At 44.6% G+C, this 211,122-nt stretch overlaps 29 protein-coding genes, 1 long non-coding RNA gene and 1 other non-coding gene across 70 annotated transcripts; 13 read left to right on the forward strand and 18 right to left on the reverse strand.

Moving 5' to 3' along the window:
* Positions 1–4,735: 4,735 nt before the first annotated feature.
* Positions 4,736–6,912, reverse strand: crp1 (C-reactive protein 1). Its single transcript, XM_089015669.1, has 3 exons — positions 6,497–6,912; positions 6,356–6,422; positions 4,736–5,817 (listed from the first exon to the last, which is right to left on the reverse strand). The coding sequence occupies exons 1-3, from the start codon at positions 6,500–6,502 to the stop codon at positions 5,207–5,209; spliced, it is 684 nt and encodes a 227-aa protein (XP_088871795.1). The 5' UTR covers positions 6,503–6,912; the 3' UTR covers positions 4,736–5,206.
* Positions 6,913–7,053: 141 nt separating this feature from the next.
* On the reverse strand, positions 7,054–11,235 carry stub1 (STIP1 homology and U-Box containing protein 1). The gene is made up of 8 exons (XM_089015667.1): positions 11,052–11,235; positions 10,258–10,489; positions 9,879–10,077; positions 9,637–9,802; positions 9,481–9,556; positions 9,339–9,395; positions 8,519–8,635; positions 7,054–8,328 (listed from the first exon to the last, which is right to left on the reverse strand). The coding sequence occupies exons 2-8, from the start codon at positions 10,369–10,371 to the stop codon at positions 8,203–8,205; spliced, it is 855 nt and encodes a 284-aa protein (XP_088871793.1). The 5' UTR covers positions 10,372–10,489; positions 11,052–11,235; the 3' UTR covers positions 7,054–8,202.
* Positions 11,236–11,609: 374 nt separating this feature from the next.
* LOC148887501 (uncharacterized) lies at positions 11,610–21,263 on the reverse strand. Its single transcript, XR_016117667.1, has 3 exons — positions 21,136–21,263; positions 12,748–12,782; positions 11,610–12,538 (listed from the first exon to the last, which is right to left on the reverse strand). It is a non-coding gene; the product is annotated as an uncharacterized LOC148887501 (long non-coding RNA).
* Positions 21,217–26,305, forward strand: metrn (meteorin, glial cell differentiation regulator). Its single transcript, XM_089016058.1, has 4 exons — positions 21,217–21,460; positions 22,136–22,575; positions 24,673–24,732; positions 25,369–26,305. The coding sequence occupies exons 1-4, from the start codon at positions 21,372–21,374 to the stop codon at positions 25,680–25,682; spliced, it is 903 nt and encodes a 300-aa protein (XP_088872184.1). The 5' UTR covers positions 21,217–21,371; the 3' UTR covers positions 25,683–26,305.
* A 6,538-nt stretch (positions 26,306–32,843) lies between these two features.
* ccdc78 (coiled-coil domain containing 78) lies at positions 32,844–37,511 on the reverse strand. The gene is made up of 12 exons (XM_089015787.1): positions 37,449–37,511; positions 37,182–37,307; positions 37,027–37,113; positions 36,198–36,497; positions 36,070–36,120; positions 35,863–35,951; positions 35,612–35,675; positions 34,930–35,055; positions 34,654–34,850; positions 34,417–34,558; positions 34,218–34,252; positions 32,844–34,140 (listed from the first exon to the last, which is right to left on the reverse strand). Exons 1-12 carry the CDS (start codon positions 37,509–37,511, stop codon positions 34,104–34,106), a joined length of 1,317 nt encoding a protein of 438 aa, XP_088871913.1. The 3' UTR covers positions 32,844–34,103.
* Positions 37,512–37,634: 123 nt separating this feature from the next.
* ift140 (intraflagellar transport 140 homolog (Chlamydomonas)) lies at positions 37,635–55,239 on the reverse strand. 2 transcript variants are annotated; one of them, XM_089015608.1, is made up of 31 exons: positions 54,929–55,239; positions 54,291–54,523; positions 53,980–54,201; positions 53,663–53,784; positions 53,459–53,589; positions 53,180–53,355; positions 52,998–53,089; positions 52,798–52,904; positions 52,518–52,660; positions 52,244–52,447; positions 52,023–52,095; positions 51,342–51,433; positions 51,149–51,276; positions 50,969–51,086; positions 50,462–50,583; positions 50,259–50,394; positions 50,041–50,172; positions 49,869–49,904; positions 49,307–49,521; positions 40,837–41,014; positions 40,558–40,748; positions 40,311–40,406; positions 40,101–40,233; positions 39,828–39,971; positions 39,609–39,737; positions 39,279–39,461; positions 39,005–39,208; positions 38,719–38,928; positions 38,473–38,636; positions 38,229–38,370; positions 37,635–38,130 (listed from the first exon to the last, which is right to left on the reverse strand). In XM_089015608.1, the coding sequence occupies exons 2-31, from the start codon at positions 54,435–54,437 to the stop codon at positions 37,951–37,953; spliced, it is 4,350 nt and encodes a 1,449-aa protein (XP_088871734.1). In that variant the 5' UTR covers positions 54,438–54,523; positions 54,929–55,239; the 3' UTR covers positions 37,635–37,950. The 2 variants fall into 2 exon arrangements, with proteins under 2 accessions (XP_088871734.1, XP_088871735.1); XM_089015609.1 differs by lacking the exon at positions 49,869–49,904.
* On the forward strand, positions 41,816–48,586 carry tmem204 (transmembrane protein 204). The gene is made up of 3 exons (XM_089015610.1): positions 41,816–43,085; positions 43,778–43,933; positions 48,003–48,586. The coding sequence occupies exons 1-3, from the start codon at positions 42,806–42,808 to the stop codon at positions 48,245–48,247; spliced, it is 681 nt and encodes a 226-aa protein (XP_088871736.1). The 5' UTR covers positions 41,816–42,805; the 3' UTR covers positions 48,248–48,586.
* A 225-nt stretch (positions 55,240–55,464) lies between the features above and the next one.
* On the reverse strand, positions 55,465–62,389 carry telo2 (TEL2, telomere maintenance 2, homolog (S. cerevisiae)). 2 transcript variants are annotated; one of them, XM_089015383.1, is made up of 21 exons: positions 62,289–62,389; positions 61,501–61,842; positions 61,117–61,394; positions 60,964–61,032; positions 60,685–60,832; positions 60,033–60,135; positions 59,889–59,957; positions 59,607–59,748; positions 59,300–59,436; positions 59,144–59,229; positions 58,794–58,904; positions 58,578–58,666; positions 58,381–58,472; positions 57,806–57,922; positions 57,657–57,728; positions 57,426–57,584; positions 57,023–57,114; positions 56,847–56,946; positions 56,695–56,759; positions 56,497–56,612; positions 55,465–56,195 (listed from the first exon to the last, which is right to left on the reverse strand). In XM_089015383.1, the coding sequence occupies exons 2-21, from the start codon at positions 61,827–61,829 to the stop codon at positions 56,074–56,076; spliced, it is 2,496 nt and encodes an 831-aa protein (XP_088871509.1). In that variant the 5' UTR covers positions 61,830–61,842; positions 62,289–62,389; the 3' UTR covers positions 55,465–56,073. The 2 variants fall into 2 exon arrangements, with proteins under 2 accessions (XP_088871509.1, XP_088871510.1); XM_089015384.1 differs by lacking the exon at positions 62,289–62,389 and having other exon boundaries at positions 61,501–61,602; positions 61,670–61,805.
* Positions 62,390–62,556: 167 nt separating this feature from the next.
* Positions 62,557–76,842, reverse strand: rab11fip3 (RAB11 family interacting protein 3 (class II)). 2 transcript variants are annotated; one of them, XM_089016255.1, is made up of 14 exons: positions 75,349–76,842; positions 73,312–73,405; positions 72,171–72,247; positions 70,643–70,815; positions 68,590–68,796; positions 67,810–67,947; positions 67,139–67,174; positions 66,947–67,040; positions 66,628–66,872; positions 66,359–66,440; positions 65,659–65,796; positions 65,384–65,539; positions 65,146–65,286; positions 62,557–65,075 (listed from the first exon to the last, which is right to left on the reverse strand). In XM_089016255.1, the coding sequence occupies exons 1-14, from the start codon at positions 76,840–76,842 to the stop codon at positions 64,962–64,964; spliced, it is 3,189 nt and encodes a 1,062-aa protein (XP_088872381.1). In that variant the 3' UTR covers positions 62,557–64,961. The 2 variants fall into 2 exon arrangements, with proteins under 2 accessions (XP_088872381.1, XP_088872382.1); XM_089016256.1 differs by lacking the exon at positions 67,810–67,947.
* A 1,207-nt stretch (positions 76,843–78,049) lies between these two features.
* decr2 (2,4-dienoyl CoA reductase 2, peroxisomal) lies at positions 78,050–80,551 on the reverse strand. Of its 2 annotated transcripts, none has more exons than XM_089016261.1 (10): positions 80,394–80,551; positions 80,150–80,251; positions 80,006–80,074; positions 79,768–79,819; positions 79,556–79,691; positions 79,164–79,288; positions 78,892–78,985; positions 78,709–78,813; positions 78,447–78,635; positions 78,050–78,210 (listed from the first exon to the last, which is right to left on the reverse strand). In XM_089016261.1, exons 2-10 carry the CDS (start codon positions 80,248–80,250, stop codon positions 78,179–78,181), a joined length of 903 nt encoding a protein of 300 aa, XP_088872387.1. In that variant the 5' UTR covers position 80,251; positions 80,394–80,551; the 3' UTR covers positions 78,050–78,178. The 2 variants fall into 2 exon arrangements, with proteins under 2 accessions (XP_088872387.1, XP_088872386.1); XM_089016260.1 differs by having other exon boundaries at positions 78,120–78,210; positions 78,383–78,635.
* A 328-nt stretch (positions 80,552–80,879) lies between these two features.
* On the reverse strand, positions 80,880–83,367 carry LOC148887509 (retinol dehydrogenase 13-like). Of its 2 annotated transcripts, XM_089016258.1 has the most exons (8): positions 83,230–83,367; positions 82,839–82,957; positions 82,578–82,733; positions 82,370–82,495; positions 82,071–82,283; positions 81,831–81,932; positions 81,441–81,628; positions 80,880–81,375 (listed from the first exon to the last, which is right to left on the reverse strand). In XM_089016258.1, the coding sequence occupies exons 1-8, from the start codon at positions 83,292–83,294 to the stop codon at positions 81,256–81,258; spliced, it is 1,089 nt and encodes a 362-aa protein (XP_088872384.1). In that variant the 5' UTR covers positions 83,295–83,367; the 3' UTR covers positions 80,880–81,255. The 2 variants fall into 2 exon arrangements, with proteins under 2 accessions (XP_088872384.1, XP_088872385.1); XM_089016259.1 differs by having other exon boundaries at positions 80,880–81,628; positions 82,391–82,495.
* A 1,908-nt stretch (positions 83,368–85,275) lies between these two features.
* On the forward strand, positions 85,276–92,915 carry sbk1 (SH3 domain binding kinase 1). Its single transcript, XM_089016257.1, has 4 exons — positions 85,276–85,808; positions 88,792–89,030; positions 89,094–89,296; positions 89,787–92,915. The coding sequence occupies exons 1-4, from the start codon at positions 85,771–85,773 to the stop codon at positions 90,615–90,617; spliced, it is 1,311 nt and encodes a 436-aa protein (XP_088872383.1). The 5' UTR covers positions 85,276–85,770; the 3' UTR covers positions 90,618–92,915.
* A 9,161-nt stretch (positions 92,916–102,076) lies between these two features.
* LOC148887511 (uncharacterized) lies at positions 102,077–111,440 on the forward strand. 2 transcript variants are annotated; one of them, XM_089015812.1, is made up of 13 exons: positions 102,077–102,236; positions 103,293–103,829; positions 104,800–105,095; positions 105,568–105,748; positions 106,601–106,740; positions 107,187–107,752; positions 107,825–108,098; positions 108,208–108,400; positions 108,992–109,176; positions 109,343–109,438; positions 109,570–109,728; positions 109,838–109,931; positions 110,013–111,440. In XM_089015812.1, the coding sequence occupies exons 2-13, from the start codon at positions 103,306–103,308 to the stop codon at positions 110,074–110,076; spliced, it is 2,772 nt and encodes a 923-aa protein (XP_088871938.1). In that variant the 5' UTR covers positions 102,077–102,236; positions 103,293–103,305; the 3' UTR covers positions 110,077–111,440. The 2 variants fall into 2 exon arrangements, with proteins under 2 accessions (XP_088871938.1, XP_088871939.1); XM_089015813.1 differs by lacking the exon at positions 110,013–111,440 and having other exon boundaries at positions 109,807–109,931.
* trnas-gcu (transfer RNA serine (anticodon GCU)) lies at positions 108,587–108,668 on the forward strand. Its single transcript has one exon. It is a non-coding gene; the product is annotated as a tRNA-Ser (tRNA).
* On the reverse strand, positions 111,435–114,070 carry LOC148887513 (proline-rich protein 15-like protein A). Its single transcript, XM_089015814.1, has 2 exons — positions 113,757–114,070; positions 111,435–112,270 (listed from the first exon to the last, which is right to left on the reverse strand). Exon 2 carries the CDS (start codon positions 112,243–112,245, stop codon positions 111,937–111,939), a length of 309 nt encoding a protein of 102 aa, XP_088871940.1. The 5' UTR covers positions 112,246–112,270; positions 113,757–114,070; the 3' UTR covers positions 111,435–111,936.
* A 753-nt stretch (positions 114,071–114,823) lies between these two features.
* Positions 114,824–118,407, forward strand: cdk5rap3 (CDK5 regulatory subunit associated protein 3). Its single transcript, XM_089015036.1, has 14 exons — positions 114,824–114,938; positions 115,087–115,132; positions 115,424–115,555; positions 115,619–115,719; positions 115,814–115,862; positions 115,949–116,127; positions 116,208–116,344; positions 116,414–116,558; positions 116,645–116,737; positions 116,822–116,900; positions 117,256–117,344; positions 117,555–117,760; positions 117,830–118,001; positions 118,260–118,407. Exons 1-14 carry the CDS (start codon positions 114,933–114,935, stop codon positions 118,323–118,325), a joined length of 1,500 nt encoding a protein of 499 aa, XP_088871162.1. The 5' UTR covers positions 114,824–114,932; the 3' UTR covers positions 118,326–118,407.
* Positions 118,408–118,714: 307 nt separating this feature from the next.
* nfe2l1b (nfe2 like bZIP transcription factor 1b) lies at positions 118,715–126,379 on the forward strand. 3 transcript variants are annotated; one of them, XM_089015032.1, is made up of 7 exons: positions 118,715–118,918; positions 119,781–120,537; positions 120,876–121,106; positions 121,409–121,498; positions 121,626–121,760; positions 122,183–122,824; positions 123,625–126,379. In XM_089015032.1, exons 2-7 carry the CDS (start codon positions 119,986–119,988, stop codon positions 124,267–124,269), a joined length of 2,295 nt encoding a protein of 764 aa, XP_088871158.1. In that variant the 5' UTR covers positions 118,715–118,918; positions 119,781–119,985; the 3' UTR covers positions 124,270–126,379. The 3 variants fall into 3 exon arrangements, with proteins under 3 accessions (XP_088871158.1, XP_088871161.1, XP_088871160.1); XM_089015035.1 differs by having other exon boundaries at positions 121,448–121,498; XM_089015034.1 differs by having other exon boundaries at positions 119,785–120,537.
* Positions 126,380–126,760: 381 nt separating this feature from the next.
* cbx1b (chromobox 1b) lies at positions 126,761–130,057 on the reverse strand. Of its 3 annotated transcripts, XM_089015042.1 has the most exons (7): positions 129,868–130,050; positions 129,057–129,120; positions 128,732–128,813; positions 128,220–128,370; positions 127,953–128,106; positions 127,777–127,871; positions 126,761–127,270 (listed from the first exon to the last, which is right to left on the reverse strand). In XM_089015042.1, the coding sequence occupies exons 3-7, from the start codon at positions 128,778–128,780 to the stop codon at positions 127,129–127,131; spliced, it is 591 nt and encodes a 196-aa protein (XP_088871168.1). In that variant the 5' UTR covers positions 128,781–128,813; positions 129,057–129,120; positions 129,868–130,050; the 3' UTR covers positions 126,761–127,128. The 3 variants fall into 3 exon arrangements, with proteins under 3 accessions (XP_088871168.1, XP_088871167.1, XP_088871166.1); XM_089015041.1 differs by having other exon boundaries at positions 127,777–128,106; positions 128,732–128,816; positions 129,868–130,057; XM_089015040.1 differs by having other exon boundaries at positions 127,777–128,106; positions 129,868–130,056.
* On the forward strand, positions 128,000–133,803 carry snx11 (sorting nexin 11). Of its 3 annotated transcripts, none has more exons than XM_089015038.1 (7): positions 128,000–128,128; positions 131,418–131,514; positions 131,724–131,810; positions 132,128–132,228; positions 132,352–132,447; positions 132,791–133,018; positions 133,162–133,803. In XM_089015038.1, exons 2-7 carry the CDS (start codon positions 131,446–131,448, stop codon positions 133,760–133,762), a joined length of 1,182 nt encoding a protein of 393 aa, XP_088871164.1. In that variant the 5' UTR covers positions 128,000–128,128; positions 131,418–131,445; the 3' UTR covers positions 133,763–133,803. The 3 variants fall into 3 exon arrangements, with proteins under 3 accessions (XP_088871164.1, XP_088871165.1, XP_088871163.1); XM_089015039.1 differs by lacking the exon at positions 128,000–128,128 and adding an exon at positions 128,267–128,390 and having other exon boundaries at positions 131,420–131,514; XM_089015037.1 differs by lacking the exon at positions 128,000–128,128 and adding an exon at positions 130,697–130,900 and having other exon boundaries at positions 131,420–131,514.
* Positions 133,804–134,506: 703 nt separating this feature from the next.
* On the forward strand, positions 134,507–140,675 carry LOC148887518 (uncharacterized). Of its 14 annotated transcripts, XR_016117357.1 has the most exons (13): positions 134,507–134,567; positions 135,208–135,289; positions 135,362–135,479; positions 135,611–135,708; positions 135,829–136,551; positions 137,808–138,000; positions 138,335–138,416; positions 138,489–138,606; positions 138,753–138,853; positions 138,995–139,102; positions 139,735–140,285; positions 140,323–140,358; positions 140,432–140,501. XR_016117357.1 is itself a non-coding variant. In XM_089015113.1 (11 exons), exons 3-6 carry the CDS (start codon positions 135,389–135,391, stop codon positions 137,913–137,915), a joined length of 399 nt encoding a protein of 132 aa, XP_088871239.1. In that variant the 5' UTR covers positions 134,507–134,567; positions 135,208–135,289; positions 135,362–135,388; the 3' UTR covers positions 137,916–138,000; positions 138,335–138,416; positions 138,489–138,606; positions 138,753–138,853; positions 138,995–139,102; positions 139,735–140,148. The 14 variants fall into 14 exon arrangements, 3 of the variants coding, with proteins under 3 accessions (XP_088871239.1, XP_088871241.1, XP_088871240.1); XR_016117349.1 differs by adding an exon at positions 140,584–140,675 and having other exon boundaries at positions 139,735–140,541; XR_016117358.1 differs by lacking the exon at positions 140,323–140,358 and having other exon boundaries at positions 140,468–140,569.
* LOC148887519 (cGMP-dependent protein kinase 1-like) lies at positions 139,764–144,031 on the reverse strand. Of its 6 annotated transcripts, XR_016117347.1 has the most exons (12): positions 143,450–144,028; positions 143,288–143,387; positions 143,078–143,211; positions 142,137–142,226; positions 141,912–142,053; positions 141,409–141,593; positions 141,224–141,346; positions 141,080–141,139; positions 140,934–141,000; positions 140,703–140,834; positions 139,977–140,048; positions 139,764–139,865 (listed from the first exon to the last, which is right to left on the reverse strand). XR_016117347.1 is itself a non-coding variant. In XM_089015109.1 (11 exons), exons 1-10 carry the CDS (start codon positions 143,560–143,562, stop codon positions 140,736–140,738), a joined length of 1,113 nt encoding a protein of 370 aa, XP_088871235.1. In that variant the 5' UTR covers positions 143,563–144,028; the 3' UTR covers positions 139,764–139,865; positions 140,703–140,735. The 6 variants fall into 6 exon arrangements, 4 of the variants coding, with proteins under 4 accessions (XP_088871235.1, XP_088871234.1, XP_088871237.1 ...); XR_016117346.1 differs by having other exon boundaries at positions 139,977–140,834; XM_089015109.1 differs by lacking the exon at positions 139,977–140,048.
* Positions 144,032–144,287: 256 nt separating this feature from the next.
* Positions 144,288–151,271, forward strand: a1cf (apobec1 complementation factor). Of its 3 annotated transcripts, none has more exons than XM_089015101.1 (13): positions 144,288–144,947; positions 145,556–145,704; positions 145,770–145,904; positions 145,982–146,112; positions 146,831–147,069; positions 147,130–147,294; positions 147,357–147,454; positions 148,416–148,571; positions 148,673–148,823; positions 149,759–149,985; positions 150,080–150,216; positions 150,691–150,846; positions 150,923–151,061. In XM_089015101.1, exons 2-12 carry the CDS (start codon positions 145,603–145,605, stop codon positions 150,842–150,844), a joined length of 1,695 nt encoding a protein of 564 aa, XP_088871227.1. In that variant the 5' UTR covers positions 144,288–144,947; positions 145,556–145,602; the 3' UTR covers positions 150,845–150,846; positions 150,923–151,061. The 3 variants fall into 3 exon arrangements, with proteins under 3 accessions (XP_088871227.1, XP_088871225.1, XP_088871226.1); XM_089015099.1 differs by having other exon boundaries at positions 144,291–144,947; positions 150,691–150,836; positions 150,923–151,271; XM_089015100.1 differs by having other exon boundaries at positions 144,293–144,947; positions 149,783–149,985; positions 150,691–150,836; positions 150,923–151,271.
* On the reverse strand, positions 150,071–162,804 carry acsf2 (acyl-CoA synthetase family member 2). 2 transcript variants are annotated; one of them, XR_016117345.1, is made up of 18 exons: positions 162,662–162,804; positions 162,304–162,420; positions 161,043–161,238; positions 160,821–160,949; positions 160,679–160,732; positions 160,501–160,619; positions 160,272–160,434; positions 160,073–160,168; positions 159,841–159,992; positions 158,861–158,952; positions 158,713–158,789; positions 152,962–153,069; positions 152,745–152,896; positions 152,294–152,435; positions 152,074–152,184; positions 151,752–151,820; positions 151,464–151,631; positions 150,071–150,209 (listed from the first exon to the last, which is right to left on the reverse strand). XR_016117345.1 is itself a non-coding variant. In XM_089015097.1 (17 exons), exons 2-17 carry the CDS (start codon positions 162,408–162,410, stop codon positions 151,572–151,574), a joined length of 1,827 nt encoding a protein of 608 aa, XP_088871223.1. In that variant the 5' UTR covers positions 162,411–162,420; positions 162,662–162,804; the 3' UTR covers positions 151,225–151,571. The 2 variants fall into 2 exon arrangements, 1 of the variants encoding a protein (XP_088871223.1); XM_089015097.1 differs by lacking the exon at positions 150,071–150,209 and having other exon boundaries at positions 151,225–151,631.
* Positions 153,089–157,603, forward strand: chad (chondroadherin). The gene is made up of 3 exons (XM_089015106.1): positions 153,089–154,189; positions 156,123–156,286; positions 156,749–157,603. Exons 1-3 carry the CDS (start codon positions 153,281–153,283, stop codon positions 156,891–156,893), a joined length of 1,218 nt encoding a protein of 405 aa, XP_088871232.1. The 5' UTR covers positions 153,089–153,280; the 3' UTR covers positions 156,894–157,603.
* A 47-nt stretch (positions 162,805–162,851) lies between the features above and the next one.
* On the reverse strand, positions 162,852–168,765 carry LOC148887523 (antigen peptide transporter 2-like). The gene is made up of 12 exons (XM_089015096.1): positions 168,499–168,765; positions 167,452–167,949; positions 167,229–167,343; positions 167,020–167,150; positions 166,007–166,212; positions 165,735–165,932; positions 165,528–165,656; positions 164,959–165,144; positions 164,721–164,894; positions 164,482–164,641; positions 164,272–164,408; positions 162,852–163,306 (listed from the first exon to the last, which is right to left on the reverse strand). Exons 2-12 carry the CDS (start codon positions 167,939–167,941, stop codon positions 163,082–163,084), a joined length of 2,151 nt encoding a protein of 716 aa, XP_088871222.1. The 5' UTR covers positions 167,942–167,949; positions 168,499–168,765; the 3' UTR covers positions 162,852–163,081.
* A 316-nt stretch (positions 168,766–169,081) lies between these two features.
* slc16a5a (solute carrier family 16 member 5a) lies at positions 169,082–173,135 on the reverse strand. Of its 4 annotated transcripts, none has more exons than XM_089015105.1 (6): positions 172,868–173,135; positions 172,245–172,568; positions 171,254–171,397; positions 170,875–171,175; positions 169,569–170,068; positions 169,082–169,498 (listed from the first exon to the last, which is right to left on the reverse strand). In XM_089015105.1, exons 2-6 carry the CDS (start codon positions 172,510–172,512, stop codon positions 169,251–169,253), a joined length of 1,461 nt encoding a protein of 486 aa, XP_088871231.1. In that variant the 5' UTR covers positions 172,513–172,568; positions 172,868–173,135; the 3' UTR covers positions 169,082–169,250. The 4 variants fall into 4 exon arrangements, with proteins under 4 accessions (XP_088871231.1, XP_088871230.1, XP_088871229.1 ...); XM_089015104.1 differs by having other exon boundaries at positions 169,569–170,071; positions 172,842–173,135; XM_089015103.1 differs by having other exon boundaries at positions 169,569–170,071; positions 172,834–173,135.
* Positions 173,136–174,103: 968 nt separating this feature from the next.
* On the reverse strand, positions 174,104–178,236 carry LOC148887525 (BTB/POZ domain-containing protein KCTD5-like). The gene is made up of 6 exons (XM_089015112.1): positions 177,694–178,236; positions 177,490–177,598; positions 177,328–177,419; positions 176,199–176,294; positions 175,962–176,087; positions 174,104–175,689 (listed from the first exon to the last, which is right to left on the reverse strand). Exons 1-6 carry the CDS (start codon positions 177,997–177,999, stop codon positions 175,660–175,662), a joined length of 759 nt encoding a protein of 252 aa, XP_088871238.1. The 5' UTR covers positions 178,000–178,236; the 3' UTR covers positions 174,104–175,659.
* Positions 178,237–178,311: 75 nt separating this feature from the next.
* tubgcp2 (tubulin gamma complex component 2) lies at positions 178,312–184,497 on the forward strand. The gene is made up of 18 exons (XM_089015094.1): positions 178,312–178,638; positions 179,022–179,175; positions 179,253–179,381; positions 179,470–179,652; positions 179,724–179,877; positions 179,949–180,156; positions 180,730–180,929; positions 180,996–181,185; positions 181,284–181,429; positions 181,491–181,671; positions 182,345–182,525; positions 182,601–182,773; positions 183,092–183,220; positions 183,302–183,422; positions 183,491–183,634; positions 183,705–183,779; positions 183,850–184,004; positions 184,083–184,497. The coding sequence occupies exons 2-18, from the start codon at positions 179,026–179,028 to the stop codon at positions 184,159–184,161; spliced, it is 2,598 nt and encodes an 865-aa protein (XP_088871220.1). The 5' UTR covers positions 178,312–178,638; positions 179,022–179,025; the 3' UTR covers positions 184,162–184,497.
* Positions 184,175–189,819, reverse strand: chuk (component of inhibitor of nuclear factor kappa B kinase complex). The gene is made up of 22 exons (XM_089015095.1): positions 189,692–189,819; positions 189,275–189,403; positions 189,089–189,183; positions 188,481–188,598; positions 188,339–188,408; positions 188,174–188,262; positions 187,703–187,792; positions 187,507–187,631; positions 187,316–187,423; positions 187,080–187,215; positions 186,817–187,011; positions 186,634–186,736; positions 186,444–186,567; positions 186,221–186,372; positions 186,079–186,140; positions 185,893–186,002; positions 185,730–185,779; positions 185,555–185,660; positions 185,332–185,479; positions 185,122–185,258; positions 184,727–184,826; positions 184,175–184,639 (listed from the first exon to the last, which is right to left on the reverse strand). Exons 2-22 carry the CDS (start codon positions 189,380–189,382, stop codon positions 184,574–184,576), a joined length of 2,292 nt encoding a protein of 763 aa, XP_088871221.1. The 5' UTR covers positions 189,383–189,403; positions 189,692–189,819; the 3' UTR covers positions 184,175–184,573.
* A 297-nt stretch (positions 189,820–190,116) lies between these two features.
* Positions 190,117–202,415, reverse strand: LOC148887528 (uncharacterized). The gene is made up of 17 exons (XM_089014738.1): positions 201,588–202,415; positions 199,733–201,218; positions 199,544–199,658; positions 198,915–199,431; positions 198,380–198,631; positions 198,222–198,296; positions 198,060–198,128; positions 197,101–197,213; positions 196,947–197,005; positions 196,793–196,882; positions 194,009–194,052; positions 192,815–193,017; positions 192,667–192,737; positions 192,444–192,601; positions 192,004–192,151; positions 191,428–191,571; positions 190,117–191,354 (listed from the first exon to the last, which is right to left on the reverse strand). Exons 1-17 carry the CDS (start codon positions 201,602–201,604, stop codon positions 191,124–191,126), a joined length of 3,792 nt encoding a protein of 1,263 aa, XP_088870864.1. The 5' UTR covers positions 201,605–202,415; the 3' UTR covers positions 190,117–191,123.
* A 292-nt stretch (positions 202,416–202,707) lies between these two features.
* On the forward strand, positions 202,708–209,913 carry LOC148887529 (microtubule-associated protein tau-like). 4 transcript variants are annotated; one of them, XM_089014754.1, is made up of 11 exons: positions 202,708–202,860; positions 205,333–205,495; positions 205,567–205,612; positions 205,693–205,928; positions 206,016–206,108; positions 206,171–206,263; positions 206,419–206,511; positions 206,916–206,997; positions 207,079–207,185; positions 207,738–207,837; positions 207,981–208,149. In XM_089014754.1, the coding sequence occupies exons 2-11, from the start codon at positions 205,349–205,351 to the stop codon at positions 208,007–208,009; spliced, it is 1,026 nt and encodes a 341-aa protein (XP_088870880.1). In that variant the 5' UTR covers positions 202,708–202,860; positions 205,333–205,348; the 3' UTR covers positions 208,010–208,149. The 4 variants fall into 4 exon arrangements, with proteins under 4 accessions (XP_088870880.1, XP_088870882.1, XP_088870879.1 ...); XM_089014756.1 differs by lacking the exon at positions 206,419–206,511; XM_089014753.1 differs by lacking the exon at positions 207,738–207,837 and having other exon boundaries at positions 202,710–202,860; positions 207,981–209,913.
* Positions 209,914–211,122: the final 1,209 nt, after the last annotated feature.

Here is a 211,122-nt window from a genome sequence, read left to right on the forward strand (position 1 = left end):
GTGTGTGTGTTTGTGAATTTGTATGTCTATTTTTGTGAGGACATCACAAAAAATGTTCAAACAGGAATGTGTGTGTGCGTGTATTGTGTGTGTGTGTGTGTGTGTGTGTGTGTGTGTGTGTGTGTGTGTGTGTGTGTGTGTGTGTGTGTGTGTATGTTAAGTCCATTTTACAAATACTCAAATTCTCAAAATATTAAATTTTGCACCCACTAAAAAAACACATTTTTTTCTCTGCATTATATTTTTGTCATAAATTAAACCACTCCTAGGCCCATACATAAAATTGATTCTTTCTTTCTACATTGCATCACCCCCCCCCCCCCCCCCCCCCCCCATGATGAAAGGTACGTAAATCCCTTTTCCCTTCAAATGCGCATTTATAAATAATAAAGTTGAAACGTTTCATGCAAAGACCTCAAAACATGCACTGGCGTCCTTAAAAGCATTTTATAGGTGGTGAACTACAAAACCAAAAGCATGAATAATTCAGGGCCCAATGCTGAGCTGGCATAACATAACAGGAAAAACATGAACAAATTTGAATGGCAAGTGGGAATTGAACAATTTCCTCGCTTTGATTGACACGTTTTAGCATCGTTTCCCCCGCCCTCCCCTTAAAATGACATTACAATGTGATAGCAAACACAAGCACGTAAAGAAATATGAATCAAAGCCCCGCAATGGCTCCTTTTCAAAGCTAACATCTATTTACAATGAAACAGTATCCGTTTGAATGGGAAATATATCCAAAAATAGACATAAAGAACCCAAAATGAAAATTAGGTTGCAAACCACTACAAAAAAAAACCCTCCTTGCATTTGTTTTCCACATACATGAACAGAGTAGGCTTGTGGCTAAAGGGGAGTGGGGCGTGGGGGGTAAATTAGGCCTTTACATTCCCACAGAGGCTAATCCATCCATTTAGAGGGTTGTAATATTTAATTAGGAGGCCGCAAAAATGCCTGGCAGCAACGTACGCTGTGGCAAGGCTCATATGTTTGGAAGAGACTGAGGGCCAAAGTGAAAACACGCTAAAAACTACGCATGCATGCACACGTACGGCCAAAGAGTTCAGGTGAGGTTACATAAAAGAGCGTCAGCGCAGAACCGCCGTTTTGAAAAAGTCGCGGCTTGGAATTGAAGCGGATTTACGTAGTGGAGGAGATGTGAGACAATTTGTTTTTCTACTTCTTTCCTCTTGTCAGAGATGACGGAAGAAATCTGATTGGAGGAAGTTGACCACAAGCGCAACTGTAAGGTCAAACTGTGACATGGTTTTAAAGTCCACTAAGCGACTCGCTGGAGCGTCGGGTTCGTCCCGCCTGAAGGGATGGCGGCGGTGGAAGCCAAGCGCTCTCACCCTGGTCGTTCAAAAGGTCAGGCTTCGCACCGGCGGTGTGAAAGCCGCTCACCGAAAAGGCTATTGTCCATCTGTTTTTTTTTTTTTTAACCGTTCACGACTGACCCTGTTACCCCTCCCACTCTATTAACACACCGTTGACAAAAAAAACTTATTTCCTCTTGTAATAAATGGACGTGTTTGGCCTAAACAACTATTTTTTTTTATGTATGTTTTCATAAAGAGAACAATTTGCATTGGGAGGTGGTATAAAAGTGCGGCGTCGGCCCGACGCGATGCCTTGCTCTCTGATTCGGAATGACTCTAATGGGAGGGCCTGGTGAATTTTTCATACAGCCCAGAGGGGCGAGGGGGGGGCACACTGGCACATTACATCCTCTTGGCGAAAGAGCAAAAGAAGGGATGAACTATTATTGAGATCTTTTGGGAGTGGGGAGACTTGCCCAAGTTGTTCTTTAAAAAATTAAATATATATATACAGTAAAGTCTCGTTATATCGATATTCAAGGGAGTCCGAAAAATATCGATATAACCGGGACTATCGATATATCCGACCCTGTTTGCATGTAATTTTCTCCGTGCGTGCATAGAAATAGTATCGATATAACCGGGACTATCGATATATCCGATATCGATATAACGAGACTTTACTGTATATATATTTTTTTAAAGAACATTTTATTTTAAATTAGCATTTAATTATTATTATCCTCATCGATCTAGATGTAATTTCGTTATTTGTCCGCCAGACGGCGGAAATTCCCCATCGATCTAGATGTAATTTTGTTCTGTGTCCGCCAGACGGCGCTAATTCCCCATTAATCTACATGTAATTCTTTGTACTAAATTCATCCTGCCTACTTGATATCTATTTTCTTGATGTCTAATTTAAAGCAGATTCTTTACTTAGATTTACAGACTTAATACACTGTCTGTAAGTAAAGAATCTGCTTTAAATTACATGTAATTATGTTCTGTGTCCGCCAGACGGCGCTAATTGTTGGCTGTGATGAGAGGAGAGCAGAAATAGATCGCTTGAATGCCATAAATATGATAATAAATATGGCATGAATTTTATAAACAATTTAGAAATAGCCATGAATTCCCATGTGAGTATAGAAAGCAAGCATTTTCCAGATTGGCCGTCCTTTTGTTTCTTGCTTCCTTTAATTTGTGGGCTCATCTCCGCCTGAACTGGCCCATCTGTCCAAATCAAAGTCGGCCCTTGAGCTGAAAAGCCGCCCTCGCCTCGCCTCGCCTACCGGGAACCAAGTGTGATTAACGAGAGCAGCTTGATCCGCTCGCCTCTTTGTCACGTCCGTGAACAAACGCCGGCTGAATAATGCCCAACATCACAATTTAATAGGCTGAAATTTCTGCAAGAAAGCTCTAAAAACATTATCCATCTGTTCAGTGCGCACACGCTGGGATAGCTCGTAGCACTGTCTCGCCGTATGCAAATATGTTTTGCCTGGAAATTTCTTTGGAGTTGCTCGAAGGAATCCAGAACGGCCCGCCTTCTGTCTCGCCCCCTCGACTGGCTCGCTAGCTTCTCCCGTCTTTCTCCTCTCGCGTGGAAAATATTTCACCAGCTCCGCACGCACACGAATTAGCGCCATCTCCGAGCACCACGGGGCCGATATGCAGATCGGGAAGGGGGTGAAACTATTTGCTCACTTGGACAAAAACAGCCCACACAAGACGCAAAAGCGTTCACTCAGCCTTGAAATAACTAGAATAGAAAGAAAGCTAGCTAGCTAGCTTATAAGTAGCTATCGAGATAGCTAGCTAGGTATATACTGTAGTGTATATAATAGATCGCTAATAGATAGCTAACAGATAGCTATCGAGATTGCTAGCTAGCTAGCTGGATAGCTATATAGCTAACAGATAACTAGAAGATGCTAAATTGACGGGATGACTCTGGCGTCGCATCGGTGTGTCCTTTCCAAAGCGTATATTGAGTTTTAGGACTACGTAAAAATTCAATACAGCGTTAGAATTGTCCTTAGATTGTCTTCTTTCATCAGAAAAAAGAGTTAATTCCTAAATTATATGGGTCTGGAGTTATATGAGCTTGAAATTAGGGTGGATGTACAAAATACAATACGTATTTATGTATATAGCGCTTTAACAACAGCCCAAGCTGAAAAAAAAAACACTATGATGGAAAAAAGGGAAATACTGCCCCTTGTGGAAGAGAAAAACATTGCTAGAGGTCTGGCCAGTGCTTTATCAGCACCCAAGCAAGAAAAACCACAATTCGGGAATGGCGCTCGACGTCATATTTTCAATTCCTAAATAAATTCGGGAATAGCAGTGAATGAGTTAAAAGCCATGACAAAAACAATATTTTAGCGACAAACGCTGCATTGTAGACAACAAGATTTGCTCCATGTGAGGAATGCGCATCCCTTTCGGGGCGGAAATGCACCAAGGCGCGCACGTGTCACGCGTGCGTATGTGATGCTAAACCCGATCCACCAGATGGTCCACAAAGGTGTTCACACACACTGAGTGGGCACGGCGATTGATGCATTGCAACAACCAGGAAGGTGGAACATTTGGCTGCTGACCCGCAGTCACAACTCATCGGCCCTTCCTTCTCCTTATTTAACAGCAGCCACAGCGCTGACGGCGCACACACATGCACGCACACACGCTAAGAACACGGCACTTTTGCAGCCTCAAGGGTGCCTGGGACGCGTGCCAGAAAGTTCTTTGCGGTCTCTGCAAGGAGGTCACAAGGCCTTGAGAATGAGCGCATGAAGCCACGGACGTGAATGGGGAAGACGAGCTTCAATTTACACGCAGATGGAGAACATCTTTTGTGGGGTCGGGGGTCGCAAAAACACATGGTCGGACTATTATTTTATTATTCAAGTTACATATACAAATTCAGTTGATAGTTACAGTTTAGTCAATATTCTTCATCTTCTCAGCACCCCCCTCTGTCTTATCAAGTGGGTTATTATTATAACTCTACTTTGCGAATTTTTGTTTATCGCGGATGCTCCTGGTCCCCATTCACAGCGAAAAACAAGGGGTTACTGTAATCCTTAATTAAGAGATTTGGGATGTTGTCAATGGTTTGAATATCCGCAAGAAATATAGTGTACAGTGGGACCTACGCACCTATCACATGTGAAAGAGCAAAAGTATGATTGAATTTTTATTTTTTTGATGAAATATGGGCCAAATTTACCTGCGAAAATCGATTTATTTCGTCATTAAAGTGCTAGTGTATTATTATACTGCCGTCTGGCAGACAAACTTCTAATGACAACCAGGAGTTTAACTGTCAAACGAAACCACCATGAAAATAATTCCATACGATGTACATTTAAATATAAGACGTTTTAAAAATGAGTTATTTTATTTTTTGATTAACTACGGGCCTAATTTGCCTGCGAAAGTCGACTTGTTTAGTGATTAAAGCTACACGTTCTATATAGTGTATGGATTACACTGCCCTCTCGCGGACACATTTTTAATGACAAACGGGAGTTAAACTCAAACAAAACCAAAATGAAAATAATTCCACACGATGTCCTTACATTTAAATAAAAGATGTTGTAGAAACATCGCCAGAGCTAAACAATTATTTATTTAGTTTGAATAAGGTTTTTTTTTTAATTACATAGTATAGAATGTAAACAAAATGGCTGACATTTGAGTCCATTCAGACGTTTTATTGCTATTACTTTCTTATTACATTTTCTTCTTCTAGGCCAAATATAGTTGACCACTATTAGTCAGGAAGCTAATAGAAAATAAGAGAAAATATAAGTTAGGGGGGGTGGCAAATATGAGAGGTCAGAGGTCACACGCGACTTGACGGCAAGTCAGTCATCTTCCACCACAATGACGTTGCCGTTTAGCTGATAATCAACGGTGGCCCAATCAAAGACGTTGCCTTTGGGGACCTCGCGGCCGGAATCCCAGTCTTGGATCAAGCGGCGGGAGAGGACGAAGTCCCACATATTCACATCGCTCATCTCCCCCACAAAACTCTGGAGGGCCTCCAAACCCCCGAGATGTTTATCGGGATCCTGCCCGAGGAGGACGGTGCCATCGGGACGGATGCCGTGTCCGGGTTTGTATATTTGGTAAGCGCTGCGCTTCCCGTCCAGCCAAACGGCGGCGAGGCCGGCGACGGATTCCCAAGTTAGGCAAAGGCTAGTGCGGAAAGTACCCAAAGACGGGAGGGAAAAGAAAAGGCCGTCTCCGCTCATGTAAAACGAGACGCGTCCGTCTTTTTCGCGCCATACGTTGAGCTCGTCGTAGTCGGCGGTGCGGTAGGCGAAAAGGATGATTTGGCGGTCTTCGGGTAGCTCGGTGGCTACGCGCATGCATAGCGTGAAGGCCTTGAGCGCCATTTCCTTAAGCGGCATTAACGTCACGTAGCTGAAATCCGTCTCGTAAGGGAAGAGCAGGACTTTTCCGGAGAGACCCGCTGAAGACAAATGGGAACAGGTGGGATATTTTCACACCCAAAATTAAAAGCTAACCAATCGACCCGAATATGAGACTAATAATAATAATAATACATTTAATTTCTAAGCGGCTTTCAAAACTCTCAATGGCTGCCACTGCTCACACGCACACAAAAAATCCAGTGACTGTAAAGTGTCCTTGAGTTTTGAAAGGCGCTTAGAAATTAAATGTATTCTTCTTCTTATTATTATTATTATTATTATTAGCTAGCTAGCTCGCTATTCGCGCCAGCGTTCACTCAACCCGCAAGTAACTCAAATCGATAGAAAGCTAGCCAGCTAGGTAATAGATAGCCAGTAGATAACTATTAGATAACTAGCTAGATAGCTAATAGATAGCTAGTTGGCTAATAGATAGCTATTAGATAGCCATTAGATAGCAAGCCAAAGAGCTAGCTAGCTAGATAGCTAATAGACAGCTAGCGAGACAGATAAGACAGTTAAGTGATTTTTTCTCAATAAGTGGAGCGTCACAACGTCAACAGAAGGACATATTACCTTTCCTGGTTGAGGAGTGGCTCAAAGAAAACACAGCAAATAGAAGCACGGCTAAAACACGGATATTCTGCAAAGATACACGCTAGTGGTAAGTGCGGGTAAGCAGAGGAGATGAAAACGAGGCTTTTCAAACGCGCTTACCATCATCACGTCGTGCTGTGGAGTCGTCAAAAGTGATACCGCCGTCTGTCCTCTGCCCCGCCGGTACCAGTTGTGACGGCGGCACAGACAATGGGCTCACTCAGCGGATTGATACTCGCACACAAACATCACGGCGATGAGAAAAAAAGAGCGTCAGAGCAAAACGCCGATGTGGGTGGGTCGCGGCTAGGAATTGAAGCGGATTTACGTGGGACAATCTCTTCGTCAATGGATGCTACAGCTTCGTGTTTGCTTTCAACGTTTAGCTTGTAGCAGACAGATGTGCACATTTCACCGTGACATCCCTGATCCACTGGTGAAAAGAATGCTTTGATCCTGTCCTCTTTCATCTCGAACTGCTTCATACGACGAAGAGGGTGTCGAAAATGCTTAAGATTCAATGACTGCATGTCTTTGTGTTGTCATATTATTTGTTATTTATTTTTTGTTTGTTTTGACTTCAAGATGGCGCACGCGAGAGGGGCTGCCTTTACAGCAGCTCCTGTATTTTGTTTTTCTACATCCCCCCCCTGAAAAAAAAAATATGAAACAGGGTCTTCACATTGTCAACATATTGACATTTAATACACTTTCAAAATGAAAGACGGCCAGAAAAACAAAAAAAAGAGAACAAAGAAGCATATCTTGTGAAGAAATAAGACAAAGCTGATTATTATTGACACTTTTTTTCCCCTGCGCACGGCTAGTCAACCACTCGGCCCGAAGATTGTACAACTCAAAACGCGGGTGTGTATGATCGATGATGATCTTTCCAGCATTTTAAACTAAGTGGAAGGATGACACGGTAAAAATTGAGGTTGATAGATTATCCATTGGTGATTGTTTATACAGTTGGTATAACGATGCTATCACATTACCAGCATAGACGATGAGGGTAAAAAAAATAGAGCTAAAAAATACCCCCCACCCCGAAATGTTCACTTGCGGGGATCAAAAATTGTCATAGCACAAATCAGGGTGCAACAATGGCATTGAAAACACGTTTTGTCCGAATATCCAGCAAATGGGAAACGTGTTTTTTTGGCCTTCATACCCTCTCACGTTCCAAAAAATCCCCCCCAAAAAAACCCACACAAATTCATCACATGTCAATCATCCGAATTTGCGCGCTTTAACTAGTTGAGCACAGTTTTCAGTCTTAAGTCTTTCTACGGGGGTCAAAGGGCATATTGGTAAATGTCAATATTGTGGCGCCACATACAGGAGAGGCCGACAAGTGAACATCCAGAGAAACATCACCGTTTTTTGTTGTGTTTTTTTTTGGGAACCCCCCCTCTCAAAAGCCTTCACTGTCTTTTTGTAAACTTGCATATAAAGTGGTCACACAATGCAAATATATAGTGAACATTTCAAGTGCTAAGAACGGATAAATCTGATTTAATTTCTTTAGCAGTCGCCTACGTCGGAGATGGAATAAAAAAAAAAACAAGAACGACCCCCGTGTTGGGGTGGGTGAAAAAAAATTAAAGTGGCCAAAGATGCCAAAGGGAGTAGAGGGCCACAAATGCACAGCCTAGCAAGTTTCAAACGCATTCGTCTCCCCTCCGCAAGTCTAAAGTGAGACAGTTTGTTTCCAGGTAAGGAAGGCGCGACATCATCCTGACAGTCTCTTTTGGACTCTTGAAGTATTTAAAGGGAGATGTGAGGGGGTAAGCATGGGGCGGGGGGGGGGGGGGGGGTCTTATCTAGTAGTCCTCTACCCAACCGTTCTCCTGGATAAAGGCATCGATCACTTCCTTCATGGCCAAGTTGGGGATAAGCTGGTCTTGGGTCAGGGGGCTTCGAGTGACCGGGTCAAAATGTCCCACCCGCTGAAGGGTTAAAAAGGGATGAAGGTTGAAATTGCATTTTACGATAAAAACAGATACGGAGCGCTGGCTTTTATTCGATTTCATGCTCTATCAAATGGCATCGGCGGCGACATTGAAAGAAAAGCCATTTTGATCACGTGCACCGTGTTTTCATTGACGTTTGTTTGGCAAAGCGAATTGAATTTGGTACCTGGAGGTGCTCCTCGATGTCTTTGCGGTCGTAGGTGATCCCGCTCGGTGTGATGCACGGCTCCCTCATCAGCTCAAAACTGATCTTGCCGCACAGATAGTCCGGAATATCACGTTTCTGGGCATTGAGACGTACATATCAAAGAATGCTCTGGAACAAATATGTATGTAAGTCCATAAATAACTAAATAAATTGATACATAAATAAATGGTTTAATAATTGAATAGATAGCAAGCTATCTATTCGATTAGATAGCTAGCTAGATAGATAGCTAGCTATTCAATTATTAAACCATTTATTTATTATCTATTCAATTAGATATCTAGCTAGATAGCTGGCTATCCATTCAATTATTAAACTAGTTATTTAATATCTATTCAATTACATAGCTAGCGAGATAGCTAGCTATCTATTCAATTATTAAACCATTTATTTATTATCTATTCAATTAGATATCTAGCTACACAGCTGGCTATCGATTCATTTATTAAACCATTTATTATCTATTCAATTAGACAGATAGCTATATAGCTAGCTATCTATTCAATTATTAAACCATGTATTTATTTATAGATATACTTATTTACCGGATTATTAGCTAGCTAGATAGCTAGCTAACTTCTCCTGGATAAAGGCATCACTTTATAGCTAGCTAGATAACTCGATAAATAAATAAAGGGGGTTGGTGGGGAGGATACCGCCGATGTAAAACAAAAAATGCTCTTTGTGGTTGCACATGAGGAACTGGTCAAATTATTGATTAGCATCAACAGAGAATAAATGTAAGCTAATTCATCATTGCGTTGCGGATGCTACTCACTTTTCTTTTCTCGTCCACTTGAGAGAAGAGTTCATCCATGTCCATTAAGTACTTGTCCTGATCGGGTGACACAAGAAGGAAGTACGTGTTGTCAAAAGTGTGACACGAGACCAAACGCCGGCACCGATCGGTGTGAACGTACGTGTTTAGATGCAATCTTAGCCACGTCACCGCCAATGCGATCGTCATCCTGTTTTTCTTTGTAATCTTCAAGTTGTCTGCAGGGCAAGATGACAGTAGGTTAGTCATCTTTTTTTTTTATATGTTGAGCGAGAGAAAAACAAAACGAGACACTCACCGCTCCTTCTCTGCGAGGATGAGTTTGCTCAGGTAGGCGTGCAATTCGTTCTCCTGGTTGATGCGCTTCTCCTCAATGCTGTTCCAACGCTTCTTCTTGGCCATGCGCAAGGCGCCGGGGATGTCGTCGCCGAAATTCAAACGCTGTTCTTTCGCTAGGTTGTACGCTGCAGAAAAAAACTGGGAATGTGATGGGGCTTTGAGGGGAGGGGTCGTGACCTTTATGAGGGCGTTTGCTCTGACCTTTCTGCAGGTTCCCGATGGCTTCGTCGTAATTCTCCAATTCAAGATGACACTGGCCCAGAAAGAAGTGGGCCTTGACTGATTGGGTGTCCAGCTCCAACGCGTGCTTACAGTCAGCCAGAGCTTTGTCATGCTGCTGCAGCTTCACATGGCAGAGGGCCCGGTTGGTGTAGTACACCGCCACGGAGGGGTTACGGTTCTGGAAGGACGAGGGCATCACACCAGTGTTGCAAGTAGACATTGGGGGAAAAAGTCAAAGGCAGTATTTGCTGTGATTTTGGAGTGCATATAGCACTCAATATATATTGAATTAACATTTTCCTGACATTTTTGTGGTCACAGTTCGAAGCTGGACACAGTCCAACGATGTTCTACTCACAATGGCCTTGCTGTAGCAGGTCGCAGCTTCCTGATACTTGCGGCAAAGGAACAGGCGGTTCCCTTGCTCCTTCATCTCCTGCGCGGTGGAACTCTTCTCCGGGCTGCCGGCCATCTTCTCCACCGGCTCCACGGGGCCCGCCTCGCCCTGCTTCCCAATCCTGTTCCCCGTCTCTCCGGCTGGCTCAACCGACAGGCTCAAGAAAGCCCGGTCCCCGCCTGGATTTCCGACACTGTGCACCCAAAAGACGGCATGCGAGTTAGATCCTCATCAATGCAACTGCAATACAATTTTATCCATATTTCGTTGACTGGCAACTAGAAAAGAAAGAGATCGCTGAGTGTAACACTCCTTCAGATTGCAATCGAGTGAAAGAGAGAGAAAAGAGACCACAAAAGCGCCATCAGAACCCAAGTCCATTTAAACCACACGCACGATGCAATTGGAGACGTTGACACTTGCGTCCGTTTATCAAAGCGTTGACTTTACGCTGAGTAATTGACGCTTGCTAGTTAGCCACCTAGCACAACGATGTAAGCGATCGTGACAACTCACTAGGGGACGCGGAACCGATCAATTATTAAAATGTTAACACAGCGATCCGTATGCTGTTAACGATACCAAATTCTGATTAGGTTAAATGTATAAAATGTCAGCGGGCCGTTATAAAGCCTTTTAGCATTTGGCTAACAACAATGCAAAATTAGCTCGACCGCTACATGGTTTTTAAACGTCTTTTTTTGGCATGTCAACGGTCGTTGGTTTGCTCGTTTTAATTATCTTACTATACCCACCTGTCAAGTGATGCGTCACATTAAAAGATGTTTTATAAAAACGGTTTTATGATTCTGCTGGCTGGAATTTCTCCCATAAGCGATCAAGGCAGGTTGTTGTTGTTATGCTGACATCACGCATGGCGTTACATCAACGGAAGCCGCAAAGGGCATTTTCTTTTCATATTCATTGATTGAAAATAATTAGTCGGCTCCCGTCCGCATAATTCAAGTCAATCTTTGGTGAGTTCATGTTTAAATGAAGAAACGAATATTTAACATTTAACGCGAGACCCCCAGGCCCAGAACAATAACAAATACATAAAAACAGCACCATTCAAGAGCTGTAATGCATATAATCACCACAAGAGGGCAATCTAACCATACTAATTGAATTAAAGGAGTTTTGTTCCAGGATTGGAAGATGAATTTATCTTATGTGTGAGGTGCTTGATCATAAAAAAATCTTGACATATGTCGCTTTGTCTTTAGAGAAATAAAGAGAGCAACAGAAAGAGACATAATATGCATATTTGTTCCACTGAAGAACGTGTCTGAGGTGTACCTGTGAGGCAGATCTCAAACACAAGTCCATCCTAGTAGTTTCGTCCACGATTCCATTGATATGCACGACCTCTTCCTGTTAAGAAAAATCAGCTACGTCCCTGTAGAATCACAGAAAAGTAAAATCAAGCTTCATAAGATCCTCTATCACAATTTAAATATTATTCTTCAGGAGGATCCCGCCCACAGAGAAAATGCAGCTCACACAGAAAACTCCATCGATGACCCCTTGTGACCTCTTTAAGGCCTTTAGAATACAAAGAACATTCCGATATTACCTTGGGTGAATTAACCAGCTCGTGATGGTCACTTTCATCCCATGGTGTGAAGCCTGTGCAAAGGCTTGCATGAGGATTAGCGCACATCCCAAAAGCAAACACACAGATAAAAAAATGAGTGCAGGAAAGGGGGCATGGGGATGGGAGGGAGTCACCATGACTGTGTGTGACCCCCCCCCCCCTCAGCTGTGTTTACCCATTTACACCAGTTCGATCCCACAGAACTACCACCCACCCAAGGACTACTAGCACAGGGATGCTAAATCTTTGGCTACAAAGTAATCACAATACTCAGACTGCAGTATTGTGAAGGACTTTAAAAAATGTACATAATAATAATAATAACAACAACAACAAAACACGTTTGCGTGATAATTTGTGTGAAGTTACACACCTGCAGAGCAATCCTGCAGTGATAAATAAGAACGATCAGAGGGATGAGCATTTTCTTGGCACAGGATTAGGATTGATATAGAAACAAAGTCTCACACATGCGGTTTCAAGTGTTTACATTCAAAATGGCCGTCATTGTGTCTGGCATCCCAACCGTCGTCGCCTCCTCCCCACTCCATTGAAATGCGCTCTCTGCCCTCCGCACCAGCTGGCAGAGCTTCCCCCGTCACCTCGGCGACGAGATGAGGAAGTTGCCCGGCTCCTCTGGCACAGCTGAAAGACAAACACTTCCTGATTGATTTTCTCCTATCCGAGCCGTTAGTCCAAAGAGCGTCCGGCAAAGCCAAAATGGGTGAACACACTCTTCCTTAGCGTTATGGTTCAAATAGGCAAAACAAAAGCAGCATTCATTAATATGGCCCGGCCATTTGTTGAGTGAGTTTGCTCACTTTGACAGAAGAAAAAGTACATGGTGGTCTTACCTCATGACACGTGTCAAACTTTCTCATCTGTTCACCTGTGGAATAATTTTGATTGGATTAGCCTTTATTGCTCTTGCAGTGGTGAAATTTTACATTTCACAACCGTAAAGTGATAAAAATAAGAGGGAAGGAAAGGAAGAAGTCGAAAAAGAAAATACAGGAGATGCTGTAAAGGCAGAAAACACTCGCGGCGCCATCTTGAAGTCAAACAACTTCCATCTAACACATTCACTGCCAGACCATGTGCAAAAATGTGTCCACTACAGTGCCAGGGTTTTTGTCATTGTCACTCCACACCCACAGAATGTTGACTTTTAGGACGACATAAACATTCAATACAGCGTAAGAAATCTCTTCTTTCATCAGAAAAAAAGAGTTAAAATCTAAATTGTATGGGATTTATATGGAGTTATATGAGTTTGAAATGGGGGCAGCTGTCCAAAATACAATGCAAAACATACATATTGGTTTAGATAGCGCTTTAACAACAACTGAAGCTAGCACAAAGCGCTAACATAGGAAAAAGGGAAATGCTGCCCCCCGTGTAGAAGGGAAAACACATTGCCAGAGTTCTGACCAGCGCTTTATCAGCACTCAAGCATGAAAAAACAAAACCTGAACCAATTTAGGAATGGCACTGTATGTCTTATTTTCAATTCTTGAATAAATTTGTGAATGGCAGTTAAAAAGCAATGTTATTTTTGGGGCAAAAAAACACCTTTGTTTGGACAAAAATACCACTCCTCCATGCCCTTTGGGGGGGTCAACACACCCACACACACACGTAAATACCACCTTCCCAAAACATACCCCCACACAGTGTGGATTGATGTGTGACGGCTGGAGGGGGGGCAGGATGGCGGCTGCTGTTGTGGTTGGGTTGGCGGCGAGGATAGTGGAGACTGGGGGGTTGCGGGGTGGGGGGCTTTTGGAGCACTTTTGGAGGGAAATCAACCCTCCTGTGTCTGACTTCTACTGAGGAGACCACAGTTATCATTGGACCACCACACTGTGGCCTCTCCCCCTCCTCCCGTAATTCCCCTGGGGTCATGCTCTCTGGGTCAGCGACCCCCCCCCCACCCCTCCCCGCTAGCCTAAGACATACATAATGAGCTCAAGGCTGATTGTGTGTGTGATGTGAGCATGCCGAGACATGACATGTCGCCAACTTTGGAGATGTTTGGCGTAATTGTGTGGTATACTTTGGATCATGAAGACTTCCTTTGCACCGAAAACAAGATGGACGGATCCAAATGGGTGTCCGCAATGGTGTCCATCGGTAGTCAACTAAAACAATCGCTCTACTTGTTGTCGGCAGATTCCAAAATGGACGATAATTCGATCAACTTTGCATTTTCTCTCCAAATTCCAAGCTGCGTTATGTCATGTGTAAAGTATGTCCTCAGTGGGGACGTCCCGTCCCCCTCCATCTTTGATTTCCTACGCCTGCCGTCCAAATTTCCATCACAAACCTCTCACCCCGAGTGACCTTTTTCTTTTTTGTCGTTGAAGAGGCCCTGATTAGCAAAGATAGGATTTTTTAAAAAACCCTCCATCTTGAAATATGCCCCCCGTGTGGAAGGCAAATTTGGGACAATCCTCCAGGCTGGAATTATTCAGCTCTTTCTTGCATCCGCTTTACGGTCTTGGTTTCTCATCACAGTTGAGTGGTGAAAGAAAGAGAGAGCCTTCTTTCTTTTTTTTTTTTTGAGGAAGAGGCAAAACCAGACTGCGGCCATTAATTTGTTTCTTTCATGGAGGAAATACAGAAACGGTAACGTATGAGACCCATGCATTCACAACTTCTTAAAAAGTCAAAGTAATTTATTATAGTACCTATGCTTGTTTGTGACTGTAAAATGTCCTTGAGAGCTATTATTATTATTGTTAATATTATTGTCAAATATGCTAATATGCATGACATACAGTACAGATGAAATTACTGTCCTCTCGGACCCAGCGTGCAAGGCACTTATACCATGGCAAAAAAACACACACAAAAACACACCAAATAGTAAAGAGACCCCCCCCCCCTAACTGCCTATCTAGCACTATGTATCCACACCTGTTCAACGGACAGTTAGGATGGTGGAAAAATCAAATACTGCAAGAATCAAGACAGGGGTTAAAAAAAAATCATATTGGACCCTCCGCACCCTGCCCACCACCTTTTCCAGTTGTTTCTGAGATTACACTAAATAATGAGATTACTTGGGCAATAAAGATGATTCTGATGAATGTTTTCCAATCCACCTGCTTGCATGAGAATGTTGCCGCCAAATACACCCCCTCCCCCGCCCCCCTGGAGGGACAACTGAACTGATACCCTTGAAGTAAGAGGTGTGTGTGGCGGACAGGTGGGGGTAATGGTCGGGGCTTGGTTGCATGGGGGTTTCATCATAAATGGAGTCAGGGAGTCACCCGATTTTGGCGGCGCCTTCAAGCATTTCACCCCCCCCCCCCCCCCCTAGTTTCTCTTAACAAAGGGTTCTTGAATGGCAACACCAAAAAAAAAACAGGTTACAATGATGAGCCCGGGGGTGAGTTTTTTTGTTTTGAGGGATAGGTGCAGAGGGGTGGGCCATTTGGTCTCAGGATGTGGTTCACGTTGATAAAGTAGACTGAATAGCATTGAAAGATAGAAATGAGGTTTCACACATTTGCTTGGTGTGCAATTTTAATAATAATAATCATATATTTCAGTTATAAGCGCCTTTCAAAACTCTTAGTCACAGGATACATTTTCCTATGGGTGAGCAGCGGCAGCCAAACGCGCCAGCGTTCCCTCAACTTGGAAGTAACTCAAGTAGATAGAAAGCTAGCTAGCTAGTTAACAGATAGCTAAATAGCTAATGCAACAAAACAATACGTACTACTAATAAGTAAGACAAAAAAACAAACATGCACAAAAACGTACCTAAATTTAGGTATGTGCTAATTTTGCTCATAGTGTTCATTGAAATGTGGGAATCGTCATATGGAGGAATCATTACACTTTCACGAAAACAAAAACTACAAAAAAAGAAAAATCAGGATGAACTCATTCACAAATTTATTCGGGAATTGAAAATATGACGTAGAGCACCAAGCCTGAATTTGTTTGCTCGATAAAGCGCTGGTCCGACCTCTAGCAAGGTTTTCCTTTCCACACCGGGCAGCCTTTCTCTTTTCCCATCTTAGCGCTTTATGCTAGCTTCAGTAGTTGTTAAAGCGCTATATAAACCAATATGTATGTATTGCATTGTATTTTGGACAGCCGCCCCCATTTCAAGCTCATATAACTCAAGACCCATATCCTTTAGGAATTAACACTTTTTTTTTCCTGATGAAAGAAGACAATCGAAGATTTCTTATGCTGTATCGAATGTTTATGTAGTCCTAAAAGTCAATATTTTGTTGATCCTGGAATTCAGGTGACAATGACAAAAACCCTGGCACTGGAGTGGACACATTTTTTGCACATCTGGCAGTGAATGAGTTCAAGTTTGATCACGGTAAATGACCGTAAAAGCCCCTTTCTGAAAACTTTTTGCCCCAAGCTCAAAAGCCGGCGTTCCCATCTTGGGTTACAAAGTGTCGGAATCGTCTAATTTTATGACGTCTCGGAGATGACATTCAATCCGCTGAGACGGCGGCCGGCGTCACGCCGAGCGCCGTTCGGATTCGCCACGCAGAGGGTTAAAAGCGGAGATTGAACAGCTGTGGATCAATTTTTCCCGCGTGAAATGTGACCCGATGAGTTGTTATGTGCTATGAGAGGCAGTCTAGAGTTTGTAATGAGGGGCCGTCGGGGATATAATTTATCGGTATACACTTGTATAATATCATTGATTAATTTCTGTAGTGTGTGCGAGTGAGATGAAATTTTTCATAGTGCGCATGTACGAGATGCAATTTTCAATTGTGACTCCGTTGGCTTAGTTTAGGTCAAGGCATTGGCATGCGTCCATTGTCTGTGCAAGCCCCTTGTTGAAAGGTTGGAGGGGGAGTGGAAGAGTTGGGGTTGGGGGGCTTAAAGTTTAGTTCCAAGTCTGTTGATGCATGTGCGCTAGAAGGCTAATTACAATGTGCACGGCCCGGGATGACCTTCGCTGACCAAGCTCGATTGAGAGGAGGAGGAGGAGGAGGAGGATGAAGAATAGTCGCGCAACAAAAGGAGGGGAAAAAAACGGGAGCAGGCATTCTTTGGGTGGGTTTGTTGCACTTTACGAGAGTTGAGATGTGAGAGTGAAAAAAGCAATTATTTCTAGCGCTTACTCTGCCTGGGAATTAGTTTTGAAACTTTATTTTATATGTTATGAACTCATTCACTGCCATTCATGAATTTAATCAGGAAATATGACAGAGCGCCATTTCCGAATTTGTTTGGGTTTTGTTTTTTTTCATGCTTGGGTGTCGATAAAGCGCCGGTTAGACCTCTGGCAGCATTCCCCTTATTTTCCATGTTAGCGCTTAGCTGTTAAAGCGCTACATAATCCAATACGTATGCATTGCATCGTATTTTGTGCATCCACCCTCATTTCAAGCTCATATAACTCCAGACCCCTATAATTTCAGAATTAACTCTTTTTTTTCCAATGAAAGAAGAGAGTCTCAGGTTTCTTCCGCTGCATTGAATGTTAATGTAGTCCTAAAATTAAATATTCCGTGGGTCCTGGAATTCGAGTGGCAATGACAAAAACTGGCACTGTCGTGCACACATTTTTGCACAGTGAATGAGTTAATGGGCCAATTGGGGAAAATGACTAAATTGATCAAGAAATGATAACCTGATCACTTGAAATAATCCAGTGGCAAAGAAGCCGATCGGAGGAACCATTTTGCCCGCCATAACGATGCATTTGGCCCCCCCCCTCCCCGAAAAAAATAAAAATTCCAACCCTTTTGTGGTCTCGTCCATTGTGTTCCAACAAGGCCTATTGAAATGTGGACGTTGGTGGGCAACGCCAACATCTGTCTTCCTTGTGGACATATGCAAAAACGCCGAGACCAGCCATTGTCAATCCTTTTTTGGAGGGACCGCGAGCCGTCATTTCAGTTTCCCTCCAAATCGATCCGGCCAATAAGAAGCCGTGATGGCGATGGGAAGGCGAGGGGAGCTGAAGACAGCGCCAAACCTCTGTCTTGTTTGCATGTTTTCCTTTTTTTCTTCAGTTATTTTCAATCTGACTGTGAAAAAAAAAAGATTTTTGATTGTTCATGCTTGGGTGCTGATAAAGCGCTGGTCAGTCCTTTGGCAATGTTTTTTCTCTTCCACAAGAGGGGCAGCATTTCCCTTTTTTCCACGTGTGCGCTTTGTTAAATTTGTTAAAGCGCTATATAAACCAATATGTATGTATTGCATTGCATTTTGACAGATGCCCTCATTTCAAACTCATATAACTCCAGACCCCTATTATTTAGGAATTAACTTTTTTTCTGATGAAAGAAGAGAGTCTAAGGTTTCTAACGCTGTATTGAATGTTTATAAAAATCAATATTCTGTGGGTCCTGGAATTTGAGTGACAATGACAAAAACTGGCACTGGAGTGGACGCATTTTTGCTCATGTCTGGCAGTGAATGAGTTAAAAGACTGTTTACTTTGAGGGAAAACTTCTCCCGCATGTGCTTTGGATGCGGAGGAATGTCGGTATCAAAGGAAATAAAAGTTTGCGTCCCGTTATTTGTTTGTACAGTTATAAATAATCCAAACCCAGGATGAATTTTGACCTAATATGAATTTTATGTGGTCAATATTTGCTGGGAAGTGATTCGAAAAGACCCCCCAAAAAAACTCGGGTTGACTTTCAACCCCATTTTGGACACCTGCAGCCTGCCTCGTCCCATCATTCTGCAAATGGACTGTCCCGGGGGGCACGCAGCTGTGACCTCTGAACCCCAGACGCCATAATTAAGTTATATATAGAGCCGACGGATGCATAATAGCGGCAAAAAAAAAAGACCAAAAAGTGTCATGAGAGGTCACTCCAAGTGGAAAAAAAGTAGTTTTGAGCGATCTGAGTCAGAAAAAAACGAAAATAAGGAAAATTGATCTTAATAACGTTCGATTTTTTGCTGCATTGATATTTGTTTTGTTTTTCAAATCCACCATCCACATTATTTGAATAACTTATCGCAGGGGCGGCCAATGGCAAAAAAGCTAGAAATGCGCACGCGAGTATTGTGACATCGAAGCTAAGTGATCTATTACATGTTTGGAAAAGCGTTAGCGAGCGTTCTCATGGCGTCTCTGCGCGTTTCCAGCTGCGTTTGCCATCCAGCCTTTCTGTTTATCTGCTGTCTTGTATTCGCTTCCCTGCTGGGTTTACTTGATGCTAAAACACCCCCCCACCCATCGCCCCCGCAACACACACACGAATTGAGATGGGGGGGGGGGGCAGAAATTTACTGTCAAACAAACAAACGCGCATCAAGATCCTGAGAAAGCGCAATGAGAAAACAGGTGTCATTTTTCACATGTGAGTCTCACGGTGGGGGGGCCTTGGGAGGAGTAAATATCAGCAAAAATAGAAGTGGTAGTAAATCAGAAGTATTCATCTTCCACTTTCAAGCAAATTCCACGTTACTGGAGTAAAAAACATATTAAAAAACATGAACTGCCATTCACAAATTTATTCGGGAATAGCAAATCCGACACCGAGCGCCATTTCCCAATTTGTTCGGGTTTTGTTTTTTCATGCTTGGTTTCTAACGCTGAATTGTAGTCCTAAAAAACACTATTCCGTGTGTCCTGGAATTTGAGTGACAATGACAAAAACCCTGGCATTGGAGTGGACACATTTTTGCACACGTCTGGCGGCGAATGAGTTAAGCTGAACGCTAAAATATAATGTAAAGATGACAGGGAAAAAAAACGTAAGACGTATATTCTTTATCCTCTGCAATGTTCATTGGCTTTCCCATGACCAAAGCAAGCAGGCCAAACAAACAACCTCCACAGGCTCAAAGACACAAAACACGCCAGTCAAGGTTTGCCGCCAATGTGCAGGAATGCTGATTATCGGCGAGGCCGCGACAAGATCTCATTACCAGCAGATAGATAGATGACTCAGTAATGGAAAACAAACAGCAGCCATGGCAGATCAGATGGATTAGCGTTGAGGTGACATGGGAAGCTGGCTAACAGTCATGGGAAACTAGGGAGGCCGCGCTCGTGTTTGCATTGAACACCTTTAAAGCATGCAAACCGTGTGCGCTGAAATCTCGCACAAGAATCCACTTGAAATTGTATATGCAAAAACAATGCAGGTAACTTACGACCGAGTTCCGTTCCGACCAAACGGTCGTAAGTCAAAATGGTCGTAAGTCGTAAATCCATATTCAAAATGTAGAATAGAGATTCGGAGGCTGAATAACACGCAAAGGCCCGCCAGCAGGGACCCGTATATGTCCTGCGGGCCACCCTTTCCCCACCCACCCCCGGCTCAAAACTTCCCACAATGCTTCTTTGGGAATGTTTGAGCGAGAAGACGCGCTAAGGGAAAGTTAACACACACGTCGAGGTCCAGTAAACACAGTTGACACCACACTGTGACGACATCCTCCTCATGTTTGCGCTCACACACAGAACACTGCGCAAATACACAAACATCTCACACATGAACGCCAACTCTCGTATGCGTACAGCGACGCTGTTTGAAGACGTCGCCGTTGGCGCTCAGGTGAGATTTGAATGGGCCACACTGTCTCTACTGTCCAGACGTGGCGGTGCCGGACTCTGCTATGATTGATCCCTACTATCAGGTTGGGGGAGCAGAGGACTACTCCCTGCGGCTACACTGATTACTTCTATTGTCCTGCCTGAGTATACGGTCTAGGACTGGCCTGATTGCCCCATTTGATCTGGTATCACCTCATCAGCATAACTAAGCCTATGTAGCCGAAGAAGTCGGTTGTAGGAACGATCCAAATTGAACCTCACCCCACCGTGGCGATTTAGTGAAGGGTTTTGGTGTTTTATGAAAATAGCTTCGTTTACTCCCGTTTTCAAACCATCTATTTTCTTTTGCTAATGTTTTAACCTCATTGTCGTCAAATGAGTGGTTGCTAGCTTTTAGGTGCATGTGTACTGCAGATTAGTAGTGTAACGCTGATGATTAAAAGAAGTGCCAGCAGTTGCGTTAACTCAGAATGAAAAAATAAGACAAAAAAAGGTTAACATTTACATAGAATTGGAGGGGGGTGACTAGACAGAGCGCTCACATTATCTCACAGGGGTGTATAAGCACTGTGGGGGGCAAAACAATGGAGAATTGTAACATACTTGTGCACTGTCACTCTTTCCTCAGGTCAACCCCCTTCCTCCCTTAGTCCCGAGACTCAAATCCCACCACATCCAAACTCCCCCCACCCCTTCCTACTTGTGAGAGTGGTTTAAAGTTTCCTACCTCGGCTTCTGATTGGTGGCTCCAAGTTTCTTTAGGGGGCGAATAAACTTTGGAGCTTGACTCAGAGTGGAGCAGACAGACAGGCGGTCGGGGTCAGGAGACACATTCTCTGATCTGTGAGAGGATGCAACGCTATGGCTGCAAAGTTAGATAACATTAGATCGGTTTTATAAAGAAGCTCATATTTGGATTACATCATATTTTTTTTTTTAAGTTTGCATGACTTTGATAGAAAGATGCATTTTGGGGGGATTTACGCCGTTTGGATTTTATTCCATGCAGCCCTGTGCAACTATTCTGAGGATCAGTGCAGTTGGAGAGGCAGGCAAGTATTTTATTAAATACTTTACTATTGATTTGTATTTTTTGGTAAAAAAAAAATGTAAATCATGTATTGGCTCATGGGTCCGTTGTTGCAGGACGGCGCTTGTCGGACCACATGTTGAGACGTGTTGGCCATTGAATGTTTTCAAGTCCTCCGTGTTTTAAGGGGGTCACTATAGGGGGGATCGCAGTATTAATCATGAACGCCCACAACTAGGAATATATTGCAACTGTTTAAGGATGTTGAGAGCAAGGCTGAGCTTCACAAATTTGCCAACAGGCGGCGCTTTCCCTCAGATATTTTGTCTTCATTGAAGAATTGTTCGTAGGTGGAAATAGTAGTGTCATCAGCTACACTGGCGACCAATCTCAGGGGTATCTGGTCTCAAGGGGTTGGATTACATTCACTTTAGTCACTCTCGCAGTGCATCCATTTCACAAGTGGATCAGGGACATCATGGTGAAATGTGCATGTCTGCTTACAAGCTAAATGTTGCAAGCTATAGCATCCATTGACGAAAAGAGATTGTCTGTCTCACGTCTCCTGTCACTACTTAAATCCGCTTCAATTCCAAGCCGCGACCGTTCCACATATGCATTGGCACCATGCATCCACCAGCCACAGACTGTCCAACAGCAATATCAATCAAGTAATTCTCTTAATTCTTCATTGCAGTGGTTTGTCCCAGCAGCAAGGCAGCGTAGAGCAGATCTCCCTCCACTGCTCCGAGGGCACCCTGGACTGGTTGTACCCCAAAGGAGCCCTTCGTCTAACCCTATCGCCCCGCCTGCCCTCCATGGCCGTGGGCCCGGGGGCCGGGGGCGGCGGCTCGGGCCTCATCACGGCCTGCGTCAAGCCCTCGGAGCACTTCCACGGCGCCCAGCTCTACCTGGAGAGGGATGGCGTGCTGGAACTGCTTGTCGGGGACCGGCCCGAGTCATCCCCCCCGCCGAGGGTGCGATGCTTCAGCCGCCAGCCGGGGGAGAAGGTGGCGCTCTTCATGCAGGCCACACCTCACCAAGATATTAGCCGGCGCATTGCGACCTTTAGATATGAACTGAGGGGGGACTGGACCGCGCGTCTGTCACTTGAAACCAACCGGATCAGTACTGTTGGTGAGTTTCTCAAGTCACTCATTCCCAAAATTAACTCATTCACTGCCAGACGTGTGCAAAAATGTGTCCACTCCAGTGCCAGGGTTTTTGTCATTGTCACTTGAATTCCAGGACCCACAGAATATTGAGTTTTAGGACTACATCAACATTCGATATAGCATAAGAAATCTTCTTTCATCAGAAAAAAAAAGAGTTAATTCCTAAACGATATGGGTCTGGAGTTATATGACCTTGAAATGAGGGTGACTGTCCAAAGTAGAACGCAACACATACATATTGGTTCATATAGCGCTTTAACAACAGCGGCACCCAAGCATGAAAAAACAAAACCCGAAAAAATTAGGAATGGTGGCTCCACGTCATATTTTCAATTACCCGAATCAATTTGTGGATGGCAGTGAGTGAGTTAAACTGGAGAAAAAAAGGCAGAATATTTCGCTTCAATTTGTCTTATATAAGGCACCAATCTTTTTCTAAGAACGTTGTTATTCCTCAAATTGCAACAATTTTGAAACACATTAATGCTACGTCCATTCATTCCAATGGCAAAGGATGATTTGCAATACAACCAGCCTTGTTTTCAACTTCCTGCATTCTAGTTGGGAAATGCATGAGTACAATTCCACAGCGATGATAGAATACAACCCGAAATTCTCATATAGGGTCTGATAAAGGAAGCCTCAGTGGGATGATTGGATTTGCCGTGAGGAAGTGGGAAAACGTTCCCAAGAGTGGAGGCATGTTGCTTTGGAGTAGAAGCGGGGGGAGTATGGATTGAGGAGGAGATATAGGACGGAGAGTTGCAGTGGAGGTGGGATGGGGGGGTGGTGGTCTACAAAAGCTCACTATGTGGGTCTTTCTCCAGAGTCCACTGCTCTTTGAATGCGTGCCGCTGAAACATTCTGGGATTACTGCCGTCTCCTAGGCAACAGAGGCCTCTCCCCAGCTGAGATGCTCCATTCTTTTGTTGAGCTGCCTCGCTGTGGGTAGACTTGTCTGTAGCCAGAGACCGACAGCCACCCCCCTACATCACCCCCCTAACCCCCTCTAGTCGTTCACATTAAGTTTGCTTTAGGACTGGAGAGGAAGGAATCTCATTTATCAAGATGGGTTTTCAACTGTGGAGAATGCGCAGGGCGGGATAGGGGGCCTCCAGTCAACCGCTAGCGACTATTAAAAATGTCAACCCATTTCACAAACACTTAAATTCCCTGGAAATTTGATATTTTGAAGTGCTTACCTTTAAATCGTTTTGGTCTTGTAAATTCACTAATTCACTGCCATTTATTCAGGAATTGAAAATATGACATTGAGCACCATTCCAGAATTTGTTTGGGTTTTGTTTTTTGATGCTTGGGTGCCGAAAAAGCGCTGGTCAGACCCCTGGTAATGTTTTTTCTATTCCATAAGGGCGCGTGATTTGATTTCCCCATTTTCCATGTTAGCAGTTTCTTTCAGCTTCAGCTGTTATTAAATCACTATACAAACCAATATGGATGTATTGCATTGTATTTTGGAAAGCTGCCCTCATTTTAAGCTCATATAACTCGACCCATATCATTTAGGAATTAACTCTTTTTTTTCTGATGAAAGAAGAGAGTCTGAAGTTTCTAATAGACCGAAAAACATAAAAGGGATCAATTTAAAGGTCATTAAGATCTTTTTAATGGTCCTTTCAATTTACATGAATTAAAAATGGAGGTTTCCCCCCCCCCTATTTAAAGTCAGTCAGTTTATTTTCTTAAATGACCATCATTGAGGTACTCAAACATATCTTTGAAGTCTCGCTTCGCTCCCATTCTTATTATGTCCCCCTCGGAGGCTTTGTGGAGGTGTGACTGCAGACACCCAGGAAGGTTTTAGATGGGCAGGGGGGTGGTTTAGTCTGTAAATGGTGCGCAGCGCAAGAGAACCGTGCACCTTTAAAGTCTGTAAAACTGTAAAAGTAGCAGCTGTCTGTTGGTGGTTGGTCCTTCGGTCCTTTGTGGAGCACATTCCTGAGCATGTCATCTTTTCTTCTGGATTTCTTATTAGAAACCAACTCGGAAGATTTATGCAAGCTCTCTAACCGATTCTCCCTATGTTTCTTCTCATCAGAAGCCTGCAGACCCTGCAACGACACTGAGATCCTAATGGCCGTTTGTACCAGTGACTTTGGTAAGTGGGGAGAGTTTTGTCCCAGAACGTAAAAAGACCTAAGCAGTAGTAGTACAGTGAGTGACGGGCTATTCCACGATAAGGCGGAAGGTATAATTCACATTTACTCGGATGGAAGGAAGGAAACGAGTGAAGAAGAAAGAGGATAAAGTTACTAGACTAGTGATTCTTAATCTCGTTGGAGGCACTGAACCCCACCAGTTTCATATGCTCAGTCACCGAACTCTAACTCTAACTGCAGACTAGACTGACGGTTGGACCTCTGCGGCGGAGGAGCCACCGAACCCCTAGGGTTTGATCGAACCACTGTACTAGACAGAAAGAAACCAGAAGCAATGAAGGATGGGAGGCAGGTCAGAAAGACTGAAAGATGTGAGTAAACGTTGACTGTAGGAGCGACAAAAGGAAAGAACGGGTCTCACCACGACTTTTGAGGGTCTCCATGAACCGGAGTCCGCATCTGTAACAACCAAGAGGAGTCTAGATGTAAACTTTTGCATATCATCAGGACCTGGACGCCTCACCAGACCATAAAATGCAGCATAGGTGAACTTAGTGACAGGATGTGTAGAAATGTAAACTACAAACCTGGTTTAAGTTGATCTAATGGTGATAACTTTGGTCTGGCCTCCACAGTGGTGCGAGGTAACATCCGGTCGGTGGAGGAGGACGAGAACCTCCGCGCCGCAGTCATCAAGGTCAGCGCCACGCGGGTCTTCCGTCAAAAGTACGCCCTCTTCGTCAGCAACGGCCGCATGGCCGCTCGGGGGGACATCCGCACCCTTCTGCAATGCGGCGTCAAACCAGGGCCCGGAAGCTTCCTCTTCACCGGTCGGGTGCATTTCGGCGAGGCCTGGCTGGGTTGCGCCCCCCGTTATAAGGACTTCCTGCAGGCTTACACGGCGGCCAAAGCGGCGCAGCAGATCCCATGCGAACTTGCCGTGGACTGAGCGGGAACTTTTTATTGCTGCTTATCTACGGAACTGAGGCGGAGTGGAACGCCGGGTCGACTTACTTCGAGTCGTGGGGGGAAACAAGCTTTTCTCCAAACGCCTTTTCAGTGCAATAACGGCTTGCCGAGCTGTGACGGTGGCTTTTCGGCCGCCAGAATAGAAGCATTTAGATTGACATGGCAACACAAAAGCGTAAAATCTGATTGGACAAAAACAGTCGAAAATAAACGACATGAACTCATTCACTGCCATTCACGAAATTATTCCAAAATTGAAAATATGACGTCGAGCGCCACTCACGAATTTGTTCGGGTTTTGTTTTTTCATCCTAGGGTGCCGATAAAGCGCTGGCCATGGCCTCTGACACATTTTTGCAGTGAATGAGTTAATCAAACACCCGTAAGCAAAAAAAAGAAAAAAGAAAAACACAAAATGAAAAGCAGAGTTAATCAATAAATACAAAATAGGGAAAACATAGGCTTCCGGATGGGAGTCACAGAAACTCAGGGAATGTACAGAAATGTCCAACGAGTTTTAGTTGGTGACAATTATAAATCAGATGAAAATGCACTGAGTGAAAAAAAGAGAATAAATCGCAATGCTGCAAACACACACACACACACACACACACACACACACACACACACAAATTACCAAAAAAAAACAATAAAAAAGCAAAGTATATGTAGCACGGCGGTGCATTTCGTAATTTAATATATGCGCATACAGATATCGTGAGCATGTACAGTTATTCTGACCGTTGGTGTCAATCAAGTCTGCCGAATGCAACCCGGCGACATGTTTTCAAATCGAGAACGCGAGCAAGAATGGAGGAAAAAAAATACTAAATGTCATTTTCTTGCACTACATCGAAATCTTACCAAATGACTTTTGAGTGCCCAAGTCTTAAGAACTGCCATTTGCTGTGTATATGTGAATACGGGGGAAACAATGTAAATATGTACATAAGAAATTCTAAAGAAGGATGTCAATATTGTTATGTTTTTATTCATGTTTTGTGTCATTCAAATATACTGCAAAAAAAACACTTAAGAAATGTGTGCTTGTTTTATTCAAATTCTCGTTTGGTATGAGCTCCAGGCTAAACCTTTCTCACACATAAGTCACTCGCCCTCGCCATGACCGTAAAAAGCTCACAAATAAAAGGGCAACAAGATTTAGCGTGTGTGCGCAGAGGATGGAATTCCCTTGTCCTCACTCTGCCATTTTCAGGAGCCAGGAAGCAATAAATTGCTATCGAGCGAGCACGCGTCTGAATTGAGGTGCCACATAGTCGCTCTCTCCATCCTGACCGTATGTATGTGCGAGAGCAAATGTATGTGCGAGAGAAGGATTTGACTCGTGTTTCACTTGAGTATGTGACTGTAAAAAGGAAGAAGGGAAGAATGAAGAGGGGAGGAAACAAGGATGGGATATCAAACTCCTCGACTGTGTTTGACTCATTGGAACGATTTTACCATCACATCCTTCTCAAATGTTGGCTTCGGGTTTTTCCCATAACGCTCTTTGCAGCTGTGGGGGTGCGCCGGCTGGCGATTCGGAAAATGCGGTTGACGCATTAGCGCGGAGCAATCGCATTGGCAAAAATAAACATTTTGGGATTACAAATAAGGTTTCACCAGTGCCTGTTACACATGATAAAATGTTACAGAATCCATCAACTATTACAGTATTTTCCGGTGTATAAGGCGCAGGGTCATCTTTTGAAGAAACTCGAGCGTTTTGGGTGCGCCTAATACACCGGAAAATACGGTATGTGATCACTCATCTTCTCCCAAAACAGAAGGAAGGCATTTACTGGCTCGCGCCCCATTTCAGCATACGTTTGTTAAAAGTGACGAAGAAACAGCTGTATCCCTGGCAACCAAACAGGACAAGTCCAGCGTGTCCACCTCAGATCAGCAACCGCCAGCTGAGCGATGGCGTTTCCACAACCGCCCCGGAATCCCGAATTCCCCTCTTCGGACAGCTGGAATTGTGGTTTGGGATTTCGGTGGCGCAGTCACGCAATTATTTACATCCATGCACACTAAAAGAATCAAGACAAGGGCGCGGAAAATCCGACTGGACCCTCCGCATCCTGCTCACCTCCTTTTCCAGCGACTCCCCGGTCAGGCAGGCCTGACTTATTCCGTATTATGTAAAAATATGACGTTATGAAATCAATGAGGGGGAAAAAGGGGGGCAGAATAACAGACTGGTGAGTGGATTTAAGTAGCGACAATGCTACCATTCGTATGCGGGTGTACCGCTAATGACTTGCATAAAGCGAGGCACTTATGAAAAGTGCTCAAGTTGGATGTGGTCATCCGAGGAGGCAGTCGGGCGGGTTGAGAGGTGAGGCCAGAACGCAAAACAAGCGCTAGCATGTTTGCGTGTCCGTGTTATCCCTGTGAAGTAGCGAAGGGAGAAGAGCGAGGAGGCCCCTTTTGTTCCTCAAGAGCCTGCAGATGGCTGTAATCCTTTCCAAAATGCGCACCGAAAATCTATCAAGGCACGAAAGTGGACGTGGTGTGCAGGAACGTGGTCTTGGGTCACCTACCCAACCCCTTTTTATTATATTTTTGGACTAGAGAGGTTCAAACAAGCATCCTGGGGAATGTTCCCGCCAAAATAGTCGATGAAAGGAAAAAGGGAGTTGAATGATGAAGGGCTAAAATCCACACAGCTGCCACCTCCACTCGGGCTTGACGTTAGACCGCAGAGGGGGTGCGAGCACTATTAAATTTGGACGGTTTCAGTTTCCATAATAAATATAAAACAAAATATGAACCAAAAAAATAATGTAAAACAAAATATAATTAAATCATTCACTGCTAGACATGTAAAAAAACGGGTCCACTCCAGTGCCAGGGTGTTTGTCATTGTCACTCGAATTCCAGGACTCACAGAATATTGAGTTTTAGGACAATACAAACATTCATTACAGCGTTGGAAACCTTAGACTCTCTTCTTTCATCAGAAACAAGTAGTTAATTCCAAAATTATAGGAGTCTGGAGTTATATGAGCTTGAAATGAGGGCAGGTGTCCAAAATACAATGCAATACATACATATTGGTTTATATAGCGCTTTAACAAAAGCTGAAAAAAAGCGTTAATATGGAAAAAAAGGGAAATGCTGCCCCCTTGTGGAAAAAGAGGCAATGGCCAGCGCTTTATCGGCACCCAAGCATGAAAAAAAAACAACACCCGAACAAATTCGGATGGCAGTGAATGAGTAAATGTGTTTGTGCGTGTCCTCAAATGGTTCAACGTGTTCTCTTACGTCATCCGTCTTCAAGGATAATAATAATAATAATAATGGCCGCACAATGCACCTGTTTCCATTCACTGTTCCCTGACCAATGAACCGTAAGAGTTTGGCTTCAAATCGAAGACATTCCGAGACAATCGAGACTCAAGTTACCTCTTCAGGAACGTACCTATTGTTGCAGCGCTCGGTGAGTAAAGAGGTAGGGAGGAACGAAACTGTCACTCACGCTCGTTTTGTTATGTTACTAGTATCTCCTTGCACGACGTTCCCCCCCCCCCCCCCCCCTTCCACTCAAATAATTTGCAAGACATGTTGTACAAATAGCTTTCTTTTTATCCCTCACAAAACTATTGGTAAATTTTTTTGGCCTATCTGACCTTCAAAATTATATTCCCTCTCGTTCCTTCAGATCCTCTTCCTCCCTCTACCTCTGTGTGCCCCCTGCCATCTCAGCACAATGGGGGGGCAGAGCTTTCAGCTGCGCTGCCCCCAAACTCTGGAACTCACTTCTTCCCAACATTCGTAACATTGATTCTCTTCTATACACCTTCAAAACCCACCTATTTAAAATTGCAAATGTGTTAATTCCTAAATGATATGGGTCTGGAGTTATGTTAGATTGAAATGAGGGCGGCTGTCCAAAATACAATGTAATCCATTGCTTTGTATGGGGCTTTAACAACAACTGAAGCTGGAAAAATGCGCTAACATGGGGAAACATTTTAAATACTTCCCCTTGTGAAAGGGGGAAACATTGCCAGAGGTCTGGCCAGCGCTTTATCAGCCCCAAGCATGAAATAAAAACCCAAACAAATTCGGCAATGGCGCTCTACGTAATATTTTCAATTCCCATGTAAATTTGTGAATGGCAGTGAACGAGTTAATAATTGCACAGGTGATACAGTATATCCCAAACCATGCGACCAATCTTCTCGCCATTTCCTTCGTTCATCCGAGGCGAACATGTGCGCTGGAATTCTCCCCCAATTAAGACAGGGATTATCCAGGTTCAGTGTGGGAACAGGCGTGAGTGTGGGAAAGCAAAAGGGGTCTCTCTCCTCCTTCCTTCCCCTCAGCCTCATTCTCACTCGCTCCGGTCCATCCCTCCCATGTCGGTCTTTCTCACCCTTTACTGTACCTCAACTTTACTTTTCTCACCCTCAATTCTCCACCGCTCCCTTTTTTCTTGTTTTTTTTTTTTACCCCCAACAACTATTCACGTGAGTCAAGCATTCGTTTTTCCTTCCAAACCTCCCCTTTCATCCCTTCCTTTTTTTATTTTGTCATTATTTCTTTTTTTTTTCATTCTTTCTTCATGCAGCCACCCAGAATCTCTATAGCTTTCACTCCCAATTCTTCAAGGTTTGCTGAAGAGCATGCGACCTGCTTCAAACAGCCCTCTTACACCCCCCACCCTCCCTTTTAGTGCCTCTCTGGCCCGGGTGGTGAAAGCTTGTCTGGAGAGGAGCTCAGGACTTGGCCTGAATAGTCTGACGCCAAAGCGCGGTGGGGTTCGGGGGGCGGGGGGGCAACTTGTCCAAAAAGAAGAGACAGGTGTCGGATAAAATTGCAGTTGAGTTAGCAAGCTAACCATCTTGAGGATAACATACTGTAGCTATCCAAGCATCAAACATGAACTTATTCACTGCCATTCCTGAATTTATTATTAGGGAATTGAAAATATGACGTGTAGGGGTGCCGATAAAGTGCTGGCCAGACATCTGGCAATGTTTTTTCACTTCCACAAGATGGCGGAATTTCCCTTTTTTTCCATGTTACCGCTTTGTTCCAGCTTCAGCTGTTGTTAAAGCGCTAAATAAACCAATATAATAATAATAATAATAATACATTTCATTTATAAGCGCCTTTCAAAACTCTCAAGGTCACATTACAGTAACATGTTACGTTTTTCTGTGGGTGAGCAGTATTGTATTGTATTTTGGACAGTCACCCTCATTTCAAGCTCATATAACTCCAGACCCATATAATTTAGGAATTAACTCATTTTTTCTGATGAAAGAAGAGAGTCTAATGTAATACATTTAATTTCTAAGCGCCTTTCAAAACTCCCAAGGACACTTTACAGACACGGGACTCTACCAGGAAGTAACACAGCAGAAAAGTTATGAAAGGAAGAGGAAAGATGTTTATGTAGTCCTAAAAGTCAATATTCTGTGGGTCCTGGAATTTGAGTGACAATGACAAAAACCCTGGCACTGGAGTGGACACATTTTTTGCACATTGTCTGGCAATAAATGAGTTAATTCAGTCCACATTCTTTTTACACTGCTTGCTGTTCACTTTTCATTGTTGGTTCTCGTGATATTCCCAATCCCAACCTCCCCAAATTCCCACCATCTCTGTATTCTCTCTCGTTATTGTCACTTTTCCTCGCCCAATTTCCCCTACTCTTCCTTGTGTTTCAAAATCAATCTGTTCCCGGCGCACACAAGGCTTGTCCATTCCAATTACGGCCCCCCCGTCCCGCCCCCAGGGCTCACACGCCGTGGGCCCGCGAGCCCCGTTCTCATTAAGCCCGTATCAATTAGGCATTAACCTCGTGAAACAAAGGGGCTCTTGACGAACAGCTCATGTGAGGGACTTCCTCTGCATGGCTTGCCATCTTAGGGAGATGATAAGCTTTTTATTCCACCAACTGTGCTGGCCATAAAACAAATCTGTGTGTACAACAAGTGTCAACAACCAAACAGAACAGAGAGGAAGTTGAAAGTTAGCACGAGATGCTAAAAAAAAAAAACCGCATAACATTGATGAGGTTTGGCTTATGAAGTATTTAAATGGGCGGTATGGATTTATGTCCTGTGTCCATTAAAGTCTGGACGTGGGGGACATTTTGTGTTCAAGCAGTATCGATTTCTAAAATGGACACACGGGCCAGATTAACTCATTCACTGCTATTCACAAATGTATTCAGGAATTGAAAATATGACGTAGAGCGTCATTCCCGAATTTCTTCCAGTTTTGTTTTGTTTTTCTTCATGATTGGGTGCCGATAAAGCACTGGTCAGACCTCTGGCAACGTTTTTTCTTTCCCATTCCCCTTTTTTTCATGTTAGCGCTTTTTTTCCAGCTTCCGCTGTTTTCAAAGAGCTATATGAACCACTATTTCATACTATATATATATTATATATATATAATATATATATAATATAATATAATATTATATATATTTCATATATAATACTTTTCATATTTCATTGTGAAATATTTCATATTTCACAATCCATATCCATATCCATATATATCCATATTTATGTATTGCATTGTATTTTGGAAGGCTGCCCTCATTTCAAGCTCACATAACTCCAGACCCATATAAATATGGAATTAACTCTTTTTTTTCTAATGAAAGAAGATAGTCTAAGGTTTCTAACGCCAAAAAGAATGTTTATGTAGTCCTAAAACTCAATATTCGAGTGACAATGACAAAAAGCTTGACATTAGAGTGGACACATTTTTGCACGTCTGGCATTGAATGAGTTACATTGACATGGCAACACAGTTGCAGTTGCATGTATGCATTCGGTTTCTGTGAAAACACTTTGTAATCATGCATCTGACTATTCTTATGAAACAGTTTCCACATCTAGTGTCTTTTTAATGATATGTGTGGAAGTTTCATTCACATCGATTACAACTCCGTGTCCCTGTTGGCACACCAGTAAAGAAGCAACCTGCTTTTTTTTCTTTTTTGATTTTCCCACAAGCTCTTTGGCACTGTGACTATGTTGGCACAGACCCAAGCTGCACCCCCCCCACCCACACACACACTCTACTAGCCAAACACACACACACACCCTTTCCCAGGGTCCTGGGAGTGTAATACATTACCAACAAAATCCCACTTCCCATTCCTCTCAAACCTTTCACACCCCCTCCCCTGACGACGCAGCTATACCCCACCTCAAAAGAGGATTGGGGGTGATATGCATAACTCCCCGACAATGTTCCCATAATTCCACAGATTGGTTCAATTTAGTTGAAGATATTTATCTACATAACTGAAGCCACATTTTCTTTTATGATATGGCAGCTCGAAATGATGGCAATAAACTCAGAAATTAACGGTGTGAGTAACATGGGAAAGCCTACTAGAACACCTGGAGTTTATATTAAACTATACTACAATAATCCTATAGGTGAATAAATATATATGGGCATATACTAAAAATAATTAGAAGAGTGTTTTTGGGTGTACATAACTAATAATAATACGAAAGTTCAATTCAGGGGAAGGAAAAAAGAAAAATGTCTGCACTGGGATGAGAGCATAGAGGGGGAAAAGTGTTCACGGCCGGGCGTGTACCAATCTGGGTAACATGTAATGACATTATTCTCACCAGGGTGACCCCCTTCATTGTGACTGCGCTTTCTTCTCTGTCGCTCGTGAAATTGACATAAGCTTTACAAACATTCCAGGCATTTTTTTCTCAAGGCCAGATTTCTACTTGAATGCGAAGTGAGATGCCAGTTCTCATTGCGTTTGGAGAGTACGTTTTAAATGACGGGGAGTTGTATTTTTCACTTTTCAATCCTGGCACATGTTTGTCATTTTTTTTTCTTGAAAAAAAAGTCAAAAATTGTGACCTGTCAAGACAGGGGATGCGAGACAGTCTCTTTTCGTCAATGGATGGATGCTATAGCTTCGTATTTGCTTTCAACATTTAGCTTGTAGCAGACGTGCACATTTTACCATGACGTCCCTGATCCACTGGTAAAAAGGATGCTTTGATCCTCTCCTCTTTCATTTAGAACTGCTTCATGCAACGAAGAGGGTGCCAAAAGTGCTTAAAATCGACTTAGTGTCACATTGTTATTTTTTTGCGTTGTTTTGGATTCAAGAGCGGCTGCCTTTACAGCAGCTCCTGTCTTTTGTTTTTCTACTTCTTCCTTTGCTCTTCCGTTCATAACTTTGCTGCGAAATATACATTTCTCCACTGTGGGACTGATAAAGGCTCATCCAATCCAATCTATTTGCAAGTGAAAAAAAAAGGATCCGATAATCGATTGCGGAAGCCAAAGTGCTAAAATATTTGAGCATGGAGGATTGGTAGCGTGGCTAAAGTTTCAATGTACCAGTGCGGAGTTCGTTATCTCCTTCAGCTGTTTCCACGTTCACCCACTAGGATTCTTGAAATATCTGCTCCGGTTTTGCCATCCTGCAGAAAGTTCAATTTTTTTCATTCACAGTCGCTGACATTGGGCACATATCCAAATAGAGAAAAAGAATACTTACTTCTGATTGGTCAAACAGCTCGCTGTTTTGATGACCTGGAAGACAAACGTTCCAGAGTTTCAAAATAATATTTGGTTTGAAATACAAAAGGAAAGTGCGCCATGCAAACATCCCCCTCCTCCAGACAAAACAAGAGCAGTTCAAACAATTTACTCGACCTGGTGTCGGGTCACTTGTCATTGACCCCCCACACACACACTTTTGACTTATGCTGCTCAAGTTGCTGTTGACGTTTGCCGGATTCCTCTGTTGGCTCACTGGGTTCAAGGCTGAAATGATTTTCAGGGGGTCCAGGTTCCAGATCTTGATCTTGTTTGGCCAAAATCTGCTGCCTTTGATCCCTTCATGGTGGGTCGAGATTACATGTGAACTGATATTAGTAAAAGTAGCTACGTTTCATTACAATTACAAATTAATGTAACAAAACTCATAGCACCTATAAGCGGATATTAGGGCGTGATGGGTCTTGGTGGTCTTTTGCAGTCTTTTTTTGTACGCCTGAGTGGCAGTGGCGAGCTGCTCTTCGCGGGCCCTGTAGGAAGCCCGGACATCCCCCAGCATGTCATCCACAAAGCTGCTCCATTTGTTTCCATCGGATGCCATTTTGGTTCCCCCGACGCCATCGACGAAATCCTGAAGGGGGGCGATTAAAGCATCGGTGGGTGTGAGATATTTTGGACATCCTTTCTGTTGTGTTTGTGCAGCTACTCACAGTTATGTGCTTTAAATAGCGCAGTAGCCTCCCACGATAGAGCTGATGGAGCTGTTTGACTTGCAGCTGCAGCTTTGAAATCTCCTCTTGGGCTTCTTTTAGTTGACTGAGACAGCACACGCATGTCTTAAGATGAAACAAAACAACAGAAATAAGAAGTGGTCATCGGTTTTATTCAGTGACAGAATTGTTATTTTATCTTATGTGTTTTAACAGCCTCACTCCAAAATGAAACGACTGTATTTACTGCACTATAAGGCGCACGTAAAAGAACATTTTTTCAAATGCTGACCATGCACCTCATAATGCGGTGCCTTTGCATGGAAAACGTTTTAAAAAATGTCAGTCATTGAAGGTGCCCCTTATAATGCCTTATGTATGGAAAAAATGTTTTTAAATATGTAATTCGTTGAAGGTGCCCCTTATAATGCGGTGCGCCCTATGTATGGGAAAATGTTTTTAAATATATCATTCGTTGAAGCTGCACTTATATCTTATATTCCAGAAAATTAAATTTCTGCATCAAAATTTGGCGCATAATATCACATCATGATATGTAATTTATTTTTTGGTGTGTTTTGTCAAGTCTTCTTGACTACGATGGCACAAGCTTGGATATATCAAAGTGAAGCTCACTTTGAAAGGACTGCACTTTACTGTGGTTTTGACAGTTTTTGCTCACCGCAGTCTCCTCAGATGGTTTCCGTCGGCTGCTTTGGATTTGCTTCTCTTTTCCCATCGCCCCGCTGAAGGCCAAACATGGGTTCCAACCACAAGAGAGAAGACCACACAAACCACATCACAAGAGGAAGTCACGAGACCACAAAAAACATCAAATCAAAGAGCAGATGCGCATGTGGGGGGATGAACGTCTGCCATCCGTCTTCACAAGCTCGTTCCGGTTTTAGAAAGACAATCCAAAACATTCCTCACATCTCCTCCTCGAGTTTCCTCCACTGCTCGTCGTGGCTGAGCTTTAAGTTCCCCAGCATGTCTTTTATCTCCTTTTGGTTTCCGAGGAGCTGCGGAGGGAAAAATTACACTTGACTGTTGCTATTCTAAGCAAGTTTGATTATTACAACTCGGTTGAGGAATGTGAAAGAATCAGTTCTCGCAAAGAAGAATAACAGAGCCACGTACCGTTTTTTCCATGCTTTCCTGACCCTTGTTTAAAGCTTCAAGATCTTCCGGCTATTCAAAAGAAAAAAATGACCAAATCAGTCAATCCTTTTCTGGATTCATTGACAAGCTTAACGCCAACGCATCACCTTGACTCTGGTCTGCAACAGACGGCCAACGAGGGTCCTCACTCGGTCTAGTTTCTCGTGAAGGTCCAGCGAGATGTCCCGAGTGGTCTGGTGCTGTTGGGCCAGCTGCAAGGCAACCTGCGCCTGGGCCAAAGCCAGCAGCTCCGCACTTAGATCTTTGATATGGTCCTCTTCTTTCTGCTTGAGCGTGGTCAATTCTTGGTCGCTCTCATCTCCCAGTTTGAGGTTCGACTGGTGTTTGCGGAGTAAATTGTCTCGCTCAGAGTGTAGTTGTTTTATTTCATCTTTTTGGTTCAGTATCTAAAGATGGGGGAAGACGTAACGAAGATGAAGCAACTTTATTGTGCTCAAGGCACATACACTACGCCCAAACATCGCCGATATTTGATGAAGCTTGTAAATTGCCCGATTTTTTTTAACGTGGCGGACCGTCAAGGGCTGCAAAGCCTTCTCTGCTGGCCTAAAAATATCTGAATCAGACTGATGTTAATTATATTTTGTCAATGAATTCTTACTAAATAATTCCGAATTGTTTTTCAGCTTAGTTTCATTACTTTTCCCCTTTTGCACTGCTTCCAGATGTTTGTTTTCGCATTTAAGTATTTAACCAGTCACATTTCTTTCAGCCATCATTTGTAACCAGGGTCAGAAATCGACCTGCACGCCTTCACAATCAGTTCTGCAGGCACTGGAGCATCAAATGTGTCGATTAAATTGTTGTTTTAACCAATCAGATTTTGAGTTGCCAACTCTCTCACAGGATAAGAATTTCACTTAGCACTACTGAAGGCCTAGCGATGAAATCCACAGCCCGCCATCGGCTTTTCACCTTATTTTTCAGCTCAAACGTTTCCTCTTCAAATTGGGCTCTTATCTTGTTGACATGAAGCTTCTCCTCCACAAGCTCCTTTGATATCTGATTGTGAAAAAAAATATATATGTATATTTTCTAATAAAATTCACCCAAAGTAATAAATACTCCACCTTCAGCTTCTCCTCTTCGCTATTGACGAGTCTGCTGGATAAGTCTGTGTTGGAGGTGGATAGATGAGTCACTTTATTCTCCAAATAGTCCACTTTGATGGAAAGTTGCTCATTCGTGTCTTGAGGCTGCAAAGGAAGAAAAAAAAACAATGTCAGCGTTTGCTTTTTGACATTGCTCAGTGAACCGACTCAATTGAAAATTAAGCACAGTGAGAGAATCTAATTAGACCGATGCGATTGTATCAAGATGTAGAACCTTGTACTCACAGTTTTTTCTTGAATTTGGTCCTTAGTTTGATTTAAACATGACCGAGGATCCCGTGGTTCCATGTTTACAATTCCTTCAGTAAGTGCTGCAGAGTATTTGATACTCACTTTGCGTCCCTCGACGGAATGTTGCCATGGTTGAGTACAACACAACTTTTCACAACAAAACCAACCATTTTGTTGGTAGAAAAGATTCAAAACATTTATTTACATACATACAGCAAACAATAGACTTGATTGTATATTTTTTTCATGTAAAATGTGAATGTAAAATCATGTTTAGACAATTAGAATAAAAGTCCATATCTGCACACACACGATTATAGATGAGAAGCTGTATAAAAAATGAGTGGTATAGTATTTTTGCTATTATTAAATTGCACCGGTGAGGACGTCAACAAACTGACATGGATTCTATATGCAGACAACAGCGCCACCCAGTGACTACATGGAAAAAAAAAATAGTTCATTTGAAAACAAATCTGAGGTCATTCATGAGATTTTAGGGAACATTTAAGTCCTCCTCTACTTCATCTTCCTCTTTATCGTGATGTTTTTGGTCCCCGGAATGCATGGTAAGACCCATGTGTTGGTGAAGGGCGTCCAAGCTGGTCTGTTTGACATAATATCTGATATTTTGTGAAGGGACCACATTCTGGAGCTTCTCCAGCTTGCTGTAGGCCTGAGAGAAATATACAGGGGGCGGGGGGGGAGTTAGAACAATTAGGAATTTGTATTGAAGAGTACTAAAATAATAACGACAATAATAATTCGACTCACCGTTTTGAAGTTACCATGTTGACAGTGATGGTCAATGAGGAAACCGAAAACATCGCCGACCCTGACAGCGGCGTCCAATTCGGGTTCCTCTAATAAGGCTTCACAAATGTTCAGTGCCTCCTCACCATTTTCGGATTTCAACCTAGAAGATCAGAGCAGATTAAGAAAAAGAAAAAAAACAACATATACGCCACAGTTGAGAAGTTTGGAATCAAGTGTGTGGGTATGTCGTTTCTATCCTTACTTGCGGGCGTGGACGAATTTCTTAATGAGTGTGATTTTTCGGTGCAGCTCAGCTAGTTTAGCTTCCTGTTGCCCATCTGAGTTTTTTACTTTCGTGAGGCATTTAACCGCCTCACCGAAAGCATCCGCGGCCTTCTCGTAGCTTTGATAGTCGTCAATTTCCACCTTCAAAAATAAAAATAACAAATTCTGTGTAGTTGCACATTGTTAGATTTGGATTATAACAGAAAATGGAACGGTGTGCTACCTGTGCACGGGTTTCATAGAAGCCAGCGAGCAGGTGCGGCGCTCTCCCTTTTGTGTAAAAAGCAACGATGGTTTTTAAGATCTCTGGATTTTTCCAGTCGACAGACTGGAGGTAGTTGGCGGCCATGACGAAAAGCTCCTTCTGACGGCAAACGTTGGCGAAAAGGACAATCCTCTCCGTGTCGCCTGATTTCAACAGTGCCCTCATTGCCTGTTCAGAAAATAAAAAAGGCCTTGACTTAAGATGCTCACATATTTAACAGCTCCTAACTCAAAGTATTTGTCACCTTGTGCTTGTTTCCGGCCTGTGTAAATTTCTTGGAGGCCAGATGGTAGTTTCCTTGACGCACGCAGCACTCGGCTATCTTCTCCAGCAGCTCCTTGCGAGCCTCCTCAGACAATTCTTTAGAATCCGTCGCTGTCATTTTCTCGGCAAACTCCTCCGTGATGGTCAGGTTCTCATTGACACAAACCTCCAGAGCCTGAGGGTACTGAGAACAAGAACACCGTCAAATAAAAGTTGGCGTATGAAGATGGACGCGATGGAGGAGGGATGGAAACCTTCTTTGCTGCGATCAGTAGCTCCACAGCTCTTTTATACTGGGAATGTTGGATGAAGAACTCAGAACACCGAGCCAAGAGAGCCGGGTCCGAGTTTTCATTCAGGTCCTCGGCAACCATCTGAAGCGCTGCGAACTGCTCTGTCGCAAAGGCCACTTCCAGGGCTTTGGAGACGTAACCAGCCTACAGAGTGACCAACAACATGGGGAAAAATTAATAAGCAATTGAAATATGTACTTCCAAATGTTCCAATTCAAATCTAAACAAATGCCGTCCTCTTGTGGAGAAAAATGGAATATGCTAAGGAATGCAAACCAACAGTCGTCATACTTTATGGTAGAGCGAAACCGCTCGGTCCATGTGGACGCCTTTCTCCTCGTAGTAACAGGCGGCCTCCATCATGTCCTCCGGGTTGCTGAGCAGAGCCAGATTCATCAGCTGGTCATCCAGACCGTTCTCCTATTCAGCGTTAAGACCAAAAATCATTTATGGAGAAGACATTTTTCAAAAAGCATCACAAGGTGTATGAACAACCAGGAATGAACTCACTTTACAGAGTCGTATGGCGTTGTTGTAGGCCTGTGCTCGAGTGTAAAAATGGACAGCTTGTTTGATGTCCTCATGACCTTCGTAGTGCCTAGCAAGGTGGTAGGACGCTGCCCTGTCACCTGTATCAATGGCTATTTCACATGCCTGTCAAACACATACATTTTAACTCATTCGCTGAAAGACGATGTGCAAAAATGTGTCCACTTCAGTGCCAGGGTTTTTGTCATTGTCACTCAAAATTAACTTTGTGTTGAAACTCATGCTTTAGATCACCTTCTGAACGTTCCCCATGTAGCAATGAACTCGAACCAGGGAGAGGTAATCTTCAGCCAATTCATAAAAATCCAGAGCTGAATCCATTTCTGATTGGCTCTCCAAATACTGGGCCCACCACTTGTAGAGGTTCCTGTGATGGATTGATTCGTAGTCCATTTAAACAAAATGCTTCTGTATCAATTGTGTGTTTCTACAGAGTAGACATACTTGTCTTTCATCCTCTTTACGTAGATTTCTAAAGACAAAGGGTCATCCTGAAGCATTCTGGGAACGTCCACTCGGTGGGTGTCGGATTTTTCGTAACTGGAACGGTGATTGGAAAAATTACAAGGACAATCCAGAAATATGCTTTCTGTAGTGTATTTATATGAACCGATTGACGTTAACGGGGGTGGTATGTTAAATGAATGATGAATATGTGTGTGATGAAGTGATACAAAAAAAAGCATCATACTTAGCAAGGGCCAAGCTCTTGTCACCCATGGACTCCAAATAACGGGCATAATTATAGTAGGTGGTGCGTAGGTGGATGCGATCGTGATTCTCTGCGATTTCAAGCGCCTTCTCACACTGGCCAGCCGCCTGATAGAGATTGTTGAGAAGGTCGTAGCGTTGACAGCTACGATACAATTTGTCAGCATCTTCCTGTTCGAGGAGAGCAAAGGAAGGATGGCATTTCGATCGTACACGGGTATAAAAAAAAACAAAGACCAACATGACTTTGGGGTCCTACCAGCATGCCGAGCTGAATGGCCAACGCCGCAATGTGGGCCTCGGGTTCCGGCTCTGCCTCGGCCTCTTTCAGGGCTTTGGCTGCCCTGGCGTTTCCCATATTACCGAGGCAAACTCGGGCCACATCCAAGCGGCGTGTTTTCACGCACATGCGCGCCATGTTTTCCCAGACTGCTTTGCTGGTGAGAAGAAAAAAAAATCAAGAACAGGTTGAGTGTATTTGATGAGTCATGGGAAAATCAAGTTCAGGGTGTGCCATTCTTGAATGTATTCATGAATTGAAAAGCATGACGTGGAGCGCCATTCCCGAATGCGTTCGGGGATTGGTGCTGATAAAGTGTTGGTCAGACCTCTGGCAATGTTGTTTCCCTTCCACGAGGGGGCATTTGCCTTTGTGTCCATGTTAGCGCTTTGTTACACCTTTACCTGTTGTTAAAGTGCTATATAGTAAATCAATATGCATGTATTGTATTGTATTGTATTGTATTTTCAAGCTCAGATAACTCCAGACCCATATAACTCAGGAATGAACTTTTTTTTACTAACGAAAGAAGACAGTCTGATGTTTCTAACACTGCATTGCATGTTTATGTTGTCCTAAAACTCAATATTCTGTGGTTCCTGTAATTTGAGTGACAATGACAAAAACCCTGGCACTGGAGTAGACACATTTTTTTGCACATCATCTGGCAGTGAATGGGTTAAATAATATTGTTTTCCTCTGACTTTCCGTTTTTGCGATTACTTGTAGCTCATAGTCAAGATTCCGAAGCCATCTGGTACTTATTTAGCTCCCGCAAGTCCCTCCTCATCGCTTTAGCAGATACAGATGTGTGCTGTTTATTAAAGTTGGGCAACAGGAAATAGCCCAAATCTTTAGGGGCCCACCGTGTTACAAGGGGGAGGCAACAGCATACACGTCAAACTAGCAAAGCCAGATTAGTTTTATCCAGGACCTGTCAGAAATAGTCAGGCCTTGTGTTGCATGGCCGAAAACAATGAAAGAAGCACGCAGAGGAGCGGCAAGATCTAGAGAGTCAGAAAAGGAAAGACAAGAGGAGGAACAAGGTCCATATTTGCCCCCCCCCACCTCTATCCCAGCCTCTTTTCCTCTCAGGAAACACATCCTGTTGCTGGAGGACTGTGGTGGCCAACGTGTTTGTTGCACACAAGAGAGGACTTCAAGTGAACGCCCCCCCTCGCAACCCCCAACCCCCGCCCGGACTGCAGACAAAAGAATACACAACAGTGACGTCCAGGGGTGGTGGTTGTAGGGGGGCCTTTTTGGAGATTGCAGTCACACCAAACCCTTGGCGTGTGTGCACACTTAATGCAACCCTGAAGGAGGGAGCTGTCCGGTGATGACGTGCTGCTGACCATCTGCAAATAATCAACTTGAATATTATAGAATTCGCCGTGAGGGACACAGAAAGAGGGGAAACATTGGAAGGAAGAAGAGCGAGGTGGTTTTCGGGAAACTTTTTGTGGTTGGCGGTGGAGACACTTTTTTTGCACCAGTGACTCGATCTTCTTTGTGGATTTTCTACACTAAAAGTGTAGAATCAAAGTGGTCGGTGGGGGGCGAGTGAAGTGACACAGGAACCGACATCCGAAAGTCAAGCTGCAGCCATCCGGAGCCAGTGGAATGGACCTCGGCGCCCGTCGGATTGATGCGTGCGTACCTACGCCGCTGTCCGAAGAGGAAGGCTGAGGAGTTACCGAGGATGAACGGAGATGTTCTTTAGCTAAACGTCACGACAACCTCCCCCTCTTCGTTTGTGTAACTTGCAAGTGATCCGCTGGAAGGGGAGGCGGTGACAGCGGTGGAGGAGGCCGTTGACAGGAACCACGGGGCTCACGGAGCTTCTCCGGAGGACAGGCGAGATAGCGGGGAGGACCCGGGAGAAGAACAAGAGTCGGGGGGAGAGGGCGAGGGAGGAGGGGTGGCGGTGGCGGTCACCGGGTGTCACATGGCCGTGCAGAGGCTAGTGGCTGCGGCGGTGGCGGTGGCGCTGCTGTCCCTGGTCCTAAACAACGTGGCCGCCTTCACTCCCAGCTGGGTCCTGCAGGCCTTGGAAGATGGGCGCAAGAGGAGCGTGGGACTGTGGAAAATGTGCCCCAGCGGGGGGGAAAGGGCTCGGGATGAGCTCCAGGCGGGACGAAGGGCTCAGGTGGGGCAGAGGCAATGTGAAACCCTGGGATGGGGGTCCGAGTACGCCGGCTATCAAGAATCCCGCAGCACTGTCAAATGTAAGCATTCTATCATATTATTCCACCACTATGGTGTTGCATCTTGTTTACATTCATCTTGAGGTGACACATTGGTTAGCGGAGTTCACAGTTTCGCCTCTGCTTCTTGTGTTTCCGGTGATGCATCAAAAATGTTGGATTCAATGAAAAAAAACTGCCTTAGATTTCAGTCAGAATGGCCAATATGTGATTATCTGCAATCGGTACAGATTATACCTATACGTCACCTGGAATAGTCTCCATATCACAGACAAAAACTATTCCAAAAAGGGAATTGACACCGCATGAAATTCATTCACTCGATTTTGATCATTGGGTGTTTTCACACAGTGTGAGCCATTCATGTAATTCGCCTAATAAATAAAGCGCCATTGACAAAAAGGCCATTGAAGAATATGTTTGCGCAACCACCTGCGCCACTGCCAACTAAGCACAATGGGTAGTGGCCCAGGGTGATTGTTGCAACACAGAGAAAGTCACACGTGCAACATTCAAGCACGTCTTAAGTCAACTCATCATAATATCACAACCTTACTTGCACTATTTTCCTTCATATCCAAAGTCCAAATGAAAGCTTTCCATCACATCCAGTCACAAGTCATTGTTTGTATATATATATATATATATATATATATATACATCCATGGATGCTCGGTGGTATAACACAACTCTCCCCTTCTTGGTCCCTCAAGTGCAATTCGACATGATGCGGGCGTGTAACCTGATTGCGACCGTGGCCCTGACGGCCGGTCAACTGATCTTCCTTCTCGGCCTGATGGAGTTGCCATTCATCACGCCGGAATCTCAATGGTGGGAGGAAGCCATTGCTGCACTCTTTCAGCTAGCCAGTAAGTAGCAAGATTTCCGGAAAAAACAAAAAAATGCAAATAGAAGAAAAAAAAAAGCACAGTGATTGTGAAAATGGTCAACTGCGTCTCCAGCTGTCATCAAAATTTGAAGGTTAAAAATCAGAAAATGGATGCCGTTATAGGGACACTCCTCAAGTGTGCCATTATGGACCTTGAATCGTGTGTTGGGGTACAGAAACTCCCATTTTGCAAAGTTCCCACAAACTGGGAAGAGATTGTGGATGAACGTCCTCAACACTTGACTGATAGCTTGATATATTAACTCACTCCCTGCCAGACGATGTGAAAAAAGGTGTCCGCTCCAGTGCCAGGGTTTTTGTCATTGTCACTTGAATTACAGGACCCACAGACGATTGAGTTTTAGGACGACATGAACAGTAAATGCACCGTAGGAAACCTTAGATTTTCTTCTTTCATCAGAAAAAAAACGGTTAATTCCAAAGTTATGTGAGTCTGGAGTTATCTGGGCTTGAAATGGGTGTGGATGTACAAAATACAATACAATACATATTGATTTATAGAGCACTTTCACAACAGCAAAAGCTGAAATAAAGCGCCAACATGGACACGAAGGCAAATGCTGCCACCCCGTGGACGGGAAAAACATTTCCAGAGGTCTGACCAACACTTTATCACCACCAAAATCAAAACAAATTCTGGAAAGGCGCTCCACGTCATGCTTTTCAATTCCCAAATGGCATTGAATGAGTTAAGGGTCGCATCCCAAGACTTTTGCCCCTGAAGCGAGGGACACTCAGTCGCTTGGCTCTGTATCAGTCTGCGGTCTCCTCTGGGTCTAAATTTAGCCTTCGCCCAGAGCCCATGAGCCAGAGCTGAAGCGGGCCAGGGAGCGACTGGTGGGCGCCAGGATATCCCTGCTCAGGACGAGGAAATGTCTGTGACTACCTGTTATGCAAACCCCCGAGATGAAGAAGGAAAAAGCCGGGAGGGGGGTGGGGGAATGCACGGGAAAGACACTTTCAACGGGGATTGCGACCGTTTGTGTTGTTGAGTGCGCATAGATACTCTGTTGAAGACTATGTTTGTGCGTTCGGCCTAAACAGTGAATTTTACAGACAGGGATGATCAATGAACGTATGTTGACAACGCGGTAGAAAGAGTACACACCTATTTCCCAGCTAAAATTAGACAAGGCTTCCCGCAAGAGGGGGGGGGGTAGCATCTTCCAAGGTCAGACCATATATGGCTAGCAAAGTAGCTTAAGGATGAGATACGAAGCGAAAATGCTAGGCTCACAAGTTTGTGGGAACATTTTTGTGGAAGGGACTTTTGGGATGAACAAGAATGTAGATCGGACGCCAGACCCCCCCTCCCACCCCTGAACCCCTCATACTACATAAAGTTACGTCTGACCCTACTATGAAAGTGTGTAGAAAGCATTTCCAGAGGAATAAGCTAAGCTCTTCCGTTTTCACGTTTTTTTGTTATTACTATGGAGTGGATTTGACATAGGATAACTGGAAACGATGTGTGGGGGGGGGGGGAGGTTGCCACGTCAACGAATTAATCGATAATATTTCTTTGTCTAGTGAATGGAAATACTGTACTCCCATTTTAACTCATGAAAATACATGGTGACCAAAATAGATGCATACTCATGAAAATGTCAATTGTGGCTTTGATTAAAAAGTTATTTCTTTCAAATCACAACCACACATTATTCAGTTTATGGAAGACCATTCACCAGAGTTTCAGCTATTTCTTTCCATTTTTCGTCAATTTATGGCTTTCTCAAGATGTGTTCCAAATGTCCGCCATTTCGTTGCAAGCAAACCTGTACTCGTCGGACAAAGTTGTCAATCACTTTTACACACTCCTCTACAGGACTAAAAATGGACAGAAATAGCTGAAACACTGGTGAATGGTCTCCCATAAACGGAATAATGTGTGGTTGTAATTTGAAATAAAAAAGCTTTTTAATCAAAGCCACAATTAACATTTTCATGGCTACGCATCTTTTTGGGTCACCCTGTATGACGTGGAGCGCCATTCCCGAATTTGTTTTTCTTGCAGCGACTGCCTGCCAGTGAATGAGTTAACTCCTCCCAATTTCTTTAACACTCTGAGGTCTACTCAGTTTTGTTCCCGGTGGTTTAGATAGTCAAAACTGTCTTCCCTGTTTGTCTTATTCTCATTGTTGCCCCACCTTTCCTTTGTGTCAAAACTGTCCACCAATTGCACAAATTCCCCCTGCTCATATTCAAACAAAGAAATACAAACTTTCAAGGCAAACATTTCACCGGACTGTATATTATAATGGTTGTTTTACATGGCTACTCATTGATAGCTATTTTTACTGCTGCATTGTGTTTGATTCCTGAAATCCTCCACCCAGGCGCTTATGCATTCCCCATCGCGCTAATTTGTTTGTTGTTAGACTTGATGTCATCTTTTTATTTATAGTTACCTTCTGTATCTGTGCACCCCTGAGGTCCATACTGACAGCTGTATTTATTATTTTAAGATAAACCTACTCCTAAGCGACCAAAAAAATTAAATAAAATACAATGTAGTCTTAAAAAGACATCACAATTAGCCTATCTGGAATTAATTACATTTTTTGGAACCGTATTTGCGACACATTGCGACACATCCATAAAACCTAAATTGGTGTTTGTCAATCACTCAAATTGGAAACGTCGCATTGTTTGCTGTTTTAACCCGTCTGGCTCCTCATCCAAGAAAAATGAATAATCTCCTGTCTCGCTCGCGGCCAGGGTGGTCTGTGTGAACCTCTCATTTTTGGCACGCACTTATCTCGTCAGTTTCCTTCCCCTTCTTCCTCTTTCCATCCTTCCTTCCCAACACTCCACACCCTTGACTTCGAGGCTCATGCGTTTACTGGAAGTTTGATGTTATCGGTGGCGTAGAAAAAGCCGGAATTCATCTTGAAGGTTTTTAAAAATAACGTTTGCAGACGAGGGAACAAAAACGGCAAACAACTCATTTGTGACCAGCGGCCATGATGAAAAAAAGGATCCCATCTGTCAATGTCATCAAATCAACTCGTGACCTTTTATGACGCAACTAAACTTTAGATACAGGCCCGCACATTCCAGATTCCAGGGGTGAAATGGGCAACGGCGAAGCAAGAAAAAAAATCCCTGAATGGACGTGAATGTTGCAAGCTGACGGTCTGCGCGCACGTTTGGCACGTATCGAAATGAAAACAATCCAGTGCAAGAAGTGGACAAGGTTTAAAAATATCTCCATTTAAGTCATTCACATGTGCAAAAATGTGTCCACTCCAGTGCCAGGGTTTTTGTCATTGTCACTCAAATTCTAGGACCCATAGAATATTGACTTTTAGGACTACATAAAAATGTAATGCAGCGTAAGAAACCTTAGACTCTCTTCTTTCATCAGAAAAAAATAGTTAATTCCTAAATGATATGGCTCTGGAGTTATATGAGCTTGAAATGAGGGTGGGTGTTCAAAATACAATGCAGCTGAAACTGGATCAAAGCGCTAATATGGAAAAAAGGGAAATGCTACCCTTTTGTAGAAAGGAAAAATACATTGCGAGGGGCCATAGCCAGCGCTTTATCGGCACCCAAACATGAAAACAAACAAAAAACGAACACATTTGGGAGAAAGCCATTCCCGAAAACGTAATATTTTTAATTCCCGAATAAATTGGCTTCATGTCACAAAGAGGGTACAGCAAGTGATGAAGAATGAATGACTGTGTCATTGTGTTGTCATATTATTTGTTATTTAGTTTTTGTTTGTTGTTGTTTTTTTGTACTTCAAGATGGCGTCGCGAGAGTGGCTGCCTTTCCAACAGCTCATGTATTTTGTTCTTCTACTTCTTTCTTTCCTTTCCTCTTCCTTTTATAACTGCTGCTGTGAAATGTACATTTCTCCACTGCGAGACGAATAAAGGTACATCCAATCCAATCCGAATTGCTGCTGTGGACTGCAAATTTCCCCATTTTGGGACGATTAAAGGTTTTCTCATTCTGAAATTTGTGAATGGCAATGTACGCTGGCCAAATTGTCTCACTGAGTCATTGATCTTTTGTAGGTTTTGTGCTGGTGATCGGACTGGTGACGTTCTACAGGATCGGACCCTACACGCATCTATCCTATTCCTGTTACGTGAACATTGCGGCGTGCCTGCTGGCCACCACGGCGGCGGCCATGCTCATCTGGAACATTTTACACCGCCGTGACGATTGCTTGGCGCCACGGGTCATCATCATCAGTCGCTCGCTCGCGTCCCCTTTCCACCCACGTCTGAATAACGATTACGTGGATTCGCCGTGTTGAGTAGAAAATAAACTGTTTTTTCACGGCTCAACATACATCCGCCTGCATGTGTTAACTTTTATAACCCATCATTTGTGGACGTCACGTCAACTAGTAAATATTTCCTTTTGAGAAAGACAGAAAAAGAGAAAGAATCCGACTTTTATGGGCGGCTACACACGTAGCTAAATTTGGACCAGGACACTCCTGTGACGCTTAACATCCTGCCAAGCAGAAGATCAAGCTGGACCTTGATTGTTATATGTGCACTTACTCAAAAGTCCTCTTGCATGATGATGAATTGGAGTTGTGAAAAAATGGATATAAAGCATAATAACAGAATACCTCGGGTTTTTTTTACCCCTGCGTCTTCCTGTCAATTTTTCAGCATATCTAAATATTACGTTGATATATATTTAGTAGGTCAGGACAATTTAATCAGCCTAGCAAAGTTTATGATAGGTATAGGCAATATTTAATAGGATTTCAATGCAAAATGGGAAAATTACGTCAAGCATTATTTGCAATGATAAACATCTGTCAAGAATCCCTGTGAATCTTTCAAAGACGCCGAGTTAATGAATATAAATATTATTTAATAACGACAATACATTTTAGAGGTAAGCGTGGTGATTCTGTTGTTTTAAGATTCTACATCACGAATGTTTTTAGATCATTGTACCTTCTGTTGTGATGTTTTAGATTACACCGTATTCTAAATATAGATCTTGGACTATTCATATGACCCCCCTCTTCAGTCTAAATTGCAACATGAAGGCTATAAGACAGTTAAGTGGGTGATAACCCTGCAGGTCAAGGACGACATGAATGAGAGGAAATTGCAGAGTCTGGAAAACAGACATTCCAGTCTGTATCTGATATTGCTGCTTCATTTCCGAGGAATTCTATGAAGAATTTTTAACAATGACACTAAAGCCCGAGTGGACATGCATTTATGTTAATAAGACACATGTTTAAAAATGTAATGATATATTGAGACATTCATAGGGATGTTGGACTTTGGAGTATCTACCGCATTGTACGAGATGACCACCGAGCTGACCCACCTTGACTTCTTACCTCTTGATGAGTTTAATGGACTTGAACGCTTCGTCCATGTGGCCGACGGTGAGGTAGAAGCTGAAGTTGAGCATGGCGTCGCGTGTGGATTTGTCACAGTTTTCCAAGCCTTCAAAGTCCCTGAGCGCTCGCCTGGAGACCATTTGCGGGAAGAGGGCGACGGATCCTCGTGACGGCTGGCTCTGATTTGCTGGCGCTGATGTGGCGGAAACTTCCTTTAGAAACGCGGTGAATAAATAAGAGTGAATTGAAGATTATGTCACAACACAAGAAAATGCTAGGGAAGGGCTACTGGAATATTTTACATTTATTTGGGTTTAAATCAACACATGTATTTCAAAAATCCATTTGTTGTAGGACTACAACAAAATGATAAAAAACTAAAGTGCTTTGAATACTTCCTGGATGCGCTTTGTACATTGGAAGAGTGGATGGGGGTCAAGCAAACTACAGCGTTGGAATTAACAACAACGCTATATTCATCACAAGAGGGATATTTTAGTGCTGCCAGAAATAACAAAATGTTGAGTTTTCTGAAGGAAAGGCGCACACAGGCACTTACTTCTGATTGAAAGACACCACCCCTCCGAAATAATAGCTTGGGCATGTTAGACCAAACAAAAGTGGCGCATTAGTCGTTGTGGCGGGTGCAAAGGAAACTATATGCTTCACAACATGTTTCCATTCCACACAGAATCAGCAGCAAAGCAAATCATGAATTTGCCCAACCTCACCTTGCAGCTGAAATAATAATAAGGCACGTCGAGAGCAAGGAGGGCCTGCAGTCCTGCCGGTTTGGGGTAGCAGTCCTGCAAAAGGAGGCCATGTTCCTGAGTACAGAAAAGCGTGACCACCGACACATCCACCTGGAAAGCAAAGAAAGGACGTGCAAAGTCATGATTAAAATCATTACTGAAACAAAAGCGGAGAATTATTTCAACGTTATCTTTACCGTGTCCCAGTAACCAGATGAAGACGTTTCAGAGCTAACCGGCACGGTCTCACATACAAAGAGTCGAGCTTCGCTCTCGTCCCAAAAGTGCGACACGGGGCATCGGCCGCTAAGCTCGGTCTCCTGAAACTGCTGTCTAAAGCCCAAAACGCAAACGGATTTAAAAAATGTTACGTAATATGGTGTAAGTGCATCTTGCTTACCTTTCACTGTCTTCTGGTTGTGAGATACCACTGGATGGTCTGCCGGTGAAAAAGTCAAAGTGCGTCACTGTGTCCATTTCGATGTCATAGAAGTACACTTTTTGGTCAGGTCGACCGTTCACCTAAAGAGGAGTTGTCAATATTCAATAAACCATTTTTAAAAATGTACACTTTGTAAAATCGGAGACATAACTGGGGTACAAACACTGCCTATATTAATGAAAATGTTTCTTCAGCCGTCATCTGTACTTTGCTCCTCATCCAAAGAGCTTCGTCAGCGAACTAAAGTTGTGCTGGCAACTCTGGCCCTATGTATAACTCTAATGGACAGACCTCTGCTCTGATAGGTCCCTGCTCTAAAGTTGGGGAATTATTGAGTAGATTATTCCCTAAAACTAATCTGATTACTTTTTTTGTTCTGCCTGATTCCCTCTAATGTTCTACGCCTGGCTCTGATTGCTCGATTAAGCAATCAACACGACAACTAAATGGTCGTTATGCATTTACCTGCGTGATTAAGATGCTGACTTGGCTGCCGTTGGCGTTACACTTGACTGAACGCAAGGCTCCCAGATTGGGAATCTGGTCAGTTAGGTTCTTTGCGTTGCAGTGAGCTTTAGCATCTCTATAAAAAAAAACACATTGATAAACACATATATGGATTATGGATTTGATTGGTGAACAAACCTTCGGGTCAGATCAAAAACTCTGATATGTGACGTGTCTGTGCCGACCACCAGGTAAGACTGGCATACACTGAGGAGCACTGGGTTGCCTTCCGCTTTGGAAAAATTCAACAGCTGTTTCACTGTGCCCTAAAATAGGAGAAATGGGACAATTAGGAAATGATTTTACAGCTTCCTAAAGAGGCTCAACAAACCTGCGGTGTGCGAATCTGGACTCGGTTCGGTTCCACGGTGTAAAGGTTGTCACCATGTACAGCTACTACATGAGAGTCGCAAGGGAACGATCCTGCAGGTATCAGCAAAAAATACAGAATAAAAAAAAAAGATATTTATCTTCTTTTCATTGACAAAATTAGGCGGGTGAATGTGTCAAGACGCCATTTGTGTACTTTTGAGAGCATGTTAACTCATTCACTGCCAGAGAATGTGCAAAAATGTGTCCACTTCAGTGCCAGGGTTTTTGTCATTTTCACACAAATTGCAGGACCCACAGAATATTGAGTTTCAGGACTACATAAACATTCAATACAGCGTTAGAAACCTAAGACTTTCTTCTTTCATCAGTAAAAAAAGAGTTAATTCCTAAGTTATATTGGTCTGGAGTTATTTGCGCTTGAAAAGGGGGTCGACTGTACAAAATAAAATAAAATACATATTGATTTATATGGCGCTTTAACAACATCTGAAGATGTAACAAAGCGCTAACATGGGCAAAAGGCAAATGCTGCCAGAGGTCTGATCAGCGCTTTAACGGCAAGAAAAAACGAAACCTGGACAAATTCAGGAATGGCGCTCTACGTCATAGTTTCAATTCCAGAATAAATTCAGCATTGGCAGCGAATGAGTTAAGTTATAAGTGGAGCAAATGAGTGTACCTTTATTATGTAGGGCAGCGCCTGACATCTCAAAGACGGTGACCTGTTTGCCGCTCCAAACCGTCGCAGAATCCTGTCGGCAAAATTAGTCCTGATATGACATTTTTAATACATCTTGCATTTTGGTTTCATCTGTATTCACTGGCAATGGACAAGCCGCTTGATGTACAATTTGTCTGGATCAGATTCAGTTCCAACGTCAACCCCCTTCCGCTACTGACCTTGGTCACACAGACTCCCTTGATGTGCATTTCGGATTGCAAAGCCAAGTGCAGGCCCGTATGGAACTGGGTGATGCTTAGCTGGGTCGGCGTCAACTGCACGGCCGCCACCTGCTGGTTGCAGTGGGCTGACATGACGTGTTCGTGCAGGATGACCACCGTGGCGGAATTGTTGGCTGCCAGTAGATTCAGACTTGTACCCCACTGTAAAACGAGTCTGTTTCAAATATTTCTGTGCAAAAGAACAAGATTAAAAAAAAAACGTGTTATGTACCTGCAGTTGTGTGACGTTTCCTTCGATTTCCGTGGGAGTTTGAAGCTTCCATTGGGCTTTTGTGTCACTTCTGGTGCGGTCGAGATGCACCGCCATTTTCCACATCGCTATCCGTCCGTGACTGGTGCCAGCGGCAAGAATTTCTGGAAACAAGAAATGTGAGATGATGAATTGCATATGATAGTACTCTGTGTACTTTATTTATATAAAACGGATAGTGTATGTCACATAATAATTCAAATACTGTACAATATAGATTTTTTATTTGTTAAACATCAACCTTTCCCAGCACAGTAGGAAACACAGTTGATCATCTCGCCCCTCTCAAATCCAAGAGTCTCATCAAGAGACAACGCGTAGTTTTCGTTTCGCTCTAGATCCCACAACCTACAAAAGCAAAATCGGGATAGAACAACATATAAATGGTCAGTAAACGTGTGTCAAGTTTTGCTTTGTTTGTTGAGCGTACGGTATGCTAACCTGATGATTTGCTCTCCTGTGGCTGTGATAACGAGACCATTTTGTGCCCATACAATGTCGACGCTTTGGCCACTCTTACTGCTCAGTTTGACCTTGAAATGTGTTTTTTTTTTTTAAAGAGAACAATGTGTTTACAACAGGCATAAAGAAGGATGTTTTTTTTTTTTGTCTTTGAAGCACACCTTTTGAAATTCCTGGGCGGCACCCTCTGGTCCAAGAATATACTGTGACAGCATCATCGTGTCAGTGATGACTGTAAGCACCTCCCTGGTTTCCAGGTAGAACATTTTCTTGATGGCGCCGTCCATACTGAGGAGCATGCTTGTTTTGCCATTCTCGTCCACGCTGTGTACATTACCTGTAAAATATGTTTTCGATCAGCGAGGATTATTTCAAAAAGTACACATTTCATATAGGCGCACCCTCCGAAATGCATTTAGAAACACATTTTTTGTTCTTACCATCTGCGGTGCTGACATAGAAAGCAAGGCCCTCCTGCGGCCCCATTTTGAGAGGCGCCCCTTTCCAACTGAACATATCCAAAGCGTTCTCATCGCCACTCACTGATGCACGGGCCAGCATTTTCACATCACTGCAAAATAATCATTATTAGAATAAATATGTATAATTCAGAATAAATCAATAAAATAGCCACGTTTACTCACTCTCCGGGCAAACTTGGTTTGAATAAGCAGCAAGTTATGGAGGAGTTGTATGCATGCTTCACTTGATGATTCCCTTGGAGTCTCCCTCTGGCATCCACCTTCCAAACAGCTAAAGCTCCACTCTGATATTAGATAAACGCAAGAGATTTTTAAGTGGTGATTTTCAGGTCTTCGACTGCTGCCATCCTAGGATCTTCATTTCCATCTGTTGCCAAGTCACATGTACAACATATTGTACAAGTAAATGTACCAAAATTAACAGATGTCTACCTCTGTCTTACAGAAAATTAGTTTTTGATGTTCTTAAAAGACATTACCTGGTCCCCAGTTACTAAGCGAGTCCCCGAGCTACTCCACTCCAACAGTGTGATGCGTGTGGCGTGCGTGCTCGGAAGGACATTTTGATCCCCGGAAGGGTGTAACAGAAGCAGCACCTCGCCATTCTCCCAGCCCTGAGCCAACACTGGCTTTATGGGATGCCAGCAAAGCATTGTGGGTCGGTGAGGACGCTCAACATGACAGCTCTCCACATGCTCTCCCTGCATTTGGAGGATTTGTTACGATGCGTCGGCAGGCTGACATAAAAAAAAACATCGCTATTTGACAAACAAAACACATTGCAATTTACCTGCTGTAAGTAGATGTTGACATTTCCTCCAGTGTTGGAGTTTCGTGAAGCCACAGCCAGTAAGGACAGAGCAGAGTGCCACATCAACTGAGAGGGCTCCTCACAATTTTCAGGGGTCTCAACACGGTGGTCGAAATACACCGCCATGTCCACAGTGTTAGGGTAGGTTGGAAAGATGGGTGATAAATGACACACCTACTCCACACAGGAGGGCACCAACTGAGCTTGGACCCCTGAAAGTTTGAGGAAGAGACACAATTGGGCGCTGCACTGATGGGTCACTTGAGCATCCTTTTGCTACTGGCTTGTTACCCCATAATTGATTCGATAGCGTTATGCACGATGCAATGATGCAATGATGCATGAGACCGTTTTGATAACATTGAACGACACGACGAAACCATGGGTGTAGTGGGCTGTGCAGGGGCTGTGAAATCGATACGATTTCATGGGGTGAGTTGACAATTTAAAGTAGCAAAACAATCCCTTTACACAGTTGGTGAATAACGACAAGATTTTTCACGGAACTCTTTAACGTCTCCACGGGGGCTAATTTGTGCAAACGCTTCACGACTTACATTAATTCGTTCTCACTGTCTTGCACGTCAGATATTTTTAATGCAAAGGAAAAAACATACCCTCCAAGGCGGCTTTCCTTCCAAACGGTGTTACCGATGTGTTAGCTACATCTAGGTAGCGAGCTCAGCAAAATCACTACAGGCGGCATCCATTTTGGATTTCCCAACATCGGCTAGCTTGGATTCATATTTCAAATTTAGTTTAAGGCTTCATCGGCGCTCTTCGAAACAACAAGACGGGGCGAGGATTTATCTTTAAAGGCTTGCCTACACTACCCAATTTTCTCTTAATTTCCATCCATTCTTGGAAAAACGCTTTGCCCCGTGTGGCTGCAAGAGCGTCTCTGACAGTTGCCCCTAACAACATCCGAGGTTGCATTGGAGGAGGAGTTACGGAAATTAACGAACAGAGCCGAAATGTGACGAGTCATTTTCTACTATTAAAATAACACAAACGAATGATATGGATAATTATATTGTTCAAAATATAATTAAAAAAAACATACTTAAATATGTTTAGCACTGAAAAGCAACCGTGTCATTCTATCACTCTAATATGTTGGAACTTGTACAAAAGAGACCCAAAATACACAAAATTAATGTAAAATATTATTTGTTCATGCTTATGCATACAATTACATGCATTTCAGAATGTGATGCAATATAATACAATTGCAAATTGTGATTTATGTGCAGTTTCTCATCAGAGAAAGGCCTCAAAGACCTCATTCTCATGTGAAATTGTCCATTTCTGTCACAGGAGGAAGTGTCATTTATTTTTCCAGTCTGCGTACGACCAAGTTCTGCACGTAAATATTCGCAGGATGTCCTTTGTGAACAAACGACTCCAATAGCAAGATCTGCTTGTACAGGAAAGAGACAAAAAGGATCTACCTGTACTATATAAACTATATAAAGGATATCCTCCTCATCATATGTCTTCCTTTCAGCCACAATTGGTATCATTTGTCCATGGTTTGAAGTTTGAACAAAATAAAAAATAAAAGTACGTGTGTACTTTTAAATACAGAGTCAGGGGACAAAACCTGCTTTCTTTTGCTTGACCTTGTGTTCCAGGAAGTGTAAAAGGTCATCCCACCTTGAGGGACGTTGGTCAGTATTTGGTATAATCCGCTTCCTTGACTGTCATAATCGACATCTGCAGTTTTTATGAGGACAGAATGTTCACTTTGTTGCGGTTGCTCTCATGATTCAATGCTGACGGTTTGTGGACTGTGAAGCTGTTTCTTTAGGCTCTTATCCAGTAACACCAGACTCTGCATGGCTAAACTCCTGCAATCGGCATCCACGTCATCCTCAGATACATCTTTGGGGATAGCACAGGAAACAACAAATATAAAAAAAACATGAACATTGCTCTGTCAAAGAGGACCTCCAGTCAGAGGAAACCGCGATTCAGCCCCCTGGTTAACATGTTAAGGAACTACTTTTAGCAACAGGATGGATTAAAATAACTGCACATATTAATAAATAAATCAAACTCGTCGTGGACAATATGTGCATTACAGGACATCCTGAATCGTCATCCTCTTCCCAGAAATCATCACAGCTGTGTGTGCGTTTTGAAAATCGTCATTTACGTGCATGAGTTTTTGTTTTTTTTTTACCTGCCAACCAAGCTCTAGTATCAAAAATCTGATCCGCAAAGTCCACGAGGAGGATTTGAGTGGGCATACTCATAAACACGGAGCAGACGGCAAAAAGGACGCTTCGTCTTACCATCCTGAAAATAACAATGAAGATTCAAAATATGAAAAAATTCATGTGACAAGTGAAGACATTTTTTTTCAGGCGTGGTTACTTACTGGTCGGTATGGTAACGTAGCGCCCACACAAAATCAAGGAGGGCACGACCCATCTGCGCAGCGACCTGCAAGACAAAAAAAAAACATAATGTCACAAGTGGCTTTAGTTTTAGTTACATAACTTGGTCCTGATTTTGATTTGATTCAAATACCGGTGCGTTCACTGCCAAATGCATAAAAATGCCCAATGTGTGAATCAGCCTGCCCAACACCAGATGGTCACTTCCCAATAGGTCAAAGGTTACTTGAGGCCTAGTAGACATAAGGTGACGGCGTATTTGATAATTACGCGTTCATATGTTGATTAGTAGAAAAATGTCTTACTTACTTGTCATAATTTCTGAGTAAAGGAAAGAAGAAATATCCAGCAACTGGTGCGTAACGGTTGGCGGCGGCTTTTGGTGGTGGTTGGGAGGCTCCCTGTAATGTGAATTTCCAACGGTAAGTGAAGAAAATAGCTATTGATCTATTTTGAATATTTTGTGAGCTAAACGGCTAGTGTTTTCCTCACTCAAGATTGTATTTAAGTCCCATCTCAAAACTCAACTATTTAAAATTGCATTTTCTGTGTAGCTCTCTCACTCTTGTTTCTTTTATTATTTATTAGAGTACCTATGCTTGTCTGTGACTGTAAAGTGTCCTTGAGAGCTTTGAAAGGTGCTTCAAATGTAATGTATTATTATTATTATTATTATTATCATTATTATTATTATGAATGTGGCTCAAAATACCTGTCTGATGCGCTTGGTCTTTGCCTGAATGCGCTCGTCAACAACTTGCTTCCAAGGAGCAGCGTCGTTTGCAGAGTACGGCGTTAGCTCTGTGGTGACGCCCCGATTAGCGTAGCCCGGCTTTGGCTTCGACAGCTCTTGAGCTGCCAGAGCAAGAACCTGAATTAAAGAAAAGTGTTATATTGAGCATGAAAAGTAAGTATTATTTGATTCAAGTATTGTCTTTTGAACCTCTAAGATATCCAGGCGTTGACGAAGACTGTAGTTTAAGGAGTAGAACTCCGTGTTGAGAAACTCCGTCACCTTGAATCAATCATCACACAATAGTTAAGGATGTCAAAATGTATTATTTTTCATGTAAGAAGCAGCAAAAAGCATACCGGGATGGAATCGCTGACCACAAGTGCAACCATGGTGGCTTGCCTAAGAGCCAGGAAGCCATCGATGCTGTATTTATCCTCCATGTGGAGAAGAACTTTGCTTAGCTGCACACTGATCTGATGAAACACAACAGTGAATGTCGATTAAATGACCTCTTTTACTGTCATCCACAAATTTATTCGGGCATTGAAAATATGACAAAGAGCGCCATTCTCGAATTTGTTCGGGTTTTGTTTTTTCATGCTTGGATATCGATAAAGCACTGGCCATGGCCTCTGTAGCATTGCCCTTTTTTTCCATGTTAGCGCTTTGTTCCAGCTTCAGTTATAGATTAAGCGCTATGTAAACCAATATTGTACTGTATTTTGGACAACCACCCTCATTTCAAGCTCATATAACTCCAGACCCATATCATTTAGGAATTAACTCTTTTTTTTTTCGGATGAAAGAAGAATGTCTAAAGTTTCTTACACTGCATTGAATGTTTATGTAGTCCTAAAACTCAATATTCTGTGGGTCCTGGAATTCGAGTGACAATGACAAAAACCCTGGCACTGTTTGAGAATCAGCGTACCTCTTTAGTGGCAAAGATGTTCTTTCTCACCAGTCCTTCTGCAACCCTTAAACTAAGCTCCATGCGCTCCGGATCTTCTGATGAAATTAAATCTGGATGCAGAAGAGAGAGAGACAGAAATATATAAATCAGGCGGGATATGATAATATAATAACATGGCGTTAGGAGGAAAAGTATGACAAACAAGAACTACATACTTTCCAGACAATCTCGTAGGTAGCGCGGTGGTGACGTTTTATGAAGTTTCTCATCTCCAGACATGTCGTAAGGCGTGAACTCATCATCGCTGAAATCGGTAATGTTACGCACAATTAAAAACCCAGAAATGACATTTCGGAATGAAGCTAAAAATCAAGTAACATGCCAGACTGGGGATAAACCGTCCTTTCACCGAAAGTGCAATGGACACTTACCTATCGAGGTCCGAGCTTGGCTCCGTTTTTGACAAAGGCATTTGTCCTTCATTTGGTGTGGAATCGTTGCAAACTGGCGGATTTTCTCTGCTCTCTTCAGTCAAGCTGACCCTGCGCATGATACAATACAATACATATTGATTTATGATATGAAATAAAAGCAACGTAAGGTCCAACTTGGAATTAACTCAAATACATAGAAAGCTAGCTAGCGGATAGCTAATAATAATACATTGATAGCTAGTTGGAATATGCATTTTTTTTTTTTTTTTTGTCCGCCTTGAGGATAGATAATATGTCATATTTAGGTGTCTTATATCAAAAACGTGTAATCATTTAGATATATTCACCCGTCGTCACATTCAGGGTCCGATTCGGCCATATTGGAAGGAGTCAAAAGAGAAACCAGATCTCGCGTTTCCTCATCTTGTTCATACTGCAATGCAAAAACAGCAATAAGTGAGTCCAGGCAAACTTTTTGAACACATCTTAATTCAAATACTGACCTCAAATTTCAGCTTGGTTCCGTTAATATTCATACGGGAGCTCAGACATTCGCCCACAACCATACCCATATGCCTGATTCGTATTACGTTGCTATCCAGGTGGCTCTGCATTCCTCCTAGCATGCATTGCAGAAGCTCTAAAAAAAAAATACAATAACACCAACATATTACAAATGTTAGCCAAACAACGTAACGTGCAATTCTGTTGCCAAAGATGCCAAATGTTATTTGGAGATTGGTCGCAAAAAAAGCAGTAGGAGACAAAAAGTCATCCAATTCTCTAAAAGGAAAGAATATACAGTAGCACCTGAACGTAGCTCCTGCAACTCAGCATCCTCCAGCAGACCCACAGACAGCAAGAGTGCCTTGCTAACATACAGCTGTTGCTCCACGGGAGTGTGTTTCACTGCGCTCGGGTTGGCCCACGCTTGGCATAGGCAACGCAACACCTGTAAGAAGACACGCAAAAAATAATAATAATAATAATAAAGATGAGAGATTTTCAGGTGTGGCATCCGGAGTCATATAACGGAATAATAATACACGCGAGTAAGCGGTTTCATGGTATGGTGACGCTCTTTCCACTCACTTGGATAAGTAGCGGTCTTCTGTCCTTGTCTGCGGCGAGGTAATCCAGAATAACTCTCAACGTGCGGGTCTGGAGGGAATAATAAATACAATTAAAATCGTTTTTTTGTTTCATGATTCATGCTTAAAGTAATGAATGCCTTACTTCATATTTGTATTGCAGCAATAGCAGTTTATGTGTGACCACAAATTGGGCAGTCTTATTTTTTAACACAAGATTGCCTATGATTCTACCCAATGCTCCGGGCCTGAAAAATGAAATATTCAAAACATCAGTGAAATATAATAAGACATGACATAATAAACATTTGTTTTAACTCATTCACTGCTCGACATGTATAAAAATGTGTCCACTCCAGTGCCAGGGTTTTTGTCATTGTCACTCGAATTCCTGGACCCACAGAATATGGACTTTTTGGACGATATAAACATCCAATACAGCGTTAGAAGCCTTTCCTCGTTCATCAGAAAAAAAGAGTTAATTCTTAAGTTATATGGATCTGGAGTTATATAAGCCTGAAATGAGGGTGGCTGTCCAAAATACAATATACATATTGGTTTATATAGCGCTTTAACAACAGCTGAAGCTGGAACAAAGTGCTAACATGGAAAAAGGGGAAATGCTGTCCCCTTGTGGAAGAGAAAAACATTACCAGAGGCCATGGCCAGCTCTTTATCGGCACACATACAAGAAAAAAACAAAACCCGAACTAATTTGGGAATGGCACTCTACGTCATAGTTTCAAGTTATGTTTAAGTTTCGAGTTAATGAGGTGGGAATGTAGTAACGCCCTCACCCATGGACGGCCTGCACCAAACTGACGAGGACGCTTTCCATCCAGCGCTGGGGGACATTTTCCAGCAACTTCCAGCAAACCCTCTGCCACACCATGTCTGTACGCGTGCAACGGGATAATTTGGGAGTCATCGCGGCCAGCAACAAACCTGCAGGGAGGATTTAAAAATATAAAATGAGACAAATGAATGCTCATTTTTTTAATATATTACAATAGAAAACAAAACTGGGAGGAAAAACATAATTCAAGCGTCATAACGTATACTTTCAAAATACTCACCACCATGTCCTTGTGCACAAAGCTTTCCAAGTGTCTGTGCCATAAAAGTCAAAGAACAGCTAGTGCCATCTGCCAAATATAAGATTCAAAAATGCACATTTGTATTTCACCTTGAAAAATCTCTCAACCAGTAAATGGCGATGAATATTTTACCTTTGAGTGCCTTACAAGTGCGGTCCAAGGCACTGAGCATCTCATTAGCCAGCAGTGGATAATACTGCTGAGGTAGGAAGGCGGGCTTGTTGTTATGTTGCAGTTTATTGGCAGTGAGATCCGGTAGCGCCACGATACGTGCGAGAAGGGCCTCTCGTAGTTGGGGGGAGTCAACGGGACCCGTTTCCAGGCAGTAGAACCACAGCAGGTCGGCCAACCGACCGCTTTGGACAAACTTCTCGGTGATGCTGACTAAGTGGTCCAAATTTGAACCTGGTCTGGAAATTAAAGATTACAGATCATTCTAAGGATAATACGTCTGACAAATATAGAACTCCTGCAGAAAAAAATCTTTCAAGGTATCATTTACAGTCAATTTTGTACCTTAGCTCGCCAATTCCCTCCATCAGCACCAGCAGAGCCTGTTCAGGAGGCCCCCGTAAGAAGAGGCCATCCCATAATTCCGAGCGTTGCGCTGCAGTCAGGCTGTGAAACCAGTCGGCTTGAATGTTCTTTACTAGGAACTGAATAGTACGAGTGAAGTGAGACCTCCGGAACTCTGCTTTCTGGACAGAATCATTTGCATTCACTGGAGTTTCATCCAAGTATGAGCGGAGGACTTGAAGAGCACGGACAGCATCTTGTTTTGAGGATGACACGGTGAGGTTCCGGAAACATTGGGACACTTCGAGACGGACAGCAGGAGACTCCATCTTTGTAGAAGAACTCCAATTGGAAAAAAAACAGGAAAGGTTAAAAAAAATAACAATAATGATAATCACATCGTATATATTATGCCGTCCAATGCAATATTTTTTTATGTAAAAATAAGACAACGAATGCTTTTGAAATATACTTTTCTTTGCCACAACAAAGAGCTTTAAAGCACGTGGGAGAATTAAAACTTTTTCACAAACATTTTGTGCTCGATGCATATCGTTGTTTCGTTCATATTATGGGTAGGTTACGGGCGTTTTTATGTTAGATGTAATCTCAGCTATAACTATTACTATTATAAAAGAGTACAGATAGAGAGTAATTGGAGGAGTGCAGCTAAGTATGCTAAAGCATTTTGCATCTTCGTAACTACACCAACGTAACACTAGCACTGCTTATTCTTGAAAAAAATACAAAATATTGATTTAATAACCATGGCAACTGCAATGCCTTACTTGGTTGTATTTAGAGAAGTCTTCCATATAATTTGTTCGAGATTGACATTTCTCAAAGGGTGTGCTCTGTCAAAATAAGTTCGTGCTCCCACAGAGGTACCCGACAACACTAGTTCCGCCAATAATCTTCTTCTATTTCCTTTATTCAGGTTGGGACACAAAATTCCTGCACGTTGGCGCCGTCTGGCGAAATTTTGTGTTAACTACGCTTTTGTAGAATAGATAAACTGGAATGAAGGAAGCAGACACAGCAATTAATTTTATTCCTTTTATTTCCTACTCGTAATTCCACTGCTTACTTTATTTTTCTCTTTACAATGACTTAAAGTATATTGTTCAAAAAATAAAGTGAACACTTAAACAGCACAATATAATCAAGTGTTCCCTTTATTTTTTTTACAGTTTATATGTACCCCAAGTAATTTGACGTACAAGGGCCATCCAAACATAAAAATAAAACATTGTTTTATCCAACATTGTTATAATTTATACATTTATTTCCCAAAATAAGAATATGTTTTACACTTTCCTCTTTCTACAATGTTTCATCTTCCCATGTTCGACAATTCATGGCAAATCATGCACTACACATGTAGTGATTGATGGTGGCGCCTTCAATTTTCTTTGGACAGTGGAAGTGAGTGTGGGAAGTGAAATAATAAAAAATTCATATTTACAGCAAAGGTTTTACAAATAACATTCCCGTGGCGTGGTCAGTGCTTTTCCTATCTTGTTTGTTTGGAGGCAATCTTTGCAAAACGGGCACAGTGTTTTAGACTAGAAGAGTGAATTTTTTTGTTTAATTTTCGCTCTGAATTAGTTGAACCGGGGTTATATTTGCAGATGTATGGTTAAAAATATATTCTGGTTAAAGTGCAATTATCTCTGCAAAAAAGGAACTGTCTGACTTAATAGTACTCCAAATAGAATCACCTTGGTTGTCGCTGAGCCCCGTCGCCTGTTTCTAAATCTTAAATGATTTTGCGTCACTGCAAAGCCACAAATCTCTTTTTTTGACAACCACCGGGTCACGAAACAAATGAGGGAAAAGCTCAAATTGCGCTCAAAGTGAGAAAACGTGTACCGCCAGTAGCCTGAATAGTATACAATGAAAATCAGCATTTCCATGCAGTACCTGACTCCAAAACGGGAAGACGACGCTACAAGCTGTGTATTGATAAGAAAAGACCCTTGGGTGGTCACGACAATATATAGAATACCTCGACTAACGACCTCTTGCAGCAAATTACTACGCACTGAGATGATATGCACATTACTCGTCACGGTGTATTCAAAATCGCCTCAAAACAACAACAAAAAATTGCCTTTGTGTCGCATATTGAATAAATATCTATGTGATTCCAAATAAAGAGAAAAAAGTACTATACACGCTACATGCTCGAAGGGAATGGAGGCAGCCTCAGCATTTTTCTCACTCGACATGAGAAAATACATGATTTTTGTTGTTGTTGGTGTTTCCCTTGGACTAAAAAAATACCTACAATCCAGAATGAGCATTAAAAAAACTTTACAAGTCATTTACATCCAAGGCCATATTCCGAGAAGCGGCAGGTGAAGCGTTGCGAGTGACAATCTGAGTGTGCGGAAAGCAAAATCAGACATTTTTTTCTTAGCAAAATCTGAAATTTAGATCTTCATTTGTCCTCCAAAATCCACGACATATGGAGGATCCGTGTCGAATGTGGATTGAAGAAAAAAGTCTGCCAAGTCCATCCGATGATGTAAAACTTGCCGTGAGCTAAATGTTTTTTTTGGATTAAATGTGGCAGTTATGATTCCCTCGTAGGTTGGTCATTGCAAAAGCCCACACCTGAGCGTGCTTTCAATCCCCTCAAACATTTTATATTTTGATCCCTTCCATCGAAAAACAACAACATAATTTAGTGCAAAGTGCAACCATTAGACACAAACATAAAAAAAAACGTTGGAGCATTGAAATAACTGTCACATATTTCCGCTACTAGTGCGCAAATTAGACTTCACGAGTCAACTAGTGTACTTAAGATATGTCACACACTAGTAGCCTCCTCATCAAGGACATTGAATAAATGCCCCAACATGTAAGCAGTTCATCTTTTCAGTCTCAGTTTCATTGACAATAACACGTTCACCTGAATGCCAGGGTCTTGATTCATCGTCTATAATAAAAACAAAACAAAATGAAAGCCAAACAAAAACATAAAAAAAAAAAATCAAATTCATTACACAACAAGGTCCTTCATTCAAAAAATTAAAATCCCACTAACAAAATCAAAGAAAAACCCTCCGGGCATAGAAATGTCCTTCACTTGGGTTAACCCCCCCGCCCCAAAAAATCCACAACAAGCTGACTAGTGCTTCATCCCATGAGTCAGCAATATGGTTCAAGAACCTGTGGTCCTAATCGCGACACTTTTTAGCTGCAAGTGAGGTGAAGTTAGCAGTTTAAGGCCTTCAAGGTAAATCATAGCCTCGTCCTCCTCACCTCCTATTTTGAGGTTAAAACTGAAAAAGGTGATTACGATTCACGCCTTCTCGGGTTCCTCTGACCAAAAAAAAAAAGAAATGGAAGTCACCAGAACCTGAGGAGCACCTGATGCGCAGTCACACGCACAAATAGAATAATCTTCCGATTTTTTTTGGGGGATGTCGGATGACTTGTTATTTAGGTTACTACTTAACCTCTAGGATGGAAGGGTTCGACTCCATGATGGCCACGATTATTTTATCAATGTAGTCCTGGAGTCTGTAGTTGATCTCCTTCTGTTTGTGGGCGGCCTCCATCAACTGCAATACAGATAAGGATTTTTTTTTTTAAAAGGTGTGCGTTTGTGCTTGAAAATGTCTAATGAATCACCTCAGATCGGGATACGGAGTTGATCTCGGCTGCCAGCGAGTCAGAAAAGGAAGCAGACATTAGGCTCTTTGCTCCTTGGATGCTGAGGTTGATGATCTGCCCGTTCAGCTCATCGTTCTGCTCCTTTAAATTGCGATTGTCCTGCAGAGGAAGCCCAAATATGGACAATGAATCACGGCAATGGGACAGGAAAAATAAGTAAATAAAATGCTGGCGCATGTCCGAATGAATCTTCTACCTGTTTGAGTCGTTTAATCTCTTGCTCCAGTTCCGCTTCTCGGGTGCGTGTTTGATACTCTTGCAATCCGGCGCTGGGCGAGCGGCCTCGTTTTGCTTCCGCCTCCAATTTGTACAATTGCAAGTGCTCCAGCTGCTTACGCAAGTCTTCAATTACCTGCAGGAGATGGAAGAGGAGGGAAAGCAGTCACTCGTTGCTCTTTACGGAAGCCCAGAAAATATCAATGAAATATATGATGTCATCAAAATGGAATCCGCGGAGAAATCAGGGCCCACCTCCTGCGTGTTCTCCTTTTCTTTTTGGTTCTGATGCCGTTCGTGACTCAATTTGTTGGACATCTTCTGCCGGGTCTCCATCTCATCCTGCCACTTGACGTTCATGACGTCTACCTCGTCTTCCAGCTTCAGTTTCTCCTGAAAAAAAAAAGCGAACATTAACCGGGATTGTTTCGAGTGACGACGGTAGGGAAATTATAAAAGGGGGCCAGTTGGGCCCCTTGCGTTCTAAAATGGATGTAGCCCGATATAACTAGATTGCAGAAGTATACAAAACTGATTGAAAAATACAAAATACATTAATTGGAGCATCTTATTTCTAAATTACAAATGAAAAATCATTATTTGAGTCAAATCTACTTTTCTAATATATCAACAATTTTAATTCAAGTCAAATAATGTATTCATACAGAAAATAAACAAATATTTTCTTTAGTTACTACACAATCAATCCTATGCTATTTTGATATTTGACGGTATTAAAGACATGACAAAGAGAACCGACTATGCATAATATTTCTTACTAGTGTCTACTTAAACACATGTATTTACTTTGAATATTTCCAATGTCCTTCAACTGCTCTGACATCATTCCCATTAGCCACTAAAATTCAAATCATGAACAGCAGTGGCTGTCAAAATGCGTCAACGTCGCAAGCCAGATGCATCCCTCGGAATACGAAGGAGCCGTTACACTGACCTCCTCTAACCTCTCGATGTTTGCTCGTAGACAAGGAACACAGGACTTCAGCTCGCTATTCTCCTCGTCCAGCTGCTGCAATCTGAGGAGAAAACGCAAGATAGGATTGACTATGTTGATACGCTCATGTTGACAATGAAATTGGGTTACAGGTCACTCCCACAGGGTGACAGGATAGAGTTGCCAATTTCACTTCCCGGTTGTCACCTGGACTATAGAAGAAATATTTCATAGTTGCTAAATCAGCGTGTTTAAGAACCAGAATGCACCTGGCTTGTAAGTTTTCCATCTCCAGGCCTCTCTCCCTTTCCAGCTTTCCCAGAGCCTCCTTGTGGCGTCGGATCTCATGCTGCATGTTCTCATCGGCGAGAAGCTCCTGCTCTTTCAGCTGCTCCTCATAAGCGTTGGCGCGGTGCACCAGGTGAAGGTTCTCCTGCCGCAGGCGCGCGTGCTGCTCCCCCGAAGTTTCCGACTCCTTCTCCAGCTCTGCCACGCGACGTTCAAGTAGTAGCATCTGCCAAAAAGGTTCAACGGCAATGATCATTGGCGTGATTGCATTTTTTCATGTCGCACGAAGCTAATGCTTACCTTGTCTGTGATGTCATTGTCAGCCAATTCCAGGATGTCACGGGTGAGGTCGCTCACCGTGTCCAGCGTTATGGAGCTGTTCTGAAGAAGATGTCTAGATGTGAATGGAGCAAAACAGAGTTTAGCACCACGCCGATGCAGGCCTATTATGTCATGAATTGAGAAATTATATTATCTGGAGCTTTGGCGTACCTTGCCACCTTCTTGCTGGACAGTCTTTTGCCAGCACTGGATTGAAAGAAAGAACAACAGGAAAGCGGTCAGAAAAAAAAGACTGATAAAGGAAGGAGAACCATCTCCCCCACTGTGGAGCAAAGGGGGCTTGACGAATTCTAAAACTATTACAGATGCTCCCTTACTTATGAACATTCGAGTTAAGAACAACGGTACATATGAACATTTTTGTAGTAACATATGTAGTATTCTCTCCAGTTGTACATCTTTATAGAGCATATATTTCATTTTTTATTTATTTTTCAGTACAAACCAACACAGGTTACTTATACAAGCCTTAAACACACTTTTATCAATATTAAATATACTTATATAAGCCTTAAATATACATTCCATCCAAAATACAGCACTGGAGCAACTTACGAACCAATTCACTTTATGAACAACTTCACCTTATGAACAAATTCACCTTACGAACGACCATTCGGAATGTATCTTGTTCGTAAGTTGGGGAGCGTCTGTACTGTCGAAACGGTAGACACAAAAATCCAAACAACAAAACAAACAGTCCCCCATGGAAGCGAAAACGAATCTAAAATGTAACAACATGCACATACACATGTGACAACAACACGCGTCGTCCGTGTCAGCGAACACACCACGGCAACAGCGCACACGACGTGCGTTACCTAGTCATCTCTAGGAAATTGAGACGGGTGGAAAGGTCCTCCAGGCGACTTATTTGTTTGTGACATTGGCTACAGAAAAAATCCAGCGCCTCCTCCTTGAGGAAGCTTTGAAAACAGTCGGGGAGAGGAGCGGGTGCGCTGGAAGAAGGAGGGAAGGAAGAGGGCGACAATACAAGTGGGTGAGTGACAGACAAGCATCAAGGTGGAAAAAGACTTTTGGAGGGATGAGGCGTGGGGGGTCATCAAGAAGGACGAAGGCAAGGAGGAAAGAAACTCACAAAAGATTCCTGTCCACGTAAATAACACGCATTTTTGCGAGCTCAGGGCTATTTGGCGACACCATGATTAGTACCTGAATAGCGAGAGTACGAAAACCTCCCGGATTGAATACACAGTGTAGTAATTCACCGGGGAGGGCTATGCACACTCCTGACAGCCAACCATCTGGCACAGGTTGTTGTTTGCTGAAGCACAAAATGAACGCCAGTCAAGGTGTTCATTTCCCGGAGAATATTTTTATCTCACCAACACACTCACGCCGTTCGGCGAGTTCAATTTACAAGTTGTCAAACACGCTAAAAAACACGGCAAGGCAAATACGCGCGTGGTACGCCGCCAACTGCTGAGTATGACGCGTTCGCACCCAGTGGGTGAAATCTGTGGGATCACTTGTCCATTTGTTTGGAAACTGAGCAACATTTTCTGTCGGCGATGTAATCTGATTTATTAGTACTTCCTGGAATTTAGAAAAGCGTGTGATTTCTTCATGTGGGAGTGTACCTCGGGGAGAGCAGAACGGAGACATCGATCTGCTGCTGAGGGAAGTGTGTCAGAGGGCAGTCCACCGCGATATCAGCGCCCTCCTTGGCACTTTCCAGCAGCAGTTCTGACGTATTGCTCTCTCCGAAATCTTCAAAATGCTCCTCCTCGCCGCCGATGACCACCGCCGCCAGGGAGGGGTGATGCAGCTCCGAGTTGAGCGAGAACCTGTGGAGTCAGTGGAGATATAAAACAACACAGCTTCAGCTGTTGTTGAAGTGCTATATCAATCAATATGTATATATTGTATTGTATTTTGTACAGCTGTCTCAATTTCAAGTTCAGATAACTCCAGTCCCATATAATTTAGGAATTAACTCTTTTTTGCTGATGAAAGAAGAGAGTCTCGGGTTCCTTACGCTGCATTGGATGTTTATGTCATCCTAAAACTCAATATTTCGTGGGTCCTGGAATTTGAGTGACAATGAAAAAAACCTTGGCACTGGAGTGGACACATTTTTGCACATCATCTGGCAGTGAATGAGTTAATATGGCCACAAGAAGAGTGACAATTTGGACAAATTAAGCAATAGCTAATCTAATCATTAAGAGTAATTACAAAAGGTATCATTGCCTGAAACAAAAATGCAATGCGCCACAAAAACCAGGATGAAAAGTGTCTCGAAGGAAATTTTGAGGTGGGTCAAGAAACCCTGATGTGACTAAAAAGGTGGATGGACAAAACCCGTCAGAAAAAAATATTTAAAACCTTGGGAATTTTGAGCTACACACCATTCACAAAATAAACCCACTGATCTCATTTTTGCAAGCTGGAAAGATGACTTTTCCTGTTTTCCGACGGGATCCGCCGAGAGCCTCGTGCACTCAGGATGAGGATGTCCCAAATCAGCAGAAAAGCTTTTGCTCTCTCAGCACACCATTACAAGTGTTTTGCTATCTGAAACAACGTTCGTAGTGGGGGCAGGGCGGGGGTTTAAAACCCAAAAAAAAAAAGAATAACACACACTGCTCTCAATAAAGTTGAACTGGTTAAATTTTAACCACTTACCCTTTACCCAGGCTCTTTGTCCCCAAATTAAGATCCCTCACGCAGAGGGCCCGTGAGGAAAGAGAACGCATCGCTAAACGCCCGCCGATGCTCTGACGTGAAAGCCTCGGAGCAACTGGGGATAAAACCCCAGCTAACCAAAGTGGAATCCTGAAATCTTACCGTCCAACTTCAAACAAAACCAAGACCCCAAAGAGCCCCCCAAAAAAAGGTGCGATGTAGCGTCTCTGCTGACAAGCAGACTGTCTGTGAGTGGCTTAATCAGATTTGAGGCTAAGCAACAGCCCTCAGACAGTCCAGCTGACTGTCCGAGGGACAAATGTGTGTGATAGAAAGAGGGGGTGGCTAATCTTGTTAGAGTCTTAAATCCTTCACCCAGATCATAGTAGCATCCACTGCACTTGTTTTAAGTCCAAGGATTCATAGTAAGCTATGCTAACTTGGAATTTCGGGGGGGGGGGGACAACAAAAAATGCTGAGCTCAACACTTCCTGGAATTCAAGCTTGGAAGGGGGAAGGCCAAATGCGGTCATCATTAATCAAGGACACCGTTGAATCACAAAGTCAGCACTTGTCATTTGCCCTAAACATGATCAAAACTGGAAACAAGACATTTTGGGGTAACATATGCAGGGTTGCAAAAAAAAAATATGAATGATAATGCAACAATCATTCCAAATGTTCTGAGCCCAAGTGATCCCAAAGAAAATCCTTTCCGTCTTATTTCAGTCTTTTCCCAACCTCCCAAAAAAAGGAATGACAACATAGTGGATTTGTTTGAACAAAAGTAGAATAATCTTTGTTTCTCAAGGTCAAGTTATCTCTCCAAAGTTTCGGCTGTGCTAAAACATTAACAGTCAACATTCCAGCATTTTTTCCAGCTTTTAGGGAAAACACAGATGTTCCTAAATATGTGTTGGGAAATGCTGCTTTATCTGAACGTCTGTTGCAAAAATAACACATAAAAAAATAGAGAAAGAAAACCACGTGTGATGTTCCACCAACCTATTGATGACCTCTTCGGGGTCATGAAGCGCAGCCTCGATCCCGCTATCCGTATCCACATCCTCGTGCATTTCCGGAGGCACCAGCGCACCGGTGTCTTCGTCTGTGAAGGTCTCGCATTCGCTGTATGTACTCTCGGAACCCAGGTAGGCGCTGTCTGTCACCTCATTTTGCTGCGGTCACACAAAGGCGCGTTTTCAATAACGACGACAAACAAAAACTCACCGTTGTAGAATTGATGGCAAAAAAACAAACGGGATTCAAAGCGTCTTGTCATGCAAATTGCGTCCTACCCACCATGTTCGAAACCATTTACAGACAGGAAAACTGGCCTGCCGTGAGCGCATCCTAAAAAAAAAACCCGCTTCCTTTATCCTCCACTCTCACGCTGCAATAGAGCTCGTTTGAAAAATGGAAAAAGTCCTGGACACAAGTTGAGTTCCGCTGGATGGTTACAGGGGGGGTGGAGACCAAAGTCTAAAAGTTAGTCAGCTGTAAGTTTTACCCCACCGGCGGAGGCGTGATAAAACACTTACGGCGACGACGTAATCTTTCTCGGGCTTCAACAATAATTAAGGACGGGTTGATTCTGCAATATCTCAAAGTGCACGCCGTGAAAGCGTTGCATAACTGCACAACTGGTGGCTGTTCAGTAGCTGGAGTGATTTTTTTCACTTTTATTTATTGATTTTTTTAAGGTTAAAAATGTGTTTCATCAAAACTGAAGGCAACGTAAAGTGTGTGGAGAAGGCCTTGTGACGCTCAGCGTCACCTTGCTTGTTTTGAAAGCAAACGCTGGCGGAACAGTGCGCCCATTCAGGAGGCACCATTTTCTCAGTGTGGAAAAACAAGCCTGTTGGGGGGGAGGTAAGGAAGGAGGTTGGGGGGTTATTTCAAAAAGATGCTAACAAACATTGCTCACAGCCACCAGTCAAAATAAAATACGTAGTAACATTGCAATTTATTTGATGAGGATTTTAAAACTGTCAAAAATCTCTGGCAATAGAAAAAAATACACATATAAGGCGTATAGCCAGATTTAGAAGAAAATCAAAGCTTTTGGGTGCACCTTATACACCATAAAATACGGTAATTCTACTCCCCTGAATGATTTTAGCACCTATACTTGTGAAGCAGCCATGTTCTAAGAAACCAAGCAGGGCACTTGGGCCTCCGCGAGAAGGTTAAAGCAATGCATTGTTCATAAAAAAAATGCACACTGCGGTAGAAAAAAACATGGTTATGTCTTTGCAGATGCCAGAAACAATATAACGTTGAAATATACACATTTAGCGCGCTGCATAGGAATGTCAGACATGCAAACCACAAGTGCAAAAACAACTCATAGTCATGTAAGACTTTTTTTTTCCACCCAGTTCAATATTTGTCAAAGTATCCTGTTAAACTCAGCCTGCCAGATGCTACTCAGTCGGAATGAGAGTGCACCGAGAGTTCAATTCATCAACTTGTATCTAACGCGACTACGGGAAATAGCGACGAACCACCACTGTAGTGTGTAGCGTCCCACCTCGTCATATTCTTCCGGACACCCGACAGCTCCGTCGCCCGGACTGTAGTTTGCCCTGTACAGTTGCGGTTCGGGACCTGCAGACAGCCGAGGAAAGACGTATTTTGTGTGTGTAAACATGACATCACTGTGCAAAGGTAGCTCTGTAAACACAGGGAGAGGAGTAATGGGCGCGTACAAATAGGATTCATGAAGGACATGGAGGGTGAATAAGCACAATTACACTTTCTATTAAAAAAAGAATACAGTGAGTTTCACACCAGCAAAACAGATGCGAACTTGTATCTAAACACAACCGAAGACAAGGGTAACCCGAGATGGACATAATGGAGTCTTGTATGTGAGCCCAACAAAGCTTTTAATGCGGCCCCGGTGAAAAAAAAAAAAAAAAAAAAAACAGAAGCTGAGTAGACTCAGTGCTTCGACGGGATAACTTTCTTCCCGATTCTCACACACACAAACACACCGCAGGCCATAGCAGCTACAAGGGAGGAGACAGTTTCTATAACTTTCAGCTTGGAGCCTTTATCCTTTTTATTAAAAAGAAAATACCTGCTGCTTACTTAGAAAGTTTTATACACAGGATAGGATATTAAAAAGCAGATTTTGCCTAGCGGCCATGGAGGCTATGCCAAAAAGGCAGAGGTAAAATAACACACTTCCGATCAGTTCATGACCTATTTCGTTCCATCTTTTTTTTTTTCCTATACAGACAATGCAGGAAAAATGAGAGCTCCCGAACTATTAAGAAAAACAAATAAGACAATAAAGATAAAAAAGCAGAGGTCCCAAGAGACCGAGAGAGAAGGGGAGCGTTAAATTATTAAGCGCGAACAGGACTCTCTGAATCCTGGCCGACGTACGCACGCGTTGGTGCGGCTCAAGCTTTCAAAAGCATCTCTTATTTATGTGTCGGGGTAACCGGACCGATCAAAGCCAGAAAGCTTTTGGGGAGAAAAAAATAGGGTCTAATGGTATCAATATGAGTAAGCGGATGGAGGCAAGCCGTGCTTTTTTTTAATGCAGCACAGCAACAATCCGGTGCTGACATTTCTCTTTCATTTACTTCAGACGACCTTTTAACGAAACGGGATGAAATCGATCTCATTTTAAAATGCCACAAAAAATGTATTTCACTCACCTCCATAGCTGATAGAAGAAATTCCTCGGTGGAAGTCTTCAAAGCTGATGACTCCCAAGCCACTGGGATCCAAAAACTTTGTGAGATCTTTAACCTGCAAAGGGGGCAGGAACACAACAGAGAATTACAAAAGTGAAATCGATTTACGGTAATTGGATGGGAAAGATGCTGAGGTATAATTTTTCAAATCACATACCAAAAAAAAGTATGCTTAAAAGATGTTATGTAGGTTTATGAGCGGAATTAAAAAGTTACAAGGGTTTGCATACACTGAAGAAGGGGTGGGGGGTGCATGCTCATGATAAGAAGTTGATTGCGCACCGAAATATCCGCACCCCAGTGTTCAACGGGTTACGTAAGGGCACCTACATACTGTATATTCCATCAGTCGGTAACCTAGCAACAAGAACATGCTGTCGGCGATGCGGCGCCTTGGAGAATAAAAATAACATGAAATTGGAGCAGATTATTCTTGGGTTGAAAACATAAAATAAAAAATGTGCAGAAACTCCACAGTCCAACGCCAACTTTGTGCCTTGGAGAACATTTTTGTTGCGGGAACTGCAGTAAACAATCAAAAGCGACATACAAATAACAAGCTTTCATAGTCACACGGTGCAGAAGATGACACAAAAAAAGCCCAACCACAAGCTGATTCTGTGACTTTTGTCCCAAAAAAAGCAGAAACACCTCCACATGGAGGGGTTGCGAGAAAGCCGAGGCGTGACTGCAGCGTTGATTCTCGCTATTCTGAAGGCGGTAAAAAAAACCACAGGCGAGCAAGGGTAAAACGATCAAATGACTCGCGGTAGTGCGCCAAGGCTAAACAATACTGGATCTAATTTAAATAAGCACCAAATTGTTTCAAGTGGGTGGTCAAAAGTAGCAAATGAAACCCGCATCCCTTTTTTTTTCATTTCTATCTATCGCCACTTTATGGTGTATACCAAATTATTATTCTAGTGGGCAGAGCATGCAGGGTTTTTTTTCTTGTTCTTCTATTTGTGTCTAATCAGTGATGAGGTACGCCTGACCGTTTTTTGGGTGGTGGGGATGTCACAGTAGTTCCAATGTAAAGTGCTGTTATAAAGATTGGTAGGTTTGACAGACATGCTAAGAGATTGGTAGAAAAAAGAGGGTGGGTGTAGTAGCGTAGATAAAAGGGGACAATTCAGGCCAGTGAACATTCCATTGTGGATTAGAGGGGGCAGAGCATAAAAAAACTAGAGAGGAGGCACTCCGGCTAAAAGTGGGGTTGGGAGTGTCGACGGAACGCCACAAAACAGCTCGGCGTGGCTTTTGTGCACAATTGGGGTCAAAAGAGTCAGCGTGGCGGTTAGCGCCAAGTGGTCGTTTTGCTTGATAACGTCCCTGTGATTCTAAAGACTGCTATGTTTTGTTTTTTGTCTGTCACAGGGGGTTTAAATAAAACCGCATGCCAACTCTGGTTAATTTTATAATCTCTCTAATCAGAACTAATTAGGCATGGAGGTTATTCGAGTCTGCACCGCCATATGGTGTCAACATCAGACACGCAGATGAGGCTTCACCATTAGATCCCCCATTGAGGATTTGACTGCGGTTTAAAGCGCCTGTTGACGACAGACAAATGAAAATTTTTTAAAAAATACTCTTCTATCCTTCATTCTCTGCGGAGTGATCCTCAAATAGCAAAGACATGAACCGGGCCACATGTCCTCATTTATATAGTATTTATGTCATCATGCGGTAAACGGTTGAGGGTCACGCACAGTGCCCGTCGTCAAAAATTTCACAGGCGATAATCCCTAAACGCTAATACTATGCAAATTAGAAGACGAGCGTTTGTTATTTGACATATGGAGGAAATGCCAATATGCTCGCCGGATGTGTTTAGATGATTACCCAAATCCTCACGCCGGAACGGCTCGTGAATGGATGAAAAATTAATCCGGCGGCGGTTTTAGTCATGTGACGCTGAGCTATACTTTAGCGGAGGAAATGGGAAGAGCTTAGCAACAAATATACACAAGTGATACTTGATGAAAAACATCTTACCTGGTCTGCACCGTAGGCAGTCGCGAACTCCATGAACTCCTCAATCCGAACAAAGCCATCTCCATCCTGGTCTAAAGCATCAAATACAGTTTTTAGAGGGGAGGAATCTTCTTCTTTTACTTTCACGGCTGGAACCATTGGCAGTGAATCATCTCCCAACATCTTGGAGAGAGCAACCGTCTCCACACTTGACTCAATTGTCCATCCGGTCTTTTCTGTACACCTGCTCAACTCCAGAACATCAAAATCTTGCTGAATATTAACAGGAGGCTGCAGTCTTGCTTCCTTCTGTTGTGTTGTCGCATCAGTTTCATCATTTAGTCCTTCTTGTGGCGTTAAGTTCCACGGTTCTTCACTGCAAACTCCATCAGTAGTTGAACAAAAATCCAAAGCCATTTCATTGTCGTCTTGATGCTCAGCTGTGGGGCAGATTTTGCATTCCATCACATCTTTTGCCGTACCTTCCACACAGAAGCTCTCACAGCTGAGATCACCTCCGACGATGACATCCTCAACCGGAGAGTCTGTCAGGGACAAAATCGCAGGTGGCGAGTCACTCTTGGCCTGTAGATCTAAAGTCCTGCATATTTTTTGGCCGTCGTAATCCTGCGTTGCATCCAGATGTGCACTTGTTGAGATATCGGGATCAAAGGTCAGGCCGCCGTCAAGTTCTAGACCCTCTAAATCCAATAAAGATACTTGAGGACAAGTCAGCAGTGTGCTGCTGTGGTTGAGTGGTAAGCTGTTCTCAGGTAGCAGTTGTGGGGTCATACTACTGTTTACTGGCAAAGCTGTCATCTGATCTGGGAATAAACCTTTGTCTCCAATTTCACGTGACAAAGTTGGCCTGTACTGTCCCAAAGTCTCCTCTTGTGACAGGCCAAACGGTCCTTCATTGATATCGTCTGACACGCCAGAAGACTCAGACGTGACAAAAGTCTGCACATCCGAGAGGAAATCTGTGGGAATGAGTGAACCAGATGGATTTGATTCAGAATTATACTTACATTGGGATGACGGCACTGTCGTGCTATTGTTGGTTATTATGTCAGTCTGTCCATTGAGGGTATTGTTGCCTCCAAGAGAGGCCTCCTCAAATGTAAAGTTTTTCCCAACCATATCCGTGAGCTTGGGAGAAAACAGCCAGGAGAGCATAAAATCACTGGTTTCATCGGGTTCATTGTTCCTTTCCGAGTGAGACGATGTGTCAGAAGCAGTGGAGTGGCACTCTTCAAAAAACAAATCTCCGCAGGGATAATCGGAAATATACAAAAGTTTATCCAACTCCATCGGAGCATCCGGGTAGACTTTGTCCATTTTACTTTGCTGGGATGTTAAATCGGGGTCTCCAAAATGCAAACCTGTTTGACTGCTGTTCTTGTGACACAGGACACCTCCATTGTCTGAGTCCAGGCTGAGAAATCCAAGAGGAAAAGCTTGCTCGGACTCCCACTGCGCACGCCCCAAAGGGCTAGACATCACCGTCGGTTCCATCTACAGGCATGTCATCTCCAAAGCGTATTTGCATGTCATACATTATCTTGAGTTATTTTGGTTTCTGCAGGATAACTGCATATTAATGCATCACAATTACAGTGCTAGTAATTTTTATAGTGATGTCAATGAGTACATTTTTTGTTGACAATTCTGCAACCATATTCAACAAACGTAGTACCAAACACATTTTCCCAATTTTTACTTCCTTGCCATATTGAAAGTTTTAGAATATTTTGGCTCTTTTGACTCACTTGATGGCTTTCGGTTATGGCAGGTCCACGTATGTTTTCCTCAAATTACAGTCTCTGCCCAATCATCATCAAGCGTTTAAGTCAAGAATTGTGTGAAAATTACGACAATAACACTTCGGCAGTGAACCCGGAAATGAACCGCGGAGTACATCTCGAATCGAACCGTTATAACAAATATTTCGTCAACATTAGCTTAGCTGATTCGCTCATCGTACACCGTCGTGAGAAAAATCACGTCGCCCAAAAAAAAAGTTAACAGCGTGGTAGGGTATACCAAAAACAGTTCAAAGCATTAACAAAAGTCCACACTGGCGTTTAAATTCCATTGCTGCGCGATTCTCAAAGAGTTTGTCCTGAAAGGAATTTTGGGGAAAAATAACATTAGCTCCTCCTTTCTAGCATCCCACCGCTTCACTGCCATTGGCCCGGTGATGAGCTAGCCCAAATTAGCCTATTAGCGTGGTACCAGGCCAAACGTTCTATCGGCCGCCTTGTCCTTGGCGAGTGCATAAATACATTTCTCTGCAACAATTTAAGTATTACATATGTCGTCGTCTATCGTATACTGTATAAATATATACGTATATTTTTTTAGCTATCCTCCTGTGTCCAGAAAAAAATAAGGCCAGCCCAGACCGTGACAAATCTGCTCTTTCGTCGACCCAAAAATACTTCCGCATAAAAAGTCTTTGTGCTCCAATAAAATTAAAAACAGCGATTAAATGCCGTGAATAAGTTCCATCGTTTGCCCACCGATGTTGTCACGTACTAGCTCTCTCTCGCATCAGCATCCCAACCCTCCGCATCTTCTTCCTCCTCGTCATCACTCTCCTCCTTTACCTCCTCCTCCTCCTGTCACCGCAGACACGTGTTGGCGTTTCGCGCAAGCGTACAAAACTCCGCAGTCATTTGAATATTATTATTACAAACAGTTTCCGAATATTGAGTTTATAACCTTTTCAAATGTATAGTTCTGTTTTGCATTTATTTTGCTCGAATGTGCCAGCGGAATGTGACGGTATATTTAGCACGTTTACATTAGCAACAATAATAATGCATCAGAGTTACTGTATTGCTCGTTTTTATTTGTGTCTCTTTTCAGATGACCAATAACCTGAAAAAAAAATGAAAATAAATATATATTATTTTCTGTCTGACAGTGAGGCAATTTGTTGAAAAAAAAAAAAAACATGTGAGCACATTAGTCTCCCAGCAGTTATAATGCACCTAATACATCGGAAAAAAACGGTAATTGTTTTTCCATTCCATGACAAAGTATATATCACCTGGTACATGAGGAAAACAGGGGAACCCCTGCTCAGAGTTTAGCGGATTTAGAGGAGGCTATACCCATCAGCTTGGAAGCGTCGTTAGCTGAGGTCAGCCAAGATCCGCCGTCCGCCACCAGGATGGCGCCGGTCACGTAGGACGAGGCCCGGCTTGCTAAGAAAAGTGTGCAGTGGGCCATCTCGGTCTTGTTGCCTGATCGCTGCAAAGGAATGGACTGGAACAGACCACCGGCCTCCTCTCTCGGACCACCTTTGAGAAAAAAGAAAGTGTTTTCCACCTTTATTATTTTAACAAAGACACACTTTTATTGGATTATTTTTACCCAGTCTGCGGAATCCCTCTGTGCCAGAGATAGGTCCAGGGGCCACCGCATTCACTCTGACACCACTAGGTCCCCACTCGACAGCCAAATGCTTGGTCATGGCATCTAGGAATAGGAGTACAAAAAAACGGAAGATGATTCTGATTCTTCAAACTGTCAATTATAAAAAAAAAACAATCTTACCATTTGCAGCCTTGGCAGATCCAGCGTGCACCTGGAGAGCTTGTCCCTTGTATCCAAGTGTTGCAGAGATGTTGACTATGTTACCTCCGTGATCCTGAAAAATAAGAAAAAATAAATAAAAATACACAAAATTAGTGTGTCAAAAAATAATGCAATTTTAGTTGGATGCAATATAAATTGTAATTTAAATACTGAATAATAAATTGTTCAGCCCTTGTACTGACCGATAGGATTCTAAACATTTATTGCCCTCTTGTGGACAATTTCTGTACCTTGAACCACTTCTCATAGACAACTTTGCTGGTGTTGAACGTTCCCATTGTGTCTATCTCCATAACGGTCTTAAAGGCGTTGAAAGAAAGTGCGGCAGCAGGACACAAGAAGTTGCCAGCAGCATCTGTCAGGAGACACCGAATCTTATTTTGTGTTGAATTAAGGAAGCGCTGATGACCGTTCATCGAGAATGTGACACAATCTTGTGCGATGGACTCAAGGGCCCTTGGCATGAAAAGATAAAACAAAAGTTGATGATTAAGCCTAAAATATGTCACACTTGATCTTTGTTTCCTGGCCTGCAAATTTTTATTTTTCACATTATTTCCATGGATGGTATTGAATAATTGATCAAGACTGACTTTTGTTGTTTTTTTTTTCGTTGCCTTACTATTAACAAGGATGTCGATGCGTCCCATTTCTTTGAGGGTCTCATCCACAGCCGCTGAAATGCTCTCAGGCTGCCTCACATCCAAGCATAACGGGAGGCAGCGTCGTCCCGAAACGGCAGATAGCTTCTTCGCCGCCTGGAGGAGACACCAAATAAATGCTCATTGTCCAAGCCTTACAACGTGGCAAAGATAATCACAAGAAAACGAATACCTCAGTCAGCTTGTCTTTGTTCCTGCTGGCAATCACTGTGTCACAGCCATGCCTGAAAGAAGAGACAAATAAATACACAGTGGGTAGTATAACACCACTGTATTGTTACTTATGTTTCTTTATTCAAATTGCAATGAGAATATTCCATATTAGTCCGCTTATTTTGGCATTTCAAAATAAAATATTAACGTCATATGATTATATAGATTCTACAGAAGATGCCTATGACTTCCCTCACCTCATGAAGATTTCTGCTATCCGTAGTCCAATTCCTGATCCACCACCAGTTATAAATGCAACCTGATCCCTAAAAATATATAAACGTCCTAATTACCATGTCAAACTTTTAGTATTTAGAAAAGTGGTCACTGCAGTGCCTTACTTGAGTAAATCTGGACAGTAGATGTGAGTGTATGAAGTCAGGCAGTCATCTGAAGCAATGTCTTCAGGTAGCAGATCACAAACTCGCTGTGGCTCTGCCATCCTAGTCATGAAATACGAAAAAAAAACATAGCACAGATGCATTTTTGTACATACGTAAATGATAATGTGCTGCAAAATCGCATTTGATGCTGTGCATTTGCAATGAAAGTCATGTAGCTAACTTTAGCCTGCGTTTTCGTTACCTTTAGAACAAATGGCCCAGGGCGATAAATAAAGAACTTGGAAAGCACAAATTTCCCGAAAAAAATAATCGATTTTACTCTGCTAAAGCGGCTTTTGTACGCGTCGTTCACGGGCGAAGTTAGATGACTTGTTTGGTACATTGGACTCAGACGGCTGTCTGCGGTGCATGCTGGGAAATGATGTTTTTTTTTCAGAGCTGTTTCAAATGTTCGTGGCAATTCAAATGTATTCGTTAGCATTTTTTTCTATGATTGAGTCATTTTCTAAGTAACGAGGTTAATATATTTGACGTGAACATTTTATTAACCACTTGGCTCAAAAAATATCCGGTGTTTACATAAAAATGACCGCCAGGCGGCGATGTTGCTTGACGCAACGGAATCGGGAGCATCACAATAATAATAATAATAATTGTAATTTATAAGCGCCTTTCAAAATTCTCAAGGTATGAACGAGGGGGTAGTCACGGGGCGTTTTTACCCCCCCCAATTAAATCTTGCTTCCACGAGCATCTCAATACTACTGTATGGCATATTAATTTATAAAATTGACATTTTCATGAGGAAAAAAAAGAATACTCGTACCATAAATTGCAATGCGAAGAAAATAAAGTTTCATATTCCCCAAAAAACTGCCCCGGAATATCACTAAACATTAAACAATAACGTTAATATCTCTTGTGAAGACTTTGGAGACAAACACATTGCCAAAGCTGCGGATTTGCAAGCACCACTGATAATTTAATTCCAACACTGTCGGCATTTTGTACATGACTCACTAGTTTGTTTGATTTAATTTATAAGAGAAATTTGCTCAAAGGAATCATAGGAGCATAAAGGCATGCAGCCAAAATATATTTACTTAAATCCGTTTCCACTGAACCCTGTCCCTCGACGCTGCCAGGCCGAGGCAGCCGAACAGACGTGCTACGACCTCACAGCTCCAAGAACTGGTCCTGGGTTTTGTCCATGTGTCTGTTGACTTAGAGCGGGCAGGTTTGCTTGACAGGAATTTCTGGACTGTCTTTGGTCCTCCTTCAGACCTACCAGCTTGCTGCTAATCTCCCACAGCCTGCCAGCAGCCTCTTCATCCATAGCCTGGGGAGCTGGCTCCTTTTCTGTCAACACATCATAGTAGCGCCCCGTTACCCCCTCCATTTCTTCGGCCACGGCCAGGTAGATGCTGGGTTGAGCTCCCAGGTCGGGGTTTTTCACCAGCAGGGAGAAAAGGGGACCTGTCGAGAGAGCGTAATGGCGTTCTATGTCATATTTTTCATTCCCAAATACATTCGTGAATTGCTGTGAATGAGTTAAATGTGAGCTATATTGGGGTTAATCTTAATATCTTTTTTTACTAACAATATCTTGATGGATTAAGGATTCATGTGAAATGTAACATGCTTTCTCATTTTACAGGAATAATTCCACTGTACTCACTGAGCACGGTGGTGGAGAATTGGGACTGGTGCAAACTAGTGTGCCTGCCAAGCTCTGTGGAAACAACGCCGGGGTGAACAGCATTTACTGTCACGCCTGTGCCTGTCATACACAACAAAAAACGCTGTTAAAATTACATGGTGGAACAAAAACTTCCTTGAGAGAAGTGCATTCTGATTTTTGGCTCGCTCTGTAGGTATCTAAATAAAAAAATATATAACATCTGTACACTCAACTTGCCTTGTAAACGTTTGGCTAGCTCTCTGGTGAAGAGAACGTTGGCCAGCTTGCTCTGACAGTACGCTTGCTTTGTATCAAACTTTTTGCTCTCCCAATTCAGGTCCTCAAAGTCCATTTTGCCAACAATGTGGGCGAGAGAGGTCAAGTTGATCACCCTGCTGGGGGCGGATTCTTTTAACCGATCCAGCAGGAGATTGGTCAATAAGAAGTGACCTAGGAGACAGAAGAAAACCTTTGTCATTTTTTTTTCCTTTCAACTGAATGTAAAGAAAGATCAGGCCGCCTTGAGGCATATTTACAACAATCACACACGCTTATACCAAGGTGGTTCACTCCAAACTGCATGTCAAAGCCATCCTCTGTTTTCCACGCAGGACATCTCATGACCCCCGCATTGTTTATGAGCACATCCACCCGATGTTCCTCTGCAAGGAAATATCCTTTTCAGCAATTAATTACCTTCTCATACAACACAGAGCTGTAACATGTTTTTCTTCACAAACTTACTTTCTTTGATCCTCTGGGCAAACTCCCGTATGGATTTCATGGAGGCTAAGTCAAGGTGGCAGGCATAAACATGAGGATTTAAGGTGTTACCTCGGATTTCTTTGGCAGCTGCCTCGCACTTTTCCATGTCTCGACATCCCATAATGATCCGACCACCTAATCACGAAGAAAAGTAAGGGAAAGCAGTCAAATATTCTGTAAACGCTCATTTTTTTAGTGGAGGATTGCATTATTGAGTTATATATCATCATATATACATACCTCTCTGGGCCAGTCCCCGTGCCGCCTCTTTCCCGATCCCTGTGTTGGCCCCTGTTATCACAACTGTCTTCCCATTGAGTTTGGCTCTGCTAGGACACCGACCCCCAGTAACGTGGTTCCTGTGAAAGTGAATCAAATCAATATTTCAGGTAGACTGAGGAAACACACACACGTACAATTATCCCACAACACCCAGGGAAACTATACTGATGTTGCATTTGGGAATGAAATGCCTCAGAAATAGATAGACAACATGACCTGAGATATGACACATTGACCTACATGCTAACATGTAGCATAACTTCAATTGAGCTTGTCTTGTCTTCAGTAAACATGGGACGATATAATGTATAGTAGCTTATTAAAAAGTGCTGATTCAAAAGCTACTCACTTCACTAAGACAGCACACCCAATAACGGTTCCAAAGACAGAGACAGGCAAGACATACTTGCTCATTGTTTATAAACCTATGCTAAATAAAACGTTTCGTGGGGGTAAGCTAAGACGAACAGAATGAGGTATGGGTCGCTTACTAAGGACGTCACAGAGCTCATTGCATTCTGGGAAAGGTAGTATGGTTCCCGGATGATAATAATAATAATAATAATAATAATAATAATAATAATAATAATAATAATAATTCACTACTACATCTGCTTCTACTGTCTACGACGACTACTATTACTAATAATACTAATGGTAATACCAATACTACTACTACTACTACTACTACTACGACTACTACTACGACTACTACTACTACTACTACTACTAATAATAATAATAATAATAATAATAATAATAATAATAATAATAATAATAATAATAATAATAATAATTAATAAAGAAAAGCGTTATGCTTTTAATGAAACAAATATAAACAAATGCACTGAATGACTATGGTTCCTGTGCATAAATTGAACAGCTTTTCCTCCTGAAAATTATTGACTTAACATTCACACAAGTATTTCCCAACTTTTCTTTCTCTAAACACTGCCTGTACATTACAGTATTTAAGTTTATTTTCTTGCGTTTGATTTGGTTATAAGTATTTGAAGGATACCCGTGCTTAAAATTAGAATGCTTTCTGTCACTACCCTGAGTAGATTTCATTGTGCTATTATTTTTCAGTTTGAAATATGGCACATAGTATACGTCACTTTCTAAGACAACCTAGCAACCTCAAATTGTTAAACTAGAAACTTTTTTTGTAATGAAGCCATTTGAACATGAGCTTTTGTCACTCCACTGACATTTATAGGGCAGCAAGGACACAGGAAGCAATTTCAGGGAAAAAAAGATTTGGGAACAAAAAAGAAACCAGGCCAGGTGGAAATTTGAGGCGACACACACACACACACACACACACACACACAAATGGAAATCTAGGCCGTGAGTCTGGAGATGAAAGACAGAGTGGCCGAAGCAGAGCAGATGGTTACATCTGTTAATAATTTGAAGGTGTCTTATCCCCCTTTGCCGTGCTTCTTGCTGTCAGAATGAATACATGACCTTCACTATGATTAATAGCAGCGTTTTTTCTGTGCTAGCCTAGTTACAATTAAAAGAAAAAAAACATCTCAACCAGCCACTGTGCAGCCACCCACCTACTTAGGATAGCTAATGGCTTTTCTAGGTCATTCTTATCATGTCCAAGCCGTCTCATCTTAACAAACAAGTGCTGGCAGGAGTGTTATTGTTCATCGTGTACAGTTAAGGGGAATGTGCCAGTGCTGTGAATTAATTGCCTAATAAGGACAGTTGGCAAAGACATGGCGTGAAGTGCTCAAGCTGTTGAATTATGCAAGAAGGGAGCAGCATGTTCCTTTTGAGTGCTCAAATCACTCAAACGACAATAGCAGGAGTGAGAGTTTTGAAAGGCGCTTAAGATGAAATGTGTTATTATGATTATTATCATGATTACACTGATTCTATACTCATGGATTGCGCTGAAAAAAATTGTCACCACAACTCCATTCAGTGGTTATTGGGTATTACAGCGCTCAATAATATTGTACTTTGAAAAGATCTACATGATTGACATTGATTGACAATGCGCTCCGCCTTCTGATGTTCCTGCGTTGGCCATCTCTGGTGGATATCAGACCGACAGACTGTTCCACCCTTCATTGAGACGTCTCAACTTCTTTGTCAGCTCATCAGTGCAGCACTAATATTATCCATTCGATACAGAGGATAAAGAATTGGACTGTGTGGACTATGATCGTCGTGAATTTATATTAATTCATTGCACAACGGAGGAAGATGTCACACTCCTAGACCAAGCCTTATGAGAGCCCCCTCATTTAAAAAAAACGCTGCACCGATGAGAACCTGTGTTGTCCTGGTGTAATATGAGAAAGAGGCACTAGGACCCTGGGCATGTGAACAGCGCAGATGGCAGACAATGAAGAGAGCAGTGTAGTGGGAACCAGCACTGGAGCAACATCTGAGCCACAAAAACCATCCCTAGTCCCTGCACAAGCGCCTCTTTTTCTCACCTGCGGGACACAAGACCTGGAAGTGGAACGTAATCATCTGCTCTGAATGCACAGGCTTGTTCTGGGTTCTCTGTTTGTGAATGACTGGGACTGAAGTGGGTCATGCGGTACTACTGGAGGAGCGAAAGATAAACAACCCCCACCTAGGACAACCCTTGAGGCTTCCGCTAAAGGAGAGATGATCCCAGCTCGCACACCGCAGATCCAAGCGTGATACCATCACCGCATCCCCCTCCAGATGAGTTGTCTCGAACCTTTCAAGGAACAGCGTGAGAGTCAATTGAAGGGAGCACATCGGCACTTTTTATCAAGTCATCTGCCATCCAAAGCTTCCATTTTTTATTGAGCGACCTGCACTGGATTTTCTTTTGTTTATTTATAGTTTTTAATTTACCACTTCCAGTCTCCAGAGGTTCCGTGCCGTGCAGAAAATGCAAGACCATGGAGGAGAGAGACAAGTCCCAAGCAGGTGAAGGCATTGTTTATAACATTCATTGTTCTAAAATCGCGTATGCTAATGATAAGAGGCAAAAACAATTATAGTTATGCATTTCATTACTAACATTTGTTCGCCATTTTATTTCAGAGGTTCCAATAGTTATTTTATCTATAATTGGAGATCCGTGTATCTTATGGAATAGATGGCAAGGATGAAAGAAGTGTGACGAAAACAAAATTATAGTGAAATATAGAGAAACAGAAATCAGTTAGAAATTAATACATTTTGTCACTCCAACTGCATCATTTTACCAACGCCGTCCCACTTCATCAACTCCCAATATTGGCTCTTTGGAGGGAATCCCATGAAAAGTGTACCGTTTCCTCCCAAGTCTGAAAAAACATCTTGTGTCCATAGAAGAAACACCTTTTTTTGTCATCCAACCTGCTGCCACTTCCATCTGGGAGGAAACAGCTGTCTAGTATAATGACATTACGAGCCTTGTCACTCAATACATCACTCAAGCTTTCGGTCTACTTGTATGAGCGGTTTTTCTTAAGCGCCATTTATTCAGCTCCATTCTCCTCACGTTGTTTTTTTTTTCTGACTTTTTTTTGTTGTTTCCAGGCAGCCGGATGCTTTTTTGTGTCTGCTCGCTGTTGTATACACATGCTCGTACATCACGCAATTTAGTCAAATGCCTGGTAATGAGACAGTCAAAGTGGATGAGGGATGCACTATTATTCTCGTCAATCCCATTACAGACGGGACTCTTAGTTTGCCTCGATGTGGATGCTGAAACTGCTTCTTCATTAGTCAACCAGCTCCCCTCTACATCCCCATAGCCCCCCCTCCCTTCCCAAGACCCAATTTCTGCAGCTCTCTTTTGAACCCCCTAGCCCCCGTCACCACCCCCTCCGCCATGTAGTCAACATCAAAGCATGTAGCACAAAGGGGGGGATGCTCATCTCTCTCATCGGAATCCCCCAATTAAACACATGCAAAATGCAATTACTCACATCAAAATTCCCTTGTGGAAGAGACTGGATTCGGATGGTGGGGTACAAGGGGGGCTTATAGAAATCGAAAACCCATTTTTCATCAATTTTGAGAAGGCGATGAATATAAGTCCAGAAGAAAAAGGTTTCTTCAGCCATCATCTGTACTTCATTGAAGGTGTTGGACATTCTATTTATCATCCGAAGAGCTTCGTCAGCGAACTAAAATTGTGCTGGTATACCCTGGCCGTATATCCCTAATGGACAAAGGTCGCGGCCCCAAACCTCTGCTCTGATAGGTCCTTGTGTCCATCCCCTGCTTTGATAGGACCGAGAAATGCGGAAAAAAAGATTTTTGAATTAAACTTTCACCACTTAACTAATTTTGCATGGGATACGCAGTAATTGTCACGATGAGTTGGATTGATGTTGATAGTCAGGCATGTCGTGGTCTAATTGCAGTGGTTAATGATTCTGGATTGGTTCTGTCGTCTGTGTTTGGTTGTAATTACGCCCCTCCATTTTGGGTCACCATCATTGTCAGTTTGTGACAGATGGATAAATTGCACAGTCACGCTTTTGGAGGCGGTAATTTCTACAGTGATTCGAGTCAACTTTGTGTTTTCCTAATCGTTAAATGGAACTCGTTCAAATGGGGAACAGGAGATGAGAAAATAATACGGGAGCTCGGTTATCCCCGGTGATGACTCATCGCACCCAAAACAAGTTTTCCATTAGTGTGAAGAGGGAGACGGAGGTGAAATCTATTTACCACCCCTCCCCTACCCTGAGTCTCTTGTTTATTTCCAGGAACAGACAAGAGGGACAAGGACTGCGCTATAAAAGCGATAAACAGTACAAAGCTGCTGACTCTGATTCCCCTGACCCACCTTCGAGACAACTTGCTGAATAATAAACTACATTTGTTGCAAATGAAAGGCGGGGCGGGGGCGCATCACCGTCAATGTTGCATCTTCGGCATTTGAAATGGATGCTTTACTTTTTGTGTTGGAAAAAAGCGTATTAAAAAATTATTCCCAATTTGTAAATTTGTTCGGGTATTTGTTTTTCTTGCTAGGTGTGCCGATAAAGTGCTGGCCAGATCTCTGGCAGTTTTTTCCTTTGCGCGAGCGGGCAACATTTCCTTTTTTGCCATGTTAGCGCTTTATTCCAGCTTCAGCTGTTGTTAAAGCGCTATATAAACCAATATTGTATTGTATTTTGGACAGCCGCCCTCATTTCAAGCTCATATAACTCCAGACTCATATATTTAGGAATTAACTATTTTTTTCTGATGGGTCCTCGAATTTGAGTGTAAATGACAAAAACCCTGACAGTGGAATGCACACATTTTTACATATTTCTGACAGTGAATGAGATAAAATGATTTCTCCAAACTCGTAGTCCGTTGTGGGAAACGCGGTAAAGCCAGTTTCACATTCTTAGCTGGATGTAAACGAGAGGATTAATCTGCGTAATTCTAACTCCGCCATCGTTGTGGGGAAGACGAGTCACTCCATTAAAACCACTGCAACAAAACCCAAGCAACAAGTGACGATATTTTGTTTTCCCCGGAAGGCACATGGCCTATTTTACGGGAATATACCTCCAAACTGTCCGCCATTTGTCTTTGTTTATTGGCCCTTCTACCTGCCCCTTATTGATTTTCCCACCGCCGCATGCCAGTAAGTGCTGCGAGGTCAGTCATTCTCGCTGGCCGCATCGGAAAGCTCCACAAAGTGATGTGTGATGTGTGTACTAACACACACACCCCCACCCCTTTTTGACCATACACCGAAATTGATTTCAAGCTAACGAGAGTCTGCTAAAACGTCAATGATTGAGTCCTCCCTTTGGGATATGGAATGGACAACATGCAGAGCGATGGTAGCAAATAAATGTGTGGGTTTATTGAAATGATTGAAAAACAGGACCGGAGTTTCTGATGCCTAGATAAGACAAAAAGACAAAAAAAATGACATGCTAACTCAAAGTAGCATTTTCCTTTCCATCAGCCTGCCGTCCGGCGTCAAGGCCAACCTGCCTCTTTCCCCAACCGGAAAGGGACGGGCGGCGAGCGGCGGGAGCTCCCCGACATCCAAAATGGCCGCCGGTGGAGTCCCTGTGGAGGACATGCAAGCGTTAGCCATCACCACGCTTTCTGCCGCAGACGTCAGTAAACAATTTGAGCAGATTCGCGAACTCGGCAAGGGCACGTACGGCAAAGTGGACTTGGTGGCCCGCAGGAGTCAAGGTGAGGTCATTTGCCATTGCGTTTGTCCCTGCATGTAACACACTTTCCATCTGATCTTTTCAGGCACTAAAATGGCGCTGAAATTCGTGACCAAAAACAAGACCAAGCTGAAGAGTTTCCTACGCGAGTACAGTCTAACAGGCTCGCTGAGCTCAAGCCCGTTCATCATCAAAGTCTTGGACGTGATCTTCGAGACGGAGGACAGCTACGTATTTGGACAAGAATACGCTCCCGCCGGGGACCTCTTTGACATCATTCCCCCGCAGGTAGCGCCATCGTGCGCGTCTCCGCCGATCATCGTCTTCACTCTGACAGAGCTGCTCCAATTGTGTTCAGTCGCAGCACTTTTAACAAGCTCTCCAGGGGAACGAGCCATTTTTTCGGGTGTGAGAGTAGCTCCGATTTGACTTCCCAACCTTTTCCGCTTGATTTTCTTATTAAAAAATGCAATTGTGACGCAAAACAAGACGAGAGACGTTAGCTTCACCTGGCCTGTGGTACATTGATTATATGCTCGCTCTTGTGTTCGTGCTATCTTGCATTTCTGTACGCTCGAGGAAAAGGTTTCTTCAGGCGTCATCTGTACTTCTTTGAAGGTGTCGGACATAGACCGTGCTTACAACAGACTTCTTAGATCGTTACCACATGGGCTTAGTCATGCTAATGAGGTGATTGAGAGCCTATCCAGACGTATTTCTGTACGCTTGCGTTGTGTTTTTTTCTCACTATTTCTTCCCGTTTTTGTCTTTCTCTCAGGTTGGCCTGCCAGAAGAAATGGTCAAACGCTGCATGCAGCAACTAGGCCTGGCCCTCGATTTCATGCATAGTAAAAGCTTGGTGCACAGGGATGTCAAGCCAGAAAATGTGCTACTGTTCGATCGGGAGTGTCGGCGCATCAAGCTAGCCGACTTCGGCATGACCCGCCGGGTGGGCTGCCGCGTAAAAAGGGTGAGCGGCACCATTCCCTACACGGCTCCGGAGGTGTGCCGGGCTAGCCGTACCGAAGGCTTTCTGGTCACCACTAGCCTGGACGTGTGGGCTTTCGGAGTTCTGGTCTTCTGCATGCTCACGGGTAACTTCCCGTGGGAGGCGGCGTTGCTCACCGACGCCTTCTACGAGGAGTTTCGGCGCTGGCAGAAAGCTGGATGCCCCGCGGGAACATATCCGTCCCAGTGGCGCCGATTCAGCGACGACGCCCTGCGGATGTTCCAGAGGCTGCTCGCCGCCGAGCCGGAAAAACGTTGCGGGGTCAAGGACATCTTCTGCTTCGTCAAATACGACCTCATAAGCGAGCTCAGGCGTAGAGCGTCATATCGCGCCAAGCGAGGCGAACGCTCCAACTCTGGAGTCTGCACCGGTAACTGCGCTTCATCTTCCTCCACTCCTTCCTCCTCTTCTTCATCACGTACCCCCCACAGACAACCGGAGCCTTCCACGCCTCCCGGAACTTCCTGCCTTCGTCCGGCTCCCCTCAAACGAAGCGTTCTGTCCGACCATCGAGAAGAAGCCGGACAGCAGCAGCCTCCGGGACGCGACAAGAACAAAAGCCAAATGGTGATGGCCACCGCCATTGAAATCTGCGTGTAGCCACGCGGTCGTCGCAAAGTTCTTTCGAGATGTAACGTCCACCAGAAAAGGCGGTTGAAGGGAAACCCTTAGATCACACTGGGAAGATTCCTCTTTTAGGTTTTTAGAACGACTAAGAGATCTTCCGCAGACTTTGCTCCTTGGCATGACATGCCAAGCTAACGATTGCGTAGCAAGAAACACTACATGGTAATGACTTCCCCATCACTTGCCACTTTACAGCACAGCTTCTGAGACGCCAGTTTACTCTTCCCGTATCACTCCAGACGCTCAAGATCACTCTGGCAAACTCCATTACCCCCCGCTCAGGATCATCTAACGGTCACTCCATGTAGCAGTGCGTACAGGGCCCAGTGTCTCGCTAATGTGCAATCAAGACACTAGAGCGGATGGATACCTTGCCATTTAATGACTCATCCAGTCCAGTAAATCCGTTGAAGCTGTCGGACTGCTAAGCTCCATTTACTGGAACACTTAATGAGCACGGATATGCTAGCTATAAGAATATCAGAATCAGAATCATCTTTAATGGCCAAATATGTAGAATATGTCTCTTGTAGAACACGCTGCACTAGTATCATCCTAAAAAAGACATGACAAAATAAGTATGGAGGACACTAAGAAAGGTTAATCTAATGGAATTCCTGAATGAAAGTGGTAGCTCTCAGGAACTATGAGACAATGTGTGCAAAGTATCGAGCAGACAGTGGTTCAAGTACAGACTACAGAGCTGGAACTACAATGATTCTCACAGGATGCTGTTGCGATGAGTTGGTTGGCAGGGTTTTTACTGTTTCGAGAGTTAATGGTGCATGGATCGGAGTCGCTGGAAAAGGTGGTGGGCAGGGTGCGGAGGGTCCAGTGGGATTTTCCACATTCTTGACTTGATTCTCGCAGTGTGTAAATCCTCAAGGGTGGGTAGAGCGGTGCTGTTTTAATATGTTTTTTTTTATCCCTGTGTGTGTGTGTGGTTGGATTTGTCCAATACTAAAGCACAAAATGTTTTTTTTTTATGAAGGACTCCATGTTGTAGACGTATTTGGTGTTTAAAAACAACATCATATCAGGTCGTTCATCAATGTAGCTGTACTCATTTTCTAAAATCAGGGGATTTGGTCAGGTTAACGCATCGTATGTAGCAACTTAACGGAAGATGCTCCTTGAGAGAACCTGGAAATGGAATCGCTGAAAATTGTGCGACACAGTAGCTGTCAATGATGAGTGTTTTTTTTACTTTGTACACTGGATCCAGAAACTAATCACGGTGCTTCACTTGAAAAAAAATATCTGAAAAGGACTGATTGGATTATTCGCTTGAGGCTCTAAACAGTCACGGCTAATTGCGGGAAAAAGCAGCGCGTGAATACTTCACCATGCACTCATGACCACGTTCGTTCTTCTTCTTCTTCTTCTTCTCCGCTCATGTTTTTTGCCCGTGTTGTTTTCATCATCCTCCCTCAACCACTCCTAAGTGTTGGCGCTGACAGCCCATCAGCTCTGTTGCTATAGCGACAGATCCACACCGCCGCCGTTGTCGTCGTCGGGCTTCTGTCCTCCTCGAGTCTAATTGGGCCCAAATTAAACGACTTTGCTGGCGCGCAGACGTTTCGGAAAAAGCGCTTGGTTTATTTTCAGTTGTCCTTAAAGTCTCATTTGAATGTAAACATTTTTATTTTTAATCACAATTTTTTTTTATTGTCCTTCACGGTACAAACTGCACTCACGTCGGGCCAATTGCAATATTCTAAGAATGTTCCCAAACTATTAAAGTTACTTCAAAAGGTGTCCTCCAGCCCAATATTAACAACAACAACAAATAACTAGCATCCGCCATTTTATAGACATATGGCGTCAACCTCCGCTAATTGCGACGGGTTTCCAAGGCTGTCGAAAAGACAAATCGATAGGAGCTCACCTTGACCTTCCAAATCCCGATATCGGACGAGCGAGACGCTTGCTATTAGCCTGGGCGTCCATGTTGTCCACTGTGAGTTTATCTGCATCGGTGTAAAAGGTCAGTTTTACACCTGATATGATTTTAATAACAGGCATAGATGAAGGTGCACAAATAATCAATCATTTTCAGAGCAATTCAGCATAATTTGATCATTTTCTGGGACACATTTAATGGTGCGTACTGGTTGGGTATTATTGCAATAAGCAAAACCGATTTTTTTTTTTGGGGGGGGGTGGTTGCAGAGATAGTTGTTGTATAAACTTGTATATACTCTGTGTCTTTAATAAAAATGAGAAAGATGGTAATATATGGTGAAATAAAATACAGTCGTGCGCCACTTCTTTTGACTCCCTTTTTGTCGTATTTGCGCATCTCATTACGACGCTTCTTAGATAATAAAGTATTCTTTCATCACGTCCATGTGGTAATATTATAATGTATTTATGCTGTCTACCGTAAACCTAATTGCCTAAATGCATTTTTTAGGAATCATTGATCTCATTCAATAATAATCATCATCATAATAATAATAATAATCATACATGCATACAAACAGCTTCATGTTTTCTTTCAACATTTGTCTTGTAGCAGACGTGCACATTTCAACATGACGTCCCTGATCCACTGGTGAAAAGGATTCTCTCCTCTTTCATCTAGAACTACTTTATACGACAAAAAAAGGTGCAGAAAGTGCTCAAGATTGAATGACTCTGTGTATTTTGTGTTGTCATATTCTTTTACGTATTTTGTTTTTTTTGTTGGTGTTTTGACTTCAAGATGGCGCCGCAACAGTTGCTCCCTTTACAGCAGCTCCTGTATTTTGTTTTTCTACTTCTTCCTTTCCTTTCCTGCAGTGAAATGTAAATTGCTCCACTGTGAGACTAATAAAGACTAATCCAATCGCAATCCAAATAAACGCCACTGCCTTTTTCGCATATAGTGGAATATTTTGATTTGTAATTTGAACGCTAATCATTCTTGTCGTGACATGCAGCAGAGACCTTGGTTGGAGTTGTTTACGAGTTTGAACACAGATTCCCAACTGTGGGAAACGTCTGATCAAAGCGAATGGGTTCAGACAGTGGGAGAAAAGAAAGGTCACCCGCGATGAGCAAGCTTATGAGACGAGCAAGCGCGCCTTCTGTGCTCTTGAAATTTTTCATTAGATGGATATCCTACCAAGGTCCTCTGTGACCGAGGAGGATACGCTGTCCTTGTTTTGACTTTGCTGAAGGATTTGACATCATCAAAGGCTAAAGACGGGATGGAGAAAGAATCATCCTTCTTGAGTCTGATCGTCGAGCTTTTAAACTAGCAAGGCCGCGGTCATCGCATTTGGGACATTTCAGAACCCGTGGAACTTTTTGATGCTAATGCACATTTTGCTATAAACTGGCTAACGAAACTAGCATCAATTTTAGTGCCCTTAAAACGACAAATCTGTGAAAACAAGCATGAACACTCTCAACACACAACACACATGGGCATATATTCTTTATCCTCTGCTCAACTAAAAATGATAATAATATAGCATCTTATCGGACTTTGCTGTATGAATGGAAAATGCAGCAGAAATCCCGAGAGCTACCTCGGTGTCGAGGGACGTTTTCTTCCCTCCTTGTCGGATCCGAATCGGAAGAATATGGCGCTTTAACAACAGCTGAAGCTGGAACAAAGAGCTAACATGGGAAAAAAGAGAAATGAAAAAACATTGCCAGAGGCCTTGGCCAGCGCTTTGTCGGCACCCAACTATGAAAAAACAAAACCGGAACAAATTCGGAAATGGCGCTCTACGTCATACACTATTTTCAATTCCCGAATAAATTCGTGAATGGCAATGAATGAGTTAAGTGGCAGAATTATGCTCATATTTTCCGATCTGCGGCGCAACTTCTGGTTGCCAATGCCATATTAAAAAACTCTCAGACGGTGTCCGGGGCTGGGACTGCGTTGGCATAGCAACACAAAGAAGTAGAGGACACCGACCCCGTTTTAGGGAACCGACGTGGTATTGTCTGAATTTTTATTTTAATCGGATTTTATATCCTTCCGAGCATTGTGGATCATAACCCCAAATTATTTTCTCTACTCATCCGTGCAGGGAACAATTTAACCCGTGGTCAACAATAGCTTCGTCTGTTTGTCATTACCGGGCTTGTAAATCGAAAAGAAACCCAGAGAACGCTACTCATGCGAGTCTCACCATCGGTCATTTTCAATGCTGCGCTAATGATTGCGCTAATGAGTCGGGGCGAGGTGAAGCCGTGTCGCTGCGACCGTTGCATACAAGACAAATAATTCATGGGCATCGATTGCAGCGTGTTAAATGTGTCGGCGTGATCACAAACGCCAACATTTCCTGCTTTTTTTCTTTTTTTTTGGGGGGGGGGGGGGGGGGGCAATACAAGCGTCAATCAATCATTCACTGTAGTGACCACTCCCACAACGGCGCAGCCATTTCTTTAAACCACCATCATAAACAATGTTAAATTATACTTTAATAGTCCCACAATGGGGAAAGTTGCAATATGAACTCAATACAAAACAAAAAAAAGTAGCATTGTGCTCGGAATAAAACACTATCCGACAAATAAATAGTTCCTATGCTGAAGGTCAACACCTGAGTGAGTCATAGCTGCAGTGAAAGTAATGAGGTGAAGCCCGTGTCTGGCTTCATGCTAGATTGCTCCTTCTTGTGGGCTTTGCGTGTTTGAGACATGATTAGCGTGTGCGTGCGTTGAACAACACACACTCTGCGGGATTTCATTGAATGATTAATTAAAACATACGCCATTCAGTTCAGAGTGGTTATTTGGCGTCAGGCGTAAACAGTCTCGCCGTGTTGCTGTCGTCGATTCAATACAATTTCTCAACGCGTGCGGAAACAAGATGCGGCTTTTTAATGAAGCAAATGGGAATCCTACCGTGTCAGAGAAAGAAATCCAGCAATCGAGCAATGGAAAAGATAGCACACCGGAGTAGGTATTAGATGCCACCCCATTCGATTCATCTGGTTGATTATTTTTGTCTATCTATCTATCTATCTATCTATCTATCTATTTATAGATGCTGGGCTCATTGAACCTGAATTTGGTGTATGTGTTTATTAGCTATCTACTAGCTGGCTAGCTAGTTTTCTGTCTGTATTTAATAGTGACATTCAGTGTATAACTAACTAACTATCTAGCAAGCTAGCTATAATTTTATTTTATTTATTGTATTCTATTTATAATTGTATTTTATTTATTATTGTATTGATGCTTGTCAGTGACTGTAAAGTGTCCTTGAGTGCATAGAAAGGTGCTTGAAATAAAATGTATTATTATTATTATTATTATTATTATTATTATCCATTATATCATATTATTATTTCTCCATTGCGAGACTAATAAAGGCAAATCCAATCAGAATCAGAATCAGAATACCTTTATTCGTCCCGCAATGGGGAAATTTGCAGTCCACAGCAGCAATTGAAGAGGGATGGGGTTGGGGTGGGAGTGAAAGGATAGAAAACAAGATATTCTAAGCATAACAAAATAAAAATGTCAACTGTATACTGTGCAAATGTAGATGTGCAAAAACCGTTCTATAAACAAGACTGTACATAGTGCAGAATCAAGAGATGCATTTAGATATATTGCAACAACCCATATTTACAAGTGTCCAGTTTTTTTGTTTTTGTTTTTTTTTTTCACATGTGATCATTGGGAATTGTGAAGCCTGACAGCAGTCGGTAGGAACGAGCGGCGGTACCTCTCCTTCTTGCAGCGCGGGTGTAATAGTCTCTGGCTAAAGGAGCTACCCAGAGCTGTCAGGATGGGCAGGAGGGGGTGGGAGGGGCTGTCCGTCATAGCTTTTAGTTTAGCTAGCGTCCGTCTGTTGCCCACCTCCTCAAGAGAGTCCAGCGAGCAGCCCACGACAGAACTGGCCCGCTTGACAAAGCGCTCCAGTCTTTTTCTGTCCCGGGTGGTGATGCTGCCTGACCAGCAGACAATGCCATAGTGGATGGCTGATGCCACCACAGAGTCATAGAATCCAGAATCCAGAATCCAATCCAATCCAATCCAATCATTATTATTATTATTATTATTATTATTATTATTATCTACTAGTTGGATAGCTAGCTTTCTATCTGTATTTAATAGTGAAATTCAGTGTATTAGCTGACTATCTAGCTATCTAGCTATTAGCTATAGAGCTATCTCACTGGCTAGCTATCTAGCTAGCTATCTGTTGGCTATCTATTAGCTACCTAAACCCACATAAAACTGATCCTGTGACTGTGAAGTGACCTTGAGAGTTTTGAAAGGCCCTTAGAAATACTAAAATGTATTATTATTAGTATTATTTTTCCATTTTTTTTCATCCTAACATCACCCAATAAAACACATTTTGAACCCTCCAGACTATCCCAACATAAATCCACTAATTTCATGACGACATGAAAGGACATGTCAATGTTATGTCATATACGCTTCAATCCGTCCAGACGCGCACTTCTGTCATATTTCCATCACATATGTCGCGACGATATTTATAGTAGCTTCTCCCAGAATCTGCGCCAAAGCTTCGGATTGGCGCCAAGGACAGATGGCACTTCCTCTACAAGTCGTTGTTTTTTTTTTTTTTTTTTTTTTTAGGAAGGAATATGGCATGAAATCTAAACATGAAATGAGTGAGACGGATAAAAATAATGATGCATGAAATGAGGAAAATTCATTTATGGGTGGCAAGTCAAGTGTTCTCCTGCTACGTTGCGTGATGTGTTAATTGCTTTTGCACTGTATATGGGCGAGTTCAAACCAAGAACGACCTTGAGAGTTTTGAATGCCGCTTAGAAATGAAATGTATTACTAGTATTTAAAAAAAGATGAATCAATGCAAATTATTATTGTGCAGTTTTCTTAATTGCCAGTGATGACGTAATGATATAAAAGTGTATTTTGAAGCCATTCTCTTTATCCAAACCCCCACTTGCCTCAATTTCTTTCCCACATACTTCACATTCGTATCCCCCCCCCCAATTCCTTCCTCCCCAGGATGCTTATTAAGTGCTTCTGACGTGTTTCCACGGCAAGAATGACGCAGATGTGTTCTTCGGGCTGGATGGGATATCGTTCTCGGTGTGGTGGGGTTAGCGGTGAAGGGAAGCGAGAAATGAAAGGAGACAAAATGGGAAATGTGTGCATGTGTGTGGCGGGGAGGTGACGGAGTGAGACAGATGAAGAGGGGGAGTGAGTGAGTTCGGGGACAGATTGATGAATGAATGTTTGTCCGAAGGCAAATGGCAATTTACTACATCAAGTGAGTGTGAGTAAAATGAAGCGATGCAGACAAAGAGTGAAAAAGAGTTCTCCGGAATCGCAATGGAATGATAGAATCAGAAGTCATAAACAGTCCAATATGTTTGTAAGACATCATACATATAAATAACCTATTATTATTATTATGTTATTTTTTTTGGCGGTGCTCTTCCTGCTTTACTCTCCATGGCCACCGGGGGCAGTATCACACAGATATTGAGACGCATGCACGAAGAAGAATTTCACTGACTCCATAAATTGCATTGACAATAAGTTGGTAGTCGCACTATTGACGGAAATATCACTTTTATTTTGAAAGGCCATATCATCCGATAAGGCATATTTTGATTGGCTGTTGTTGTGACCCGTTTTTTCCCATTTTGTTTATTCCAAAACTTTCCCAATAACCAACTCACTTGCAAGTGTTGAAAGCAGAGCGTGCAGTTTTGATTCGAGACAACTTCCTCAAGGCTAACCCAGTTTATGCCGACAACCCAGGGCACTTAAGAAACAATTAAAAATTTAAACTACCTTCCCCCCCCCACCAACCACCCCTGCATTTTAATTTAATGGTGTAAGCAACTTACATAACGTGACAAAATGTAATCAAGCTCTGAGTGTGTTGCGTAACAAGTGCGAGTACCTGGGAACATTTTGTTTTTGTTGTTGTTTTTTTTTAATTAGCCTCTCTTCGTCTCGTGGTGGATAAATTTACATTTCACAGCAGCAAAATGCTGAAGGGAAGAAGAAAGGTAAGTAGTAAAAAACAAAATACAGGAGCTGCTGTAAAGGCAGCCTATCTCGCGACGCCATCTTGAAGTCAAAACAACAAGAACAGAAAAACGATGTAACAAATAATGTGACACAACACAAAAGACACAGACAGTCATTCAATCTTAAGCACTTTCTGCATTCACCCCAGTGGAGTGTCCACTTGACTTAAGTGGACCGTGCAGATGGCAAATCAATCGCTGATTAACGCCAGAATGACTTTTCCATTGTCGATGACACACGTCAACAAAATGAACCGCCGTCTCCTCTCATTTGTTCTTCGTCCACGGACACACGAGTCATCCGCCATCATCTCACTGACATTCCCTTATAGCCGTCGCCCGAAGAGATGCTAACAGATGGTTAGCGTGTGTACATCCGGCCAATATGTAGGTCAGGTGCTGCACTGGGGAGCTAGTCGCCATAGCAACTGAGAATCAAACAAGATCGCAATCTTCGTTACTCCCGGAGGGACGGACTCGTGGACACTTCTTAGTGATCCCTCGCTGTTTCACCCGATTTTGGAGATTATTTCCCCAGATTATGTCAAATGCATCACATTAGCGAGGTGGAAATAAATGCATTTCGACCAGTGAGGAGACGATCAATAATCCAGCACACATCTGGTGTGTCGGAAATGATTTAACAGTCAAGCCTTTGCAATTAAAGCTATTAATCCTTCGTCGTCCACCACTTCCTGAGACATTCGGATTATTTTTTTATATAAAAACATTTTTTTCCTTTCAAAATAAAGCATCTTTTAAATAGCAGAATAGGAGTTTATTGTCAAAAATTTTGATTACCGTATTTTCTGGAATATAAAGTGCACCTTCAACGAATGACATTTAAAAACCTTTTCCATACATAAGGTGCACCGCATTATAAGGGGAGCATTCAATGAATGACATATTTATTTAAACAATCCATATATAAGGCGCACCGCATTATCAGGGGCACATTCAATGAATGACATATTTTAAAGCCTTTTCCATACATAACGTGCACCGCATTATAAGGGGCACATTCAATGAATGACATATTTGAAAACGTTTTCCATACATCAGGCGCACCGTATGATGAGACCCATAGTCAGCTTTTGAAAAAAATATGTTCTTTGCCTTATACTGCAGAAAATACAGTATTTTTCCTTATGTAAAATAAGACAAATTAAACCTAAAAACCTATAACACATTGATGTTTGTTTCTCAGTGTGCACCAGGTTTTTATTGATATGCATGACCTTGATGGTGGATGGGGGAGGGGTCGGGGGGGTGTAGCATAATACAAAGGGGGCTCTCCTCGCTTGTCATCTCGTACACCACTATGGTGAGCGCACGTGAGCGGACGCGGCGAGCCAATGGTGCATGCAGAATGCAGATGAGGGGGGTTGTTGGTAGGGGGTGAGAAAGGAGGATAAAAAGACTTGCTGCAAGGCAGGTTTGTACGGAAGATGTAAAAGAGGGTAAATCTCATCTTTTACGCTTGCATCTGCCGACTTCATTTCAAGCTCATATATCTCCAGCCCCATATAATTTAGGAATTAACTGTTTTTTTCTGATGAAAGAAAGCTTTCTAACGCTGTATTTAATGTTTATATAGTCCTAAAACTCTAAAAATATTCAATGATAAAAACCCTGGTACTGAAAGTGACACATTTTTGCACATTTTATATAAAAAAAAGAACACTGATAATTATTTTGGAGTATGTAAAATGTGCGTGTTGGCTCAACCAATGTAAGTATTCTCTCTTTCGAGTCAACAAAAGCGATGGCATGACTCACAGAACTGTACTGTCTAATCTCCAACAAAGTGACATGACGGCACATTTAAGGGTGACGTATTTTGCTGAGCTCGGACTTTTTACTGCACTGCTATGCAGATTGTATGATTTTTTTTTCTCCTCCTCAGGAAAAATACATTCATAGATTTGGCCAGGTCGTCCCTATTGCGATGAAATCATATTTTCGGCATTATTAAGAGCCCATGAAACATGACAAATTGCAGTTGATATGATGAATGGCAACGCCGTCATCCAGTTTTGTGCCTGTTGTGATGAATTGGCTGTCAGGTACGGTTCAGCGCAGTCAAGATTCTTCTCCTCCGATTATGAAAGCGATTCCCAACGTACTGAAGGGTTGCTGCGGGTAGAGTAACTGATATTAAATCATCTTATTAATTAAATTGCCTTATGCTATGCTCTCCTCCGCATGCAGAGGAGGCCATTTTACACGACTCAGCACTGGACTAGCTCACACTCACATTCAAACTAATGCATAATTAAGTCTTCAAACACGAAGGTCAGAACTAGGATTCAAACCCAGAAACCATGAACTGGAAAGCACACATGCAAATCACAATCGCATTGTTATGCTTGAAAGTTACTTAATTAACTAGCAATAGATTAAATTGGATAGAAGAAAGATTTGGTTCAAAAATAACAATAAATAAACACAAAACTGCTGTCTTGTTAATTCACGAGCAGGTTTGATCGGGCCTTTAGCGCCCACCTGTGGTCATTGATGGTAATAACACGAGCAAAAAAATGCATCCATACTTCGAGCAAATGAGTGATTTCCTTCTACAGTACTTTCCATTCGAGCAACCGTCACTTTCACGATAACAACTAACACAACAATTCAACCCAAAGGTTTTTTTTTTTCTTGTCAATTTGAAATTATTGCTGTGATGCAATAATCATCCAGCGAGCTTGCAAATTGTTTTGCTTTGCAAAGGAAGGAAAGTGGAATATTTTCATCTAAACTCACTTAAAAAATACAATATGGTGCAATGCATCTTGGTTTATATATATAATTGCTGTTAAACAAAATTGTCATTGAATTCTGTCTGAGTTGACATTTAACGTGGGTTTAAAATAAACACAAAACAAACAAATAAGTACTTTTTTAACCTGTTCCAGTAGCTGGAGGAAGAAAAGTCTCGTCAAAGCTGAGTGGGGCGGAACTTCCAGTCACGAGCCAATATTTTGACGAAAATTCCGGTCAAAGCCCCCCCCCCCTTCAGTCTATTTTCAGGAGGATCTGTCTCCGTCCAGCGGACATCTAGCATATTTTTAAAATAATGATTATTTTATTAAACATTTAACTAGTTATTTTGAACAAACCGAATTGTACATTTATTTATAAAACGAATAACAGTGAACAATGATTTTTTTTTAGTTTAATCTTTTTTTGAATCATAGATAGGTATTCCCTCTATTTTATTTGTTTTCGCAACATTTTTATATAATGGCTATAAGAAAATGTGTCGTAAATGATGGCTTTTTAAAGCAAACAAAAGATTTTAAAGCGCACAAAAAATTGCCTTTCTTTATCGGGATGTTTGAAACACATGAGGGGGAGTTGGGAAGGGGGCGTGAGGAGGTATGGGGGGGAGCATAATCATCATCCTCCCTCCTCTCTGACTGCCCGCCTACTTTGGGGTTGGGGGGGAGAAAGTGCTGCTTTGTGAATGAAGGGATCGGCGGAAGGAGCAGAAAGAAAACTTTTCCAAAAGAAGAAAACACGCCGTTGTTTCCTCTCCACGTTTCGGCGTGAAGGAGCTTCAGAGCGTCACGGGAACACATGCGAGGTAAGTCACTCGTTTTTGTTTTTAGTAGTGCGTGCGTGTACGTGTGTGCAAATGTGTGTGAGTGCGTGTGATTTAGGATGCAAAGATGCATGCAAGGCAGCCGAACCGTGACCGGAATAAGTGTCTTGTAATGATCGGTCATTCCCATGCACGATTCGCTTCCCGTCAACCCCCCCCCCCCTGCAATCCACTGGGTGAAACGATTTCACTCGAGATAATCTTCACGCGTGCAAACTTTCCATTTTGCAACATGACATGAGTCACGCAAAAGACGTGCAAAGAGCTGGTGTCACCATTCCACGCACACACACACACACACACACACACTCTCTCTCTCACGCACACACATTGACACACATAGACACACAGAGGACTCATTCATGCTGTTATGATGAGTGTCTCTCGTGGATATTTGACGTCCGCGCTTCTTGCTTTCATAATGTCGTTTTTTGATTGATCCAAAATGACCTACCGTTTGCATCCCACTGTACCATCTGTACAACACATGTCACGTTCATCCATTTTTTAAAGCGCATGTGTCGTATACTATCATATGCTCAACATTTTCATCCTCGTTAATGTCCAAGGTCTTGCAATACGACTGATCAAGTTTGAAGTCGAAGAGATTAACTATTTTGCACAAAACTGGCCCAAATTGGACATTGTAATACTAATACAGTAATCCCTCGTTTTTCACTGTTAATGGGGACCAGGACCACCTACGATAGACAAAAATCCGCAAAGTAGAGTTATGTAATAATAACAACACAGCGGGATGGGCTGAGAAGATGCACAGCCAATCCACATTGCTGTAAATTAGGGGATACCGTGTTGTCATTGGGTGACGTCAGCGTTGGGAACCAATCAAGCCTCCGCGATGTACAAAACATTTTTTTTTTTACCCAAATGATTTTTTTTTTTGGCCTGATTAAAAAATCTGTGATGCTCTGAAACCGTAATAAGTGAACCGTGAAGTAGCGGGGGATCACTGTAATCAAATTAGTTTCTCCCATGGACCTCACTTTGCTCTCCAATTTGCTCTTTTTGCTTTTCCAGAAGCTTCTCGTCCATGATGGCGCTCACTTTTCTGTGTCTCTTCCTGGCGACGTTAGCCCAAAGCGAGCCCTGCCTGATCATCAGCGAGATCAACGCCGACAACCCCAGACTGGACATGAGCGAATTTGTGGAATTGTACCACACCAGCGGCCAACGCTCCTCGCTGGACGGATACACTTTGGTGTTTTATAACGGCAACGGAAACGTGGCTTATAAAGTTTTAGACTTAAAGGGCCACAGCACTGACGACAGGGGCTTCTTCCTGGTGGGCTCGCTGGACATGTTGCCCAAACCCGCCATCCCGCTATCTCCCAACACCGTCCAAAACGGTCCGGATGACGCCGTGGTGCTCTACCACACGTCGGCGGCTCGTTACGTGGAGAAGATGAACGTCACCGCCGCGGGTTTGGTGGACGCCGTTGTTTATACTACGCGTAAGACGGGCGGCGCCGAAGTTCTGGCTGAGATCCTTACGCCGGGGGAGCTGGCTTTTGTCGAGGATGAAAGCGCCCTCGAGGGGGACGAATCCATCGAGAGGTACCCGAATTGATCCGTTTTGGATATTTTTAATGCAGTGGGACTTTGACGATCAAGTTTAACTCATTCACTGCCAGACAATGTGCAAAAACATTCAGTGTAAGTGACCTGAGTATCTTAAATATATAATTCAATATGTCATTCTTATGTGTAAAGATAAAAAGGTACACACATCGTGACATTATTGAAGATGCACATCATGACATTGTTCAAGACGCAAATCATGACATTATTGTCATGACATATCATTGAGAAAAGCAAAATACCATGGCAGAGGCTTAACTAAACAAGTTCTTCTTCTTCTTCTTGTTATTATTATTAAATTATTATTATAGTAGCATATTTGACAATAAAGCTGACTTTGACTTTTTTGACTTTGATCATTTGAAATAATCCTTCATTAGCTAACCAGCTATCTAGCTAACTATCCATTAGCTATATAGCTATCTAGGTGGCTAGCTGTCTAGCTAGCTAGCTGTTGGCTATCTATTAGCTATGTACTAGCTGGTTAGCTAGCTTTGTATTTACTTCCGGGTTGAGTGAATGCTGGCATGTGTGGCTGCCGCTGCTCACCCACAGAAAAACTTTATCCTGTGACTGTAAAGTGACCTTGAGAGTTTTGAAAGGCGCTTATAAATGAAAAGTATTATAATAATAATAATAATAATTATTATTATTATTATTATTATTATTATTATACAAATGTGTCCACTCCAGTGCCAGGGTTTTTGTCATTGTCACTCGAATTCCAGGACCCACAGAATATTGCGTTTTAGGACTACATAAACATTCAATCCAGCATAAGAAACCTTAGACTCTCTTTTTTCATCATGAAAAAAAAAGTTAATTCCTAAATTATATGGGTCTGGAGTTATCTGAGCTTAAAATGGGGGCAGATGTTTTCTTTTTTTCTTGACTAAGTTTAAAACACGATTGAACACCTGTCATTCTCTCTCTTTCTCTCTTCTAGGTGTCTGTTGTCTGAAGATCGCTGGGGCTTCCGGGTATCCGCCCCCTCCCCAGGCCAGAGGAACAACTGCACGCCGGTCGCCGCCCCGTCAACGCTTCCCATCATTACCGAATTGAAGTTGGGCGGAGGTCAGGTGGACGGCTTTGTGGAGCTAACGTCCGCTACCGACGGGGGTCCTCTCGTGTTGGTGGTACTCAACGGGAAAACAGACAAAGTCAGCTTCAGTTTGAACGCCCTCTCCGACGCCACCATGAACGGACTCGTTTCTGTGAGGGTAGATAAGAGTTATATGAAAGGTAAGCGTTTCACAATTTTTTACTGAGCCAAGTACGGGTTTTACAGACTATTAAATAGCTTCGGTGTAGCACGCCAATGCCGCCAGTCGTCCACCGCCGAGAATGACGCCCTGGTTACCGACAAGAAAGCCAACTCCAAGTGTTTCAAATTTGAGGAGCCCTTCACTGTTCTGCAAGACGTCCCTAGGGAATTCATCTACTAAAAAAATGCCACCCAGGAAGGGAAATCAAAAACCATCATTATACAAATCTAGCTGGCTAGCTAGCTAGCTATTTGCTGTATATTAGCTATTTAACTAACAGCTGGCGCGTGTGGCTGCCGCTGCTCACCCACAGAAAAAATATTATCCTCTGACTGTAAAGTGACCTTGAGAGTTTTGAAAGGCCCTAATACATGAAATGTATGATTATGATGATGATATGATATAATGCGAGAATAATTCTTTTATTTATTGACGCTCCCTTATTCCAGGAGACGAATCCGGGGCGGTCGCCATATACCGCGGGACCACTTTGGAGTTTCCTATAGGCAGCCCGCTAAGTCAGATCGAACCTCTGGATTCGTTTGTGTTCGCCGGACCCGGAGACAGACCCAGTGCCAACCTCACGGAGACCCTCATCCCCGGCAGGCAACCCTATCAGCTCAGTAACAGGCAAGGGAAATAAATGATGACAAGCTAGGAACATAAACGTCGCTCATTTCGAGGTTGTGCTAACGGGAGAAGAGCCCAAATAAATTAAGCCCATTGAGAACCATGACTGTGATTCTCGTGACAATTATCAGGAATTCATTAATATTTATATTATATTATTATGAGTTAATTAATTACAACGTAATCAGAATTTTAAATGCCGAATTTACTCATTTATGAAATAGCCGTTAATTGATAAGTGATTCGTTATGACTTCAAGATGGGGCCGCGAGAGTGGCTGCCTTTACAGCAACTCCTGTATTTTGTTTGTCAAATGTCAATTTCTCCCCAGTGAGACAAATAAAGGCTCATCTAATCTAATCTCATCTATTATTATATTATATTATATTATATTATATTATATTATATTATATTATATTATATTATATTATTTAGTTCATTAATAATTGCATCAAATATCATTGTTTAAAGTATTTGTCATAATTAATGCCTGTTTTTTTTGGTGCAACCCACCCCCACTTTAAAAGGGCAATAAGTTCGTCAGTGTGGAAAATAAATGAAACAAAAAATCTGTAAATTTTCACTCTTACGACACAATCTTTGCATCGATAGCAGCATTTGATGGTCATCTTGTGACCGCTGTTCCTCTTTTTAGAAGTTTGCCTTCCTGTGCTTTCATTGAAAATACGCACTAGTCATGCATGCTGACTATAGCCCACTCCTTAACACCTTCTCCTTTTAACCTCACAACATGTCTAGGATCTTAGCCTTTGATATTTGAAAAGGGGTGTGTAGACGTTTTATAACCATATAACGTCCACTATGTGCCATCATTTTGTCATTTTCCTTCAGTTTAAAAGAGGGTGGCTTCGATCTGAGTCGTTGTGGTGTGGCCACGTGGACCAGAGACCCCGGCGTCTTCTGGGAGGCTCCGCAAACCCCGGGGCAACCCAACCAGTGCCCCTGGCCAAAAATCTGCCCTCACACTATGGGTGGGTGTTGTCGTCAAATGACTGTTTGTGCATATGTCAATAATTTATGATCTGCATCGAGAGCATTGGCACAAATGACTGATTATGAGTGTGAAGTTTGCAAGATTCAGTAGTTATTATGTATGGTCAATATAATACTGCCCTAGTGGCTCAAAATCCAAAGTAGCACGATAATGCCAAAAGTTAACTCATTCACTGCCAGACGATGTACAAAAATGTATCCACTCCGACGCCAGGGTTTTTGTCATTTTCACTCAAATTCCAGGACTCATAGAATATTGAGTTTTAGGATGACATAAACATCCAATAGAGCGTTAGAAACCTTAGGCTTTCTTCTTTCATCAGGAAAAAAAAGAGTTCATTCCTAAATGATATGGGTCTGGAGTTATCTGAGCATGAAATAGGGGTGGCTGTACAAAACTGTATGCTCCTTCTTGTTGAAGTAGTTCCTGGAGGAGGTGCAGATGGCTCCCCACATTTGCCGCCTTGGGGGAATGGTGACTTCTTGATCAACGAGCTGAACACAGACACCCCCGGCGTGGCGGAAGATGGCGAATACCTGGAGCTGTGGCACCCATCCGGACGCCGCGTGTCCCTGCAGGGCATCTGGATTCTTTTTTTCAGCGCCCACAACAACAAACCCTATAGAGAAATCAGCCTCAGCGGACACTTCACCACCGCCAAAGGGTACTTCCTGTTAGGGAGCGACAGGCTGGTCCCTGCACCTTCTGTCCGCTTGCCTCCCAACACCATCCAGAACGGACCGGACGCCGTGGCGCTGTACCGCAACCCGTTTGGAGCTCCGTCTTCGCAGCAAAGGGGGATTCCTACCAAAGGGCTTTTGGATGCGGTGGTCTACCGCAAGATGGGATCGGATAAGGAGGCGCAGGAACTGAGCAAGGCACTCACGCCTGGACAGCTCGCCTTACTGGAGGATCCTGAAGTTCTTCCCGGTGATGAGTCGCTCAGTCGCTGCAGAGGCCTTTACCCCTATGACCTCTCTTCATTTTCCGTAAGTCCGCCCCCAAAAAATTGCTGCTCTCCTAAAACAATGTAAAAATGTCTATTTTCGATCCTTCCGCAGGTAGCTCCGCCCACTCCGCTGAAGGAGAACAGCTGCCCCCGCCCACCTCCGGCGCCGGACGGCGTCGTTCTTAACGAAGTGGCGAGTGGCCGTTGGACCAATCATAGTCAGCAACGGTCCTTCGTGGAGTTGAGCGGCCCCCCGATGACCGACCTACGTGGTCTGGTGTTGGTCGTGTTTGACCAGGAACACAACGGCAGGATCCTTGCGCTTCCTCTGACTGGAATTATCGACGATGGCGGGTATTACACGGTCGGGAATGTCACTGAAGCGGGTGAGTAAAGAGAGCTAGGATGGAAAATGAGTTATTGCGTAGAGGACACGTTTTAAATAGTATGCTCATTTGCATAAAATTCTAATTTGTGGCACACTTCTCTGCTTAGATCAGACTTTCCCAGAAGGTGAAGATGTGCCGGCGCGAGGCGCGGTCCTCCTGTGCTACGACCTGTTCAGCGTTTGCAGAGCCGCCACCGCTCTGACCAACTCCAGTCGACGGGACGAGCTCATATTCGGCGACGTCCAGCTGCAACTTCCCTCTGTGTCCGCTAGAGGGAACCAAATCATTCCAGTTCTCAGGTGAGCCATCTTTCGTGATTTTGTTATTGTTTTTAATCGTGTTTGATAGTATTTAACGTCAAATTAATTCACTGGTTAATACATAAGAACGCTCATGAGGTTGTTGACTTCATGAAATATGATTATTTTCAGCTTTCGGATGCCGTTGATTGGTCGGTGTATAAAAATAGTTCACCAGTTTAATCGGACGAGGTGGCCGAGAGGTTAAGGCGATGGACTGCTAATCCATTGTGCTCTGCACGCGTGGGTTCGAATCCCATCCTCGTCGTGGGACTATTCCCTCTTTAGTTTGCTTTTCCCAAACAATTTTATTTTTTAACTACAAAGAAGAGGGTCAAAGCTGCATTGAATGTTTATGTAGTCCTAAAACTCAATATTCTGTGGTTCTAGGAATTCAAGTGACAATGACAAAAACCCTGGCACTGGAGTGGAAACATTTTTTGCACATCATCTGGCAGTGAATGAGTTAAAAATAAATATTATTGTCTAATGGCATTGTCACAAATACAAAAAAAGTGGTTGATTGATGACAGTCATGCACAACTGTCATATACAATTTATGTTTGAATTTTTTTGTCTGTGAACATTCAGGTCAGTCCGAAACGGCGCGGTATCCCTTAGCCGCTGTGCATGTTGCGATGCAAGAAGCCCTTCTTCCTGGACGACGTCTTCGCCGACGCCTCAGACCGTCAACGTCTGCCCCAGCGTTGCCTTTTTAACTCACATCGACGTTTGCATCGGACCGCCGTCCAGTGGCTGGACGCATAAATCAGGAGGTGAATGAAATTAGGATATGATGGACAGTCCTCATGTACCACGTGGGGTTTTTATCAGGCAAACTGGGGGCAGAAGCTGTAGCGAGCTAGCATGGTGGCTAGGATGAATACATGATTGTACATAATAATAATAATAGAGAATGTGATTTGTGTCTGGTGTTTGTAGACTGTGGTGATCTCAATCTGGGAAGGACGATGGTACGAGCGGCCCATTATCTGGAGCAAAAGTGTCTCTGTGGAATATCCGCTTTATCGCTCCAAGGTAAAAAAAGATTTTGATTCACATGGAACGTTTTTGGGGCTCGTTTTTAGCTTTACATGATGCTTGTCACACATCTTTTTCCCCCCCACTGCACTGTGACATTGACACGTTTTGCTTTGTTCCTGTTCAAGGAGCCAATTTCTCATGCGTGTCTGGATGGTTGCGAGTGCGGGGAAATATCCGGGCTTTTTCGGATCACCAGAGATCCCTCATCAACCAGATGTCCCCCGAGAACCTCCCGCATGGCGATGGTTGCTCTGCCCCCACTACTGACCGCCACACCAGTGCAGGTCAGTCAATTTTTAGGGACGCTTCATTCGTTGCACCTGCTTCAGTTTACATATTTACTCTACAAACTTCGCATGTAGTCTGAATGGTGTCATTTTGGCGATGTCCAAGGGTCCAGCTTGGGTTTACAAGTGGGTCTGGTCGTCGGCGCGCTCGTACTCCTCGCGCTTGGAGCAGCTCTCGTCACGTATTTCTACAAAAGGAGGTATTTATTTTTATTTTCTTTCGAATTTCAAAGGAAATTAAGCTTGAGTGTTTTTTTTTTTTGGTCTGTTTCTGTTTTCAGGCGTCCTTTGGACTACGCTACCATGGAGCTGAGCGAGCACGCAGAGGGTCTCTCCGATCTATAGTCATCCGAGGCTCGTTGAAGTTGTTTGCATGTGACTCTGTGTGTTTAAAAAGTTGCCAATCAGCTGTTTTGGAACGTATTTTTTTATAAAGGTCATTGTTTGGGGAACAGTACTGGTTACTACTATGAAAGGGAAAGAGGTACCAATGGATGACTGAATAGTAATACTTGAGAGAAATATTCATTGTTTTGCAAAGGGCGGGGGCTTTAAAATGATATAAGTGAAGCGGGATGTTCTCGGCATTAAGTAGGCTTTCCTTTTTTTTTAAATTCTTACCTAGCGTAAGTAAAGTGAACCAAGGCCTACCACAAAAACATACAGCTCCACGAAAATGTTTATATTTGCTTATATGGCGAGTATATAACCCAAAGGTGTCAAAACTCGTGTTTGTTGCAAGCCTCGTGATAGTTCTGGACATTTTATGACTGTGAAAACGATGTAAATGTATCGACGTGTATGCGGTTGCCCCTGTTTTTCATTGCTATCACGTACATTTTGAAAAACAAGGTAAATTTGACATTTCAAGTCATGGAAAATAATTAACATTGCCTTTTTTAGCTATTTTAGCTACCAGTGCTATCTTTCAACGGTCACTCGGGAAATTAGCTGACAGCATTACCTCTAATTTTAGAGGTAACAAAGACAATTATTAGTTTCTGAAGCTAGTATCAACATCAGCATTACAACATTGGTTTAACCCTGTTAGCTTTTTGCTATCAGGGTTGCTGTTTCGGAAGTAAGTAGCAGGGCCTTTGGGCAACAATCTAAGGGCATTATAAAAAGAGCACAAAAATAATTAATTGTTTGTTGTTTTTCTTGTAATTAAGTGAATTGGATGAAAGTTCTCCGTCCTTGTATTGCATCAAATATTATCCATTCCGATAGCTTTGCTATGTTTTTTTTTATAGTTCTTACATACATGTGATTTGTTTTCAAAATGTGAATATGCGCCAATTACCACTTTCTATGCTCACTTAAAGTGACGTTTACATTTTCTTGTCTTATTAAAAAAAGGCACGCAAGCATTGGGGTGGATGGATTTCATTATTCTTGTAAGATTAAAGTGTTTTTTTTTCGGATAGCTGTTTTCTTATGAGTATTTTGGGGACTCTTGCTCCACAGAAGTATTGCCCTCATCTGATCACAACTTGAGGCTGGTAAAATTAAAATTCTTGTAACATTTCTCAATTTATTCCAGTGATATTTTGACTGTATTTTTGTAAAATTACGATTTTCTGGTCATAGTAGCATTTTATTCTCATGACCCAAATTAACAGATTGTCTGTAAACTTTTGTACTTTGTGTGAAAAGATCACCTATTGTATTTGTTAAGGTTTCAAATAAAAAAAACACCCCTGTTATAATTGCAGTCATTTTTTAATGTTTTTTTTTCTCCACATATATTTTAATTCTCATATATATACAGCATATATTATACTTAGCGAAGCTTACTAGCTATGTGCAGTATATATGACCAGCAGGTGTCAGTCCGTGTAAAGATCCACCTTGGAGGATCATGACAAGTGGATGGACTGACAGGTGTCTTTTTACAGTCTCCATGGTGACGTAGGCAATGTGACGAAACTTCATCCAGTTTTAGAATGTGCAGACAGACAAACGCAGAACTGGTCGCTGGGAATTCCCAGTCATCCCCTCCCTCAACCCCCAGTCAGTCATGTTTGGTATGTACAGTACAACAATTGCCAATGTTTGAGCATTTTGGTGACTCCACTAGTACAGATATTGTGTCTTGAAAGTTAATTTTGATTAATCAAGATATCTAAATTGACTGGAGTACAAGAAGGTTCTGTTGGGGTCCGTGATCGTTCAATTCGTAATGCGCTAATTGTCACTCTTCTTCTAGTGGTTCTGCTCAGACACATTCTGCTCCCCAAACAGGTCTGGGTTCTCAGCTAGCGTGGCTCGGACCTTCTTCTTCTCCTTAAAGCGTCCGGAGTGGGACACCTTGACCTGGCGCCCTTTCGTGGACGACTTGTCCACAATCTTTTCCAACCTGGCGCTGAACTCGGATGCTTCAGGAGTGGGCCCGCCGCCTCCGGGGGAGTCTTTGGTGTTGCTGCCATACTCTGCCGGGATCTCGTACAGGACCTTCGATTCAGTCTTCTTCTTGCGAGAGAAGGTAAGCTTCCACCAGCTGGGGTCTGACATGATGGCGGCGGGGTGGATACCAGACCTTGCGGGAACACAGTATGCGAGGTTGTCATTATTTGTGAGTGTCTGTTGTAAGGCCACCTGACACTTGGTTTACATCTTTTCAATGAATCAATAATTCAATGAATGAGTATCTGGTGTTCATGTAATCTGATGTTATGTCACACAACAGCTAGCTAACTTTTCCATTCTACTTTAATCAGATGGCTTTTCTCCTTGGGTTTACCGTCATCTGCATCCCTTTGAACTAGACTGTGCAAGACAATAGTAGACAATAAAACCAGTGGCGGACCGCCAAGGCCTGGAAAGCCTACTCTGCTGGACTAGACTAGACTAGCCTAGTGGGTTGTTACACTGCATTACACCCCTCTACGCCCAAGCGTTCCACACATTACTGTACTCCACTCTGTTCCTTCCTCTTCTTATCTCTTCTAGATGGATTAGGAAGTTGTTATCGTATGATTGTGTCGTGCCGTATGTATTCAATGTCTGCAAATGTACTCGGTTACATACGAGCAGCTATGCAAATAGCGCACATGTGCGGCGGTCTTATCAGCGGCGTGCACACCTGTCGGCACAAAGGTCCCGCGTTGTGTTTGATCTGCTCTATTGACTCCTGAAGTCGTAAATGTTTTATTTCTTTTATGTACTGCTAAGAGGGTTCCATACCAGGTTCAAAAAGTTGGGTGTTTCACCGCTCAATGGCGTAGGTCAATTGAATACTGAACATAAACAATCACCAAAATCTGTATAGAACCGAGCAACATAACAATAGTTTTTCATGGACTGTTTTTGCAACTGAATGTGAATTTATGCACCTTAAATGTTAAATACAAATGACCAGTACATAGGGAGTGATTCCAAGGGACAATAATCATAATTATTGACGGAAATGGCTTGGAGCCATTGTTAGGCCTTCTGGAGAATAACGTTTACAATGCGCATATTTCCTCCAGGTGTGTCGGACCTTTGACTGTTGACTCACGGAAGGCCCAGCCGTGGTTGACTTTTAATAAGTTACCGTGTGTGTTCTGTCATGCCTCAACACATCACAGGAGCCAGTCATAACGACCCCCCCCCCCCCCCCTCAAAAAAATGGTACACCACACACCTCTTACTTAGTCTTACCCTTCTTTCTGGGGGGCAAATCACTAACCAACTGACGGTGACATAAGTCGGTTTCCAACACTGTCTTGTCCATTGTGATTCCGACTTTCAGTTCATATAATGCTTAGTTGAATCGGTTACCATGGTTACAATAACAACCACACAGTGAATACAGAGATACGATAGACAGATCAATAGTTGGCTAGCATGATCTACTTATCGAGAGACAATTGGATATTGGATATGCCTTTATTAGTCTCGCAGTGGAGAAATTTACAATTTCACAATTGACCCAATCGACCGGTTGTTGTGCTGATAAAGTTATGATTTCAGACTGTCCCTGAACGCAACCCCTGTTTAATGAATGAGATAAATGGATGCATAGATCAATAATGTCCTACCTTACTTTATGAAGAAGGCCAAGAGAGCCAAGCTGGTCAAAAACGAATTAGTGCTGCCATACTTAAATTGTCTTTCCCCCTTTTTTTCACCGTCTTCCTGTCAGGTGAGCAGCATCTCTGTTGTCCACCTGTCCTCTCACCATGCAGCTACACACACACACACACACACACACACACACACACACACACACCTTGGTCCCTCCCAGCCAATGTGCAGAGGTGTGTGACAGTGGTGACTCAGTGGGACCTTCCTTTGGTCCACGACGTAGAGATACCTGTGAGACAAGCAGCTTTCCAAAACTGCATTTACATTTCTCGTTATCCGCCTCATATGCCACTCTGGCACTAATGTGGAATTTGGACTCAGAATAAAGTCACCTTTTTGTTTAACTTGTACTGCTACTGTTTCACAACTCGGATTGCGTGCACAAATACACACGCAAACACACTGCATATAAATCCGGCGTCAGTTAGCCATGTTTTGCATGAAGTGTGTGTGGGTTTTGCACACTTTGCAATTCAGCCAGAGATTCAAATGCCTGAATGCAATGTATAATTTGAGCCATTGATAAGTAGAGTTGGCTAACTGCATTATTGTCATCTCATCCCAGTTCACATCATTTCATTCAGGCAACCTTGATCCTCACAACATACCTTCTAGGCCTTTTATATGCACGAAATAAAGTGTAATGTTTATTTTTTATTTAAAATATATATTTTGAATAAACAAATACACTTTATCCACTGTTGACAAATGAGAAAGTATTCGTGATTCTTAATATAATTACAATACAATGATAATTTGAGATGTCTAGTAATAAAAGTATTTTAGAAGCATAAAAAATAAGTCGTATGAAATGTCGAGAATTGAAAAATATAGAGATAATTCGCTGTCAATACAATTATTGTCAATAAAGAGACAAACAAAGTATTGGTGATCTGTCGCCCTCTGTTGGTTGATTTGATCTTTACACGAAAATAAATCACCAATAGATGGAAGGGTTCAAGAAACTCAGCTCTGATTGGCTATTATGTTTGGTAACAAAACATTACCTTTCCCTATTGGACGATACTCTCCTAACGTGTCACAACTGGGAAGAGTAGCTCTCTCGAGAAACCCTTCATATAAACATGAAATAAAGCCTTAAACGAGATTTAACAGAAGTACAACTCATCATGGAGGTAAGAGAAATAAAATAGCGAACTCAATAAGAGTGAGATAACGGATTTAAAGATCAATATAAGGAGCAATTGTGCAGCTGTAGCTTTGCTTTGCCACTGTATAACGTTGTCAATTACTTCTGTCTAAAATATTTTCTCACTTCTGCAGAACATACAGAACATCCCAATCGACATTCAGACCAGCAAACTTTTAGGTAAGGCTGAAATAATATTTTGTTACTGTCAATCCTCATACTATATGTTTACTTTTACTCAAACGCGATGCTTTCAATGACTTTCAGGAAAGTAGTCAATGGTGCGTTTAAAGTCTTCACGTAGAAGAGTTTCGCCAAACTGCATGGATACAGTGTAAATGATGACGGATATAGTGTTTAATTGTATATTCTACCATCTATTAGAATAGTGTTTAATTGTTTTCCCCACTCACCATACATAATTAATTGATAGGCGAACAGAAGACATTTTTATTTGTTGCCTGTATGCAGACTGGCTCATAGATCGGCGTCACTGCGATCTAAAGTGGCAGAATTCCATCAAAGAGATCAGAGAGAAGATCAACGCTGCCGTACAGGACATGCCAGAGAATGAGGAAATCAAGGAGCTCCTCTCGAGTTCCCGTAGGTGTCTATCATCATTGGGTCGTGATATGTGTTGACTCTGACTGACGTTGTTTTACATAGACATTCACTACTTCCACTGCTTAAAAATTGTGGAGATCCTAAAGGGGACGGAACAGTCATCCAAAAACATCTTTGGCAAATATTCCTCACAGAGGATGAAGGTGAGAAGATGCAAAAAACAAAAGCAACCGCGGTCATCTTCATTGTTGGTCAAGTGCTTCATTGTTTTTGAATGGTCTGATTGTGTACTTGCAGGACTGGCAAGAGATTGTGCACCTGTATCAGGCTGATAACATCTATTTAGGTAATCAGATCATGAGAACATCAGAAAATAGAAATTGTGGCCAGTGGTTTTGTTGCTTATTTTGTTTTTTGTTTTTTTATGTGCAGCTGAGATGGCCAGCCTGCTAAGTCGCAACGTAAGCTATGAGGGTCCAGCTTTGAGAAAGCAGGTGGCCAAAGCTAAGCAGCTGCAGCAGGACATGAGCAGACGGGAGGTGGAGTACCAGAGCTCGGCCGCTGACATGCGGGAGCACTACTACGCCGCCTGCAAGCAGTACGGCATCAAGGCGAGTTCACATTGATGCAAGTTGAGTGAATCAAAATGCTATACAATCATAAAACTTCTGTGATTGCATTGCGGTCATAGGGTGACAACGTTCCTCGTGAGCTACAGGCTCTGCTCAAGGATCTCCCGGAGGTTCTTAACAAAGTGGGGACAGACGCCGCCAGGCTTGAAGAGAAAATCCAACTTTACGCCGCTTTCACCAGCTTTGTATGTGATTGGTGAGTGAGTCTAAAAAAATCACACACGCTCCTTTTCCCGTTGCTGAGCTAAGGAGTACCTGTCGGCAGGTCCGAGCCGGTTCTTCCTATTTTGACGTTTGCGCAGAAGAGAGGCAATGCTACTTTCTACGAGTGGAGAACTGGAAAGGTTCCCACAGTGGTGGAGAAGCCGCATGTGGAGGAGACGCCTGTTGATGCGCCGGCTGAGGACACGGTAAAAAAAACTGTCGATAAGCTTACTTATAAAAGAGTCAATTCGTAAATGTAGTAGGTCACTAAATGATTTTTTTATCTCTTAAGATCGATTGGGGAGATTTCAGCACTCAGGAACCGAGCTCGGAAATCACAGTAGACGACGGGATCGATTGGGGGATCACTGTGGAACACTCTGAGGTCCGAGCCACTCAAAGAGAACGCTGTTACATCAACAAATGTGAAGAAAAGTGAACATCTGTGTGATACGTTGTCTGCTAACAGGCTGGCGGCGATACCATCGACTGGGGGGACTCCGACGTCGCTCCCGTGCAGATTGAAGTTGCACAAGCAGGCACACATTGTGAGGGATTGTCCAGTTCCTCACAATTAGCTAGCTAGAAGGATGGTTATATAGCTAATGGTTAGCTGGCTATCTAGATAGCTAGCTAGATAGCTGGCTGTCTCGGTAGCTATTTATTAGCTATCTATTGGCTAGCTAGCTGGCTTTCTATCTATTTGAGTTACTTGCGGGTTGAGTGAACGCTGGTGCGTGTGGCTGCCGCTGCTCACCCGCAGAAAAACTTTCTCTGTGACTGTAAAGTGACCTTGAGAGTTTTGAAAGGCGCCGATACATGAAATGTATTATTATAATTATTATTATTAGACTTGCTTGAATATTTTCATATGCTTGTTCAAGGCTCTGTATATCGTTGCAGGTCCAGAGGGGGTGGCGAAGGGCAACGATGCCTTGAGCTTGCTGGAGAACGCTCAGTCCCGCGGACAGTTCATTGATGAACTCATGGAGGTAACATAAAAATTCACTTGTACCTTGACTTCTGAACGACATAACTTCCAAATTTTGAAAGTAGCCATTTTTGTCATTTTTTTAGGTTTTTATGTTGTGGCACAAAATGACATTAGCTATTCATAAATAGTTCTCTGACACATTCAAATCACACAAAAACACAGCAAAAAGCGCCTTAAATCTGCACCCTATCCCCCCGTCCCCGCGCAGTTGGAAACGTTCCTCAGCCAGCGCCTCAACGAGATGGATCAAGAAAGCGACATAGTGGCCATAAGTCAGTTCCAGTCTGCGCCGCGGGTCATCCAGATACAGAGCAGCAAGCACATCAGCGCCATGCTGTCAGAGGTTAAGGACCTGCTAGGCCGCCTCACGTCGCTCCGAATGCAGCACCTCTTCATGATTCTGGCCTCGCCACGGTACGTCGCTACTGCGCTATAAAAACTGGACAAAGAAACAAAAACTAAACAATCGACTCTCATGTGAAGCTATGTGGAGCGCTTAACAGAGGTGCTCAGCCAGAAAATGAAGCAGGCCGACGTTCTGGAGCTGAAGGCCATCAGCATGGTGGAGAAGAGACGGGAAGCGCTGCAGGAGCAGTCCAGGCTGGAACCTCAAATCGACCTTTTGGGAGAACGCACAAAGGAGCTTAAAAAAATGGTAATCACTTTATTCCATGAATGCCGAATTTGATGTTTTTTCACGAACTGTCGGCCCAATCCCATGTTGTATGTCACTGTGTTTTATTCAGCAATTTAACGTGCTGAAAATAGCAACTCTGCAGAAATTATATCCCTTTTGCTATTATTACTCCCTATGTACATCATCTAAATAGCATTGATGTCATATTTTACATGCCCAGATGTTTATAATAAGTGCTGTTCACTGTATTTGACTTTTTAAATCTATTTCTCACAGATTGAAAATGACATATCCAAGCGCTACAACAACCGGCCAGTCAACCTGATGGGTGTCACCATATAGTAAGGTGAAGCAGGACATAATAAAAGTTTTATTTGATTTAAAATGTCTTTCTGGGGCCATTCTATCAAGCCTAAAACTCTTGTGTTTAAATATCCATCCATGTTCTTACGTTTACACTGCCTTTCACTCACATAAACATTGCATTTAAAATGAAAACAGACTCCATTTGCAGTAGCACATTGCACATCACAGAGTGAAACAATAACAAAAACATTGCAACATGAAATATGACTGATGAAAGTGACTATCAGCTGTTTTTTTCTTAAAAGGAAAGAGTTCCACCGCGTGACGCGTATGGTCTGATGATATTTATAAATCCGTGGAGGGGAATTTTAGTAGGATGATGAAAGCGGCTACTAGAATGTTCTACGCATGCGCAGTGCGAAAGCGTGTTTTGGTGTCAAACGCCGCGGATAGGCTAACGTTAGCCGGAGCAGCTAGCAATTCTGCAAGTCATGCCTCGGCCAGCCAACGAGGGAAGGCTGAGTGGGCTGAGCTAAATGGGACGACGACAACACAGAACTTTTGTCCGGGCAGTATTGTAATTCGTGGACTTTGTGACATGGAGACGTAACAATTCAAAGCTTCTTGACGTGAGTATTAACTAAATGTTTTTCAATGAATAAGCCGGTACATCACAGCGAACGTCGCCATGACGTTGTTAAACACTTATACGAAGAAGTACGTTTTGTAAGTGGGTAACATTTATGTGTTTCATCAATTAAATAAGTTATCCAGTCACGTAGTTTGGGAGTATTTAGTATTTTAACAGCAAGTAGCCCGACAAGGCTAACCGTAGCTGACAGCCACGAGTTCCAATAGAAGGTGAGCCTTTATCTCGTCCCGCCCACGTTTCGAATCTGATTGGCTTTAGACAACTGTACTGGGATGTTGCTTCCGCATTTGGGCTCCAGCGATTGGCTGTTCTCTCACGTCCATCACCACTTGTTGCTAGGGAGATTGTTTGATGCTAAAACGTCGAATCCGGTAACGACGCCTCTCACCTTCATTTAAAGGCCAGACAATTTAAATGAACTTAACACGAACACGGCTAAATTTCTTTCTTATTAATTAGATATTATTATTAATACATGTGACACCGTGTTATACGTTAGGCGAGTTGAAAAAATACAAGGCGGCTAAGTGCTAGCCACCAGGAAGAAGAGGAGACATGAGGAGGGTGGGACCTCGTCTGCTGCTCGGCCAGCGTTCACCTTCATCTGCACCATAAGAAGTTGATGTCCCGTCAAGGGTGGGGTGGAGGATGCTCACGCCGCTCCTCGGTTCATTTCAATCGGAAAAAATGACAGCGACACTGTTGGGAGTTGTCTGCGACGAGGGCAGCTACTAATTCCTGCCCTCAAATGTGCAAATGCAATCGAGCTTTGAGATGTCTGAATTGTCTGCTGCTTCCTCAGACATCTATGGAGGATTCATGGTTGTTTCTCTCGCCAGGAAGATGACAGACATATGAAGAAGTAAAGCGGAGCCTCTCACAAGTGGAAACGTTTGTCCCCCAGGAGATGAAAACGTTTCCCTCTGGACTCTTCTCTGGCCTAGCTAATTTTTAAGCTTTATTAGTCCTCTGGTACTTGTCACTTCAAGACCGCGTTTTTATTTTTATTTTTTACTTTCACCTTTTTGTTCCTTTTGCAAAGAAATGCTTGACCTGAAAAAGTACTTCACAGAGGGCCTGATTCAGTTCACCATCCTTCTGAGTCTGATCGGGTTACGGGTGGACGTGGACACCTACCTGACCGGCCAGCTGCCACCTCTGAGGGAGATCATCCTCGGCCCCAGTTCAGCTTACACACCCGCTCAGTTCCACAACCTGCGCAACACGCTGGACGGCTATGGCATTCACCCCAAGAGCGTGGACCTGGACCATTTTTTCGCTACCCGCCGCCTGCTGAATCGGGTGCGTCAACTGGATCGCTTCTCCGTGCCCACCCCCGAGCTCGACACCTGGCTTGTGCACCGCGACATCGAGAGTGGTCAGGCGGGCGGGGCCAGCATCACCCTGGACAATGGGGGCGGCCTCGAGGACGTAAACGACCTCGACGCTGCCCCGGCCATGAGGGGTACCGGGGGAGGCGAAGGGGGGCTGCCGGAGACCACTTATAACCTTAACGTAGCCGACGGCACCCTTGGGGCCGTCGCGTCCGACGGTGACCAGCGGCAGGACGACAACAATGATGACCTCAGCAAAGAGGTAATTGGGAAATATTCTATTTATTGGCACATTTACACAGATGGACAGTTTAAAAGGCCACGAAAGCATGGTGAGAACAGGGTTCCTACAAAATGCTCACACCCAAAATCTAAGAATCATGAGGCCATGAAAGGCGAATTATCTTAATAGCATTTTTTTCCCTCTTATAATGCTGATATTGTTGCAGCACACAAAGTTTCTGTGGGGCCGTAATGAAGCAAAACGCCACTTTGGTCACATCATACTCACATGGTCACGTTACTGACTGAAGTTTCTCAAATTTGAAAAGATCACCATGACTTTGCAATGTTACATGTGTACTAATTCTCCTACTGCAGGACATCGACCTGATTGACATCCTGTGGCGACAGGACATCGACCTGGGCGCCGGTAGAGAGGTTTTTAACTACAGCAGCCGGCAGAAGGACAACGAAGAGGACAAACCTCGCGCGGCCCAGGAGAGCAAGGAAAACAACGAGGAGCAGCGGCGAGAAAGCTGGAGGAACGATGTGAACCTTCAGACCCTTCGCTCGGTGGACATCGAGACGGGAGAGAGCATCCCGCAGCAGGTTCAATAGCTTCCTTGAAGATTAAGCCACTGCTCATAAGTTTGAACATTAAAACTGAATTAATATAGAAAAATAAACTACTTACATCGTGACTCAATTAACTCATTCCCTGCCAGACATGTGCAAAAAGTTTTTGTCATTGTCAATTGAATTCCAGGACCCGACAAATTCAGGAATGGCGCTCTACTTCCTGTTTTCAATTCTCGAATACATTTTTGAATGGCAGTGAATGAGATAAAAGGCATTCCGCCTAGATTTTTTTGCTTTTTCACTGATTTCCTCACTTTGTGGATGTTGTGCAGCTGCCTGACGTGGGCTCACAGACCTCCCTGTCTCTGCAGGAGTGCCTGAGGTTACTGGAGTCCACGTTCCCCTTTGGAGAAGACTCTGAGGTAAAAGGCGGCCATCTCAAGCCCAGATGCAGGGAAAAAAATATAGCATCAACACAACTGTAATTTTTATTATGAAGACAAAGAAAAATTACTTTTTAACCTCAACCATATATTTTTTTCCCGTTAGTTTCCCACGCCAGCCGCGCCACCCGAAGCAACGGCCCCCAGCGCGGATGCTCCGTCCACGTCGTCGCAGGGCCTGGCACCTCAGTTGGACCTGGAGCAGCAGTGGCAGGACATCATGGCCGTCATGGAGCTCCAAGTAGGCAAAACTCCACGATTCTCACACGCTAACTATAAATGGACGACTCAAAACTGAAACAGGCGCCCTAAATTTCGCACTTTTGGAATAATTGAGTGTTGACACATTTCAGCAAAGTCCACAGAAAAATTATGAATATTTAAAATTAGGAGTGGAAAAAAATCTGACATGCATTTTAGTTGTCCTCTGCAGCGATTGGCACTTTTCTGCAGCCATTTTGATCATTTTGACAAATCATCTTTATCATTACATACATAAGATCTTTGTTTACAATATTTTGTCACTGTTTAATGAAATGTTACATATCAAAAGTATGAGTATTTGATTGGGTATCAGTAAATACTCTTTGGTATCCCTCTTCAAAAAATGAGATTGATCATTCCACAGAAAATGATCTAAACGTATGGCGTTATATGTCCAAGGCCATGGACGTGGACAACAACGACGCAGGCTGCGCCATCGACATAAGCAGGACATTGGCGTCTGATTTTGGATTGGTCCCGCCCGCGGCGCCCATTCACCAGAATGTGAGTCTGCACCAGGCCTCGCTGGCCGGCTGCAGCCAGGAGTTCCCTCCGGTTTTCCCACCTCACCTGGACTCGACCGGTGGGGTTCTGGATTCCTCCAGCAACTCCAGCCACGTTAACGCCACCTTTGGGTCCACCAACCTCACCGGACTTTTCCTGCCACCTCTTCTAAATGCCACCGGGGCCAATATTAGCGCCACACCCATCCCGGCGGACCCGTTCGGCGGCCTTCTGGAGGAATCCATGTTGGATGAGATCAGCCTCCTGGACTTGGCCATGGAGGAGGGCTTCAGTCACGCTCAGGCCTCGCAACTGCGCGACGAGCTGGACTCGGACTCGGGCCTGTCGCTGGACTCAAGCCGCAGTCCGGTGTCCCCCAGCAGCTCGGAGACGTCGTCGTCCTCTTCTTCCTCCACCTCCGCCACTTTCTCGGAGGAAGGCGCCGTGGGCTACAGTACGGCTGCGTCCGACTCGGAGGAAGGAGCCGTGGGAGGATACCAGCCAGAATACAGCAAGCTGTGCCGCATGAGTTTCCAGGTTGCCTTTTGATTTCAAATCATCTCCCCCATCCATCCAACATTTCGAACGTGCTTCTCCTCATTCGGGCTCGGAGGTTAACTGGAGCCAATCCCCGGTGACTTTTGACGAGATGTGAGCTCGTCTCCACGGTTGTAGCACTCCTTATTCCTGCCAGACATGTACAAAAACATGTCCACTCCAGTGCCAGGGTTTTTGTCATTGTCACTTGAATTCCAGGACCCACAAAATATTGACTTTTAGGACTACATAAAGATTCCATACAGCATTAGAAACCTTACACTCTCTTCTTTCATTAGAAAGAAGAGTTAATTCCTAAATTATATGGTTCTGGAGTTATATGAGCTTGAAATCAGGGCGGCTGTCCAAAAGACAATGCAATACATCCATATTGGTTTATATAGCGCTTTAACAAGAGATGAGGCTGGAACAAAGCGCTAACCTGGAAAAAGGGAAATGCTGCCCACTTGTGGAAAAGAAAAACATTGCCAGAAGCCATGGCCAATGCTTTATCGGCATTAAAAATCAAAACCCGAACAAATTCAGGTCATATTTTCAATTCCTGAATACATTTGTGAATGGCAGTGAATGAGTTAAGGTACCAATAGGCAAACGATGAACTGTTTTCCAGTTCAGGGTGTACTCTACCTCTCAGCCTGTCAACTGGGATAGCACCCACCTGAGCCAAATGAGGAAAAGCCCTAAAAAAATATGGATGGACGCACATGCCCACGTGAATGACTAACATGCGTCAATCTCCTGTCTTGCCATCTATCTGTCTCTGATCCCTATCCATCCAGGACAATTTCCACGGTCTCCCCCAGTTGGGTGGAATCAACCACAACCACACTTACAACCTCCCGCTCGGCACCCCTTTCAACGAGCACACCGAACTCCCCAAGAAGCAGAACCCCAAGAACTCCAAACTTCCTCCGCCATCATCTGAGCTACTGGACAAGCACTCTAGCCGGGACGAACGGCGAGCCCGCGCCATGAAGATCCCTTTTTCCAACGATAAGATTGTCAACCTCCCCGTGGAGGAGTTCAACGAGCTCCTGGCTAAGCACCAACTGAGCGAAGCGCAGTTGGCTCTTGTCCGAGACATCCGCCGGCGCGGCAAAAACAAAATGGCGGCGCAGAACTGTCGCAAACGCAAGCTGGACACCATCATCAGCCTGGAGGAAGGCGTGCACCAGCTAAGGCGCGACAAAGCGCGACTACTCAAGGAAAAGATGGAGTTCCTGCGCTGCATCCGGCAAATGAAGCAGAAAATGCAAAGTCTCTGCCAGGAGGTTTTTGCCCACGTGCGAGACGAGCAAGGGCGGCCCTACCCGCCCAGTAGGTACTCACTCCAGTACGCCGCAGACGGGAGCGTTTTGGTGGTACCGCGCAGCGAGCAGAACCGACCCAGGGCGGACAAGAAGACTAAGGACAAAAAGAAGTGAGGCCTGCCAATCTTGTAAGGGGGACTTTATGCACACGGGACAAAAGCAAGGCCCATATTCCTTTGGCCCCTTTTGTTTCATTCTGCTCCCCGTTAAATTCCCTCGCTTCTCATATTTCCAGATTTTTGAGGTCAGAACGGGGAATTTTCTTGAAGATATTGCTTTGTGGAGACCGGGCAAAGGACAAATCGGAGTCACCCAGGGATGTGCTTTGAAGGTCTGGAATCGACTTTCATCGAGTACTTCAAGCTCCCCATAAACTTCTTCCGCCTCTTAGGGAAAGCGAAACTGAGCCAAGCCATGAAGACTTATTATGACTAGATCATCATGAAGGAGTTCATCAAGCTTCTGGCCAAGAACTCGACGGGTTCTTATGCTTCATGACTCATCCTTCCGGACTTTCAAGGCGGTAAAAAGGGAACGCTTAAATGGAGGCTGGTTGCAGGATAAATTATAGTCCGTCAGTAATTGCCGCGAACCCATTTCACCAAGAATCAGCCACACTCAACCACCTAAAAACAAATGACGCTTCCGCATTGCTTCTTGATCCTCCCCATGAAGGCGTTCCAACAAACTGTCCAGGGAGTTGAAATTTGCACTCCTCATTTCGCTCTGCGATGGAAATTTGGTTCCAACGTGAGGAACCACGACGAGTGTTTGAGGGAGGTATCGCTGCCTTGCAACATGTATCCACGTGTTCTTCTGCTAGATTTCCATCCATGCGTCTCCGAAATGTTCAGCTTGATGCTCTTTGCTGACCTCAATTGTCTGTCTGTCTGAGGGTTCTCAAGCTTTTTGGGTTCAGGGAGAATTATTTTGCAAGACCCCGAATACTTCTATCAGCAAATCAAACATACAGTAACTCAAAATAAGCTCGATATTTAAGGCTGTTAATAATAGAGTGAAACTCAAGGCACTGAGCCACAATATTTTTTGTGGCCCATGACATCAAGTATCATGTTTACTTCTAATTTCTTGCTAAATTGATTTATTTTGGCAGAAAATCTGTACAGAAATTACACTTTTTTTTTTGCTTGGTTTTACAAGCAACAAATTCTTTCAAGACCTTGCAAAGCAAATTCAGAGCTAGTTTAGAAAAGCATGTTGCCACTTGCGGTTATGCCCAATCATATCACCATCATAAGGAGGAAAAAAAACAGTTTATGCTCTCGAGCTCGCCATATGTGGGTATTATCCACGTACATAACTGTAAAGGACGCAGACAATTTATTGCTAATTCATTTGCCAACCCCCAAGTTACGTCTTGCCGTGGGTGGGCCTGCACTTTTTTCACCCAAGTTTAAATGTAATCATCAGAAGTTTTTTTTGCATCGCTCAAATCAAAGTAATTAATGTGTGTGTGTGTCAGAGGTGATGATGGTAAAACTACTGTAGTCTGGAATGTCGTGCGGTGATGGGGGAGAAGCGCGCTTGTTATGCTCGTTCGTATCAGGGGCGGGACTGTAAAAATGTTGTTTTTGTGTCCTGAAAAGAATCTGAAGCAAGTGGGTAATGAGTATGGAGCCCCAGACCTGATAATGTTTTGAAAGAGTTGGGATGAAATATGATTTAGGGATATAAATTAAAAATTCTGGCCGTGGAATGCTATTAGGGTTTTTTTTTAATCCACAACTGATGTCACGGAAAGCAAATGGAGCGCACCTTCACAGGAAACCACTTGGTCTTCTGCCTTTGTTTCTCAGAAAGGTGCGCTTCATTTGATCATCAATATGTCCAAGGATGGTCATTATAGCTATTCTGTGGTCTTTTTTTTTTGTGAATGTCATCAGGTGGCCACAATGCAATGCTTAATTTCAAAATTTATTTATCTAACTTGTGACCACAAATCCGTATTTTGTGTGCATGTTTTAATTGATTGTATGGCCATAATTATATTTTGTTGTCATTTTTGGGGCTCCAGATGGGTGTGAAAGCATTTCCCCATATTCTCGCAAAACTTTTGCATCCTGCTAAAACTTAAGCACTTTTTTTTGTCTGTCTTGTAAATATTTGTGTGTGTGTGTGTGTCCCCCACCCCCCTTGTAGTTCCACGTTTGCTGGCAATCAACATTTGTTTTTATGGATTAATAAAGTTTTTATTTCCAGCCGATATATATTTTCAGCGCTTCGATGATATCGAACTAAGCCAGATGTGACATTTGTAGTAAATCTGCATTATTTGATATGAGTTGACCTCAATCAGGCGTACGAAATCCGTCCATCACGATCAACCGGTAAGTTTCGGTCTGCGATTGCAGCTAGCGATCAGAGCTCTTGCTATATACTGTATATGTTTTGGTGATTATTCTCAGTTTGTTTCATGTACAAGTCACCGGTGACTAACTGGAAGCTGGAGAGTCGAGAGAACCAGTTTAAAAACAGTACACGTGAGCTACGATCGTCCGCGTCTGGTCTCAAGGTAGGCAGTGATTTCTTATTGACAAACTTTTGTTTAAATTCTGCACAACCAATCTCCACGCCGACACAAAAATATAACAAAAAGTGAATTTATTTTCCAAAAATGACAACGAGACATGGAAAAAAAACAATAACCATCACCAAGCACGTAGTCATCACGGTAAATGAATTCTCATCGGAACACGACTGCTAAGATGGGAAGGAAGGAGGGGGAAAAAATATACATATATATAAAATGGCACATGAGAAAAACAGTAAAAGGTGTGAAATGACAAAAGTTTTAAAACGATATGGACACGGTGTCATGCAGGATGATGTTCTACATACATGAAATCACAACCAACGTCGGACTAACTGAATGGTTCAACCCCACTCGCTTCCCATCCACCCCCGTCAACCTCCTTTGGAACCCAAAGTAAGTTCATAGCTACACTTTTTTTTTTAATTTTTATCATCCTTTTTCTCATCTTCGCTGGGATATGAATGCCAGGTGAGCCGTTCCTCATAGAAAGAAATGACCACCTGCGGGCATTTGACGTTAGCCTCCTTTGCTGGAACCAGGTCTGCTTCGTCGGAATTTTTCCTTAAAAAATGTTTTTAAAAGTTGAGAAAGTTGGCCCTGGAAATAAAGCTTTTTAACTCATTCACTGCCAGACATGCAAAAATGCGTCCACTCCAGTGCTAGGGTTTTTTTGTCATTGTCACTGGAATTCCAGGACCCACAGAATATTAAGTTTTAGGACTACATTAACTTTCAATGCTGCTTTAGAAACCTTAGACTCTCTTCTTTCAGCAGAAAAAAAAGTTAATTCCTAAATTATACGGGCCTGGAGTTATATGAGCTTGAAATGAGGGTGGCTGTCCAAAATACAATGCAATACATACATAGTGATTTATATAGCGCTGTAACGAAGCGCTAATATGGACAAAAGGCAAATGCTGCCCCCTCGTGGAAGGGAAAAACATTGCCAGAGGCCTGACCAGCGCTTTATTGTCACCCAAACAAATGCCGCTCTGTCATATTTTCAATTTCCGAATACATTTGTGAATGGCAGCGAATGAGTAAAATTTCATGCGGTGGGTACGAACCACTTCATGAGGAACATGAGCTCTCCTGTCGAATCGGTGGCTCCGATGATTCTCTCCGGGTCCAAACCTCTGGCAAAGCCCCTCAGTTTCTCTGTCTGACAAAAAAAAGACAAATGTCCACCTCCATTTATCACTGCGAATCCAAAGTTCAATTGTCTGTGAATTTTTCCACTCACGTCATCTTTCTTCCTCTTGGATTTACTTTCTTCTCCGTCTCCGTCAGTGGATGCCTTTCGTTTGCCCTCTTGCGCCGACTTCTGAGACTGGAGGAACTCTGCGATGAGGTCAGGACAGTCTAGGTTGTCCTCAGGCTCCCATGTGTTGTCTTCCCTGGGCGCACATACAAAAAAAAAAGGTGTGTCACAACACAAACACGACGCATGTTAACAACACGTGCACAAAACATTTTTTAATTTAGCAGCGCTCAGAAAAACAGCCCTCACTCCGAGAATCCTTTCCACTTGAGGAGGTACTCCACCCTCCCTTTGACCACCCGCCGATTCAGGACCTTCTCCACCACATATTCTTCCTCCTCCTCTTCCTCAGCTACGTCATCCACTTTCTTTTCCTTCTCGGGCGAAGGCTGCTTGGTCTCTGGCAGACGACAGTGAACGGTTAGGCCTCTAAATTGTTTTTTTTTTTTTGTAAATAAATGAATTGAAAATAGTACTTCTAGCCACTAACATAATGCCATTTCAATATTACAACTGGACTCAGATTTTTTTAAAGTACTTTATATTTAATATAATAGACCAAAAATTGTTGAAAAACAAACTAAAAGAAATTGCATTTCAACTTAAAAAAAGCCGCATTTTTGTACAGCATTGAAAACAAATACTGTTTAAGATACAAAAAAATAACACCACTTAATCCTCACATAAAAATATAAATACAATTTTACAAAAGCCATATTTTGACGATTTTGTATGACATTTTGCTGAAAGAATGCTCAAACCTTCTGTAACGCTGGGGCCATCGTTGGGGGTTTCGGTGGTTAGGCTCATACTCTTCAAGGAGACCTGGAGACCAGCAGGGTCCTGCTCAAATTGGTAAGAAAGAAGAAAAGCAAAATGGGCGCATGACAACAAATCCGCTAATTCATTTGTTTTAATTGACAACGTCAATCTGTTGACAAACAGGATACATGATATGAAAAATAAAACATGTTTTATTTATTCAGTACCAAGACGATGACTCAATTCACAATCAAATGTATATTTTATTATATTGAAATTATTGATAGTCTCAAATATATGCTGCCATATTCCGGAAACACTTACTTCACAACAAGAAGTTTGCAGAGCGCGATCAGTTCTTCAGAAAGGACGCCTTAAGCGCTTTGAACTGTCAAAAATAATATTTACATGAACCAATTACATACATGAACCAATATTCTGGATACGAATTACAGCCATTTTCATTCATTCCAATGGGTGAAGATGTTTTGACATGTTTGCAGGGCTTTTGCAGGGCTTTCTTGTAATTTTTTTTGCACTATTAAAATGAAAATTAGAAATGACCTTAGGTAAAAAGACTTAGATGGTAAAAATGTACATATAAAAAGCTGCTAGCAACCACCCCATCTATTCAAACATGGTTGTATGAGAATAACGGATGCAACAGCATCTAGATGAGAGGGTTTAAAAATAGAAAAATACAACTGGAAACAAAGACTGTTGGTGGGGGGGGGGGGGGGGGGGGCGTTTTCCAGTGCTGTAGCCGCCAAGTAACGTGGGGGAATCATAACGCAGCACGACAAAGCCTTGCTTGCTGGAGACTGCTAGCATAGAGAGTGCATTTCGCCCTCCATGTTGTGTTCTGCAGCTTTCACCTCCAGTCCAATGCATCGAGTAGTCTGGTCTCATTTAGATTTATACGAAGTGTTCTTTTTTCACGATGAACACGGGCTCCATTTTGTGCAACATTGTGAAGGTGAATGAAAATGTATGAATTCAAGTGGCTGATGGCTAGCCATGTTTGCACTCTGCCTCTCGATCTCTCTCACACACGGATGCACGCTCGCTCTTACACACTCACGCTCTCACACATTGTCTTAAAGCGCTCGCTTTTGGAGGGAAAAAAATAACTCACCTCTGACTCGCAGTTCGATTTTTTTAGGGAGACCCCCAACCGAAAAGGAGCACGGTGCAACGCTAGTTTTTTTATTGCAGCCCAATAGCTTAGGCGGTTCTGTGTTTAGATTTTCCCTACCTGGTAGGTTACACCGCGATGCTAGCTTTTTGGCGAGCTCGAAGCTAAATGTAGCCGAAGTGCCCCGCCCCTTTTCGTCTGAGACGAGAGGCGAAGTGACGAAAGGTTACGCCATACGCATGCGCAGTTTCCTTTCACCGGGACATGGCGCATTTTTATGTTTTTTTGTTATGTTTAGCTCATTCTAAATGACTCAAGTTCGTTATTTATTTGGCCAACTATTATGTCGAAGATACAACAAATGTTTTTTTGATAATGCACACATTTTAAAATCTACGAGGTTGTAAAATGTACTAAATGGAACAACAGACTATTTCGCCCGCACGATTCCTCGTTGTCTACCAATCATCATTCACGCCAATCTTACGTAAAATCTCTGTGGAATTGAATGAAAACATGCGTGGCGTATTTTTGTGATTATTTTTGTTTCTTGTTGGTGTCATTGACAGCGTTTCTCATACTGACCACAAGAGGGCGTCCTAGCGCTTGAGGACAATGTGTTGTGTAATAATACATACATAGGATGTTTTTTGCGGCTCAAAATTGAAAATAATTTCCACAGTAGACCAAAACAGTAATCAAACAGAATTCGAATGTTTTTTTGCCTCATTTCTACATTTCTACGTTTTATTTTACATTTTCTGGGTAACACTGCAATTAACCAATGCGCATGCGTCAAAACGGGCTGTGCTTCCCTTCCACTCGATGACGTCACGATTCAAAGGCGTGAGGCTATCTTGGCTAGCATATAGCTCTTGTGTGACTTGTGAAATGGAGATTGAAGCTTGTCGGACGATCAAACCGCCAGACTGAAACACGGGAAGCTTTCGGCTCTTGTTTGAGAGTCACCCACCCAACGGCTCACTTTAAACCCAATACGATCGTTTGCAAATTTACAAAGACCCGGTGCAAAGTAAGTCAACCAGAATTAGCTTTTAGCTCCTGTTTGTTTTTGCGCACCAAGAAACACTGACAGCCTTTTTCAAAACACCAATCTTTTCAAATATTCATGTGACTGTTTTAAAAACGTGTATGATTAAATGTCACCGTTGTAGTCGTTCAGTCAAATACTTGTGAACAACTGTACAGAGTGACGTCATACATTACGTGTCATTTCTTTTCCGAATTGTCAACAATGCAGGTTGACATTCTTAAAACGAACGAGACAGGTGAGACAATCAAAACACGGTGTAGATTACGATTAGATTAGATTGGATAAACCTTTATTACAAATTTCCTTTTGATTTAAAAGAAATCTGTTGAGTAAATAGTTTTCAGTGACCAATGTGGTCATAAAACAAAACTATTTCCAAAGTCAAAGCGCCGCTGTCGGTCAATGCCGCCCCAGCATTCACACCAGTCGTCATTTCGTGTGTGACTAACTCGTAAAAGTGCAACGAGAGTGACTTGAACTTCTCTTCTTGCTTCACAGGTCACACTGCAGCATGTGAATTGAAAATGCCTCTGGCTTCTCATCTCCGTCAGCACGTCAGCATCTTTGCGCCAGTGACCATGAACCACGAAGATGTAAGTCACTTTGTCTATTTTTCTCCAATTGGAAATAATACTGCAGCTGTCAAGACAATGCTATCAGTAATGTCTTCTTCCTGACTCTTAGTCTATATTCCATTTGTAGCACCTCATTGACGCCAGCGTTTTGGATGACAAAAGTACAGACTGTTGAAATTTTGAAAGAATGCATCTTTTTTTTACCTCCACCCCCCTGGCTTATGTAGGAGTTTGTTGCTGTGCGAGTTCAAGATCCCCGCGTGCAGAACGAAAGCTTGTGGAATTCCTACGTGGATTACAAGATCTTCCTCCACGTAAGTGACTGCGATTGCTACGCTTTGACGAGTGAACCAAACTTGGACTCTTTGAATACGCTATAAGCAAGATCAACATCAAAATATTGAAAACATCCATTGAAATATTTTTTCGAGAATGTCACTTGCTTTAATTCAGTATTAGTTAAACCGTGACGAAATCGCAGACAGATGATGTCAGCAGATCACTTCCTGGTATTGTTATGGCAACTGTCTGTTAGCACCGCAGCAATGGCAACCCTCGCCGCCCCCCTCGTGATCTTCCGTCACTGTCATCCACTTGACTGCTGACTGTGCACAAATGTGTGCGATTGCAGACAAACAGTAAGGCGTTCACCGCCAAAACGTCATGCGTGCGACGGCGCTACAGCGAGTTTGCATGGCTGAAGAAGAAGCTGCAGAAGAACGCCGGCTTAGTGTGAGTCCGACATGTTTTACTCTTTAAGCAATATGGAGCCAGATAAATGTTTTTTTTGAAGCAAATTGAGGACAAGAGAAATGTGCCCTGTGTTGAGTTTAACAGATGTTTGTGGTGCTCTAGGCCCGTTCCAGACCTACCTGGAAAGTCATTCTTCTCCTTCAGCAATGAGGATTTCTTGGAGCGTAGGCGTCACGGACTTCAAGTATTCCTGGACAAGTAAGTCCTATCTTCGCAAGCCGACATTAACTCATGATTATTCATAGATGGTTTGAAAAGGGGAGTAAAAGAAGCTATTTTCATAAAACAGTAAAACCCTTCACTCAATCGCCATGGTGTGGTGAGGTTTAATTTGGATCGTGCTTACAACACATTTCTGGGAATGTTGCCACATTGGTTTAGTCATGCTGATGATGTGATACCGGAGCGAATGGGGCAATCAGTCCAGACATTTGGCGACAGGTTAAAATCTGAGCTAAAGGTGTTTTTTTTTTTTTTTTTTTTGCCGAGTTTGTTTTTGCGTGGTGTGTAAAAAAATACTGTCTATTTTTTTGGTGTCCAGGGTGGTGAACATGACCGTTTGTCTGTCGGACAGCCAGCTTCACTTATTCCTGCAGACGCAGCTCCCCGTGGGACACATTTTGGACTGCGTTCAGGGCCACACCCCTTACACGGTGACGGACGCCATCTTAACCTACGCTTCTTCTAATCGAGGATGGGTTCAGGCTCAGGAGGAGGACGCCGTCACCTCAGAACCAAGTTTCAGCGTATCGTACGAGTCCGTGGAGAGGTGAGGGCGTCACCGTAGCAACGGTTCACTGTCAACTCCAATCGGAAGTTTGCTATTTGGGCTGATCTCATCGAAAAACACGAATGTGATTAGAACAGTGTTGTTCTTTATGTCACCGTTTGAACTTGAAATCCTCTCCCCAGCCCGGCTCCTCATCACCCTCACAATAAAGACTGTGTGCTTTCCTCGTGCGCCGACGGCGACATAAACAAACCATGTGAGTCCACCGCCAAAGCCGCACCGGCTATTTTCTACCTGGGACACTGCCAGGACCAGCGGACCCTGTCCGAAGACACCGCAACCGGGAGCAGTCTCGTGGAGACACCAGTGGAGGTCCACTCTTGTAACATTGAGGAGACAACGCAGGCACCGGTTCTCGTTAGCAGTTCTGAGGTGGAGAAGGAACCGGTGGTTGACCTCAGCCAAGGAGCCATAAGGGACAAGGACGCCGCGTCACTCTCATCATCCAACGAGAGCATCGTGCAAGTCAGCGATGACGAGGATGCGGTCAACCCAAATAGTTTTGCAGCAAACTGTTTTGCCAAGATGTCTCCTGAGGATGATAGCCGCTGGCCGCATGTGTCCGGCAGAACCTCGAGCACCGACCTCCAAATGAACGGTAGCCCTGACCGTGAGCTGAGTAACTCTTTGGACATCACTTTTGCAGACAATGACCTCATCGTGTTGGAGAGCAGCTCCGCTCCCGAGTTAGCTAGCGGAAAACACTCACCGTTGTCAGACTGAATTCAATGCTTAGTTTATAATTAATAAATATATATATTTTACCAAAACGTTTGTCCTTCTCATTAAAATAACTCCACTGGTGACGATTTTTCTAAGACCATTTTGCCTTCCCGTGTGGGTCTTATGTGTATGTTCTCAATGTGTCATAGCTGGGGATGTTAATTAATTAAGCTAATTTTGTGTTTTTGCATACTTAGCCAAAAGTGCAAATGTGATTTTTTTTTCTTATTGTTTGGAAAAACAAAAGGCGTAACATGTCGTGGGCAAACGGACATGGCTTCATCCACCAGAGGGGACCCTTCCTGCTTCCAAACGAATTTCCCATGCCATTTTAATACGTAATAATAATAATACATTAGCTCTCAATGTCAGTTTAAAAACAACGCATGTTCATATTTAAATGGTTTTGTTCTGTTGATGCTGTCAATATATGCAGTTTTTATTTGTACCTTATCTTGTGCTGACCCAGCATCCCTCTTAAATTTGAAAAATCAATGCCTCTCCGCCGCCCAAAAATGCCCACGCCTGATGTAAAGTGCCCCCCCCCCAAAAAAAAAAAACTAAAAATGTATCGTAAGGCGTCTTTTTATGTCGAATATTGGTCAAATATTGTTACTTCACCGTGTCGGCTCCAGCGGAACACTGAAAATTCCATCGGGCTTTGTGGGTGCCTGGCCAGTAGAGAGCGATATGCGCGGTATGATCCAATACAATCACAAGACGAAGAAGAAGCACCGTCAGAACGGAAGGTACCACATCCGCTTCTAAGAGCAACTACTTCCGCTAGCAACAAACGAAGTAATCGGTGAGTCATTTTAACTTTTTAAACTCACTATTTGTCATTTATCCGTGAGCGTGTTTATGTGGGGAATTTAGGAGTACGATTACGATACGTTGCGATAGTTATTTGGCTCGTCCATAACTGTCAATAATTCAGCGTTTCACTTGAATGTTGTTTTGGATGTTTTCCACAACAAAGATACGATCCACGTGGGGGCAGATTAGACTCTCAACTATTCACAGAAATGCATCCGTGACTTTTTTCAAAAAATGTGAAAATACTTCACTGCACAGGTCATGTGAAAGCCACCAGAACAGTGTAACCACTGCCTGGAGTGACAAAAGTGCACCTCTAACATTGAATCTTAGGTGGGACTTAGAAAATGTTTGAAAAATGCTGCATGTTGAACCCATGGCAACAGTGATATGACTGTTAAGAGTGACTAAAGTGCACCTCTAACCTTGAATCTTAGGTGGGAAATTTTTGAAGAAACAGTGGGACTTAGAAAAAATTGGAAAAATGCTGCAAAGTCCGCCCCAAACTCCGCCCAAGCCCCGCCCTTGACTTGTGTCACATCGTTGTCTTCAAGTTTGAAGTTAGCTATTTTTGTGCATTGAGACTGCTACGTTGGACGTGATAAGATGCTTGCATGTTTGTATTTCAGCTGAATTCGTCATGAGCCTCCCGTAAAAGGAACCGACATTTGACGGCTTGAAAGATCTGCTGAAAATGGAGCCGAATTCAACGTAAGTTTGTCTCAACAAATTTGTCCCATCATATGACAAATGATGATTGTGACGTTGGTGTTGTTTTGGCAGGACTCTCTCGTCTCAAGTTGCTCGGGCATGAGCTGGTGTGAGAGAAGACGATGCACAAAACCGGGTTCGATCGAGGACACAAAAGAAGAAGAACCAAGCCAAGTCGTCCACAATGAAGGTAGTCATCTTTTTGGAGTGAAAACGTCATCTTTTATTGCAAACGATTTTTTTATGACAAAAGTCATAATATATTATGAAACTCTGATCTGTTGTTCAACTGATTTATTTAAATTTCTTTCAATTAAACAGGCCTGGATGAAACTGATGGGACCACCAGAGGAGGGACACCCACCCGGCAGAGGAAGAAAGTTGGCACGAGGTCACTCATCAAAGTTCGCTCCGGAGTTGTAAGTTTTTTTTATCCCCACAAAGACCATGTGTAGTCAGGCGTTTTTTGCTGAAAAAAAGTGTTTTTAGACGACCATGTGTAGTGAGGTGTTTTGATTTGCCTTTCTCACAATGTGCAGTTTGTACCAGTTGCACCTGCCTGGTCTTGAACCCTGCACTGCTGCACTGCCAGTCTCCGCCCTAGCCACTGGACCAAGGGGGTGTGGCCAATTCCGCTCAAAATTCATGTATTCATCATGCGCTTCCGCGAAGACACGCTGCCCCCTTGTGGGAGGTCTCACCAGCGCTTTATCGGCAACAAAAAACCAAAACCCGAACAAATTCCGGAATGGCGCTCCACGTCATGCTTTTCAATTCCTGAATAAATTTGTGAATGGCAGCGAATGAGTGTAACTGCAATTAGCCCAGGCTCAACCATGGCAATATACAGGTAACATCCGACTTACGACTGAGTTCCGTTCCGACCAAACGGTCGTAAGTCAAAATGGTCGTAAGTCGAAATACATTCAAAATGTTGAATAGAGACTCGGAGGCTAAATGACTTGCAAACTCCCTCCCATCGCGCGGTCGATTGCTGTGCGAGAGTGACATGCTGGCTGGCTGACCAAAATGGTGGTTGTAAGTCAGATGTTAGCTGTATTTCAAAAAGTATACATTTGGATGATTATTATTTTCATGTAACGTCATGGTGCGATTCTGAGTTAGGCGGTCAGGTGGGTTAAGCAAAATGTCCCGTCCAGGTGGCCCGTCTGTGGGGTATGCAGAAGAACCGTCCCGCCATGAACGACGACAAGCTGAGCCGCTCTCTGCGCTACTACTACGAGAAAGGAATCACGCAAACGGTAACCCCTCCCACTTCACCCGCGACATTTCAACCGGCCCCGCCCCCGCCCCCAAATTGTTGCCACTAAACGTCGGTCGGGTCTAGCGCTTGCTTAGGTGGCGGGGGAGCGCTACGTGTACAAGTTTGCGTGCGAGCCCGAGGCGCTCATCTCGCTGGCGTTCCCCGACAACCGAAGGCCGAGTTGGAGCGCTACGTCGACGAGGAGGACACGGTGCCTCTGTCCCACCCGGACGAGGGGGGGTCGCCTCCGAACAGCCCCCCCATGCCGCCCAGCCTTATTCCAAAGCCTACATGTATTTAAAAAAAAAACAACAACGCAACCCTCCGCTCCCTTGCTGTATCTCTGGAAAACGTATTTTGCGGAATTGCACCTAATTGACGTTAAAATGTCAAACGAACAATCCGTCACTTTTTTCTCTGCTCAGAATTGGTTGGCATCACTTTAAAGCATTTCCATGTTAAACACCCCCCCCCCTCCCAACTTGTATATATGGCGATGGTGGTTTTGTGCTAACTTAATCTCATGAGGGACATTTAAGAGATGGCTTCATAAATACTTAGTATATATAAGTATATATGGATGTATTTCAGAACCTGTTGTTCTTTTTGTGTTTTTTTAGTATAACCTTAAATGGATTTAATTATTTTGAAAGAATGGAAACGTACAGATTTTAGTTCTATATTATGCATTTAATAATACAGTTCATTTATAAACACCTTTCAAAACTCGTCTTTTTCGGTGTAAAATGCCTTAATATACCTGGGACAGATCTGCACCTACATCGATGGGGAATTTGCGCCGTCTGGCGGACATATACAGAAATTACATTTAGAAATGGGGAATTTTCGCCGTCTGGCGGACACATACAGAAATTACATTTAGAAATGGGGAATTTTCGCCGTCTGGCAGACACATGAAGAAATTACATCTGGAAAGGCGTTTTTAGCCCGAAAGGCGTTTTTAGCCCGAAAAAAACGACCGTGTATAGTAAGGCGTTTTTAGGTAAAAAAAAAACTCGCCCATGTAGAGGAAGGCGTTTTTATCCCGAAAAAAACCCCACCATGTATGGTAAGGTGTTTTAAGGTGAATAAAACGACCATGTATACGATGGCGTTTTTAGCCCCAAAAAACGACTATGTATACTAATGCATTTTTGGCCGAAAAAAACGACCATGCATCATCAGGTTGTTTGACAAATATGTTTTTGTTCTGACTGCAATGTTTTACTTTCCGATTACGTGTTTCCGCCCAAGCCGGCCGGAAGCGGATGTTCTCCCAATGCTGAGATGTGCCAGCATGGATTGTTAGCTTCTCTTCCGACCTACCGAGGCAACAAAACGAGCAAGGATGGCAGATGTTGACGGGTTCACCCAGCTCGAATTTATACCTTTAGTGTCCAGAGTGTGCGCGGAGACAACCATCTTGGAACCAGCGACAAAGATTGAGGTTTGACCACCACGCCGAGTAATCGAGCTATCTCGCTAAAGCTAACGTCGCTCCGAGCTAGCGCGCTTAAGCTAACGTCACACCTGCTAATGTTAACTTGTGTCATATCGTTGTTTTGCATCTTCAAGTTCGAAGTTAGCTGTGAAGGAAATAAATACATTTAGTTCGCCATTTTAAACATTGTAGGATGAACATTAAAATAGTGAGTTAAAAAGATTAAATGTAACTGGTAATGCTAATATTAGCTTGTAATATTTTAACCTAAAAGCTGTTTTTGTGCTTTGGGACTCTGCTACGTTGGACGTGATAAGATGCTTGCATGTTTGTATTTCAGCTGAATTCATCATTAGCCTCCCGTAAAAGGAACCGACATTTGACGGCTTGAAAGATCTGCTGAAAATGGAGCCGAATTCAACGTAAGTTTGTCTCGACAAATTTGTCCCATCATATGACAAATGATGATTGTGACGTTGGTGTTGTTTTGGCAGGACTCTCTCATCTCAAGTTGCGCGGGCATGAGCTGGTGTGAGAGAAGAGGATGCACAAAACCGGGATCGATCGAGGACACAAAAGAAGAAGACCCAAGCCAAGTCGCCCACAATGAAGGTAGTCGTCTCTTTGTAGTGAAAACGTCATCTTTTATTGCAAACGATTTTTTTATGACAAAAAGAAATCATCATATATTAATGACACTGAGGTTTCTTTTGATGTGTTCTTCAACTGATTTATTGAATTTTCTTTCAATTAAACAGGCCTGGATGAAACTGATGGGACCACCAGAGGAGGGACACCCACCCGGCAGAGGAAGAAAGTTGGCACCAGGTCACTCATCAAAGTTCGCTCCGGAGTTCTGGTAAGTTTTTTTTATCCCCACAAAGACCATGTGTAGTCAGGTGTTTTTTGCTGAAAAAAAAAAGTGTTTTTAGACCAAAAATAAAGCGACCATGTGTAGTGAGGTGTTTTGATTGCCCTTTCTCACAATGCCATTATTCAGGTTGTACCAGTTGCACGTGCCTGGTCTTGAACCCTGCACTTCTGCGCCGCAAGTATCTGCCCTGCCCACTGGACCATGGGGGCGTGGCTGTTTTTGCAAAAAATTCATGTATTTATCATGCGATACCGCGTTGACACTTAGTAAAATTCTTTGCAGGTTCTCGGCGCTTCGCGCCTCGAACCTGCCTAGCGAGCTCGCTTCGCTCGCTCGCATTGAGACACTTGGCTCGCTCGCTTCGCTCGCTCGCAGGTTCACACTTGTGCTTGTCGGGCCCTGGGAGGCTGTCCACTTGTGGACCCGTGAACTCGCTCCAGCGACCTCGCTTCGCTCGGTCGCTTTCGCTTCGACTTGGTTTCGAGCCTGTGCCGCGCAGTCGACACCCTTGTACCTTTCGCTGTGACTTGGTTTCGAACCCGTGCCGCGCAGTCGACACCCTTGTACTTTTCTCAGCGGCCCACGGGGCCCCAATGGAAACTCGGGTTTGTTCGCTTATATCCTATTCTGAAGCTCATTGTTGGAATAAAAGCACAAGTTAGACATGTTGCCCAGAGCTGGGATCGAACCCAGGACCTTCACAGCGAGAGGCCATTGCCTTAACCAGTCAGCCACAGGGACCACAAGTATGACTCGGTTGTGGCCTATTATAGACTTTTTTCTCAAGTACAAAAAGACTTAGACTAAAAAACTTGTCTTTTCAGACCCTCAATTGAAATTGTTTTTGCTTCTATGTTATTCTCAAGGTCATTGATTGAAGAAAAGAACAACTTACACAAGTCGCCCAGAGCTGGGATCGAACCAGCAACCCTCACATGCGCAATCCATTGCCTTAACCAGTCAGCCATTGGGAGCACAAGTAGGTTCCAGTCAGTTTCTAGGATATTGGTACACGTAGTACAAAAATACAAACTATAAAACTTGTCTTTTCACTTTCCACAGAACCATCAAGCGAGGTTGAAAAGGGAGGCCATGAGTGGGTTTCGACCTCAGGTTGCCCATGCACAAGACGGGCGTTCAGACCACTAGACCGCGTGTAGCAGCAGGTGCTCAGGACGTGCTGTCGGTGGTCAGCACGGAGGGGAAAGAGAACAAATATTGAAGTTGTTGACAAACGTTTGCTCTAATGACATATGACAATAAAAGTTAGTGAAATATGAGCAACCTTGGTTGGATTCAAACATGGTCCCAACAGACTGCAATACAGGGCGTTAATCAACAGGCTAACTGGTTACAGCTCACGCATTTGAAAGCTATATCCCACACAGTGTCGCGTTTTTCGACCATGTATAGTAAAGCGTTTTTAGCTTAAAAAAAACACCATGTATAGTAAGGCGTTTTTAGCTTAAAAAAACACCATGTATAGTAAGGCGTTTTTAGCTTAAAAAAAACACCATGTATAGTAAGGCATTTTCAGCTTAAAAAAACACCATGTATAGTAAGGCGTTTTTAGCTTAAAAAAACACCATGTATAGTAAGGCGTTTTTAGCTTAAAAAAAACACCATGTATAGTAAGGCGTTTTTAGCTTAAAAAAAACACCATGTATAGTAAGGCGTTTTTAGCTTAAAAAAAAAAAAACACCATGTATAGTAAGGCGTTTTTAGCTTAAAAAAACACCATGTATAGTAAGGCATTTTTAGCTTAAAAAAACACCATGTATAGTAAGGCGTTTTTAGCTTAAAAAAAGGACCATGTATAGTAAAGCGTTTTTACCCCGAAAAAAACCTATAAGGTCCAATTCAGCTTCTAGAAATCGTGATCCCAACGCGAATGGTCGTGCGTGATCGCTTCCTCGCTATCCAAAGGAAAAGGGTCAAAATTGCTGGTGTCAGTTGGAGACGAGACCTGAACGCAAACAAATCCAGGAAATAACCACACCGCAATCATCTCAAGGAACAACACAGCTGTGCTCCCAACGTTCAAAGTCATCTGATTGCCCCTCACCTCTGGTATGATGGGCGGGGTCAGCGTTCCTTTCCCCAGACCTTCCCAATCGAAGCTCTCAAACCACCTGCGCTCAGGACAGGCGTTGCGAATGAGTGCGGGCGTGCTTGAGAAGACCAACAACAATACGTTGAAGTTGTCCTCACTGATGTTTTTGAATGTCCTCGCCGTTTTTCAGTGCCCCCAGTCTCTCCGTCGGCTCGTCCCTGTGGGAGGAGTCTATTGTTTTGGGTTGTGGGGGCGGGGGGTGTGATGAGACGTGAAGGTGATGCGGGCCTTCACCCACCAACCTGCATAACTTCCTGATGAGATCACCGGCGGTCAGGCTCACTTTCCCGGGGAACTCCAGCGTGTCCATCCCCTGGAGAACGGCGGCGTACGTCTCCGCCGCATCCGCTCCGCTGAATGGAGGACTGGATTCCCAGAGGACAAAAAGGCAGTGGGCGGGGTTTGAAAGCCAAGACTCAGTTCTTACCTGCCGGTCAGAAGTTCAAACGTGAAGATGCCAAGTGCCCAAAGGTCAGCAGAGGCGCAGTGACCTTTGTTGAGGATGACCTCGGGGGCCATATACTCGGGGGTGCCGCAGAAGGTCCACGTCTTGTCCACCTTTGTCTTCTTCCTCTTTCCGACATCGAGCTTCTTGGCGAAACCAAAGTCCACCTGCGTGCAACATTTCTTTGTGATGGTCCTCACGAAAATAGCCATACAAACACACGCACAGATTCCTGTTTAAAAGGTTTTTGTGAGGTCCAGATAACTCCAGATAAGGAGTGAGGACCAGCATTGCTGATAAGTTTAGAGAAGAACTAGTGTTACATTTGAACACGAAATGTCACCCCATAACCCACTTCAACTTGTTTAAAAACAAAGCAATAAAAAGTGGACTTGAAACTGAAATAACAACAGGGGTGAGGACTTGGAATGTACCCATTCAAAGTCCTCATTCCTGCTCACAAGACTAGTCATACAAACACACACCAGCTTGGCGTAACCGTGAGCGTCCAAGAGGACGTTTTCGGGCTTGACGTCCCTGTAGATGACCCCTCGAGCGTGAAGGTAGGACAAGGCCTGTAGCACGCACGCGGCGTAGAAGCGACTAGTGGCGTCCTCGAAACAACCCCTGACGCAGCAATAACAACAACAACAACATTCCAATGGAGGAAGACATAATAGACAAATAAGGTGGCTGGCGGCGTTCCTCACCTGTTCCGGAGGAGCGTCCACAGCTCGCCGCCAAGACACGCCTCCATTAGCATGTACACGTAGTTGCTGTCCTTAAAGGTCCGGTACAACCTATACGCACAGGTAAGACTTGCTTCGAATTGACAAAGAGGCCTCCTTTTCCAGAAACGACCCTTCGCACCCTGCCCACCACCTTTTCCAGCATGGCCATGAACTCCCTAAACTATAACCCATATATAACTGTAGAGTGCCTCTTTGAAATTTTGCACAACCCTGTGGAATAGCATCCCGTTATAATCATTGTAGATTAGATTAGCATTTATTAGCATTTGTATGCTTTTTAATGATAATAATACATTTCAATTATAAGCGCCTTTCAAAACTCTCAAGGACACACGCACCAGTGTTCACTCAACCCAGAAGTAACTCATATAGATAGAAAGCTAGCTAGGTAGCTAGCTTTCTAATCTATTTCTAATAAATTAAAAACTAGCTAGCATAACATAAAAAAAAAACAAAACTGGCTGGTTGACTATCTGGCTAGATATCTATTAGTTATCTGGCTGGCTAGCTAGCTAGCTATCGACTAGCTATTTAGCTATATAGATAGCTATCTATTAGCAATCTAGCTGGCTGACTAGCTATCTATCTACGAGCTATCTATTAGCTATCTAGCTAGCTTTCTGTCTATTGGATTGGATGTACCTTTATTCGTCTCGCAGTGGAGAAATTTACATTTCACATCAGCAAAGTTATGAAATGAAGAGGAAAGGAAAGAAAGAAGTAGAAAAACAAAATACAGGAGCTGCTGGAAAAGGCAGCCACTCTCGCGGCGCCATCTTGAAGTACTAGTGCAGTGTTTTCTACCGGAGACAAATTTCTTGTGTGTTCTACATACTTAGGCAATAAAAGATCATTCTGATTCTTTTATTTTGTAGGAGCTCCCGCCGCCCGCATCCTACCTGACCACAAAGCGGCAGCGCGTCTGGCTCATGATGACCTTCTCAGAGCGCGCCTTGTGCCTCGCCAAAGTCAAATGACGTTTCTTGAGGACTTTCATGGCGAAGGTTTTGGTGCGCTCGTTCTTCAGCTGCACCTGGAACGCTCGCACCCACAACCAAACAACCGTAAACGGACGCGAAAACCACCATCGTACGTACGATTGGTCGTACCAGTTGAACCCGTCCAAATCCTCCCACTCCGAGTGTCTGGAGGACATCAAAGTCGCTGAGCTGCAAGTGGGTCGAGGACACACTTTGGTCGTCCTCGGATCTGACAAAAGAAAAAGACAATAAGAGCGGTTGTCGCGGTGACGGCATTCCCGTCCGCGCTACCTGTAGCATTTAACAACATGGACGAACGGGAAGGTCCTGGAAGTCCTCACAGAGAAGGAGACGGCGGCGGGAGATGTCCACAACTCCCGCAACTCAGATAAATCCCGCATCATTTCATTCCGGTCTAACTTCCTGTTAAATGACTCTAACTTCCTGTTTCAGGCTGTGAATCGCTCAATTTCCTTTTGCTCGGTCCGCTTTAGCGCACTAGCCGTCCCAAAGACACAGGCGATGTCTCGTGGCGATGTCCCTTAGCCGCGGTGTTACCCTGCATGACCGACTCTGTATAAATTTAGCTCACAAACATTCCCGAGAGGTTCCCGAGCTAAAATAAGAACACACGGGGGCGGGCACATAAATCGGGCTGCGGCCATTTTGAAGTCAAAACAACAACAACAACAAAACTAAAATAATGTAACATAACACAAAAGACACAGCGATTCAATCTTCTAATAATAATAATAATAATACATTTCATTTCTAAGCGCCTTTCAAAACTCTCAAGGTCACTTTACAGTCACAGGATCAGTTTTTCTGCGGGTGAGCAGCGGCAGACACATGCGCCAGCGTTCACTCAACCCGGGAGTAACAGAAAGTTTAAAAAAATGGCTGGTTGGCTATCTGGCTATACATCTATTAGCTATTTAGCTATGTAGCTAGCTATCTATTAGCTATCTAGCTGGCTGACTAGGGTATCTATAAGCTATCTATTAGCTATCTAGCTAGCTTTCTTTCTATTGAATTGGATGTACCTTTATTCGTCTCGAATAGATAGGAAGTTAGCTAGCGAGCTAATAGATAACTAATAGCTAGCTAGCCAGCTAGCTAGAAGGACTTTCCGCACCGTCTTTGTTGCATGAAGCAGTTCTAGATGAAAGAGGAAAGGATAAAATCATCCTTTTCACCAGTGGATCGGGGACATCAGTGAAATGTGCACGTCTGCTGGGAGCTAAATGTTAAAAGCAAACAGGAAGCTGTAGCATCCATTGTTTGTCTCACATCTCTTGTTCCACGTAAATCCGCATCAATTCCAAGCCGCGACCGTTCTACAAACGCATTGGCGCTATGCGCTAACGCTCCTTTTTTCTCATCGCAGGCTACTCAAGCCATGTATCCATCCAGCCAGCCATTTTGGATTTAAGTGTGAACACAATATTAGCTACATTAGCTTGGTGGAATTACCACAATAGTTGACAGTATTGATATTTTGGTATCGATCCAGCCGTCGTCATCACAAAGCGGATTTCAGCCTCTCGGAAAGTTCATGTGTGTGTGTGTGTGTGTGTGTGAGCACACAGATAGCAGCAAGTTAAACATTAACGAACCCTTGTAAAGCTAACACCAAGAAAGTGAACCTTTGGAGTTTGATATGATGCGATCACACACACAGACACACATACAGAATGACACGCTCTCACACATACACTAACACACACACACACAGTGGTCAGAATGACACAGGTCTGATCGGAGGGAGGTGATCTCTGAAATTGCTCCGGTGAGTTTTTTTAATTTTTTTTTGTCACCCCCCTGACCCGCAAATTGAAAATAAGCGATTGATGAAAAACATCCCCAAAAAATGGACATTTGTTTACAACGGAACAGATTGAAACGCATCATTTAGTCGGGTGAAGGCAAACAGAGGCGATGGAACAAGTGTGTGTGCAGCGGCTAAGTGCTAACATGCTACGTCTGTTTTTGTTCAAACGTCATCTGGACTCTGATCGTGATCACAATGATTATAAAATATAATAATAAAGTAGCTTTACTTCCATTTTTTTACAGAACAGCAAATCCACATCTTCAACCTCCGGTCCCTTGAAACACAAAATCTAAATTAGCATTCTGATTATGATTATGATTAACATAAGTGATTAGAAATAATCAAAAGTTAGCGATAATAGCTTACTTACAAACAAACTCCAAAACAAGTGACGTGACGCCTCAGCAACAAATGCGACTGATTGGTCATCACAAGGTGACGTGACCTATTCCCTCGGATGACCTTTGACACAACACACATCACGTGTGGATACACATACACAAAAAGCACGGCCATTTGTCCTGCAGCAAGCTAACCCCTTACTCCTCGTTTTTATCTTACAGTGAGCTTTGCTAATTTCCTTGATTTGTCAAGCTGTCAATCAAACCCAATGGAAACCAATCAGAAGGCCGGAGAGGAAGCACTAGTGGGTGCACAGAAGGAGGCGGGACTAAGGGCGCTGGTGCAGAGGACGGGGTACCGGCTCCAGCAGGTAAAGTGGACAGGTCAATGGCCAGTTAGCCCACCAACATGCTAACGCGCTCCAACGTGTGGCAGGAAAACGGCCAGCGGCGATACGGCGGCCCCCCGCCGGGCTGGGATGGGCCCCCGCCGGAAAGGGGAAGCGAAATCTTTGTGGGGAAACTCCCACGAGATCTTTTTGAGGATGAGCTGGTGCCACTCTGCGAGAAGGTGACAATGGCGCCATCTTACGTGGGGCAAAGCGCAAACTGTCCGGTTAACGATAGTTTTGGTATTTTTCACGGCAGTTCGGTCGGATCTTCGAAGTGAGGATGATGATGGACTTCAATGGCAACAACCGCGGCTACGCTTTCGTCACCTTCGCCAACAAACAGGAAGCCAAAGCGGCCACCAAGCATCTAAACAACTACGAGATCAGGTAAGCCGACGCCATTTTTTTGTTTCCTAACTGACATCAGAAAAACGTTTTGGAGCATCTAAAATAACCAGGCTGATATTTTTGGTTAAATGCAAAACACCAATCAAAATGACTGAAAGTGTCCCATAACTGCCACAAAATGAGCTAGAAACTGGCGAGATTCAGAAAGTCCCGCCCCCTTGTTCGTGACGCCACATCAGGATACTCCTTCACAAACTGCCTTGCTCCAGAATCAAAACAATGCCTTCAGAGAGTTTGGATTCAGAGAAGATGCTTTCTTGTTCCTCATCCAGTTAGGAATATGATTTGAATAGTTCTGAAGAGGAAAGCATAAATGTTTACCATCGATTAAAGAAGTCCTTCCGTATCAATTTGAGCTGTCTGGACTCCAATGTAGCGCCCAGAAAATGCACAAGATGGCGCACAAGCTTCGTTTCGTCCAGTATATAAAGATCAGAGCCATAAAGCTGCCTGTGATTGGTTAAAATCTGTGGTAGAAGACAGAGGGGTGGGTTTTAGACCAGAGAGAAAGCTCCGACAGCGCTCCAGAGTAAAAAATGACACGATGGAAAGTGGATGTTTGTCCAATCTTCCGCTACGTCGCTTCCGGCATCGTCATCAACTGGAAAACAAGACTTCCTGAATATTCAGCGCTAGTCTTAAAACGTAAAATATAGCTATATGCCGTGCAATCTTTGTAAAAGGCCGTTCGTCCCAGGAGTGGTCGCCTGCTGGGCGTGTGCCCCAGTGTGGACAACTGCCGACTGTTCGTGGGCGGCATCCCCAAGAGCAAAATGCGGGAGGAGATCCTAGCCGAGATGCGCAAGGTGACCGATGGAGCGGTGGACGTCATCGTCTATCCCAGCGCGGCGGACAAAAACAAAAACCGGGGTTTCGCCTTCGTGGAGTACGACAGCCACCGTGCGGCCGCCATGGCGCGACGCAAGCTGTTGCCAGGTAACGCGATGCCGCCTGGTTCTCGGCTCCGCCGGCGTCACCGCCCCCCGTCCACGTCAGGCCGCATCCAGCTATGGGGTCACGCCATCGCGGTGGACTGGGCGGAGCCTGAGGTGGAAGTGGACGAGGACACCATGGCCTCCGTCAAAATTCTCTACGTCAGGAATCTCATGCTGCACACCAGCGAGGAGAACATTCTCAAGGAATTCAACTCCATCAAAGCAGGTGAGACCCCCATCTCGACCTCCGACCCTCGACCCCTCACCAGGCAGGCACTTTTGCTCCAGGTGCGGTGGAGCGAGTGAAGAAGATCCGAGACTACGCTTTCGTCCACTTCACGCACCGCGACGACGCCGTCAACGCCATGAAGGCCCTCAACGGGAAGGTCACATGACCTCGCAGATAACAAATACAGTGATGCCTCGGTTTACAAACCCCTTGGCTTACGAACTTTTCGGTTTACGAACGTTAAATTTCTGAAAATTTTACCTTGGCATACAAACTATTTTTTGGGATACACACGGAGCGCCACAATGTGTGATGTGTCGTTCGCAAACAAGCCCGTTCCAAAAAGAAAATGGCAGCTGACTTGTTTTTATCCTCTATTCCTCGCCCCCAGTCTTCAGTCAAAGCCACGTGATTGGTCAAGAACGCAGCAGTGAGGGGAGGCGGTTTAATCACTAAAGAGACAGGCAGACGACAGGGAGAGAGTGAGAAAATGGATAGGAAAAAGAAAAATAAGGACTTGTTTCAACTTTGATAGTTCAAAGGCAGAGTGTAGACTGCAAGGTTAAAATATCCCATCAATCCGGCTCCACAAATAACCCATACAAGTCATTTGTACACTTGATGCAAAAAGCTATCAACCCAGCTAAACAGAACACAATTGATGAGGAACAAGGTAAAATTATCGTAGAGAAAGCACCTACAGGGGATCATTCCTCAAGATGGTGACAGAAGAAGGCTACGTTCCTCATCAAGCGTTTAATGCTGATGAAACCGGCCACTCCATTCCATCAAGCCATCAATGACCATCACAGAGGTAAATAAAACGACTTTATTATAAAGTACAGTTGATTTCTTTAATTATAATACCATAGCACAATTATTATACATACAATAAGGTATATTTAGTGTAGGTTTAAGGCTTAGAAAATTAGAAAATCATGTTTTATGGTGACCTGGGAACGGATTATTCTCATTTTAATGGTTTCCTATGGGAAATTAATTTTTGGGATACTCACCTTTCGCCTTACACACTCTGTCTGGGAACCAATTAAGTTCGTAAGCCAAGGTATCACATTATAGCGCCCTTGCACACATACTCAAGGCATCCATGTGCGCAGGTGTTGGAGGGCTCGGCGATGGAGGTAACCCTGGCCAAGCCGGTAGACAAGGACAGCTACGTGCGCTACACGCGAGGGACGGGGGGACGAGGGGGTCGAGGAAGCCGAGGAAGCTCATTGCTGCAGGACGACTACGCTGGCCTCACCCTCGGACAGGTAACAATTTCGAATGGGGGACATTTGAGGGGGGACGGACACCATTGTCATTGTCCACTGCGTTAAGTTCAAAGGTTAATCCCCTCCTCTCCCAACCTCAGATGTATGACCCCACAGTGGCATATCTTGGTGCGCCGGTGTTTTACGCACCGCACGCCTACGCTGCCGCCGCTGCTCCAGCCCATTTCCGTTTCCCGCCCGCCAAAGGTCACATCGCAGGTCGCGGTGTGATCAGGACGCCGTCCGTTAGAGGTCAGAGGTCATCTTGACGCTTTTACATTGTCAATCAAAGAACAACTACTGGACGTGGGACACGAGCTCGTTGCTACGTGAGGCGACTCGACGCTAGCTACCTAGCTAGCTATTAGCAATATAGCTAACTATTTGAGTCAGGTAACATATTAGCTATCTATGTAGCATTCTGTTAGCTAGCTAGGTTGCTTTCTATCTAGTTGAGTTACTTCTGGGTTGAGTGCTCTCCCACAGAAAAACTGATCCTGTGACTGTAAAGTGACCTTGAGTTTTGAAAGGGGCTTAGAAATGAAAATGATGATTATTATTATTATTATTATTATTATTATTATTATTATTATTATAAAGTGCTGGTCAGACCTCTGGCAGTGTTGTTCCCTCCCATTAGGGGGCAGCATTCGTCTTTTGTATATGTTAGCGCTTTGTTCTAGCTTCAGCTGTTGTTAAAGCGCTATTTACTGTAAATCAATATGTATGTCTTATTTTAGACAGTTGCCCCCATTTCAAGGTCACATAACTCCAGACTTATATAATTTAGGAATTAACTTTTTTTTCCTGATGAAAGAAGAGAGGCTAAGGTTTCTTACGCTACATTGAATGTTTATGTCGTCCTAAAACTCAATATTCTATGGATCCTGGAATTCGAGTGACAATGACAAAAACCCTGGCAATGGAGTGGACACATTTTTGCACATCGTATGGCAGTGAATGAGTTAAAGGTCATGTCAATTTTAGGATTGGCTTTTATTCGCAAGGGCTGGTGTTGCGACGTCCAGTAGAAGTTTTCAATCAACGGGAATGATGGGAAGGCTGTGTGTCCGTCAGTCCGTCTGTCCATGCGTGTGCATGTGTGTGTGCGTTTGTGTGTGTGTGTGTGTGTGTGTGTGTGTGTGATTACGTCTGATTGGAACTGATGCGATTGGTCTCTCCTGTAGAAGTTTACATGAGTCTGCCTGTAGGGGCTGCGGGGGTGCGCGGGCTGGGCGGGCGGGGTTACCTTACGTACGCGGCGGGGGGCGTCGGCATTGGCGCGTGCCGTCCAGGCGGCGTCCCCAAGAGGTCCGACGACAAGCTGTACGACCTCCTGCCCGGCATGGAGTTGACGCCTATGACGCCGGCCGCCGTCAGCCTCAAGGCCGCCGCGCTCAAGCCGGCGCCGCAGGTAAGACACACGTTAGCGTTGGGTTAGTTTCTGTGGGTCACACGCACACCCGCATATCGTCGCACACTCACCCGAATAATGCGTTTGTGTTCAGGTGCTGGAGGAGTTGTGCGAGAAGAACAGCTGGGGGGCGCCGGTGTACCAACTGCACTCGGCCATCGGACCCGATCAGCGCCAGCTCTTCCTGTACAAAGTCACCATCCCCGCTCTGGCCACGCAGAACCCTAACGTGTAAGCACCGTTTTTGGCGAAATATATTTATCGGAATAATTTGATGATCATATTCCAATCAAATTTTCGTGACAATTTACATTTTAGCATGTAAATATAAGTTCCACTTTTGCATTTCAGATTTAAATGAAGATCCGAATTTATTCGGGAATTGAAAATTTGATAGAGCGCCATTTGCTAATTTGTTCAAGTTTTGTTCTTTTTTCATGCTAGGGTGCCGATAAAGCGCTGGCCATGACCTCTGGCTATGTTTTTCTTTTCCACAAGTGGACAGCACTTCCCTATTTTCCATGTTAGCGCTTTGTTCAAGCTTCAGCTATTGTTAAAGCGCTATATAAACCAATACTGTACAGGTCACATCCAACTTACGACCAGCTGTACCTGTATTGTATTTTGGACAGCCACCCCCATTTCAAGCTCATATAACTCCAAACCCATATGACTTAGGAATTAACTCATTTTGTCCGCCTGCAGGCTCCCGTTCACCCCGAGCAAACTAAGCGCCGTGGTGGACGAAGCCAAGGTGCACGCCGCCGAGCATACGTTGCACACCCTGGGGGTACCCACGGAGGGGGCTAGCCCCGCCCCAGATGCCACCCTTGCCGCAGTGGCCTTCCCAGGTATGTGAAGGTCCGTAGCCGGCGCCATGCGCACCCGTCGGGCGAGCCCGTGACGAAAAACCGAAGGTGCGCCTCGTATCTTCCAGGTTACGCTTTGGCTGCGCCGGCAGGGGTGGTGTCCCCACTTAAGCAGGACGGGGTGGCCACGTACACCGCCTACGAGGCCTACCCCACTTTCACCATGGCCACGCGACATGGCGACGCGTACGGCATTTTCTAACCAGCTGCTTTGATTGTGAAGGATCGGAATTGTTTTGGTTTCTTTCTACTGCTAAACTTTTATTTTGGAAGACATTTTCCCACGTCTCCTTTCTGTCGATTATCCACATTCCCGGGACGTTTACGACATTTTTCTTTTGTGAAGAAGCTGATTGGTTCGTGGCTCCTCTTCACTCTAACAGTATTAAAGCTTTATTTTGATAGGACAGCACACAAGCGGCGTCATGTCTTCTTCTCCTGATACACATCTTGACCGCTAGTCGCTAACTAGCGACGGGCAGGTGATCCTAACAATTGATAAGCAATTATTGTGGCGGGCGGGTGACTGGCGGCTAGTTAGTGTCACGTGACGGGTGTCAAGATGGCTGACAGGTTAGGGACGGGCCTTAAAATCGAGACTGGGGCGACCTTGAGGAGGTTAGACGTTCCCATTTGTTGTTCTTCATGGCAAAGATGGATGAGAGCCATCAGGCGGCTCAGGGCCCGTTTCAAAATGGCCGACGTCAGCCATTTTGATTATGCTTCGGCAAGTCCCAGCCGCTCTTCCATCTCCTGCCGCAATTTGTGCTTCTGGACCTGAAACAGGAAGCAGGAGTCCTTGCGTTCTTCTTTCCTTTTCTAGCGCCCTTTCCTCACACGGGTTTACTCGCTTCCTTCCCAAGATTGGTCGCGGTGTCAATGAGGCGTCGGTCTTACCTTTCCGGTGACGGTGAGTGGAAATCTGCTGACAAACACCACGTAGCGGGGAATCTTGAAATGAGAAATCTGGACACAGAAAAACGACAACAACTGGACGCTAGCAACCTAACGCGCTCTGCGCTATGCTAACGGACGCTAAACAGTAGCACCTGCAGATACTAGTTTTTGTTCGGCCATTTTTGTTTGTTTGTTTACACTCAAGCCCTATTATCTTTCTTTTGAAGCACGTGGGCGTGAAATATTATTGGATGGTATTCAAATGATGGAGCGTCAATTAATTTAATTCATAACGTGTGACAGAAGTGGTTGTGAAGCTAACCTTCCCTCTGCAAAAAGTCTTGACGTCGTCCTCGGTTAGCTCCTCCTCGTCCTTCACGGTAACACACGCGCAAATCTCCTCGCCCATGCGGGCGTCCGTCACGCCCACCACCTACAGCAAAGCAGGGTCATTTCAAGGTCGGGTGTGTTTGTGTGCGAAGATTTCAAGAGGGAGTGCGAAAGGGTGGATGGTTGCCGTGGCGACGGTTGCGTGACCTGACCTGTACTTCTTTGATTTTGGGGTGGGTGTGAAGGAACTGTTCGATCTCGGCAGGGTAAATGTTTTCGCCTCCTCGGATGATCAAGTCCTTGATGCGACCTTCGATGCGACAGTAGGCAAATTCGTCCATGCTGCCGATGTCTCTGAGCGCACAAACGCACACAATGAGCGCACCGTGCTAGCACTTGCCATGCTAACACCCGTTATGCTAACACACCGGCACGAGATGCCGTCGTAACTTTCGCACGGTACTAAATCGTTCTCACACATACAACTGAACTTTTCAAGCCTTTCACTGTTTTGGGAGAGTGCGGATGCCCAGTGGTCTCACAGTAACACTTGACAGAGCCACAAACGCTCTCACACATATCCTGCGAAAAAAAAAACCCAATTCCAAACTCTTGAACCTTCCCGTTTGGCGTCAGGGTGAACTCAACGCCAGGCCGACTCACCCGGTCTTGTACCAGCCGTCAACCCCGATGCACTCGCGGGTTTTTTCCGGGTCGTTCCAGTAGCCCAACATGACGCAGTAGCCTCGGATCAGGATCTCGCCGGAAGAACCCAACGGAACCATCTGCCCGCTTGACGGGTGCACGATTTTGGCCTGTGGACACCACCTGATTGACAGCGACCGGCGTGACGTGACGGGTGGGTGGGTGGGGGGCGTACCTCGGTGTGGTCCATGATGTATCCGACCGTCTGCGACTTCCTCTCCATGTTGTCCAATGGCGAGCCACAAAAGGTGACGGGGCTGTTTTCCGTGGTGCCGTATCCGATCTGTCAATCACAGGGTAGCGCTTGACGAATTAGCCGTGAGGTAACATCGCAGAGGGTGGCGGCGTTCCCGACGTGGTGGGAAAAGTGTTGAGTGAGCGTCACATTCCTTAAGCAAGCGTCCTGTTTTTCCCGAAGGAATGTTGGGAACACGCGGCGGCCAGGAAAGCTCAAAAAGCTTAGCCGCTAACACACAAACTTCCCCCTCATTGGGATGGATTTTTTTCCGCTGGCGGCAGCCCCTGAATGGGGGCGAGTGTTCTGCCGGCTGGGTCGTCCCCACCGGGGGACGCCGCCCACTCGGGTTTTGACGGTCGCCCCAGCGTCAAGCCGCTCAGTGGACGACATGCGGCGCGCGAGCTGCCTGCTGCTGCTGCTGGCTAGCATACTGACGGCTACGGGGGCGCCCAACCAATGCCCGACCCTCTGCCATTGCCACGGCGACCTGCAGCACGTCATCTGCGACGCGGTGGGCCTCAAGAAGATCCCGCAGGTGTCGGCGTCCACGCGGCTGCTCAACCTGCAGAGGAACCCGCTGGGCGGCGTTCCGGCCGCCGCCTTCGCCGACAGTGGCGGTTTGGTGTCGCTGCACATGCAGCACTGCCAGTTGCGCCATATCGCCGCCAAGGCCTTCAAGGGCCTGAGTCAGCTGGTGTACTTGTACCTGTCGCACAACCAGATCACCAGCATCCAACCCGACGCCTTCCGAGACCTGAGCCGGCTCACGTACCTCCACCTGGACCACAACCGAATCAGCGAGCTGACCAAAGGCATCTTCTCACCTCTGGTCAACCTCTTCGTGCTACGTCTGGATGACAACAAGCTACGCCAGCTCCGTCCTGGCACCTTCGCGGGCGCCAAGGACCTGCGCTGGTTGCACTTGAGCGGAAATCAACTGAGTACGCTCCACGCCGCATCCCTGGAGGACGTGGAGAACCTGGCCGTCCTCCACCTGGACCGTAACAAAATGGCAGTCTACCCCGCCGCCGCCATGAGCAAGCTGCGCGTGGTGGAGGAGCTAGCGCTGGGTGACAACCCCATGAAGAGCATCCCTGAACGGGCTTTCGGCAGTTTTGGACGCTACATGGAGAAGCTCCGGCTGGAGCACATGGGCCTGGAGAAGGTCAGTGGTGGGGGGCTTGTACCCCATATTTGACAGTCCAGCCTTGACGTGAAGCTTTTAAATTTGTTACGGGGGGTGAACAGATAAATGCATCAATTTTCATCAATTTTAGGTAACATCTGACTTACGACCGAGTTCCGTTCCGACCAAACGGTCGTAAGTCAAAATGGTCGTAAGTCGAAATCCATTCAAAATGTTGAATAGAGATTCGGAGGCTAAATGACTAGCAAACCCCCCCTCTTAAAATGTTAAAAATAGGGTCTGGAGATCATGTACGGGTGGTCACAAGTCGAGCAGGTCGTAAGTCGGATGTTACCTGTATATAAACCAAAATAAAATCTCCACGGTCCCTTGCGAATATATCAACCAAAATAAAATCTCCACGGTCCCTAACCAACATCGTAAACATCATGTGAGCCAAACCAGCAAAACAGCTTATCCGACTGCACCTAATTACCTTAAATGGCCTCGGATGACGCAACAATCGGAACACCGTTTTACCTAACGCAAGTTCAAAATGTGAATGAGGACAAGTCAAGCCCAAACGATCAAGAAAAATATTCCCCGCGGGAAGCCACAAAAATGGAAATGGGACGCCGTCCAACATTCCACACGCGTGTGATTAGGGTTTGTTTTCGCCCGCAGTCTACTTGTATTGTTGACAATCATTTGCTACAATACAGTCCATGAAGCAAAAAATATACAGATGTTATTGAAATGTGATTTTAACTCATTCACTGCCAGATACATGTACAAAAATGTGTTCACTCCAGTGCCAGGGTTTTTGTCATTGTTACCTGAATTCCATGACCAACAGAATATTGAGTTTTAGGACTATATAAACATTCAATAGAGTGTTAGAAACCTTAGACTCTCTTCTTTCATCAGAAAAAAGAGTTAATTCCTAAGTTGTATGGTTCTGGAGTTATATGAGCGTGAAATGAGGGCGGCTGTACAAAATACAATGCAATACATTGTACATACATACATAGGTTTATATAGCGCTTTCACAACAAAGCGCTAATATGAATAAAAGGGAAATGTTTTTGTGGAAAAGAAAAAAAACATGGCTATCTATTAGCTATCTAGCTGGCTGGCTAGCTAGCTACTGCATCTAGCTGGCTGGCTAGCTAGCTATCTATTAGCTATCAATATTTCATATGTTCTGTATGTCATACATATTAGCATATTTGACAATAAAGCTGACTGACTTTATCAAGCTGCCTAGCTAGCTATCTATCAGCTATCTAGCTAGTTATCTTTTAGCTATTAGCTACAAAACTGAAATAAATTCGGGAACGGCGCTCTACGTCATATTTTCAATTCCCGAATTCGTAAATGGCAGTGAATGAGTTAAAATAAATTTGTATATTTACCAAAAATAATAATACTGATCAATTTTAGACACACAAACACATCACAGGAGAGCGAGTAACAGGAACAGTTACATAACGATTGTTAGTTTGGCTAGTCGGGGGAAACAGAGTGTGTTTGTGTGTGTGTAGCCTGTGCACAAACGCCTCTTTGCGTGTTTCCCAAATGGATCGGGAGTGGGGGGGTTTGTTGTCCCCCTTAGTGGAAATTTCCGACGAGTAGCCGTCGCACCTGCGCGAACCTTTTAGCGTCCATACATCCGTGCGCGCGAATGTTGACACAAGATGAGAGGGGCCTTTCAGACAGTCGGCGGGCTTCCCACGCCCGACAAGACCTGCGACGCCCTCCTGAGCGCTTTTGCTAAAGCCTTTTTCAAGCATTAGCGCTTTAGCGGCAGCTCTGTGTACTCATACGCTTCTTAGTACGCTAGCTTCACGCCATTAAAAATCATTTTATGGTGTGGCATGCCATTTTGCACTAACTAGAACCAAGAAATGCTCAGAAAAGGACATTTAGCTAATGCTAACAGGTTGCCTTTGTGACATTTTTGTCCTTTCAGATGTCAGAGGAGGCGTTCGCGGGCGTGAAGGCCCTGACCTGGCTGGACGTTAGCAACAACAAACTGCGCTGGCTTCCCAAGAGTCTGGATTTATCTCGAGTGTCCAACCTGACCGTGAGCAACAATCCTTGGAGCTGCACATGCCAGCTAGCGTCGCTGCGCAGGTAAAAGCGCTAATCTTTGTAGCATTTTATCAAATAACTCATTTCACTGCCATTCACAAATTGATTCTGGAATTGAAAATATGACGTAGAGCACCATTCCCGTATTGGTTCAGGTTTTGTTTTGGTTTTTTTCATGCTCGGTGCTGATAAAGCGCTGGCCATGGCCTCTGGCAATGTTTTCCCTTCCACAAGAGGGCAGCATTTCCCTTTTTCCCTTGGCAGCGCTTTGCTACAGCTTCAGCTGTTGTTAAAGCGCTACATAAACCAATATGTATTGTATTTTGTACAGCCGCACCCATTTCAAGCTCATATAACTCGAGACCTATATAATTTAGGAATTAACTCTATTTTGACAAAAATCCTGGCACTGGAGCGGACACATTTAATGCACATTTTTGTCTAGCAATGAATGAGTTAAACACGACGCCTCCCAAATGCTCTGATGTGGGGTTGGCGGGGCAGGTGGATGGACGGCAACAGCCGCAAGCGAACGGACGCCACGTGCGCATCGCCGCCGGCGCAGAGAGGCAAGCAGGTCCGAGACAGCGCCGCCTTCGCCGCCTGCCGGCTTAAGCCCAAAAGAAGCAAGATGGCCGCACGCCACTGAAGGGGCGAGCGGCGGAAAAGGGGAAAATGAGGGATTGTTGATGGGAGAGGGCCAGTTGCATGACATGACACCAATTTCCCCGGCCGCAAAAACCCGCCGACATCTGCTTTTCCTTTGCGAAACAATCATCAAAATGTATTTTCTTATATTTGAGCCTTTGATACGCCATCGCTAGCCTCAACGCTGAATTCTGATTCATGTTGTGTTCGTGTTTGAAAAAAAAAAAATGTTTTTTTGGACTTCCCCTTGCAAATCGTGGTTGGTTGCAGGCAGCCCTCGACAAGACAAGAAAGTCATTGAGAGCCTTTGGGCGCCATTTTGATGGGAATGTTTTTATGAGTCAGCATAAATTAAAAACGGAACAAGTGGGGGAGGGCGTTTGCACTCGATTCCCCTAGTGTGATATTCGCTACGCTACACATTTGAAGATCTTCCGCGAAACGCATGTGATTTCCCTCCCACCACTTCCGTAAACTTGCTGGGAGTCGGATTTGTCACCCCCCACACCACACTCACCACCACCGTGTTTTTTCACCAGCTGAACATTTCCATATGGGGCCCAGTCGACAAAAAAAAAAAAAAAAAAAAATCCAGGCAACTCCCCCATCGCTCGCCACCAGCTTGTTTGCTCACGCTAACTCCTTAGCGATCGTTCCGCCTGAGCTTCACGTTTGAGCTCGATGCCTCAATAAAAGGAAATATTTCACCAATTTTGCCTATTTTGTTCATTACGGCTGCTGGACCACATAACCCCCCCCCCCCCTTCCTCCCCTACTCCACAAAAATCCGATTTGACTGTAAAGTGTCCTTGAGAGCTATGAAAGGCGCTTGAATATAAAATGTATTATTATTATTGGGTATTATTAAGGCTTATTTTGTACAAAATTATGTTTTATGGGGACCTGGGAACGAATTATTCTCATTTTAATGGTTTCTTATGGGAAATAAATGTTCGGAAGACGAACTTTTCGCCTAACACACACTTTCTGGGAACCAATTATGCTCGAGGTCTCAGGCAATAGAAGAGGCTTAATAGCAAGCTAGCTGTTAGCTATCCATTAGCTAGCTAGCTCACTTTTTATTGATTTGAGTTACTTCCATGTTGAGTGAACGCTGGCGCATATGGCTGCCGCTGCTCACCCACTGAAAAACCTACAATTGAAGAAAAATAACGTATCCTGTGACTGTAAAGTGACCTTGAGTTTTGGAAGGCGCTTATAAATCGAATGTATTATTATTATTGGATTGGATTTGCCTTATTATTATTATTATTATTATTATTATTATTATTATTAGTCACACAAGGAGTTACTTCCCGGTTGAGTGATTATTAGCTAACTCTTAGCTATCTAGCTAGCTTTCTATTTATTTCAGTTACTTCCGGTTTGAGTGATTATTATCTAATTCTTAGCTAGCTAGCTAGGTTTTTATTTATTTGAGTTACTTCCGGGTTGCGTGAACGCTCTCGCGCGTGGCTGCCACTGCTCACCCAAAGAAAAACGTATCCTGTGACTGTAAAGTGACCTTGAGAGTTTTGAAAGGTAATTATAAATGAAATGTATTATTATTACTATTGTTATTAATTGGAAATTGCTGTACTTTGGATCCCTCTTGTGGACACAAAGCAAACTGCATGTAGTAGCCTTATTTTTTTTATATTTGTCTTTTTTTAACTTAATGAGAATGTTCAATCAATTATTTGACATTTAATCCTGACAATCAACATTTTTATTATTACATCTATCCATATATTAATGTAATTATTGAATACAAATGTCATTGAATATCATAAACAAGTGATGCCATGCACTCAACTCACCATGACTTCCTTGATGCCCAAAACGGAGATGATGCTTTTGACCAGCTCAGGAGGACACGGCGATCCCGCAATGATGCCTGCGCACACGTAACGCACTCATTATTATTATTATATTTTATTTTTTTGGGCGTGGCGAAATGGATGTTACCTGCGACCACAGACGATAGGTCGTACTTGTGCACGTCGGGTTGACTGGTCATGTCTACATACATGGTGGGCGTCCCGTACACAAATGTACACCTGAAAGACACAAAACAAGAGTACTTGGAGACAAACTGGAGACTGGTGACAAGTTTATTCTGTGACTGGAAAGTGTCCTTGAGAGTTTTGAAATGTGCTGATATATATAATGTAAATACAACAAAATATACAGTCCAAGATGGCAGCCGTCACAAGTGCTCTCACAAGCTTGGCCATTTTTATTTGTTGATATTATGCTGTTTTTTTGTGTATTTTCTGTCACTTCTGCTAAGCAGTTGCGCCATTTTGGCAGCCTATGCCAGCACTGTTTTTGATTTGGGAGTAATGTCGGTGCCATTTGAGTGTCATCGCTGGACAGCTCTGGGGGGATTGTGCTTTTTTTGCGCCCGTAATGAGCATTATTTTCTCAGCGCAGAGTGTTCATGCGTATGTGGAATTGTTACAGCTTGGAATTGAAGTGGATTTACGTGGGATAGATGTGTTTTTTTTAGACAATGGAGGATACAGCTTTGTGTTTGCTTTTTAGCTTGTAGCGGATGTGTAGATTACACCATGATGTCCCTGATCCACTGGTGAAAAGGACGCCTTGATTCTCTTCCTCTTTCATCTAGAACTGCTTCATGCAACAAAGAGTGTGCAGAAAGTTCTTCAAATTGAAGTACTGTGTGTCTTTTGTGTCACAATATTTGTTATTTAGTTTTTTGTTGTTGCTTTGACTTCAAGATGGCATCGCAAGAATGGCTGCCCCTGTATTTTGTTTTTCTACTTCTTCCTTTCCTTTCCTCTTATTTTCATCACTTTGCTACTGTGATATGTCAATTTCTCCACTGCGAGACTAATAAAAGCTAATCCAATCTAATCCATATAGACATTGATGGGTCGCCCGCGGTTGAGACCAATCAGCAAGAAAGGTGTAGTTTGTCTTACTTCTCGTTCTGCATGGCGTCCAGGTTGTCCTTGCCGCTGTACCAGGGTGAAGGAAAAACCAAGGAGATGCCGTGGACGGCCATGCAGAGGCTGCCCCCCACCGAGCCGAAGCAGTGGTAGAGCGGGACGGGGAGGCAGATCCGCGTTTCGGGCTGCGTCCGATAAAGAGCGGCGTGGTCAGCCGAGGGGGGCGGCGGACGGGGGGCGGGTGTGACGGCGGGCGACGTCTCACCCGCCAATAGAAGCCGACACGTTTGCCCACGAAAAAAGCGTTGTTGACCACGTTGCGATGCGTCAGCGTGGCGCCTTTGGGACGTCCCGTCGTTCCCTGTCAACAACAACGGCTCACTGTATAGGATGCGGTTGTCATAACGCCAAAATAAAAGTTTCTAATCATTTTTGACGACAAAATAAAAAGCAACGGCCGTTACCGAGGTGAACAGGATGTTGATGGGGTCATCGCAGGACAATTTATTCTGGATCTCGTTCAGCTGGCGTTGGTAGCGACTGTCGCCGGCCTGCATCACCTCATCTATGTGGAAAGTTCCGGCGTGGCGGCCGTCCAGGACGATTACGCAACGTAACTCGGGAAGTCTGCCAAGAAGACGTTTGCAAGGTTCGAGTGGGGGGGCGCAAGTGGGGGGACCCAATCACTTTTACCGAGTACTCCGGATGTCTCCAGGGGTGGACGTCGCCATTTCCGGGCAGATAATCCGCAGCATGTCGCAGTACTTTTGCGTTTTGAAGGCCTCGGGACACACCACCGCTTTGCAGCCCACCTGCCGGCGCCCGCGAATAACATCAGACGGCGTGCAAACAAATCGCGCCATCGACTCACCTTGCGAAGCGCAAACTCGGCCTCCTCCGGTTGATAGGCCGGGTTGAGGGACACCTGTGTGACAGAAAGGCAACGTCAAGCTAAGCTAGCTCAACGTAGCGAGGTGGCGAGGAGGCGGCGGCGAGCATGCGGCGACCCCCACCAAGATGATTCCCGCCTTGGCCGTGGCGAACTGCATCAGGATCCACTCGTACATGTTGGGCCCCCACATGCCCAAACGCTCGCCAGGACGAAGGCCCACAGCCAGCAACCCGGCGGCGGCGCGCTCCACCTACACGCAAAAAAAAAGCAGGAGACCCAGAACAGAACCCTGCGGAACTTTCGGCACCGCCGCCTATTTACTAGCGCGCCGCAACACACTCACGTCATGGTGGAAGTCGGCGAAGGTTTTCCGCACGCCGTCCCGCACGAAAATGGCCGCCTCGCGATCGGGCCAGGTGTCGGCCGCCCGTGCCAGCGTGTCGCCCACGGTGGCGTTGATCAACGAGAAGGACGAGGTTCCGTGGGCGTAGCTGGTGGTCAGCGCCGGTATGATTGGCGGCGACTCCACGTGCACGCCGCTGCAAGCGCAACAAACTGTGTCAGTCATTCAGGCTCGGCGACTTTGCGTGTTTGCGTTCGAGCCCCAAGAGTCAGACCCCAAAACCGCAAAAAAACTCACCTACCCCAAGCCTATTCAATACAGGTAAGATCCGACTTGCGACCAACTCAACTTACGACCACCCATACTTACGACCACGACCTCCAGACCCTATTTAAAAAAAAAAGTAATTCTACGCCTAGCATCGCAACGCGCTAGCAGGCCGCCAACGCGTACAACAATTTTGCCGCCGAGTCTTTATTCAACATTTTGAATGGATTTCGACTCACGACCATTTCGACTTACAACCGTTTGGTCGGAACGGAACTCGGTCGTAAGTCGGATGGTACCTGTATATGGTTTCTAAAAACGACCTCCCTCTCCAGTCCACCTCACGGGGAAAAACATGAGGTTAAAAAAAAAGTGTGTGAAAATACCTGCAGCTGGACCGCGACAGAGTTCTATTGACACCGGTGCTGACATTTCAGGCTTTGCCGCATTTTTTGGTTTTTGTTTCTTTGTACCGTAACTGAACCGGAGCGAGTCGGATTACATCCTGGCTTGCCTGTCACCAGTCCAACGAGATGCGGCATCAAGACAAGCAAACAATGGACTGGTCTCATGACAATGGACCGGTCGACCCTATGTTTCAGGGTATGTAAAACTGGATTTAGAAAAACGATTGGTTGCCCACAGGGAGCTTTTAGAATGCGGGCGCAGAGCTAAACAGGAAACAGAGAATCTGCGCATGTGACCACCACTCGCTTCTAACCCAAGATCAGATATTAAGTCCAAAGTGTGTTGAGGACACAAGGGAAGTGAGGGAGGGGGGGGGGGGGGGGGTAATGTTCTGCAAGACATTCTTTGTTTTTGTTTTTTCACCTGCATTCCATTTGAGTGGTGGGGGGGGGGGGGACACTTGTCTAGTGAATGGTCACCCGCACGAGTGTCCAAAGCGTCGAAATGTCTACTTAGGATCAACTACGCCCCTCTCCTCCCCCCCCCATGGAAAAACAAAAGTTTAAAGTTCAGAAATAGAACTCACCGAACGGTGGCGGCAAGCCACCACGCGCGTGCATGTGAAGTTTTGCCAGCGCGCCAGGTGGTGGAATTGCAGAGGAGAAAAAGACGAGACGCCAAGTGACGGATCATGTTGGACTGCCTGCACACACAAAATAACAGAAACGGAGAGTGGGTGAGAGAGGGAGGGGGAGGGAGGGGGAGAGAGAGAGAGAGAGAGAGAGAGAGAGAGAGAGAGAGAGAGAGAGAGAGAGAGAGGGAAAAACAGAGAGGAGAGGGAGGGAAGAAAGGAAAGAGGAAGGGAGGAAAAGAGAGAGAGCTAGAACAACAAAGATAGAAAGAGAAAAAGAAAGAGAGAGAGAGAGAGATCCGGTGTAACACACGTGCGGGCCTGCAGATGATGCAACGGGGACGATTTTTGCCTGGGATCTTATCACGTGCAGGTTTCTCCTTTCCTACTACGCTCAAAACTATGCGACGATGTATTCTTTTCACCAATGTAAAGAAAAAAAATAATCTGTTTCAAAACAGGATTAGATGTAAACTAAGGTGCCATTTGTCGGATAAATGTCGATCCTTGACACACAGGTTCTTTTATTGCTCTAAAAAGTAGAATCAAGACACATTTTGGAGTATCACACTCGATAGTGAATACTTCCGAGGCCATTTTGTTTTTTCGAGATAGAGGCCATTTTGTTTTTTTGAGATAGAGGCCATTTTGGGTTTTTTTTTAGAATAAAACCAACTTCAGTGCAATCCATAAAAGTTAAGTGAAGAACCAGACAACCAATCCCTCAAGTCCTTCATCCAATCGGATCGGTCCAGTTGCCGGTATCGCGATGCTGGTCCGAGAGCTCTTGCGCGAGCCCCTGGTAGCGCTCGCTTTTGGCTAGCATCTGCGCGTGCGTCCCTTCTTCCATCACGACGCCATTTTCCAGGAAGATAACCCGGTCGGCTCGTTCCACGCTGCGCAGATGGTGCGCCACCATCAGGACGGTGCACCCGCAGCGCACCACCTCCTCCAAGACCTGTCGCGTACACGAGCCGGGAACACGTACACGCTATTTATTCGCCATTGCCGAATTTAGAATAATAATAATAATAATCCATTTCATTTCTAAGCGCTTTTCAAAACTCTCAAGGTCACTTTACAGTCACAGGATAAGTTTTTCCTGTGAGTGAGCAGCGGCAGCCACACGCGCCAGCGTTCACTCAACCCCGAAGTAACTCAAATAAATAGCAAGCTAGCTAATAGCCAACGAATAGCTATAAGCTAGTGAATAGATAATAATAATAATAAGAAGAATATATTACATTTTAAGCGCCTTTCAAAGCTCTCAAGCACACTTTACATTCACAGACAAGCAAAGGTACTATAATAAAGCTATTGGCGAGCGAATAAGTAGCTAATAGCTAGTGAATAGATAGCCATTAGCCAGCGAATAGATCGCCATTAGCCAGTGAATGGATCGCCATTAGCCAGCGAACAGATAGCTATTAGCTATTTATTCGAGTTTTGGTTTTTCATGCTTGGGTGCCGATCAAGCGCTGCTCAGACCTCTGGCAATGTTTTCCCTTCCACGAGGGGGGCAGCATTTCCTCTTTTTATCCATGTTAGCGCTTTGCTACAGCTTCAGCTCCTGTTGAAGCGCTATATAAATCAATATGTATGTATTGCATTTTTGTACATCCGCCCCCATTTCAAGCTCAGATAACTCCAGATCCATATAACTTAGGAATTAACTATTTTTTTCTGATGAAAGACGAGAGTCTAAAGTTCCTTACGCTGTATTGAATGTTTATGTAGTCCTAAAACTCAATATTCTGTGGGTCCTGCAATTTGAGTGACAATGACAAAAATGAGTTAAGTGTATCTACGCGTATCCTAGCTTAGGTAACCTTGTTGTAACGTGCGTATTTCGCTAGTCGCGCGTATGCTAGCTCTTAAGTGTTGTCGTTAGAAATGAAATGTATTATTATTATTATTACTGACTGCGTGTTGCGTATGGGCGTCCATCTGGCTAGTCGCCTCATCCAGGATGAGGACCCGAGGTTGGCGCACTAGCGCCCGCAGCAGCGCCAGGCTCTGCTTGTCGCCCTCCGACAGATGCGCGCCGCCCTCGCCCACGTCTGAACAGGAAGAGAGCGGGCGTTTTCAGTTGAGAAGGTTTGTAAAGGAGGGTTGGGGGCGGGGGGGTCATACCTGCATCGTAGTCAGCCTCCATCTTGGCCAGGAGGCGGTCTGCTTTGATCTTAGCGGCCACTTCACGTACCCGCTCGAAGTCGCAATCCTTTAAGCCGTACTCCACGTTGTAGCGCAGTGAACCGCGCATCAGAACCGGATTCTGGGGAACTGAAACCACCTGCGGAAAAGGTTACATACGTGACACCAGCGCTCCTAATCCAGGATCCGTTTGTTGTCCGTCCTCAACTGAGCCGCACTTTTTGATGCAGATAGTCGTTGCGATAGGTGTGCAGCGGCTGTCCGTCCAGCAGGATATTCCCGCTCTGAGGATCGTACAATCGCTTGAGGAGTCCCACGCAGGAAGTCTTCCCGCTACCGGACGGCCCCACCAGGGCGGTCACCTTCCCCGCCTCCAGCACAATGGACACGTCCTGGGCATAAACGTCCGTGAGCGAGCGAGCTAAAACGCTAACACTCGTCAAGCCGCGGGTTTACCTTCAGCGCCGGTTCGGCTGCGGACGGGTAACCAAAGGTGACATTTTGGAACGCAATCTGGCCCCGTAGCGCCTCAGGCGCTAGCTGCCCGTCGGCTAGGCGTTTAGGTGAGCGGTCCAGGTAGCTGAAGACTTTGGAGATGATGCCTAGCGTGGCTAAAGTGTCGCCGTAGCACACGAAGATCTCCTGATAATAATAATAAATTTCATTGATAAGCGCCTTTCAAAACTCTCAAGGTCACTTTACAGTCACAAGATAAAATTTTCTGTGGGTGAGCAGCGGCAGCCACATGCGCCAGAGTTCACTCAACCCGGAAGTAAATAGATAGAAAGCTAGCTAGCTAATAGATAGCCAATAGATACCCAGCTAGACAACTAGCTATATAACTAATAGATAGCCAGCCAGATAGATAGCTAGCCAACCAGTTCACAGCATAAGTTAGATAGGTAGATAGCGAGCTAGCTAGATAGCTAGCTATATAGCTAATAGATGATGGAGCAAGTCAACAACGGACTCCTTTCCGGAAAACCGACTCTGTGGAATGACAAGCCAGTAGCGTCGTCACCCACCTTGAGGTTGTGGGACATGGGTTTCCGGTATAAGAGGAACGTCAGGAGGATCCCGACGCTTAGCTGCCCGTTCGATACCAGCGAACGAGCCGCGAGAAGCAACACGATCTTGGTCACCAAACTGCTCAACTGACGGATAAAAGGAATGCAACGACGTTAGAGGCGGGAGGTGGACCCGGCGTGAAAACGCGGGCGGGAAGGCCTCACCCTGCGCACGAGCGTGAAGAAGGCTTGCTGTTGACCGGCTCGTATTGTGTTCGCTCGAAGGCGTTGGAGTTCTCCATGGAATCTTCGGATTTCATCCGATTGGCCGTTGAAGCTTCGGACTGTGCGGATTCTGCCTAGCGACTGATGACTTAGCTCTTTGAGGCGAGCCAAGATATCCTGCTTACGCTCCTTCACTTCCTGTCAGAGGTTTGCCCTCGTCAATCGTTTTCCAATCCTACTTCTTCAGCACGCTATCGTCATCCCCGGCTGACCTTGTGGTAACGGACTTGTTGTTTCTGCAGGGCGGCCAAGAAGGGGATCTCGACGCACGCCAGCGCCGTCAGCGGACGGGACTGGTACAACATGGCCGCCAGTATCAGGACGGTTTTGATGGAGCTGCGCAACACCGCATTGAAGTTCAGCGACACCATCAGGCCCAGCTGGTGCACGTCCGACTGCAGGCGGGAACAAAGACTTCCTGTCACGAAAAAATTAAAAAAAACAAAGATTACATTTTTTAATAATGAATAAATGCATGAATTAAGAAATAAATACAAATGAATAAACAAATAAATAAATACATACATAAATAAATGAGTAAACAAATAAATACGTTAATAAATGCATGAATGAATACATAAATAAATACAAATAAATGGTTAAATAGGTAAACGCATACATAAATAAATCAAATAAATAAACCAACAAATAAATAAACTAATAAATAAATGGATAAATACGTACATAAATAAATACAAAAATAAGTAAACACATAAACACATAAATAAAATAAATAAACCTACAAATAAACTAATACATAAATGCATTGATAAATGAATACATACATACATAGAAAAATAAGTAAACACATAAATAAAATAAATAAACCAACAAATAAACTAATAAATAATTAAATAAATTGATATATAAATACATCCATATATAAATACATAGAAAAATAGGTAAAAACAAATACATAAATAAAACAAAGAAAGAAACCGACAATAAACTAATAAACTCGTAAATCAATAAATACATCTAAACAAATAAAAAGGCAGGTAAATACATACATAAATAAATAGATAACTAAGTAAACACATAAATACATAAATGACTAAATAAGTAAAAACACGTAAATACAGAAATGACTAAATAAGTAAAAACAAATACATAAATAGATAGGTAAATAAGTAAACAAATAAAAAAATCATAAATACATAATAGAGGGCGCCGGGTGAAAAACGAGACAGACGCATGTGGTAGCGGCGACCGGAGCCGTGCTCACCTGGTTGGTTCTCCTGGAAGAAAAGCACTTCCTGAGACAGTAACGTGCGGAACACCGCTATCCTCAAACGCTTATTGAGTCGAGCGTGCGTGAGCATGAAGGCTCCTGACCTCAATCCAGAGAAAACGCAACTGCGGAAAATCGGGACGCTCCGTTCGGTTAGCGTGTTGATGATGCTTGTTACTTTGTTGCCAAGCGGAGGAAGCTACCTGCCCACAAAGAAGCACGCCAGGATTCGCAACGTCGTGTAGAAGCCGGAGTCCAGCGTTCCGCCTCGCAGGGCGTCCATTACCGTGCCTTGGAACAGCGGGACCAATGTGTCACCTGTCCACAAACAACAACAGGGAAATAATTTTAAAAGGGCAAGTGACGAAATAAGAAAATGTCCGCTTGCCATATGTATGCGAAAGTGCAATAAAATGACAAACTTACAAGCTACGGCGAGGATGATACAACCACAACCCACACTCAGTAACAGAAAGTCAGGTTTGAAGTGTTGAAGCAGCCTGGCGAGCAGGCGGCGAGTGTCCGGTGACGCCTTGCCATCTTGCGATAACCCGTCACCACCGCTGAAGGCCATTTCCCAAAAGAGGCAACTCAGCGTCGAGCCCAGCGACACCTGCAGCTGACCGGTCAACCCTGGAGGCGCGACAGGGTCCCCACCCTGCTCGCTCCAGGTTCCGAGTACGCAGGGCAAGACAACCAGCAGAGCGCAGAGCCTGCGTAGTACCACCTGATGCTTCTCAGGGGCCGCTAATCGCATTGTGACGTCAAGGAGCACCCACTTGAGCGCCGAGGCAGCCCACTGTTCGACCCCACTGGCCCCGCGACCTCGCACTTGCAGCAGGCCGTTCCATATTGTCCATGTGAGAGACGCGTCCACAAACAGCAGCAGGAAAGCGGATAGAATGACTGACAACATCGTGCAGCCTGACAGAAGCAATGCAAACATTCGCTTAATAATGCATCAATGTTACTTTTTTTTTGATGGCGGGGAATTGATGAATGTCAGCAATTATGCTAATGAGGAGTGTTTTATAGGATGTCAAATGTTGATCATTTAAAATGTTATTTTGTGTCGTATTTATGTTTAAAATGACTAAGTGGGGGTTAATGCTACTTCAATCGGGAAGAAATACACGCTACTCACCCACAGAAAAAAATTATATGGCTGTAAAGTGACCTTGAGAGTTTTGAAAGGCGCTTATAAATGAAATGTATTATTATTAGTATTATTGTTATTATTATTATAGAGGGGGAAATGTTACATAAATCTCCAAAAGAAAACAAGAAACAAAAGATATTTTGAATAGTTCGTTTTTTTCTGCAATCGAAAAACGAAAATCTGAAATTCCATTTCTGCAGTAAAAAAAACCCAGAGAATTACAAACTCGAAAAAAAACTTATCAATGACAGTTATGCGATTAAACAAATGTGATTTCTTTCCATAAATGCCCAAAAAACAAGTTTAAAACTCACCTTTCCAAAAAATATCCACAAACTTCTCGCACCTGCGTTCAATCGACTTTCACCCGTTCACTTTCGACACGAAAGACCTTTACTCGACCTTTTTTTCTTTCTCGTCACTAGCTAATACATGCAACACAACACTCGAACACGCAGCCAGTTTGTTTAGATGATTGATCTTCGTATTTCAGTGATAGATCATAATTTTAACAAATCAAACAAATCGAACGAAATAAGTGAAAGCGAAATTACATGTCGGAAGTTACCAAGAAGTTACCGGAAGTGGTTGCTAGAGGTTAAGTAGGCGTTTACCGCCTCGAATTTAAAACAAGAGTTAATTATTTCACTAATAATAATAATCGTCATTTGAAGTTCATTTCACTCAAAAAATGTTAGAAAGCAATAATAAAATCAAACATTCGGAACAAGTGTAGCAGCATCGCTGATGTACGAATGGGTGATGACGTCATAAAAAATGGACTTCCTAACTTTTAAAACGATGAAAAAACAAACTGTAAACAAAACATAATAATAATAATAATAATAATAATAATAATAATAATAATAATGTATCAAAATGAAGAGATTTATAAGATTTTACTGTAATGACAACTTTAATATAAAAAACAAGATGTATATGTAATAAATAATGGTAATCTCAGTTGCAAACAAACAAAAGACCAGCCTTGCATTATTTTTGTTTGTTTTCCAAGGAAATAATGGCTTGCCTGTCAATGCCTATTGTAATGTTTTTTGATACAGCATCACAAGCAAAACTCGGCGTGTTTGGTTGTTGCCAAAGCCCCACTTGGCGGCGTGGAGACGTCAAGCGAGTCAACAACGAGTTCATTGCAGCTTTCTTCTTGTCTCGGTCTTTGGCTGCCTCGTTGGTCACGCTCGTCGGCATCCATCCACCAAAAGGCGCAAACCAGGAAGATGGCGGCTGAGGCCACGATGGCACTGCAGGCCAAGAAGACGTAGAAATACTGCCCCGTCGAGTCCACCAGGATTCCTGCGGGTAAACGACGTTTCCTTGGTCGCGCTGCGTGAATTGTAACGCGCATCATTGGAGTCACGCTTACCGGCCAGCGGAGGTCCGACCAGCAACGTGACGCTCTCCATGACGGCAAGGAGGCCGAGCGCCGAGGCGAAGCGACTCATGTCCACCACGTCCATCAGAACCGTGAACATAAGCGAGCCCACCACGCTCATGGAGAGCCCGTAGAGCAACACGTAGCTCAGCAGCACCGGGAAGGTGGGCCCCAGGCAGCACACGGCGTTGCTCAGCCCGTTGACCAGCAGCGCACCGGAGAACACGTACACGTGGCGGCCGCGGAACCACGGCAGGTTGAAGACGATGCCAACGGGCGGTCGCACGGCCACGTTGACCAGTCCCAGGACGGAGAGGAGGGAGGCCGCCCGCCCCGCCTCCATGTGGTTGTCGGTGGCGTAAGGCACCAGGTAGATGAGCGGCACCACGAAGCCCAGCATGGTCCACGTGATGGCCACGGCATAAACGCGGTAGCGCCGGTTGTGCAGAAGCTGGTCCAGGGCCATGTGTTTGCTCACGCAAGCTTGAATCCTGCTGCGTGCCAAGGGAGCGGCAAAGGCATGAAAATCAGCTTGCAGATTGGGCAAGTCACAAGGGAGGACTTTTTCTATTTATTTATTTATTTATGTCTTTATTTATTTATTTATTTGTTTATGTATTTGTTTGTTTATGTATGTCTTTATGTATATATTTATTTATTTGTTTATGTATGTCTTTATTTATCTATTTATTTATTTATTTATGTACGTCTTTATGTATCTATTTATTTATTCATTTTTGTATTAAATAATGTATGGGTTTATTTATTTGTTCATGTGCTTATTTATTTATTTGTTGGTTCATGTATGTATGTCTTTGTTTATTCATTCACTTATTTATGTATGTATGTATGTATGTATGTATGTATGTATGTATGTATGTATGTATGTATGTATGTATTTATTTATTCATTTGGTTATTTATTTGGTTATTTGTTTGCTTATGTACGTATGTCTTTATGTATCTATTTGAAAGGCGCTTAGAAATTAAATGCATTATTATTATTTCTTTATTGATTTATTAATGTATTAAATAATTAATGTATTTGTTCATGTGTTTATTTATGTATTTATTTATTTGTTTGTTTGTTTATTTGTTTGTTTGTGTATGTAAGTCTTTCTATCTATTTGTTTATTCATTCGCTTAGTTAGTTAGTTAGTTGGTGTATTTGCTTGCTTGACAGTGCACACAATGGCTCATGATTGTGTCCGGCTGTTTACTGAATAACAGTTGTTCGTTCAGTTTGGATGCAAAAGGACTATTGATCTTTAATAAAGCACGTAAGCGGAATCCCTCACCTGGACATCCCGACGCAACCCGACTCGGGCGACGGCTCGCAATCTGCCGCCGACGTCTCCTTCGACGGCAGAGGACGCATGACGGCGCCGCAGACGCAGCAGTTGAGCAGTACTCCTCCCAAAACCAGAAAGCTTCCCCTCCATCCCAGCTCGTATAGCAGGAAGTTGGCCAGCACCGGAAGCGTACACAATCCCAGCGCCGTACCCGTCGACGAGACGGCATTGGCGAAGGTACGGCGCCGCACAAAATACTCACCCAGGATGGACACGGACGGCTGGTAGCTCAAACAGAAACCCAAACCTGGAAGTGGAGCCAAAAAGTATTTCAAAATAAAACGAGCAACATCAGCCTGTGCTCATTTGTGACTTTTGTGCTCACCGGTAACGACGCCGGCCGTGAAGTAGAGTTGGCTAATGGAGTGCGTGAAGGAGCTGGCGGCCATTCCCAGGCCGCTCAGGACTCCGCCCAACATGACGGTCACTCGGCATCCCAGTCGCTCCAACAACACGCTGCACAGGGGGCCTGAAATTATTGTCAGATTATTATTAAAATGTGACATTTTATATTTGGTAGCACCTCATCTGTATGATTCCAACTATTCTACCCCGCCATTTGATGCTATGATGACTTTGTGCTACAATAATAATAAAAACAATCATAATCATCATCATCATCATAAGAATCATAAGAATAATCATACAATGATGATGATGTGTTTGTTTGAAACATTTAGCTTGTATCAGACATGCATCTTTCCTTACATTACATGACAAAAGGTTGAGTGAAGGCCTAGCTAGCTATTTGTTATCTATCTATTAGCTAGCTAGCGTTCTATCCGAGTTACTTAGCTATCTATCAGCTGTCTATTAGCAAGCTAGCTTTCTATCAGAGTTACTTCCGGGTTGAGTGAAGGCCTAGCTAGCTATCTGTTAGCTATTTATTAGCTAGCTAGCTTTCTAGCCGAGTTACTTCCGGGTTGAGTGAACTCTGGCGCGTGTGGCTGCCGCTGCTCACCCACAGAAATACTTATCCTGTGACTGTAAAGTGACCTTGAGAGTTTTGAAAGGCGGTTATAAATTAAATGTATTATTATTATTATTATTATTATTATTATTATTATTATTATTATTATTATGGCAATAATAATAATGACATTATTATGACAATAATATATAATAATATTATGATGATGATGATAATGATGATGACAATAATAATAATGATAATACATTCAATTTATAAGCACTTTTCAAAACTCTCAATGACACTTTACAGTTACAAGATAAGAACAGCTACCACCGATATTACTACTTTCCTATCTATGTGTGCGAATTGTGTGAACTGGGTACTTGGTAGTAGTTTTAGCAACCTCCCGCATGTAGCACAGCCGTCATGATGGAAGGCACCCAGGAAGTTTGGCTGTTGGAGGCATGAAAATCCCTCTGCAGGTCATTGTAGAAGATGCCCACGCAGGACGGGAAGGCCAGCGTCAGCGCCAGAACCAGCATGGTGGCCACCAGAACAACCCAACCCCAGCCACCGTCCGGTGCTTGGGTTGCTCTTTCGTCTTCCGGCCCTTCTGAGGCCATCTCGTTGATTTGAGCGCTGTCGGCGTGTCCATTTGCACCGCTGCTCATTGTCCGCTAGACGGCGACATTTCTCATTGTCCGCTGCCGGCCATGGCGCGCTCCCTCTAGCGGTAGCAAAACGTCAATACAAGTCACAAGAAAAAGACACCCCCACAAAAAAAAAAGCAGCGGCACTGTGAGAGGGGTTGAGGCAAAGAGGAAAACGCTTGATTCGACTTGTTTTCATGTTTTTTTCGGGGGGGGGGGGGGTGTCGTGACGACAGCCGTTGACGTCTTGTTTGGACGAACGAGAGGACTGCAGGGGGGGGGGGGAATGTTACAAGCCGGAAGTAGAAGAAAGCAAGAACAGAAGCTTCTTCACTCACTCACTCACTCACTCGGTCGGTCGGAACTGTTCGCTCACCCGGTTCGCCTTCGTTCGGTTCTGTGCAGCCCCCCCTAAAAACAGCCGTCGAAAGTGAAAGGGGGTGGCCGAAGACCAGTGATGGGAGATATGACGTGCTGGCAGCCCTCCGCGATGGTGGAGGAGGAGTGGGGGGGCACCAGGGTGGGGCACCCCAAGACCACCAACTGCCTCGCTTCCTTTTTTCAACGAACACAAGTCGATAACATGCAGTGTCATTTAAACAGATCCGGTTCGGTTCTCAGACGCTATTTTGAGATCCGTTCAGTAATATGAGATCTCTGAGGGCGGGGCTTAAAACACCAGACCCCGCCCCCCCCCACCGCCTCTTTTTGTGTTTGTGTACATTGTGTATAATGCACACAGTATTGACTTTGTCATTTAAATACTAGATAAATAAAACCCCCTTGCCTTTAAGATCTTATTTACTTGGCTTTCTGCTTCAGAAAAAAAAAGATATATAACAATTTATAACGGCATATGATAGATAGATAGATAGATAGATAGATAGATAGATAGATAGATAGATAGATAGATAGATAGATAGATAGATAGATAGATAGATAGATAGATAGATAGATAGATAGATAGATAGATAGATAGATAAATCGCGTTATACACAAAGTCATATCGAGCCACAATAGGTGTCGCAATTACTCCATTTCACCTTGTAGAATTAGTGCACGGGATATATAAAACGTAACAGGTGTGTTTGGATTGTTCAATCACGATACAATAAAAGCAGCCATTGATTATCATGGGAAATGCTTCGGTTTTCGACCAAATCGGTTTTCTGGAACGGATTATGGTCAAAAAACGAGGTTTGACTAGACATTGACAAAATTAAACGACATTAAAGTACAAGTAAAGTTACACTGGAACTATTTGTATGCATTCTTAAAATAAACTAATACATGTCTTGAGGCCCGGGTGTGCCAATGTATAAACACATACCTGTTTAGTCACGTGTCGGTACACATTGTCACCTTGACTGGAGAAGAAACTGAAGCATCAGGTTTGAAAAGACAACGTTTATGGTGAGAAAATTGAAGTGAAAAGGGTTGCTCGGCAACAAAACACCTGTAGACAAAAGGTGCAAGAAGTAAAAGACACAAAACGAGCGTGCATGCACATTGGATGGCGTCCTCGGGAGCTTCCCGGTCCACAATAAACGTCCCCGTCATGCACAACGAACGACACATTGTACCAACACAGACTGCTTGACACCGCAACCCAATTTCTTACATCCTGGTACAAAATAAAAACAATACATTGATTTTTTTTTTTAACGCGTGGACAATTCCAAATCAACTTCAATCCATACAGTATACAAGACTTCCCATGGATATACGACGAGTGTATACGTTTATGGGTCAAATGCATCTCATTTGATCAATAATGGTAAAGATGGAGCCTAAATGAACAAACATGAGTTTCTGAATTGGTCGTTAGCATTTAAAAAAAGATAGCATGATTTTTTTTTCTTGCTAAATTAGAAACATTTGTATTGTCACCATTATTAATTCATTCACTGCCATTCACGAACTAATTCGATAATTAATAATAATAATAATACATTTCATTTATAAGTGCCTTGCAAAACTCTCAAGGTCACTTTACAGCTAGCTAGCTAGATATAGCCATATAGCTGATAGATCGCAAGCTAGATAGCTAACCAGCCAGCCAGATAGCTAGCCAGCTAGATAGCTAGCCAGCTAGCCAACCAAAAAGCTAGATAGCCAATGAGCTAAATAGCTTAGTTTAGTTGTAATTTTTTTTCTTGACTTAGAACGCCATTCCCTAATTAGTTCGGGGTTTTGTTTTTTTCATGCCTGGGTGCCGATAAAGCGCAAACCATGGCCTCAGACAATGTTTTTTTCTTATCCACAAGGGGGCAGCACTTCCCCTTTTTCCATGTTAGCGCTTTGTTCCAGCTTGAGCTGTTGTTAAAGCGCTATATAAACCAATATTGCATTGTATTTTGGATATCCGCCCTCATTTCAAGCTCCTATAACTCCAGTTTCATATCATTTAGGAATTAACTCTTTTTTTCTGTTGAAAGAAGACAATATAAGATTTTTAACGCTATATTGAATGTTTATGTAGTTCTAAAACTCAATATTCTGTGGGTCCTGGAATTTGAGTGACAATGACAAAAACCCTGGCACTAGAGTGGACAGACACATTTTTGCCCATTTGGCAGTGAATGAGTTAACTACATGATGTGAAAAAGACCCACAAATATGTGATATGTATGTACATTATATACTGTATGTAATATCATGAATATTTTTTATTTCCCCCGCTATCAATCCGTGGCCGGTAGATGCGAATGGGTGGGACACGTGCTAACATGCTTAGCGTCATGTTCCCGTTAGCATGGTAAACCGTGACTGACAAATGCCTCACATGCAAAGTTTTGTCCCGTAAAAGTGACCTTGGGTGCGACTCACTTCATCAAACGTCATTCGTGGCCTCATTTTAACAAACGTAGACCAACATCGCATCAAGGCGGTGCGCCCGATGGAGAAAAGTTGATGTCCGTCGTTTTCATCACGTGCAGCATGTGAAGTTAGATCAAGTCGAAAGAAAATGATGGGAAAAGACTTGATGGTCTCACCCGCATAATGGCGAAAGGTGATGGGTGAAGATATGCCTCAAAAAAAGGTCAAAGTGCACATGTGACAAGGAAATGAAAAGGCGGACCCAAAAAGTGTCACTTCCTGTGGAGACGTGAAGAAAAGAACTCACGTCTCCATTTGTCACGGTGGAAACGTCTAACGATGAAGTTCTCACATGCGGGAGCCTCGTTCCTGCAGGATCTGGACAGGGGAGATTGACAGCTGAGTGACCGCCGCCCACAAAAGCCCCCCCTGAACACTAGCTAGCTATGTAGCTATCTATCTAGCGCTTTGTTCCAGCTTTAGCTGTTTTTAAAGCGCTATACAAATCAATATGGATTGAATTTTGTACAGCTGCCCCCATTTCAAGCTCAGATAACTCCAGACCCATATAACTTAGGAATTAACTCTTTTTTTCTGATGAAAGAAGAGAGTCCGCCCTGTAAGCCACCATCGCCATTCCAAGCACCCACCTTGGCTTTCTGGCTGGGTTCCATGACGACGCCATTGGCCGCGTTGTTGAGCTCGCGTGATACCACGCACAGGAACTCGGCTTGGTCCTCGTTGCCGTAATTGTAGGACGAGCCGATGCTGATCAGCTGACGGACACAAACAGGAAAGCTTTATTTACAATGGTCTTCACACGCACCCCCTTTGACTTAATATTTTGGACCAATAAAAATCCAGTTTACTTGTTTTGCAAGGCTCACCTGTTCAAACTTCCACCCGTCCGACATGGTGGAGACCATCTGAGTAAGCTCTTCCTCTTGGCATTGCAGGACGCGGTAGACGTGTTTCACTGGGCCCTGCGGGTGGTCATTGAAAAATGAACACCTTCACAAATTTATTCGGGAATTGAAAATATGACGTCGGGCGCCATTTTAATGCATCATAATAAATCACATATTATGTACAGAATGACACACAATTCCACTCCATCGCCAAAGTTTGAGGTTCGTTACCAATTATGTTGTATTAGCTATTCATTAGCACGCTAGCTAGCTGTTAGCTCTATGGCTGTTAGCTATCTGGCTATCTGTTAGCTATTTATGAGTTATCCATTACACATACAAATAAATCTAGCTAGCAATCTAGCTGGCTACCTAGCTAGCTATTTGCTATCTATTAGCCAGCTCGCTGGCAACCTAGCTAGCTATTTGCTATCTATTAGCCAGCTCGCTGGCTATCTAGCTAGCTATATATTTGCTATCTATAAACTACCTATGAGCTATCTATAAGCTAGCTATCTTGCTATTGGTTATCAATTAGCTTGCTAGTTAGCTTTCTATCTATTTGAGTTATTTCGGGGTGAGTGAACGCTGGCGCACGTGGCTGCCGCTGCTCACCCACAGAAAAATTTTATCCTGTGACTGTGAAGTGACCTTGAGAGTTTTGAAAGGCGCTTAGAAATGAAATGTATTATTATTATTATTCCTGAATTTGTTCAGATTTTCTTTTTCATGCTTAAGTGCCGATAAAGCCCTGGCCATGGCATCTGGCAATGTTTTCCCCTTTTTTCCATGTTAGCGCTTTGTTCAGACGTTGTTAAAGCGCTATATAAACCAATATGTATGTATTGCATTGTATTTTGTACATCTGCCCCCATTTCAAGATCAAATAACTCCAGACCCATTTTTCTGATGAAAGAAGAGAGTCCAAGATTTCTAACACTGTATTGAATGTTGATGTGGTGCTAAAACTTAATATTCTTTGGGGCCTGGAATTCAAGTGACAATGACAAAAACCCTGGCACTGGAGTGGACACATTTTAGTGAATGAGTCAACATCTATCATATTCCATAATACCCGGGAATAGGGGAAAGTGACCGCTGTAGCTACCTGTGACGTTCGGTTCTCGTTGTCCCGTATGCGCTCCTTCACCAGACGCACCAGGGAGGCGATGTTGTAGAATTCTGCCTCTTCGAGGACACCTTGAACGCCAACACACAAAAAGTGGGGCTATGCACACGCTCAGGTGGACGTTTGATGGTGTTCTCCTACCTTCCTCGGCGAGGTTCTTGTCCATGATGAGTTTTCCATGACGGAGATAGTTCAGAACAGGCCCGAAATAGGTGGGGTCCCTGTCAATCAAATAGGCTCCCGTGCTGTCCTGCACACATCACAAATATTGTTTTAATTCTTATATAGTGCACTGGTAAACATCTCGTGATTCGGGGGTGTGACCGTGACAGGGAGCAGGCTCACTTTGTCAGAGTCCAGATCCGGATGGTCCTGGCAAAGTCGGAACAGGAACGACTTGGGCTCCCTGCACAGAGTCTGCTTGGTGGTGACGAAGTAGGTCCCGCCCACGTTGAGGCGCACCCAGCGAGGGCCCGGCTCGGAAGTCGAACCGCCTTTGGGCTGCGAACGGGTTGCGGCGATCGGTCCCAGTGGAGGTGGCGCCAGGCGAACTGAGCAGCGGACGACGTCGCGCGGCTGCTGATGTTGATGTTGATTATGGTGATGGTGGTCCGTCTGCTCGGCCCCATCGAGCACCTGCAGCTCAGCCATGACGTCGCGTTCGCTCACGACGCGACGGAAAAGGCGCAGCCACAACGTACCGCGGCTGCTTCCCGTCCGCCGTCCAAGTGCCACACGTCGCCGTTGTCGTTTGTGATGCCGACCGTAGCGTGCGTGGAGAGCCCGGTGACGTCAGCGACGTGTTTTGGCTCGCGACATTTGACGTCGCTCGTGCAAACAAGACGCTTCCGTGTTGGAACGATGACGTAACGTGGAGCAGCGCGGGAGGTGTAGTTTTATTTCTTTCACTGGCGGACCTCGACATTATTTACCCATCACTGCTACCATTTCAGCATTTGAAGCGATTCGCAATTAAATATTTTATTTTATGTTATATGATATGCAAGGCTTTGTTTTATTCGACTCTATCTATCGCGTTCTTGCGATTTGTTGTATGAACGTTAGAGGGCAGTGTCGTTCACGTTTGTCATGAATAAGCGAAGAAGAAGAAAAGCCCAATGGCGCCACTAAAGCAAAAACAATTTCCAAAATTCCCTAAAATATGTCAATAAATCTCCCGAATGTTTCTTCCATTTGGGTCCAGATGTGACAGATTTTTCCTACGCAGCTTCTCCACACACCAGTTTTTATTTTTGTGAGGAGTCGCGACGACGTTCGCCTTGCAACGCGGTACGTTTGCAACGGCCGGAAAGACTCATGGAGTTGGATGGAGCCTTCTTGGGTGTTAAAAAAATAGTATATATATATATATATATATATATATATCATTGCAACAATCATTGCTAAGCTAATATAAATCTTATGCATACGGTATTACATAATTATTCTCAATACTGTACTGTGACTGGGTGATAAAAGGCAGCTAATATTGATGGAGTGACACCACTCTCAATGTGTGTTTCTCAACTATAATTAGGTTACATAGTGTTGATTGATGAAGAGATTGTATGGGAGGGGTTCAGTAACCATTAAGAGGGTCCTGTGATCAACTGGGGGATTAAAGCTAAATTGTTCTCTCCATTCGTGCATTTTCGATCCCCATCTCCTCGCAGCACCATGAGTGAATTCCGGATTCACCATCATGTCAACGAGCTGCTGAGCGTTTTGGATGTGCGAGGAGGTGACGGAGCGGAAGGTTACATCGACCTTCTGCAGAAGCACCGGACACCCTATGTCACCACTACGGTTTCAGCCCACAGCGCCAAGGTACTACTAGCCTGTGCTCCATAAAAAAAAAAAAAAAAACAGGCATGGATATACATTGTTCTTTGACATCTTAAAAGGTGAAGCTGGCAGAGTTCTCCAAGACCCCTGAGGACTTCTTAAGGAAGTACGAGGAACTAAAATCGAAAAATGTCCGACACCTGGACCCGCTGGTCTACCTGCTATCCCGCCTGTGCGAGGACTCACAAGTAAGTCTTTGCCGAAAGATGGCGAGCTAGAAGTTAACATCACCACTCTCCACTGGAGTCAAGATTTGACCACTCACCCTTTGTGTAGACGCTGCAGCGTCTTCATCAGAACGCCAAAGATCGTTCGGAAGCTTGTGCGACGACGGCGACGCTTGCTCCTGCGCAGAACGTCCTCAACGCGGCGACAAGCGTCTCCAAGATGTCCATGCAGGAGTTGGACGAGCTCCGGAAGAAGCTCGGGAACGCCACGGCGGCGTCCAACGCTCCCCTGGTGCTCGACAGCCGCTCACAACGTCCGTCGCATCCGTTCCGCTCATCTGATTGGTGGATTTTGATCCGCAGTCGGCTGAGGTGACGCGGAAGATGCTACGGGACAAACACAACAAAAAGAATCCGGCGCAGCTCAACCCGGTTTTTCCCGGCTGGGTGTACGAGCGACCCACCCTCCTCGGGGACTTCATCGTCGGACCCGCCCCGCCCGCCGACCCGGCAGTGGGTGAGTGCGTCCGGCCTATTGTAGCAAAATGTTATTTAATTCCTCAAACTTCCACGTGGGGTCGGTTGCAGGCACGCTAGCGTTGGCGGCACAGGAGCAGATGCTTCTGGAGGATCTGCTCTTCGTTCTGGTGGGCGTGGACGGGCGCAGCGTGGCGGCTCAGCCGGTCCTGGGCCGCCAGAACCGGTCCTTCATCGTGGACGCCACACTTGACGCCTCCGTCAAGGAGCTGGTCCATCGGATCCTTCCTGTGGCGTCCTACTACTCCACTGTCACACGGTCAGCAATTTAACTCTGCCAGATGATGTGCAAAAAAATGTTCACTTCAGTGCCAGGGTTTTTGGCATTTTCACTCAAATTGCAGGACTCACAGAATATTGAGTTTTAGGACTACATAAACATTCAATTCAGCGTGAAAAATCTTTGACTCTCTTCTTCCACCAGGAAAAAAAGAGTTAATTCCTTAATTATATGGGTTTGCAGTTATCTGAGCTTGAAATGGGGGCAGCTGTACAAAATACAATACATATACAATACATAGCTAGATAAGGAGCTAGCTAGACAGCTAATAGATAGCTAAGTAGGTAGATAGCTAGCAAGAGAGATAGCTAATAGATAGCAAATACATAACTATATAGCTAGCTAATAGGTAGCAAATAGTTAGCTAGCTAGATAGCTAGATAAATAGCTAGCTATTAGTTATCTATTAGCCAGATAGCTTAGTATCTTTTTGAGTTATTCCTGGTTGAGTGAATGCTGGCGCATGTGGCTGCCGCTGCTCACCCACAGAAAAACTTATCCTGTGACTGGAAAGTGACCATGAGGTTTTTTTTGGGGTGGGGGGTCCCTCAGATTCGTGGAGGAGAAGTCGTCGTTCGAGTACGGGCAGGTGAACCACGCCTTGACGGCGGCCATGCGAACGCTAGTCAAAGAGTACCTGATCCTGGTGACTCAGCTGGAACACGTACACGGGCGGGGCCTGCTGTCGCTGCAGAAGCTGTGGTTCTACCTGCAGCCCACCATGAGGACCATGGACATCTTAGCCTCCATCGGTAGAGCCAGCATCTTTGCTCTTAGTGTCCAGTTTGCTCCCGACTCACTTGCGTCCACTTTGTCAGCCTCATCGGTGGACAAAGGCGAGTGTATGGGCGGAGCTACGCTCAGTCTCCTTCACGACCGCACCTTCAACTTCACCGGCGACGCCCAAGCGCAGGAAGTGTGCCTGTACCTCACCACAGCTGCCAGCGTGCCCTATTTTGAAATCCTGGAGAAATGGATCTTCCGGGGCATCATCCGCGATCCCTACAGGTGGGTTGCTAGAACCCAGACCTCAACCCTGACATCAAGTGTACACATTTTGGCCTACCTTATTCCCGTTTTGGAATGTTTCCGGAAAACGAGAACAGCGAGTTCATGGTGGAGGAACACGAACTGCAGAAGGAGAAGATCCAAGAGGACTACAATGACAAATACTGGGACCAGAGGTACACCGTTGTCCAGCACCGCATTCCGTCCTTCCTGCAGAAGATGGCCGACAAGATCCTCAGTACAGGTGACCCTCGCCCTCACTCGTCTCCCGGTTTTACGGACGCTAAATACTGCGCGTGTGACAGGAAAGTACCTGAACGTGGTGCGCGAGTGTGGCCGCGACGTCACTTGCCCCGATGCCAAGGAAGTGGTTTACACGCTGAAGGAGCGAGCCTACGTGGAACAGATCGAGAAAGCTTTCAACTACGCCAGCAAGGTTCTCCTGCACTTCCTGTTGGAGGAGAAAGAACTGGTGGCCCGTCTCAGGTGAAAATGGCAGCCGACTTGTTTTTATTCTCTATTCCACGCCCCCAGTCTTCGGTTAAAGCACGCGATTGGTCAAGAACAGGCAGACGCCAGAAAAAGAGTGAGAAAATGGATAGAAAACAGTGAAATTTGGACTCGTTTCAACTTTGATAAAGCAGAGTGTAGACTGAAAGGTTAAAATATCCCATCAATCAGGCTCCACAAATAACCCGCACAAGCCATCTGTACACTTGATGCAAAAAGCTATCAACCCAGCTAAACAGAACACAATTGATGAGGAACAAGGTAAAATGATCGCACAGGTTACGTTCCTAATCAAGTGTTTAATTCTGATGAAACCGGCCACTCCAGTCCATCAAGCCATCAATGACCATCACAAAGGCAAATAAAACTACGTTATTATACTGTACAGTTTATTTCTTTAATTATAATACCATAGAACATTTATTATACATAAAAAAGGTAGAGTTTGTGTAGTTTTAAGGCTTAGAAAATTCGAAAGTAGAAAATAATGTTTTATGGGGACATGGGAATGGATTATTCTCATTTTAATGGTTTCCTATGGGAAATTAATTTTTGGGATACACACTTTTCACCTTACACAATGTGTGGGAACCCATTAAGTTAACTGTATTTTGAAAAGTGAGCACGCCTACCTTCACGTCTTGTTTAGGTCCATCAAACATTATTTCCTGATGGACAAAGGCGACTTCTTCGTGCACTTCATGGACCTGACGGAGGAGGAGCTGCGTAAGCCGGTGGACGACATCGCGGCCCCGCGTCTGGAGGCGCTCCTGGAACTGGCGCTGCGCATGAGCACGGCCAACACCGACCCCTTCAAGGATGACCTCAAGGTGGGCGGGGCATAACCTGCCGTCACGTCAAGCGAGAATCCCGTTCGGCTTTGACGCCCCGGTTCTTCTCCTCAGATCGACTTGATGCCGCATGACGTGATCACGCAGCTGCTGCGGGTGCTGGCCATCGAAACCAAGCAGGAGAAGAGCGTCGCTAACGCCGAGCAGGCCGATGCAGCCCTTAGCGGACTGGAGGCCTTCTCCTTCGACTACGTGGTCAAGTGGCCGCTCTCGCTTATCATCAACAGGTCTGCGTCTTCGCCTTCTTTCGGATTGGATTAGCCTTTGCTAAAATTGACATTCCACAGCAGCAAAGTGATTAAAGTAAGAGTCCTTTTCACCACTGGAGAAGGGATGTCATGGTGGAATGTGCACGTCTGCTACAAACTACATGTTGAAAAGAGAACATGAAGCTATAGCATCCATTGACAAAAAAAAAAGACTGTAAATCTGCTTCAATTCCAAGCCGCGACCAAAAAAAAGCAAGGCTCGGCAGAGCACTCGCCGACTGCTACCTACCCGGGCGCCATTTTGGCCTCCTTTTCACCGACTCGTGTCCTCCGCAGGAAGGCCTTGACCAGGTACCAGATGTTGTTCCGTCACATGTTCTACTGCAAGCATGTGGAGCGCCTGCTGTGTAACGTGTGGATCACCAACAAACACGCCAAACATCACTGGTCGCACTCGGCCAAATGGTGAGCGGCGCCCCACGCTGTCTTTCGGCGACCGCTCCTTTCTTTCCCGTCGTTTCACCAGACCGCGTCGTATCGCCGCAGGTTCGCGGCGGCGTTTGCGCTGCGTCAGCGCATGTTGAACTTTGTGCAGAACATTCAGTACTACATGATGTTTGAGGTGATAGAGCCCACATGGCACTTGATGGAGAACAACCTGAAAACGGTGAGCGCCGCACGTCGGGAGGGAGTCGCCGACCGCGATGGCGTTTTCACCGCCATCTTCCTTTTTAGGCGTCTAATATCGACGACGTGTTGTGGCACCACACCAGCTTCCTGGACAACTGCATGAAGGACTGCATGCTGACCAATCCCGAGCTGCTGCGTATCTTCTCCAAGCTCATGTCCGTCTGCGTCATGTTCGCCGGACGCATGCAGGTAAACGCCCGCGACTCGCCGTCCTTTTGCCGCCGCGTCTTGATCCCGCCTTGTTTGTCGCGCATTGCAGCGTTTCACGCAGACCCTCCGGCTGGAGCGCCTCCCCTCGGACTCCCACGATCGGAAAAGGAGCCAGGCTGCAAAGGTCGGACTGGAAATGCCACGGACGAGTTAGCCGTGTGCGCGCGTCCTAGCTTGTTTGTGTTTGGATGCAGTCGGAGGAGACTGAGGCGGCATCGGGGGCGGGATTTGAGGCGTCCATCGGCAACTTTGACAACAGTTTCAGCGTTCTGCTACTGGACCTTTTGGATAAACTCAGCATCTTCAGTTCCAACAACTGCGAGCATAGCATGATTAACATCATATACAGGTCGCACCCGCATAACGTTACAACCCAATTATTCAAACCATAACGCTGTCGACAATCCATTTTTTCTGTTTTTCACAGGCTCGACTTCAACGGCTTCTACACGGAGCGTCTGGAGAAGATGGCGGTGGAACGGAGTCACAAAGAAGCGGCGGCGTAGCTCCAAAAAAAGATGGCGCCAACTCATCTTTATTCAACCTCCCCGATTAAAATCTATGTGTTATGAGCATCTTATTTGCATTTCTTACATGCTCTGCGTTTCGCCCCAGAGCCAAAATCGGTTTGGTCCCGCCACAAAGTCATCAGTTAGTCAGTGGAAGTATGGATCAGCTGATCAACTTCATTAACCCATGCTACAAAGTGCACTTTTTTTCTCCACTTCCTGTTTCCTATTTACCAACCAATGAGCTGCCTGCAAATCCTCAACGCCATCCCTCCCACACTTCCCCAAAAACACAGCAGAAAGAAAAACAGCAGCATGACATCATGAGGGGGGGGGGGAAAAAAAAATCAACGGCACCTCCTGGGGTCAAAGTTCATCATGGCCGTTAGTGTTTCATGGTGAAAGCATCTCACGCATTTCTTTTCTTGAATTTGCTGCTTAACGTTTCGTATTTGGTCCAACTCCAGTCTTGATCCTTGAGCAACAAAAAATCGATTTCAACAACAACAAAAGAAAATAAGGGGATGGGTGGATTGACATGGCGCTCAAAGGTGAGACTTACCACCATGCTTTTAGCTTGTTCGTCCACCGCTTCCTGCATGAGGCTGGTCAGCTGACTAAGGTACTTCTGGGTCTCCTGCAGCAGGCGGGGGGCCGCGTCACTGTGGAGAGAGAACAAATATTGACTTTTAGGGCTATATAAACATTCAATTCAGCATTAGAAACTTAATTCATCAGAAAAAAAAGTTAATTCCGAAGTTATATGGGTCTGGAGTTATATGAGCTTGAAATGAGGGTGGCTGTCCAAAATACAATTCAATATATACATATTGGTTTATGTCGCGCTTAGAACAACAGCTGAAACTGGAACAATGCTACCCCCTTTTGGAAAAGAAAAAACACATTGCCAGAGGCCATGGCCAGCACTCCAACGGCACCCAAGCATGAAAAACCTACCTGTCATTGGGCCCGGGCAGTGAAGTGAGTGGATGAGGAGTACTGGCGGGCGGCGCTGTCTGGGCCCACTGGGACACCTGAGGGAGGTTGGTGGACTCGGGTCCGGTCGCCAGCGAGTTGCGTGTCGAGTTCTGGGCCTGCGAGGGGAAGTCGTGGAATGGGTTGGGGTGCGGCGGTGCCCCCCCCCCCCTTTGGCGTTGGCTGGCTTACGCATGCGATCTTGAGGAGGTGCCAGAACTCGCGCTGGCGCTTGACCTGCATCTGCATGACCGTGTTGTCTGCTTCCTTGATGCTCTCCAACGTCTTCTCGATCCGCGGGAACAGTTCGATGATTTTCTGTTTGCTGCTCAGTATCTTACTGGGGGGTAAAGAAGAAGACGGGAGGGTGTAAAATTGTGGACAAGTCTTGCCGGTTAAGTCAGCGTTGGTCAACCTGAGGTGCGTGTAGAGATCCTTGAGCACTTTGTCCTGGTTCTGCACCGTCTGGATGATGGCCTTCACCATCTCCGAACTGTCGATGCTCAGGTCCGCCTCTGGAACTGTCAAAAAAAATCAGCGTCACCATCGTCGCCGTCATTGTCGCCGATGGCCATCAGAACATATCTGACCTTTACATTTCATCTTCAGCTGTTTGTAGAGCTCCATGGCTCGTTCCTCTCTGAAAAACCACTGATTATGTTAACGTTCAAATGGCAGCCCGACGGGGAAGTGTATGTGGGAGGGGAAGAAAGGGCGATGGGCACAAATGTTTGAGTGAGGCAACACACTCACAGCTGCTCCATCTTGTCTCCTTGACGCCGGGCGTACGGACTCCTCTGCAGCTCCACGATTTCCGAGTGAAGGGCCATGATCTCGTCGTCCAAGTGGCTCACTTCCGCTACCTGCGGGACGACACGGAAAATGCGTTTCAGCACCGCAACGTCGCCACAAAAGAGCCCAAAAACGATCATTTGCGACCTGTGTAAAGGCAGCCGCTCTCTCCTCATTCTCCTGCCAGGCCTTCAGCATCTTCTCCGAAGCTATGTCAGAGAGGAAAGCACATGAGAGGCCGGCAGAGTTTTACGAGAAGAATCGCGCGGACCCCCGGCGCGGCACTCACAGATGCCGTAGTGCATCTGGTCGCTGTATTTTTCCAAATCGTACTGGATGCTGCTGCGGAAGAAATCCAGCTTGGCTTTCAGCTGCTGCGAGAATCCAAACATGCTGTTTTTACAGCGCGTTAGGTTGGTGTTGTAGCGGAGGAGGCTGAGCCTGGGGAGACACGGACGTAGCGTGAGGACGCCGGGGCGGACGGGGGTGAAGCGCTAGCGCTAGCGACTCACATGGCGGCGCGTTGGCCCTGGAAGAGGCGGCTGTAGTCGTCCTTCAGGCCGCAGATGTAGCTCAGCGCCTCCGCCCAAACCTTCTTGAGAACGCTCGGGGGCAGCGGCGTCCGGGCTTCTTGGACTGAAAATGTTTTTTTGGGGTAAAAAATGGGCGTGGCCGTCTCAAGTAGATGACTACTCTACTCACCGATGGTGTTGACTTTATCCGGCAGCTGCCTGGCGCTAAACGGGCCCGAGTACTCTGTGGCGCTCTTGTCAAACAAGTAAACGATGTAAGCGTCCCAGCCTCGCTGTGGCACAAACGAGAGATGTCGAGACGGCGGCGTGGCGGTGCCGGAAACCGACGTAGCGACAACAGGCGGGAACGTACCACGCCGTCCAGGACGCACTGCGCCGCCGGCTTGCGGGGGTCCAGGGACACTCCGGTTTCCTGCAGCAGCTCCTGGTGGACTACGGAGATGCCGCTCTCCGCCTCCACTCGCTTCTGCAGGGCATGCAGCGACTCGTCGGGCGCCAGCTGGAAGGAGTGCACCTGGGCCGTGGTCATGTTGAGAATGTGCACCACCTGAGCGAGAGGCGACGGTCAGCGGCGTTTTTTCAAAAAGACCCCTTTTCGCGTGATGGATGGTGGACCTTCATGCTCAGGATCTGATCGAGGAGATCGAAGCAGAGCGGCTTCCTGCTGTCGGGATGGACGCCGCCTCCTCTGTGGACGGGGTCCCACTTTAGCATGAGCTGCAGTAGCGCCTCCATGGGCTCCAATAGCGTCCTGCGAGGAGACGCGTCCTCGGTTACATCATCTCCACCAAAAAAATGGTCCACGAAAAGAAGACGTTTGCAAACCCAAACGACGGGTTGACACCTCGCACCTGCTCAGGTTGTTGGGGTACGGAAGATGCGAAGAAAATCGAACTTCTCCGTTGGCCTCCTCCACCGCCATAATATCCTTTGGACCTTTGTTACGTACCTTGCTGGCCCTGCCGCCGCAACACAACAACACCGGTTTGGCCCGCGCGTGTTGTCAACCAGCGTGATCGGTTTCCGATAATCGCGGACGTACCATTGAACGGGCTGCAGGTTGTGCAAGAATGGTCGGAATCCGCAACTGCATTCGAAGATCATGGTCCCGAAGCTCCAGTAGTCCACGCTCACCGTGTATGCTTTGTTTTCAAACAATTCGGGAGCCTGCGCAGACGCAAGTTGACGACAAGCAGCCTGACAAGCTAGCTGAAGATGGAGTCAGAAGGGTTTCTCACCAGGTACTGAAGGGTGCCCACGAAGGACGTACACAGACTGCCCTGGTCCAAGTCTTTAGCGTAGCCCAGGTCAATGATCTTGTGCACCAACTAAAACAGGATGGAAAATAGTTATTTAATTGGCAAGATGGCGGCACGCGGAACGGATACGGATTGTTTTTTAGCATTTTTGTCCATGACATTCATCAGGGAGGAGACTATGCAGAGCAGTAGCGCCTTTTCGGCAGCACCGTTTTTGATTGGGAGGAAAGTCGGTGCCATTTGACTGTCATCGCTGGACCGCTCTAGGGCGATTGTGCTTTTTCTGTGCTAGTAATGGGCAGCGTTTTCACAGCGCAGAGCGCTGATGCGTGTGTGGAACTGTCGTGGCTTGGAATTGAAGCGGATTTACATGGGATAGGAGATGTGAGGCAATCTCTTGTGAAAGATAGAAGAAGCCCGATGACTAAAGGTGAAAGTGGAGCGTGTCACCTTTCCGTTGACTTCTTGCAGCACGATGTTCTCTGGCTTCAGGTCCCTGTGGATGATCTTGTTCTCGTGAAGGTATTGGATACCGCAACCTGGGGCAAGGTCACGCCGGTTACTCACAAGGCATTTTGCGCTCACACGGGTCAACGCACGAAAAATGCCACGTACCCACATCGTTGAGCAAGGACAGAACGTCACTTTCCTTCAGGCCGCAGCAGTTCTCCGGTCTGCTCAGAACCTGAAGAAAGACGCCATTAGAGTGAGGGAAGGTGGTCGGTCGGTGGGAGATGCAACATGTGGCCCACAGTACCTTCCTCAGGTCGCCATGCGAGCAGAACTCCATGGCGAGCAAAGGCAAGTCATTCAATGCGATCAAGTTGATTTCTTCAGGGACGTCCCGCGCCGTTACCACGTTGATGTGGTTCAACCTGAGTGGGAACAAATACGAAAATGCACTTTGAACACTTTTAAAAAAAAAACAAATATTCATTCATTTTCAGGAAGGAGAAAAAAAGTGAGTTAGGAATCAAGTTCCTGTTTGCTTTCAACATTAAAAATGTATTATTATTATTGTTATTTAGCTCATAGCGCACGTGCACATTCCACCATGACGTCTCTGATCCAATGGTGAAAAGGACGCTTTAATCCTCTCCCCTTTCATCTAGAACTGTTTCATACAACCAAGAGGGTGCCGAAAGTGCTTAAAGATCAAATGACTGTCTATGTATTTTGCGATGGGTCATGTTATGTTTTTCAGTTGTTTTTTTTGTTTTACTTCGAGTGGCTCCCTTTACAGCAGCTCCTGTATTATGTTTTTCTACTTCTTCCTTTCCTTTTCTCTTCCTTTCATAACTCCAACTGCGAGACTAATAAAGGCTAATCCAATCATCCATTCAAGTTTGTGCAAGAAATACCAACTTCTTCATGATCTGAATTTCTCGGCTCCAGCGGTCCTTGTTCCTGGGCGTCAGCTCCAGTCGGCACATCTTCACCGCTAGCTTCTCACTGCTCACCTGCATTGACAAGACATGTCAACAGAGGCTTTTAGGGTGGAGGGGGATACTCGTGTAGTATATGAACGTGACGCGTAACGGGGGAACTCACATGATGCTGGTAGAGGTAGACATGGGCAAAGCCCCCCATGCCCAGTCGTTCCTTCAGCTCCCAGTCGCCGCACTTGTGGTTGTTGTGTCGGAAGGGAGGCTTCTCCATCGTGCTAGCGCCGGCCTCAACCTGAACCAGAAAGTAAACGGTGACGACGAACACGCTTATTCACATCCGTTACCTTGCGATATCGTGACTATGTTTCTGTCGTTCCCTCCGCACCCATATTGAAATATTTATCCACAAGAATCGGTCGACAAAACGTCTCATAGCTGAGCGTAACACTCGGAGTAAGCTAGCATAAATTCATGTTGTTTGCTAGCTTGTGGCTAATACTAATGTCAACATCGACCGCTACGCTCGGCAGACGAACGACAAGCGTGTGTTTCCAGGTGAAAATGTCGACGAAAAACTCACGTCGCAAGTCGTCCTACATGAGCCGCACGATTTGGTGTACTATTTTTGCTATTTCTTTCTGTTGTGCTCACGTCAAACTCCGCCAACGACACAACACGGTACTTTCTGCATGACGTCATCAACCTGCGTGCTATTGGAAGGGCGGGGGTGAGGAGCGTTCGTTGTGTTCTTTTCCGGATGCAACAACGTGAAACATTTTCGTTCCCAGTTTTTATAAATCACATTTTTGTGACATCTGTCAATTTTGGATGCGAATTTTACAGCGACAATTACTTTTTCGGTAAGAAAAAAATATTAAGTAGTCAATATTTTATCAGAAACATACGATGTCGTTTCCCCCCCCCAAAAAATGAAATAAAAACATCTAAATATAAGTATGATTTTCCCCACAAGTGAATGCAACACACTTCTCATTCCAATGAAGAACAAAGAAACGTTTTTATTCAACTAGATGAAAATGTACACAAAAGAGAAGAAAGAGAAGACGGACAGTGACCTGAATTAATCCGAAAGCCCAAATCAAGAAGAATAAACATGCTTTATTATTTACAATCATTCTATTATCGATGGAAAGAAGGGGGTGGGGAATGCTGTCAGGGCGACCACCACTATGCGCCAAGCGCAAGCCTGTGTCCATCACTCGATGGACGTGGGCACTTTGGTTACCATGGTAACTAGCCTCTGCCTCCACCTCAAGTCAGTCGCTAACTTGGGGGTGGGGCTTAACTGTCCCTTGAGCTCAATATTGAATGATAAATTCCCAATAAACACAGCATGTCTATTTGTGCGCACGCACACACATCTCCAATGAACACATGACACAGACAGACACACACCGGAAAGGCCAAAATGCACACAAACACACACACTAAAATAAATGCAATTGATTGAAGGTGAAGAAGAGTCAAAATGTCCCCCATGTGTTAAACTGTATATGAAGGGGGGTGGGCTGAATGAGCCAACCAATAAACAGCTAGTGTGGGAGATGAGTGAGACCTTTGAAATGCTGCTCCGACCTCCGTTCAACGTTCAAGGGTGGCCTCGGCCTTTGACGACACGCGTCGTGTAGTCAAATGTGGCGCGTGGGAGAAGCTGAAAGAACATTCCAGATCCGTCTGGTGAGTGAAAGCAAAGCTCCTTGAGTGCCACCGGTGGGCACAAAGGACAACAGATGGACAAGACGGGGAAGAGAAGAAGGCAAGATGAAGAAAGGAGTGAAAAGAAAAGGTGAAGAGAAAAGTAGAAGGTGCGTATGCAAAGCGAGCAGGGCACTTTCCTATTCTGACTGAGCGCCATTTTGCATGGAGTTTCGGGCGCCATTGTCCCCGTCCATCCGCAGCGGCTAGCCTGAGGAATCATGGCGTCGCGGGCGAGAATCTACCGCACGCCCGAAAGCAAAGAAAAAGCCCAGCGGCGGGCTTCGACACGTTCCTCACTTCTTCACGGCTTGCTTGTAGCTGTGCCGCTGGACTTCCTGCCGAGCTTTGCCGCCCGTTCGGGTTCCGCTAGCCTGGCTTCCGTCGTGCAAAGCGGGGCTTGACTCCGCCCTCTCCAGAGCGCTCTCATCCTCCTCCAGTTCGGCCTCGCTGCTGGGGCCGCCGCCGCTGCCACCTCCATCCATCTTGGCCCGTAACTGGGCCACGTACGTTTCATAGCGTGTTTTCTACGTAAATCAGAAAAATAAATAACCATCATTTATGGCTCATGTTTCAAATATTATGGAGATGTTTACGGACCTCGAAATGCAGATACTGGTCCCTCTGTTGGTACTGGTCTAGCTGTCTGCCTTTGAGTTTGTTTTGAGGCGGGCAAGAAAGCAGCTCGGCCAGCTCTGAAGATACGGCCCGCAAACGGGCCTCATGGGAACGCATCTGCTCCTCCTGTAAATGAACACCGACCAAACGGTCGTAAGTCAAAATGGTCGTAAGTCGAAATCCATTCAAAATGTTGAAAAGAGACTCGGAGGCTAAATGACTTCAAACTGGTGCCATCACGCGGTCGATTGCTGTGCGAGAGTGAGATGCTGGCTGGCTGGCTGGCCAAAATTGTCGTACACGTTGCCGACCTGCTAGCGTGTTGCGGTGCCAGGCGTAGAATTAAAATGTTAAATATCGGGTCTGGAGGTCGCGGTCTTAAGTACGGGTGGTCGTAAGTCGAGCTGGTCGTTAGTCGGATGTTACCTGTATATACTTGTCACTCATATCATAACAACAACAACAAAATGGCTGTCACCTGACATCATGGATTTTTTTTCGGTTGAACACAAACACAACGTTAGTCACAACTATGAATGCTGTGTGTGACGGGCCCACCTCGGATAGTTTGGACATGTTGCCCGGCAACAGCGGCCTGCTGAATTTCTTCTGGGAGCTGATGGCGGCCGGCGGGAAGGGCGGAGACGAGAACGTGGCCGCCACTGTGTTGATGCTGGTGATCCACGACTGCATCTGCTCGGCGTTTCTGTCGCGTTTGACGAGGAAACGTCAATGTCGGAGGTTGAGATGGGAAAGGTCCACGTGAACCATTTCAACCGGCAAATGGGCCACTTACTATAAACATTGAGCGCTCATCAGGAAGAAGAAAAAAAACACAATGTGCAATGGTCGCTATGGATGCAGGAAGTCTTACACAAGCAGCCAATCAACAAACTCCCTCAAGACCGAGGCAGGCCTCGGGAGGCGGGGCTTAACTATCTGGGCCAAACTCAACATGTACTTGCGGATGTGTGTGAAAGTGCGATTCACACACTTACGGCGCCTGGAAGAGGAAGAGCCTCCAGTCTGCAGTTCGAAGGTAGAAGACGTTGGGGCGTTTGCTGTAATCAGCCGCTTTGATGGCGAGCGAGTGATGGATGGAGACGGCGTTCTTCAGGTCGTCGTCCGTCAGCGGTTTGTCGGCGCGGTACTCGCCCTGGGCGTCGGGACGTTAGCATGATCGTTGGTACGCCGTACGACACGAAAGGAGGCGCGACTCACTTTCTGCAGGTAGAGGATGAGCCCCTTCAAGATGGCGTAGAAGGTCTTCCAGCCTCGTTTGCCTCTCGGTGCTTCCGCAAAATAATTGCGAGTGAGCGTGTGTTTTTGTTTATGCGCGTCCCCGTTGTTACTCAAAAACTTGACGTACTTCTCTTCCCATCCGAGTCGGCGTGCACTTTGCGCACCAGGAAGCCGTTTTTGTACAGCGGCGTCCTACAGGGCACCGTCTCGTCCGTCGATAACGTTCCGTCCTCGCTGCCACCGCCGCCGCCACTCCCCTTGGCCGATCTCGATGAATCGCATAGGCTGTCCCCGAGTTCAGAGAAAGACTTCCTCAGTTCCTCCTCATCGCTATGGCGACAGTAAAAAAAGACATGAATACATTTGGACTAAGTCACAAGTACAAATGAAATGAAAATGCTTGAGTGCGTGTGTGTATGGCTATTTCTGTGAGGACCATCACAAAATCATTCAAATAGGAATGTGTGTATTTTTGTACGGCTACTTTTGTGAGGACCATCACAAAAACATTCACACTGGAACGTATGTGTTTTGGTATGCCTATATCTGTGAGGACCATCACGAAAACCTTCAAACAGGAATGTGTGTATCACGAAGAAGGCGTGGCTGACGTTGTTTGACGTCACACGAGCAACACTTGTTAGCTCAGCAGGTGGCGCCCCGCGTTCCCAAATAGAAGACAGACAAGAGCGCCACATAAGCGCTTAGCCAGGCCAATCAGCAGTGCAGCCTGTTGCCTAGCAACTGCAGCACGGCCCGAGCGGCTTCTTCCACCCCTACTTAGGCAGGGTGGGGGGGGATGTGTTTCCACGGTTACACCTCGCTAAATGACACACATCTACATACACAAAATACACACAACCCCGACACGCCCCATCAGGTGGCCGTGCGACGTCATCAAACAGCGTCGTCATGGAGATGAAGTATTTTGCTCCCGCGGCTATTCCGGGACAGGAAGTGGGAGGATGCAGGTGATGCGAGAGAGAGAGAGAGAGAGAGAGAGCGCAAAGTGAGCGAGAGAGGAAAGAGAGAGAGAGGTCGTCATGGTGCCGTCACCTTGGCAACAAAGCCTAGCCAGCCGCTGAACTAATTGCCATCTCCGAGCATCTGTAGAGCTACCCGGCGTTGTCAACGTTTACAATTTTCTACGCTCTAATCACGAGATCGAAGCAGTTTTTGGATACTGGACTGGACCTTGATAGTTCTTCAAAAGTCTTGTGAATATCCCTCGTCGGGATTATGGGGTGTTGGTAGGGATCAGGTGAATAATTATAATAGTCCCCAGTGACTAGCGTGTAGTGTGTGTATGTGTGTGTCTTACAGGGTCCACTGCAGCTTCTGTGTTTTGATGGAGTTATAAAGCGCCTGCAGAAAACACAAACAAACAAACAATACTTAGATTGGTAGTGCGAGAAATTAGCTAGCGGCTAGTGTTTGACCAATCACCAACTAGCGTGCGATGATGTCATCAGAACAGGAAATTGATCGCATGAATTAGCCAGGCGTGGAAGTAGGTCAATTGCGCCGATCATCACAGCAGATACACTCAACTACAGTAATCCCTCGTTTTTCATAGTTAATGGGGACCAGGGTTAACGGGGACAGTGTATATGTAGGAATACGGTGATCCCTTTGACTGATTTTTTTTTTAGGGTTTGTTCATGACAGTAATCCCTTGTTTTTTATGGCTAGTGGGACCAGGACCACCCGCGATAGATGAAAATCCGCAAAGTCGAGTTATGTAATACAGTGATCCCTCACTACTTCGCGGTTCACTTATTGCAATTTCAGTACATTGCAGATTTTTTTTTTCAGGAAAAAAAACGTTAAAAATTCGTTAAGAAGGCTTTGTACATGGCTGTAGATTGACGTCACCCAAAAAGTGAACCGCGAAGTAGTGAGGGCTAACCGTATTCCTACATATGCATGGTTGTTTGAAGCGGTTACTTCAAAAAACTACTTTTACATTACGCGCAGTTCAAATATCACAAAGTGTTTCAGTTAGCAACCCGTTAGCGACCAGCTAGGGCCACACTGGTGAGGACGTGGTGAAACAGGCGGTCAACCGGTCAGCCCAGAGTGAACTTCGCAGAGGAAACTGGGAGTAGGGAGGGGGGATGATGCTGTGTCGGTCGCCATAGCGACACGCTTCGGCGTACCTTCCTCCTCTTGCGGGCCTGCGGGTGGTTCTGGCCGTCCTGAGCTTTTCCCAGCAGGTCGGGAAAGACGAGCGGTTTGAGGGATCGCGAACGAGGCGTCCTGGGGTAGCGAAAGGGGTCCATCATGCGGAAATCGCGGCCGTAGCGCACCGTGCAGAGCGAGCGCGAGCGCAGGCGTCCCGCCGAGTGCAGGCTGTTCACGCCGATCATGGTCTGGCTAAAGAAGTCGCTGCAAAACGGCGAGCAGAGGGCCGAAAAGGGAAGGAGGAGTCGCCGGAGATGACGAGGGTGGCTGGAAATCACTGGCCCGGCGCGCTCGCACCTGACGCATCCACGTCCATGGCCGCCGCACAACTTCTTCCAAGGGGTGTGTGCGAACGGGGGTGGTGGAAACGGGGGGGCGGGTGCTATGGGGCGTCGACGCTCAGACGCGGGATTCCGAAGAGCGTCACTTTCCTCGCGAGCCGACGGGGAGGAGACCAAAAAGAAAAAGAAGCTTCCTGTTGCTCTCGGGGTGGTCGTTTCTCAGTTTTTTTTCCCCAGCAGGCATTTCTCTCGCCATCCCCGTCCCCTACATCGCCCCCTCTTTCTTTCCTCTTGTGTTGCCACGGCGACCAGAAGGCGAGAAGCCGTCGAATGTCACCGGCAGAATGTCTTCCTCGCTCTCTCGTTCGTTCTCTCTCACTTCATCGCTCATACCGCCCCCGTTCTACCCCCCCCCCCCTGAATCCTCCCTCCCTCCCTCCCTCAAGCCCCACCCCCTCCCTCCCGTTCTGTTTGGTCTTCGCACATCCAGGCAATGATGAGCAGCTCATGTGGGCGAAAAGGTGCAAATGTTCGCCGTCAACTTTCCATCCACTTCCTGTTGGACTCTCACTGCTTGTGTGTGTTTGTATCACTAGACTTGTGAGGACCACTAACATTTTATACCATACATAGTGAGGACATTTTTGACAAGTGAGACCTTTTGGCAAGTTCTTCATTCTAAAGGCTTACAGAGGGTCTATATATGCACATGTTAAAGTTTCAGAGAGGTCCTCACAAATTCACTCAAAATGATTTTTTAGTGTATATTTTCATTTCACTTGGATACACACAGTGTGTGTTGGTGTGTGTGTGTGTGTGTGTGTGAGTGTGAAAGAGAGAGTGTGCGTCAGCGAGTGCGTGTAAGAGAAAGTGTGTGAGAAAGAGAGTCAGCGTCTGTGCACGTGTGTGAGAGCGAAAAGAGACTAAGTGTCAGAAAGAGACATGTGTCATGATGGCCACTAGGGGGCAACGCCTGCATGAAGACTAGGTTTGCAAATCAGTTTTTTTTCTACTTCCTGTTTGTGAACACTCATCAAGCAGACGCTTGTCGCTGTATCCAAATCAGTAGGCTGCGTTCTTAGCAGAACGTTGTTCGTAAGGTTCTTCCATCATGTACCAGTCGCAGAAACGGCGGCCATTTTGGAAAAGCCCAGCGTAGAAGAAGAGCGCAGCAATGTAAGCGACCGAGAGCAGCCTTGGATGACGTACGTTTCCATGGAAACAAAGGCCGCAACTATGGTCACGTGGTTTATGTATGGACGACTCGTGTTAAGGAGATGCTAATAGTTAGCAGACGCTAGCTCATCATTAACAGGGAACGATAAACAAACCGCATCTAATGAGCTCGTTAAAAACAGGAACCCGGATACATCAGCCGCCCACCGCCTCGTTTCCATGGCGATCGAGTTGAAAGGACCGTAAAAGGGAGGGGGGGTCTCGCTAGCATCCACACAGTACTGTGGCAACCACAGGGGGGGGATGAGATTAACAACGCTTGGGGACTGTACACAGGAAGGAAGCCGCGGTAACAGTTGGGATGTTTACACTCATGGACACAATGAAAATAAAGCTAATGAGGACAGCTAGCGGTAAAAAGAAAAATGAATTATGCTAATGGGGAATAGGAAATGAAGACTTACTTTGAGCAGGTGTTTGGGGAAGGCTCGTCCGTCGTTGAGTCCGTCCAAGTTGTGGACAAATTGTACGCAAGACATCTTGGCGCCAACATTCTGACAAAATGACATCCAGATTTCAGAGTCCACAGCAATTGTGATTGAGGGTTGTAAAACTCACCGGGCCGTGCAGGTCCGTGCTAAGGGCCATTAGCGCTCGTGTTAGCGTGTGGACGGCATCTGAAAAGAAATGTAACATTTTATTGCCGACGTGTTATTTTTCACAGTTCATATTTTGACTTTTTATCCACGTGGACGCCATCGCGTGTTCTCACCCGCCGAGGTAAAACCGGTCGGGTTGCACAGCCAATAGCGGCGGGAGAAATGCCACAGCAGCCTCTCTCGCTCTTGACTCTGACCCGACATCACCACCTGCATCAGGAACACCCTGTACGGGTACACATACATTTACACGTTTTTATCATTTACGGTGACCAAAAAAATAATCATGGAAGCACACAGTGGCTTTGTCAGCTTATACACACTTTTAAATATCAGACTTTATGAAGTCGCGTTTTGACCGATTTTACATTCATAATGGGGACTAAATTCCAATATATTTAAATGTATTTCAATAATTCACACACGTTCCTTACCAGGTACACCTGAACAATGGGGACCTCACACAAACTGTATTATGAATCAAAAAAGGCGATCTTAACCATCAAATGAAAGTCAATTATGTGAATAATCATAAAAAGAACTATTTACATTTTTGGGTTTGTTAAGCATTGTGTGACTTGAATATAGAAACACACACTGTTGTGTTCGCATAACGAGTTCTATTTCAGAACATTATGTTTGTTGAAAAAGTCAATTCAACCTTTTTTCTACAGTTTCACTGAAACATAAACATATAAGAGTGAAAAGTGTGTGTGTATCCAAGTGAAATGAAAATACACACAAAAAAATTATCTTTCATGCAGTTGTGAGGACCTCTCTGAAAATAAGAATAATAAAACATTTAATTTATAAGCAGCTTGCAAAACTCTTAAGGATATTTTACAGTCACAGGATCAGTTTTTCTGCGGGTGAGCAGCTTTGAGAGATGCATATATAGACCCTATAGAAGCCTTTAGAATGAAAAACTTGTCAAAAATGTCCTCACTACGTATGGTATAAAAGCATAGTGGACCTCACAAATATAGCCATACAACGCTCTCATACACACACACACACACACACAAACACACACGAGTATTGTCAAAGTTGAGCACCAAAATTCCACACAAACCTGAGCGCTTGATCCAAGGGTAGATGCGAGAAGTCAAAGACTCGGAGGGACTCGTCGGCTAGCAGGCGGCTGAAGTCATCGTTTGGCCACGCAAAAACAAGACAAGAAGATGAAGAAGAAGAAGATGACGCTTCAGGATGCAGCGGCGGCGCAAGGACTCACTTCCTGCTTAGTCGTTGCGCCGCGTACGCCTGGCGGGAGCCGTCCGGGTGTCGCGCCGTCCTGTTGTCGCAACACCTGCTGACGACACCCAAATATTCCTTTGATTGATTCCTTGATTTTTTTTTAATAATAGAGTACACAAAAGCTTATCCGTTGACCTTGATCCAAATGACGGTGTGTCCGCCGAGGCGCCGCTTAGCCTCTCGCTGGATGGCGCCCGGGTGGCGTCCGAATCAGGCGCGGGGTCTCGGGCGTCCAGGCTGTGATAGGATGTCCCTTTTGCTCTCGCCGACTCCAAGATGCTTTCAAAGTGGCAGCTGAAGGCGTCCTCGGTGGCCCGGGGTGGATGCTGAAGTCGGACGGGCGACTTGAGAGCCGACCGATGGGCGTCCAGGAAACACTCCGACGCCCTGCACACAAAATGGCAGGTGGCATTATTCCTCAAATCCGACAATATTCTTAATTTTGTTCACATCGGATGAATGTAATCATCAGCTGCACTAGCCTTTCTTACTCTCGCAGTGGAGAGATGTATATTTCACAGCAGAAAAGTGATGGAAGTAGAAAAACAAAATACAGTAACTGCTGTAAAGGCAGTCACATTCTATTCCTTATTAATCGGGTCTCAAAAAGTTGCAATCCGTATTCATTTGAAAAGACTGTCAATGTAAATAATGCAAATGAAAAATGGACCTCTTCATGCACGGGAAGCCTTGTTCCAGTTCCCGCGCCGCTTCTTGTTGTTTCCTGTCATCCCCTTGCATCCTCACACTTGCCCAGCTCACCACTTCTTCCTCTTCCTCCACCTGCTCTCTTTGTCGACCCCCCTCTTCATAAGACCCTACAGCCAAATCGGTAGGACTTAGACCTGACCCCTGAGGACCCTCCCCGTGGACACTTTTACTACTCCCAAACGCAGAGTCTTTGTCCACCTTTCCACCCATCAGCACCTCATCCATGTCCGTCTCTCGGTAGCAGCGCAGTGGGACAGCGTCCAGGTCGGTTTCGGAGTACTTGAGGGTACGGCGGATGACGCCCGTTTCGGGGGACCACCCGACATGGGCGGCGGCGGGGGGCGGGGTCACTAATTCCACTTCCACGTGTCGAACATGTTGATTGGCGGCAACCAGCGGAAGGGAGGAGGGAGGAGTCGGGGTGGGAGATTCGCTGGAGTGTCCACTAGGGGGTGCTGTGGAAGCTTCAAGAAAGTCTACATGGAAAAGAAGAAAGAGATTAATTTAAGGATATCACATTGTAGTCACTCAGCTAACCAACTAGTTAACTTTTTTTGCTAGTTAGCCACCACAAATTTTCATATTCACCTTTGTGGGTGTCACCTTTTCTGCCGGCGCCCTCTCCAGGTCCAAAGAGAAACTCCCACTTGGCCCGAGCAATCTTCTGACAATGTAGCGAGAAGAAAGGAGCTGCACTGTCCGTCTGCAAAAGTCCAAATGACAACGAAAAAACATCTCAGATGATCTAAACTTGGCGAAAGATGGTCCAAGGCCCACCTGTATTCCAGAGGTCGAGGATCCGGTCTCGTTTCCCTGGTGGCCGGACTGAAGGGACTCAGGAGACAAGCAATCTTGCTCCCCTAAACTGCCCGTAACTCCGCTGGAGCCCGGTGAGGATCCTCCCATGGCCTCCAAAGGGAAGTCACAGTCTGTGTCTGGGGAGTCTAGGATCACAGGGCCCAGAAGGAGGCGCTCTCTCCTTTTTCGCTCAGCCCGCTTCTGTTGCGTTGTTGGGCTGAGAGATCCATGCTTTCCAGACCCATCGCAAGCCTGGTCGCTGTCCGGGAGTAGGTAGGGACTGCTACTCTGCCCTTTATCCGGTGCCTCTTGAATCATCTGACTGACTAAGGGTTTGGAGGTCAACCATGAGTGATCTCCTCTCTCTCTGCATCCCGAGCCCCTCCGGTTGGCGCCGATGTACTGGGGTGTCTGACATCGATGGAGGGTGAGACTATCAGGTGGTCGGTGGCTACCCAGAGACACTCCAGGGTCCCTGATGGGGGAGCCAAGCTCGGTAGGAGGGTGAGAGGGGCGGTGGACCCGTGGAGGAGGGGAAGATGAGTCAGGAGTCCAGCTCAGAAGCTGGTTGGATTGGTGGTGAGGTCGCCCACCCTGGTTTTCAGCTGCCATGTGGACGGGAATGTTCATCTTGTGAGTTGGATGTGGAGACGAGGGTCTGGATTCTTTAGGATCAATCCACGGGGCGGATGAACGTTTAGAAATTTCACTCAGCTGGTTTAAGACTCCCCTGAGGTCTTCTCCCATTTCCGCAGGCCTTTGAGAGTGAAAAAGGGGACTTTGGGACTGCGAGGACTGCTGGTTTGACACCGAAGGCCACCCACATGACCCACGATTTTTGTTGTGGTGCAGGACAGGAGAACCGGACCAGGACTGACAACGGGTTGGGTGATGGGTCCGATGCTCCGGTCTATGTGCCACTTTGAGACTTAATAACGGGGATGCAAAGTGCTCCCAAGCCTTTCGACTTGCAGCCCTGTCAACGGGGTCCAAAGCGGGTCGGGACCCTGAAGGTTGAAATCTCAGTTTAGGGCTGCATGAAGACTCATACCAAAAAGGGTCACAAAGTCTTTTGTGAACCGGGGTGTATCTTTCTTGACTGTTCCCTGAACTGCTTAAAGTCTTCACATTGGACTTCTGGACATAACTGAAGGAGACCACAGACCGCTTGGCATCAATCCCGTCTTTGTTGTTCAAACTGGCCTTGCTGGAGGTCTTCATGTCACATGGTAGGCTCCAGCGTTTGAAAACCCTAGGAGAAACTGGAGATTGGCGGAGATTTTTTAGGACTAGGGGCTGGTTGGCGAGCTGGGATAGAAGGTCCCGAGGATAACTATGTTTGTGTTCTCCAAATGTCTTCCCCCCTACATTAGGATCGGAAGCAGATCGGACTTCCACATACAGATGGACGACCTTCCCGGATTGGGACATTGCCTCCCTCCGCTTGTGCACCCTTAGGCAGCACCTAGAAAAGAGGGAGGAATTTGTTAATGATTAAATAAACAAACAAACGCAGGACTTGTGCACATAAACAACAATGTTTGTGTATAGGAGTCAAGAAATGTGAGGGGACGGGGGCTGCAGTGCGTAAATGAATGTGTGCATGAGCATGTAGAGGTCATGCAAATAGTTGAAGATGAGACCAAGTGCAAACATGAAGGTGACAATACGAAAACTTTCGTCAAGCAGGCACCCAAAAAGTTGTGTGATTGGCACACAGAAAGCTGCTGCGTCAATGTTGGGGGGGCAAGTGGGGACGAACGAGGGGTTCTGAAGGAGAAACGCAGTGCATGACGGACGGACGGAAGGAAGAAGACGAGGAAGAGTTACTCACAGGACGGAATCTCGCATTCATGTTGACAACCATCGCAACGGTGACAGACTGCATCTCGTGGTACCCTCGACGGCGACAGGACAAGACGTCGCTGGTTCGTCCTCCTGGCGGATTGAGCTCGTGCCCGTGCACTTGACGTCAGGTGGGAGAAAGAGACGCAAAACGCCCGCAGCCCCGCCCCTGCCTGTGCCGGCCGGGCCACCCCTGGCACCACTGAACATGCGCAATGCTTACCCCGCACCGACACCTGCGTCTGCGTGCGCGTACTCTGACAGGAGGATTTGACGAGCACGCCGATCGTGCGGGCTGAGCATCACGTGACGGGCTGCTGCAGTGCACGTGACGCCCGGTTGGTGAAACGTGGGGCAGGTTCATATTTATCCACCACGTGGTGGCATTCATAGATTTTTTTTTTGTGATTGGCAACGTTTAAAACTGAGTACATTAAAATACTTTCACTTCATGTATTCAAACAAAGGTGAAAACGTCGGTTAGCTGAATGCCAACACATAATTCCAAACACGATTGGCGTGGTAACAGATAGCATTGCTCGTCACAGTGATAGACAGCAAGTGAAAATATATTATTTTCGCTCTCAAAATATATTATTTTTTCTTGCAGTGGGAGTAGAAGAAGTACGACTGCGAAAATATAAAATTTTATCTGTAAAAATACATTATTTTAGCTTTCGGTGGGAGTAGAAGAAGTAGTAGAACTAGGCTCCGTGTGACTGTGTTACACTACTGCCTCAATGTGGCCAAGACGGGCACACCAGACGGATTGATACAAATACAATTTCAACGATACAATAACCAAGTTTAAAGAAGTCTAACAATATTAAAAGCTTTTGTTTTCCTTAAAAATTAAAACGAAAGACAAATATGATGAAACAGACAAAGGAGAAGAAGAAAATAAGGAATTAAAAGCAGCACCGTGAATGTTGCTCTTCACCAATGTTGTCTTTGTCGCCGTCTTGTGGCCATTTTGTTGACTGCGTTTGAGGGCGGCAATAGAGCAACATAGGCTTCTGTGGGCGGGGGGTACGTTCGTTTATTTATGCTGAAATGTAAAAAAAAATCAAATGAAGGCACGTGTGGAGCTAAATGTTACATTGAATTATTAAATACATTTAAATGGGGAAAAACAAATATTAGTTTCAACCCAGGCGCGCGCCCCCCATCGGCGTGAGCGTTCAAAGCGAGGAGGAGGGAGCCGTGCTTGCGTGCGCGCCGTCCACCCGAGAGAAGAACGAATCGTCTGCAAGTGCACGCAGGTAAGAATCAATGCCGCCGTGACCCCCTATTTCCACACCCCAAATCCAGCCGGAACGCATTTAGCATCACGCGCAAGGCGATACGGGTCGCGCGCGTGCGTTTTCGTTTGAGGTCATGCACGTACGAATCCACAATATGCGTGTTGATTTGCTAAACGCGTGCGCGCGCGCCATAGTGCGCGTGTATGTGTTTTTTTCCTCGCGCGCGGGACGGCGGGCGTCGTTCGCGCGTGCACGCGAAATCCTTCGAGCAGGTTCTCGCGACGAGCGTCTTTGTGTCGCGCGTGTCCGCTGCGAGAGCGCGCATTGTTTTATTCTAGAACGTGGTAGCAACGATGGCTGACACCATCTCCCCCCACATATCCCCCCCCCTCAGAACGTTCTAGCAGTCTGCCTAAAAAAAGATAACGATGACGTTTCCCTTGTGTGGCCTTCCATCAGATCAGCATAAGGTGCATGCATTAGTCAGTCCTTTGGAAAGGCTAGTTCAGGCTAGCCACATTTTTTTCTTCAGACATGGAAGAACATTTTCGCCTTTGCTTCCCCTTACAAGAAAACAAAATGGAGATACACTGGTGCCAATATCTCAACTCAACTTAGTTGACAATACGAACCGGTTTGGAAACTCGTGAAGGACCCTCCCGAAAATAGCCTTCCCGCTGTTAATTGCCACTCCCTGGTTAAGTTTACTCTGAACATAAACACAAAACAAATAAAATGACATAACGATACCCTCCGCACCCTGCCCACCACCTTTTCCAGCGACAATCCATGCCCACCAAATCCAGCAGACATTTAAACAGCTTCTTCCCCCGTCGCCATTAGCTCTCTAAACAGTAACTCATATAGATAGAAAGCTAGTTAGCTAGCTAATAGATAACTATAACAACAACAATAATAATAATAATACATTTAATTTCTAAGCACCTTTCAAAACTGTCAAGGTCACTTTACATTCACAGGATAACTTTTTCTGTGGGTGAGCAGTGTGTTCGACATACTTGGCCAATAAAGATGATTCTGAAGCAAACAAGAACAACTTCAAAATCTCAAGGCGAACAAACAATGAAAACACTATAAATAGGCAAGTAGTAGTATAGTATAGTATTGTATAGGGAATCTATTTGAACACAAACGATGGTGCAACACATGCAGACAGATAATTACAATACTCACCGAAGTATCTTCTTTACCCTCTATGAAAAATGACTCAAGGAAACCCATGGTTAGCGCTGTTAGCTTAGTATAGATTAGCATAAAGCATTCAGGTGTGAAACTAGCTCTAGTGTTAGCATGTCAGTAGACGCCAGGGTAGGGCAAACTGTGCGCATGTGCATGCATGTGGATTACATTGGTGTTTATAATATGTTTGTTTATGACCGTGCACGTGTGTATGCGCAAGATCATTTTGCCGGAAGCTTCCGGCGGCGAGCCTGAAGCGGCTAAGTGGGTCAGGACCAATCAAGCACTAAATAGAGCAGGGAGGAGTGGACGCTACCTGGAGTGGCGTCCAATCCTAAACTAGCAGACAAGATCCATCAATAGGCTTGTATAGCTAAACGTCGGACGACATGCAACGGGGAAGAATGCTAACATGCTAGCGGCATCCAACGTCGGCTGCATGTGAAGGGGGTCGGGTGGGGGGGGGGGGGTGGAGGTTTGGTGAAGACCGCCCCTCCCTCACCCGTCCTCTTTGTCTTGTTCCGGCTGCTCGTTCATGCAAACGCCTCAATGGCGGTTTTGTCCGCGAGCGCTGAGGGGTGCGCGGCTAAATAGGACACGCACACTGCGCGGGGCTTGACAAGGGTCCCCATTACTGTGAAAAGTGACATCATGATTTGCTGTTGTTTGTTTGAGCAAGTCGGGACCACTGGGAAGCCATTTTGTGCCGGTGGCGGCAAGTGGAAGGTGGGCGAAAGAAACCTCGGCGCCTGGCGGTGGCGGTGGATTGGAGTAGCCTTTATTAGTCTTGCAGTGGAGAAATTGACATTTCACAGGAAGAGTAAAGGAAAGGAAGAAGTAGAAAAACAAAATACAGGAGATGCTGTCAAGGCAGCCACTCTCGCGGCGCCATTTTGAAGTCAAAACAACAACAAAAAATTAAATCACAAATAATGTGACAACACAAAAAACATGGACAGTGATTCAATCCTAAGCACTTTCTGCACTTTGTTGTATGAAGCAGTTGTAGATGAAAGAGCAGACGATCAACGCGTCCTTTACTCCAGTGGATCAGGGACGTCATGGTGGAATGTGCATGTCGACTTTAAGCTAAATGTTGAACACAAACAAAGCTGTAGCATCCATTGACGAAAAGAGACTGTCCCACGTAAATCCGCTTCAATTCCAAGCCGCGACAAAAAAAGCTAGCTCATGTGAGAACTTGCTGTCGGCTGCCTGCTCGGGCGCCATCTTGGACTTCATCCATGCTTCTAAATGACGTTTTACATCTTGTATCTCCTTCTTCCGCAGCTCTGCCGTCGCCAGCATGGACCATACCGCTGCCAATAACAGCTACATGGCTGCCGCGGAAGCCAACATGGCCGCTTTGAGCCTTAACGAGCACCGTCACGAGAACGGCGGCGTCCTGAGGGGACAGGCGAAAGACAAGATGGACAATGGAGCCATGGAGAAGGTAGGTTCAACACACGCGGCAGTCCTCCAATCATGGAGGATCTTCACTGGTCTGCTTTTTCTGGATTGCAGAAGTCTCAAACTACTGCTAGCAAAATGTCCGCCAAAGCTCAGCCAGGTACGTCCACGGCAGCGCCACCACTCAACCAATAGAAACCTGCCGACCCCCCCAACCGCCGTCATCGGACTGCGTTTCAGATGCTACGAGCGGCCAGAGCAGTCCTGGGACGCCCAAGTCTCCGCCCGGAGGCAAGTCGGCAAGCGACACCCACAAGGTGAGGAAGGTGGCGGTGGTGCGGAGTTCTCCAAAGTCACCCGGTTCCCTGAAGACCGCCGTCCCTTTGAGCTCGGCACCGCCCATGCCTGACCTCAAGACCGTCAAGTCCAAGATCGGATCCACTGGAAACCTCAAGCACCAGCCGGGCGGTGGCAAGGTAGGGATGTTGAGGGTCTCTGGGACCTAGCTAGGCCTAGGACGATGGTGTTTTTGAGGTCACCTGGTGGTCCTCCTTCCTACTCAGGTGCAGATCCTGGACCAGAAAGTGGACTACAGCAACGTCCAGTCCAAGTGCGGTTCCAAAGCCAACATCAAACACGTCCCTGGTGGCGGCAACGTGAGTCGAGGCGCGCTTGACGCGTATTGGCTGAGCCACTTCAAAACCATCTCCTTGTTCAGGTTCAAATCCTGGACAAGAAAATGGACCTGTCGGCCGTCCAATCCCGTTGCGGCTCTAAAGATAACCTCAAGCACACGCCAGGCGGTGGCAAGGTGAGGGTGTTAAGTGGCGTATCGGTGAAGGCCATGTATGTATGAACGCTAACGTCTGTAGCGACCGCTAGGGTGCGGTGGACTTGGGACTGGGTGCTCTTTGTCCAGGCACGTAGGCCATTTTGTGCATGGTAACCAGCATCTCTGACTTCCAGGTTGAGATTGTGGACAAGAAGTTGGACTTGAGCAACGTGCGTTCCCGCTGCGGTTCCAAAGATAATATTAAACATGTCCCCGGTGGAGGCAATGTGAGTAGCTCACTGCTGATTGGCTGTTGGGCAGTCCAAGACCCTCCCCCTTTTTCCTTGTCAAGGATCAAACCCCGCAACCAATCCGTACTACCCACACCCCACCTGACCGCTACCAGCTGCACTTTTATAATAATAATAATAATAATAATAATAATACGTGTCATTTGTAAGTGCCAATAGATAGCCAGCCAGCTACCAGATACCTTTTGACACAAGTCGGCGTGTCCATTTTGTGTCTATCACCTGGCGTTTCCGCGGCGATGCCAAATCCATCATTTGCTGTGACGGATGTCCGTCAAAAACGGTTCTGAAGAGATGGGCGGGGCCTGGGCAGTTTTCATGGGGGTGTTTGGTGTTTTGCACCCCAAGGACTTGAAGGTCGTCTTCTGTTCTCCCGCCAGGTGCAAATTGTCCACAAAAAAGTGGACCTGACCAGCGTGTCGTCCAAGTGCGGCTCCAAAGATAACATCCGCCACAAACCGGGTGAGTTCACGTGCGTGGGCGAGGTCACGGTATCAAGGGAAGTCCTCCCGCAATTATCTGATCCGTTGTTTCTTCTTCCAGGTGGCGGCAACGTGGAGATCAAAAACGAGAAGCTGGAGTTCAGAGTTCAGTCCAAGGTGGGCTCACTTGGCAACATCAATCACGTGCCGGGAGGCGGCCAGAAAAAGGTAAAACGCCCACAAACTAAATTCTCGGCCTGCTGCAGATCTCGTTGGCTTTTTTTGGGCTCCTTTGGCTTGAGGGAAGAACATAAAATAAGATTGTACAGTCAAACCTTGGTTTTCAAACATCTCAGTTCTCACCCAATTCGGTTGACAAACAAACATTTTGGGTTTGACCTGCTCTATTATTACATATGTATACAGTTTATGCTTTAAAATTGTTTAAAAAGTGCTGTTTTCTAGATATGGAACGGATAAAAAAAAAAGACATTGAATATAATGAAAAGTGATGTTTTGGTTTTCAAACAAATTGCTTTTCGACCAGGTTTCGGGAAGGGATTATGGTTGAAAACCAAGGTACGATTGTTTTAGGGTGATAAAAATGACCAGCAGCTGTCCGTCGCTTCCTTTCCCATCATGCACTGCTCATTATTATTGACAATTTTTATTTTCAGTTTGCGCTTTGATTTGATTTGTGTTGACGCCATCACGTTTGCTTTTGTTGCATGCGTCACCCCCCCCCCCCGCCCATAACACTTCCCCTTACACCCGGCGTAGCGAGCCATGGAAAAGAAAGGCGGTGCAAGCCCCTCGGATGGCCCCTCCCCTGCCGCCACGCCCCCTCACGCTGTCTCACCCGCCAAGATGGAGGACGCCAGTAAGTACTAATACGCCATCTTCATCATCCTCATCATCATCATCTCCCTTCGTGTAGACGCTAGGTCAGCGTGTTTTTTTTTTTTTTTTGAATCGAGGGGTACCGTCACTAACAAAAGTGGCCGTTTGTCCGTTTGGTCGCAGATCGAGAGCCACAAGCTGAACTTCCGTGAAGGCGCCAGGGCGCGTACGGACCACGGCGCCGAGATCATCTCCCTGGAGGACTCGCCCACCCAAGAGCTCAGCACCGTGTCGTCGTCCGGTAGCCTCAACATGGCCGACCCGCCCCAACTGTCCACGCTGGCCGATCGGGTCAGCGCCTCGCTGGCCCGGCAGGGACTGTGAGCTGTTGCCATGACACCCACCCACCCCCCCCTCCAACTCATCCCGCTACTACTCCCTACACGTCATTTTCCTCAGTGGACTTTTTATAACCATCGTCATGAGAGCAGGGGTATCAAACTTGGTATGTTTGTGCCTTCCAGTCATTAACTCATTCACTGCCATTCACCAATTTATTCGGGAATTGAAAATATGACGTAGAGCGCCATTTTATTTTTTTCTCGTTTGGGTGCCGATAAAGCGCTGGCCATGGCCTCTGGGCATGTTTTTTTCCTTTCCACAATGGGGTAGCATTTCCGTTTTTTCTATGTTAGCACTTTGTTCCAGCTTCAGCTGTTGTCAATAATAATACATTTCATTTATAAGCACCTTTCAAAACTCTCAAGGACACTTTACAGTGATATTTTTTTCTGCGGGTGAGCAGCGGCGGCCACACGTGCGAGCGTTCACATCAACCCGGAAGTAACATAAAGTAAAAAAACAACAACAACAAAAATACTAACAAATAATATGACAACACAAAGACACAGAGTCAATCATTCTTTCTGTACCCTCTTTGTGACATGAAGCAGTTCTAGATGAAAGAGGAGAGGAGCTAGCTTTCTATCTGACTTATTTCCGGGTTGAGTGAAGGCCTAGCTAGCTATCTCTTAGCTATCTATTAGCTGGCTAGCTTTCTATCCGAGTTACTTAGTTATTGAATTACCTGTTTATTAGCGAGCTAGCTTTCTATCAGAGTGACTTCCGGGTTGAGTGAAGGCCCAGCTAGCTATCTGTCATTCTTATTATTATTATTATTGTACATCCTGGCAGTGAATGAGTTAAAGTGGTCATTAATGCGCCCTCTAGCGGACAAAATTAGAAACAGTCACATGTTTTTTTTTAAATGGCAGTGTCAAAGTATTCTTCCACATAGCCCAATCGGATCTCTGTTGACCCCCCCCCCCCTTGTGCATTGGAGTCTTTCCTATTTGGGTGTTTTTCATTGGGATGTTGCACATTCCATTGAGGGTGCTACGGAGTTGCCATGGTTACCAACCCTGCATTCAAGTCGGTTTAGATACTCTCTTTGTGGCCATTTTGGCTATTTTGATGGCGGCTTTTTTTTCTCCCCTTCATCCCTCCGTTGACCCTCGTTTGACACAAAAAAAGTTGCTGGGGCGCCGCGTCGCTAGTTTTGTGCGCGGGCGACAGGGATGCTTTTGAAATGTCAGTTGCCAAATGATGGGATGGCGAGGGTAGGATGAGCCAATCTTTCAAAGCGGTATCAATGTCAATGTCTGCATATTTTTTAGCATTATGATCGGGCGGTTTTGTGTGTTGTATGTACTGTATGTATAGATTAGTTGATTGACAGGTATGGAGCTTTCTAAAATTTAGAGCCAATTCCAAAAAATAGTTTTAAAAAATTCCTGTTAAGACATCCCATCATGCATGAAGCACCAAATGGAAGCAAAGCAGTTTGGATGGCTTTTTTTTATTGTCCAACCTACACAAAGCTGTTGTATTTCATATGCAGGGTAATGCCAAACCCCGCCCCCCCACCCTCCAAGTCATGTTTTCATACCAGAACCGTGGTGCATGCTAACTTTGTCAAAAGACAAAGATCTCTATGAGCCAGTTTCCATAGTAACCAACTCACGCCGTACAGTGCTGCAAATGTGATCGTTGTTGTGCATTTTAATGTATGTTTGTGTTTGACAATAAACGCTGATCAGTCACTTAAAAGTCTGAATGTTGTCAAAACGTTCAATTTGTCGAGGGGAAATCTGACAACGTGAAGCCGCTTTTTAGCAGTTGTGGAACTGTCGCAGCTTGGAATTGAAGCGGTTTACGTGCGACAGGAGATGTGAGACAATATCTTTACGCCAATAGATGCTATAGCTTTGTTTGTTTTCAACATTTAGCTTGTAGCAGACGTGCATCTTTCCCTACATTACATCACTAAAGGTTGAGTGAAGGCCTAGCTAGCTAGCTGTTAGCTAGCTAGCTTTCTATCCTAGTTACTTAGCTATCTATTAGCTAGCTAGCTATCTAGACTGCCGCGTGTGGCTGCCGCTGCTCACCCACAGAAAAACTTATCCTGTGACTTTAAAGTGACCTTGAGTTTTGAAAGGCGCTTATATATGAAATGTATTAATAATAATAATAATTATTATATGGTGGGGCATAGTAGCAGCAATACACTTACTGATAAAAATACACAATACACTTACAGTATTTTGTCTAGTTTTAAGGCTTATTTAGTCGAAAATTATGTTTTATGGCGACCTGGGAACGGATTATTCTCATGTTAATGGTTTTCTATGGGAAATTAATGTTTGGAAAACACACTTTTCACTATAAACACACTTTCTGGGAACCAATTAAGTTCATAAGTCATGGTATCACTGTAATGATAAAATTAACTTGATTTCACTCACCCACTGGACCAAAAAGTTGCCAGGAATCTGTCCATCCTTTGACTGGAGGGCGGTTAAAGGGGAAGCAGGAAAGCGTAGCTGCGCGCAGCTCCAGTTAAGCACCTTAAAATAACTGAAAAAAAAAGTTTATCCAAAGCAGACATTAAGGAAAATTGTGTAGAATTAAGACATTTACGGGAACCGCCCAGTTTGCGGTCTATTAGCACTCTCTGCTGGTATAAAGTTGACAATGCATAGAATGAAAAATTCTGGCATCTAAATAATACTCATAATAATACACTTCATTTTTAAGCGTCTTTCAAAACTCTCAAGGTCACTTTCGTTTTCTTTCTTCGGGTGAGCAGTGACAGCCACACGCGCCAGCGTTCACTCAACCCGGAATACAGTGGGACCATGGCTTACGCACACAATTGGTTCCGAAAAGGGCCAAGTGTGTATCCCAAAAATTAATTTCCCATAGGAAACCATTAAAATGAGAATAATCCGTTCCCAGGTCTCCATAAAATATCATTTTCAACTAA

The sequence above is a fragment of the Hippocampus bargibanti genome, linkage group LG15 (assembly GCF_051943395.1).
Source record: "Hippocampus bargibanti isolate YZ-2025 linkage group LG15, ASM5194339v1, whole genome shotgun sequence".
In the NCBI taxonomy this organism is placed as follows: domain Eukaryota; kingdom Metazoa; phylum Chordata; class Actinopteri; order Syngnathiformes; family Syngnathidae; genus Hippocampus; species Hippocampus bargibanti.

What these genes read in the sequence shown, in the direction of transcription:
- crp1 (XM_089015669.1), bottom strand. An exon ending in CCACTCCTCAACCAGGAAAG is followed by an intron (nt 5,818 to 6,355) that starts GTAATATGTCCT and finishes ATTTGTCTTCAG; the next exon opens with CGGGTCTCTCCGGAAAAGTC.
- stub1 (XM_089015667.1), bottom strand. Translation starts at nt 10,371, where the DNA reads ATGGCCGGCAGCCCGGAGAAGAGTTCCACCGCGCAGGAGATGAAGGAG. An exon ending in CCTGCTACAGCAAGGCCATT is followed by an intron (nt 10,078 to 10,257) that starts GTGAGTAGAACA and finishes TCGTCCTTCCAG; the next exon opens with AACCGTAACCCCTCCGTGGC. An exon ending in CTAAGATTGCATCTAAACAC is followed by an intron (nt 9,396 to 9,480) that starts GTACGTTCACAC and finishes TCACCCGATCAG; the next exon opens with GACAAGTACTTAATGGACAT.
- metrn (XM_089016058.1), top strand. Translation starts at nt 21,372, where the DNA reads ATGCATTTTGGGGGGATTTACGCCGTTTGGATTTTATTCCATGCAGCC. An exon ending in CAGTGCAGTTGGAGAGGCAG is followed by an intron (nt 21,461 to 22,135) that starts GCAAGTATTTTA and finishes TCTTCATTGCAG; the next exon opens with TGGTTTGTCCCAGCAGCAAG. An exon ending in CGTTTGTACCAGTGACTTTG is followed by an intron (nt 24,733 to 25,368) that starts GTAAGTGGGGAG and finishes TGGCCTCCACAG; the next exon opens with TGGTGCGAGGTAACATCCGG.
- ccdc78 (XM_089015787.1), bottom strand. Translation starts at nt 37,511, where the DNA reads ATGGAACCACGGGATCCTCGGTCATGTTTAAATCAAACTAAGGACCAA. An exon ending in AGGAAACTCGAGGAGGAGAT is followed by an intron (nt 35,676 to 35,862) that starts GTGAGGAATGTT and finishes TTTGGCCTTCAG; the next exon opens with CGGGGCGATGGGAAAAGAGA. An exon ending in AGCTGTTTGACCAATCAGAA is followed by an intron (nt 34,141 to 34,217) that starts GTAAGTATTCTT and finishes AACTTTCTGCAG; the next exon opens with GATGGCAAAACCGGAGCAGA.
- tmem204 (XM_089015610.1), top strand. Translation starts at nt 42,806, where the DNA reads ATGGCCGTGCAGAGGCTAGTGGCTGCGGCGGTGGCGGTGGCGCTGCTG. An exon ending in ATCCCGCAGCACTGTCAAAT is followed by an intron (nt 43,086 to 43,777) that starts GTAAGCATTCTA and finishes TGGTCCCTCAAG; the next exon opens with TGCAATTCGACATGATGCGG. An exon ending in TGCACTCTTTCAGCTAGCCA is followed by an intron (nt 43,934 to 48,002) that starts GTAAGTAGCAAG and finishes GATCTTTTGTAG; the next exon opens with GTTTTGTGCTGGTGATCGGA.
- ift140 (XM_089015608.1), bottom strand. Translation starts at nt 54,437, where the DNA reads ATGGCGGTGTATTTCGACCACCGTGTTGAGACCCCTGAAAATTGTGAG. An exon ending in AAACCAAGTTTGCCCGGAGA is followed by an intron (nt 53,590 to 53,662) that starts GTGAGTAAACGT and finishes ATTATTTTGCAG; the next exon opens with TGATGTGAAAATGCTGGCCC. An exon ending in CGCTGCCCTACATAATAAAG is followed by an intron (nt 51,434 to 52,022) that starts GTACACTCATTT and finishes TGATACCTGCAG; the next exon opens with GATCGTTCCCTTGCGACTCT.
- telo2 (XM_089015383.1), bottom strand. Translation starts at nt 61,829, where the DNA reads ATGGAGTCTCCTGCTGTCCGTCTCGAAGTGTCCCAATGTTTCCGGAAC. An exon ending in CACTTGTAAGGCACTCAAAG is followed by an intron (nt 61,033 to 61,116) that starts GTAAAATATTCA and finishes TATATTTGGCAG; the next exon opens with ATGGCACTAGCTGTTCTTTG. An exon ending in ATTTGGCAGTGAACGCACCG is followed by an intron (nt 56,760 to 56,846) that starts GTATTTGAATCA and finishes TTTGTCTTGCAG; the next exon opens with GTCGCTGCGCAGATGGGTCG.
- rab11fip3 (XM_089016255.1), bottom strand. Translation starts at nt 76,842, where the DNA reads ATGGAACCGACGGTGATGTCTAGCCCTTTGGGGCGTGCGCAGTGGGAG. An exon ending in TCCGTTCTGCTCTCCCCGAG is followed by an intron (nt 67,948 to 68,589) that starts GTACACTCCCAC and finishes TCCTTCTTCCAG; the next exon opens with CGCACCCGCTCCTCTCCCCG. An exon ending in ACATCGAGAGGTTAGAGGAG is followed by an intron (nt 65,797 to 66,358) that starts GTCAGTGTAACG and finishes TTTTTTTTTCAG; the next exon opens with GAGAAACTGAAGCTGGAAGA.
- decr2 (XM_089016261.1), bottom strand. Translation starts at nt 80,250, where the DNA reads ATGGCAGAGCCACAGCGAGTTTGTGATCTGCTACCTGAAGACATTGCT. An exon ending in ATAGCAGAAATCTTCATGAG is followed by an intron (nt 79,820 to 80,005) that starts GTGAGGGAAGTC and finishes CTCTTCTTTCAG; the next exon opens with GCATGGCTGTGACACAGTGA. An exon ending in CATCGACATCCTTGTTAATA is followed by an intron (nt 79,289 to 79,555) that starts GTAAGGCAACGA and finishes GTCTCCTGACAG; the next exon opens with ATGCTGCTGGCAACTTCTTG.
- LOC148887509 (XM_089016258.1), bottom strand. Translation starts at nt 83,294, where the DNA reads ATGAGCAAGTATGTCTTGCCTGTCTCTGTCTTTGGAACCGTTATTGGG. An exon ending in TATAAGCGTGTGTGATTGTT is followed by an intron (nt 82,284 to 82,369) that starts GTAAATATGCCT and finishes TCTGTCTCCTAG; the next exon opens with GTCACTTCTTATTGACCAAT. An exon ending in ATTCTCCACCACCGTGCTCA is followed by an intron (nt 81,629 to 81,830) that starts GTGAGTACAGTG and finishes CTCTCTCGACAG; the next exon opens with GTCCCCTTTTCTCCCTGCTG.
- sbk1 (XM_089016257.1), top strand. Translation starts at nt 85,771, where the DNA reads ATGCAAGACCATGGAGGAGAGAGACAAGTCCCAAGCAG. An exon ending in GAGAGACAAGTCCCAAGCAG is followed by an intron (nt 85,809 to 88,791) that starts GTGAAGGCATTG and finishes CCTTTCCATCAG; the next exon opens with CCTGCCGTCCGGCGTCAAGG. An exon ending in TTGACATCATTCCCCCGCAG is followed by an intron (nt 89,297 to 89,786) that starts GTAGCGCCATCG and finishes TCTTTCTCTCAG; the next exon opens with GTTGGCCTGCCAGAAGAAAT.
- LOC148887511 (XM_089015812.1), top strand. Translation starts at nt 103,306, where the DNA reads ATGATGGCGCTCACTTTTCTGTGTCTCTTCCTGGCGACGTTAGCCCAA. An exon ending in AATCTGCCCTCACACTATGG is followed by an intron (nt 106,741 to 107,186) that starts GTGGGTGTTGTC and finishes TTGTTGAAGTAG; the next exon opens with TTCCTGGAGGAGGTGCAGAT. An exon ending in TGACCGCCACACCAGTGCAG is followed by an intron (nt 109,729 to 109,837) that starts GTCAGTCAATTT and finishes GCGATGTCCAAG; the next exon opens with GGTCCAGCTTGGGTTTACAA.
- LOC148887513 (XM_089015814.1), bottom strand. Translation starts at nt 112,245, where the DNA reads ATGTCAGACCCCAGCTGGTGGAAGCTTACCTTCTCTCGCAAGAAGAAG.
- cdk5rap3 (XM_089015036.1), top strand. An exon ending in TGCACAAGCAGGCACACATT is followed by an intron (nt 116,901 to 117,255) that starts GTGAGGGATTGT and finishes ATATCGTTGCAG; the next exon opens with GTCCAGAGGGGGTGGCGAAG. An exon ending in TCATTGATGAACTCATGGAG is followed by an intron (nt 117,345 to 117,554) that starts GTAACATAAAAA and finishes GTCCCCGCGCAG; the next exon opens with TTGGAAACGTTCCTCAGCCA.
- nfe2l1b (XM_089015032.1), top strand. Translation starts at nt 119,986, where the DNA reads ATGCTTGACCTGAAAAAGTACTTCACAGAGGGCCTGATTCAGTTCACC. An exon ending in CCTTTGGAGAAGACTCTGAG is followed by an intron (nt 121,499 to 121,625) that starts GTAAAAGGCGGC and finishes TTTTCCCGTTAG; the next exon opens with TTTCCCACGCCAGCCGCGCC. An exon ending in TGTGCCGCATGAGTTTCCAG is followed by an intron (nt 122,825 to 123,624) that starts GTTGCCTTTTGA and finishes CTATCCATCCAG; the next exon opens with GACAATTTCCACGGTCTCCC.
- cbx1b (XM_089015041.1), bottom strand. Translation starts at nt 128,780, where the DNA reads ATGAGCCTAACCACCGAAACCCCCAACGATGGCCCCAGCGTTACAGAA. An exon ending in TGGCCCCAGCGTTACAGAAG is followed by an intron (nt 128,371 to 128,731) that starts GTTTGAGCATTC and finishes GTCGTCTGCCAG; the next exon opens with AGACCAAGCAGCCTTCGCCC. An exon ending in CTCATGTTCCTCATGAAGTG is followed by an intron (nt 127,271 to 127,776) that starts GTTCGTACCCAC and finishes ACATTTTTTAAG; the next exon opens with GAAAAATTCCGACGAAGCAG.
- snx11 (XM_089015038.1), top strand. Translation starts at nt 131,446, where the DNA reads ATGCCTCTGGCTTCTCATCTCCGTCAGCACGTCAGCATCTTTGCGCCA. An exon ending in CAGAAGAACGCCGGCTTAGT is followed by an intron (nt 132,229 to 132,351) that starts GTGAGTCCGACA and finishes GTGGTGCTCTAG; the next exon opens with GCCCGTTCCAGACCTACCTG. An exon ending in TCGTACGAGTCCGTGGAGAG is followed by an intron (nt 133,019 to 133,161) that starts GTGAGGGCGTCA and finishes TCCTCTCCCCAG; the next exon opens with CCCGGCTCCTCATCACCCTC.
- LOC148887518 (XM_089015115.1), top strand. Translation starts at nt 135,389, where the DNA reads ATGAGCTGGTGTGAGAGAAGACGATGCACAAAACCGGGTTCGATCGAG. An exon ending in CCAAGTCGTCCACAATGAAG is followed by an intron (nt 135,480 to 135,610) that starts GTAGTCATCTTT and finishes TCAATTAAACAG; the next exon opens with GCCTGGATGAAACTGATGGG. An exon ending in AGAAAGGAATCACGCAAACG is followed by an intron (nt 136,552 to 137,807) that starts GTAACCCCTCCC and finishes TTTCCGCCCAAG; the next exon opens with CCGGCCGGAAGCGGATGTTC.
- LOC148887519 (XM_089015109.1), bottom strand. Translation starts at nt 143,562, where the DNA reads ATGATGCGGGATTTATCTGAGTTGCGGGAGTTGTGGACATCTCCCGCC. An exon ending in CATGTTGTTAAATGCTACAG is followed by an intron (nt 143,388 to 143,449) that starts GTAGCGCGGACG and finishes TTCTTTTGTCAG; the next exon opens with ATCCGAGGACGACCAAAGTG. An exon ending in CTCACGGTTACGCCAAGCTG is followed by an intron (nt 141,594 to 141,911) that starts GTGTGTGTTTGT and finishes TGTTGCACGCAG; the next exon opens with GTGGACTTTGGTTTCGCCAA.
- a1cf (XM_089015099.1), top strand. Translation starts at nt 145,603, where the DNA reads ATGGAAACCAATCAGAAGGCCGGAGAGGAAGCACTAGTGGGTGCACAG. An exon ending in CTAAACAACTACGAGATCAG is followed by an intron (nt 146,113 to 146,830) that starts GTAAGCCGACGC and finishes CGTTCGTCCCAG; the next exon opens with GAGTGGTCGCCTGCTGGGCG. An exon ending in ATTCAACTCCATCAAAGCAG is followed by an intron (nt 147,295 to 147,356) that starts GTGAGACCCCCA and finishes CTTTTGCTCCAG; the next exon opens with GTGCGGTGGAGCGAGTGAAG.
- chad (XM_089015106.1), top strand. Translation starts at nt 153,281, where the DNA reads ATGGATTTTTTTCCGCTGGCGGCAGCCCCTGAATGGGGGCGAGTGTTC. An exon ending in AGCACATGGGCCTGGAGAAG is followed by an intron (nt 154,190 to 156,122) that starts GTCAGTGGTGGG and finishes TTGTCCTTTCAG; the next exon opens with ATGTCAGAGGAGGCGTTCGC. An exon ending in CAGCTAGCGTCGCTGCGCAG is followed by an intron (nt 156,287 to 156,748) that starts GTAAAAGCGCTA and finishes TTGGCGGGGCAG; the next exon opens with GTGGATGGACGGCAACAGCC.
- acsf2 (XM_089015097.1), bottom strand. Translation starts at nt 162,410, where the DNA reads ATGATCCGTCACTTGGCGTCTCGTCTTTTTCTCCTCTGCAATTCCACC. An exon ending in CCAAGGCGGGAATCATCTTG is followed by an intron (nt 160,733 to 160,820) that starts GTGGGGGTCGCC and finishes TCTGTCACACAG; the next exon opens with GTGTCCCTCAACCCGGCCTA. An exon ending in CACTCACCGTCACCGGAAAG is followed by an intron (nt 151,632 to 151,751) that starts GTAAGACCGACG and finishes TTCCTGTTTCAG; the next exon opens with GTCCAGAAGCACAAATTGCG.
- LOC148887523 (XM_089015096.1), bottom strand. Translation starts at nt 167,941, where the DNA reads ATGTTGTCAGTCATTCTATCCGCTTTCCTGCTGCTGTTTGTGGACGCG. An exon ending in ACGACTATCTGCATCAAAAA is followed by an intron (nt 164,642 to 164,720) that starts GTGCGGCTCAGT and finishes CCTTTTCCGCAG; the next exon opens with GTGGTTTCAGTTCCCCAGAA. An exon ending in GGAGGCTGACTACGATGCAG is followed by an intron (nt 164,409 to 164,481) that starts GTATGACCCCCC and finishes CTTCCTGTTCAG; the next exon opens with ACGTGGGCGAGGGCGGCGCG.
- slc16a5a (XM_089015104.1), bottom strand. Translation starts at nt 172,512, where the DNA reads ATGAGCAGCGGTGCAAATGGACACGCCGACAGCGCTCAAATCAACGAG. An exon ending in GGCTGTGCTACATGCGGGAG is followed by an intron (nt 171,398 to 172,244) that starts GTTGCTAAAACT and finishes CAATAATTTCAG; the next exon opens with GCCCCCTGTGCAGCGTGTTG. An exon ending in GGTTGCGTCGGGATGTCCAG is followed by an intron (nt 170,072 to 170,874) that starts GTGAGGGATTCC and finishes CTTGGCACGCAG; the next exon opens with CAGGATTCAAGCTTGCGTGA.
- LOC148887525 (XM_089015112.1), bottom strand. Translation starts at nt 177,999, where the DNA reads ATGGCTGAGCTGCAGGTGCTCGATGGGGCCGAGCAGACGGACCACCAT. An exon ending in CAAGAACCTCGCCGAGGAAG is followed by an intron (nt 177,420 to 177,489) that starts GTAGGAGAACAC and finishes TTGGCGTTCAAG; the next exon opens with GTGTCCTCGAAGAGGCAGAA. An exon ending in ACGGGTGGAAGTTTGAACAG is followed by an intron (nt 176,088 to 176,198) that starts GTGAGCCTTGCA and finishes TGTGTCCGTCAG; the next exon opens with CTGATCAGCATCGGCTCGTC.
- tubgcp2 (XM_089015094.1), top strand. Translation starts at nt 179,026, where the DNA reads ATGAGTGAATTCCGGATTCACCATCATGTCAACGAGCTGCTGAGCGTT. An exon ending in TACTACTCCACTGTCACACG is followed by an intron (nt 180,157 to 180,729) that starts GTCAGCAATTTA and finishes GGGGTCCCTCAG; the next exon opens with ATTCGTGGAGGAGAAGTCGT. An exon ending in GAACTGGTGGCCCGTCTCAG is followed by an intron (nt 181,672 to 182,344) that starts GTGAAAATGGCA and finishes CGTCTTGTTTAG; the next exon opens with GTCCATCAAACATTATTTCC.
- chuk (XM_089015095.1), bottom strand. Translation starts at nt 189,382, where the DNA reads ATGGAGAAGCCTCCCTTCCGACACAACAACCACAAGTGCGGCGACTGG. An exon ending in GAGCGGCTGCCTTTACACAG is followed by an intron (nt 186,003 to 186,078) that starts GTCGCAAATGAT and finishes GTCGTCCCGCAG; the next exon opens with GTAGCGGAAGTGAGCCACTT. An exon ending in ACCTCCTCAAGATCGCATGC is followed by an intron (nt 185,259 to 185,331) that starts GTAAGCCAGCCA and finishes TTCCCCTCGCAG; the next exon opens with GCCCAGAACTCGACACGCAA.
- LOC148887528 (XM_089014738.1), bottom strand. An exon ending in AAAAGGTGACACCCACAAAG is followed by an intron (nt 199,432 to 199,543) that starts GTGAATATGAAA and finishes TTTTCCATGTAG; the next exon opens with ACTTTCTTGAAGCTTCCACA. An exon ending in CAGAAGCTGCAGTGGACCCT is followed by an intron (nt 193,018 to 194,008) that starts GTAAGACACACA and finishes CTGTCGCCATAG; the next exon opens with CGATGAGGAGGAACTGAGGA.
- LOC148887529 (XM_089014753.1), top strand. Translation starts at nt 205,349, where the DNA reads ATGGACCATACCGCTGCCAATAACAGCTACATGGCTGCCGCGGAAGCC. An exon ending in ATGTCCCCGGTGGAGGCAAT is followed by an intron (nt 206,512 to 206,915) that starts GTGAGTAGCTCA and finishes TTCTCCCGCCAG; the next exon opens with GTGCAAATTGTCCACAAAAA. An exon ending in CGGGAGGCGGCCAGAAAAAG is followed by an intron (nt 207,186 to 207,980) that starts GTAAAACGCCCA and finishes GTTTGGTCGCAG; the next exon opens with ATCGAGAGCCACAAGCTGAA.